The sequence below is a fragment of the Mesoplodon bidens genome (genome assembly GCF_964165515.1).
Source record: "Mesoplodon bidens genome assembly, chromosome: 18".
NCBI lineage: Eukaryota > Metazoa > Chordata > Mammalia > Artiodactyla > Ziphiidae > Mesoplodon > Mesoplodon bidens.
Window position 1 is genome coordinate 45,799,938 of NC_138175.1, and position 245,021 is coordinate 46,044,958.

General features: G+C 38.7%; 4 protein-coding genes across 13 annotated transcripts; 3 read left to right on the top strand and 1 right to left on the bottom strand.

Annotated features, from left to right (window-relative positions):
• Nucleotides 1–11,519: 11,519 nt before the first annotated feature.
• Nucleotides 11,520–78,825, top strand: LOC308606377 (uncharacterized protein). Of its 5 annotated transcripts, none has more exons than XM_081217183.1 (7): nucleotides 11,520–11,909; nucleotides 46,553–47,306; nucleotides 54,838–54,910; nucleotides 57,433–57,607; nucleotides 58,118–58,244; nucleotides 58,542–58,640; nucleotides 76,767–78,825. In XM_081217183.1, the coding sequence occupies exons 4-7, from the start codon at nucleotides 57,527–57,529 to the stop codon at nucleotides 77,789–77,791; spliced, it is 1,332 nt and encodes a 443-aa protein (XP_081073309.1). In that variant the 5' UTR covers nucleotides 11,520–11,909; nucleotides 46,553–47,306; nucleotides 54,838–54,910; nucleotides 57,433–57,526; the 3' UTR covers nucleotides 77,792–78,825. The 5 variants fall into 5 exon arrangements, with proteins under 5 accessions (XP_081073309.1, XP_081073311.1, XP_081073312.1 ...); XM_081217185.1 differs by having other exon boundaries at nucleotides 58,545–58,640; XM_081217184.1 differs by lacking the exon at nucleotides 11,520–11,909 and adding an exon at nucleotides 44,367–44,471.
• Nucleotides 78,826–95,197: 16,372 nt separating this feature from the next.
• LOC308606373 (uncharacterized protein) lies at nucleotides 95,198–127,077 on the top strand. Its single transcript, XM_081217167.1, has 5 exons — nucleotides 95,198–95,309; nucleotides 104,532–104,617; nucleotides 106,065–106,191; nucleotides 108,215–108,307; nucleotides 125,400–127,077. Exons 2-5 carry the CDS (start codon nucleotides 104,609–104,611, stop codon nucleotides 126,755–126,757), a joined length of 1,587 nt encoding a protein of 528 aa, XP_081073293.1. The 5' UTR covers nucleotides 95,198–95,309; nucleotides 104,532–104,608; the 3' UTR covers nucleotides 126,758–127,077.
• A 23,049-nt stretch (nucleotides 127,078–150,126) lies between these two features.
• Nucleotides 150,127–181,452, top strand: ZFP14 (ZFP14 zinc finger protein). Of its 5 annotated transcripts, none has more exons than XM_081217163.1 (6): nucleotides 150,127–150,150; nucleotides 154,684–154,770; nucleotides 156,803–156,881; nucleotides 158,530–158,656; nucleotides 159,786–159,884; nucleotides 176,143–181,452. In XM_081217163.1, the coding sequence occupies exons 3-6, from the start codon at nucleotides 156,852–156,854 to the stop codon at nucleotides 177,507–177,509; spliced, it is 1,623 nt and encodes a 540-aa protein (XP_081073289.1). In that variant the 5' UTR covers nucleotides 150,127–150,150; nucleotides 154,684–154,770; nucleotides 156,803–156,851; the 3' UTR covers nucleotides 177,510–181,452. The 5 variants fall into 5 exon arrangements, with proteins under 5 accessions (XP_081073289.1, XP_081073288.1, XP_081073291.1 ...); XM_081217162.1 differs by lacking the exon at nucleotides 150,127–150,150 and adding an exon at nucleotides 150,772–150,816; XM_081217165.1 differs by lacking the exon at nucleotides 150,127–150,150 and adding an exon at nucleotides 150,772–150,816 and having other exon boundaries at nucleotides 159,789–159,884.
• Nucleotides 181,453–197,476: 16,024 nt separating this feature from the next.
• LOC308606371 (uncharacterized protein) lies at nucleotides 197,477–224,783 on the bottom strand. Of its 2 annotated transcripts, none has more exons than XM_081217161.1 (5): nucleotides 224,251–224,783; nucleotides 223,115–223,167; nucleotides 208,667–208,790; nucleotides 208,275–208,370; nucleotides 197,477–202,784 (listed from the first exon to the last, which is right to left on the bottom strand). In XM_081217161.1, exons 2-5 carry the CDS (start codon nucleotides 223,121–223,123, stop codon nucleotides 201,349–201,351), a joined length of 1,665 nt encoding a protein of 554 aa, XP_081073287.1. In that variant the 5' UTR covers nucleotides 223,124–223,167; nucleotides 224,251–224,783; the 3' UTR covers nucleotides 197,477–201,348. The 2 variants fall into 2 exon arrangements, with proteins under 2 accessions (XP_081073287.1, XP_081073286.1); XM_081217160.1 differs by lacking the exon at nucleotides 224,251–224,783 and adding an exon at nucleotides 223,497–223,568.
• Between the last annotated feature and the right edge of the window lie 20,238 nt (nucleotides 224,784–245,021).

Genomic DNA, 245,021 nt, shown 5'->3' on the forward strand with positions numbered 1-245,021 from the left:
TGTTAAGTACCAATGTGGAAAATATTTAAAAGACCCAAACAAATCTAGAGGTAAAAACAACAGTGTCTGAGACAAAAATACAGTTGCTAGGATTAATAGATTAAACATTGCAAAGCAAGCATTAGTAAACTGGAAGACATAGCAATAAAAACTATATAAATTGAAACAGAGAAAAACAGACTGAGAAAATAAGAGTATCAGAGAGCTGTATGACAACTTCAACTAGCCTAATTATGTGTAATTGAGATCCCTAGAAGAGAGGAAAAAGAATGGGCAGGGGACGAAAAAATAATTGAAGAAATAATGCTGAGGGACTTCCCTGGTGGTGCAGTGGTTAAGAATCTGCCTGCCATTGCAGGGGAGACGGGTTCAAGCCCTGGTCCGGGAAGATCCCACATGCTGTGGAGCAACTAAGCCCATGCACCAGAACTACTGAGCCTGCGCTTTGGAACCTGTGAGCCACAACTACTGAGCCGGCATGCCATAACTACTGAAGCCCATGCACCCTAGAGCCCATGCTCTGAAATGAGAAGCCACTGCAATGAGAAGTCCATGCACCACGATGAAGAGCAGCCCCCAGTCACCACAACTAGAGAAAGCCTGCGCGCAGCAACGAAGACCCAATGCAGCCAAAAAAAAATCAATCAATAAATTAATTAATTAAAAAAAATAATGGCTGAAAACTTTCCAAATTTCATGAAAATTATAAACCCACAGGCCCATGAAGTTCAACCTATCCCAATCACAAAAACATGGGGGACAGGGGGTATTACTCCAAGGGACTCATAATGAAATTGATTAAAATCCATGCCAAAGGAAAATCTTAGAAGAAGGGAGGGGGAGAAATATCCTGTATGTGCAAAAGAGCAAAGATAAGAAACCATACTTCTGGACATGATGGAGTAAACACATTTTGCCCTATTACTCTCCACTTATTAGACTTAAAATCCATGGAGAAAATACATGAAATAAACTTAAGAAGAATCTGAAAGTTGGAGTAATGAAGGCCAACTCTATTGACCTTGGGATTCAAGTAACAACCCAGCCCAGTGGTGAGTTCCCTGGTAGAAGACTGGGTGTTTTGTTGTTTTTGTCTTCCCATATATTCCTATCTGAGCACCAGAGGCTTGAAATTAGAAATACCACCAGGGGCAAACAACTACCAAAACACCAAACAATAACAAAAAAATAAAACACCCAAGGTATGCTTGCTTTTCCTATCCAAAGGGCTGAGAAGGTTGCTGCCCTGTAGAACAATACCCTATTGACAATGCCAACTCTACATTAGCTAAACACTTTAAAAATGCCAATCTTTCACACTATTATGCACAACAACTAGCAGCACCATCCTCCCTTCTTGCCAGTAAGCATCTGCAGAGGCTTTGTGTGTGCACAGCCTAAGATCCCAGCCCAGCAGTAATGCCTACTCTCCCAAGCAATGGGCATATGCAGACGCTGTGTGTGTGAGCAGAGACCTGACTGCCATCCTGGCCCATCAATAATGGGCATCTATAAAGATCGTGTATGTGATTAGAGCACTGACTGCCAACCTAGCCCAAGAACCATGAAGCACACCTCATTTCCTGGCTGGCAGATGCATTGAGAGGGTGTAAGTACAACTGGGTCATTGACTACCATTGCGACTTGGCACTGACAGGCATTTACAGGGGAAATATGTGAATTATCACTCCAATGAAGCAGTAACAAAGGTCCTTTCCCTTTCCAGCCAGTGGGGGCTCCAAATACTATGTGTGTAAACAGAGCCATGACTAAATTCCAGCTTATCAACAAGAAACAAGATTTACATAGGAACCAGAGTGTCATAAGATTATAACCCAAATCATTGGGGTACAGTCAAAACTTACTCATCCTAGCAAGAACAAGGAATATTCAACTTGAATGAAAAAAGACCAAAACAAAACAAAAAAAACCAAGATGACAAAGATGTTGGAATTATAAGGATTTTAAAGTTACTACATAAAAATGCCCAAATAAACATGGAATGCACATAAAAACAGAGCTCCAAAATACATGAAGCAAACATTGAAAATTTCACAGTAGGTAGAGCCTTCAAAGTCAGTTTCAATATCAGCTAGAACAACTAGGTAGATGGTCAAAAACAGAAGACTTGAACAAACTATGAATCACTTAGATAATAGGCATTAATAGAAACTCCACCCAATAAGAGCAAAATACACATTGTTCTCAAGCATATACATATAAAACATTCTCCAGGATAAAACACACTGAGACATGAAACAAATCTTAATAAATTTAAAAGAATTAAAGTCATACAAAGTATATCCTTCAGTCACATGATATTAAATTAGAAATCCAAGAAATTTGAGAAATTCACATATTTGGAAATTAAACACATTACTAATTAACCCTAAGGGTCAAACAAAAAATAAGGAAAATTAGAAAAATATTTTCAGATGAAAATGAACCTAATGAGATGCATATAAAGCAGCACATAGAGGTAAATTTATAGCTGTAAATGCTTATATTTTAAAAAAGAAAAAAAAATCTCAAATCAGTAACCTAACATTGCAGCTTAAGAAGCTAGGGGGAAAAACCAAAAACAAGAAGGAGGAAGGAAATAATAAGGAATAGATGAGAAATAAATGGAAGAGATAATAGAAAAAATATATTAATGAAACCAAAATTTGTTTCTTTAAAAGATCAACAAGGGACTTCCCTGGTGATCCAGTGGTTTAGACTCTGTGCAGGGGGCATGGGTTTGATCCCTGGTTGGGGAACTAAGGTCCCACATGCCGCAAGGCGCAGTCAAAAAATTTTTAAAAATCAAGTAAAAGATCAACAAAATGACAAATATTTGGCTAAAACCACCATGAAAATAAAAAGGGAGAAGGTACTAAAATCCAGAATGAAAAAGAGGGCTTAACTACCAACCTCACAGAAATATAAAGTATAATAAGGAAATGCTATGAATACCTGTATCCCAGCAAATTAGATGACTTACAAAACAAATTCCAAAAAAGACAAAATCTACCAAAACACACAAAAAATGGATAATATGAATATGTCCATATTTGTTAGAGGAAATGAATAACAACCTTCAAAACAGAAAGCATCAGGCACAGATGATTTCACTGGTGAATTCTACCAAATGTCTAAGGTAGAAATACTAATTATCTGTGATCTATTCCAGAAAATAGAATGATGTCCTAACTCATTCTATGAGGCTGTCATTAACCTAATACCAAAATCAGATAAAGACATTGTAAGGAAGGAAAATTACATACCAATATCTCTCAATATCTGTTTGAATACAAAAGCAAACATCCTCAACAAATTATTAGAAAATCAAATCCAACAAATGTAGAAAAGTAATTACATACCACAGTCAAGTGGGATTTCTCCCATGCATGCAAGACTGGCTCAACATTTCAAAATCAAGTAATTAATCTATCATATCAACAGGCTAAAGAAGAAAAATCATATGATCATATCAATAGATGCAGAAAAAGCATATGAAAAGATTCCATACTCATTCATTATTAAAACCCTCTCAGGAAACTGGAAATAGAGGAAACTTCTTCAATTTGATAAGAACATCTACCAAAAACTAACAGGTGGGCTTCCCTGGTGGTGCAGTGGTTGAGAGTCCACCTGCCGATGCAGGGGACACGTGTTCATGCCCCGGTCCGGGAGGATCCCACACGCCATGGAGCGGCTGGGCCCGTGAGCCATGGCCGCTGAGCCTGCACGTCCAGAGCCTGTGCTCCACAACGGGAGAGGCCACGACAGTGAGAGGCCCGTGTACAGCAAAAAAAAAATCCCAAAAAACTAACAGGTAACGTCATATTTAATGGTGAGGAACTAAAGGCTTTCCCTCTAAGAGCAGGAACAAGGGAAGGATATCTGTTCTCACCACTCATATTCAGTATTGTACTGGAAGTCCTAGGTAATGCAACAAAAAAAGGAAACCGTATACAGATTGGGAAGTAAGAAATAAAGCTATTTGCAGATGACATGGTTGAATGTGTAAAAATCCTGAAGGATGATCAAAAAACTCATGGGACTAATAAGTGATTATAGCCAAGGTTGCAAAACATAAGGTTAATGTACAAAAGTCAAGTACTTTCCTATACACCAGCAATGAAAAATAGGAATTTGAAATTAAAAACATAATTATTTACATTAGAACCAAAAAAGTACTGAGGAATAAATCTAACAAATTATGTACAAGAGATATATGAGAAGAACTAGAAAACTCTGATGAAAGAAATCAAAGAACTAAATAAATTAATATCTTATGTTAATAAATATTAAAAAAATTCTATGTTCATAACCCAATATTGTTAATATGACAGGTATTCCAAACTTGACCTATAGAGTCAATGCTATATCAGTTAAAATTACAAGTTATTTTGTGGATATTGACAAACTGATTCTAAAGATCATATGAAAAGACAAAGGACCCAGAATAGTCAAACAATATTGAAGATGAAGAAGTTGGAGGACACACCTTCAAGATTTACTATAAAGACACAGTAATCAAGACAGTGTGTACTGCAAAAGAACAGACAAGTAGATAAATGGAATAGAATAGAGAGCTCAGAAATAGATCCAAGCTAATAGAGCCAACTGATTTTTGACAAGGCAGCAAAGACAAATCAACGGAGAAATGTAACAATCAACAAATACTGCTGGAACAACTTGATAGCCACATTAAGAAAATGAATCTGGACCAGGCTTTATGACTTAAAAAAATTCAAAATAAATCATGGGCCTAACTTTACAGTGTAAAACTAAAACAAACAAACAAACAAAAACAAAAACTTCTAGAAGAAAACATGGGAGAAAATCTAGGTGACTTTGGGTTTGGCAATGATTTTTTTAGAAACACCAAAAGTACGGTCCCTGAAAAATAAAACTTGATAAGTCAGATGTCATTAAAATTAAAAACTTCTGGGGCTTCCCTGCTGGCACAGTGGTTAAGAATCCGCCTGCCAATGCAGGGGACATGGGTTCGAACCCTGGTCCGGGAAGATCCCACATGCCACGGAGCAACTAAGCCCATGAGCCACAAATACTGAGCCTGCGCTCTAGAGCCCACATGCCACAACTTCTGAGCCCACGTGCTGCAACTACTGAAGCCCATGCGCCTAGAGCCCGTGCTCTGCAACAAGAGAAGCCACTGCAATGAGAAGCCCTCACATCACAACAAAGAGTTGCCCCCGCTCGCTGCAACTAGAGAAAGCCCACACGCAGCAACGAAGACCCAACAGCCAAAAATACATTAAAAAAAATTAATTAGGAAACATCCTTGTATGCAAGGAAAAAGAAGGTATAAGGAATTGAAATACATTTTGTTAAGGGAAAAGAAAGTAATTTTGTCTGAAAGAGGTCAGAAGAGAAATGGACAAAATATGGAGATAAAAAGGAAATTATAGAAGGTAATGGAAAAGAAACCCTGGGCAATGAGTTTAATGTGTGATCAGGACTAAGATTAGAATAAATTTAATTGAGTAAATGAATTTTAATATTAAAGGTAAGGTGGTGCAAAACTAGAATTTGTTTCCCTCTCTGTTAAGAGGACAAAGTTTTCCTGGAATAATGATCTGCTTTAATAACAGATTATAAAAGTTTCTTTACCTTTTAAGTAATCTGTTGTAACTATCTGTATTTGCCTTTGAAATCTTTTATTGTCACTTTAGTTAAGTGAAAAAGTATTGTCTCACAGCACCTATAATCCTATTTGATGTTTTTGACAAACTTTCCAAAAATCAACTTCTAAATGAAGTGTTATTGACCTGAAATAAACTTGACATTTTCCAGAGGTCCCCTAGAACATCTCAAGAGATTTGTTTTCTCTCCTTATCAGAGAAAGATATTAAACTAATTAGGCTTCTTTGGTATTTTAAAGAACATGGGAAGCATTATCAAATGAATGATGATAAACCCTCTTAGGATATACTGTATGGATAAATGTTATTAATATAGCTATTCTAGAAATTACATGGAATTCCTAAAAGTCTGGTATGTTCTAGTATAATGTTATCAGTCATAATTCTAGTTATTATCTTTAATTGTTCTATGTCACAGAAGTAACCAAGTTTCTTTGCCAATTGCATTGTAATCAGATCTTTAACCATGCCTTTTTAAGTCTTTTGTCATTTATAGGCAGTTATTGTACTCTGATGCTTTTATAAAAATGCTTCATCTTCAAGATTCATAGAAAGGACCTTTTGACAAGTACAGGTTTCTGATAATTTTTACATCGTACCACTGAACTGGGTAAGAAATTAAAGAATTCTAATGGAAACCCTGATGGCTTCGTAAAACTGTTAACAAAAGAGCAAGATCAACAAGAATTAGCTACATAGGGCTGAATGATAGTTTTTATGATTTTTGTCTGAAATATTACCGGCTTTTAATCTTTGTTTTCCAGATATAAGGAAACCCTCCCCCTTAAACTAATTATAACTGACAGCAATTTGGTAAACTGTACATTTGTAAGCAGAGTAGAAACTTTTATCTTTTCTACCTGATCCCTCCAGAAATTGGAAACTCCTAGGTTCCCAGAAGCCTTACCAGGTAAATAAGGAAGGCCACCTCCTGACGGGTACAGGAATTTTGAGTTATTTTGGGGACCCTGAGAAGGGAGGAATTCATCCAAATCTATACCCATCACAGGTGGCAAGTCCTTGGCATGGCTTTCCTGGCCTTAAGAGGTCTTTTAAAAGTTCAATCTGAGATTCCTTATAAAAAGTTCCAGCACAGCCAATTTAAAAGAGCCTGTAGGATGAATTACACTTACGTAAATAATCAGGCTAAGTTTATTGAAACCAAACTTATTTTGCAAACAATTAGTCTTAATTTGACTATCATTGGTAGAAATGAGGATAATTTTAGAGATAAAAATTATGGTTTAGTGATATTACTTTATGTATGTTAAGTTCTAGTGTTGTTAATTGCTTCTGAGGGTTTGTGTTTACTACCTAAGACTCACTTCCTGGATGACTCCTTGTTACTATGTTGTGTTATTACAAAAGTTTAATTGAATTATTAAAAGACATTCTAGGTTTGTTTCTGAAGCTTATCACAGCAGTCTCTCTTTAGATGAAGATCAGATGCCCTGTGACCTACAACCAGGATATTATATACATATGAAGAAGCATAATTTAAAGCAGCAGTTCCTAACCTTTTTGGCACCAGGGACTAGTTTTGTGGAAGACAGTTTTTCCACGGATGGAGTGGGAAGGGGGAGGGGGATGGTTCAGGCAGTAATGAGAGCAGTGGGGAGCAATGGGGAGCAGCAGATGAAGCTTCACTCGCCCGCCAGCCGCTCACCTCCTGCTGTTCAGCCCGATTCCTAACAGGCCACGGACCAGTACAGGTCCGCAGCCCAGGGGTTGGGGACGCCTGATTTAAAGGACTGTCTCCAACCTAGATGAAAGGACCCTTAAACTAGTTGATGTGCAGCAAAAGTGAAGAAATTCACTCTTAGAATCATATTTCCCACTTAAAATGGGCCCCTACACTGTACTGGTCTATGTAGAGGACTGCTGACCTCAAACTCACCTTAAAACAATGCTCAAACAGAGAGGAAATGACACACCAGGACAAGAGCACAACATCAGAAATAGAGAGCTATCCCAAGATGCTAGACCTGACTTGTATGATTATTTATAGCATTCTCTTGATCTCTTGGACGTCTGCATATGAATCAAATGTTTTCTATTACAGGCAAAATTCTATACAGAGTTTAAAACTTAATCCAATTGTTGGGCTTATGGTCAATTACCTATGTCCAGTATTTTTGGGTTACCTTGGTGGATTTCTCCTCTCCAAGGCAATGATTGAATAGTCCTTAGGAAATTTATTATAGAAGAAAGAAGTTATAGTTCTGTTCAGGCCACTGTTGATATTACTAGATGGGACCCCCTCAGTTGGCCAATCAATCATACTTGCTCTGACCCTGGACATAAATATGAATTTTCTTTTAAAGTTACTCAAGCTCAGAGAAATGAGCTAATTTCAGTGAAAGAATATAAACTCCTGATTATTAGGAGGGACCCTCCCTCAGTCATGGGATGGATTTATATGGCTAATACCAGGCTATGGTTGTTTAAGTTTGAGGGAACAATTTGTTTGTTGGGAACCATTAAATCATACTAAAGATAACCAGCCTAATAACACTAGGAAATTGGGCTGAGTGCCTTATGAACGATGCTTATATATCATTACCTTTAAAGATAGCAATTGGTAAGGAACAGACTGGGTCAGATGACTGGGGATATACTGGGCCACACCTAATGGAAGCTCTTGGTTTACATTCTTACTTATGATCTTATCAATGCTACTAGCTGTATTACTTATGCTCTGCCTATTTTATAAAATTATTGGTTTTTGCATTACCAAATGTGACTGAGCCTCCAATAAAGATAATGATGACTAAGCAACCTGAAACAATTAACTAAGTATAGTTTTACATATACATATAAGATCAAAATGATTGTAGTAGTGTAACCCTAGATATGGGAAGAAGCAGCAAGAGGGAATCATTTCCTAGACCGTAACAGACTAGTAAGACAGGTGGTACAGAAACTTTTATGACTACCATTAACAATGCCTAATCCAGTAATAGCACACCGAGTGGCCCATCAATGAAATCCTCGCCAGACCTAGGAATGAGCCTTCCTAGCACCATGGGACAAATTGGTCACAAAATGCCTCCCAAACCTTGGTTGAATTTATGACCAAAAGGGGGAAATCGTAAAACAAAAAATATTGTCCACCATCCAGTTCTACAAGAATCAAGCCATTAGCCATATAGTCACTGACTGACTGAAAGGAATTCAGGATGAGTCACTCTGTGCTCTGAAAAAAATGGGCCTTTAGATAGTTAGAATTATTTCAGGAGAATTTTTAAATGAACTTGGATTCTTGCATCTTCCCATACTTAGAAAAGCAGTAAAATCATTACTTGAGATATTTGTTCCTCGTGACTGGCAGTAACCTTCTACCGAGATGTATCCTTAACTGCGTGTACCCCTTCACCTCTTCAGAGTAATTTCTCAGAGCTATCTGAGAGGTTGTCTCCCAAGGTATAGTGCTCAGTAAGTCCCCAAATAAAACGGAAATTCACAGTTCTCATGTGTGTTTTTATTTCAGTCCACATTACAATGAAAAGAATTAAAATGCTACTACACATTTCATGCACCTATAGGTAAATTTTGTTTTGTTTACCAAAAACTTTCATACAATATATACCATTTAAAATCCTCTATTTTCATTTAATACAATACTGTAAATTCTATTATGCTTCCTTTCCTAGTAAATACATGGTTATAAGATGGCTGCTCCATATGCAGCACTATATCCACTTTGCAGGCAGGAAGGAGAAAGGAGGAAGGCCAAAAGAATACATACCCACTGAGCCTGCCCCATCCCCACCCCTTTAAAGCACTAAGGAATCCAATCTAACAGCTTTTGTTTACAACTATAAGGGAAACTAAAACATGTTTTTTGTTTGTTTGTTTTTGGCCGTGCTGTGCGGCTTACAGGATCTTAGTTCCCTGACCAGGGATCGAACCCATGCCCCCTGCAGTGGAAGCGTGGGAGTCCTAACCACTGGACCACGAGGGAATTCCCTTCCTATTTGTTTTTTGTTAAGCTGAGCACACTGCCCCTTCAATCAAAAATCCGCATTTTTATAGCAATAAAGGAGAGAATGGATATTGGGTTAGTCACACATGAAAAAACAACACTGTCTAATATTAAAAATATTCTCAAATAACTTTCAATTATGTGGGAAGTTACAACGTCACTTAAATGAAAGTATTTAAAATATATATAGGTATACAAATGTGTGTATATCTACGTGTGTACATATATGTATCTACATGGTTACATATATGTAAAATCAGAATACTCAGCATACATATTAATTTTAAAAATTACGAATGCAAGGAAGATATTTCCAAAGAGAAATAGTAGGTTCCAGTTTACTTCATGAGTCTTTGTTAGGAGTTAGCCAAGAAAGAAAAAAAATCACCTCCTGAAAAAATAAAGCATTTTACAAACAAAGAGAAAATACCAAGCCACCTTATGTACGACTTTTAGATGTCACAACCATTATTTTCTCCTCCTTGGAGATCTCTCTTGGAGAAGGATATGTTAGCTAAGCAGCAGTAGGGAAAGGATGGGGTTAAAGCACACCAAAGTGTGCTTTGTTTTGCAGAAACTGTTAAATTGCAAAGTTCCAAACGCCAGATGTTTCAAAAAGGTTACAGTGCAAACAACCAACCAAAACACCTGCTTGCTTGCAGTTTTTGGCAACCTAGAGTAACCTCTATCTCTTTACCATGCCTGCCCTTTCAGGACTATGCATGCCCCCCAGGTTTAAAACTTCCCCGTCCAGCTTTGGAGAGACAGTACTTTGAGAGCTAGCTCTCTGTCTCCTTACTTGTCACAAGTAATAAATGCTTCTGCTTTACTCAAAAGTACTTGGTGTGTTCACTGGCTATGCACCACAAGGGACAGACCCATTGAGCCCGGTAACAGAGATGGGGAAAGGAAACAACAGACCTTTCTTGAGGTCCAGAAGACAAGTCACCTTGCTCACTTGCCCCTCCCTGACCAGGGGAAGGCTATCAGAGGAGACCCGAGCTTCCATCTCAACCTCAACGTCATAGAGAAGAATCAGGATTTTTACAGGGGCAGACCATCCTGTGTCTCATACATGACTACATGTGACACAGTAACTGACACAGTCTCCCCAAATTCACACATCCAGTGCTGCATAGTCACACACCCACCAGTAGACACAAAGTTAACAGCCTCAGTCACAGACTCCCCCTTCCTTCCGCACACAGTGCTACACAGTCACAATCCCCACTAGGGCGCAGTCACAGAGGCACAATAACAAAGCTCCCTATGCCTGCACAGAAGAGGAATACACGATTCCACAGAAACAATCCACACACCCACCACGGGGACACACAGTCACAGGTAACCCACACCAGCACACAGTATTACACACGGTCACACATTAACAATCATACCACGGAGATTCATCCACAGAAAGCTACACACACACGGTATCACACACAGTCAGAATAACACACACATCACTGGGACACATAGTCACACACAATTTCGTAACCAACACTCCCCTCCCCAACCCCGTCCGTTCCGCCTGAACAGACTTAATGCTCAGTCTCCATCCCCGCCCCGAGCTCTGGACGTTTCACCTCCAATCTGCCGTGCGCGGCGTCAGCCGCCAACAGTTCAGAGATTAACACCCTGCTCGCGTACCGCTCTGCTCAGAGCCGCCGGCCGGAGAACGCGACGATCTCTGGGAAATGTAGTTCAGAGCCGCACTCGCGAGGGACAAGATGGCGCTGGGCTTGAGCCCTGCCGAAGAGATCCCCACAACCACTCCCTGCCTCACCCCTACTCCACCCCAACCTCGAATCGCGCCCTGGAGTCTTCTGGCGCTCCTGGCGTAGCCTTGCACCGTGGCTCCTAGTTGGAGTCACCCTGGCGTGCTTCAACTGAGCTTATTATAACCCAAGGCACACAACTGCCCTCTTCCAGAGGTAGAGTTAGCACAGGTAGAGTGTTACCTAAGTCCTGAGGCTCGGCCTACATACACTACTCCCCCAACCAGGAAGACAGTCCCACAAACTATGGTGGAGCTGAGAAAGCGCGAAAGCTGACTTGAAAAGCCGACTCGAACCACTGAAACTTCTGGGAAATGTAGTCCACAGTCAAAAAAAAAGGGACAGCCGGCCAACATCGACTGCTTCTGCCCGGTACTGAGCCCAATCTTGGTGGAACCCAGGAGACCTCTGGGAATGCTCGCCAGCCTGGAGTGCGCAGGCGCAAGCGCAGGCGCAGGCTTTCCGGCTCGCCTTCGTCGTCTTTGTCTGCTGGTGAGTTTGGTTTTGGCTCCGCGAAGCGCATATCTTGTTGCGGGACCTGGGTTTCTGGGTTTGGAATCCGGTCGGGGAGGCTGTAAGGGAGGTTTTGTGGAGCCTACTACCGGGCTGGGGAAACTGAAGGGGAGGAATCGCCTCCTGTGACGTGCAGTGTTCAAAGCTTCTGTGGATGGGGGCAGGGGTACAGAAGGAAACGGGCGGGTTCTCCGGTGGGTGACAAAGGTTTTGAGGGAGTGTGAGAGGGTTGTAGAGTTGCAACCTGTGTGGTTCCAGGTTGTGAGTTTGGGTGACATTGTGAACTTAGTGGGGTAGTACCATGTAAACCTCACTTTTCTAGTTTCTAAAATAATGATAAGGATGCATCTCTCTGGAGCATCCGTTTCTGTGAAAGATGAGAAAGGGAAAAGGCTAAAAGCAGACTCATTGTGGAGTAGAAAACAAAATCAGCATTCCTTTTTTTTTTTTTTTAAAGAGGAAAGATTTCCGGGAAACTTGTTATTGATTGTCTAGACTCCCTGTAGGTATTGAATTTTCTTAATTCTTTGAAGGAATTTTGGTAAGGCTGCTTTGAGAAGTCCTGGACTAAGGAATAGCTTTAAGAGGTAGTTCCCACTAGTACAGACAGCACGGACGGAATTGGGAAGCAAGTTGTCCTGTCTTTGGTGCAGAAATCAAGTAACGGATTTAAGACTCCCTGGTTTGTCAGTGAGCATGGCAGTCTGACTCCTAATTTGACCAGGTTTTCCCCAAACGAAATGGCCTTTATAAATGTAGCGAAACAAATTTTTCTTTTATCTACAAAGAGAATTTCTTCCAGTATTTTATCACGCTTAACATGTTTTTCAATAAAACGAAAAAGTACCACAGTACAAAAATTCATGTATAGAAATAATAGCTTTGATACATACAGAAAATAATCAGTAATAGTTATAAAGAAGACTACTTTATTTACAATAGCAACAAATCAGATAAAACACCTAGGGATAAACAGTAAATGTATAAAACCTTTATGAAGATTATTTTTAAATGTTAATGAAAGACCCAAAAGAAGACTTGAGCAAATAGAAATATATATGTTAGATAGATTTTAAAAGTCTGCAGTGTATTTTGTTACATGAAGAAAGTAAAGTGTATATTTGGTGTAATACACTACTTTTTTTAGTAAGTGGGGATAGGAATGTATATTTGTAGTTACACAGAAAATAAAAATAGCTGTGAGGGGATGCAGCAGCTAGGGCACGGATAAGAATCACATTTTTGCTTGCGTGTTTTGTACACTTCCATTTTTAATTGGGATGGAGGAATTAGATTTCTGTGTTCACTCCATTCCTTTTCAGGTGTTTATCACTGCCTCATTCTTGAACGTTTCCTTGAGTTCCATAATACTTCTCTCATTTTTATAATTCCGGTCAAAACCAAGGAACAACACCCCCCCCCAAAAAAAAAAGAAAAACCCTCCATTAGTGACTTATGTTTCTGTTTTTCCCTTAAATATTAGTGTTCTTAGGTTTCTGACTTTGATCATTTTTTTTCACCTCTAAGAACTCTATGCGCAACAAAATTCCACTGCTGTGGCTTCAGCTGACGCAGGACTAACAAATGATCATTCCTCTTTGAGGCTTGTTCTGAGCTCCTCATGCATATATCCAACTGCCTAATAGCACCATCTGGAGGTTGCATAGGAACTTCAAACTCTTTATGTCCAGAATGTCATACTTATGTCTTTCCTCCTGCAGTTTGCCTCCATCCTTTCCCCCTTCTGTATTACCTGTTTTCATCAATTCATAGCACTGTCCAGGCATATTCTAAGCATACTACATTGGATCAAGCTTGTGAGGAAGTATGATCCTTTTATCTGTTATACCCCATTACAAATTGGAGACCATGGTCTTTTCAATACACATAATAAGTGAGAAATATATATATGTTTGCTGAACCAATGAATTGAATGACCATATAATTATAGGACGCTTAAAATATTTAATCTCTCCTAGAGTAACATAACCTAGGTAAAATATTAGGCTTCTAAAAATTTTAAGAGCCCTGATTCATGAATTATTTCAGAGTCACTCCTTTATATTTTATCCATATCACTCAAGGCTGGCGACTTCACATTTATGAGAAAAGTGTCGTTATGATACTCAAAAGTGTGACTGTGACTGTTCAATCAGGAGCAAGGCTACAAGTGACACCTGCTCAAAGGTACCCGTACAGGTTGTGATTCTAGAGAACTCTAGCAACTCAGTCTTGTAGTTTCTCTGTATAACCTAACTTCTGAAAATACGATACCTTCTGTTTCCCATTTTTTGAAATGCATGGAGCCTTTAAATGGCATGATGAGTTTGGCTTGAGATGCAAATTACAAATACTCTTTTTTCCATGTGCTCACATGTATGTATGTGCTCCAGTTTCTAAGCCAAAGGGTCAGCGTTACTTTGTTCTTTTTCACAAGCCAGCTTTGTGCATCCCCAGGAGCTGCACTTTCCTTATCCTTCAACTCCTTTGAGGGTCTAAGGGCTCAGCCTGAATTCTGGAATGCTGCTTTGACCTTCAGCAGTAACATCCAAGTCCTATGTTAGTATTTCGAATTTTAAAGTCACCAATTCAAACAAGAAGAGCAATGGATGATTGAGGAAGAAATGTAAAGGAGGTGTTCTCCAGGTGAGTTAGGGAGAACCCAGCAGGTATGAATGGAATAAAAGCTCATTACAGTTATTCAGTAAGTTTACAACATCTGAAACTTTTTTTTTTCCTGCGGTACGCGGGCCTCTCACTGTTGTGGCCTCTCCCGTTGCGGAGCACAGGCTCCGGACGCGCAGGCTCAGCAGCCATGGCTCACGGGCCTAGCTCCTGCGCAGCATGTGGGATCTTCCCGGACCAGGGCACGAACCCGTGTCCCCTGCATCGGCAGGCGGACTCTCAACCACTGGGCCACCAAGGAAGCCCCTGAAACTTTTTTTGAGGAGATTTTCTTATCAGCCCGCATCCTTTGGAGTGAAAATTGCTAGGAATTCTTTAGATACCTAGGTAACATTTCCACCTGTTCTTCCTGGATTGGTGCTCTTTTCTCAGATTGTGGAGGACTGGGTGCCTCTCTAACCTCTATTCTGGACGCCAGCCTCTCTACCTCATTTGCAGTCTCAATTTTATGACTTCTATAGCCTAAATTTCGTGCTTCTCCCTCTCACTAACATTCTCCATTTTTTACTTCTCCCTATATGCCTAGACTCCTTTCCTTCATTCAGTCCTTCTTGCCAAGGATTATAGATCTGTAATCTTTCAAAAACTAGCATGTAGATTCTTTTCTTTAAAATTTAACTATCATTTCTCCCTCCTTCTATCGTTATATACCTCAGAGTTGAATTTTACCCCCTTATCCTTATTCCTTATTGTCTTCTTGCCTCCAGATATCATAGTATAACTCTTCTCCACCTCCTGCTTTTTAACAATAATGTAGGCCTGGAAATGAGTGCTGACTTCCTACTAGTTCAATTCCGTGTTACTTTTAAAGAGAAATAATACTATTATTTTTAAACTCTAATACATATACTTGATAGAAATTAAAAGAATAGATATGTCTCCTTATTCCTGGCTCTCAGTTCTCCATTTCTGCTCCCTGGAAGCAGCAATTATTAACATTGTATGCTTCTAAATGTTTTATGAGTATACAAGGAGACTTTCAGGCAGAGCAGTGACATGATTTGACTGTGACAAGATTACTGTGATTGCTATGTTGAGAAGAGTTGTAGCATATATCAAAATGCTCAAATGTTAAGCAAACTCAATGTATTCTGTTCAAATGGTGACCTGTTAAGAGCAGAGGTTAGCAACTATACCCTACTATGTGTTTTTGTAAAAAAGTTCATTCATTTTCTTATGGTCTGAGACTACCTTCAAGCTACAGTGCCTGAGTTGAGTTGGCATCTGCAGATATGTGATATGTAAAGCAATGAAACTGGACTAAAAAGTGTTATCAATCATGGTAAAACTAGGTGACTATAATAAACCCCAAAATGTGCTGGTTTAAGGAATGTAGGAATTCATTTCTTGGTCACATATCAGTTATGTGGTGAGTAGTCAAAATTTGCATGGTAGCTTTGGTCTTTGTGGTACTTTAAGATCCAGATTTCTTCCAGGTGTCTCTTTATCATTTAGTTGTGGTTGAAGCTGGATCAACAATGCATCCTGGTTCCAGCCTGGTAGAGGAGAGAGCAATCACCACTCTGGGGGGGGGGTCAATAAATTATTTTGTAAAGGGCCAGGTAGTAAGTTTTTTAGGCTTTGTAAGCCATAGGATCTCTGTTGCAACTACTCAACTCAGGCATTATAGCAGTTTGTTTGGCATTAGAGCATTTTGATTTATACTTTGAAAATACTTTTTAAACCACAAGATAAATGCTGGTTGAAAGGACCATTTTGCCTGGTATTCAGACAGTGTTGCCTAGTTCAGTTCAGGACTGTCATTTCACAGTATAAAAAATTCAGTTTTGGGAGGGTGGGAGGGAGGCTCATGAGGGACGGGATTGGGAGATATATGTATGCATATGGCTGATTCACTTTGTTGTGCAACAGAAACTAACACAGCATTGTGAAGCAATTTACTCCATTAAAGATGTATTTAAAAAATTCAGTTTTAAAAAAAAATTCAGTTTTGATAAGTATGTGTGAAGGATGTTGATACAATCCCTGTAAAAATACAAGGGGCTTTAATTACCAAGGAGACATAATTTCTGTGTTTTCTTTTGGCTTATTAGTAATACAGAACTTAGTCCTGATCTGTTGAGCATCATGCTTTTGCAAATTTAATGAATTTAAGAATTGGAAAATTTTAAATATATAGTATTACTGTACTTCGTTAAAAGTTTAGTAAAATTCACATCTTAAGCCATGTATACCTGGGACTTTGGGGTGATAAAATGTATGAATGATTATCTCTTTTTTTCCTATGTTTATTTTTCTGTTTAGATTTTCTGTCTTTTCTGGCCTCAGTTTTCAGAGGTTATATTTGCTACGTTTTCAAATTTATTTGCGTAGGGTTGAGCAAAATAATCTCTACAATCCTTATTTCCAAATAATCATTTTTTATTTTTGTAATTTTGCTTTTATTCCCTTTTAGTTTTTCCCTAAGAATCAACTCATGAATCTATTATTACTTCTATTTTTGTTTGTAATAATTAATTTCTTTTCTTATCTTTACTAATTTTTCTGTTTTTCTTTTATTTACTTTTCCTTATTGTAATTCCTTAGTTGGAATGTTTATTATGATTATTTCTTTTAAAAATAATGTAAACATTTATGCTAAAACTTCTCCAAGCATTATTTTCAAATGTGTTCTGTGGGTTCTGGGTTCTGATATACATTGTATTCTGAATAATATTCTGAACATTACACAATTTATTTTAATTTCTTCTTTGACCAAAGAGTTTGTTCAAGCCAGTAGATTTTGGAATTTACATGTGAAAGATTTTCATTTTTCTAATTTATGACTTTTTATTTTTTTTTTAGTCAGTATTTTATCTATCCTTTTCTACTTTGTGTAATATTTGAGATTTTATAGGCCTACTGTGTGGACGGATTTTGAGAATGTTCTCTGAGCATTTTAAAAGATGGTTCGCCATCTATTTTCAAGATGCAGAATAAACTAGTTAGCTCTATATTATAAATAAGTGCATATTTTTATTTCATGTTCCCATTTTTTATATGTTTGCATATTTCATGGATTTGATCTCCTAGGTTGAGAGAGGTAGTCTTCTCAGTTGCTAATGTGTTTTTGTATCTTGGATTATTTTATATATTCATGATTATCTTCTTTATTTTATCTTTAGTCTTTATTTTCACCATTTCTTATATATTGTTTTAGATTCATATCTTGTATATATATAGTTTAGGGGGGGTTTGCTATATCAGTTGTTAAACTTTAGCATGAATCAAAATCACCTGAAGGGCTTGTAAAATACAGATTGCTGGGCCCTACCCACAGGTTTTTTGATTCTGGAGGTCTGGTTTGAGGCCTGAGAATTTTCTGTATGATCCTATCATAGCTCTTTTAATAGTTATTTTTATTCTAGTTGCACTTACTGACAGAAACAATATGGTTGGTATTGATTCTCTGATTTTATCCTATATACTGTTTTAATTTTTTTTTGGGGGGGGCATGCGGCACAGCTTGTGGGATCTTAGTTCCCTGACCAGGGATTGAACCCATGCCTTGGCAGTGAAAGCATGGAGTCCTAACCACTGGACCTCCGGGGAATTCCCAACTGTTTTAAATTCTGCCTCATCTTTTATCTTTTGTATCTTTTGCTGTAGGATCTTTCTTTGTTTTGAATATATGTCTTTTTTTCCTGAAAATTTGGAAAGTTTATATTTTTTTCTTATGGTTGCCTTTATATTCATAATTTTCTTAGTCTGCATCCTTGATTTGAGACAATATCTGTTTACTATCTGTTACCAGGAGTGATGTATATTTTCTACATTTTACAATACATATTTTCAGTCTCCCTCTTCCCTTCACTGCACAGTTGGTGATTATGATTATTATTCTAGCTTTAAATAGTAACGGTTGCACTGTTCTCACCTCCCCCTTCATATGTATGAAATTCTTTGCATCTTTGCTGTTGATTGTGCAGTGACCCATCTATCAAAATCCTATCCACTGTTCAACCTTGAACTTCATTTTTATTAAACTGTCTCTCACTTCTAGCCCAATCTCTCTAATCTCTGTATCTCCATCTTCTGTTGTAGCCTCCAGAGCAACTTGGATCTTAAGTATATACTCTGTTAGATTTGTATTTTTCGCTTTGATGTCTAAGACATACATTGAAGCTCATTGGCAGAAAGGCCAGTTTTTTATCCTTGTCTGCATTCTTGAGCACAAATATGTTTTATTTTGTGAAATGTCTACTCTAGTCTTTCTCCCATTTTAAAAATTAAATTGTTTATCTTTTTATTATTGTGTTTCAAGAGTTCTATATATTCTGGATATAAGCCCTTTATTAGTTTCTCCCAGTCTATGGCTTTCCTTTTTGTTTTCTTAACTGTGTTTTTTTTTTCTTTTCTTTTCTTTAATTAATTAATTAATTAAAATTTTTTTGGCTGCGTTGGGTCTTCCTTGCTGTATGCAGACTTTCTCTAGTTGCGTCAAGCAGGGGCTACTCTTTGTCATGGTGCACGGGCTTCTCAATGCGGTAGCTTCTTGTTGCAGAGCACGGGCTCTAGGTGTGCAGACTTCAGTAGTTGTGGCACACAGGCTCAGTAGTTGTGGCTCATGGGCTCTGGTGCACAGGCTCAGTAGTTGTGGCACACGGGCTTAGTTGCTCCGCGGCATGTGGGAGCTTCCCGGACTAGGGCTCGAACCCGTGTCCCCTGCATTGGCAGGTGGATTCTTAACCACTGTGCCACCAGGGAAGTCCTTAACTGTGTTTTTTGAAGGGTGTTAATTAGTTTTTAATTTTGATGAAGTCTACCATTTTTTCTTTTATATTAATAGTTTTAATGCTTATGCTGAGGTCTATAATTGATTTTGAGTGAATTTTTGCTTATGGTATGCAGTGAGGGTTGAGGTATTTTTTTCTAGTTATGGAAGTTATAGAACTGATGAGTGGCAGCATATTACTAATCAGTTCTTGAAATGATTTATAAGAAAATGAGGATATAATTTTAAGACAGATAGATCAGGATAATGTCCAAGGTTTGCAGTGAGTGGATGGAAAACAGTTATAAAAGAAAGGATTTAGAGAGAGGCCAAGGAAAGTGCTCTTGACAAGAAAAGAGCTTGGGTGCCAGTATATCAGGCATAATGAAAGGAGAAAAATAAATGAAAATTGAATTTGATGGCAGTGACACTTTCTGTATCAAGAAATGATAGTATCAATAATCAAAATAGAGATCAAAATCAGATTTGGAAGCAAAAATGGCTATTTTGTGGCATATTTTCTTTCCCATTAAATATATGTGTACTTTGCTGTTTAGCCCATGTGAAACTCAGTTGTAAGTAGATAAAAAGAGCACTGTCTATAGTTATTATATGATTATAGACTGAGTCAAGTTAAAAGGCCCAAGTCTTCAAGATCTCTGTAAGTATAACAAATAGGGGCTTTTTTTTTTTTTTTTTTTTTTTTTTTTTTTTTTTTTTCGGTACGCGGGCCTCTCACTGTTGTGGCCTCTCCCGCTGCGGAGCACAGGCTCCGGGCACGCAGGCTCAGCGGCCATGGCTCACGGGCCCAGCCGCTCCGCGGCATGTGGGATCTTCCCAAACCGGAGCACGAACCCGTGTTCCCTGCATCGGCAGGCGGACTCTCAACCACTGCGCCACCAGGGAAGCCCCAAATAGGGGCTTTTAAAAGTCAAATAGGATTATAGCTATGCTTGCTCCATTCTTCCTCACCTGCAGTTTTTGTTCCACATAGATAGCCACTTTCAACTCTTTTGACTGTGTCTGTTGGTGTTTATTCCTGTATTTTATACAGCTATTTTACCTATTTTAAATGTAATCAATTTAATCATTATCAACATGCTAATATGAAAGATGGGGTTCAGAAAATTTCCTGCATTCATTTTTCTTCATATTTTCTCTGAAACTCCTTTCTCTGGTGCTTCATATTTTCTCTTGAACCTCCTGGATTCCTCCACTAAACTACTAATTTCCCAGTCATTACTCTATTTCTTTATTCCTTTCTCCCTTCCTTCCTTTTATTTTTTTATTCTGGGAGATATTCTGGAATTTTTTTCCCAACCTATTGAATTTTTTTTTTTAAAGTAAAGTTTATTTATTTATTTTTTTAATTAGTTTCTGCTTTGAATCAGTCATACATATACATCTGTTCCCACATCCCTTCCCTCATGCATCTCCCTCCCTCCCACCCTCCCCATCCCACCCCTCCAGGCGGTCAGAAAGCACCGAGCTGATCTCCCTGTGCTCTGCGGCTGCTTCCCACTATCTATCTACCTTACGTTTGGTAGTGTATATATGTCCATGCCTCTCTTTCGCTTTGTCACAGCTTACCCTTCCCCCTCCCCATATCCTCAAGTCCATTCTCAAGTAGGTCTGTGTCTTTATTCCCGTTTTGCCCCTAGGTTCTTCATGACATTTTTTTTTTTAATTCCGTATATATGTGTTAGCATACGGTATTTGTCTTTCTCTTTCTGACTAACTTCACTCTGTATGACAGACTCTAGGTCTATCCACCTCATTACAAATAGCTCAGTTTCGTTTCTTTTTATGGCTGAGTAATATTCCATTGTATATATGTGGCACATCTTCTTTATCCATTCATCCGATGATGGACACTTAGGTTGTTTCCAGCTCCGGGCTATTGTGAATAGAGCTGCAATGAACATTTTGGTACATGTCTCTTTTTGAATTATGGTTTTCTCAGGGTATATGCCCAGTAGTGGGATTGCTGGGTCATATGGTAGTTCTATTTGTAGTTTTTTAAGGAACCTCCATACCGTTCTCCATAGTGGCTGTACCAATTCACATTCCCACCAGCAGTGCAAGAGTGTTCCCTTTTCTCCACACCCTCTCCAGCATTTATTGTTTCTAGATTTCTTGATGATGGCCATTCTGACTGGTGTGAGATGATATCTCATTGTAGTTTTGATTTGCATTTCTCTAATGATTAATGATGTTGAGCATTCTTTCATGTGTTTGTTGGCAGTCTGTATGTCTTCTTTGGAGAAATGCCTATTTAAGTCTTCTGCCCATTTTTGGATTGGGTTGTCTGTTTTTTTGCTATTGAGCTGCATGAGCTGTTTATAAATTTTGGAGATTAATCCTTTGTCAGTTGCTTCATTTGCAAATATTTTCTCCCATTCTGAGGGTTGTCTTTTGGTCTTCTTTATGGTTTCCTTTGCTGTGCAAAAGCTTTGAAGTTTCATTAGGTCCCATTTGTTTATCTTTGTTTTTATTTCCATTTCTCTAGGAGGAGGGTCCAAAAGGATCTTGCTGTGATTTATGTCATAGAGTGTTCTACCTATGTTTTCCTCTAAGAGTTTGATAGTTTCTGGCCTTACATTTAAGTCTTTAATCCATTTTGAGCTTATTTTTGTGTATGGTGCTAGGGAATGATCTAATCTCAAACTTTTACATGTCCCTGTCCAGTTTTCCCAGCACCACTTATTGAAGAGGCTGTCCTTTCTCCACTGTACATTCCTGCCTCCTTTATCAAAGATAAGTTGGCCATATGTGCGTGGGTTTATCTCTGGGCTTTCTATCCTGATCCACTGATCTATCTTTCTGTTTTTATGCCAGTACCAGACTGTCTTAATTACTGTAGCTTTGTAGTATAGTCTGAAGTCAGGGAGCCTGATTCCTCCAGCTCCGTTTTTCGTTCTCAAGATTGCTTTAGCTATTCGGGGCCTTTTGTTTTTCCAAACAAATTTTGAAATTTTTTGTTCTAGTTCTGTGAAAAATGCCATTGGTAGTTTGATAGGGATTGCATTGAATCTGTAGATTGCTTTGGGTAGTAGAGTCATTTTCACAATATTGATTCTTCCAATCCAGGAGCATGGTATATCTCTCCATCTATTTGTATCATCTTTAATTTCTTTCATCAGTGTCTTATAGTTTTCTGCATACAGGTCTTTTGTCTCCTTAGGTAGGTTTATTCCTAGATATTTTATTCTTTTTGTTGCGATGGTAAATGGGAGTGTTTTCTTGATTTCATTTTCAGATTTTTCATCATTAGTGTACAGGAATGCCAGAGATTTCTGTACATTAATTTTATATCCTGCTACTTTACCAAATTCATTGATTAGCTCTAGTAGTTTTTCGGTAGCATCTTTAGGATTCTCTATGTATAGTATCATGTCATCTGCAAACAGTGACAGCTTTACTTCTTCTTTTCCAATTTGGATTCCTTTTATTTCCTTTTCTTCTCTGATTGCTGTGGCTAAAACTTCCAAAACTATGTTGAATAAGAGTGGTGAGAGTGGGCAGCCTTGTCTTGTTCCTGATCTTAGTGGAAATGGTTTCAGTTTTTCACCATTGAGGACAATGTTGGCTGTGGGTTTGTCATATATGGCCTTTATTATGTTGAGGAAAGATCCCTCTATACCTACTTTCTGCAGGGTTTTTATCATAAATGGGTGTTGAATTTTGTCGAAAGCTTTCTCTGCATCTATTGAGATGATCATATGGGTTTTCTCCTTCAACTTGTTAATATGGTGTATTACATTGATTGATTTGCGTATATTGAAGAATCCTTGCATTCCTGGGATAAACCCCACTTGATCATGGTGTATGATCCTTTTAATGTGCTGTTGGATTCTGTTTGCTAGTATTTTGTTGAGGATTTTTGCATCTATGTTCATCAGTGATATTGGCCTGTAGTTTTCTTTCTTTGTGACATCCTTACCTGGTTTTGGTATCAAGGTGATGTCGGCCTCGTAGAATGAGTTTGGGAGTGTTCCTCCCTCTGCTATATTTTGGAAGAGTTTGAGAAGGATAGGTGTTAGCTCTTCTCTAAATGTTTGATAGAATTCACCTGTGAAGCCATCTGGTCCTGGGCTTTTGTTTGATGGAAGATTTTTAATCACAGTTTCAATTTCAGTGCTTGTGATTGGTCTATTCATATTTTCTATTTCTTCCTGAGTCAGTCTTGGCAGGTTGTGCATTTCTAAGAATGTGTCCATTTCTTCCAGGTTGTCCATTTTATTGGAATAGAGTTGTTTATAGTAATCTCTCATAATCTTTTGTATTTCTGCAGTGTCAGTTGTTACTTCTCCTTTTTCATTTCTAATTCTATTGATTTGAGTCTTCTCCCTTTTTTTCTTGATGAGTCTGGCTAATGGTTTGTCAATTTTGTTTATCTTCTCAAAGAACCAGCTTTTAGTTTGGTTGATCTTTGCTATCGTTTCCTTCATTTCTTTTTCATTTATTTCTGATCTGATCTTTATGATTTCTTTCCTTCTGCTAGCTTTGGGGTATTTTTGTTCTTCTTTCTCTAATTGCTTTAGGTGCAGGGTCAGGTTGTTTACTCGAAATGCTTCCTGTTTCTTAAGGTGGGATTGTATTGCTATAAACTTCCCCCTTAGAACTGCTTTTGCTGCGTCCCATAGGTTTTGGGTCGTCGTGTCTCCACTGTCATTTGTTTCTAGGTATTTTTTAATTTCCTCTTTGATTTCTTCAGTGATCACTTCGTTATTGAGTAGTGTATTGTTTAGCCTCCATGTGTTTGTATTTTTTAAACATCTTTTCCTGTAATTGATGTCTAGTCTCATAGCATTGTGGTCGGAGAAGATACTTGATACAATTTCAATTTTCTTAAAATTACCGAGGCTTGATTTGTGATCCAAGATATGATCTATCCTGGAGAATGTTCCATGAGCACTTGAGAAAAATGTGTATTCTGTTGTTTTTGGATGGAATGTCCTATAAATATCAACTAAGTCCATCTCGTTTAATGTATCATTTAAAGCTTGTGTTTCCTTATTTATTTTCATTTTGGATGATCTGTCCATTGGTGAAAGTGGGGTGTTAAAGTCCCCTACTATGATTGTGTTACTGTCGATTTCCCCTTTTATGGCTGTTAGTATTTGCCTTATGTATTGAGGTGCTCCTATGTTGGGTGCATAAATATTTACAATTGTTATATCTTCTTCTTGGATCGATCCCTTTATCGTTATGTAGTGTCCTTCCTTGTCTCTTCTAATAGTCTTTATTTTAAAGTCTATTTTGTCTGATATAAGAATTGCTACTCCAGCTTTCTTTTGATTTCCATTTGCATGGAATATCTTTTTCCATCCCCTTACTTTCAATCTGTATGTGTCTCTAGGTCTGAAGTGTGTCTCTTGTAGACAGCATATATATGGGTCTTGTTTTTGTATCCATTCAGCCACTCTGTGTCTTTTGGTGGGAGCATTTAGTCCATTTACATTTAAGGTAATTATTGATATGTATGTTCCTATTCCCATTTCCTTAATTGCTTTGGGTTCGTTATTGTAGGTATATTCCTTCTGTTGTGTTTCTTGCCTAGAGAAGTTCCTTTAACATTTGTTGTAAAGCTGGTTTGGTGGTGCTGAACTCTCTCAGCTGTTGCTTGTCTGTAAAGGTTTTAATTTCTCCATCAAATCTGAATGAGATCCTTGCTGGGTAGAGTAATCTAGGTTGCAGGTTTCTCTCCTTCATCACTTTAATTATGTCCTGCCACTCCCTTCTGGCTTGTAGGGTTTCTGCTGAGAGATCAGCTGTTAACCTGATGGGGATTCCCTTGTGTGTTATTTGTTGTTTTTGCCTTGCTGCTTTTAATATGATTTCTTTGTGTTTAATTTTTGACAGTTTGATTAATATGTGTCTTGGTGTATTTCTCCTTGGATTTATTCTGTATGGGACTCTCTGTGCCTCCTGGACTTGATTAACTATTTCCTTTCCCATATTGGGGAAGTTTTCAACTATAATCTCTTCAAATATTTTCTCAGTCCCTTTCTTTTTCTCTTCTTCTTCTGGAACCCCTATAATTCGAATGTTGGTGCGTTTAATGTTGTCCCAGAGGTCTCTGAGACTGTCCTCTGTTCTTTTCATTCTTTTTTCTTTATTTTGCTCTGCATCAGTTATTTCCACTATTTTATCTTCCACCTCACTTATCCGTTCTTCTGCCTCAGTTATTCTGCTATTGATCCCATCTAGAGTATTTTTCATTTCATTTATTGTGTTTTTAATCGATGCTTGATTCATCTTTAGTTCTTCTAGGTCCTTGTTAACTGTTTCTTGCATGTTGTCTATTCTATTTCCAAGATTATGGATCTTGGAAATAGAATCTTGGATCAGCTTTACTATCATTATTCTGAATTCTTTTTCAGGTAGACTGCCTATTACCTCTTCATTTGTTAGGTCTGGTAGGTGTTTATCTTGCTTCTTCACCTGCTGTGTGTTTTTCTGCCTTCTCATTTTGCTTATGTTACTGTGTTTGGGGTCTCCTTTTTGCCGGCTGCAGATTCGTAGTTCCCGTTGTTTTTGGTGTCTGACCCCAGTGGCTAAGGTTGTTTCAGTAGGTTGTGTAGGCTTCCTGGTGGGGGGGACTAATTCCTGTGCTCTGGTGGTTGAGGCTCGATCTTGTCTTTCTGGTGGACAGGTCCACGTCTGGTGGTGTGTTTTGGGGTGCCTATGGCCTTATTATGTTTTTAGGTAGCCTCTCTGCTAATGGGTGGGGTTGTGTTCCTGCCTTGCTAGTTGCTTGGCATAGGGTGACCCGCACTGTAGCTTGCTGGTCGTTGACTGAAGCTGGGTGCTGGTGTTGGGATGGAGATCTCTGGGAGATTTTCGCTGCTTGATATTATGTGGAGCTGGGAGGTCTCTTGTGGACCCGTGTCCTGAAGTTGGCTCTCCCACTTCAGAGGCACAGCACTGGCTCCTGGCTGCAGCACCAAGAGCCTTTCATCCACCCGGCTCAGAATAACAGGGAGAAAAAGTAGAAAGAAAGAATTAGTAGAAGAAAGAAAGAGAGAGGGAAAGAAAGGAAGAAGGGAAGAAAGGAAGGAAGGAAGGAAGGAAGAAAGAAAGGAGGGAGGGAGGGAGGAAGGATGGAAAGAAAGAAGGAAAGAAAGGAGGGAGGGAGGGAGGAAGGAAAGGAAGAAAGACGGGAGGGAGGGAGGAAGGAAAGAAAAAGAAAGTGGAAAGAAGAAGGGTGGGAGGGAGGAAAGAAAAAGAAAGAAGGAAAGGAGGAGCGGAGGGAGGGAGGGAGGAAGGGAGAGTAGGAAAAAAAGAAAGAGCAGGTAAAGTAAAATAGAATAAAGTATGAAATATAGTAGCGTTATTAAAATTAGAAAGTAATTATTGAAAAAAAAAAACGGACCGATAGAACCCTGGGACATATGGTGGAAGCAAAGCTATACAGAGAGAATCTTACACAGAAGATTACACATACACATTCACAAAAAGAGAGCAGGGGGAAAAATCAAAAATCTTGCTCTCCAAGTCCACCTCCTCAATTTGGGATAATTCGTTGTAAGAAGAGGAAAAGGGCGAGAAGTCTGAAATCTTGCTCTCTAAGTCCACCTCCTTAATTTGGAATAATTCGTTGTAAAAAGAGGAAAAGGGGGGAAAGTCTTAAATCTTGTCCTCAAAGTCCACTTCCTCAATTTGGGATGATTCGCTGTCCATTCATGCACTCCACAGACGCAGGGCACATCAAATGGACCGTGGAGCTTTAATCCGCTGCCTCCGAGGCTGCACAGAGAGATTTCCCTGCCTCTGCTCTCACAGCTCCCGGGTCTCAGCCTTGGACCTGGCCCCGCCTCTGCGCGTAGGTTGCCGGAGGGCGTCCGTTCTTCGCTCAGACAGGACGGGTTTAAAGGAGCCGCTGATTCGGGGGCTCTGGCTCACTCAGGCAGAGGGGAGGGAGGGGCGCGCAGTGTGGGGCGGGCCTGCGGCGGCAGAGGCCGGCGTGACGTTGCAGCAGCCCGTGGCGCTCCGTGCGCTTTCCCGGGAAAGCCGTCCCCGGGTCTCGGGGACCCCGGCAGTGGCGGGGTGCACAGGCCCCCCGGAAGGCGGGGCGGACAGTGACCCGCGCTCGCACACAGGCCCCGCGGCGGCGGCGGGCCGCGGCGGGTGGCGGCGGCGGCGGCCCACGCCCGTCTCCGAGGTCCGTGCCTTACCCGCGGCTCGTGCCTGTCTCCGGCGCTTCCCCAAGCAGCCCTCTTAATGCCCTCTCCTCGCGCACCAGGAAACAAAAGGGAAAAAAGTCTCTTGCCTCTTCGGCAGCTCCCGACCCTTTCCCCGGACTCCCTCCGGGCTAGCCGTGGTGCACTAACCCCTTCAGGCTCTCTTCCTGCCGCCAGCCCCAGTCCTCTCCCTGCGCTCCGACTGAAAGCCGATACCCGAGCCTCAGCTCCCAGCCCCGCCCGCCACGGCGGCCGAGCAGACAAGCCTCTCGGGCTGGTGTGTGCCTGAGGGCACCGGTCCTCTGTGCCAGAATCTCTCCGCTTTGCCCTCCGCACCCCTGTTGCTGTGCTCTCCTCCGCTACTCCGAAGCTTTCCCCCTCCGCCACCTGCAGTCTCCGCCCGCGAAGGGGCTTGTAGTGTGTAGAAACCTTCCCCCCTTCACGGCTCCCTCCCACTGGTGCAGGTCCCGTCCCTATCCTATTGTCTCTGTTTATTCTTTTTTTCTTTTGCCCTACCCAGGTATGTGGGGAGCTTCTTGCCTTTTGGGGGATCTGAGGTCTTCTGTCAGCATTCAGTAGGTGTTCTGTAGGAGTTGTTCCACGTGTAGATGAATTTCTGATGTATCTGTGGGGAGGAAGGTGATCTCCGCGTCTTACTCTTCCGCCATCTTCCTCCGGGGCCAACCTATTGAATTTTTAAGGTTGGCATCATACTGTTTATTTCCAAAAGCACTTATTTATAGAATCCTGTTAATATTTCATTGCTATATAATCTCTTAGCTTTCTGTGATACTAATTATATGTATGTGCTCTTCTGTTCCTTGCCTTGTTTTTTCTTATTTGTTTGATCTTTCACATTATGGCTTTTGTCCAATTTTTGTGATCTTTAACTCTACGTTAATACATTGAGGTACCAGAAAGATTATTGTAATCTCTGTGTCCATGGGTGGGTCTTGTAAAATGGTGGGCTTCACTGTGCAGCATTCAGTCAGATATCTAAGTTTTTCTTTTATATGACTCCAAATGTCAGTATCTATAGGTGTTCTCATGATCTGCTCATTTTTTCAAACAAGAACCCTTCCATTATCTAACAACTACTAGCATTCTTAGAGTCTAGCAGAAGAAAGAAGTTGGGAGCCTATACTATATATAAACTTTTACTCATCCCCTTCTTTCAGTATGGTACTCTCATCTACTTTCCCTGTCATCACTAAATTTGGAGTTTCTCAGTTGTACTTTGTCTGGATAATAAATTCCTATTTCTTTCCAGTTAGGAGAATTGGGTGTATCAGCTGCTCCTTTCATTTTATAAGCCCCACCTTCCACTCTCATGCAGTGTCTCCAGTTATAGTGCCTCTCTGTTGACAGCTGTGTCACAGATTACCTTGCTTCTAAGTGGCATCCTCATCTGCTAGCATTTTATTTAAGTCACTCAGTTCTGCTGTTAATTTACAGTCCTTTATTTGCTTTCCTTTCAAAATTTCCTAATACTTTTATTCACTGTTGTCTCCTCAACCTTTTAGATTTTATGAGTAATGCCCTTCATCCCGTATTGTCATTTTAATGGAGTTTCAGGAAAATGTAGAAATAAATATCTTATTTAACCACATATCCCTTATTAATACCTATTCATTTTATTTTTTATCCCTTCATCCTAGGCTTTCCAAATGTTACATGTTTGTCTTTCATCCTGTTTGTCACCTGTTCTTTATGTTTTCCCTTACTTTACTGATTTATAAAGTATACATTGTTTCATTTAAAAGCAGTTTAAGCTACATACACCCATGGATGTTATTTGCATTTGAGCTTTCTTTTATACTGGTAGGTTAGGTTTGAAATAAAGAGTCTATTTTTAAATTGCATATTTTTGAAATTTTATTAAAAATAGTGGGAAATTTACAAGTGTGATATTGATGATGATGATAGCTACTTTATTGAATGTTTACTACATTCCAGGCATTAAATATTTTACAGTTATTAACTCTTTTCAATGATGATTTTTTTTGTACTCCTTTTTAGAAAAGGCCTGGGAAATTTATAAGTAAATAAAGACACAACAGGAAAGACTTCTGGGTTAAGTCTCATCCTTCTCCGTGAAAACACAGCTAAAGAAAAACTCAGAAAACTTAGGTAGCAGAAAAGTATTTCCTCTGAGCACAGACATTGATTCTTTAAGACTACTCCTCTGTGTATGGGACTCAGTTTAAATGAGTTTGGAACATTTAATTTACACTTAAATATGAGAGAAGCTGTCTAAGAAAGAACCATTAAGAATATAATGAGGATGCTATATTTCATCCCAATTTGTAATCAGCTAATCACAGGATAACCAATGTGAAAAGTCTTTCATCATATATTCAACTTTGTTAGATAGCTGAGAATTACTATTGGAGAGAATCCATATGAATTTACTGAATGTGGAAAAGCTTTCATCCATGTCACATGTCAAGAGATACTAAGGAATTCTTGTTGGAGAAGGTATCTGTGCATGATAAGAATGTTGGAAAGCCTTCAGCCTGAATCAGATCTCCTTCAGCATGATCAGATTCATGCTGGAGAGAAACCTTATGAATGTAATGAATGTGGAAAAACATTTAGCCTGAAGCAAAACCTCATAGAGCATAAGAAAATGCATACTGGAGAGAAATCACATGAATGTAATGAATGTGGTAAAGAATTCTCTCGAGTCTCATCCCTTACTCTACATTTGAGAAGTCATACAGGAAAGAAACCATATAAATGTAATAAATGTGGAAAAGCCTTCAGCCAGAAGGGAAACTTTCTTACTCATCAAAAACATCATACTGGAGAGAAAACTTATGAATGTGGGAAAGCTTCTATTCAGATGCCAAGCCTTATTAAACACCAGAGAAATCATATTGGAAACAAACCCTATGTATGTAAGGAATGTGGCAAAGCCTTCAGTGGCAAATCATATCTCTCTGAGCATGAGAAAATTCATACAGGAGAGAAACCATTTGAATGTAATCAATGTGGAAGAGCCTTCAGCCAGAAGCAATACCTCGTTAAACATCAGAATATCCATAGTGGAAAGAAACCCTTTAAATGTAATGAGTGTGGAAAAGCCTTTAGCCAGAAGGAAAACCTCATTATCCATCAAAGAATTCATACCGGAGAGAAACCTTATGAATGTAAAGGGTGTGGGAAAGCTTTCATTCAGAAGTCAAGCCTCATTAGACACCAGAGAAGTCATACAGGAGAGAAACCTTATATATGTAAGGAATGTGGAAAAGCCTTCAGTGGGAAATCAAACCTCACTGAGCATGAGAAAATTCATATTGGAGAGAAACCCTATAAATGTAATGAATGTGGAACAATCTTTAGGCAGAAGCAGTACCTCATTAAACATCACAATATTCATACAGGAGAGAAACCCTATGAATGTAATAAATGTGGAAAAGCCTTCTCTCGAATCACATCTCTCATTGTACATGTGAGAATTCATACAGGTGATAAGCCTTATGAATGTAAAATATGTGGGAAAGCCTTCTGTCAAAGCTCATCTCTTACTGTGCATATGAGAAGCCATACAGGTGAGAAGCCCTATGGTTGTAATGAATGTGGGAAAGCCTTCTCTCAGTTTTCAACTCTTGCTCTGCATATGAGAATCCATACTGGAGAAAAACCTTATCAGTGTAATGAATGTGGGAAAGCTTTTAGCCAGAAGTCACATCATATTAGACACCAGAGAATTCATACTCATTAAAACTCTATGAACGCCTTGAATTTGGGAACACCTTCAAGAGAATTCATATTAAACAGTATATCAGAAAATTCATTTTACAGTAAAGTCACATGAATGTGGAAAATCCTTCAGCAACAGCTCAAGATGTAATATACTGAGAATTTAATAACTATCACAGTATCATGAAAGCCTACACCCCCAAGACCCCCACAAAACACATTGTTCCTGCTGTACTTTTAGGAGCATTCTCATTAAAGTAAGGATCCAGTCATGGACACTAATCAACATGGTTCTGGAAGGCCTACCTGATGCATTCAGACAAAGATATGTGAGGTATTAAGATGTGAAATTAAGAGACAGAATTGTCATTTTTTTGTTACATGTTTTGCTACATGTATAATCAAAATTATTTGCTCTTGATGCAGTAATAGAAAACAAAGATTGTGACAGAATATTATATCCAGAAACATATGCATATCTTTATGGGGAATTGGCAGTTGATAGAGGTGGTAATCACAAGTTGGTAGGAAAATCTGGATGATTCAAAAAATGGTCTCAGGGTAATTGACTCTTCATATGGAAAAATATTAGATCTTTGCTGTTGTTATACATTAAAGTATTTATTTAAAAATCCAAAAGTGTTGTGAAGATTAGAATGCAAAGAGCAAAACTTAGTAATATAAGAATTTTATAGGAGCATTTTTTCAAACCTCAGGGTAGGAAAGAATTTCGAAAACAGATTCCAGAATACCCACTCTTAAGTATACATACATATAGCAAAGAAACTGATACATGTACCCAGGGAGTCCTGTACCTTTATGTTCATTGCAGCATGAGTTATATTAGCAAAATATTGGAAACAAATGTCTGTCACTTTTGAAATGGATGAATAAAATGTGATGCAGTCACACTGTATAATATTCTCTAGTAGTTAAGTATAACATTAAATCTATATGTATTAATAGAGAAAGATATGAAAATCATGTAGAGTGAAAACAAATGAAGTGAATATATTATAATTATACCTGTATGAATTTGAATTAAATCAACACTAACCAACACTAGTATTAAAGCATTGGTTATGGGTGAACATTTTTATGTAAAACTATGAAGAATGGATTGGAAGAATACACACTCAATTCCCAAAAGTGGTTGTCTCTAAAAGGAAAGGCAGTAGAAGGGAAATGGGGCCAAACATGGTAGTTAAAGGATACTTCAGTTTTGTATCTAAATATCTATCTCATTATAAAGAAATAAAGATTCCAAGTAAATAAAACAAAATATTAGTTAATTCTGAATTGTAATAGTATATGAGTTTATTCTGTTCTTTATGCTGTTTCTTTTAAACTTCTGAAAATTAAAAAAGATAGGGATAGGAGTAGGGAATCTATATGGAGTACATGTTATAGTGGATTCACATTCCCAGTTAGATGCAGATATTTTACAGAAGATATTTCTACAATCATATCTTTACTATAAAATATGAATTTTTAAAATTGGAATGGTAACAAATCTGGTTATTTAAATTTACTCTCAAATGTCATATCACTAATCTCTGTGTGTTCCTTACTGAGACCACAGTAGATTATAGCATGATTTTGCAACAGGTGATTGAATCACATACATTTAAGGATCATATCACTTAGTAATAAATGCACAGACTTGTTAGAGATAATTAGTTTTTCAGGAACATTTATCAGAAATTTTAATAGTCCACATAACCAGTATTGGCATTAGAAATTTAACATTTTTTAAATGAGAAAAACATGTCACTTACTTTTTTTTGTATGCCATTGAATAAAACATCAACTCTTGCATTTCAGCTTGAGTTTTAAACTCAGACTATTTTTTTCTCTAAGCTGCCACAGTCAGTCAGTTTCCCCCACCTCTAGTTTGTTTGTTTCCTTCAGGAAAATGGCACTGAAAAGGGAGATCTCAGACCTAAACAGAATTATTTTATTAAAAGCAAATCTTTCTGAGGATTTTTGATTCCTTTCCACAATAACTTGACATATAGAGAGCAGTTAGTTCTCTTTTTGAATAGTGACAAAAAATGAGTATGTAACACAAACCTTAGGCTGCTTTCAAATATATCAATTTCTTTTAAACTCAGAATAATACTATGCTACTACAACTATAGCACTGCACGGCTTATTATTAGCATATTTGAAGGTTGGTCTTGAGATAAGATTATAAATGCCATAGGTTGACTTTGTGAGGTAATGTATCCAAATAAGATACATGTATATCTATGTGAATCTAAATTATCCTCTCTTTTCTTCCATTTCTCATTAAGCATTCTCTCATATTCCTTAAGTGTTATCCCTTTGTGCTGGTGCAGTTTCAACTGCGTTGGGAATTTGTGCCCCTAACCCCTGCATTGTTCAAGGGTCAACTGTATATCCAAAGGAAATGAAAACAGGATTTCAAAGAGATATCCGCACTCCCATGTTCATTGCAGCATTATTCACAACAGCCAAGATATGAAAACAACTTAAGTGTCTGTCAATGGATGAATGGAATAAAAAGACGTGGTATATATACAATGGAATATTTTTCAGCCATAGGACTATTTCAAAGGAGCAACAGGATTCGTTTTCAGATTCAACTCTTTTGAATGTTCACTACTTTGGACTTTAACTTTTGAGTGGTTTTAGTTTTTAGACTTTAAACAGGAAATATGAGTGGAAGGAAAATTTTCTCAAATTTGGTACATCTTATGCTGGGTATTTCATTATTCCTTATTGCAGAATCTCTGTGATGGGTTTTATTAGACAGTAGAACTAAGCATAATTTGGGATGGAAAAAATTATAGACTGATGTAGTAAACCAGAGCTGAACAGTAGCTAAGATAGTAAAAATACATTTTATTCAGGACTATATCAATAGGGGAAAAGAGACCTCAGGCTCAATTCTGAATACAGCATGGACAAGTGGAAATTTATAGCCAGGGAACAGGATGAGGGTCAGTGGATGAAAAATTCTCAGAGGAAACATCAGGGGTAAGGGTGGTTCTGGCTAAATCAACCTAACAGGATTCTTGTTGAAGGCAGGCCAGCATGATCCATCATCACTTGGGGGATGGTGGATGATGAGGAACCTGATCAGATATCAAGAGTGATCAGTTGTCAAGGGTGGAGGATTCTAGTTCAACTGACTTAGCAGAGTTCTTGCTACACCTAGATTTCATAATAAGTGCACAGATAGACCTAGGAGATGGTTCAAGAATCTGACTAAAGTTTGGTCAGGCAAAGAACCTTTGTCACAGGATTGTTGGCATTTGGGCAAAGCAAGACCTTGGGGTTAATTAAACTAATGTGCTATGAATGACCCAATTTAGAGACTCCTGGAGGAAAATTATACATTTTCATTAGCAGTCCAAAAGGATGCCCCAAGTAACAAGGGTTGGTAGTGGGGCAGTGGTCTCATGAAGATGCAAGCAAGGCTATACTAAGAAATTATTGACTCCAGAGGGTTTTGGCTATACCCATTGAGTTAACAGAACAAAACCTGGGGAACGTTAGTGAACAATGCTTCTTTCCCACTCATCCATTTTTCAAGAGGAGAGATTTTCCCTAAATATTCTTGGCTTCTTGCCTTACCTCTTATTTCTGTCCTGGAAAGGTGGAGCAAAATAGCTGATTAGAGAATTTATTGCCGCTTAGCTCCAAATTAACCCTTTGTTGCCTGACCTGTGAGAAGAGATCTTTCTTTTTAAACATTTTTTTCTTTCACCAGCTAGCATGATGTTTAGTTTCGTCATTAGAGGGTGCTGGAGAAACAATGCAGCAGGAAGGAGTTCTTGGTTCGAGTGTGGCTCTCTCTCCAAGTTCCTGAAAATAGGCTCTCTTCTCTACTTGGTTCCATAGTTTTCTCCAGTACAAAGTGCTTTTCTGGCACAGCTTTCTCCAGCATTTGGCCACCGTGTTTTCTCTAGTTCTTTACTCAGTCACAGACATCATAGCCAAGCTCTTCAAACAAATGTGTCTGTGTCCCAGCCAGGGCTCTACTCCCTATACCCTTTCTAAAGCCCTACAGATGCACACTTGGGGGCCTCATGCAGCCAGCCATCTAGCAAGCCAGTACCGGGCCTTTATCAGCTGACAGCTACCAGGAGCCCAAGCCCTACATGGATATATGCTAGGTACCTACAAAGGGAGGCCTCTATAGCTCCACATTCCAGTAGTGTCCATAGTGATGCCCCAACTCCCTCTACATGTCTATCTATCAGCTTCTGCTCATCTCACTGCCTGGTGTAAATCATATCTGGGGTCTGAGCACCTGAGCAAACTTCTCTGCTATCAGTGGTCTTTCATGAAGTATGAACCCCTCCCCTTCCAAGTTGGTCCTTCCTTAGGTACACTGCCTCAGCTCCGGAGACCCTTGAGTCCCTTTCCGTCTCAACAGTATATAAAAATAGCTCTATATAGTTACTATTATTGCTTAATAATTCTTTATATTAAACCTCCCTGTTTCAGTTACTGTGTAGTTTCCTGTCTTCTCATTAAACCTATACTGCCCTGGCCCTGCTTCTTTTCTCTTCTGCTGTGGAATCTGCCTGTCTGCATAGAGCACAAAGCATGCATTCCCAAGCCACGCCTTGGGACTGGGTATTAAGAGTCTGTTTTTTCCACTGTCATGATTCACTAAGCCAGTCTATTTATTTCTGGAGTCCAGTCAGGAATCTCATTGGACTCCCACATGAACCATCCTCCAATTTGCCTTTATCTACAATAAAGGCAATATTTAGCTTCCATATGTCTTAACACTTTGTCCCAAATCTCAGTTGAATAACAATTCATGGGAGGAAATGGAGTGATATATACTTGGCCTCTTCAGAAGCCCCAGCACACAATGTCACATGATATAAAAATGTTACAGACTATCCTACGCTTTTATGATCTTGCTTATAGTGATTTCCATAAATAGCTTTTGGGAGGAGAAAAACCCAGACTTGCCACAACATGATCTATAAGAATGAATGAGAAAACCCTATGCTCACTTTCCAGACCAAGGGGACTTAATACTTGGACCCAAGATAGTTGAAACCATGGAAGAAAAGTTTCTATTAGGCAGCAGTGGGATGGACAGAACTGGAAGTGTTAAGAGAGAGGACTGAAAATGATTAGTGAGCATTTCCTACTATACTCAAGCCTCTAGTCCGGTTGTCACACCCACATTTTGCTCACTCAGCCCCCTCAAAAGGTAGACTCAGATTAAGAAGCCAGTGGAGGTTTGAGTTCAAGATGTTGACATAAGATGCTCCTTAATATACCACCTCCCACAGACACACCAAATCTACAGCCACCTATGGAATAATTCCCTCTGAAAGAAATCCAGAAAAGAGCTGAGTGACTCCTACATATCAGGAAAATGAGAAAAAATCCCCAGTGAAACAGGTAGGAAATTCTGAGACACAAACTCACCATAAACCCCACTGCTGGCACAGTGACACACAGTCAAGAGAGAACCCAACTCCCAGCTTCTCCCTGAGGGGTAAAAGGTTTGGACCACATATCTGGCACCCTAACTTTTAAGAATTCCACCTGAGAGACAGACCCCCAAAATATCTAGCTCTGTAAGCCAAAGAGGTGTGTCCACAAGACTCACAAGACGATAGTGAACTAAGAAAGAGTTCTTAACAGTCTTGTGAAGAATCACTGTGGCTATTATCCCAGGGCTTGGTGCAGAAGCAGCAGACTAATTTTGTCTTTTAACCTTCATACTAGATTTATAAGTGATTAACCTACCACCATTACAACATTAGATTATTCTGAACTTAACTAAATAGTTACCTTTACCAGTGAGATTTATACTTTCATGTTTTCCTGTTACTAATTAGCACCCTTTCTTTCATCTTAAAGAAGTTGGCCAGACAGCAGCTTTTAAAGTATGCAAATATAAACTTTCCTGGTGGTCCACTGGTTAAGACTCTGCGCTTCCATTGCAGGGGGCACAGGTTCAATCCCTGGTCAGGGAACTAAAGACCCCGCATGCCCCGTGGTATGGCCAAAAAATTAAAATTAAAAAAAAAGTAGCAGATATACCTCTTCTGGGGAAGACTAGGAGGTGGGTGTTTCTGTCTGCTCCCTCTGTATTAACCCCTGGAGGAATAGCCAGTTAAGAACTGCTTAGTTTTGTTTTGGTTTTTTGCTACCATCCCATTGAACCCATGAACACAAGCACCACTGGCCACCAGAGTCAGGCTATAAGGAATGTGTCCTCTGGACAGCGGCCACCATAACCAGGGTGCCAGACTTGTGCACAAGCTCCTTTCAAGAAGACTCCAGCATGCAGGTGCAGAGGGAGAGCATAAAGATGGGGCCAACTGGTGTCCTGGTCTCTGGGGAGAATTGCAGTTAACCCCTATATATGTGTTAAATTAGAAGCATACCCCTCAGGCTGCAGCTTTTAAGATGAGCAAATAGGCCTCTTTCACTGAAAGACTGGAGTTTCAAATAAACAACCTAACTTCACACCTCAAGAAACAAGAAGAACAAATTAAGCCCAAATTTAACAGAAAGAAGGAAATAATAAAGATCAGAGTAAATAAATAAAGACCAGAAAAACAATAGGAAATATCAACAAAACCAACAGCTGATTTTTTAAAAACATAACCAAAATTGACAAACCTTTAGCTATACAAAGAAAAAAAGAAGACTCAAATAAATAAAATAAATAATAATAGAGATGTTACAACTGATACTACAGAAATACATAGGATCATAAGAGACTGCTATGAATATGCCAACAAGTTAGATAATCTAGAAGAAGTGAACAAATTCCTAGAAACAACCTACCCAGACTGTACTGAGGGGCTTCCCTGGTGGCGCAGTGGTTAAGAATCTACCTGCCAATGCAGAGGACACAGGTTCTGGTCCAGGAAGATTCCACATGCCGCAGAGCAACTACGCCCGTGTACCACAACTACTGAGCCTGGGCTCTAGAGCCCATGAGCCACAACTACTGAAGCCTGCGTGCCACAACTACTGAAGCCTGCGCGCCTAGACCCTGTACTCTGCAACAAGAAAAGCCACCACAATGAGAAGCCCTCTCACAGCAACGAAGAGTAGCCCCCACTCGCCGCAACTAGAGAAAGCCTGTGCACAGCAACGAAGACAGAATGCAGCCAGCCAGCCAGCCAGCCAATAAATAAATAAATAAATAAATAAATAAATTTTAAAAATCTATAAAAAGACTATATTAGGAAACAATAGAAAATCTGAACAGGCCAATAATGGGTTAAAAAAAAGTGAATCAGTTATTAAAAACCTCCCAACACAGAGAACCCCAGGACCAGATGGTTTCACTGGCAAATTCTACCAAACATTTAAAGAATTAATGTCAATTGTTCTCAAACTCTTCCCAAAAACTGAAGAGGAGGAATATTTCCAAACTCATTTTACCACATCAGCATTAACCTGATACAAAAGCCAGAAAAGGACAAGAAAAGAAAACTGTAGATCAATATCCCTGATGAATGTAAATGCAAAACTTCTCAACAAAATATTAGTAAACTGAATTCAAGAACACATTAAAGGATTAAACATCATGACCAAGAGAAATTTATCCCTGGAATGGAAGGATGGTTCAACATTCACTAGTCAATAAATATGATACTCCACAATAATAGAATAAAAGGTTAAAATCACATGATCATCTCAATAGATGTAGAAAAATCATTTGACAAAATACAATGTCCTTTCATGATAAAAACCCTCAAGAGGGGGCTTCCCTGGTGGTGCAGTGGTTAAGAATCTGCCTGCCAATGCGGGAGACACGGGTTCGAGCCTTGGTCCAGGAAGATCCCACATGCCATGGAGCAACTAAGCCCGTGCGCCACAACTACTGAGCTTGTGTTCTACCACCCATGACCACAACTACTGAGCCCACATGCCACAACTACTGAAGCCTGTGCTCCTGGAGCCCATGCTCTGCAACAAGAGAAGCCACTGCAATAAGAAGCTTGTGCTCCACAATGAAGAGTAGCCCTCGCTCACCACAACTAGAGAAAGCCCATGGGAAGCAATGAAGACCCAATGCAGCCAAAAATAAAAATTTAAAAATATGTTAAAACCCTCAAGAGATTGGGTATAGAGGGACTATACCTCAACATAATAAAGGACATGTATGACAAAACCACAGCTAACATCATACTCCACAGTGAAAAATTCAAAGTTTTCCCCTATGATCAGGAACAAGACAAGGATGCCCACTCTCACTACTTCTATTCAATATAGTACTGGAAGTCCTAGCTAGAGCAATTAGGTAGGACAAAGAAATAAAAGGCATCCAAGTCAGAAAAAAAGTAGTAAAAGGGTTTATTTGTAGATTATATGATTTCTATATATAGAAAATCCCAGACAACCATAAAAACTGTTGGTACTAATCAACAAATTCAGTAAAGTTGCAGGGTATAAAATCAACAAACAGAAATCAGTTGCATTTCTATACAATATCCATGAAACATTTGAAAAAGAAATATCCCATTCACAATAGTATCAAAGCCAATAAATATCTAGAAGTAAATTTAACCAAGGAAGTGAAAGATCTCTACAATAAAAACTATAAGACTTTGTTGAAAGAAATTGAAGAAGACACAAACAAATGGAAAGATATCTTGTGTTCATAGATTGGAAAAATTAATATTGTTAAAATGTCCATACTACCCAAAGCCATATATAGATTCAATGCAATCCATATCAAAATTTCAGTGGCATCTTTCACAGAAATAGAAAAAACAATCCTAAATTTTGTAGGGAATCACAAAGGACCCCAAACTGTCAACACAATACAAGAAAGAAGAACAAAGCCAGAGGCATCATACCCCCTGATTTCAAACTATACCACAAAGCTATATAGTATAAAACAGTATGCTAGTGGCATAAAGAGAGATACATAGCCCAGTGGAATAGAACAGAGAGCACAGAATTAAACCCCAACATATATGGTCAACTAATATTCAACAAGGGAGCCAAGCACCCTTGGTTTGGAATGGGGAAAAGGATAGTGTCTTCAACAGATGGTATCGGGAAAACTAGATAACCACATGCAGGAAAATGAAATTGGATCTCTATCATACATGACTAACAAAAATTAACCAGAAATGAATGGAAGACTTAAACATAAGACTTGATACAATAAAATGTCTAGAAGAAAACATGTAGAAGAAGCTCCTCAACATTGGTCTTGGTAATCAGTTTTTTGGATAGGACACCAAAAGCAAAGGCAACAAGCAAAAATCAACAAGTGGGACCACATCAAATTTAAAAGCTTCTGCATAGCAAAAGAAACAAACAAAATGAACAGCAAACTAAAGAATGGGAGAAAATATTTGCAAATCATATATCTGATAAGGGGTTAATATCCAAAATATATAAGGAATTTCATACTACTCAATAGCAAATAAAACAAACCATCTGATTAAAGAAATGGGCAGAGGGACTACATAGATATTTTTCTAAAGAAGGAATCCAGATGGCTAACAGGTACCTGAAAAGATGCTCAACACCACTAATCATCAGGAAAATGCAAATGAAAACCACATTGACACATCACCTCACACTTGTTACAATGGCTATCATAAAGAAGACGAGAGTTAACAAGTGTTGACAAGGATGTGGAGAAAGGAACCTCTTACACACTGTTGGTAGGAATGTAAATTTGTTCAGCCACTAAGGAAAACAATATGGAAGTTCCTCAAAAAGTTATAAAATAGGGCTTCCCTGGTGGCGCAGTGGTTGAGAGTCTGCCTACTGATGCAGGGGACATGGGTTTGTGCCCCGTCTGGGAAGATCCCACATGCCACGGAGCGGCTGGGCCCGTGAGCCATGGCTGCTGAGCCTGCGTGTCCGGAGCCTGTGCTCTGCAACGGGAAAGGCCACAACAGTAAGAGGCCCGCGTACGGCAAAAAAAAAAAAAAAAAAAAAAAGAACTACTATATGATCCAACAATCCCACTTCTGGGTATATACCCAAAGATAATGAAAACAGGATACTGAAGAGATATATGCACTTCCATGTTTACTGCATCGTTATTCACAATAGCCAAGGTATGGAAACAACCTAATTTCTCTTCAACAGTGAATGGATAAAAAAGAAGTGAGATATATATATATATCTACACACACACACACACACACACACACACACACACAGTGGAATATTATTCAGCCATGAGAAAGAAGTAAATCCTGTCATTTTCACAACATGAATGGACCTTGAGGACTTTATGCTAAGCAAGAAAAATCAGAGAGAAAAAGACAAATACTGTATGTTATCACATATATGGAATCTTAAAAAAGCCAAATTCATAAGAACAAAGAGTAAAATGGTGGTTAGCAGGGGCTGGGGGCATAGGAGAGAGATTAAGGATACAAACTTGCAACTGGTAGATAAATACGTCCTGGTGATCACTGGATCACCATTAGCACAGTACATTAGCACAGTACAGTGATTATATGCAACAAATTTGTATTATAAACATCACACTAGCTAACAGACTAGCTGTTAATAATTCCCACCACAAAAACGAAATGATAATTATGTGACATGATAGAGGTGCTAGCTAATGCTACAATGGCAATCATATTGCAATATATGAATGTATCAAATCATCATGTTGTATACCTTAAACTTACACAATGTTATATATCAAATATAATTCAATGTAAAAAAAATTAAATTCATAGTTTAAAAATTCCAAAAAGAAAATTCCAACCCAGATGGTTTTGCTATTGAAGTCCACCAAATAGTTAAACAATACATAATGGGAATTCTGCATAATCTCTTCCAAAAAAACAGAAGGGAAAATGTCCTAACTCATTTTATGAGGCTAGCATTACTCTGATACCAAAACCAGACAAAGACAGTACCCCCCCAAAAAAAAGTGAAAGCACAGACCAATTCCCTTGTTAACATAGACACAAATCTGCTCAACAAAAGTTAGCAAATCAAAACCAGCAATACAGTATGTATCACAAGCAAGTTGGGTTTATCCCAGGAATGCAAATCTGGTTTAATATTCAGAAATCAATTAATGTAATCCACCATATTAAACTAAAAAAAAGAAAAACCATACGATCATATCAACTTATGCAGAAAAAGCATTTGACAAAATTTAAGGTCTATTCATAATAGAAACTCTCAGCAACCTAGGAGTAGAAATGACTTTTCTTAACCTAATAGAGGACCTAACACTAGTGGTTAAAGATTGAATGCCTTCTCTCCCAGATCAGGGATAAGACAATGATGTCCACTCTCATTGCTCCTATTCAACATCATACTGGATGTCCTAGCCAGTGAAATAATAATAATAATAATACCGCAATGTTCACTGCAGCACTATTTACAATAGCCAGGACATGGAAACAACCTAGATATCCATCAACAGAGGAATGGATAAAGAAGATGTGATACATATATACAATGGAATATTACTCAGCCATAAAAAGGAACGAAATTGGGTAATTTGTAGAGATGTGGGTGGACTGAGAATCTGTCATACAGAGTGAAGTAAGTCAGAAAGAGAAAAACAAATATTGTATATTAATACATATATGTGGAATCTAGAAACATGGTACAGATGAACCTACTTCCAGGGCAGGAATAGAGATGCAGAAGTAGAGAATGGACATGTGGACACAGGGGGGAAGGGGAGGGTGGGACAAATTGGGAGATTAGGATTGACATATATACATTACCATGTGTAGATAGGTAGCTAGTGGGAACCTGCTATAAAGCACAGGAAGCTCAATTCGGTGCTCTGTGATGACCTAGATGGGTGGGATGGGGGGGTGGGAGAGAGGTCCAAGAGGGCGGGGATATATGCATACATATAGCTGATTCACTTCATTGTACAACAGAAACTAACACAACATTGTCAAGCAATTATACTCCAATAATAATAATAATAACAACAATGATAACAATATGAAGAAGGAGAAGCAGCAGCAGAAACAGAAGCAGCATACTGTGGAACACAGTATGGTGGTTCATCAAAAAAATTAAACATTTAATTACCATATGATCCAGTAATTCCACTTCTAGGTATACCCACAAATTAATTGAAAGCAGGGTGTCAAAGAGATGTTTGTATACCATGTTCACAGCAGCATTACTCACAACAACCAGAAGATGGAAACAACCCACATGTCCTTCAAGAGATAAACGGATAAACAAAATATGGTATAAACATACAATGAAATATTATTCAGCCTTCAAAAGGAATGAAATTCTGATACAGGCTACAACATGGGTGAACCATGAAAGCATTATATACTAAGTTAAATAAGCCAGGCACAAAAGAACAAATATTGTATGGTTCTACTTACATGAGGTACCTAGAATAGTCAGATTCATAGAGACAGAAAGTAGTATAGGGGTTACCAGAAGGGAGGGGGGATCACTAATTATTGTTTAGTGTGTACAGAGTTTCAGGTTAGGATGATGAAAAAGTTCTGGAGATGGATAGTGGTGGTGGTTGGACAACAATGTGAATGTACTAATGCCACTAAACTATACATTTAAAAATGATTAAAATGGTAAATTTTATCTTATGCATAATTTATCACATACACAAAAAAGATAGGCCTAGCATGGAAACAAATCTGTTGGTCATGAGTCAGTAAATGTTGCTGAAGCAATCGTAGTGGGATATAGTTGCTCAAAAAGAAAAAAATTACAGATTAAGAGAAGATGGTCAATAACAGAATCCTAACTTTAAGAAGGCAAGTGGAAAAACAATTCACTATGTTTTTGTTGCTGTTATTATTTGTTTTAGTAATCAGAGGATTAGAATTAGAAAAATGAAAGAGAAGTTTGAAGGAAGTCAAGGAAATTGTCAAGAATGGGGTTGTGGGCTTCCCTGGTGGCGCAGTGGTTGAGAGTCTGCCTGCTGATGCAGGGGACACGGGTTCGTGCCCCGGTCCGGGAAGATCCCACATGCCTCAGAGCGGCTGGGCCCGTGAGCCATGGCCGCTGAGCCTGTGCTCCGCAATGGGAGAGGCCACAACAGCGAGAGGCCTGCATACCGCAAAAAAAAAAAAAAAAAAAAAAAAAAAAAAGAATGGGGTTGTGATACCTTTCTGAAAAGAAATGTGGTGAACACAAAGATCTTCATAACTAGATCTGTAGGATAAAATCCCAGAGGTGGGATTGCTCAGTCAAAGGATAAATGCAGTTGGAATTTTGAAAGATGCTGCCAAATTGCCTTCCAAATAGTTTGTACCAATCGGCAGTCCCTCTAACAATGTAAGTTTTCAAATTTTGGGAATATTTGCCATTCAAGTCTATAAGAAACAGTATCTCTACATAGTTTTAATGGCATTTATCTTCTTATGAATGAGGTTGAGTGTATTTTCATATACTTGAGAACAATATGTAGACTCTGTTCTGAGTATTTTTTGTTAATCTCGTTCTGTTTTTATTGGGTTATTAGTCTTTTTTGTTTAATCAATTTTTTGCGTGCTCCTTATATACTAGGGAGATTAGCTATTTGTTTGTAACAAAAAATGCAAATTTTTTCCAGCTTGTCACTTTAACTTTTTCTTTTTTTTTCATTTAGTAGCAATGATCAATCTTTTATGTCTTGGTTCTGGGATTTTGAAGTTAGGAAGGCCTTCCTCATTCCATGGTTATAAATTAATTCAAGTTTTCAGTCTTTGTAATTTATTTATTTTTTTGTTTAAGTTTTGACCCATTTGGAGTTAACTCTGGATTCAGTACATGGCATAATCTATTTTCTTTTTTCCAGAAAGGCTACCAAATTTTTCCTATTACCGTTATTGAAAAGTCCATTTTTTCCAACTGATTTGAGATGCCCCATTCACCAGACACTAAAACTCTTTATTTGGTTCCATTTTTGGATTCTCTGTTCTGTTCCACTGGTCTGTCCAGTCAGATAACAAGCCCGCATTATTTCAAATCTTGAAGTTTTAGGGTATGTTTTGTGATCTGGTAAGACTAGCCCCAACTGCCTCCCACTGCCTCTTTTTCCCCCAGATATACTGTCTATTCCTACCTTTGTCATTCCACTTGAACTTTAGAATAACCCCTATTTAGAAAAATATATTCTTTTCAATGGGATCATATTAAATTCATAAATTAATTTTAAATGACATGTTTATGATGTTAAAGATTTCTATTCAAGAATATGGTATAACTTTTCATTTGTTAATTCTTTGTGTCCTTCATAGTGTTTAAGTTTTTATGTAGGTTTTATTTATTTCTTGCTAAGATAATTATTAAGCATTTTATCCTATTCCAAGGTTTTGTTTGTACATATGAAGTTTATTTATACGAATTTTATACCCAACAACCTTATTTTCTCCTTTTATTTAAAACTACATTAAAAGTAACTGTAGTAATATTCTTGGAGAAAGTATCTTCGCAATTAGAAGCAATTTATTTCTACACCTAACAAAATCCACCTGGCCTGGGTGGGGGTAAACAGAAAAAAATTAGTAAATCCATTGATCTGACTAGGCTCCTTGAAGAACTTTAAACTTAAATTCCTTGATCTCTCTAGACCATGGTGTTTTCATCAGAAAATGGGAATAACACTCCCTAATTCATTTCTCTACTTGTTTCCAATGGCCGAAACTGCCCATCAAACTTTAAAGTCATTTCTTAGTCCAAGACTTCACAAATCAGCTCCCTTAGACCTCAACCCCTCCCCCAGGCCATTAAAAGAACACGTAAGATTGAATGGCTATGACTCCAGGGTCTGGGCTCTAAGCAAGAGCAAACACCCCATTAAAAAAAAAAGAAAATAGAAAAAAAGTTCCTTTCAAACCGACTTTCTTTTTAACGAAAGCGCTGTTTTTATTTCTATTCCATGATTGACGCTTCTGGTTTTACATAAAAGTCAAGGTTTCAATAATTTATTAGCTCAATTATGTAACCTTTCTCCCATCAAATCTAAAACAAAAAAAGAGAAAGAAAATGCTTCCAGATCTATTCTTCTTGTTATTGTTTTACAATGAGGCTCAGAGATTATTTTCCAATATACAATCCCAGTCATACATACGGTGATACTCATTTAAATAATCAAAGACACAGATACACACACACAATTCTGTTCCTGCCCCTCTCTACTACCCCCAACACCCTAAGTCACACACATCCGGGCTTTCGTTACTTGCCTCCTGCACAACCTGCCCCACACGCCCCCTCATGCTCCTCACTCCCCGACTACCACAGATAAATCAGTAAGTAGCACAGAATAGCATCAACCCCCTTCGCAGCATCGGAAGCGCATCCCGTTTGGCTTACCCCTCCCTGTTTCACGTTTAGCGATTCCTCCCCCTTCAACCTCCCCAATATCTTTGCAGGTTCCTGGTTTCCTCCCCTTTGTCCTCCCTGACTAGACTTGGGTCTCAGAAGCTCAGGTCCCACAAGCCCTCTGCACTGAGGAACCCCCAAACCAAACTCATGCCCGAAAAGCCAAAACGGCGACCCAGGATGCCTGCGCACTCCTTGGGCGCAGTGACACTCCCAGAAGTCTCCGGGATGTGACCAAGCGCAGGCTGTGAAGAATCAAGACGAATTTCAAACGACCCATCCACCGCTTTTCCTGCTCCCTAACTACATTTCCCAGAAGGCTCGGCTGTGCAAATTATCTCCCTTTGAGGACTAATTCTTTTCTTCCAGAGCCTGTTCAACTCCAGGGGATAATAGGGCGGGCCCGGAAAGTCCATTTTCAAACGTTTCAGAGTGAGCTTCTTTGGGAGTCACTGCCCGAGGCTGAGCCAGGCTCCGTGAGGCCTCCGATGCGCGGTTTGATGACGGAATGCAATCCTTTCGGCTGGGTCGCAGCTGAGCTCTGAGGCGAATCCGGGCGGCCGGCGGCCATCTTGCTCACCACAGGGACGTCTCTGACTACACTTCCCAGAGGACTTCTCGGCAAGAACGTTATTCTCGCTCGAATTCAGCCTCAAAGTCACGCGCTGGCGGGACCCTGAGGTCTGCACGGGTGACTGTTCCAGTCCTGTGGAAGGTTCTGCTGCTTTGGAAGCTTGGAAGACCTGAAGTGGGGAACCAGAGGAGAGGGCGGGACCGGAGCCTCGGCTTTGTACCGCTGAGGAGGTGAGTTTGAAATTGTGTGATTGTGTCTGTGTAGTGGTATGTGATGAATGAACGCGTGATTGTGTCTGGCTGTTCCTGTAGTGAGCGTGTGTGTGGTTCCAGCGATAATCGTGTGCAGCACAATCTGAGAGCCTGTGACTGCTGGTGTGATGGGATGCGACCCGGTGATGTGCGTGTAATCACGTGCGGCATTGTATGTGGGGGTGTGAGGAGCTTGTGACTCGGTGGATGTGATAGCGTTTGTCGCCGTAGAGGGGTGTGACTGTGCGACTGTGGGCTGCAGAGTACACGTGGGGGTACCTGTGGATACTGTGTGGTTTTAATCTGTGGTTAGTGTGATTGTGACTGTGCGACCATGTGCAGGTGTGCAGTGCCAGTGACAGTGCCGGTTGTGACTGACTGTCCTCTTGGTAAATGTGTGATTGTGCTTATGTGACCATTTGAGGCCCTGGGTATGCGTCCCTGTTGTTGGGTTGTGGGTTATCTCTAGCTTATGTCACCATGGTGATTTAAGTTTGTGTGTGATTATGTTTGTGTGACTGGCTAAATGTATGAAGTTTTTTCGCTTATGTTTACCTCTTTAAGCATTATACTGTAGTTTCCCCCGTTTTTAAACTTTATATGAATGCTGCCATACTGTCTTTTATCTCTTACTTTGCTTATTTGTACAACTATGTTTTTGAGAATTATGCATATTAGATCTAATAGTGGTTCATTTGTTTTCCTTGCTATATTGTATTCCATCCTTTAAAGTATACTACTATTATTCATCCCTTCTAGTAATGATGGACATTTGAGTTATTTCTAGTTTTTGACTTTATAGACTATGCTGCCAGGAGCATTCTTTTACATAGGGTACACATGCATGAGTTTACCTACCAATCGAGTTGCTAGGTAATATATCTTCCACTTAACCAAATAGTGCCAAAATATTTACAAAAGAGGGTGCCAGATTTATATTTGCACAGCAGTGTTTGAAACATCTCATTGCTCCATGTCCCTACCAAAACATGGTTCTGATAGTTTTTTAAAACATTTTTATGACATATAGCATATATACAGTAAAGTACACAAATCTTCAGTATACAGCGATAAAACAGTTTCCTGGATCAACATAAAGAACTTTGCCAGCACCCCAGAAGATTCCTTCATGCCCCTTCCCAGTTATTCCTCTCCCAGAATCAATGTTCAGAATTCTATAACCATTAATTAATTTTACCCATTCTTGAATTGCATATATAAATGGAATTATATGGCATGTGTTCTTTTATGCCTGGCTTCTTTTGTTCCACATTATGTCTGTGAGATTCACTTATGTTGTTGAGTGTAATTGTACTTAGTTCTCATTACATTTCGGGGTATACTGCAATTTATTAATTGATTACACTGTTCAGGGACATTTGATATTTTCTAATTTGGGGCTATTACGAATTGTGTTGCTGCTATGAACATTCTACTGTGGTTTTGGTGAACACGTAAATGCTCTTCTCTTGAGTAAATATTTAGGAGTGGAATGGCTAAATCATTGGGCAGGCATTTTTTTGTTTTGTTTTGTTTTTTGGGGGCAGGCATGTTTAATGGATACTACCAATATCTCATGCTGTACCAATTTACATTCCATCCAGTAATGTATGAGAGTTTCAGGTGTTCCACATCATCTCCATTATTTGAAATTATCAATCTTTTAACCATTCTGGTGGATGTGTAGTGGAATTTTATCAGTTTCAATGTGCATTTCTCTGGTGTGTAATGATGTTCAGCACCTTTTCATATCTTTATTGGCCATTTGAATATCCAATTTTTAAAAGTGTTCTCTTGTCCTTTTAATTTTTTTCATTAAAAAAAAACCTTATTTTCATATTGTAAACATAGTGCAAAGAATTCCAATATACTCTTCATTCAGGTGTCCACATTACAATTATGAAAACCAGGAAATTTACCCTGATACAAGACGTTTGCTAATTTACAAACCTTATTTAAATTTTGCTAATTGTCTTATCAGTGCCCTGTTCTGTTCCAGAATCCAATCTAAGTTCCCAGATTGATTTAGTTGTCTTGTTTTGTTAGTCTCTTCCCATCTGACATAGTTCTTTAGTCCTTTTTATCTTTTATGACCTTGACACTTTTGAGGAGCACTGGCCAGTTATTTTGTAGAATGTCTTTCATTTGGATTTGTCTGCTGTTTCCTCGTGACTAAATTTAGACTATGCATTTTTGGCAAAAAGATCACAGAAATGATGTTGTGTTCTTCTCAATGTGTCATATCAGGAGTTATATCAGTATATCTCATTAGTGGTAATGTTGACTTTGATCACTTGGTTAAAGGTGGTGTCTGCCTGGTTCCTCCTTTGTAAAATTACTGTATTCCTCTTTTTAATTAATAAGTATCTTGTGGGGAGGTGCTTTGGGACTATGCAAAAATACTGTTTCTCATTATACTTTCACTCATCAATTTTAATATCCATTGATAATTCTTATCTGTAACAATTATTACTGTGATGTTTGCCTAGTGGTGATTTTCCCTTTCCATCATTCCTTCTACATTTATTAATTTAAATTCTAGTGTAAAGAAGAGTTGTCCCTTATTCCTCATATGTTTGTTCAATTATTTATTTATGAACCCATATATATATATATATATATATATATATATATATTATTCTATGAGTTCATAATCTATTATTGTTACATATTTTGTTGCTCAAATTGTCCCAGATTTGGCCACTAGGAACTCCTTCAGTTTGACTTCTGTGTCCTTTCAACATGCCATTATTTTTTTGAGCACTGTCTTACTTTCTGGCACGAATATGTTCCAGGCTTGTATTTTTCCCTCCTCTAGCCCTGGAATCAGCAATTTCTCCAAGGAGCCCTGGTTTCTTTTATTGGAGAGTGGATTTATAAACCAAGCTCTGGGCACTTGGTGTGCTCATTTCTACCTGGGTGTAATTCCTCTAATTCCTGGCAACGGGCAGAGCTAGAAAATAAGCAAATGTATATACACACATCTCTATCTATCTATCTATCTATCTATCTATCTATCTATCTATCTTTATTTGTATATATTTAAAAACCACCAGTTCATACTCATACTTTCAATTCCAGTTCAATACCATGGGATTCTGTCAAGAACTGTGAAGTATCTGAGATTTTACCCTACTTATAAGTTAAAAGTTAGCTTGGGCAGCTTCACGGATGCTGGTAGAAGACATGAGATTTCGAGTCAGAGATGAAAGTTTGCTGCTCATTGTGGTAGCAGTAGCCAAAGTATCAGTATTTTCCTTGCACTTGTTCACTTGCATCCATAGGGTGATACAAAATACACAGGTATTTATGTGCTCCCTTGAATTCAGGGAACCTGAATCTTTTATAATGGGTAATAAGCATGCCTGGCTTTTGCTCTAGAGAGAGACTATCTCTGTCCTCCAAGGCTGTTCATTATGTAAACATCTTGCAGAAATTATCCAGAATAATAGCACTTAGTCTCTGATCTGGCAACATGTGCAGAAACATGCAAGACTCATGGAGAATTGTCTCCCTTGAGGTTTGGCCATTTCCTTATTTGTAACTCTTTTCTCCAACAGTGAGAAACCTGCTTCTTAGTATCAATAATTTTTTTACACGTATCCTAGAATGTATATAAAGTAGTTGCAGAATTGCTAACCCATACTTGTGTAAAAAATAAATGTACTAAGTACAATAAAGTATTTGTGTTCTTTAACTTAACCTTATAGAGTCAAAACTGTTTCCAAAGTTACTCAATTTAGTTTTCTTCACTACCCTCTTCAGTATAGTTTTGTTACTCATTTTTCCTACATTTAGCTTTGTGTGTTACACTTAGGGTTCCTTCACATCCTGGTTGATTGTAACATGTCATAACATTTTGAGTATGAAAACATTAACATGGTTCCTGCCCACTTCTTGTACATAATCAGTCTGGTTAGTTTCTGTTTTTATCCTCCTGGTATTTCCTTTGCACAAGTGAGCAGATACTGGTACTCTTTTGAATGACCTCTTTTTTTTGCATTAAAGATAACATATTCTAGGTACTCTTTTTTTTTTTTTTTTTTTTTTTGTGGTACGCGGGCCTCTCACTGTTGTGGCCTCTCCCGTTGCGGAGCACAGGCTCCAGACGTGCAAGTGACCATGGCTCACGGGCCCAGCCGCTCCGCGGCATGTGAGATCTTTCCGGACCGGGGCACGAACCCGTGTCCCCTGCTTCGGCAGGCGGACTCTCAACCACTGCGCCACCAGGGAAGCCCTCTAGGTACTCTTTTGAACATTGCTTCTTTCACTTAATGACATATCCTGGACATTATTCTACTGCAATTCAAAGAGATACTAATAATTCTTTTTTTACAGCTACATAATATTCCTGATTTTGTTCATGTTATCATTTTTCATTCCTGATTTTTCATTCCTGATTTTGTTCATGTTATCCCTTTCTTTTTTATCAGTGCTGTTGGTAATAGATCTTTCATTCCTCTGGGTACTATCAATAATTTTTTCCTTTCTCTTTGGTTTTCAGCAGTTTGACTCTGATATGCTTGGTTGTGGTTTTGCTTTTGTTTTGTGTGTTTGTTTTGTTTACCTTCTTATATATTATTCTTCAGGTTTGCTGAGCTTCTTGAAACTCTTGTTGAGACTTTTAATCAATTAATCTATTCAAATTAAAAAAAAATTTTTTAATTAAAAATTTTTTTGCAGATCGGTCTCTCCCATAGGCTTTTTGTTGTTGTTGTTGTTTAATTTTTTATTTTAATTTTATTTATTTATTTTATACAGCGGGTTCTTATTAGTCATCAGTTTTATACACATCAGTGTATACATCTATTCAAATATTAATTCCTCTTCAATCTCTTCTCCTTCTGAGACTCCACTTAACGTTTGTGGTAGATCTTTTAACTGTGTCTCGTGTGTCTTTTATACTCCTGTTATTTTTTTTCTCCCACACTTCATGTGGATATTTTTTGTTGGCTTGTCTTTGAGTTCAGTGATCCTGTCTTCTGCTTGTCTGATCTCAAAACCATGCAATGACTTCTTTGTTTCTTAATTTGCCGAAATTTTATGGATTTCAATTCTGTTTAGTTTCTTTGTCTTATCATCCATTTGCCTATCTTTTCCTTGGTTGCCTTTAACATTTTAATTATAGCCATTTAAAATTATTTGTTTGCCAACTCCAGTATCTAAATTGTCTTTGGTTCTGCTGCTGTTTTCTGTTTTTATCTCCTTGCATGTCTAGTAATCTATAATTGTATGATAGATATTGTGTCTAAAGCAACCATGGGGACCAAAGCCAGCCACTACCTACTTCTAGCCTTCTCATTATATAAGAAAAATTAAACTGCTTTTCAGGTCTCTATTACTAACAGATAACTACAGTTCCTAGCATACAGGAAATTTTCACGGTAATACTGGAAATATTTAATACATTACATTTTTTAAATTAAAAGAGGTGTGTTATTTAGAAGAGTGCAAAATTCTCAAAAATTTTAAATCACTTATTAGATTGTAAGACTCTCTTCTGTGTAGTGGTATCTTTTGGCAGTGCTCCATGCCCCAGGTATGGTCACGTTGCAAATATATGATGGTCTTGGCCACAGAGATTGTTGGCTTTAAAAGGGAGGAGCAGATCCTCCAGATGCAAGAATTCAGCCTGGGAGGATACCATCTGGGGCAAAGATGAAGAGGGTTGGGAATGTGACAAACATAGTATGGAGCTACTGAAGTGAGATGTTTCCTGCCCATTCTGCTTGGAAGGTACAGCACTTGAGGAAGTCCCTTTAAAATCAGGGAAAGGCCAGGAAGAGAGACCAGAAAGGGGGACTTAAAGGTAAGGCGTATAGCAGAAGGAACTCTTTTCAAGTCTTTCTGGATTACTATTGATTCTTTAGTATCAACAGTGCCCTCCACAGTCCCCCCTTCTTCTTTTAGCACAATACCTGGCATGTAAGAGGCTATGTGGTTTTTAAAAATAGTAAGAACTTTGGGGCTTCCCTGGTGGCGCAGTGGTTGAGAGTCCGCCTGCCGATTCAGGGGACGCGGGTTCGTGCCCCGGTCCGGGAGGATCCCACATGCCGCGGAGCGGCTGGGCCCGTGAGCCATGGCCGCTGAGCCTTCGCGTCCGGAGCCTGTGCTCCGCAGCGGGAGAGGCCGCAGCAGTGAGAGGCCCGCGTGCCGCAAAAACAAAATAAAACAAAACAAAAAAAACCAAATAAAAATACTAAGAACTTAGTAAGTAGTAATAATAGTTATTTAAAGGAATGCTTTCATGTTTTAAGGAAGAAGCATTTGTGGATTACTTTGGTTTTCATTTCCTGGAATGTGTTTACCTGTGGGGGAATGCAGTGAGTAACTAGGGGTAGAAGAAGTAGCCATTAAATAATTTATAACATGATACCATGGTGTTACTTCCTGAGTGGTCAGTTTTACATGAAATTATTGATAAATTGTTTGTTGATCAAGGAGCTTGGTATATATAGAGGATGCTCACTGCCCTTTACACTTTTATAATGCTCAGTTTATTACATTCCTATATCCAATAAACAAAAAACCACAATTTTTCTTAAACATTTAAACATCGATGACAAATTCAGTTACTCCCCTTAAAGAGTTTTAGACTTCTATTAGTATAGAAGCACACAGAATATACACAATTATTATGAATTTTATTACTGTACTTATAGTCAAAAGCTATTCTAAAGCATCAGTGATGTGGGTTTAGTCCATGTCTATGTTATTTCTGTAGTTGTTAATTCCTTTATATTGTTATGCTAATTTTAATATCTTCCGTAAATTCTGTAAAATTACTTTGTTTGCTTTTCTAGATTTCAGTTTTCTTAAGTCAAGGCTCATTAACCCCAAAAGTCTTCTCAACTAGGCAAGATTAGAGGATCTGGTTTATCAACCAGATGTTTCTTGGTCAGGACTTGGGACCTGATTGTACAATCCAAGATCATTGAAAATTGGTTTGACCATTGTATATCCAAATTAAAATGCATATGATCAACTTTTAGGAGTTAATCATTCAGAATTTATATACAGGTAAAATGATATATGTACAAGAATATATATCACGGCATTGTTTGTTATAGTGAAAGACTGGAAACAACCCAAATGATCATTGGCAGCAAATTGGTTGAATAAATTAAAGTGTATCCATTTAGTATAATCCAATGTAGCTAAGAGAATTATGTACCTCTGAATGTACTAGTTGGGATCTGGTCCAAGATATATTAAGTAAAAATAGTAACAGTGTGTATAATATGCTATAATTTGTACTTCTAAAAAGTACATTTTTGTGTGTATATGTGTATATATACAAGCTATGTTCTCTAAACCATGTCAAGTTGTCCAGATCTATCTGACTCTAGTCAAAGCTTGAGGTTTCTGGAGTAGGTGATAATGAGAGATTTGCCCATTCTTCTCACTGATACCCCTCAACTGTTTTTGTGGAGTGAACAGAGGGGAAATGATCATTCTGGGAGCTATGAGGCAAGTGGGATCTTATATAGCTTCTTTTCGTCTCCTCCAGCTCTGCCTTTTTCCAGAAGAGGAACCCAGAGGAAGACTGGTCCTTTTCTGCAAATATCAAAGCCATGGCTCAGGTGAGATGCTGTTTCTTTTGCTCAAATAGAGTCATTTTTACCCAATACGTGTAAATATTTGCTTTCCTCATCATGAGCTTTTAGGTGTTTTAAAAAAACAATTTTCAGACAGTTTAGTTATAAGCAATGCCAAAGTTCTCTTACTCTTGCTCTAAAGAAAAGGTCTCTAATAAGCCAATTCAAAAATTTCTCTCTTGGTGGAAATATTTATAGAAAAAATAAGTGGTTAGATAATCATTGTTGGAAAAAAGGAAGGAATGTCTGGTTAAAGATCTTTATACTCTTAAATTACAGATAACTGTTAGAGGGCTGAGGGGTTAGATAACAAGATTAAAATCCATTAGAAAATTGCTTATGGAGTTCATCAAGTATCTTTATTTGTTCCCACAAATTGTTAATTACATAATGTAAAAACAGTCTGACTGAGACCAGGTTTGGAAGAAAGTTTTTTTCACTGGTTAACATGGTCCCCCTTGAGGAACCTGACCCCTATTTCCTCCTAAACAACCCAGTGCCCTCCATAGTCCCCCCTTCTTCTTTTAAACAGTGTTTACAAATCCATTTAGTAAGTCCTTCAGCATCTTCTATCAGAGTTGTGTCAGAAATCTTGGTAGAACAGAAATGTGTTTTCCATTTGTTAATCTAATTTGCTTTGGACAGTGATTTGATAGGATGAAGATGGGTAATTAGGGGCACCTCATAGGGAAAAGCCCTGATCATCTCCACAGACCTAGGTTTTCCAGTAAGAAAGTATGTGGAATGGTTTTGTTTGATTTCATTCTTAACACACAGAAAGATCTCCTATGTATGAGACTTTCAGGTTTGAAGGTATGACTGGTGGTTGGTACAAAGCTCTGACACCCCACGAGATCATCCATGATAGACATCAGTAATGCCATTGTGTGAAACTGGATCACGTTCTGCCAAATTCCTGTAGTTCAGGAACAAAGGAAATTTACAGTTGAGCAATGGGCGGTTTTAGGTGAGATTGGGCCAACGTTGGGAAGGTCTTTAAAGATCACCTTCAGTCTCAACGTCTGAAAGCAAAGGAGAAGTTGTCATTTATGTCCATATTATAGAATATTATTCAGTGAAGAAAATATGCTTATGGAAAGAATTTAACAAGGAATAACTTATTATACAGTCGCGTGACATTAGAATGGATCAGTCTTGAATTATATGCAAATTTAAAATATTTTTTAAAGTCATATTATACATGTTCAGAAGTAATGTAGTGCTATTTCAATTTGGCTCCACTACCAGTTCCACTCCCAAAAGGTAGCTGCCCTCAGCTCTTGAATATTGATAATCAGTTTTACTCATCATCTCCTGACTTACTGCAGAGTGGAAAGGACATTATACTTACATATTGCACCCTTCATTTCCTCTGATTCTGTTATTATATCACAATTTTTGGTTAAATCAATAGTGTACACATTCTTAGGACTGCAAATATCACTCACTGCTGAGCCAGCTCATAGCTTTTTTCTGTTACAACCTTTCATCTTTCCTGGGGTTAACTGCTTTCTTTCCCCCATTTGCTTAGTTGTCCATGTATTTATATCCAAAATCTCCAGAATCACTGCCACATGCCAATCAGTACGTTTTCCATCTGGTCAAACACATCAATTCCTTTTGAACATGGAGACATGCACCCCTATTCCCTTTTTCACCCTGCTCCTATCTAGTTGCTCTCTAGGTCTGTTTCCCAAAGACTTCCTTCCCCCCACCCGCCCCGGGATTTTCCTTCACTGTTCTCCCATGTTAATTCACTTATTTCTTGAATCCCATGTCTTCCTCTTTTCTAGTTTACTCTCTGATTTTGGTGGAGCACAGCCTCTGGTAGTTTCCTAAGAAATTGTGCTGAGTCGTTCCATGTCTAGGAATTCCTTTTTTCAATTGTCACAACAGAATGAAAATTTGGTTATAGATTTCTAGATCAGAATTTCTTTTCTTCATCAGCATACTGAATTGTTCTTATCATTTCTTGTTTTTAGTGGTTTTCTTAAGAACCCCATTGCCTCTCTGGTTCTTTTTTAAAAATTTATTTTTAATTAATTTTTTTGGCTGTGTTGGGTCTTCATTGCTGCGCGCAGGCTTTCTCTAGTTGCAGCGAGCAGGGGCTACTCTTCATTGCAGTGCGGGGGCTTCTCATTGCCGTGGCTTCTCTGTTGCAGAGCACGGGATCTAGGTGCACAGGCATCAGTAGTTGTGGCACATGGGCTCAGTAGTTGTGGCTCACAAGCTTAGTTGCTCTGCAGCATGTGGGATCTTCCTGGCCCAGAGCTTGAACCCGTGTCCCCTGACTTGGCAGGAGGATTCTTAACCACTGCGCCACCAGGGAAGCCCTGCCTCTCTGATTCTTGATGACTTTTGTCCAACCTGCTTTTAATGTCTTCTTTTTATCCCTTATTCTGAAAGTTTACTTATAGCTATTTTGGAAAAGATAGTCACATGTATTCATAACATATTATATGACAAGCATTTGCTAGTTGTTTTTGTATACTATTTCTTTTAATTAGGAAACTCGTCTTGGCTGGATTTTGTACCTTCCCAGACTTACTTGGATAATGGAAGTGTCCCACTATACACAGGCAATTTCCTTGGAGGAAACAGATGACGTGGAAGCTCAGTGATTCAGTCCTGCTTATTTGTTTACAGTCCTCCAGATGCATCCCAGACATTCAGCCCCAGTCTGTATGCTTGCTGGTTTTCACTTCTTCTAGCTTTATTTTAATTAATTTATTTATTTTTATAAATTTATTTATTTATTTATTTATTTTTGGCTGTGTTGGGTCTTCATTGCTGCGCGCGGGCTTTCTCTAGTTGCGGTGAGCGGGGGCTACTCTTCCTTGCGGTGCCCGGGCTTCTCACTGTGGTGGTTTCTCTCGTTGCAGAGCACAGGCTCTAGGCACGTGGGCTTCAGTAGTTGTGGCACGTGGGCTCAGTAATTGTGGCTTGCAGGCTCTAGGGCCCAGGCTCAGTAGTTGTGGCGCACTGGCTTTGTTGCTCCGCAGCATGTGGGATCTTCCCGGACCAGGGCTCGAACCTGTGTCCCCTGCATTGGCAGGCAGATTCTTAACCACTGTGCCACTGGGGAATTCCCTCTTCCAGCTTTATTTTTTTCTTCTCTCTTTCCGTCACAAAAACACTTATGTTTATTAATCCAATCTAATTTTTAACAATTTAACATGGTTGTTGTTCCAGGAGTCAGTGATGTTCAGTGATGTGTCCATAGACTTCTCTCAGGAGGAGTGGGAGTACCTGAATGATGATCAGAGAGATTTATACAGAGAGGTGATGTTGGAGAATTACAGCAACCTGGTTTCAATGGGTAAGGATGTCCATAATAATTCAGATTCTGCCTTGAGAAGGTCTACTTCTGGTGTCATACTCACCTACCTTTCAAGTAACCATTTGGATTTCTACAGCTTGTTTCCAGAGGAATAATTTTAATACTGTAGAGTTAGAAAGAGGAAGCTGCATTGAGTTATGAGGGTAGTTTCAAGTCCTCTGTTATGTTTCATAAATCTGATGTATCTTTCTTTGACTCTTTCTTAATAATGAAGGGACTGGATTTGAATTCTGGGACATTCTCATCATAAACTTATCTCATTACTTCTTTTGTAAGCAGGACATTCTATTTCTAAGCCAGATGTGATCTCCTTCTTGGAGCAAGGGAAGGAACCCTGGTTGGTTGACAGAGAACTAACAAGAGACCAGTGGCCAGGTAAGTGAGGCATGGCAGGTAATGACCCAATTGGTCAGTGGAGAGACTGCACCTTTGAGATGAAATCTGGGAAGCTCCCCTTAAAAACTTTAGGCCTGTTGGGCAAAAGTAAGCCTTTTCAGCATGACCTTTCAAATGATCTTACCTTTTCCCCTTACTTAACACACTCCACCTGCTCTTCTCCTCGTGTACTTCTGTCCCAGTTTTAAACAGCTGGTGCCCTCCTCCACATTCTCTAATAATATTCCTTTCTTTCCAAATTTGGATCTACTTCCTTATCAGCTTCTCATCCTCTTTTGTATTTAGTCTTTAAAAAGCATCACTGTCTCCTGAAATATTTTTTTTCTACATTACCAAAGACTTATTTCCTTTAGGGTTTTTAAGATACAGTAGCTCATACACTCATTGAGTCATTCATTTACCGATTTTCTAATGTGTGTGAGGTACTCTGCTAGGTACTGAAGAGATTAAAAAAAAGATAAGCAGGAATTCCCTGGTGGTCCAGTGGTTAGGACTCCATGCTTCCACTGAAGGGGGCATGGGTTCGATCCCTGGTTGGGGAACTATGATCCCTTAAGCCGCATGGTGCAGCCAAAAACGAAAAAAAAAACCAACAAAAAAATGAATAAGCAATTTCAGAGTTTATAGCTTAATAAGGATATTATATATAACTCCTAAAATGTAGAAGCACCATAAGTGAGGTTAAAATAGGGAGCCCAGCAGAAAGTGAGGGCTAAAGAGGTAGAAGAGGAGTTGATCACATAGATGTCATAGAGGGAGATTTGAGCATGCATGTCATTGACTTTAATGGAAAAAAGGCAAAAAGGCTCTGTGCCTCCATTGAGAGCTTAGTGCTAGCAAAGATAAATTAAAAAAAAAAAAAAAGAAAAAACCAGGACAGCACATTCCTTAATTCAATATATATATTTTTTTAATTTTTATTTTATATTGAAGAACAGTTGATTAACAATGTTGTGTTAGTTTCAGGTGTACAACAAAGTGATTCATTTATACATATACATGTATCTATTATTTTTCAAATTCTTTTCCCATTTAGGTTATTACAGAATATTGAGCAGAGTTCCCTGTGCTATACAGTAGGTCCTTGTTGGTTACCTGTTTTAAATATAGCAGTGTGTACATGTCATTCCCAAACTCCCAATTTATCCCTCCCCGCCACCCTTCCCTCTGGTAACCATAAGTTCATTCTCTAAGTCTGTGAGTCTGTTTCTGTTTTGTAACTAAGTTCATTTGTATTATTATTTTTTTAATTCCACGTATAAGTGATAGCATATGTTATTTGTCTTTCTCTGTCTGACTTCACTTAGTATGATAATCTTCAGGTCCATCCATGTTGCTGCAAATGGCATTATTTCATTCTTTTTAATGGCTGAGTAATATTCCATTGTATATATGTACCACATCTTCTTTATCCATTCATCTGTCGATAGATCAGTATATGTTTATTGAATACCTGTTGCATGCCCAGCACTACTGTCAACCTGAGGTTACAGCAGTGAATAGAATATGCAGACTCTCTATTTCCAGAGTTTACCCTCTGGTGCAGGGAGAGATACACAAATAAATGAATATATAATATGTAAAAGTGAGTGCTGAAAAGACAAACAAGGTGGAGAAAGGGGATGGGGGGTTGCTATTTTATGTGACATGGTACAAGAAACTTTTTCCAATAAGATGACATTGGGACAGAGACCTGAAGAAGTATAGCTGTAAATCATTGTATGTGATTACTGGGAGGAAGAACATTCCAGAGAGAGGAAGCCAAACATTCAAGGGCCTGAGGCAGGTATGCATTGGCTCTGTGTGAGGAGCAGCCAGGAGGCCAGTGCTTTATCTATCCCAGTTGTTATTATTAAAGTATTTTCAAATCCAAGACTTCATGTCATTTCACCCTTGTATAACCTCAATATGTAATTCTAAAAAATATGGAAAATTTCTCCCTTATATAACTTTAATGCTTTATCATCCCTAATAACTTTTACACTGATTTCTTGGTACACTAGATTGTTTTAGTGTCATTCTACTGAGTACTAGTGAGAGTGAACATTTTCACCTTAATGGTACTACTGTTTTTAATTTGTTTGTGCTATATTTTACACTTTTTATCTATTACTGTCCTAATTTTTTTCAGTCAATTTTTATGGACTTTATGAAATAAAAACATTATATGCCTATTTCCACAGGGTGCTTTTTACTTTTTAAATTTTAATTTGGATTGGCATCTTTAAGTGTATGCTTTAATGTGTCTGTAGTCAGCTCTTTTGTGGTTATTACAGTTTCTAATTTTAGAAAATTAACTGACTTCTACAAACTTCATAGATATTTTGTTCTTTTTAAAACATTTTTCTGCTATTTTCAATAGCATTTAAATCCATTTTAAAGTTCTTTTACAATAAGCTGTAAAATGAGAGTCCAAATCAATCCCCCCTCCCGTGCCCCCATACCTTATTTTAGCACCATTTACTGAACAGCTGCTTATATCATCATTGTTTTATCTGCCTGTTCAGTTATAAGTTCTGATTTATGTTAGTTTGTATTTCAGGGCCTCTTTTTCTATTTCTTTTATCCATCTATCCACTTGTACCTGCAGAGATAGACAGGCCCAGGAGACAGTTTAATATATTTTAATTCTTTTTATTGGAAATTATCTCAAGTACAGAAAAGTAACAAACTATTGGCAGATATTCAAACAGTTATAGAATGAATTCTCATGGAACCATCACCCAGGTCAAGAACTACAACACTATCAGCACAGGTCTCTCTTTGTCCATAGTATCTTTGTGTCCCTTTATACTTTTACCACCTAAGAGAGCCACACAACTTTTTATAGTCAGAGTTGATTCATTTGATTATATGAATATACCACAGTTTATTTTTCAGTTCTACTTTTCATAGGCAGTTAGGTTGTTTCCAGTTTTTGACAGTTATAAATCACTACTATGAACATTTTCTATGTTATTTGAAAAGGATAGAAATGAATGGATCATAAGACATCATATCTTTAGCTATCCATTTTTCAACTTTTCTTTAATGCGTATACTAGTTTACAATCCCACCAGCAGTACATAGGAGCTCCCATTGTTGCACATGCTTCCTAATGTATGGTATTGTCAAACTTAGATTTTTACCAATTGTTCAGCATATAGTGATACTTCAGTGTGGTTTTAATTTGCATTTCCCTTTTTACTGATGAGCTTGAACACATTTTCATATCATTATTCGTCTTTTGAAATTCTTCTTCAGTCAATTGCCAGTTCGTCTTTTTTCTGTTGGATTGCCTGTATTTTTCTTAGTGATGTGTAAGAGTTCTTTATATATTTTGCTTATGAATATATTCCATGTTCTAAAAATTGCTAATATCTTCTTCTACTCTGAATTGTCTTTTAGCTCTCTTTATGGTTTCTTTTTGTGAACAGAAGTTCTTAATTTTGGTCAAATTTATCAATCTTTCCTTTTGTGCTTCACACTTATTAGGACTTATGTAAGAAATTCTTCCTTGGCCTATTTTTGAATCTTAAATAAACAGATCATGCTATCTGTACTTTTTGTCCTGTTGAAGAAATCTTTGCTTACCATAAGACCATAAAGATATTCTCCAATGTTTTCTTCTCGGTGTATGATTGTTGTTCCTTTATAAACTTTTCTTCTAAGGGGCTAAATTTTTACTGTAATATTCAGGTGTGGTTACCTTTATTCTGCCATATTTGCTTCTGGTTGTATTTTTAAATCTGAGGAGTTATATCTTTTTCTTGTGATAGGAACTCCTTGGCAGTCATCTCTTCAAACATTACCTTGCTACCATTTCCTCTTTTCTCTCTTAAGCTCCTATTAAACAGACATTAGAACATCTGGATCATCTCCAATGGCTTAAACTCTTCATCTCTTTTTCCATTTATACTGCCTTTACATAGAATTCCTTGCCTCGATTTGTATTGATTCACTAATATATTCTTCAGTTATGTGTGACCTTTTGGCTCTTCAGCTTATCCACTAAGTTTTTTTTTATTTAATTAGTATAGTTATTTATAAAATATAGTACATGCACAATAGGATATATATAACATATAACTAACATAAAATTATAAGATAATAACATGTAAATCTTTAGATTTGCATATACAAGAAATTTGCTAGGAAATACACCTAGGAATATAATTGCTGGGTCTTGGCATACATTTCCCACCCCCCACCTTTAAAGAGTGATTTTTATTAAACTTTTAAAAATTTGCTTTAAAAAATCAGTTAACCTGTTGGATCCGGATATCTCCAGATAGTCACTTCAAGTCTCTATTCCACTTAGCTTGTGTAGACATATAGCCAAAAAAGAGGGTAAAGGCTTCTGGGGCTTTGTCTGAGAATTTAGTGGACATTAAGACACACCAGACAGGCTGTGTAGCCCAGTTGACTTTAAATAAGGCACACTTTCTTATTCAGCTTTTCCAGGTAATACCAAAGTGTTTTCCAAGTGTCTGTATCACCATCTTTCCCTGTGACTGATGTTGTAAGATTTTTTTCATTTTTTAACAATCTGATTGGTGAGTATAAAATCTTATTTCGGGGCTTCCCTGGTGGCACAGTGGTTAAGAATCTGCCTGCTGCAGCCGCATAGCACAGGGAGATCAGCTCGGTGCTCTGTGACCACCTAGAGGGGTGGGATAGGGAGGGTGGGAGGGAGACCCAAGAGGGAGGGGATATGGGGATATGTGTATATGTAGAGCTGATTCACTTTGTTATACAGCAGAAACTAACACACCATTGTAAAGCAATTATACTCCAATAAAGATGTAAAACAAAAAACATCCGCCTGCTGGGACTTCCCTGGTAGCACAGTGGTTAAGAATCTGCCTGCCAATGCAGGGGACATGGGTTCGATCCCTGGTCCGGGAAGATCCCACATGCCACAGAGCAACTAAGCCCATGCGCCACAACTACTGAGCCTGTGTGCCACAACTGCTGAAGCCCGCATGCTTAGAGCCCATGCTCCACAGCAAGAGAAGCCACCGCAATGAGAAGCCTGTGCACAGCAATGAAGACACAATGCAACCATAAATAAATAAATAGAATAGAATCTGCCTGCCAATGCAGGGGACACGGGTTCGAGCCCTGGTCTGGGAACATCCCACCTGCCACAGAGCAACTAAGGCATGTGCCACAACTACTGAGCCTGTGCTCTAGAGCCCACATGCCACAACTACTAAGGCCCACGTGCCTAGAGCGCATGCTCCTCAACAAGAAAAGCCACCGCAATGAGAAGACCGTGCACTGCAACTGAGAGTAGCCCCCACTTGCCGTGCGCAGCAATGAAGACCCAACGCAGCCAAAAAAAAAAAAAAAACAACTTATTTCCTTGTTTTAAATTGAGTTTTCCTGGTTACTGTTGAAGATGATTATCTTTCCACATGTTTGGCCAATAGTGTCTCTTCTGTGTAATACCATTTTTTTTAACTGCTATCCCTCCCTTCTCTTAATTGCAGTAGCTGACCCTATGCTCCACTTCATCTGATTTGATAATCTGCACTTTTTTTTTTAAGATTTATTTATTATTTATTTTATTTATTTTTGGCTGTGTTGGGTCTTAGGTGCGGCACACCGGATCCTCGTTGAGGCATGCAACATCCTCCGCTGTGGTGCACAGGCTCCTCACTGTGGCACGCATGCTTTTCTCCAGTTGTGATGTGCAGGCCCTCTCCTCTCTAGTTGTGGCATGCAGGCTCCAGGGCGCATGGGCTCTGCAGTTGTGGCACGCGAGCTCAGCAGTTGTGGCGTGTGAGCTCAGCAGTTGTGGCGTGCGGGCCCAGCTGCCCCATGGCATGTGGGGTCCCAGTTCCCCAACCAGGGGTCAAACCCATGTCCCCCACATTGTAAGATGGATTCTCTACGACTGGACCACTACAGAAGTCCCTATAATGCCATTTTGATCATTTTTTTATTAGACTATTTGTCTTTTTCCTAAAATTTATAGGAATTCCTTATATATTTTCTAGGTACTAATTTTTGGTCAGTAGCATGTTTTATAGACATCTTTTCCTGTTGTAGCTTATTTATTCATTTTCTTTATGACATCTTTTGATGAACAGTAATTCTGTTACTATGGTTACATTATATATTTAATAGTTAAATTATATATAATTATATAATTTTATATAATTATACATAATTATTTAAGTTTATTAAAAAATTCTGCTTTTTTCCTTCACAGGCTTCACACCTTTGGGGTCATAAGAAACCTTTTCCTAGCCCCATTTTCTCCTATTTTTTCTTCCAAGAATGTTTATGTTTTTACTTTCTTATTAAAGCCCTGTTAAGGTACCTGGAGTTGATTTTCACAAATAGTATGAGATCAGTTATAATTTTTTCCCTGTAGAGAAAGCAAATTATTTTTGCCCCACTGAATGAAGAGTCTATTTGTTTTCCGCTGATCCACAGTCACATATTAAAATTCCATGTATACATAGGTCACTCCTATTCCATTGGCCTTTTTATCTATACCTGTCCTAATTACTCTTGCTTTTATCAAAAGTCCTGATCTCTGATGGGACAGGTCCCTCCACCTTTTTCTTCAGAAGTATTTGATTTTACTTGTCTTTTTGGTCTTCCATATAAATTTTAAAATTACATTAAGTAAAATTTCATTTATGGAAGCAGCCACATAGCACAGGGAGATAAGCTGGGTGCTTTGAAACCGCCTGGAGGGGTGGGATAGGGAGGGTGGAAGGGAGGGAGACGCAAGAGGCAAGGGTTATGGGAACAGATGTATATGTATAACTGATTCACTTTGTTATAAAGCAGAAACTAATAAAATTTCATTTACGTTTTTTTGTCAACATCCATTCATGATGAAAACTCTGAACAAAGGGGGAACATATCTCAACATACTAAAGGCCATTTGTGACAAGCCCACAGCTAGCATCATACTCAGTGGTAAAAAATTGAAAACTTTTCCTTTAAGATCAGGAATGAGATACGGATCCCCACTCTCACCACTTTTATTCAACATAGTACCGGAAGTCTAAGCCAGAGCAACTACAGAAGAAGCAGAAATATAAGTCATCCAAATCGGAAAGGAAGAAGTAAAACTGTCACTATTTGCAGATAACATGATATTATATATAGAAAATCCCAAAGACTCCACTTAAAAAAGTTAGAATTATTTATTTATTTTTATTGAAGTATAGTTGATTTACAATGTGGTGTTAATTTCTGCTGTACAGCAAAGTGGTTCAGTTATACATATATACATTTTTTAAAAGCACTATTTCTCCTTAATGTTTTCTTTTTTTAAATATTTTTTATTTATTTATTTTGTTTGGCTGCGTTGGGTCTTCATTGCCGTGCGTGGGCTTTCTCTAATTGCACCGAGTGGGGGTTACTCTTCGTTATGGTGTGCGGGCTTCTCATTGCAGTGGCTTCACGTTGCGGAGCACAGGCTCTAGGCACATGGGTTTCAGTAGTTGTGGCACGCGAGCTCAGCAGTTGTGGCTCACGGGCTCTAGAGTGCAGGCTCAGTAGTTGTGGCACATGGGCTTAGTTGCGCCGCGGCACATGGGATCTTCCTGGACCAGGGCTCGAACCCGTGTCCCCTGCATTAGCAGGTAGATTCTTAACCACTGTGCAACAGGGAAGTCCTATATATACATTTTTTTACTATTCTTTTCCATTATGGTTTATCATAGGATACTGAATATAGTTCTCTGTGCTATACAGCAGGACCTTGTTGTTTATCCATTCCATATATAATAGCTTACATCTGCTAACCCCAACCTCCCACTCCATCCCTTCCCAAATCCCTTCCCCCTTGGCAACCACAAGTCTGTTCTCTATGTCCGTGAGTGTGTTTCTGTTTCATAGATAGGTTCATTTGTGTCATATTTTAGATTCCACATATAAGTGATATCGTGGTATTTGTCTTTCCTTTTCTGATTTCACTTAGTATGATAATCTCTAGTTGCACCTATGTTGCTGCAAATGGCATTATTTTGTTCTTTTTTATGGCTGAGTAGTATTCCATTGTATATATTTACCACATCTTCTGTATCCATTCCTCTGTCAATGGAAATTTAGATTGTTTCCATGTCTTGGCTGTTGTGAATAGTGCTGCTATGAACATAGGGGTGCATGTATCATTTTGGATTAGAGTTTTGTCTAATCCAAATGCTCAGGAGTGGGATTGCTGGATCATATGGTAATTCTGTTTTTAGAAAAACTGTTAGAATTAATAAATGAATTCAGTAAAGTTGCAGGATACAAAATCCACATACAAAAATCAGTTGCATGTCTATACACTAGTAATGAACACTGAGAAAGAGAAATTAAGAAAAAAATCTCATTTACAAGTGCATCAAAAAAAAAAAAAGAAAGGGACTTCCCTGGCGGTCCAGTGGTTAAGACTCCACACTCCCAATGCAGGGGGCATGGGTTCGATCCTTGGTCGGGGAACTAAGGTCCTACATGCCCCACGGTGCAGCCCCAAAAAAGAAATACACACTAAAAAAAAAAAAAGAATAAAATACCTAGAAATAAATTTAACTAAGGAGGTGAAAAGACCTGTACATTGAAAACTATAAAACACTGATGAAAGAAATTGAAGAAGTCACAAATAAATGGAAAGCTACTCCATCTTCATGGATTGGAAGAATTAATATTGTTAAAATGTTCATACAACCCAAAGTAGTCTACAGATTCAGTGCACTTCCTATCAAAATTCCAAGGCATCTTTCAGAGAAATAGAACAAACAATTCTAAAATTTGTATAAAACCTACAAAAGACCCTAAATTGTCAAAGCAATCTTGAGAAAGAAGAACAAAGCTGGAGGCATCATGCTTCTTGATTTCAAACTAGATTACAAAGCTGTAGTAAAAATAGTATGGTATTGGCATAAAAACAAACACATAGATCAATGGAACAAAAGAGAGCCAAGAAATAAACCCACATATATATGGTCAGTTAAAATGAAAAAGCCAAGAATATACAATGGGAAAAGGACAGTCTCTTCAATAAGTGGTGTTGGAAATACTGGACCACTGTCTTACACCTTACACAAAAATCAACTCAGTATGGATTAAAGACTTGAGTACAAGACCTGAAACCATAAAACTCCTAGAAGAAAACACAGAGGGTAAGCTCCTTGACATTAGTCTTGTATTTTTTTGGATATGACACCAAAGCAAAGGCAGCAAAAGCAAAAATTAACAAATGGGATGAAATACAACTAAAAATCTGCACAGAAAAGGAAACCACAAGTGAAAAAAGCAGCCTACTGAATGAGAGAAAATATTTGCCAATCATATATCTAATGAGTTAATATCCGTTTTATATATATATATATATATACACACACACACACACACACACAGAACCCATACAACTCAATAGCAAAAAAAAATACAATTTAAAGAAAATATAAAAAGAAACAAATGGAAATTGTAGAACTGAAAAATACAATGGCCAAAAAATTTTAAACTCACTGGATAGGCTCAATAGGAGAATGGAGAGAACAGAGGGAAATTAGTGAACTAGAAGGTAGAGAAATTAGCCAATATGAATAACAGAAAAAAGATTGAAAACTTAAAAAGAGTGACTCAGGGACATGTGGGACAACAACAAAGTTTTCATATTTATATCACTGAAGTCCCAAAAGGACCATAGTAAATGAAAGAACCATAGAAAAATAATGTGTTACTTGTGGGGAAACAAAGACTTGAATGACTAGATTTATCTTCATAAACCATGGAGGTCAGCAAAAAGTGGAACAATATTTTATTTGCTAAAGGACTGTCAACCCAGAATTCCATAGCCTGCAAAAACTCTTCAGAAATGAAAGTAAAATTTAAAAAGGCAATATTGCAAATGTACATGGCAACTGAAACTCTGGCCTGAGCATCCATGTGGGGCTAGGAAATAGTGGGGACAGTGGGTAATGAGAGAGAGTCTGCACCCTGTCTCAAAGGAGTAAGCACTTGTTAAGTCTAGGAGACAGCTGTCATGAGAATACAGGCCTAGTGCTGCCGCATAGTCTGGTCCTTCAAGGAAAGGCAGAAATCCAGATTTCTGTATTAAATCTCCTGATATGTCAACACTGGTAACTAATTCAGAACTTTAGAGAACTATTGGGGCAACACCAAACACAAACGTGAATAGGATACAACCTGATTCATTAGGTTTCTAGTTTATATAACTATAGAGTTATCTTTTTCTTTGAACCTCAGAAATTCTACCAAGGTATATCTAGTTAAAACTCTTCCCTTGGGACTTGCCTGGTGGTGCAGTGGTTAAGTCTCTGTGCTCCCAATGTAGGGGGCCCGGGTTCGATCCCTGGTCCGGGAACTAGATCCCACATACATACTGCAACTAAGAGTTTGCGTGCTACAAATGAGGAGCTGGCGAGGTGCAATTAAGGAGCCCATTGCAACTAAGGAGCCCATGTGTCACAACTAAGAAGCCGGTGAGCCGCAACTAAGGAGTCTGCCTGATGCAACTAAGACCCAACACATCCAAATAAATAAGTAAATAAATTTAAAAGAACAAAAACAAAAGTCTTTCCTCATAAATTCTGCTCAGCACAGAGAGGAACCATCTTATTACTAAGAGTTTTCTTTGACTCTGGGAATTTGTCTTATTGTTGGTTTTGCATCATCACCATATTCTCCTTCTGGAACTCATATTTTACATTTATTTTATTTCCTATATAATTTTCCTTCCCCATGACCCTGTCTTTTTTTTGGGGGGGGCGGTCACCATTTCTATCCTTTCTCTCCTGAGAATTTTTTTTCAAGAGTTAATTCTGGGGCCTCCCTGGTGGCGCAGTGGTTGAGAGTCCGCCTGCCGATGCAGGGGATACGGGTTCGTGCCCTGGTCTGGGAGGATCCCATATGCCGCGGAGCGGCTGGGCCTGTGAGCCGTGGCCGCTGGGCCTGCGCGTCCGGAGCCTGTGCTCCGCAACGGGAGAGGCCACAACAGTGAGAGGCCCGCATACCACAAAAAGAAAAAAAAAAAAAAAAAAAAAAAAAGAGTTAATTCTGGGGCCTCCCTGGTGGCGCAGTTGTTGAGAGTCCGCCTGCCGATGCAGGGGACACGGGTTCGTGCCCTGGTCCGGGAGGATCCCACATGCCGCGGAGCGGCTGGGCCCGTGAGCCATGGCCACTGAGCCTGCATGTCCGGAGCCTGTGCTCCGCAACGGGAGAGGCCACAACAGTGAGAGACCCGCGTACTGCAAAAAAAAAAAAAAAAAAAAGTTAATTCTGGATATAGCGATGATTCACTTTTCACTGTGGAATTTGAAGATTTAGCTTTATATCCTCTTAACTCATCCTCCATATATACTGTATATAGTATATATAATCCTCCATATATACTATGTCACAATTTTCATTTAAATTGTTTTTCAGTTCACTCACTGTAAATGTTTTTTGTTGCTGAGCTCTGTAGTCACATTTCACTCCTTGTACAACTTTTCTTTTCCATGGAGTTAAACCTTGTCTTAATTGGGAGTTTGCTTAGTTTTCTGTTTATCTGTCACTAATCTCTTTTCAGACACATCAGGTAACTGGGGGGTATTGTTCTGTTGTTTTTGTTTTTGTATACTAGCCTGGTGTGTCCTTTATTTTTTTTTTAATTTTTATTGGAGTATAGCGGCTTTACAATGTTCTATTAGTTTCTATTGTACAGGAAAGTGAATCAGTTATACATATATCCACTCTTTTATTTTATTTATTTATTTATTTATTTATTTTTAAAGACTTTTTCATGTGGACCATTTTTAACGCCTTTATTGAATTTGTTACAGTGTTGCTTCTGTTTTGTTTTGGTTTTTTGGCCCTGAGGCATGTGGGATCTTAGCTTCCCTATAGAACCTGCACTCCCTCCATTGGAAGGCAGAGTCTTAACCACTGGACTGCCAGGGAAGTCCCCCTATCCACTCTTTTTTAGATTTCCTTCCCATTTAGGTCACCACAGAGCATTGAGTAGAGTTCCCTGTGCTATACAGTATGTTCTCACTAGTTATCTGTTTTATATATAGTAGTGAATATATGTCAGTCCCAATCTCCCAATTCATCCCACCCCCCTTCCCCCCTTGGTAACAGTAAGTTTGTTTTTTACATCTGTGACTCTGCTTTGCAAATAAGTTCATCTGTACCATTTTTCTAGATCCCACATATAAGTGATATTATATGATATTTGTCTTTCTCTTTCTGACTTATTTTATATGACAATCTCTAGGTCCATCCATGTCACTGCAAATGGCATTATTTCGTTTCTTTTTATGACTGAGTAATATTCCATTGTATATATGTACCACATCTCCTTTATCCATTCCTCTGTCGATGGATATTTAGGTTGCTGCCATGTCCTGGCTATTGTACATGGTGCTGCAATGAACATTGGGTGCATGCATCCTTTTGAATTATGGTTTTCTCCGGATATATGCCCAGGAGTGGGATTGCTGGGTCATATGGCAGCTCTATTTTTAGTTTTTTTAAGGGACCTCCATACTGTTCTCCATAGTGGCTGTACCAATTTACATCCCCACCAACAGTGCAAGAGTGTTCCTTTTTCTCCACACCCTCTCCAGCATTTACTGTTTGTAGATTTTTTCATGATGGCCATTCTGACCAGTGTGAGGTGATACCTCATTATAGTTTTGATTTGCATTTCTCTAATAATTAGTGGTATTAAGCGTCTTTTCATTTGTTTTTTGCCCATCTGTATGTCTTCTTTGGAGAAATGTCTATTTAGATCTTGTAGCCAGTTTTTGATTGGGTTGTTTGTTTTTTTGATATTGAGCTGTATGAGCTGTTTGTATATTTTGGAGATTAATCCCTTGTCAGTTGCTTCATTTGCAAATGTTTTCTCCTGTTCTGTGGTTTGTTTGTTTAACTGAGATATCCCTCCTCTAACCCTCTGTTCTTCCTCCCCAGGTGTGATTGTAACATAACTTTATTTTAGAATTTTCCTTTATTATCATCCAGTGGATTCCCTTAGGATCATCCCTTTGATTCCCTTAACTCCTCCCCTCTGAATTCGTTTTGATTCTCTTCTGTATTTGCATGCCTTGGATACTTTTGTATACTTAGACTGTTGGATCTCTTGCCTTGCTCTTTCTTGATTTGTTTCCTTATTATTCTGAAGCACATCTTTCAAAAGCAACCAAGGGAAGGATGCAAAAGAAGTAATAGAAAGTATATTTTGTGAATCCTTTCATGAATTAAAATGTTTTCATTTCACTCTCATAATTTGATTGATAATTTGACTGGAGATGTCATTTTAGGTTGAAAAACTTCAACTTTTTAAAGGCATTGCTCCGAGGATTTCTAAAATCTTCTATTATCTAGTGTTGTAGAGAAGTCCAAAACCCATTCAGGTTCTTAATTCTTTTAAGTGACCTGTTTAATCTCTTTGGAAGCTTTTAGCATTTGTTATTTATTTATGATGTTCTACTATTTTGTGTTGAGGTATCATGATGTTGATTTTATTCTTTCATGTACCAGGGCACTCACTTATTCCAGAAACAAAAAATCTCTGAAATTTTCTTCTGTAATTTTGTTGATCATTTGTTCCGCATTGTTTTCTCTTTTTCTCTGTTCTGTATGTTTCACTGTTGATTGATCATTTTTTATGTCCAGTGCTTGGCACCATGTCTGACACATAGTAAGAGCTCATTAAATTTTTGAATGATTGAACACTCATAATTCAGATCTTAAATTTTTTGTGCTACCTCTAGAATTTCTTTTTCTTTTTTTTAAATTGAATTACAATGTTGTGTTAGTTTCTGGTGTATAGTGAAGTGATTCAGTTATACATGTATATATACATATTATTTTTTATAAGTTCTCTGTGCTATACAGTAGGACCTTGTTGTTTATCTATTTTATATATAGTAGTTTGTATCTGCTCTTTTTTTTTCTAGTTTCCATCTCTCTTTTTATGTTGCACTTTCTGTAAGGTTTTATTAAGTTCTCATCTTTGTATTTTTATTTTAAAAAACATTTTCAGTATTTCTTTTTCTGACATCATTCTCTTATGGAATTGCTATATAATGTTTTTAGAAGCATTCTTGTCTTTTTTTTTTTAGAAGCATTCTTCTTTTGAATTTTGTTTTTTTTCCTCCATTGTCTCTCCTGTTTCTCTTTGTGTATTTTAAGCTCTTATTTTTTTTTTTTTTTTTTTTTTTGCTGTACGCGGGCCTCTCATTGCTGTGGCCTCTCCCGTTGCGGAGCACAGGCTCCGGACACACAGGCTCCGCGGCATGGCTCGCGGGCCCAGCCGCTGCGCGGCATGTGGGATCTTCCGGGATAGGGGCACGAACCCGTGTCCCCTGCATCGGCAGGCGGACTCTCAACCACTGCGCCACCAGGGAAGCCCTAAGCTCTTATTTTTTTTGTTTTTGTTTTTAATTAATTAATTTATTTATTTTTGGCTGTGTTGGGTCTTCATTGCTGCGCACTGACTTTTTCTAGTTGCGGCGAGTGGGGGCTAGTCTTCGTTGTGGCGCACAGACTTCTCATTGCGGTGGCTTCTCTTGTTGCCGAGCATGGGCTCTAGGCACACGGGCTCCAGTAATTGTGGCACGTGGGCTCAGTAGTGTGGCTCATGGGCTCTAGAGCACAGGCTCAGTAGTTGTGGCACATGGGCTTAGTTGCTGTGTGGCATGTGGGATCTTTCCGGACCAGGGCACGAACCCGTGTCCCCTGCATTGGCAGGCAGATTCTTAACCACTGCACCACCAGGGAAGTCCCTTAAGCTCTTATATTTAATGTTTTCCTGAAATAGCTAGTGACTCAAAGCTATTTGCTCATATAAAGCTGTGGCATTAAAAAGCTGATTTGAGCTTGTTTGTGACAGGATTTGTAGATTTATTGGTGGTAGTTACTGTAGAATGATCTGCCTAGAACAGTTCATTGGCTGACACCATCTATCAGGTCTCTTCTCTTGGGCTGATTTTCTCCAGAATGGGATCCTCTACTTTCTTTCTGGAATTAATAAAATAAGCATGGCTGCCCGATTCTTGAGAGTTTACTGGGTATAGTGGACTGTGGAATCAGCCTGCTATATGGAGTAGGTTTGAGAATCTGAAGTCTGTCTGTTTCTTACAGATTTTCAATTAATTACCCTTTTTGCAACCCTTATGCACCCTAGTTTCAAGGGTACCTGGTGATTGCATTCTTGAAAATATCTGGTATTCTACAGTAAGACTAATCCGCGACTTAGGTTTCAAGGCTCAAGGTTAATACATCATTTATTACTATTCCATCTGTTCTCTAATTTCCAAATTTTTGTTGATGCTCTTTTTTTTCCCCACTCTCATTGTCCTCATGGAGTTTCTTTTTTTGTTGAATCTCATTACTATCTTTAGTGGCACTTCATGAAAGAGCAGTAATAAATGCATATATCCAATGTGCCATATTTGCAAAAAGTGTGTCCTTTTAATTTTTAATTAATTAATTTTTTGTCCGTGTTGGGTCTTTGTTGCTGCGCGCAGTCTTTCTCTAGTTGCAGCGAGCAGGGGCTGCTCTTTGTTGCGGTGTGTGGGCTTCTCATTGCAGTGGCTTCTGTTGTTGCAGAGCACAGGCTCTAGACGCGTGGGCTTCAGTAGTTGTGGCACGCGAGCTCAGTAGTTGTGGCTCAATGGGCTCTAGAGCACAGGCTCAGTAGTTGTGGCACATGGGCTTAGTTGCTCCGCGGCACGTGGGATCTTCCCAGACCAGGGATCAAACCTGTGTCCCCTGCAATGGCAGATGGATTCTTAACCATTGTGCCACCAGGGAAGTCCCTGTTCTTTTTCCCTAGAGGAAATTTTTAGACATTTTTCATTAAGGAGTATATATTTAAATACTTTCTAATTGAGTCAGTCAGTAAATACTTGTTGATCTTCCAATATGTACCATGTACCATGCTCAGAGTTGGATACACATTGATGAAGACAATACACATTTTCCTTGCCTTCACAGAACTTAAGACCTATTGAAGGAAAAGATAGTAAATGAACCTAAATAAGTATGTAATTACAAATTATGAAAATCCTGTTAAGGAAGAGAACAGAGTGCTAAAAATATAATTACAAGGAGGGTGTAATTTGGTCATAGGATCAGAGAAGACCTCAAAAAGTATGACCTTTATGTAGAGATTTGGAAAATGAGTAATAGTTACCAAGACCAAGAGTAAAAGAAAATACCTTCTATACATAAGGAAAAGTACCTAGAAAGGTCTAAACAGGGACTAATAATTAGGAGCATTTGAAGAACTATAAAATAGGACCAATGTGGATGGAGCTTAGAAACCAAAATGGAGCATAGTGTGAGATTTGGTTGAAAGGCAGGCAGGAACCAGATCATTCAGAGTTTTGTAGACCACATTCAGGAGTTTGGCTTTTATTGTAAGAGCGATATTATATAGGAAACCACCAAAGGATTTTAAGCAGAGCATTGGCAGGCTAATGCCATTCTAGTGACACGGATTCAAGACTACAAACCTCAAGTGGAGAAACTAGGTTGGAGGCTATTCCAGTATTCCAAGGGAGAGATATTTCATATTAGGTATTATATTGAATATAAAGGGAAGAGTGTCAGGATATATTTAGGAACAGTATTAAACAGTATTTGCTAAATAATTATATGAGAGGAAGATGAATAAGATGGTACTAGAATGATCTTCACTTTTTTGGCTTGAGGTTTTTCCTATGGGTCCATAGTGTGGTCTTCAAAACACTTCACTTGCCTAACATCCCTATTTTTATATGGAAATCCTTCCATAATATTATCTCCCAAATACTAAATAATTATTTAATACCAAGTATTTTTTCATGTAGTATTCCCAGTCCTCACAATGATTATAAGAGTTAGTTATCATTCCTGTCATATAGACAGACAGTTAGGGGCTCAGAAAGATGAACTAATTTGCCCAAGAAAACAAAGCTTGTAATTAACTGAGTTTGAGTTCAAAACTCATACAACTGAATCTTGTACCTCTGATCTTTCCATAGCAATACACTGCCTCCCATTATATTCTTTTCACTTCTCTTTGAACCTACAAATGCCCTTCCTGTCAGTTGGTCATCACTACTACAGTGCTTGTGCACTTGTTAAGTCCTCTCCTCTTTTTTCCTAAGTTCAGAATCACAGAATTCCAAGGCATAGTATTTTCATCAAACCCCAAGCATATACCATATCGAGCCACAGAAAATCCTCCCTATATAACACTCATGCTAGGTTTATTCAGCACCTGACTTTTCTTAAGGTACTCTCCCATCTGGATTGCCACCTTCTATTTCCCTGTCAATGGTTGAAGAGAACCTAAGCCTCTAGTTACTTAATTTAGAATTTTCAGCAGTGATGGAAATGTCTGATGTTTGCGATTTCCAGTATGGTAGACACTAGCCATATTTGGATATTTCTAACACTAGAAATGTGGATATTGCCACTGAGGAACTGAATTTGAATTTTTATTTAATCTTAATTATGTTAAATTCAAATAGACATATATGCTAGTAGCTACTGTAATGGACAATACAGATCTAACCAGGGCCTGGAAAACTTCTCAACAGGCCAGATAGTAAATATTTTAGGCTTGCAGTCAATCTGGTCTCTGTTGCAACTGTAGCTCACAAACAGCCATAGACAATACATAAATGAATAAATGTGGCTGTGTTCCAATAAAACTTTACTTATAAAAATTATTGTAGGGCTACAGTACATAGTTTGCCAACCCCTGGACATTATCCCTTAGACATATTCTTTTAATCCAGACAACCACCCTATTAAGTGATATGATCATTCCCCTTATTTTACAGTTCATGCTGTGTGCTGCTCTTATATGTGTGTTTGCATATGCTGTGAGATTTTGTGTGTGTGTATGTATGATTAGAGCCATCCTGTAACAAGGGAGTCTAAGGCATCTGTATATTTAGCAAGCTCCCATAAGTAATTCTGATTTATAGCAACGTTTAGAAACCAGTGGCTTACTTACTGTCCTCAACTTACTATGTCATCTCTCTTCACTCTTCTTTTCTTGTCCATTTTTAAAAATTTCAGTTTAATTCTCCCATTTAAATTGAAGTATTATTTCTCCCAAGCAAGAAAAATGTGAGTGATTGCTTTCATATTTTCTTTCAGTCCTGGAGCCAAGATGTGAGACCAAGAAATTATTTCTGAAGAAGGAAATTTATGAAATAGAGTCAGCCCAGTGGGAGATAATGGAAAGACTTACAAGACATGACCTTCAGTGCTCTAGTTTCAGAGATGATTGGGAATGTAATGGCCAGTTTGAGAAACAACATGGCTCTCAGGAGGGACATTTCAGTCAACTGATATTCACCCGTGAAGGCATGCCCACTTTTAGTCAACATCCATCCTTTACATTACAGCAAATCATTAGTAATAAAGAAAAATACTGTGCAACTAAGGAATATAGGAAAACCTTTAGACATGACTCACAGCTTACCACCCATCAGATAATTCATACTGTTGAGAAACCCTATGAATGTAAGGAATGTGGAAAGGCCTTTAGACATCCCTCAAGACTCAGTCATCATCAGAAAATTCATACTGGCAAGAAACCCTTTGAATGTAAGGAATGTGGAAAAACCTTTATTTGTGGCTCAGACCTTACTCGACATCACCGAATTCACACTGGTGAGAAACCCTATGAATGTAAGGAATGTGGAAAGGCCTTTAGTAGTGGCTCCAACTTCACTCGACATCAGAGAATTCACACTGGTGAAAAGCCCTATGAATGTAAAGAATGTGGGAAGGCCTTTAGTAGTGGCTCAAACTTTACTCAACATCAGAGAATTCATACAGGGGAGAAACCCTATGAATGTAAGGAATGTGGCAATGCCTTTAGTCAGAGCTCACAACTTATTAAACATCAGAGAATCCACACAGGTGAGAAACCCTATGAATGTAAGGAATGTGAAAAGGCTTTTCGTTCTGGTTCAGACCTTACCCGACATCAGAGAATTCATACTGGTGAGAAGCCCTATGAATGTAAGATATGTGGGAAAGCCTATTCTCAGAGTTCACAACTTATTAGCCATCATAGAATTCATACTAGTGAGAAACCCTATGAATATAGAGAATGTGGGAAGACCTTTAATTATGACTCACAGCTGATTCAACATCAAAATTTGTACTGGTGATAAAACATAGAATATATGAAATGTGTGCAAATGCTTTTATTTACAGCTCAAAACTATTAACATCAACTATTTAACAAAAGAGAATTTATGTCTATATTAATCCCTCTAAATAGAATAAGGTAAAACATCTTATTTGCTGACTACAGCTTGTTCAGCCCAAGAAAATTCATGTAGGAGAAACACCCTATGAGTAGAATACGTTTTGGAAGCCATTTAATAAAAGCCCCTATTTCCCTTGCCATCAGGTAATTCAGTCTAGTAAATACTCAAAATGACAACAACACTTCTGGCACCTTTCTAACCTTATCTTAAACATCAGAGAATACATGCTGAAATGTAATCCTGTGATTTTCATTTTATTTTCCCCCAATTTGTCTATAGTTGTAATATTCTTAATCTTTTAATCCATTTAAATTTATATAACTGTAAAGTCCATCTTGTATATCATGGTTTGTAAAATATCTTTATTTTTAATATACCTTTAATACCCAAGAGCAGTGACCTCTTTATTTTTGAAGATAGCTTATTCCTTTTGCTCTTTACAAAATTTAGACTTTCTTGTAAAAACGTTCATGTAATGACTTACCACTCAGTAAATAGAGATCCTTTACTATCTTCATGGTGTTTTCCTTGTGTTGCTGTAATATCATTTCATCAAATCCCTATTGATAGACATTGTAGTTTCCTCCAGCATTTTTGCCATTATACACAGTGCCCTGACGGGCATTCTCCCTAGGTATATCTTTGTGTCATGTCTTTTATTTTAACTGCAGAAATAATGCCTCAATATATATTTTCCTTGTGATAGGTTTAAACATTACAAGTAAGGCCTTTGACCACTATCCTTGTACCCATATCCCTCCTTGTTTAGTATTTATCCTTCCTGAGCATTTTTCTATGTTTTTATACATACATGTTTTGGTAGAAATTATAAAATAGGGATAATTATAATACCTACCTCATAATTTTGTGTGAGGATCAAATAAAGAGACACAAAGTGCTTAGAATTGTGCCTGTCATATAATAAATAGATACCCACAGAATGTTGGTCATTGTTAATTGTATTCATTGTTGTCATTATTAGTATTATTTGTTGAAAAGCAACTGTTTCTACAGACCTTACTCAACATCAGACAGGACAGATAATTGAAGAAAGACCCATTGAGGGTAATGAATTAAGAAAATTTCCATTATCACTTACTTCCTATGGAACATGAAGTAATCCTGGGTGTTGGTGGGGAAAGTAATGTGTGTAATGAGTAGGAAAGGCTGTATTCAGACTGGTATCCTTTTCACTACATCATATAATACCTAATATAAAGACAGACGATAATATAGACAAAACATTGGTGGCACTGATGAAAAAGTATGAAAAGACAAACAGTATTATGTTTGAAAATGAATATGATTTTAAATGTTATACTGAATATAGTACTTCTAATACATTTGAAAACCTAAACAAAATTATTTTTTAGGAAAATAAAAATTACAGTATTGACTCAAAGAGAATTAAACTCTTGGGAGACTCGTAAACACAGGTAAAAGGGGAAATTTAGCGTGAGATATAGTAGCTATTACTAATGAAGCATCAAACCCAATTTCTTTTCAGGCAGAACTCTTTTTTTAAAAAATTGGGGTATAATTGATACCAACATTATACTAGTTTCAGGTGCACAACATAATAATCTGATGTTTGTATACATTGGGAAATGACCAGCATAATAAGTCTAGTTAACATCCACCACCATGCATACTTACAGAATGTTTTTTCTTGTGATGAGAACAGGAAAGACTTTATCAAGTATTCAAGGAACTATTTGTTATATAGAAGTAGACATCTCATAACATACTGTAACATAATCCTGATGTTAGATATGGATTAGGAGAACACAAACAGGAAGCTATTTTTCAGGGTCATCCATGAAGATATATACAAGCATACTAAAGAAAACAGCAAACTGTAGGTATCTATTAAGTGAACAGAAATGAACCTGCATTGGGACAGTAACTGAAGAGGATCTCCAGTGCCCAGTTCCAGCTAATGAGTGCTATGAGGAAATGCAGGCCTTGTTTTGCCAGCTCTTCTGACTTTTGGGGAAAATCCAGAAATCTACATTTTTTTCAGTGTGATAGCCCTTGATTTTTTAAATGGCGGCTAGGGTTTTGTTTGTTTTTTTTTAAAACATGGTATGGACCAAAGATATATTGACGCTGCAAGTTGCAAGTGATCCATAGCTTTTGTTCTGGACACTAGAGCAGTGAGTGTGCAAAAGGCTCACAGGAGGAGTTTTTAATAGTGCAAATCCCTTAGCCCCAAGGAAACTTAAGGGCGGCAGGGGAATTGTGAAATACAAGATAATTTACCTGGAATTTCTTAGATGTGAAAAGTATTTTCAGAGAGAAAGTAGCTAAGGTCCAAATACAGTTTTTTTTTAAGGACTTGATCCAGTCCCATATTTTCTACATGCAGTTTTTTATTCTCAGCATCATGTCATTTAAAAACTAGGGTATATTTTATATGTTGTAATCCCATTCTTGAGCTATATAACTGTATACACACACAACTGAAAAGAATAACGAGTTAACCTATTGAGAAAAATAAATAGCCAGACCATCACTCTAGCAACAAATATGTCACTGGAATTATGCATTCTGTTTTAGACCAAGGGTCAGCAAACTTTCTGTAAAGGACCGGAAAATAAATATTTTACCCTCTGTATGTCATACTATTTCTGTTGCAACTACTCACCTCTGCCATTATAGTGTGGAAGCCTACTAAAATTTCTTAAGAAATCCTGAAGTTTAAAAAAAAAGTGTCCCACAGCTTAGCTTTGTTTAGGTTTAGGTTAGTGTTTGAGATGGGCCTTTACTGTGCCTCAATTTTCATGCTCAGCAAGCAGCTTCCTACATTGAATGGTACCATTCTGTGGAAGGAAAATCCATATATCCAAAGTTACTATAGATCTGTCCTTCTATGCCCCACTCTCTTTTTTCTTAGATCCCGTATTAGAGGACTTTAAAAAACAAAACAAAACATTGAGCTACTTTATTTTTTACGAGGCATGAAAAAGTAAAATATTTAAAAATCAATTTGAGATAAGTAGAGTGAGCAACATATCTGCAGATGGAAGAATTAGTAAAGACGAGGCTGTTTTGTTCTAATATTTTGCATTACACTAAAATGAGAACTAAGTGGAATTTTATATTCTTTTTTCATTTTAAAGTCATTTATTGAGTTCCTCATCTAAAATTACAGAAGTAATGCATTTGCACTTGAACCAATGAAACAATGCCAGTAAAAAGAAAAAAAACTATCTCTGCTCCTCTTCATTCCTCACTCCCTTCCCCTCTGTCCATTTCCTTCTGAGTAATGTCTAAACCTCCTGTATCTCCCCCATATACTACTTCATGCTTAAACAGTAACACAAATAAATTATTTTAGTATTTTTTACCCCCCAAAATGGATGATAGTTTATACATTTCTCTGTAATTTGCTTTCTTACATTCAACAGTACATTTTGGATTTTCTTTCAAGTCAGTAAATGATGATTAAACTTAGTTGTTTTAATGGTTACAGTATATTCCACAGTATGCTTGTACCAATACCTACTCAACTACAGTATTTCCCCAGTTGTGATATTTCATATTATCTCCTCTTCTTTGCCATTTAAAATTAGTGCTGCAATAAACATTCATATATTATATTCTTGTCTATTTATTTTATTTCTATAAAATAGGTTTCCCAAAACATTTCCAGTGTTCTCCATGTTTCTTAGAAAAGTATTGCTTATAGAAAATTTCAGAGGATAAGAGGATAAAGGAAAAAAGTGCAGTTTTTCATGTGTTTATGTGGGTGTGTACACACACAGATTTAACACAATCCATCTGGATTGATTATTATATATGGTGTGATATAGTATGTTGGCTTGTTCTCAATCCAGAAATAAAGCCAATTATGCCAGAAACAATTATTAAACTATTGAACTATTAAACTATTCATCTTCTACTGAATTAAAATACTATCATATATTAAATGCTCATATCCTCAGACCTATTTGCCAGCAATCTTTGATTTATACTTTTCAGTAACTTATTACTTGTAAATAAAAATACATACAACTACATAGTTTTTATTTGAAAATAAAGACAAATGTTTCCTCATTAGAATTAAAAATTTTGTTACCCAGTTCCACTAAAAATCCTCATTGGGATTATATTTTGAATTATTAAGTTTAAATATAGAGTATCCCAAATGAATGCACGATTGACACTGACTGGATATTCATTAATATATATGTATGTCTTGAAATTTCTTTGAGAGCTCTTCCTCCTCCTTACTCTCTAATATCTTTATAATGTACATAAAATATATATACCTTAAGATATGCTAGTAATAGTTGAAAGTTTAACATTTTATTAGGGTATTGATTATAAAGTGATAGATTCTTTTGATCTTTTATAATGTGCAGATAAAAGATATACCCATCCCACAGTATTACACCTATTTTCTTGTCTTATTTCATGTTGTAGACCTGATGACAGTGGATTTTGAGCAGGACTTCTTTTTTACCAGATTTCCCCCATTTTTACAGACTGAAGAGTTGGATTTTGAGGATAATTTCTGCTTCCTGTTTTCATCCCTACTCTTGTTTGTGTGTCATAAGAGAAATGATTTATTACCTTGGTGAAATGTATTAAAACACATAAATTACGTCCCTTTATTTGACCCTGAATTTCTCATGTTTCCTGGGGCAGGCCATGATTCTCTATGCTGACTCTGCAGACCCATTCCTCTGCTGGTATATGTCCCAATATCTAGAGTTTGAATGAAGTATTAGGTTGTGCATTTTAACTCCAGGTTCAAGCTGCCTCTTTCAATAAAGCATTACCAAAAAAATGTTCTATTTCTCAATCAGTCCAGAAATCAGGATGAGAGAGTTATAGTTATCACCCACAAAAAAATTTTCTATAGCCATTTTTGTTTTATTTCTAATTTTAGTGAAAATACATTAGTTACAGTCAATATGTTCTACATTTTATTAATTTGAGTGGATAAAGAATTCATTCAAATGGTTTTGAGTTGCTCATGGAAAATCTTAATGTGCTGAAGAACAAAGATACAGAACCAGAAACAATGCTCCAAATGATGACACAGAGCTTATGTGGTGAGATCACCACTGCTGCTGCTGTACACAGAATCCCCAGTTTACACTACTGACACCATGGGTGCTGGGCTCTGGATGTTCCTGCTACTGCCACCTGTGTACCTGGGGTTACCCATCACCCAGATGGAATTTCCACAGTCCTTGTTCCTTTGTACCATCAGCTTGCCATTTGGAGAGGAGTGTGTTTGAGTGCTGAAGCCTAGGTTCCATCCCTGTGCATTAGCTGCTGGGGAGACACATACATTTTCAGATTAGTGAGGATCAGCCTCGGCTTTATTTATTTATTTATTTATTTATTTATTTTTGGCTGTGTTGGGTCTTTGTTGCTGTGCGCAGGCTTTCTCTAGTTGCGGCAAGCGGCGTCTACTCTTTGTTGCGGTGCACGGGCTTCTCACTGCAGTGGCTTCTCTTGTGGCAGACCACAGACTCTAGGCATGCGGGCTTCAGTAGTTGTGGCACATGGGCTCCAGTAGTTTTGGTTCACGGGCCCTAGAGCGCAGGCTCAGTAGTTGTGGTGCACGGGCTTAGTTGCTCCGCGGCATGTGGGATCTTCCCGGACCAGAGTTCGAACCCGTGTCCCCTGCATTGGCAGGTGGATTCTTAACCACTGCACCACCAGGGAAGCCCCCAGCCTCTGCTCCTTAAAGACGGATGTTTCCCATCATAGCAAGGATACACATGAACTGGGCAGCCAAATGAATGGCCAGCGTTTATAAGATGGCATCCCATTAATCATACATAATTCTTCCCACAGCTGAAAATGAAAACCTCACTTAAAATAATATAGCCATTCCCCCACACAACTGAAAATGTGCTGGGTAATGTCTATACCTCTTCTACATCTGTCATGATCCTTTGTAGACATTCTTTAAATTTTGTCTTAAGTGGTAACAACCTACATAGAAGAAAAAGAGTAAAAAGAAATGTAATCATAATATGTAGGTATATATAAATTAGATAGATGCTTCAGTCTTCTTCTCTGTAAATGACAGTTGTGACACACTCCCTTTTAATTTAGTAGATTGGGGAGTTTTTATAGGTAAAGTGACCTAAACCTTTATGAAAAAAGGATCTGAGTCCTTGTTGGTTATTATAGTTTTCTATTAATTTTTACTACTGGAAATGATTTAGAAGTAGGAGTTGACCCAGGGGAATCTTTGTGTTCTATCCATGTTCCATTTGGAAATTTCAAACCTATCTTTCCCTTCAGAGCCAGGATCAATCAGCCTGGCAAACACCAACCTACACCCTTCTTCTTCTTCCACCCCAGCCTTTGGTCTGTTGTCCAGGGTCACAAGGAGCTCTAAATAGCCAAGTCATAGGCTCACTTTACATTGTACTGGAATCACTGTTGCGTCCACTGGTGAAAGTATTTCTTCATATATTCTCTACATTATCCTTAGACAATGTTTTTGATATTTAGGTTTGACTTTCAGAATATGCTGAGATTTGATTATAATTTATGGTCTCGATATAAGGGGAGGGGAGCATGAGAAAAGTAACACTACTGCAAGATAACTACATCAGACAAGATCTTCAAACAGGTATCTCTATTAATGCATCTTGGCTTAAAGTTTAGGTTGTCTGCTAGTAGTATAGTTACATGAATTGTTTATTGTTTGATATAATTTAATTTCAATTAATTAAATTTCAATTTTTTTAATTTCAATTTTTTGTATCCTTAAGTTATAGATGTTTTCTAAACACAATATAGTTGCATTTTTAAATTCAATATGACATTCTTTGTCTTTTAAATAGAGTATTAGATCTAATTTATTCAATGTATTACTGATATATTTAGCTTTAAATCTACCATCTTTAATCTTTTGTTTATTTTGCCAATTCTATATTCTTTTTTTCTCTTTGTTTTCTTCATGATTTTAAAAATTGTCATTTTGTTTTTTACTTCTATTATTGGAAATTCTACATACTATTTCTATGCTTTAAGGGTTACTTCAGAAAATATCATGAATACTAAAACCTATCAAGGTGTAAAACAGTTCATATCTTTATTCACTCCCATGACAACAGAACATACTTAGAGCACTTTAGCTACGTTTATCCACCCATATACCAATGTAGATTATTGTTTTCTTGCATATTTATTATCATTTTTTAACCTCATAGACATAATTTTTTATAGTCAATGTTCATTTACATTTGCCCCCATAATTCCTATACTGCTTTACATTCATTCTTGTTTCTCAACACTTCCATTGGGGATCATTTTCCCTATGTCTCATTATTATTTTATTTCAGTGGATAGTATTTTATTTCAGCTATCATTCCACTCTCCTAACTTTCATTGCTGCTGTGAAAAGTCAGCTGTCAGTCTAATGGCTAATTTGAAGGTAATTTATCCTTTCTTGTTTGCTGTTTTAAGATTCTCTCATTGTCTTTGATTTTATGCAGTTTCTCCATAATGGGTCTAGGTTGAAGGATTTGAGTCAATGGTTTAGAGACTGTCATCATCTTTGGAAATTGTTCATTTATTGTTTCTTCTAATATTGGAGTTTAGTTGCAACTTCAACTCTATCTGGCATATCTTTAAACTCTCTTTTATATATAGCCTCATTTTTGTCTCTCTGTGATAGATTCTGTGTATTTTTATCTTTCTTCCAGTTAAGTAATTCTCTTTTCTGTTTTGTCCAATTTTGTGCCCAACCTGTACAATAAGTATCTAATTTTGGTTATTGTACTTTTCCCATATGAAAGTTTTACTTTGTTCTTTTTCAGATCTGTAATTTTTATAGTTCCCTATACATATTTTAAAGAAATAAAATCGAGCTTTAAACATAAGCAAAGTTCTTTGGTAACTTGTATCTATGATTCAAATGAAGGCCTATTGTCACTGTCTTGTGTTTCTGCTGGTTCTCTTTCATAATACCTTGTTTCACTGAGGGCTTAGTTTCTTTTACCACATGCTTCTCATTGACCTTGAAAATAATTATTTGTGAAGATTCCCTGAGATCAAGAAACAATTAATATTACTTCTGCCAGGAAGATAAGGGTACCTGTTGGAGATTACCTTAAACCATGTTCAGGGCTTGAATTCCTGTCCCATGCAGGCTTTGTCTACTCAGGCTCTAACTATGCTTGAGGGCTAGTAGGCATGATATCTTATCCTTTTAGAATTCCAGTGTTTGTTCATTCTCTGTGTAACTGGAACAGTTTTCCAGCAAATACAAATGTTTTCAGGCTTGAGTGGCTTTCAACAGCACTGACTTTTCCGCTCCATGTTTACATGCTGTGAAGGAGGAGAAAAGTTATAATTCCTGAGACTCTGTTGTTCGTCGTTGTTGTTGTTTTTTTTTTTTTTTTTGCGGTACGCGGGCCTCTCACTGTTGTGGCCTCTCCCGCTGAGGAACACAGGCTCCGGACGCGCAGGCTCAGTGGCCATGGCTCACAGGCCCAGCCGCTCCGCGGCATGTGGGATCTTCCCGGACTGGGGCACGAACCCGTGTCCCCTGCATCGGCAGGCGGACTCTCAACCACTGCGCCACCAGGGAAGCCCGTTGTTGTTTTTTAATCTTTTTTTATTGCAAAAATAAAACACACACAGAAAAACCACAAAAATACACCCAAATGAATTGTTATAAGACAAATACCCCTGTAACCATCACTCAGGTCAAAAAATAGAAATTTACCAGATAATTCAGAAATTCCTCCATACGTTCTGTCCCAATCATTACCTTGCCCTGTCTCCAAAAGTAACCACTACCACTCTCCTAACTTTTCTTCCTTGTGTTATTTCTACCTTGTGTTTCTTTATAACTTATCCATTTGTACATCTCTAAACACTATGTTTTACCTTAACCCTTTTTTAAAATTTGACACATCTTTTAAGTTTCTTTTAACATACAATATTTCTCCATACCCATATGTTAATAATTGTTTTTTAGTTTTGCTGGTTATAAAATATTTGGCTCATATTTTCTTTCACTGAGTATTTAAAATATGCTATTCCATTTTATACTTCTAAATATGCTGTATTTACTGTCAAAATGTCTGATGATAACCTGACATTTTTTTTCCTTTTAAAAGTCACTTATGGACTTCCCTGATGGTCCAGTGGTTAAGACTCCATGCTTCCAATGCAGGGGGCACGGGTTTGATCCCTGGTTGGGGAAGTTCCACATGCCAAGCAGTGCGGCCAAAAAAAAAAAAAAAAAAAAAAGTCACATATTTATTTCTCCCTAGGTGCCCAAATAATTTTTTTCTTTTCTTTAAAGTAATTTTACTAGTATGACTTGGAGTTTGTTGTTCTGAATTGATATTCTCAGGTACACCATCTACTTTTTCAATATGCAATTGCAAATCTTTTTTATATCAGTATTATTATTATTATTATTATTATTATTATAAGTTTTTAGTATTCTGTTCCTTTGCTTTTGTTTTCTTCTTCAGGAACTTAAGTTAATATGTTTGATCTTCTTTGCCTGTCTCTAATATTTTTCTCTCTCAAGTCTTTTTAAATTTCTTTCTTCATTTCTTTCCAACTTTAGAAATTTTCCTCATTTTTACCTTCTATTTCTCTTAGGCATTTCCTGGTTTAGTCATTGTTGTATTCCTTCTGGTTGAGTCTTTATTTCCTTTTTTAAAAAAATTTTTATTGGAGTATAGTTGATTTACAATGTTGTGTTAGTTTCAGGTGTAGAACAAAGTGAGTCAGTTATACATATACATAAATCCACTCTTTTTTTAGATTCTTTTTCCATGTAGGCCATTACAGAGTATTGAGTTCCCTGTGCTATACACTAGGTCCATATTAGTTATCTATTTTATATATAGTAGTGTGATATATCAATCCCAATTTCTCAGTTTATCCCTTGCCTCCCATCCCCTGGTAACCATAAGTTTTGTTTTATACATCTGTGACTCTATTTCTGTTTTGTAAATATGTTCATTTGTACCGTTTTTTTTTAGATTCTACATATGTGATATTATATGATATTTGTCTTTCTCTGTCTGACTTACTTCACTCAGTATGACAATCTCTAGATCCATCCATGTTGCTGCAAATGGCATTATTTTGTTCTTTTTATGGCTGAGTAATATTCCATTGTATATATGTACCACATCTTCTTTACCCATTCTTCTACTGATGGACATTGAGTTTGCTTCCATGTCCTGGCTATTGTAAGTAGTAAATAGTACTGCAATGAACATTGGGGTGCATGTATCTTTTCAAATTATGGTTTTCTCTGGGTATATGCCTAGGAGTGGGATTGCTGGGTCATATGGTAGTTCTATTTTTAGTTTTTTAAGGAGAGTCTTTATTTCTGAAATGACACTTTTATTTCTAATTCTTTTCTGAGTTAGCAACCCATTTCTGAATTTTTTTGGTTCTAATTTATATTGTTCTTTCATATTTTGTATCATTTTCTAAATGCAATATTAGCTCATTTTGAAATAGTAGGTTCCAATTTTGATCTTTCTGATATGCTTTCATTGTCTGTAAGGATGTTATTGTATTCCTTATTCTCTCTCTCTCTCTCTCTTTTAAAATAGTAACTTTTATGGAGTTGGTCTGATACTTTTCTGTTACTTATTTTTATATAGTAATTTCCCTGAACCACTTTAGAAGGAGGCTTGATTCAGGGTAATTTTTTATACATACAGAGCTCCTTCTGTAGGATTCACACAGTGTTGAAAAAGAAATACACACACACACACACACACACACACACATGTATATGGGCTTTCTGACACTTAATTGCTCTCTTCCTCCCTTCCACTTTTACCTGGACCTTGACTTCAATTCTGTTTTCCCTGTCCGGCTCAATTATGATTCCCCATTCTTTGCATTTTCTCCTCAGGGAGGAACTTTCTCCTGGAAAGAAATTTGGGCTGTCTACTTTGAAAGTTCTCACAGACAAAGCTTCACAAGCCCCTTCAGATCTTCCATCATGGACAACTTGCACTCCTCTCTCATTGGTGTGTGCAAAGCCACATCCCGTTTCAGCTGTTGTTCTCAACTTGGCGCACTCTGCTTTCCAGTGAGTATGTTTTGGTGTTCTCTTGTTTTCAGGTTACTTCAGATGTCCAATTATTTTGCTTGGCTTCCTTCTTCACAGATGCACAGATTCACCATGCAGGTATTGCATTATGATTTTTCCCTATCTGCTTTTATTTGGGGATTCATGGGGATGTTATCTGTATTAGTTTGCTGGGGCTGTCATAACAAATTACCACAGGCTGTGTGGCTTAAGCAACAGAAATTTATTTTCTCGCAGTTCTGGTTGCTATTAGTCCAAGATCAAGATGTCAGGAAGTCTTTTCCTGCCTCTCTCTTTGGTTTGCAGATGGCCACCTTCTCACTGTGTCCCCACATAGCCTTTCCACTGGGCCAGCACTTCCCTAGTGTTTTTCAGAGTATCCAAATTTCCTCTTCTTATAAGAAGAGACTGGATTAGGGCCCACACTAATCATCTTAATTTAATCATCTCATTAAAGCCCCTGTCTTCAAATATGGTCACATTCTGAGGTACTGGGGGTTAGGGTTTCAACATATGAATTTGAGGGGAGGTGAAATTGAGCCCATAAAACTGTTTCATCCAGTTTTACTTAAATGTTGCCAATAGGTTTTTGGTTTTACTGGCTGCTTGCTCTATATTTATGTGGGGATTTGGGAAGACTTAAAAACTTTGCTAATGTAACTCCTATTTTTCTAGAATCTTTTTTACTTTTTATTGGCGCTGTTTAAGCTTTATTGAGGTACAATTTACATGTAGTAAAATTCACCAATTTTAAGTGTACAATTTGATGACTTTTGAAAAATGTATACAATCATGTAATTGTTACTACAAGCTGATTTAGAATGTTTCCTTCACTTCAAAAAGTTCCTTCAGGGACTTCCCTGGTGGTCTAGTTGTTAAGACTCCATGCTTCCAATGCAGGGGGTGCAGGTTCGATCACTGGTTGGGGAACTAAGATCCCACATACCGTGTGTCACAGCCAAAAAAAAAAAAAAAGTTCCTTCATGCCTTTTTGTCATCAACCCCTTCCCCAATCCCTGGCCCTGGCCTCTGGTAGCCACTAATCTACTTTCTGTCCACAAAAATTTCAACTTTTCTAGAATTTAATATAAATGGAATCATACAGTACCTAATGTATTATGTAAGACTTCTTGTATTTAACATAATTCTTTAGAGATTCATTCATGTTGTTCTGTGTATAAGTAGATTACCTAATTCTTTTTTCTTTCTGAAAAGAAAGAAATACTCTGATTTGTTTATCTCTTCATCAATTGATGCACATTGGGTGGTTTCCATTTTTTGGCAGTGTGAATAAAGCTACTATGAACATTAAAGTGCAAATCTTTGTATAAGCAGGTATTCATTTCTCTTGGGTAAAAAAAGTCATATCTGGGTCATATGCTGAGTATATCTTTAACTTTATAAGAACATTGATATGTACCATCAATGTTTGAGAGTTCCATTTGTTCCATAAACTTGTCAACACTTAATATTTTTAGTTAAAAATTTTAACCATTTTAATGAGTGTGTAGTATCATCTCGTTTTAATTTACATTTTATTTACATTTTAATTTACATCTCATTGTTTTAATCTACTAGTGATGTTGAGCATCTCTTCATGTGGGTTTTTGGGTTTTTTTGTTTTGTAATGCCATTCACATATAATTTTTGGTGTAGTATCTGTTCAATCTTTTACCAGTCTTTATTGGGTTAGTTGCCTTCTTATTGTGTCATGAATTATTTGTATATTCAAGATACAAGTCCTTTATTAGACAATCTGTAGCTTGCTTTTTCATTTACTTAACAGTGGATTTTGAAGAGAAAACGTTTTTAGTTTTGATGAAATAAACTTATCATTTTTTTTCTTTCATGGTTCATGCTTTTTACATCCTATCTAAGAAATATTTCCTAAACCAGGGTAACTAAGATTTATCACTTTTATTTTTAAATGGATTGAAAGAATTCAGGGTTGGGCAGTGAATAAAAAAGAAGCTCAAGTCATAAGTTTAAGTAATATATCAATAATAAAAATATGGGAGTCAGGGAAGACTACTCTATAATAATAGTCTATGGTATGAGCATATCAAAATTCATTTGCCCACATTTTTTTGAGACTTCAAACACAATTCTTTAATTACTTGGGGTTGCTTCCCCCATAGCTTCCAACACTAGGCAACCACTAATCTATTTTCTATCTTTATAGATTTGCCTATTCAATATGTTTAATATAAATGCAATCATATAATATGCTGTCTTTTGTGTCTGCATTCTTTCACAGAATATGTTTTCAAGGTTCATCCATGTTGTAGCTGTGTCAATACTTCATTCCTTTCATGGCTGAATAGTATCCCGTTGTATGTATACTACATTTCATTCCTTCATTCATTAGTTGCTGGACATCTAGGTTGTTTTCACTTTTTGGTTATGATTAATAATGCTATGAACATTCATGAAATTTTTCTGTGGACATATAGTTTCATTTCTCTTGGGTATATATATCTAAGAGTGGGATTGCTGGGTTGTATGGTTATATGGCTTTAACAGTTCGAGGAACTTCCAGACTATTTTCCAAAGAGGCTGCACCATTTTATATTTCCACCAGGAGTGTATGAGTGTACTGATTTCTTCACAGCCTTGTCAACACTTGTTATTATCTGTCTTTTTTATTACAACTATCCTAATACATGAAGTGGTAGCTCATAGTTTTGACTTGCATTTCCCTGGTGACTAGTGACGTTGAACATATTTTCATGTGCTTATTGGCCTGTATATATCTTCTTTGCAGAAATGTCTATTCAGATATTTTGTCCATTTTTAAGTTGGGCTGTCTTTTTACTATTAAGTTGTAAGAGTTCTTTATATAATTCTAGATGTAAGTTCCTTATCAGATATATGACTTGCAAAATTACTTCCCATTCCGTGAGATGTCTTTTCACTTTCTATTTTTTATTTATTTATTTTTATTTTTTAAATTAAAAAAATTTTTTGGCTGCATTGGGTCTTTGTTGCTGTGCATGGGCTTTCTCTAGTTGTGGTGAGTGGGGGGCTACTCTTTGTTGTGGTGTGTGGGCTTCTCATTGTGGTGGCTTCTCTCATTGCAGAGCATGGGCTCTAGGGCACATGGGCTTCAGTAGTTGTGGTGCACGGGCTCCGTAGTTATGGCTTGCAGGCTCTAGAGCACAGGCTCAGTAGTTGCGGCACATGAGCTTAGTTACTCTGCGGCATGTGGGATCTTCCCAGACCAGGGATCGAACCCGTGTCCCCTGCATTGATAGGCCGATTCTTAACTACTGTGCCACCAGGGAAGCCCCCTTTCATCATAATAAATGGTCCCTCTTTATCTCTAGTAACATTTTTGTTTTGCTTTTTTTTTTTTGCCACGCCGTGGGGCCTGTGGGATCTTAGTTCCCTGACCAGGGATCAAACCCTGGGCCCACGGCAGTGAAAGCGCCAAGTCTTAACCACTGGACCGACAGGGAATTCCCATGTTTTACTCTATCTTTGACTGGTATTAGTATAGCCAATCCAGCTTTGTTATGGTTGGTTTATAACTAACTTTTCTGTATCTTTAAATCAAAAGAGTAGCTCATATAGACAGCATATAGTTGGATCTTTAAAAAATAAATACCGTCTGACAATCTCAGCTTTTTGATTGGATTGTTTAATTCATTCACATCTAATGTTATTAATATTGTTGCATTTACTGCTGCCTCGTTACTTTTGTTTTCTATATCTTATGCCCTTTTTGTTCTTCTATTATTCTTTACTTCTTCCTTCTGCATTAAGTGAATATTTTCTAACATAACATTTAAATTCTTTTTTTTGTGTGTGTGTGTGTGTGGTACGCAGGCCTCTCACTGTTGTGGCCTCTCCTGTTGCAGAGCACAGGCTCCGGACACGCAGGCTCAGCAGCCATGGCTCACAGGCCCAGCCGCTCCACAGCATGTGGGATCTTCCCGGACCGGGGCACGAACCTGTGTCCCCTGCATTGGCTGGCAGACTCTCAACCACTGCGCCACCAGGGAAGCCCTTAAATTCTTTTAATGATTTTTTTTGGTGGGGTATGCGGGTCTCTCACTGTTGTGGGCTCTCCCGTTGCAGAGCACAGGCTCCGGACGCACAGGCTCAGCAGCCATGGCTCACGGGCCCAGCCGCTCCGCGGCATGTGGGATCTTCCCAGACCGGGGCATGAACCCGTGTCCCCTGCGTCGGCAGGCGGACTCTCAACCACTGCGCCACCAGGGAAGCCCTCTTTTAATGATTTTTTTTCCCCCGTATTTTAAAAGTTATTTTCTTGGTGGTTGCTCTAGGGCTTACCATACATATCTTACATTATCAGAATCTATTTCATATTTAGAGATATATTTATGTTACTCCTATATAGCTCTATTCCCTCGCCCTCTTTTTTTTGTAAATTTATTTATTTTATTTTATTTATTTATTTTTGGCTGAGTTGGGTCTTCATTGCTGAGCACGGGCTTTTCTCTGGTTGTGGCGAATGGGGGCTACTCTTCGTTGCGGTGTGCGGGCTTCTCATTGCGGTGGCTTCTCTTTTTGTGGAGCATGGGCTCTAGGCGTGCGGGCTTCAGTGGTTGTGGCACACGGGCTCAGTAGTTGTGGCTTGCGGGGTCTAGAGCGCAGACTCAGTAGTTGCAGTGCATGGGCCTAGTTGCTCCATGGCATGTGGGATCTTCCCAGACTAGGGCTGGAACCTGTGTCTCCTGCATTGGCAGGTGGATTCTTAACCACTGTGCCACCAGGGAAGCCCTTGTTTTGGTTCTTATACCATAAACAAGTATCCTTTTCTCAGTGTGGTTAGTATTACTTTTTTCCTCTCATTTTTGTGCTTTTGAAAAAATATTTATTTATTTATTATTATTATTTTTGGCTGTGCTGGGTCTTAGTTGTGGTATGTGGGATCTTTAGTTGTGGCATGCATGCAGGATCTAGTTCCCCGACCAGGGACTGAACCCTGGCCCCCTGCATTGGGCACCGGAGTCTTACCCCCTGGACTACCAGGGAAGTCCCTCAACTTTGTGCTTTTTGTTGGTGATTTTGCTGTTTAAAATGGTCCCCAAGTTTATGCTGAAGTGCTAGTGTTTCTAAGGGCAAGAAGGATTACAGAGATGTGCCTTACAGAGACACTACATGTGTTAGATAAACTTCATTCAGGAATGAGTTATGCTGTTGTTGGCCTTGAGTTCAATGTCAATAAATCAATAACATATAAAAAGTGTCTTTAAATAGAAACACATAAAACAATGTTATGTATTGACTGGTTGAGGAAAATGTTGTAACCAGATATTTATAGGAAACTAACTTTGTATCTCTGCTAGGAGCAACAGTTCACTAATTCAGTGTTTGCAACAACTGTATAGAATATAACTACCATGAATAATGAGAATCCACAGGCCATTCAGTCTACACTAACTTCTCAGTTCTGCCCTTGTAGTTCAAATGTAGCCATAGACAGTACATAAAGGAGGATGACTACGCCCCAATAAAACTTTGTGTAGGACACTGAAATTGAAATATATAATTTTCACACCTCATGAAATATTCTTCTTCTTGATTATTATCATTGATTTTTTTAAACCATTAAAAAAACACAGACACCATAGACACTCACTAGCTATACAACAGGTGGCAGGCGAGATTTGGCCTGCAGGTTATAGCTTGCCAACCCCTGCTTTAAAAGAACTACAGTCTAAAATTATATTTACTGGCTTGATTGTTAGTAATAATATTGGTATTACAATTTTAAACTTTTATAGCAATTCTAGGCTAAGGGAAATAAATAAATATGTTAATATTACTAGGAACTAGAATTTCTGTTAGAGAAAAGAAGCAGAAATATAAAAGAATAAAACCCTGTAATGTTAAATTTGAATTAGTAATGTTAGTATGGACTCATGCTTTGAGTCTTTTCTTGCCCTCCTTTAACAAAGGGAAAAGAGTGTCTGATCCAGGACTCCAAAGACAGATACACAAGCGCTGTCCTTGGTCATAGACTCTCCGGTTGGCCCCGCGGAGAGTCCTATTTTCGCATTCACATCCCTCTTTAATGCGCCCGTCGTCCGTCCCCGCCCCGCTCCAGGCCCTGCAGCGACTTCCCCAGGACAAAGAGCCGAGAACCCCGCCCCGCTGTGGAGCGACTGGATCTCGGGCTCACTCAACACATCCCACTCAAAACAGCTCACTCACTGATGCTCCGCCCCCTGGGGCTCGGCCGCCCCTGCGCACTCAGTGCGTGCAACCTGCGCTCCCAACAAGCCCCGCGCGCGGCCCGTTAGGCCCCGGGGGCTGTGGACTTACCTGAGGTGTCGTGCTCTCTCTTCCACTGGCCATCACCGTGAGACGGGTTCGGCGCCCCAGGTGAGCAGTCCTGGCTCGGAGCATCTGTTCTGGCCATCGGTAGGAAAGGCGTTGCGGCCCGGGGATGAGGGAGAGGGAAGGGAAGCGCTGCAGCACCTCAAAGTGTCGGGAGCCCAGCATCTCAGCCCCGAGTGGGCGTGAGAACCGCGGAGGTGTAACGGTGTGGTGTGTCTGTGGGCGTGACTGCACCGGGGTATGGCATCGGGACTGTGCGCGGTTGTGAGGCCGGAACTAGTGGGTGATGGCGTTTGTGGACTGAATGGGGTGCAGAGCCTCTTGTGTGACCGTCGGTTGCCGTGGACTGGGTGACTCCGACCCCAGCGTCACGGCTGAGTCTTCTGCCAGCCGCAGAGAAATGGCCCCCAGTCAGGTAACTGAGAGCCAGAGAAAAGGCTCCCAGCAAAAAGACTCAGACCCGTCTTGGGATAAGAATGTTAGAACTGAACGTGCCCCCCAGGCTGGCTCCTGGGAGTATTCCCAGCGCACTACATCCTCCGGCGGGCGCGCGCGGACACACACGCACGGTTGCTCACACAGCTCCGCACTTTCCACCTGCAGGTTTCGGAGCCACGGAATTCCCTCTCCGCACAGCTGTGACCCTGGCTTTTCTCTAATACTGGGAAGAGTCAGTACCCTTCCTCTTCCTTTCTCTGGGCGTGCGTGGGTGGTGGTTGGTGGGGACAGATGCGGTCGTGGCGTGCCCTAATTTAGCCGGCGTGGGCAGGGCTCCAAGAAAGGCCTATATTGTCTTAAGATTCCCTTCTTCCTCAGTCTTGTCAAACTAAGAAAAGGGCTTTGATGAGGAGGAGGAATGAATTTCTATTGCCCACTTAAAAGTCAAGGTCAAGACGAGTGGGTATTTCCACTTGTTCTCTGAAATGCATTTTTATTTTTTAGGACCTGGAAACATTTGCTTCCTTCTTCTTAGTATGACCTGTCCATTAATTTGATATGTAGTTCCCCTCCCTAGTGCCTATATGCATATATCCATGTGGCAGATACTTCCCCTTACTTCTGAGAGCTTTCTTTTTTTTAACTATGTGTAAAGGTCTTATAACAGTGCCTGATACTTCATAAGTACTTAATAAACATTAGCTATTTGTTGTTAAGTGGTGATTTGGAGCAATTCCCCATCGGCCTCCAATAGATCAGGAAAAATGGAAATACCATGCTAATTGTGTTGAACATTTCCTAGTTTTAAAAAATGACGTGCTCCAGGGAACTCTACTCAATGCTCTGCAGTGACCTAGATGTGAAGGAAATCCAAAAAAGAGGGGACATATATATATAGGTATAGCTGATTCACTTTGCTGTACAGTAGAAACTAACACAACATTGTAAAGCAACTATACTCCAATAAAAATTTTTTTAAAAAATGAGGTTCTCGGGCTTCCCTGGTGGCGCAGTGGTTGAGAGTCCGCCTGCCGATGCAGGGGACACGGGTTCGTGCCCTGGTCTGGGAAGATCCCACATGCCGCGGAGCAGCTAGGCCCGTGAGCCATGGCCGCTGAGCCTGTGCGTCCGGAGCCTGTGCTCCGCAAGGGGAGAGGCCACAACAGTGAGAGGCCCACGTAACAAAAAAAAAAAAAAAAAAAAAAAAAAATGAGGTTCTCAAACGGTTTGAATAGGAATTCTTAACTGGTGGTAATTTAAATCCATTTGGGGCTTTCACTTTACCAGAAACCCCTTGAGATTGTATGTGAAATTATAATAGTTGATAATATGCCATTTTTCTGGGAAGGAAGTCCATAATTTAATGAGATTATCAAACATGACCCAAAAAGATTCAGATCCATTGGCCTAGAATCAAAGACTGTAATGTCTGAGAATGTTCTTTGAAATAGGAACTATATAAAATTAGTATCTATGGGAATTACCTGGGGGTCCAGTGGTTAAGACTCCACTGCCGTGGGCCACTGGGTTCAATCCCTGGTCGGGGAACTAAGATTCTGTAAGCTGCGTGGCGCAGCCAAAAATAAATAAAATAAGGTAAGATAAGATAAAATAAAATGTGTCTAATAATAGGAAATTATTCAATAAATCACATTCCATCCATGTGATGCGATTTTATGCCATTGGTATTGACTCATGAGAAGGAAAAGAAGTAAAATGATCAATTTTAAGCAATAGTTACAGTTTTGAACAAGATGACTCAAAACATTTTTAGTTATGTATGAATTCCTTTTAATAAACTAGGGATTTGTGTGACATTTTGCAACGATATATCTAATATGAAAATTTAGTTATTCAGAAAGGAGGAGATAAAGCATCTGTTGTATACCAAATACTGTTCTGTCTGCTTTGGTATACTCTTTCTAAATTTGGGAATGCTGTTTACCTTCATTGTGTTCAGTTACAGGAGAAGGATTGTGAAGATAGCTTATTGTTTTGATGAACAGTAAAAGAACAGTTATTTATTTCTGCCATACTAATTTGTGTGTGCATGTGTGTGTGTGTGTAGAACCCTCTCATGTCACAGGCCTATGACTCACATTTCTCTTAACAACTGGAAGGTACGCCCTCTCCCAACTCTATTTTATTTATATGGAAATAGTAATTTAATTTTTGTTTCTGATGATAGAATTCATGCAGGTTTATTGTAAAAAGAAAAAAATGCAGGAACCTAAGGAAGTTTTTTTAAGAAGAAAATTTTAAATGTCCTTAGTCCCATCATCCAGAGTTAATGAATATTACAATTCTGATGTTTGTTTTTCCAAATATTTTTTTGTGCACTTGTGTACATATGTTTGGTTTGCAAAATAGAATCATAAAAATTGGTTATTTAAAGAGATAAAGACTCTCCAACACTTTGAAAAAGCAATCCAGTGCAGTCATAAGATTTATTATATTGTTATGCCTATGCAGGGTAAAGGGGAGTGCAATGGTTCCCCTCTAATTTGAAAAACTTTTCAAAAATTTACACTTTTTAGTTATGGAGGCAATGATTTTTGTTAACTACTTTCTTAAGCCTAGTTCTAAAATTTATTGATGCTGTTAAGAAAGACCAGTTGTGGGGCTTCCCTGGTGGTGCAGTGATTGGGAGTCCGCCTGCTGATGCAGGGGACGCGGGTTCGTGCTCCGGTCTGGGAGGATCCCACATGCTGCGGAGCGGCTGGGCCTGTGAGCCATGGCCACTGAGCCTGCGTGTCTGGAGCCTGTGCTCTGCAACAGGAGAGGCCACAGCAGTCAGAGGCCTGCGTACCGCAAAAAAAAAAAAAAAAAAGAAAGACCAGTTGTGAAAATCTCAAAAAAATTACTGTTAAGAAAAAGGAGAAGGGGCATTCTAGTATTAAAATTATTAGAGGACTTCCCTGGTGGCTCAGTGGTTGAGAATCCGCCTGCCAGTGCAGGGGACATGAGTTCGAGCCCTGGTCTGGGAGGATCCCACATGCCGCGGAGCAACTAGGCCTGTGCACCACAGCTGCTGAGCCTGCTCTCTAGAGCCCACGAGCCACAGCTACCAAGCCCATGAGCCACAACTACTGAGCCTGCGTGCCACAACTACTGAAGCCCGTGTGCCTGGAGCCCATGCTCCGCAACATGAGAAACCACCATAATGAGAAGCCCGGGCACCACAACGAAGAGTAGTCCCCACTCACCGCAACTAGAGAAAGCCTGCACGTAGCAACGAAGACACAATGCGGCCAAAAAATAAATAAATAAATGTTCCTTAAAAAAAAACATTATTAGAGATGATTTATCAAAATTTTTAAATTTTTAATTAAAAATTGTTAATTTTCTTCAATAAATAGAATGAAGAACATATCATGTTTTTCATTTTATTCAGTGCTTATAATAAGCTGCTTTAAGTTCTTTATATGTATTATATTAACGGTTCACAACAACCCTATAAGATAGATACTGTTATTTTTTTGATGTGGTCCATTTTTAAAGTCTTTATTGAACTTGTTACAGTATTGCTTCTGTTTTTATGTTTTCATTTTTTGGCTTCCAGGCATGTGGGATCTTAGCTCCCCAACCAGGGGTCGAACCTGCACCCCGTGAATTGGGAGGCAAAGTCTTAACCACTGGACCACCAGGGAAGTCCCCTAGATACTGTTATTATCCTCCAGTTTTTCTATGAGGGAACAGAGGCACTGAAAATTAGTAACGTGTCCAAAGCCTCCTAGCTGATAACTGTCAGAGCTTAGATTCACATCCTGGATCCTGACAACAAAGCCTGTGTTTTTCATATGTGAGAGTCAATCACCTCTCAACATTGTGCATATTCTTTTTAGTCTGCCTAGTGTACTTGGTAGTTTATCATGGATATCTTTCTTCATTAATTAATATGAACCAGTATCATCATTATTAATAATTATATAATATGCTATCATACAGTGTAACATAATTTATTTAGCTTGTTGACTATTGTTAGGTATTCTTTTGGTTATAAATTATTCTTTGAAGAACTTCCTTGCATATACTTCTTTGTGTATACTTTTACAAATATTCCCTAAGGATAAATTCCTAGAATTGGAATTTCTAGGTTAAATTATCAGACATTTAAAAAGAACTCATATCATGCCAGATCCTGTGCTAGTGCTTGGGGAAAATACAGTAACTAAAATCCTTAAGTTGCTTTTTATCTATCAAGGTAGATAAACCTCTACAGGAATAAGACTAAAATAAAGTAAATGAAGAAGTCTGATGGCATGGCTTGGGAGTTCCTGGAAAGGAAACATCATCTGATTATAGCAAGCAGTATCAGGTTGTGACCAAATAGTACCAAACCCATCAGATTTCTGTGGAGGTCAATGGATTTTATGTAATAAGCTTTGTCTCACAGTTTATTTTTTCCTCATGATGTTGATGCAGGGCGAGACCAACAGAAAAGACAATTCATTAGCTCTTTGGAGGGCATCGTGACTAAAATGACTAATTCAGAACCAAGATAAATTCATCAGTCAAAAAGTTATGAGAGGCAGCAGAAACTTAGAAATCATAGAGTTGGTTCAGATATTGGGAGCTGAAATAAATTAAAAAATAGAAGCTTTTTTCTTCCAAGTTCAAGGGATGATTGCTTTAAAAAATCTCTTTCACCTACTTGAAGAAAAACTTCCTGTTTATAAAATTTTAAAATATATATATATATTTCAAGGGTGTATATGGCCATATAAAATTATGAAGTAAATGTAAGCAAAACGAAGAAAATTAAGATCACAATGTAGAAATAAGCAATCTTTGCAGATTTTTTTCTGTCTGTTGATGCCTGTTAGTACCTCTTTATGCCAATATCTATGTATACTTTACAAATATAATTACATCCATTTCATTTTATTTTTCTAAAGACTGCATATCTTGAATATTTTTTATGTCTGTGTATTTTCTAAAGCTTAAACTTATATAATATTTTACATCAACTATGCCTCAATTGAAAAAAAATTTTTAATAATAAAGGTTAGCATTTAGTGATTACTTTGCACATACATGAATATATAGATACATATAGGTGTTTTTACCTGCCATGACAGGATCACAGTACTCACAACTGTTGTTACCTGCATTCTTCACACAGCAACATGTAGTAAACATATTTCCATCTTTCCTATTTAAGATATACATCATAATTTTAATTTTTTATTTTTATTAAAAATTTTTTTAAAAATTTATTTATTTTATATTGCCTGCATTGGGTCTTCGTTGCTGCGTGTGGGCTTTTCTCTGGTTGTGGCGAGTGGGGGCTACTCTTCATTGTGGTGCGCAGGCTTCTCATTGCGGGGGCTTTTCTTGTGTGGCTCGCGGGCTCTAGGCATGCAGGCTTAGTAGTTGTGGCACACGGGCTTAGTTGCTCCGGGGCATGTGGGATCTTCCCGGATCAGGGCTTGAACCCGTGTCCCCTGCATTGGCAGGCGGATTCTTAACCACTGCGCCACCAGGGAAGCCCTACATCATAATTTTTAAATGGAAAGTTTTTTCACTCTATGGATGCTTTATAATTTATTAAATCTATTTCTACTGAAGGATGCTTCAGTTCTGGAAAGCTTTTTTCCCCTAGGAATAATGTCTGTCAGCACACTTTTACATTTTTGTCCATATATACAATTATTTAATATTTTCTTTAATCCCATAAGTTAGAATTTCTGCATCAAAGGGTTTTCATGGTTTAAATGCTGCTTGTACCTACTTTAAATTTTGTGCAGTCTACAGGTTAGAATGTTCATATCCTTACAAACTTGCTAATATGGGCATCAGTACTCTTAAAATGAGGTTTAATATCTTTAGGTAATTTGATGTGTTATTTCTATTTTTTAGTGAGTCATACCTCATGTTTCTCTCACTGGGACAAGAGATTCTGGGTTTCATGGGCAAGAGCTAGAGGTGAAAGAGAGCTGACTTTGTGGTTAGAAAAGTAAGGATTCCAAATGCAGCTTTGCTACTTATTAACTGAATTTTTGCAAGTGATTTCACTTCTTTTAGTGTGAATTTTCTGATCCATTGCATAGATAGGATAATTACGATACTACATAGCAATCCTGCAGATACAATTAACATATAAAATACCTATCATATAGAAGTCCTTTTTTTCTCTTCTTTTTTTTAATTGATGTATAATTGACATAGACACTGTTTTAGTTTCAAGTGTACAACATAATGATTTGATATTTGCATATATTGCAAAATGATCACAGTAAGTCTAGTTAACATCTGTGGACATACATAGTTACAATTTTTTTTTCTTGTGATAAGAACTACTCTCTTAACAACTTTCAAATATGGAATACTATATTATATATATATTAACTATATCACCATGCTATACATTACAACCCATGACATTAATTTTAAAACTAGAAGTTTGTCCCTTTGCCCCCCCTTCAACCATATCACCCTCTCCACCCCTCCCATCCCCCCACCTCGGGAAGCTACTAATCTGTTCTTTGTATCTGTGAGCTTGGTTAGAGTTTGTTTGTTTGTGTTTTTTAGATTTTACATATAAGCAAGATTATACAGTATTTGTCTTTCTCTGTCTGACTTATTCCGCTTAGCATGATGCACTCAAGGTCCGTCTGTGTTGCTGAAAATGGCAAAATTTTATTCTTTTTATGGCTGAATAATATTCCTGTGTGTGTGTGTTTCACATTTTCTTTATCCATTAATCCATTGATGGACATTTAGGTTGTTTCCATAATTTGGCTGTTGTAAATAATGTTGCAGTGAACATGGGGGTGCATAAATCTTTTCAAATTAGTGTTTTCATTTTCTTCAGAAAATACCTAGTAGTGTAATTGCTGGATCATATGGTAGGTCTATTTTTAATATTTTGAGAAACCTCCATACTGTTTTCCATAATGGCTGTACCAATTTACATTCCTGCCAACAGTGCACAAAGGTTCCCTTTTCTTCACATTCTTGCCAACATTTGTTATTTCTTGTCTTTTAGATAATAACCATTCTAACAGGTGTATGACGATATCTCATTGTGGTTTCAGTTTGCATTTCCCTGACAATTAGTGATGTTGAGCATCTTTTCATGTACCTGTTGGCCATCTGTTATAACTTCTTTGGAAAAATGTCTATTTAGATCTGCCCATTTTTTAATCAAGATATATTTTTTTGCTATTGTATGGGTTCTTTATATATTTTGGAATTGATCCCTTATCAGATATATGATTTGCAAATATTTTCTCCTATTCAGTAGGTTGCCTTTTCATTTTGTTGATGATTCCTTTGCTGTGCAGCAGCTTTTTAGTTTGATGTAGTCCCACTTGTTTATTTTTGCTTTTGTTGCCTTTATTTTTGGTGTCAAAAATTCATCACCAAGACCTATGTCTAGGCACTTAACTTCCTGTGTTGTCTTCTAGGAGCTTTACGGTTTCAGGTCTTAAATATTCAAGTCTTTAATCCATTTTGAGTTCATTTTTGTGTATGGTATGAAATAGTGGGCCAGTTTCATTCTTTTGCATGTGGCTGTCTGGTTTTCCCAACACCATTTATTGAAGAGACTGTCCTTTTCCCACTGTATATTCTTGGCTCCTTTTTGTAAATTAATTGATCATGTACACATGGGTTTTATTTCTGGGCTCTCTATTCTGTTCCATTGACCTATATAGCTGTTTTTTTGGGGGGGGCAATATCATATTGTTTTGATTACTGTAGCTTTGTAATATAGTTTGAAATCAGGAAGCATGATGCCTCCAGCTTTTTTCTTCTTTCTCACAATTGCTTTGGCTATTTGGGGCCCTTTGTGGTTCCATACAAATTTTAGGATTGTTTGTTCTAGTTCTGTGGCATATTCCAATGGAATTTTGATAGAGATTGCATTTAATCTGTAGATTGCTCTGGGCAGTATGGACATTTTAACAATATTAATTCTTCTAATTTATGAACATTGAATATCTTTCTATTTATTTGTGTCATCTTCAGTTTCTTTCATCAGTGTCTTATAGTTTTCAGTGTACAAGTCTATTTAACCTCCTTGGTTAAATATATTCCTAGTTATTTTATTCTTTTGATGCAATTATAAATGGGATTGTTTTCTTAATTTCTCTTTCTTATAGTTCATTATTAGTAGATATAAATGCACCTGATTTTTGTAAATTGATTTTGTATCCTGCAACTTTACTGAATTCTTTTATTCTAACAGTTTTCCTGTGGGGTCCTTAGGATTTTCTATATATAATATCATGTCTGCAAATAGAGATAGTTTTACTTCTTCCTTTCCAGTTTGGATGCCTTTTATTTCATTTTCTTGTGAAAAGTCTTGATAAATAGATATGTGTTATTGTCTAACTGCTGACAACATGAATCCACACCTCTTCAGCCTAGGTTGTAAGAAACAGAATGACAAATGAAGTCATCCAGAAAAGCAATGTGGATGATTCTGATTGAAAATAGTGATGAGCCCAGAGGCTTCTGGAAGTTACTGTTATGACTGCAGGCAGGCAGAGCTGCCAGTGCAGTAATTTCTCAGTGGTAACGGCTGCTAGCATTGGTCCTATGAATTTCTCTCTTTGTATCTGTTTAATTTAAGCAGGCTTGTGAGGTTTTGAAAGAGATTCTGGTTTAGATGATGTGGTCCCTTATCAGCCCTGAAATTTATAAGTAGGGATTAGATTTGTCTATACTTCCCCAAATTTCTGTGTGTTTGTGTGTGTGTGTGTGTGTGTGGGTGGGTGGGTGGGTGTGGTGGGGAGGTCCAGGGAGGGGAAAGAATATATTAAACTGAGTCGTTTAGAGAGTTCTGAGGCCTATCTCATGGCCCCCTTTTTCTCCCCCTAGCTCTGGCCTCTGTGAAGTGTGCTTCTCCAGACAAGTAAACCCCAAGGAGGACTAACCAGTTCTTGAATTTCTAAACCATGGCCCATGTAAGTTGCTGTTTCTTTCACCTTCTGGAAGTTAAGGTCCTATAAATTTTTCTTTATCCTGAAACTTCTTACTTATCAGAGCCCCATCTAAGGACCCATTTCCTCCAAATCCAGTGAGAGATGAGGCCAAATAAATAGTACAATGCCCTTCTTGTGAGTCCTCTTTTTTCCCGTCATTGTTCATGTATTCATTGAACAAATCATTCAGCATCTCTTATATGTGCTCAGTCTTCTGCTAAAAGCTGCAGTGGAGCAGAAATGAAATCCCTTTAGGGAGTCGTTTCACCATCTCTTTTGAGTAGTTGAGAGAGTATGGGCCCATTTGACTGCTCATGGGAAAACGCTAAATTTTTCCAAAGTTGAGTTTTCCAAGTAGGTAAGATTTGCTGTTGGTTGACCTCAGCCTCAGTACATGATGAGATCTCATGCTTTATGAGGCTTTTAGGACTAGGTAGGATTATGGTTGGGTCTTGCATGCAGAGAGATCAAGTATCTTCTCTGGAAATCCCTAAGAGTTGTATACCATTTATATTGGAACAGGATGAGCTAGTCTAGAATGACATCTTTGTGATTCTGGATCACCAGTATCCAGAATCTACATCAGTATCCTCTAACTCAGGAATAAGGAATGCATACAGTGAGGGATGGAAAATGATAGATAAGAAGATCATGCAGATATCTATTTCATAGACTATTATACAACCAATTTTTAAAATTTCATTAAAGAATTTGTCATAAATGGGGAAATGTTTATGATCTGATTCAATGATGAACTTGGAAGAAAGTTTTAATTGTATTCAGATCCTTTTACAACATAGAGATATCATAGGAAAACTTTTTTTTTAAAATCTTGTTCTTTAAGGGGAAAGGGTGGAAGAACACATTTTTTGAGAATTTGTGAGGGAGACATACAACAGGCAGAAGGCTTATACACAGTATTTCATTTAATTAGAAAACTGAGGGACTTCCCTGGTGGTCCAATGGGTAAGACTCCACACTCCCAGTGCAAGGGGCCTGGGTTTGCGCCCTGGTCAGGGAACTAGGTCCCGCATGCATGCCGCAACTAAGAGTCGCATGCTGCAACTGAGAAGTCTTCATACTGCAACTAAAGATCCTGCATGCCACAACTAAGACCTGGCACAGCATAAATACATACATACATACATACATACATACATACATACTGATTATTTTTTTTCCTAGATGTGTTTGGATAGTTAAGTATGCTAGAGTATACAAGAGGCTGTATCTATAGCAACAGGATCCTTCAGGAACATATAGGCATCCTGCTTCAAGCACACTCATTTCCTAACTACTGTGTTATGGGCTTCCAGCCCAAGCCTGTTTGCTTGCTCTATGATCCATTTCCTGCAATATCTCTTCCATTTTTTTCTCCCATCTTAAAACAAATATTCTTTAATTTCAGTTGTATGGTTTGTCATTTCAGGGATCAGTGATGTTCAGTGATGTGTCCATAGACTTCTCTCAGGAGGAGTGGGACTACCTGGACTTGGAACAGAGGGATTTGTATAGAGATGTAATGTTGGAGAACTACAGCAACTTGGTCTCATTGGGTAAGGTTATCTGCCTCTAGAAATTTAGACTCTGTTCTCTGCAAAATTAGCTTTCTTCTCTGGAAATTTCAGGAATATCTTTCAAGAAACTATCTAAATTTCTGCTCCCTGTTCTCAAGGGAATGGTTTGAGCTTTTTTTGTTTGGAAGTGAGCACCTTTACTAAGCATCTTCATCTTTCCCAACCTTATGTGGCCTTCAGGCCTTCCTTAATGATGAAAGGACTGGGTTTGACATCTGGGTGATTTACAAGCTTACCAGTGTCAAAGAAAGCAGGCTTCACTTTGTATCTGAACTCAGAATTGCTGTAGGTGTTTTGTTATTTGTTGGTATACCTATAAGGAAAATAGCTAGACCTTATTTCTTGGTTTTTCTCTAACTTTCAGATGAACACATAATTTTTTTAGTGGTAAGTGGTATCAACCGGATTTATTTACAGTTCAGGAGAACTCATGTCTTATATTAATAAACAAACATATTCACTCCAACCTACTTTTATGATTAAAAGCTAAAAATCCAAGAACTTTGCATGTAACATTGTATGAATATCCTAAGAAAAAACAGTAAATGCCTCAGGAAACTTCTTATTTTCCTCTCATTAAAATAGCAATTATATGATACAGCCACTATGGAGAACAGTATGGAGGTTCCTTAAAAAACTAAAAATAGAACTACCATATAACCCAGCAATCCCACTACTGGGCATATACCCTGAGAAAACCATAATTCAAAAAGAGTCATGCACCACAATGTTCATTGCAGCACTATTTGCAATAGCCAGGACATGGAAGCAACCTAAGTGTCCATCGACAGATGAATGGATAAAGAAGATGCGGCACATATATACTATGGAATATTACTCAGCCATAAAAAGAAATGAAATTGAGTTATTTATAGTGAAGTGGATGGACTTAGAGTCTGTCATACAGAGTAAGTCAGAAAGAGAAAAACAAATACCGTATGCTAACACATATATATGGAATATAAAAAAAAAAAGGTTCTGATAAACCCAGGGGCAGGACAGGAATAAAGATGCAGACATAGAGAATGGACTTGAGGACACAGGGAGGGGGAAGGGTAAGCTGGGACGAAGTGGAAGAGGAGCATTGACATATGACACTACCAAATGTAAAATAGATAGCTAGTGGGAAGCAGCTGCATAGCATAGGGAGATCAGCTCGGTGCTTTTTGACCACCTAGAGGGGTGGGATAGGGAGGGTGGGAGGGAGACACAAGAGGGAGGGGATATGGGGATATAAGTATATGTATAGCTGATTCACTTTGTTATACAGCAGAAACTAACACAACAATGTAAAACAATTACACTCCAATAAAGATGTTAAAAAAACCAATTATAGTAAATAATAGCTAATAAAATATATGTAGCACTCAGTGTATATTCTAGGCAATGTTTAGATATGGATATATATTAATATAACCTGCACAACAATCATGTACGATAGGTACTATAATTATCCCTATTTTTTTTTTTTTTTTTTTTTTTTTTGCGGTACACGGGCCTCTCACTGTTGTGGCCTCTCCCGTTGCGGAGCACAGACTCCAGACGCTCAGGCTCAGCGGCACTGGCTCACCGGCCCAGCCGCTCCGCGGCATGTGGGATTCTCCTGGACCGGGGCATGAACCGGTGTCCCCTGCATCAGCAGGCAGGCTCCCAACCACTGCGCCACCAGGGAAGCCCAATTATCCCTATTTTATAGGTGAGGAAAGTAAAGCAAAGGCAAAATTTGAACCCAGACGTCTGTCAATGACTATTGCTCTCAAGAAAAGGAGTACTTGTGTGAATATAAATGAAAATAAGACCTTTTTCCTCCCTCTGCAATCTCCATTTCTTATGTAATATTAACATGATGTTTTGTAATCATCTCACTTTTCTTTGTTCTAAAGTCTTTATCAATTACCATTTGACCTATAGTTTATTAAAAATTTAACCAAGACTGAATCAAAGTAATTTTGAATTTATTTTTTATTTCCATGTTACCTTACATTTCTTTTCTTCTGTCCAGGATGCTTTGTTTCTAAACCAGATGTGATTTCCTTATTGGAGCAAGGAAAAGAGCCCTGGAAAGTAGTGAGGAAAGGAAGAAGACGATATCCAGGTAAGTGAGGGCCAATAGGGTAGGGGAAACCATCACCAGAGAAAACTGCCCTGCTAGTTAGGGAAGAGGCACACCCTTCTGATGTTTCGAAAACCCACTTTGAAAGACCATGGCCTAAGGAGAAAAGGTCTGAGACCCTGGGAGCAAATTAAGGACTTAGCTGGGGTTACTAATAGTACTACTGTATCCTGTTTACCACTCTCCTTTTTTTATTGTTGTTGTTCTCTCCAGTTTTCCTCCCCTTTAAAGGGGGCATGAGGTATGGAAAGGTGCTCTCTATTCCCAATATTATTCTATCTATATTTTAATTTCTTCTTTTGCATGTATAGATAGATAGGCAGACAGACAGATAGATTGATCGACCAACTGGGCTCTGAGCCGGGCACTATGCTGGACACCATCAATACAGTGGTAAATAAAACCACTAGAATCCCTGTCCCTACGAGGATTTACCCTGATTTACAGAAACATAGTAACTGTAAGTAAATAGAAAATATAATGTTAGGTAATAAGGGAGTACTATGAATAAAGGTAAGCACAGTAAGGGAATAGAGAATGGGATGGGATGGGAAAACTGTTTTAGTTATGGTCAGGAAAGCCTTTCTTCCCTAACTTTTCTCATAAAATTTAAAATGGAAATAGAAGACTATGGAGATGAGTGTTCTTTTTTTTTTGTCCATGCAATGCTGATTTAATATAAAAATCAGTGTCATGAGGAATAACATTTAACATATTTTGATTTCATGAGGCTTCTTTATAGCACTAACAGCACTGCATTCTTTTTTTTTATTAGTTTCTGCTTTATAACAAAGTGAATCAGTCATACATATACATCTGTTCCCCCATCCCTTCCCTCTTGCGTCTCCCTCCCTCCCACCCTCCCTATCCCACCCCTCCAGACGGTCACAAAGCACCGAGCTGATCTCCCTGTGCTATGCGGCTGTTTCCCACTATCTATCTACCTTACGTTTGGTACTGTATATATGTTCATGCCTCTCTTTCGCTTTGTCACAGCTTACCCTTCCCCCTCCCCATATCCTCAAGTCCATTCTCAAGTAGGTCTGTGTCTTTATTCCTGTTTTACCCCTAAGTTCTTCTTGATATTTTTTTTCCTTAAATTCCATATATGTGTGTTAGCATATGGTATTTGTCTTTCTCTTTCTGAGTTACTTCACTCTGTATGACAGACTCTAGGTCTATCCACCTCATTACAAATAGCTCAGTTTCATTTCTTTTTATGGCTGAATAATATTCCATTGTATATATGTGCCACATCTTCTTTATCCATTCATCCGATGATGGACACTTAGGTTGTTTCCATCTCCGGGCTATTGTGAATAGAGCTGCAATGAACATTTTGGTACATGTCTCTTTTTGAATTATGGTTTTCTCAGGGTATATGCCTAGTAGTGGGATTGCTGGGTCATATGGTAGTTCTATTTTTAGTTTTTTAAGGAACCTCCATACTGTTCTCCATAGTGGCTGTACCAATTCACATTCCCACCAGCAGTGCAAGAGTGTTCCCTTTTCTCCACACCCTCTCCAGCATTTATTGTTTCTAGATTTCTTGATGATGGCCATTCTGACTGGTGTGAGATGATATCTCATTGTAGTTTTGATTTGCATTTCTCTAATGATTAATGATGTTGAGCATCCTTTCATGTGTTTGTTGGCAGCCTATATATCTTCTTTGGAGAAATGCCTATTTAAGTCTTCTGCCCATTTTTGGATTGGGTTGTTTGTTTTTTTGCTATTGAGCTGCATGAGCTGCTTATAAATTTTGGAGATTAATCCTTTGTCAGTTGCTTCATTTGCAAATATTTTCTCCCATTCTGAGGGTTGTCTTTTGGTCTTGTTTATGGTTTCCTTTGCTGTGCAAAAGCTTTGAAGTTTCATTAGGTCCCATTTGTTTATCTTTGTTTTTATTTCCATTTCTCTAGGAGGAGGGTCCAAAAGGATCTTGCTGTGATTTATGTCATAGAATGTTCTGCCTATGTTTTCCTCTAAGAGTTTGATAGTTTCTGGCCTTACATTTAGGTCTTTAATCCATTTTGAGCTTATTTTTGTGTATGGTGTTAGGGAATGATCTAATCTCATACTTTTACCTGTCCCTGTCCAGTTTTCCCAGCACCACTTATTGAAGAGGCTGTCCTTTCTCCACTGTACATTCCTGCCTCCTTTATCAAAGATAAGTTGACCATGTGTGCGTGGGTTTATCTCTGGGCTTTCTATCCTGTTCCATTGATCTATCTTTCTGTTTTTGTGCCAGTACCACACTGTCTTGATTACTGTAGCTTTGTAGTATAGTCTGAAGTCAGGGAGCCTGATTCCTCCAGCTCCGTTTTTCGTTCTCAAGATTGTTTTGGCTATTCGGGGTCTTCTGTTTTTCCAAACAAATTTTGAAATTTTTTGTTCTAGTTCTGTGAAAAATGCCAGTGGTAGTTTGATAGGGATTGCATTGAATCTGTAGATTGCTTTGGGTAATAGAGTCATTTTCACAATATTGATTCTTTCAATCCAGGATCATGGTATATCTCTCCATCTATTTGTATCATCTTTAATTTCTTTCATCAGTGTCTTATAATTTTCTGCATACAGGTCTTTTGTCTCCTTAGGTAGTTTTATTCCTAGATATTTTATTCTTTTTGTTGCAGTGGTAAATGGGAGTGTTTTCTTGATTTCACTTTCAGATTTTTCATCATTAGTGTACAGGAATGCCAGAGATTTCTGTGCATTAATTTTGTATCCTGCTACTTTACCAAATTCATTGATTAGCTCTAGTAGTTTTCTGGTAGCATCTTTAGGATTCTCTATGTATAGTATCATGTCATCTGCAAACAGTGACAGCTTTACTTCTTCTTTTCCAATTTGGATTCCTTTTATTTCCTTTTCTTCTTTGATTGCTGTGGCTAAAACTTCCAAAACTAAGTTGAATAAGAGTGGTGAGAGTGGGCAGCCTTGTCTTGTTCCTGATCTTAGTGGAAATGGTTTCAGTTTTTCACCATTGAGGACGATGTTGGCTGTGGGTTTGTCATATATGGCCTTTATTATGTTGAGGAAAGTTCCCTCTATGCCTACTTTCTGCAGGGTTTTTATCATAAATGGGTGTTGAATTTTGTCGAAAGCTTTCTCTGCATCTATTGAGATGATCATATGGTTTTTCTCCTTCAGTTTGTTAATATGGTGTATCACATTGATTGATTTGTGTATATTGAAGAATCCTTGCATTCCTGGAATAAACCCCACTTGATCATGGTGCATGATCCTTTTAATGTGCTGTTGGATTCTGTTTGCTAGTATTTTGTTGAGGATTTTTGCATCTATGTTCATCAGTGATATTGGCCTGTAGTTTTCTTTCTTTGTGTCATCCTTACCTGGTTTTGGTATCAAGGTGATGGTGGCCTCGTAGAATGAGTTTGGGAGTGTTCCTCCCTCTGCTATATTTTGGAAGAGTTTGAGAAGGATAGGTGTTAGCTCTTCTCTAAATGTTTGATAGAATTCGCCTGTGAAGCCATCTGGTCCTGGGCTTTTGTTTGTTGGAAGATTTTTAATCACAGTTTCAATTTCAGTGCTTGTGATTGGTCTGTTCATATTTTCTATTTCTTCCTGATTCAGTCTTGGCAGGTTGTGCATTTCTAAGAATTTGTCCATTTCTTCCAGGTTGTCCATTTTATTGGCATAGAGTTGCTTGTAGTAATCTCTCATGATCTTTTGTATTTCTGCAGTGTCAGTTGTTACTTCTCCTTTTTCATTTCTAATTCTATTGATTTGAGTCTTCTCCCTGTTTTTCTTGATGAGTCTGGCTAATGGTTTATCAATTTTGTTTATCTTCTCAAAGAACCAGCTTTTAGTTTTATTGATCTTTGCTATTGTTTCCTTCATTTCTTTTTCATTTATTTTTGATCTGATCTTTATGATTTCTTTCCTTCTGCTAACTTTGGGAGTTTTTTGTTCTTCTTTCTCTAATTGCTTTAGGTGCAGGGTCAGGTTGTTTACTCGAGATGTTTCCTGTTTCTTAAGGTGGGATTGTATTGCTATAAACTTTCCCCTTAGAACTGCTTTTGCTGCGTCCCATAGGTTTTGGGTGGTCGTGTCTCCATTGTCATTTGTTTCTAGGTATTTTTTTATTTCCTCTTTGATTTCTTCAGTGATCACTTCGTTATTGAGTAGTGTATTGTTTAGCCTCCATGTGTTTGTATTTTTTACAGATCTTTTCCTGTAATTGATGTCTAGTCTCATAGCATTGTGGTCAGAAAAGTTACTTGATACAATTTCAATTTTCTTAAATTTACCAAGGCTTGATTTGTGACCCAAGATGATCTATCCTGGAGAATGTTCCATGAGCACTTGAGAAAAATGTGTATTCTGTTGTTTTGGGATGGAATGTCCTATAAATATCAATTGAGTCCATCTTGTTTAATGTATCATTTAAAGCTTGTGTTTCCTTATTTATTTTCATTTTGGATGATCTGTCCATTGGTGAAAGTGGGGTGTTAAAGTCCCCTATTATGAGTGTGTTACTGTCGATTTCCCCTTTTATGGCTGTTAGTATTTGCCTTATGTATTGAGGTGCTCCTATGTTGGGTGCATAAATATTTACAATTGTTATATCTTCTTCTTGGATCGATCCCTTTATCATTATGTAGTGTCCTTCTTTGTCTCTTCTAATAGTCTTTATTTTAAAGTGTATTTTGTCTGATATAAGAATTGCTACTCAGCTTTCTTTTGATTTCCATTTGCATGGAATATCTTTTTCCATCCCCTTACTTTCAATCTGTATGTGTCTCTAGGTCTGAAGTGGGTCTCTTGTAGACAGCATATATATGGGTCTTGTTTTTGTATCCATTCAGCCAATCTGTGTCTTTTGGTGGGAGCATTTAGTCCATTTACATTTAAGGTAATTATTGATATGTATGTTCCTATTCCCATTTCCTTAATTGTTTCGGTTTCCTTATTGTAGGTATTTTCCTTCTGTTGTGTTTCTTGCCTAGAGAAGTTCCTTTAGCATTTGTTGTAAAGCTGGTTTGGTGGTGCTGAACTCTCTCAGCTTTTGCTTGTCTGTAAAGGTTTTAATTTCTCCATCAAATCTGAATGAGATCCTTGCTGGGTACAGTAGTCTTGGTTGCAGGTTTTTCTCCTTCATCGCTTTAATTATGTCCTGCCACTCCCTTCTGGCTTGTAGAGTTTCTGCTGAGAGATCAGCTGTCAACCTGATGGGGATTCCCTTGTGCATTATTTGTTGTTTTTCCCTTGCTGCTTTTAATATGATTTCTTTGTGTTTAATTTTTGACAGTTTGATTAATATGTGTCTTGGCATATTCCTCCTTGGATTTATTCTGTATGGGACTCTCTGTGTCTCCTGGACTTGATTAACTATTTCCTTTCCCATATTAGGGAAGTTTACAACTATAATCTCTTCAAATATTTTCTTGGTCCCTTTCTTTTTCTCTTCTTCTTCTGGAACCCCTATAATTCGAATGTTGGTGCATTTAATGTTGTCCCAGAAGTCTCTGAGACTGTCCTCTGTCCTTTTCATTCTTTTTTCTTTATTTTGCTCTGCATCAGTTATTTCCACTATTTTATCTTCCACCTCACTTATCCGTTCTTCTGCCTCAGTTATTCTGCTATTGATCCCATCTAGAGTATTTTTCATTTCATTTATTGTGTTTTTAATTGATGCTTGATTCATCTTTAGTTCTTCTAGGTCCTTGTTAACTGTTTCTTGCATTTTGTCTATTCTATTTCCAAGATTTTGGATCTTGGAAATAGAATCTTGGATCATCTTTACTATCATTATTCTGAATTCTTTTTCAGGTAGACTGCCTATTTCCTCTTCATTTGTTAGGTCTGGTGGGTTTTTATCTTGCTCCTTCTGCTGTGTGTTTTTTTGTCTTCTCATTTTGCTTATGTTACTGTGTTTGGGGTCTCCTTTTTGCAGGCTGCAGGTTCGTAGTTCCCGTTGTTTTTGGTGTCTGTCCCCAGTGGCTAAGGTTGGTCCAGTGGGTTGTGTAGGCTTCCTGGTGGAGGGGACTAGTGCCTGTGTTCTGGTGGATAAGGCTGGATCTTGTCTTTCTGGTGGACAGGTCCACGTCTGGTGGTGTATTTTGGGGTGTCTGTGGACTTTTTATGATTTTAGGCAGCCTCTCTGCTAGTGGGTGGCATTGTGTTCCTGTCTTGCTAGTTGTTTGGCATAGGGTGTCCAGCACTGTAGCTTGCTGGTCGTTGAGTGAAGCTGGGTGCTGGTGTTGAGATGGAGATCTCTGGAAGATTTTCGCCGTTTGATATTATGTGGAGCTGGGAGGCCTCTTGTGGACCAGTGTCCTGAAGTTGGCTCTCCCACCTCAGAGGCACAGCACTGACTCCTGGCTCCTCAATTTGGGATGATTCGTTGTCTATTCATGTATTCCACAGATGCAGGGTACATCAAGTTGATTGTGGAGCTTTAATCCACTGCTTCTGAGGCTGCTGGGAGAGATTTCCCTTTCTCTTCTTTGTTCTCACAGCTCCCGGGTCTCAGCTTTGGATTTGGCCCCGCCTCTCCGTGTAGGTCGCCAGAGGGCGTCTGTTCTTCGCTTAGACAGGACAGGGTTAAAGGAGCAGCCGCTTCGCGGACTCTGGCTCACTCAGGCCGGGGGGCAGGGAGGGGCACGGAATGCAGGTGGAGCCTGCAGCGGCAGAGGCCGGCATGATGTTGCACCAGCCTGGGGCATGCCGTGCGTTCTCCCAGGGAAGCCGTCCCTGGATCCCGGGACCCCAGCAGTGACGGGCTGCACAGGCTCCCTGGAAGGGGGGCGTGGAAAGTGACCTGCGCTCGCACACAGGCCTCACGGAGGCGGCAGCAGCCCCAGCGTCCCACGCCCGTCTCTGGGGTCCGCGCTTTCAGCCGCGGCTTGCGCCAGTCTCTGGAGCTCCTCCAAGCAGTGCTCTTAATCCCCTCTCCTTGCACACCAGGAAACAAAGAGGGAAGAAAAAGTCTCTTGCCTCTTCGGCAGGTCCAAACTTTTTCCCGGACTCCCTCCCGGCCAGCCGTGGCGCACTAGCCCCTTCAGGCTGTGTTCACGCCGCCAACCCCAGTCCTCTCCCTGCGCTCCGACTGAAGCCCGAGCCTCAGCTCCCAGCGCCGCCCGCCCCGGCGGGCGAGCAGACAAGCCTCTCGGGCCGGCGAGTGCCGGTCGGCACCGATCCTCTGTGCGGGAATCTCTCCGCCTTGCCCTACCCAGGTACGTGGGGAGTTTCTTGCCTTTTGGGAGGTCTGAGGTCTTCTGGCAGCATACAGTAGGTGTTCTGTAGGAGTTGTTCCACGTGTAGCTGTATTTCTGGTGTATCTGTGGGGAGGAAGGTGATCTCCGCATTTTACTCTTCCGCCATCTTCCCCGGAAGTTCCCTCGAGATGAGTGTTCTTGATGTGGTAATAATATCTTACGTTTTATCAGCAACTGAAGTTTCATGTGAATTACTCTAGAAGATAGATCCTTAGTTTACAGAATATCATTTTTATTTACCTTTTTCCGTGTATGTATATATCTACCTTCACGTCAGGAAGAAACATGAATGTAATAGACTATATGGAAAATGATCCCTTGGTTTAGCTTCTACCTCTGTGCTATTTTCATCTCTCTTTGGACCTTTTGTTAAAGAAAGATCCTTAAAACTCTTGATATAGAGATATATGTTGTCATTTTATATTTTGCTCTGTGTTATATTCAGGTCTGACAGAGGAGACTCATTTTAGGCTAAAAGTTCTTTTGTAACACCAGAGCCATTTCAGTGCCCATACTGTTTATAAGGTTATATCTTCTGATTCACTTTCTACCAAAGGAAAGAAAAATATGCTGTTTTCCCAATCCTAACTTATTTTCTATCATTTGATTAAATGATATTTACAACTGTTAATACTACAAAAATAATGAAATACAGTGGTTCCAAGTGAATAAGATAGTATCAGTTTAGTCAGGAAATATTTAGCCAAAATAACAACTGTTGATTCAAAGTTAGACATCTTAAACAAGGTCATTATTTTTTTCCTTTCCTTTTCTTTCTTTGTTTCTTTCTTCCTTTTAGTTAAGTTTTTTTTTTTTTTTTGAGGTATGTGGGCCTCTCACTGTTGTGGCCTCTCCCGTTGCGGAGCACAGGCTCCATATGCGCAGGCTCAGTGGCCATGGCTCACGGGCCCAGCTGCTCCGCGGCATGTGGGATCTTCCCGGACCGGAGCATGAACACGTGCCCCCTGCATCAGCAGGCGGACTCCCAACCACTGCGCCACCAGGGAAGCCCTAGTTAAGTTTTATTGAAGTATAAATGCATATAGAAAAGTGGACAAATGAAAGAAGGTTTTTTTGAGAAGACGATATTTGAGGAGAGATGTGAAGTAAGGGCTCAAGCCATTTGACTCTAGAGGAAGAGCATTCTGAGCAGATAGAAAAGGCCTAAGGAAGAAGTTAGCTTTGCATGTTTGAAAGCCATTATGGCTAGAACATGGGGGAGAGGAAGGGAAAGTAATAAGAGATGAGATCAGAGTTAGTCAAGGGCCACATAATATAATCGTTAAGAGAAATTGGAAGCTATAGTCTGCTTTCTGTTTCAAAATGATCCCTCTGGTCGAGTGCAAAAGTAGGAAGGACCAGTGTGGAAGCAGTTTCAGTTCAGACTGGAAGTAATGGTGGTTTAGATAAAGCTGGCAGCCGTAGGAGGTAGTAAGAAGCTGTTAGACTCAGGTTATGTATGAAGGGCGTGCCAAAAGAACATGCTGATGGACTTATAAATGCAGTAAGTAAGAAAGACATATCAGGGCTTCCCTGGTGGCGCAGTGGTTGGGAGTCTGCCTGCCAATGCAGGGGACACGGGTTGGTGCCCCGGTCCAGGAGGATCCCACATGCCGCGGGGCGGCTGGGCCCGTGGGCCATGACTGCTGGGCCTGCGCATCCAGAGCCTGTGCTCCGCAACAGGAGAGGCCGCAACGGTGAGAGGCCCTCGTACCGCAAAAGAAAAAAAAAAGACATATCAAAGGAGGAGATAAGGGTGTTAGCTTGAACAGCTAGGTGAATGGAAGCACAGTTTACTGAGGTAGGGAAGATAGGAAGAACAGGTTGGCAGGTAGACGGTGAGAGTTTCTGTTTTGGATATTTTAAGTTTAAATTGTCTTTTATTTTTCCAGTTTTAGATGTTGAGTAGGCAGCTGAATATGTATATACACATGGAGCTCAGCTGGAGAGGTTACAGCCTGATGTCCATCTGGGTGTCTTCACTTTATGGTTAAAATTGAAATCCTGGGTCTGAATGTGTTCATCTAAGGAAAACATGCAGGTAGAAGAAAGCAGATAAAGAGAAGAGGCCTAAAGACTGATTCATGGGTACTCCCCTATTCAGATGTTAGAAAGAGGGGGCTGCAAAGGACATGCAGAAGGAGCAGCCACTGATAAAAACAAAAGAAAATGTTTCAAAATGGAAGGGGTAGAGACTGAGGATGAGAATTGACCCCAGATTCTGGCAAGATGGAGAATGCTGGTGACCTTGTCAAGAGAGATTTTAGTAGAGTCAGGGTGAAAACCTGATTGGAGTGACTTAATAAGAGTACCTAGGGCTCGCCTGGTGGTGCAGTGGTTGAGAGTCTGCCTGCCGATGCAGGGGACACGGGTTCGTGCCCCGGTCTGGGAAGATCCCACATGCCACGGAGCGGCTAGGCCCATGATCCATGGCTGCTGAGCCTGCATGTCCGGAGCCTGTGCTCTGCAATGGGAGAGACCACAACAGTGAGAGGCCCGTGAACCGCAAAAAAAAAAAAAAAAAAAAAAGAGAGTAGGTAAGGCAGTGATGAGATGGGTGTAAGACAACTCTGGAAGAAGTATGTATGAAAGGAAGCTGGGCAATAGAGTTGGTAGTTACACTGGGGATTTGGGTTATAAGCAGTGTAGTTTATGGTGTGCAATTATAGACCATGTTTGTGTGCCCATGGGAATGATTCTGTAGGTGGGGGAAATTGATGCAGTAGAGAGAGCGTAAATTTGGAAGCAGTGTCCTTGAGGTGGGGGTGGAAGAAGGGGATAGGATCCAGGGAACAAGAGAGAATTAAAGGGAAAACAATATAGTTATGAATGCAAGTAAGTTGGTCTGGGTAGTGGAGACAGGACAGCATATTCTTCTATTGTTATTTCCCCAGTGAAATCAGAAAGATGATCATGAATAGAATGAGGATTATTCAATGGTAGCATTCACTATGGCCTTATTCAGGATGTGACTAAAATTGATACTTCAGAAGTACAGTTCCTTGGATGTTAGGTTTTATTATTTTCAGATCTTTGTACTCTGTCCACAGTGTTGAAATGCAAATAGGATTACCTTGGAACCAAATCTTCTATATCCTAGTCTTTCTTGTATCAACAAAGCAAGGTGGTTAATAATAAAATGCCTAAACAGACTAAGTACTAAGTTCAGGTAATTTATGTGACATTTTCCATTTAATTAAAGCTGGTTCTCTGAAACAGGGGAATCACATTTGTGATTTTTTATATTTATATATTTTTAACTGATCAAAGAAAGGGCTTATATTTTTCTATATTCTCATCAACATTGTGTAATAGAATAGAAATCCTTTGGTCCAACAGAATTGGGACTGGTATTTGGTTTGTTTATTCATAAAAAAGGGTTAGGTATTTTATGTACATACCATAAAAGTAATATTTTTACTCTCAACATTAAAATGTAGCTCTTTGTCAGTACTTTTGACATGTGTCTAAGGCTTTCTTTTCATTGTGTCTCTTATTTAATTTTTCATCTAAACCACACATACAATTTATAGTCTATTACTATTTCTAGTTAAAAATTTTTTAAGTAGAACAAGAACCAAATTTGCAACAAGTACAGAACGCTTCTTGATTATTATGTTTTCCCCATCTTTTACTGTTGTCCCTCCCACACTTAGTTTTTGTTAGCCATGTTTTGATTTTTTTGGTTTTTTTTTCTGGCTGTGCTATGTGGCATGAAGGATCTTAGTTCCTCGACCAGGGATTAAATCTGTACGCCCTGCATTGTGAGCACAGAGTCTTAACCATCGGACCACCATGGATGTCCCTGTTAGCCATATTTTTTTTTTTTGCAGTACGCGGGCCTCTCACTGATGTGGCCTCTCCCGTTGCAGGGCACAGGTTCCGGACGTGCAGGCTCAGCGGCCATGGCTCACAGGCCTAGCCGCTCTGCGGCATGTGGGATCTTCCCGGACCGGGGCACGAACCCGTGTCCCCTGCATTGGCCAGCGGACTCTCAACCACTGCGCCACCAGGGAAGCCCAGCCATGATTTTTAACAATGTATTTGTGACCAGTTTTTCCAAACTGTTCAATTTCATTTTCATAGAACCAATCTCTTCTCATAGTTACTTAAAAGTTTACATATTGTTTAATTAAATTGGGTACTTTCAGGAAAATGTGAAACTGGCCTAAACTTGTTTGGAGCAAACGCAGTTAACTCTTGTGAGATAAGAGTGCTTTGTCAACTGGGCCTGTGGAGGGGGCCATATCCCCTGTACGTGACCAGCCACTGGCCTGTCTCTCATGCCCTAGCCCGCATATCTGTTGCCTACTCTACAGGCAGACAACAGAAGTTGCTATCTGGCCCAGGGGTGATAATCTGCAGGATTCGATATACCTGGCTACATTGAATACAGAATTTGCCCTGTTGTTTGCCATTGTCTCCATACCTGCTCAGCTTCTCAGCTTCTCAGCTTCTCAGCATGAACACCCTTGATAGACCGCTGTCCCCTTGTGCAGAGTAATCTCCCTCTTGTGATTTCATATGTGATATCTTTAGAAAATCTAATGCCAGATGCTTCATGAGTGTTTCAGTGTTTTCTTCATAAAGGTTATATATATATTTTAAGTTTACTCTTAAAACTGTTGTGACTGGAATCTTTTTTTATCTCCATCATATTTTATTATTAAATGTATGTATAAAGGCTATTAGTTTTTGTTTTTTATATCCTCCTACCTTATTAACTTCTGTTATCATTTATATTATTTAAACCTCTTAAGTTTTCCAATTATGAATTATCATCTGAAAATAGTTTTATCTCTTCGTTTAAATTCTTAAGACTACTGCTCATTTTTTTCTGATATTTAAGTGTCTTGACTAATAACTCCAAAGCTGTCTTTTTGTTAAGGTAATATATATTTTATCATTTTAGGGAGGTAATTATTCCTCCTTTATTGAGCTTTTTTGAAAAATCAGGAATGTTTCCCTTTTTTAGTTGCCTTTTCAGCGTCTGTGGAGTTGATCATGTGAATTAAAAAAAAAATACTGGGACTTCCCTGGTGGTGCAGTGGTTAAGACTCCAAGCTCCCAATGCAGGGGGCCCAGGTTTGATTCCTGGTTAGGGAACTAGATCCTGCATGCATGCCACAACTAAGAGTTCACATGCCTCAAGTAAGGAGCCAGTGAGCCACAACTAAGACCCAGCACAGCCAAATAAATAAATATTTTTTAAAATATATCTATTTGGCTGTGCCAGGTCCTAGTTGCGGCATGCAGGATCTTCGTTGACATGTGCAGGATCTTTAGTTGCGGCATGTGGGATCTAGTTCCTTGACCAGGGGTAGAACCCAGGCCCCCTGCATAAGAAGCACGGAGTCTTAGCCACTGGACCACCAGAGAAGTCCCCGATCGTGTGATTTTTATTTTTCCCTTTCCTCAGCTGTATTAAATGTGTTGAATTATCTTAATAGATTTCCCCATACTGGACCTCTTTAACATTCTTTGAATAAACAACACTGGGTCTTTTGACACACTGGTTTATTAGATGTTTAGAATTTTTACATCAGTTTTCAGAAAACTGGTGTGTAGTTTTCTTTTTTTTTTTTAGTTTTCTTTTTATGAACAGGATTTAGTATGATATTATTACATCATGAAAATAGTTTGGAAGTCCTCCTTTTTCTTAGTTCTCAGTCTAAACAGAATTTGTATGGCCTGTTCTTTAAAGCTTTAGTAACCTTTTTAAGCTTTTTCCTTGAAGAAGGAGATGGTAAGTCTGACTACAATCTCTGTTTGCTTTGTGGAAATTAATCTGTTGAAACATTGTATCTCTTTTGTGGTCAGTTTTGGTAAATTATATTTTCTTAGAAAATTATTCATTTTAGCTGTGTTTTACAACTTATTGGCAAAGTAATCTTTCTTCCAACTATGTTCTGTATTTAACCATGATTATTTTCACTTTGCCATTTTTTAATTTCTATGTCTGTGCGTTCTTGCTATTTTTATTATATTAACTAATGGTTATCTGTTTTGCTGATTCATTTATAAAAAAAGAATCTGGTTTTACTTTGTGTGTTAGTTCTTTTTTTCTGTTTTCTAACTATTCTAATTCTGCTTTTACATAGTTAATTTCTTTTTTCTGCTTTGTTTCAGTTTGCTTTTGTAATATTTTTGAGTGGGATTTTTAGTTAATTTTTTCTTTCATTTTTTGCTGTATGTATTAAGTTTTTTTTTAATTAATTAATTTATTTATTTATTTTTGGCTGCGTTGGGTCTTCATTGCTGTGCTCAGGCTTTCTCTAGTTGCGGTGAGCGGGAGCTACTCTTTGTTGTGGTGCACAGGCTTCTCATTGCAGTGGCTTCTCTTGTTGCAGAGCACGGGCTCTAGGTGCGCAGGCTTCAGTAGTTGTGGCTCTCAGGCTCCAGAGTGCAGGCTCAGTAGTTGTGGCACATGGGCTTAGTTGCTCCGTGGCATGTGGGATCTTTCCAGACCAGGGATCGATCCCGTGTCCCCTGCATTGGCAGGTGGATTCTTAACCACTGAGCCACCAGGGAAGTCCCATGTATTTAAGTTTTTGAATTTTCTTCTAAGTACTGTGGTTACAGTTTTACAGGTAATTTAATGTAGTTTTTTTATTGTTACTATTGTTTTCTTTAAACAAATACCATTTGGGATCTTATTTCTCTATTGATCTAAGAGTTATTTAAGATAGACTTCTAAAATTCCAAGTGGATTTACTTTTTTGTTGTTATTATTAATTCCCAGTTTTAGTAGAAACTATATGATTCCAGCTTTCTTATACAGACTATATTATAATACTTGAAAACATCATAATTTTTCTCTCTCATACACAGCTCATTCAGCACTTAAATTTCCCTCTGGCTATTTCTTCTCCTGGCTTACTATCCTCTGGTTTACGTATATCATGACCTTTGTTAGCTAGTTCTTCACACTCAAGTTACTGCAAAACCCTTTGGCCCTATTAGTGAGTTACTTACAAATTACATCTTTTTTTTTTTTTGCTAAGGATTTCATAAACTTCAGTAAGGTATAAACATGTTTTCTTGTCTGAAAGTCACATTTCTAGGAAATAAGGAATGGTCTTGCCTCTGAGGGGACGGAAGGGAGGAGACCAGAATAAGGGGATGAAGGAACAAAACCCACTGAGCATTTGCAAAATGGATGAGTAATAGAATAAGCTTAAAGGGAGCTGAAGTACGTAGAGTTTCTCAGTGGCTTTGTTGTGATGTGGAGACAAAGAAAGAGCAACCCATAGCTATGTGAAGGAGGGAATGGCAATGTAGAGAATACTGCATAAATAAGGGTATAAGCAATGGAAGGATGTACAGGAAAATACAACCACCATTTTTCATTTATATAGTCAGCTGGGCTAGCTTGAATGAATAAAGAAAATATTTAATCATTATAGTAAGATGTGAGAGGTTAGAGGCCGAGAAATATATTCAGAATAAATATATAAATATAGGAATTAAATGAGTGAAATCTATTTTGTGCTCTGGATTTATTATTGAATGGAGAGTAAAGCAGTGATTGTTTCTGCCCTTAATGAGGTTTAGGGGTAAGAAAATAAGCAGAATAACAATTGGAAAAATTAATAAGTAGATAATTTCAACCTAGAGCTATGTTGTATATAATATATGTATAATAACTATGCAGATATACAGTTAACCCTTGAACAACACAGGGTTTAGGGTGTTGCCCCCCCAGCGTATGCAAAAATCCACATATAACTTTAAAAGAAATATTTGTTTATTTTATTTATTTACTTTCTTTCTATTTTTTTGGCTCCATTGGGTCTTCTTTGTGGCATGTGGGCTCCTCTCTAGCTGTGGCATGGGGGTTTTCTCTCTCTATTTGTGGTGCGCAGGCTCCAGAGCACGTGGGCTCTGTAGTTTGTGGCATTCAGGCTCTGTTTTTAAGGTGCATGAGCTCAGTAGTTGTGGCACATGGGCTTAGTTGCCACGTGGCATGTGGGATCTTAGTTCCCTGACCAGGGATCGAACCTGTGTCCCCTGCGTTGGAAGGCAGATTCTTTACCACTGGACCACCAGGGAAGTCCCCACATATAACATAACATATGACTCCCCCAACACTTAGCTACTTATTAGCCTATTGTTGACCCGGAAGCCTTACCAATAACATAAATAGTCGATTAACACATATATTATATATATTATATACTGTAGTGTTATAATAAAGTTAGCTAGAGAAAAGAAAATGTTATTAAGAAAATCACAGGGAAGAGAAAATACATTTACAGTACTGTACTGTATTTATTGATACCATAAGTTTATGTTGTATGTTTATAAGATAAATTTTCTGTCAGTACCTACATCAATATTGTCTTATATGATAAACACATTACATATTATATGTATTACTAACACTGGACATCAGAAATGAAAAGATAATGTGGAAAAAATTTATATTTATTTACAGATATAATGACTCATGCATTGGTAATGAAGAAGCAGCAATATGATTGCTTTAAGGTAACCTAGTGTAATCGATATGAATGCTTCACGGTAGCCTAGCCTATACAGTAATGAATGAATCAGCATAAAACTTTTATGGCATACAATATTACAGTCACATTTATAAAACAGTATTGGAAACATTGTTACATTTTTAAAAAAACCACTTACCTGTGATGATAGGCTGATATGCAGTTTATCCAATCACAAGAGAGAGAAGCACACTGTATAGTAATGTGATTCTTTGAAAGCAAAGTTGTAAAACAGTAAGAAAGCTAGCACATTATTAATTTTATATTAAATATCACTCACCTTATGCCTATGTAAGGATAGGTTATCCACTTCAATACGAGTCTTGCGCACGATGTTCTACACATATATGTTTGTATATTTATTGAAAAAGGTCCATGTATAGTGGATCTGCACAGTTCAAACCCATGTTGTTCAAGGGTCAACTGTATAATAAGCACATAGCTTTAAGTACTGTCAGTAGATTCAGCCATAGAGTAAGTAACTTAATCTAAGACCTCAGAGTGAGAAGGAGCCAGCCATGCAAAGAGCCCAAACAGAAGATTTGTGGGGAAATAGAGCAGACTAAAAAGTCCAATGGAAGTAAGTGGGAACATGTTCTAAGATCTGAAAAGAGGCCTCTCCAGGTAGCAGCAAAGAGAATAGTGGTTTGAGATGATGTGTTATAGGTAAGCAGAGGCCTTTTAACAAGTTTGATTTTATTCTAAGAATGAAGAGAAATTGCTGAAAGAATTTAAGTATGAATTCCCAACCTTTCATTTCCATCAAAATCATCGTATGGAAAATATTAAATATAGGACTGCCCAGGGCTGTAGAATCTGATCCAAGTGGTTTAGGTGGTGTCTAAATCATAGTATTTGTAACAAGCTCCCTTGTGATTCTGATTCACGTTTCAGTTTGAGAACCACTGACTTAAAATATTTACTTAGTCACTAATCTCATTTTCCTGCATGAACTCTCATTTTCCTGGTGTTGCCTCTTGCTTTTTTTTTTTTTTTTTGGTACACGGGCCTCTCACTGTTGTGGCCTCTCTCGTTGTGGATCACAGGCTCCGACGCGCAGGCCCAGCGGCCATGGCTCACGGGCCCAGCCGCTCGGCGGCACGTGGGATCTCCTCGGACCGGGGCACGAACCCGCGTCCCCTGCATCGGCAGGCAGACTCTCAACCACTGCGCCACCAGGGAAGCCCGCCTTTTGCTTTTTTTAATTATGTAACTATTTTTAGAATTTCATTGGGTAGTACTTTGGTTGTCTTTTACTTCTACTGTAGAAATTTTACTTCTTTTAGAAAAAGAGAGCTACATGTTTGCTCTCTTGTTTTCTTTCAGATTTGGAGACCAACTATGAGACCAAGAAGTTATCTTCAGAAAATGACATTCATGAAATAAACTTATCCCAGTGGAAAGTAATGGAGAGAATTAAAACCCATGGCCTTAAGAGAATCATTTTAAAAAATGATTGGGAGTCCAAAAGAAAATTTGAAGGACAAGAGGAATATTTCAATCAAGTGAAAATTACATCTCAAAAAGTGTCCTCTTACCAAAAACACTCATCTTTTTCTTCACATCAGAGAATTCATTTTATCGAGAAACCCTATGAATGTAAGGAATGTGGGAAGGCCTTTAGAGTACGCCAACAACTTACCTTTCATCACAGAATTCATACTGGTGAGAAACCTTATGAATGTAAGGAGTGTGGGATGGCCTTTAGACAGACTGCACATCTTACTCGACATCAGAGACTTCATTCTGGTGAAAAACTCTATGAATGTAAGGAATGTGGAGAATCTTTCATATGTGGCCCAGACCTTAGAGTACATCAAAAAATTCATATTGGTGAGAAACCCTATGAATGTAAAGAATGTGGGAAAGCCTTCAGAGTTCGTGGACAACTTACTCTCCATCAGAGGATTCATACTGGTGAGAAACCCTATGTATGTACAGAATGTGGGAAGGCCTTTAGACAGTATGCACACCTTACTCGACATCAGAAGCTTAATATTGCTGACAAACTCTATGAATGTAAAGAATGTGGGAAGGCCTTTTTGTGTGGCTCTGGCCTTAGGGTACATCACAAACTTCATACTGGTGAGAAACCCTATGAATGTAAAGAATGTGGGAAGGCCTTTCGAGTACGACAGCAACTGACACTCCACCAGAGAATTCATACTGGTGAGAAACCCTATGAATGTAAGGAATGTGGAAAGACTTTTAGTCGTGGTTATCATCTTATTCTACATCATAGAATTCATACTGGTGAGAAACCTTATGAATGTAAGGAATGCTGGAAGGCCTTTAGTCGTTACTCACAACTTATTTCACACCAGAGTATTCATATTGGTGTTAAACCCTATGACTGTAAGGAATGCGGTAAGGCCTTTAGACTACTCTCACAACTTACACAGCATCAGAGTATTCATATTGGTGAGAAACCGTATAAATGTAAGGAATGCGGGAAGGCCTTTAGATTGCGCCAAAAACTTACTCTACATCAGAGCATTCATACTGGTGAAAAACCCTTTGAATGTAAGGAATGTAGGAAGGCCTTTAGGCTTAATTCATCTCTTATTCAGCATCTGAGAATTCATTCTGGTGAGAAACCCTATGAATGTAAGGAATGTAAGAAGGCCTTTAGACAACATTCACACCTTACCCATCATCTGAAAATTCATAATGTAAAAATATAAGAAAGCCTTTTTAGTCTATGAATGTAGTAATTAGTTCCTTTTGCTTCCTCCATGCACCTGACTTGGCATAACGGGGTTTATATCATTAAAAGAATGTGTTAATTTAATATATTCCACCATCACTCAGACCTGAGAATCTTCACATTCATTCTAGAAACTAATCGTATTAATATAACAAATGTGGGAAAGATGCTTATCATCATTTCTAGCCCATCACTTTCCTACCTGTGTTATATTGAACAGGATGTTTAACTGCTTGATGCTATAATTTCTTCATTTATAAAATTATAATACTGTGGCAGAATAAAGATTACTGCAGATTCTTTGGTACTCCACCCATCAAGATGTGGAATCCACATCCTTTCCCTTTGAATCTGGGCAGACTGTGACTACTTTGACCAGTAGAATAGCAGAAGTACTGCTGTGCTAGTTTCTGGACCAGGACTTTACTGGTAGGTTTTGCCTCATCTCTTGGAATACTCACTCAAGTTCAGACCTGAACTTTTATGTTAAAAAGTCTGGCTACTCTGCTGAAGAGACCACATGGAAAGGCCCTGAGACTACATAGAGAAGGAGAGGCACTCTGCTGTGCCCAGTCTTCCAGATTGCCCATGAAAACACCAGATATTTGAGTGAAATAGTTTTGGATCCTCCAAACCAGCCATCAACTCAATGCCAGTGAATAACCTCAGTTGATGCCATGTAGAACAGAAAAATCCACCAACTGAGCCCCTGCCCAAATTCCTGACCCACAAAATCATGAGATACAATTAAATGGTTGTTGTTTTAAGCTACTAACTATTGTTTTACTATTATCATCATTAATATTACTCTCTTGAAAATCCATATGAAAGACTATGGGCACAGTGAATATAGAAATGCCTTCCACCAACACTCATCCATTATTGAATGTCAGATAACTTACTCTTGTTAAAATAGTGAAAGTGAGAAATCCTTTTTCAATTTTTTCATAAAAAAGAAGATATTCTACAATCTATACTCTCTGGCCTCTGTATAAATTTGATTTAAAATTAACAGAGGATGGATGGACCTAGAGATTGTCATACTAAGTGAAGTAAGTCAGACAGAGTAAGACAAATATTGTATCACTTGTATGTGGAAACTAAAAATAGTACAAATGAACTTATATGCAAAAGAGAAACAGACAGGCATAGAAAACAAACATGATTATCAAAGGGGAAGTGGGGGGGATAAATTAAATTAGGAGTATGGTATTAACAGATAACATACTACCATATATAACATAGATAAACAATAAGGATTTACTGTATAGCATTGGGCACTATATTCAATATCTTGTAATAACCTATAATGGAAAATAATTTTTTAAAAGAATATATGTATATATATTCACTGTATATATGAATATATATATATATATACACCATATGTATGTATATACATATACATGTGTATATGTAACCAAATCACTGTGCTGTACACCTAAAACTAACACAATATTGTAAATCAACTATACTTCAATTAAATAAATAAAATTAACAAAGAATAAGATAAAAAGAAACTATTTGGAAATTAAAAATCACCTATAAGTCCAGAATCAATTTTTAAAAATCCATTGTAGCCTTTTAAAAAAATGCTCAAATTGTCCTATATTCGGCCAGTGGGAATCCCCTCAGTTTGGATCCTATGTCCTTTTGTCATGATTACTGTAGCCTGTGATAGCTTCTTTTCTTTCTAACAAGATGCATTGGTCAGCTACAGAGCACATTAGGGCATTTATTAATAAATAAAGGGGGGAAATGGAGCATTTATCCTGCCTTTCCTTTATGAACTATATTTCAAGACAACCAAAAGTTGGTGAAGGAAAGTTCTTTATTATTAGAGAATTCTAGCTAATAAAGGTCAAAGGAATGATAGAATCCAAAAAGTCACACTTTTTATTTATGAAATAATGGATCTTGATGGTATCAGTGGATGTGAAAACCATTAGGTGAGAGATTATTTCGAAGATTTTAAAGGACAGAGCAGAATGACAACCCGCTAACCTATAGTAACATCTCTAAATTAAATCAGCAAGGCTGTGTGCTTCTTGATATAATGCAATGGATGTATACTACCTGTGGAGTATTCTTGTCCAAAATATTGATTCAGAAGTGTAATTTAGGGCTTCCCTGGTGACGCAGTGGTTGAGAGTCCGCCTGCCAATGCAGGGGACACGGGTTCGTGCCCCAATTCAGGAGGATCCCACATGCCGAGGAGTGGCTAGGCCTGTGAGCCATGGCCGCTGAGCCTGCATATCCGGAGCCTGTGCTCCACAACGGGAGAGGCCACAACAGTGAGAGGCCCGCGTACTGCAAAAAAAAAAAAAAGTATAATTTAGTCTCTAAACCTACCAGTTTACAGGAAACTTGGGAAGTGAATGAACAAATTCATGACACAAAGAAGCAAACAGCCAAATCCAGAATGTGGGAAATTCCACAAAATAAAAGGCCTAGTTTCTTAACCAATATGTGTTAAGAGAATAAAAACAGAATTTTACAAATTAATAGAGACTTGAGACATATTAATTAAATACAGTGTATGGAATGTATTGAGATTCTTGTGTTAAAATGTACCTAGGATTTGCTTTAATCAGGTATGGTAAGTCACGAAGACATGGAAATGATTATCATGAAGGAAGACGCTTATACTTGGAGATTTCTGCAAACAGGAGGAACCGAGTATACATAGGAGAACATGGAAGGAGCACCTAGTCCTGTTAGGAGGCAGAAGGCGGAAGAGGGCAGAGCATGACTCAGAACCTTTACTGGAGTTTTCCCAGGAAGGAATGGGTGACGTGATGCCAGGTAGGTACACTGAGCAAGTTTAAGACTGGGTAGATTGAATAATTTTGTGGGCTCTGAGCTCCAGTGGTGGTCCTCAGTTGTCCAGTACCTGGCCCTGGGGTGATTTAGGGCAGGAGGAATATTGGCTTGGTGTATGAGAGTTTGATAAAGGAGATGTTTGTTAAAGGGGTGTGGACTTCGGATTGGTTGGTTTGTATATCAATGGCATGCTTGCCAGGAGGGTCGCCAGGAGGGTCGTATGTCAAGGAATTTGCTAGCCCTAGAAGTGGTAGTCTCTCCAAGATGAAGTCCCCAAATGCCAGAGCATCAAGAATACAGAAAATAAGAAAATACAGGCAATACAATCCTGATTTGGACAAATAAAGACAACTTTTTACATTATTGTGAAAAAGTAAACCTAGAGTGGGTATTAAATTATATTAAATAATTATTATTCATTTGTTAGGCATGATGATGGCATGGGAGTGGGTGTGTTTATGTGTGTATAAATCCTTATGCATTAGAGAGCCATACTGAAGTATTCAAGGATGAAATTATATGTATGATTTGCTTTATAATACTAAAGAAAAAATGGGAAGGATAGATGAAACAAGATCAGAAAAATGCTGTAAATCGTTGAAGCCGGGTAATGGGTACATAGGGTTCACTGTGCTATTCTTACTACTTTGCATATATTTGAAAACTTCCATAATAAAGTTTTTGTTTAAGTAGAAAATCTGAAATTTTAGACTACTTAGTGATAAATGATAATTTGATCCCTACAGATAAAAATTTGTGGGAAGGGCTTCCCTGGTGGCGCAGTGGTTAAGAATCCACCTGCCAATGCAGGGGACTCGGGTTCGAGCCCTGGTCCAGGAAGATCCCACATGCAGCGGAGCAACTAAGCCCATGCACCACAACTACTGGGCCTGCGCTCCAGAGCCCATGAGCCACAACTCCTGAAGCCCGGGCGCCTAGACCCCGTGCTCTGTAACAAGAGAAGCCACTGCAATGAGAAACCCCCGCTCACCGCAACCAGAGAAAGCCTGCGCACAGCAACAAAGACCCAACGCAGCCAAAAATAAATAAATAAAATAAATAAATTAAAAAAAAATGTGTGGGAAGCCACCATAGCTCTACTTTGTAGGAAGTTAACAACCTTAATGCATTTAGAAAACCTGGATTGAGCAGGTAGTTCACGACTCTGTTACCACACATACCGTGCCTGTCACGTAGCGGGCAGTTAACAAAAGTGCTGGGGAAAAAAAGCATTAACTTAAGACAGAAAACGTGTTTTTTACACGGGCTCTCAGTGAAAGCATGGAGTCCTAACCACTGGACTGCCAGGGAATTCCCAGAAAACATTTATTTATTTATTTAATTTATTTTTGGCTGCATTGGGTCTTGTTGCTGCGCGCGGGCTTTTTCTAGTTGCGGCGAGCGGGACCCACTCTGTTGTGGTGTGCGGGTCTCTCATTGCGGTGGCTTCTCTTGTTGTGGAGCATGGGCTCTAGGCGCATGGGCTTCAGTAGTTGTGGCTCGATGACTCTAGAGTGCAGGCTCAGTAGTTGTGGCGCACGGGCTTCGTTGCTCCCTGGCATGTGGGATCTTCCCGGACCAGGGCTCAAACCCCTGTTCCCTGCATTGGTAGGTGGATTCTTAACCTCTGTGCCACCAGGGAAGCCCCCTTTTTTTAAAATTAAGGTAAATAGCAAGAAGTAATTCATACAATAAAAGTAACAATTTACAAAGTACAATTTACAAAAAGTAGAAGAGGGGCTTCCCTGGTGGTGCAGTGGTTAAGAATCCACCTGCCAGTGCAGGGGACATGGCTTTGAGCCCTGGTCTGGGAAGATCCCACATGCTGCGGAGCAACTAAGCCCAACTACTTAGCCACAACTACTGAGCCTGCACTCTGGAGCCCGTGTGCTGCAACTACTGAAGCCTGTGTACCTAGAGCCTGTGCTCCGCAACAAGAGAAGCCACTGCAATGAGAAGCCCGCGCACTGCAAGGAAGGGTGGCCCCTGCTCACTGCAACTATAGAAAGCCCAAATGCAGCAACGAAGACCCAATGCAGCCAAAAATAAATAAATAAATAAATAAATAAATAGTTTTAAAGTAAAAGAATAGTTAATAAAGTAGTAGATTTTATCCAAGAATATTCTCTTTGAAAAGACCATTAATATAGAATCAGCAGTTATTATTATTATTTTTTTTTTTTGGTACGCGGGCCTCTCACTGTTGTGGCTTCTCCCGTAGCAGAGCACAGGTTCCGGACGTGCAGGCTCAGCAGCCATGGCTCATGGGCCTGGCCGCTCCATGGCATGTGGGATCTTCCCAGACCGGGGCACGAACACCTGTCCCCTGCATCGGCAGGCGGACTCTCAACCACTGCGCCACCAGGGAAGCCCAGCAGTTATTATTGAAGGACAAAAGATGATTCAATTACAGCTTTATGTATGGGAATGGTGAAATAGGTACATATATCAAAGAGATTTAAAAGTTTTAAAATTTATATGTGTTACTATATACATATATTTCAGTATGTATAAAAATATAGAGAATGAGCTATCTAGAGAAACCAAAATGATCAAAGTTGACTCAAGAGACTATAGAAAGGCTGAACAATCTATAGATTTTATATTTTATTTTATATTTGAAACAATTTATAATTTATAGATTTTATAATTTATAGTTTTATAATGTATGAGATCTGTAAACAAAGGAAATTCAAATGGAGTTATGTTCTTGTTTTTTTAAAAACTAGAATCGATAGTTTTTCAGGCAATAAAGTTTTAAAGAATAGATAACCTCTAACAAAATTTTGCAGGATCATTCTATAAGGCAGATATCCCAATAATAAAATTTTAGACGAGGGTAATCCCTAAAAAGCAAAATCTAGACCAGTATCATTTAAGATACATGCAGACATTCCAAGTAAAGTTCAGTAAATTGAACTCAGTAGTCTAATAAAACAGTTATAAAACATAAAATGATTTACCAGGAATACCCAGGGCCTGACCTTTTGTGATTTAGTTAGGCATTGTTAGATTGTTAGATTGATTTAGTTAGGCATTGTTAGATTGTTTCTCTTCTTTTTCTCGTTTATTTTAGCTTCAATTTTATAAAAGGAATGAAAAATTATTTGAAAAATAGGCATTCAATACTTAAAAGTTATTACCTTCTACAAAAGAAAAACAAGTATTGCCACAGCACTTTATTTTCAACCAAATGAATGTCACTGTCATACACTGACTTGTACCTCTAAGTCCATTTTGCTCAGAGTGGGCAGATAGGGCAGATGTCATTGAATAATCAGTCACCATCTAGAATAATAAATCTCCACTCATGATTTCAAATTGCTTTTAATTTGTGGACATTACACAGTGTTTACACAAAAATGTAACATACACAATGAGCATTTTAAGTGCTATTATGTGTTTCTTCTCCCTGGTAACATTTTCTTGTTAACTGAAGTCTTTTGGGGACAGTACATTAACTCAGAATTTCTTAAAGTATGTTCCACAAAGCACCAGTACTTAATGGTTCTTGAAGAAAATGATTTTGTGGCCAAACAAGCATGCAAGCTCTATATTCTATATTTCTTGGGAGAAAAAAATCACATTAAGTGCCTATCAAAAGACTATCAAAAATGTTTCATTTTATCTAACTCAATGTATCTCATACTTCACTATAGAGCTCCCATTCCCAATACATATTGTAGATGTAATTCCACTTTGGCAGATGTTGCCCTAACCAAAAGGAGAGGCTTCAAGGATAGAAATGTCAGCATAGTGGCAGGAGTATGGTTATCTAGCAAGGCAAGCAACTCAGCATGCTGTCCAATCAGCTGCTTGCTTTTTTTTTGGATTTAACATGGTTCTTTTCAGTAGAATAGAAAACCCCTAGTCCTTTTCTTTATATAAATACACCATATGTATTGAGGCCTTTTATTGGTCAATATTTAGGTTATATATAATTTCTCACTGAAAAATATCATTGAATATCTGAGTTTCTTGCTATACATAACAAGGGTTTCTCTGAGGTATTTATCAAAAGGTGAGATTGGTAAGTCAGAGGTTATGTTCATGTTCAACCTCGCTAGATATTGCAAGAGGAGAACATCCTTATGGTACCAATTTACAACCCCTTCAACCAGTGAAATATTATTTCCTTATATCCCCACTTCTGGTATGTGCTTTAATATTTTCCTGGTAAATAATGAGTTGAGCATCTTTTCACATATGTTTATTGCTAAATACTATAGCTTGCCAATTCATATGTATTGCCCATGTTCCTTTTTTTAAAAACATTCATATAAAAATAGTGGGATTCTTAAAAATAACATTCCAGATAGTAATCCTTTACCTAGTATTATGATGGACTCACCTTCTCCCAGACTGTGGCTTATTTGTTTTTATTGTGATATTGTCATATTAAAATTTTAAATATGGATACAATCATTGCTTTCATTATTACCCAATAACCTTTAAAATTCATTTTTTACTAGACTCTTGATTTTTTAGGCAATCAGTTATGTTAACTACAAATAGATATGATTTTTTCCTGAATATTTATAGCGATTATTTTATTATTCTTATTCTAACAGAAATAATTTCCAGAACAAGATTTAGGATTAGTGGTGATAGCGGACATCTAGTTGTTTTTCCCAACTTAATGGAAATCACTTAGTGTAATGTTTGCTCTACGTTTGAGGTAAACAGACCTTGTGTGGTTCACTTGTTTCCTTCAGTCCCTATTTAACTTTTTTTTTAATTAAAAATGCCTGCTGAATATTGTCAGATGCCTTTTTGGCACACTGATATATTTTCCTTCTTAAATTTGTTAATGTGATAAGGTGTACTTTGGTCATTAAAGCAACATGATACTGATGCAAAACGAACAAGTAGACCAACAGAACAAAATAAAGAGCCCTGAAACAGACCTACATACATGTGGTCATCTGATTTATGACAAAGGTTCCTCTGCAGTGTGGTTGCAGAGGAAGTGATGTTCTTTTCAATAAGTAGCACTGGATCAATTTCATATCCATATCAATAAAAAATTAACCTTGGCTCTTATCTTACACTTCACACAAACCAATTCCAGATGCGTTAATTATGTAATTGTAGAAGATACGACAAAGACTTTAGAAGAAAACATAGAATATCTTTCTAGCCTTGGGATAGCAAAGATTTCTTAGACAACACAAAAAGCACTAACCATATAGAGAAAAAAAAGTAAATTTTACTATATTAAATTTAAAAATCTATTTTCATCAAAAGACACCATTAAAGTGAAAAGGCAAGCCACAGACTGGGAGACTATATTCACAATACATAAATTTGACCAAGAATATATAAAGAACCACTACAAATTAATAAGTGACAGACAACCAAATAAGAAATGGGGGTACTTCCCTGGCGGTCCAGTGGTTAAGACTCTGTGCTTCCATTGCAGGCCGTGCAGCATGGCCAAAAAAAAAAAAAAAAAAAAGCACTTCCAAAAAATGGATATCCAAATGGCCAATAAAGATATTAGACCGTGCTCATGTTCATTAATTATCAAGAAAATGGAAAAATTAAAACCACAATGGGATATGGCTGTACACCCACCAGAAGAGCTAATTTAAAAAATGTGTGCAAATGCTTGTGCATAATGCATACCTGGAGGGTGCCATGGTGTGCTCTGGCTATTTCAATATACTAGTGGATATTAAAGACAAGATCCCCAATCTCCAGGAAAATCTGGAAAGCAGACAACCAGTGAGTACCTAACTAAGAAAACTTCACATATTGATAAGGGTCATGAAGAGAAAGATACTGGGAAGGAGAATTACTGGAGGACAATTCAGTTAATCTTTTCATCTGAAGTGTATACAGTATCTATAGTGGTAGCAATACAGGTTTTATGTAAGTATAGCCAGGCTAACACTGAAAAGGAAAAGCTGCAAAGTGGTACTAGTCCAACCAGATAATTAAAAATACTAAAAAGTCCCTATAATCGAAACGATGTGGTACTCATGCATGAACAGACCGGTGGAATAGAACAGAATTCCATAAATAGACCCAAATACATAAGGGATTTTAGTACATAAAGGGACAGGGACGTGACACATTCTATTTTTTATTTTTTGTGTTTTTTTACTTTAGGGACCATCTTAATGTTTTACAAATTTTAAAAGTCAGTAACAGGGACTTCCCTGGTGGTCCAGTGGTTAAGAATCCATCTCGCAATGCAGAGGACACTGGTTCGATCCCTGGTTGGGGAACTAAGATCCCACATGCTGTGGGGCAGCTGAACCCAGATGCTACAACTAGAGAGAAGCCCGCGCACTGCAACAAACAGCCCATGCGCTGAAGCAAAAGATCCAGTGTGCTGCAACTGAGACCTGATGCAGCCAATAAATAAATAAATAAATAAATTTTGAAGTCAATAACAACCAAAGGGGAAAGTGGGGAGGGATAAATTAAGAGTATGGATTAACATACAGCTATATATAAAACACATAAACAACAAGGATTTACTGTATAGCACAGGGAACTATACTCAATATCTTTTTTATAAATCAATTTATTTATTTTTGACTGCATTGGGTCTTCATTGCTGTGCGCAGGCTTTCTCTAGTTGCAGTGAACAGGGTCTACTCTTTGTTGCGGTGTGCAGACTTCTCATTGCAGTGGCTTCTCTTGTTGCGAAGTACAGGCTCTAGGCACGTGGGCTTCAGTAGTTGTGGCACGCAGGCTCAGTAGTTGTGGCTCGCAGGCTTAGTTACTCCACGGCATGTGGGATCTTCCCAGACCAGGGATCGAACCAGTGTCCCCTGCATTGGCAGGCGGATTCTTAACCACTGCACCACCAGGGAAGTCCCTATGCTCAATATCTTATAATAACCTCTAACGAAAAATAATCTGGAAAAGAATATATATGTATAACTGAATCCCTTTGCTATACACTTGAAACTAACACAATATTTTAAATCAACTATAGTTCAATTTTTTAAAAAAGTGAATAACAGAGGAGAGAACCTAAATTGAAATATAAGCAAAAAAAAAAAAGTTTCCTTCACATTAAAGGGGGAAAAAAGACTTAGGCAAGCAACTTTTGAAGACAATTTGACCATATCCCCTCAGGATAAAAACAGAAGAAGGAAAAAAAACCCGTAAACAAGTCATTAACTCTTGTTAGTAGGATTGATTTACACAGTGATATAGATTAGTAATTCTGGAACTATTTCATGTATTCTAGAATCAAGCAAAAAAGTAACTGTACTTGGGAGTAAATAAATATAATGGGAGCCAAGTTTGTTGTTGCTGGAGAAGGGCGTTGCAATAGGGAAAGCAGGAGGCTAGGATGAACCCTGTGGTGTTGGATTGCAATTGGAGGTATCACTACAAAGTCATGCTTTAAATAAAAATAAATTTAGAAATTCATATAAAGGTGTGTGTATGTATGTCCCCCTAGCAGAGAGGACATAGAAGCAATTACACCACCATAGCAATGAGAATATCCAGCACCCAGATCCCAGGAACAAGGACTCCTTGGAGAAATAGCATAAGACACTGAGCAGAGGAAACACAAGATGAGATTGGAACATTCTGAGGGGGTAGAAAGTAGGGAAGTGCTCAAAAAATGGTTGAAATATGTCAAAAAGTCACAGTATCTCAGGGAGTTCTCACTGGCCAAATCTGGACAATCTGAGCATCAAAACAGGTCATAATACTAGCAGATTGAATAAAACCATTGAGTAACACAGTGACTAAAAGAAGAATCCATGAAACATGCTTTATAGTAGAATGCCAACTTACTAATGTAGAAGGAATGGCGAAATTAGAAAATCACCATCAATCAACCATCACAGTAATCATTGATTCTGGTAAGAATCATCAATGTATGCCAAAACTAATGGGTGAAAATTTGATGAGAAACAGAATTTGATACCATTGTAAAGTCTCTCTCCACAAATATTAATTACAAAGGGAAAAGTAGTAACATTACAGTGAAGAAACCTGGCAGACAGCATCTTGACCAGTTATCAAAGTTAACAAAACCAGTGTGGCACAAAATGACATCCTGTTCCTCCAGAACAGAGCGACTCCTGTGATATTCCTGCCAAAAGGCATAACCAGAATTTAATCATAAGGAAATCACAGAAAAATGCAAATTGAGCAATGCTCTAGAAAATAACTGGCCTTTGCTCTTCAAAAATGTCAGGGTCAAGAAGGACAAAGCTTGAGGAATTGTTTCAGGTTAAAGGAGACTAAAGAGACATGACAAGTGTGATATATGACCCTGGAACAGAAATTTTTTTTTTCTGTAAAGGCTTTATTGGAACAATTGTGAATTTGAATAGGTAAATATTAAAATAAAAGTATATCCATTGTAAATTTCATAATTTTGATCATTGTAATTATGGAGATTACGGGAGAGAATGTCTTTGCTTTTAGGATGTATACACTGAAGCATTTAGGGGTAAAGGAGCCTTACGTGGGCATCTGACTTTTCTGAATGAAATTCCAAGTGTTCAGAAAAAAATAGGATCGTAAAATAAATGCAGTAAATGTTAGCATTTACAGAATCTGTGTGAAGGGTATACAGGAATTCTTTGTACTATTCTTGCAACTTTTCTGTACATTTGATATTATGTCAAAATAAAAAGTTTCATTAACAAAGAAAGCAGGTTTGCATTCTGCCTCCTCCATTAATTGCTCTGTGATGTTGAACAGGTCACTTCACCTCTCTGTATTTCTGTGTCTGTTACACGAGGATCGAAATAGTACCCACATGATGGGATTGTTATGAAAAATAATTAATGCATGTAACATTCTTAAAATTAGGCCTGGTAAAAGAAAGAGCACTTTAGGGCTTCCCTGGTGGCACAGTGGTTGAGAGTCCGCCTGCCGATGCAGGGGACACGGGTTCGTGCCCCGGGCCGGGAAGATCCCACATGCCGCGGAGCGGCTAGGCCCGTGAGCCATGGCCGCTGAGCCTGCACGTTCAGAGCCTGTGCTCCGCAACGGGTGAGGCCACAATAGTGAGAGGCCCGCATACCGCCAAAAAAAAAGAGAGCACTTTAAATTTTAGCTTTTATAATTTTTACTTGAAAATTTGTCTTTTTTCACCTCCAAAAATTTTTCTGTCTTCCTTTTTTCTTAAAATTCCCCTTTCTTCCTTATTATTGGTTTCTCCTTGTAGAATTCCTATTAGACAGACATTAGAATTTCTGGCACTGCCTTTCACATATCATATTCTCTCATGTTTTCCACTTTTATCCTTTTGTACAGAATTTTGGGAGAAACTCTAAGCATGATTTTTCTATTCTTATAGTTACTCTTCCACATATCTCTAATTCTACTATTCAGCCAAGCTGTTGAGTTATTTACTTCATGTGTTTAATCTCCAAGAAAGTAGATTGATTTTAGAAAAGCCTAATCTGGGTTTATGCATACTCTTTCTTTTCTGGTGTTTCATAAGGTAAGAAGTGAGGTGGGGGGTGGTGGTGGGGGGCAAGGCAGAGACCTAATTGAGTTTTTAAAGTTCTGTTCCAAATTCTTGAGGTCCAGCCACTCTTTTGCCATTGGGATCCTTAAAACACTCTAGTATAGTTATATAAATCTCACTTTTCACTGTTACTCCTTAATTTAAAACATCTAATGCAAGTTTCCTGCACCCATTGTCTTGTTCTATAGTCTCATACTTTATTTTACTTTTTAAAATATTTATTTATTTATTTATTTATTTATTTATGGGCTGCGTCAGGTCTTAGTTGTGGCACTCAGGAATCTTTCATTGCTGTGCGCAGGCTCCAGAGCGCGTGGGCTCAGTACCTGTGGTGCGCGGGCTCTCTTGTTGTGGCTCACATGCTCAGTAGTTGCGGCGTGCGAGCTTAGTTGCCCTGCAGCATGTGGGATCTTAATTCCCCAAGCAGGGATCGAACCGGCATCCCCTGCATTGCAAGACAGATTCTTAACCAGTGGACCACCAGGGAAGTCCCTACTTTATTTTAAATAAGCTTTTTCTTTTAGAATGGTTTTAGATTTACAGAAAAGTTGCAAAAATAGTTCAGAGTTCCCGAATAATGAGCACCCAGTTTTCCCTTTTGTTAACGTCTTATACTACTATGGTATATTTGTATATTCTTATTAACTGAAGCCCATACTCCAGTCAAATTTCCTCCTTAGTTTTTACCTAATGTCCTTCTGTTCCAGAATCCTATTCAGGATACCACATTACATTTATTCCTCTGTGTCCTTATGCTCCTCAAGACTGTTACAGTTTCTCAGAGTTTCCTTGCTTTTGATGTCCTTGACAGTTTTGAGGAGTACTGGTCAGTTGTTTTATAAAATGTCCCTGAAGTTGTGATTGTCTAATTTTTTTTCCTAGTTAGACTGGGGGTTTGAATTTGGGGGAGGTAGGCCACACTAACTGCCATTCTTACAACATCATATTAGAGGTATATGCTATCAACATAACTTATCACTGATGACATTAGCCTTGAATTCCTAGCCAAGGTAGTGTTTGCCAGATTTCTCCACTGTACAGTTATTTTATCCCTCTTCCCAGACTATGCTCTTTGGAAGGAAGTCACTATGCACAGCCCACACTTAAGGGGTGGGGAGTAATGCTTCAACTACTCGAGGAGGGGTAATCCACACAAATTATTTAGAATTCTTCTATATGGGAGATTTGGTCAATCTCCTCCATTTATTTATTCAACTATTTATTTATGTCAGGATGGACTCATTGATATTTATTTTATACTTTGGGTTATAATTCAATACTATGTATTTTTGTTTTTGTTTTTCTCAAATTGTTCCAGCTTTGGCTATTGTGAGCTCTTTCAGTTGGCTCCTGTGTCCCTTTGACATACCCCATCATTTTGTTTTTTGAAACACTTCCTTTATTTTCTGGTGCTACAAGACATTGCAGGCTCATCTTGTATATTTCCTGCCCAGCCTTAGAATCAGCCATTTCTCCAAGGAGTTCTGGTTCCTGTCAACCTAAATAAACTTGGGAGGCAATAATCAAGCAAAAAAACATTTATTTGGGATCAAAGAATTACAATTTGAGGCACATAGATTCTGGTAACAACCCAGTGTCCCACTAGGGAGTAAAAGTCTGGGACTTTCAAAGGCGAAGAAAGGAAGTTTGCATTACAGACTCTTAACTGGAGTTGGAGGCAGAAGCTAGTTTTGGCTAAACATGATTGAGTGCTAAGGCTACCACTGCAGGGAGGTAAAAGTCCGTTACTCTGACAAATTGCAGGTGTTCTTGCAGAGTCCTTGGAATATCTGTGGTTTGGCCTTACCTGGCTTCACCTGGTGAGGACGTGCATAAGGTCCACCTTCTAATGGCCTTCTGGCTCCATTTTAAAACCCCTTGACATTAGTGACTCCATTTTATTTCATATTTCACACTTCTTTCATTGTTGAATGATATTAGAAACCAAATGCTGGGCATAAGGATTGCATATTTTTTCTGGGATTGCTTCTAGGCCCTCTCAGCAGACAGAGCTAGAGAACATATATTTGTGTATACTAACTCAGATATATATACAAATCTATATTATTTATATATGTGTATGTATTAAGCTAAATATGAATTCATATTGATTCCTCTGACTCTAATCCAGTAACAAATAGTTCATTCTGCCTTCTGTGATATTGTGTTATAATAAGAAATATATATTTGGTCTTATACCCCATTCCTGGCACAGAGCTCCTAAAACCCTTGAAATTTCCTACGTGATGAGAGTGATAAAGGTGTCTTTTGTTAAGGAAGTGACTTTTGGAAAGCACCTAAGGATGAGATCTGGTAGCCAGTGGAGCCAACCGTGTGATTAGAGGTTGAAACTTTCAGTCCCCCTTTTCCTCTCCTTCACTACCGTCCCACCTCTGGGGAGGAGAGAGGAGCTGGAGATTGAGTTCAATCATGCCTATATAATGAAGCCTCCATAAAAACCCAAAAAGAGGGAGTTCAGAGAGCTTCTAAGTTAGGGAACCAGAATGCTTCCATGTGCCACTGTGCCCGGCCCCAAACTCCATGAGAATAGATGCTCCTTTGGGATGTTCCCCTCCATATCTCTTCATTTGGCTGTTCATTCATATCCTTTAATATCCTTCATAATAAATCGGTAATCTAGTAAGTAAACGGGTTTCCTTAGGTCTATGAGCCATTCTAGCAAATTAATCAAACCTGAAGAAGGGGTTATGAGAACATAACCAATTGGTGAGAAACAGGTAACAACCTAGCTTCCAATTGGTCAGAAGCACAGGTAACAATCTGGGCTTGCAATTGGCATCGAAGTGGTGAGGAGTGGGCAGTCTTATAAGACTGAGCCCTCAGCCTGTGGAATCTGATGCTATCTCTGGGAAAATGGTGTCAGAATTGGGTTGAATTGTAGGACATCCAGCTGGTGTCCAAAAATTGCTTGGTGGCACACATTGTAATTGGTGACTAGAGCCCTCTTACCTCCCTGCCTTGGGTGGTCTGGAACTTCCCACTCCAAGACTGAGGAACCTGGATTTCATTGTCTTTCATCCATTTATTTATTTGTTTACATGTAGTGGTTTCAGAATTGTTTACCCATACACCGTTTATGTACACTTGTCTTTAGACTTACAGTTTCTAGTCATTCCCAAAGTTACTTAAGTCATCTTTTCCCCCCCTCATATTCTTCAGTGAGGTTTATCATACTTTTTTTTTTTTTGCAGTACGCGGGCCTCTCACTGTTGTGACCTCTCCCGTTGTGGAGCACAGGCTCCGGACGCGCAGGCTCAGCGGCCATGGCTCACGGGCCCAGCCGCTCCGCGGCATGGGGGATCCTCCCGGCCCGGGGCACGAACCCGTGTCCCCTGCTTCGGCAGGCGGACTCTCAACCACTGAGCCACCAGGGAAGCCCCTAGCATACATTTTTAATACAACTGGATTCAGTTGGATTGAATTGGATTTTTTGTCATTGTCTGAATTTCATCCTGGGATCCCTAATTGATTTTTTTTATGAGTAAACATTAAGGTTCACTATTTGTGCTGTGATGTTCTATGGATTTGGACAACTGCACAGTGTTATATATCCACTACCACAGTAACATACAGAATAGTTTCACCACTCTAAAAAATTCCCTGTGCTTCACATGTTCAACTCTTCCAAATCCCTAAACCTCTGGCAATCAATGAACTGTTTAATGTCTTAATAGTTTGCCTTTTTCAGAATGTCATATAAAATGTATGTATGTATGTATGTAGCCTTTTCAGACTAGTACCCTTATAAGAAGACAGGAGGGCTTGCTTAAGCTCTTTCTTCTTTCTGTCTGCCATGTGAAGATGAAACAAGAAGATAACCATCTGCAAACCAGGAAGCAAGCCCTCACTAGACACTAAATCTGCCTATGCCTTGATCTTGATCTGCTGGCTAGCCTCCAGAACTTTGAGAAATAAGTGTTTGTTGTTTTAGCCACCCAGTCCATCCTAATTTGGTTTTGGGTTTTGTTTATTATTTTATACGGAGCAGCTGTTTTATTTATTTATTTTAAGATTTTTTATTTATTTATTTATTTATTTATTTTTGGCTGCATTGGGTCTTCATTGCTCTGCGTGGGCTTTCTCCAGTTGTGGCGAGCAGGGGCTACTTTTCGTTGTGGTGCGTGGGCTTCTCATTGCGGTGGCTTCTCTTGTTGTAGAGCACGGGCTTTAGGTGCATGAGCTTCAGTAGTTGTGGCACATGGGCTCAGTAGTTGTGGCTCGCGGGCTCTAGAGCGCAGGCTCAGTAGTTGTGGTGCACGGGCTTAGTTGCTCCACGTCATGTGGGATCTTCCTGGACCAGGGCTCGAATCCATGTCCTCTGCATTGGCAGGCGGATTCTTAACCACTGTGCCACCAGGGAAGCCCCTTATTTTAAAAATTATTTATTTATTTATTTATTTGGCTGCGCCAGGTCTTAGTTTTGGCACGCGATATCTTCGTTGCCGCGTGCAGGATCTTCATTGTGGCACGTGGGATATTTAGTTGTGGCATGCGAACTCTTAGTTGTGGCATGTGGGATCTAGTTCCCTGACCAGGGATTGAACCCGGGCCCCCTGCACTGGGAGCGTGGAGTCTTAGCCACTGGACCACCAGGGAAGTCCCTGTCCTAATTTGTTATAGCAGCCCAAACTAAGATAGTAGTGATATCTCGTTGTTTTAATTTGCAATTCCCTAATGACAAATGATGTTGAGAATATTTTCATATGCTTATTTGCCACCTGTATATCTTCTCTGGTGAGGTATATGCTCAAAGCTTTTGCCCATTTTTCAAATGGGTTATTTTCTTATTGTTGAGTTTTAAGATTTTAAAAATATATTCTGGATACAAATCTTTTATTAGATATGTATTTGCAAATATTTTCTTCCAGTCTATGGCTTTTCATTCTCTTAGTGTCTTTCACACAACAAATGTTTTTGATTTTTAATAAGGTCTAACTTATTGATCTTTTCTTTCATGGCTCATGCTTTTGTTGCTGTACCTAAAAATTTATCAACCATCCCAAGGTCACACAGATTTTCTCTTATTTTTTTTCTAAAAGTTTTATAGTTTTGTGTTATATATTTAGGGCTATGATCCATTTTGATTATCAAGGTTTTGTGCTATTTTGCTTTTTGTTCTTTTTGCATATGGGCATCCAGTTGTTTTGCACCATTTGTTGAAAAGATTATCCTTTCTCCATTGAATTTCCTTTGTTCCTTTGTCAAAGATTAGTTGACTATATTTGTGTGGATCTATTGCTGGGCTCTCTCCTTGGTATCACTGATATTTTATCTATGCTTTTACTGATACCATGCTGTTTTAATTGCTGTTACATTATAGAAAGTCTTGAAATCAGTAATATGAGTTCTCCAAACATTATCTTTTTATATAACTCCATACTTTTGGTTGGAACATATATATTTCTTGAAAAAATCATACTTGTGCTTTAAGATTCTGTTCAAACATAAGGTCTAGAAACCATTTACCCATCACTTGAATTCTCATTGCATCCTGTACTTGATTATTGCACTTATATGAATATAATCTCCTTCTATAATTTTTATGCCCAGAATCTACTAGTGTTATCAAAATCGATAGTCAAGAAATATCTACTGTTCTCAGTGGAACAAACTGATATCTGAATTGTGTATGTAAACATTCTCACCCAATAATTGACTATACTATATACTCAAATCATAGAAGGAGATTTTTATACCCTAGTGTCTCCATGTGTTCATTTTTCATATGTTTAAGCAGTTGATATTTGCCAGGAACTAGGTGAGATGCTGCTGATAAAATGGTAAGAGTCCTGATCAAGCCAGTCTTGTCAGATTAATTTTGTACTTAACATATTGTGTTAAAATGGTCATTTTTCAGGGACTTCCCTGGTGGTCCAGTGGTTAAGAATCTGCCTTCCAGTGCAGGGTTTGTGGGTTCGATCCCTGATCAGGGAACTAAGATCCCACATGCTGCAGGGCAACTAAGCCCATGCACCGCAACTACAGAGCCCATGCACTCTGGAGCCTGTGTGCCACAACTAGAGAGCCCACACACCACAACTACTGAGCCTGTGCACCACAACTAGAAAGAAGCCCACACACCACAACGAAGAGCCCTCATGCCACAATGGAAGATCCCACATTCCACAACTAAAACCTGATGCAGGCAAAAAAATAAAAAAAATAAAATGGTCATTTTTCAGTTCTTGGCTGTGAGCTCATTGAGGGTAGAAACTGGGCTTTTGTGTGTGATTTTACTTATTAATTAATTAATGTATCTGATGCATAATAATGCCTGGTTGGGATCTCCCTGGCAGTCCAGTGGTTAAGACTCTGTGCTTCCAATGCAAGGGGCACGGGTTCGATCCCTGGTCTAGGAACTAAGATCCCACATGCTGCACCACACAGCATGCCCCCCCCCAAAAAAAAAAGCCTGGTCTATGTGTATGATAAGTATTTGGTGAATAAATTATGAAGGACTTTCTTTCAGTAAAATGTGAGTAAGAGAAAGTATTAACATTTTAAAAGTAACACCTAAAGACAGGGTGGTATCAAAAGCCTAACTGTCTCATTAAAGTAAAAGAAAAATGCAGCTATCTTAGATTTAAAAAAATAAAATACAATCACTACCGGACACGGTTTCATTTTTCCACTGAGATGCCCAAAACTGCAGATTCTTTTTCTTGAATCCAATCAAGTACATCATGAGCACTGTAATAAAATCAATGTATTCCTAAGTGCTAGATAGGTCAAATGTACTAAAAGATTAATTAATTAACTTACTTAAGGTTGTGAACTAGCAAAGGATGTTGGTTCAGTCTCCAACCAACAATCCTAGTGAACTAGAAATACAAGAGAGGTACGGATTCCAGGAATTTAAAAAATTTTAAAGCCTCCTGACCATGATGGAGTAACTGATATCAAACTAGGTTTCTTGCCAAAAACAATCATAAAACTAGGCAAAATATATGAGGCAATGGTTTTCAAACTTTGGACAATAGGCAGTGCAGGACTGTGATCACTGATAGAAGAGAAAAACATGAAGTAAGCCCATGATTGTCTCTGCTTTCTGCCTGGGGCTACTTTCTGGAGCATGGTATGGAGAGGTATAGCTCAAGTAAACTCAGGGTCTCACTGAGCGGGGTAGGCTAAGAATTTGGCCTAAGACTAAGAGCTTGGGGATGCTAAGTGGCTGGAATTAGTGGGGTAGAGTCAAGAGAATAGTTTTCTGCAAAGAAGGAGTCTCAGAACTGTGCATAGGGATCTTCTTACATTTTTAATTAATACTAATCTGTGCATGTACAGGGAGAGACTCCACAAAGCCTAGCAGAGAACAGCTGCTGGGGAGTTATGAGCTGCACAGAGATTCTAGAAGTGCTGGGAAAAAGGAAATTCCAAACATTCAGAGTGGACAGACACTTCTGAACACCCTAGTAGTCAGCTCACACCCTAAAAAGGCCACACCTTTAGAGTACGGTTATGCTAGCCCTAAGCAAAGGCTACTCCAGATGAGGGAAAAAAGGTGTTTTTATTTGTTTGCGGTATGGGGGCCTCTCATTGTTGTGGCCTCTCCCGTTGCACAGGCTCAGAGGCCATGGCTCATGGGCCCAGCCGCTCCGCGGCATGTGGGATCTTCCCAGACCAGGGCACGAACCTGTGTCCCCTGCATCGGCAGGCGGACTCTCAACCACTGTGCCACCAGGGAAGCCCTGGAAGAAAGTTTTAAAATAGGCCTTGAAGGGATCAGACTGTTCTGCCAGTAAATTAACTGGCTGCTATAAAAAAATCAATAATCTTTAAAGAAAGATAACAAAATCTGAACTCTCAATAACATAGCATCCACAATGTACAACATACAATCAAAAATGACTACTCATTCAAAAAAGCAGGAAAATGTGATCCATAAGCAGGAAAAAAGCAACCAATGGAAACAGAACTTGAGATTACCCAGATACTGGAATTAATTAGGAGGTAGTATAAATATGTTTATTGACTTAATGGAAAATATAGTCCTAATGAATAAATGGACAGGAACTTCAACAGAAAAATGGAAATGATAAAATAGAATTGGGAATGAGAGTTTTATAGCTGAAAAAACAAACAAAAATTTCACTGAATGAGCATAAGGACAGATGGGGGGCATCAGAAGAAATGGTCAGTAATCTCCATGATAGATCAGTGATAATTATTCAATCTTAAGTACAAAAAGGAAAAAGATTGAAAAAAGAAAGATATTTATGGAACAATATTAAGTGACCTACTGTACTTGTAAATAGAGTCCTAGAATGAGAGGATTGATAGAATGTGGTAGAACAAAAACTATGACCAAAATCCCCCAAATCTAATAAATAGAAAATCCTGTAATCAGATAGAAAAAAACAATACATAACATATTGGGAAACAAAAATATGAATAATGCTGACTTAATCAGAAACAATAAAAGCCAAAAGACAATGGAATAACATCTTTAAAGTATTAAAGAAAAAATGTGAATTCAGAATTCTACCCCCAGAGAAAAATATCCTTTTAAAATGAAGATGAAATGAAGATATTTTCAGATAAATGAAGATTTAGATCATAACCAGTAGAACTGTAGTATAGAAAACACTAGAGGGAGTTCTTCAGGTTGAAGGGAATTGACATTGGATGAAACAGGAAGGAAAGACCAACAGGTAGGAAAGAAGAGTATCAGAAATGGAAAATATGTGGGTAACTATAAAGTTTGTTTTCTTTCCTAAATGTTATTAAAATATATGACTGTTTAAAGCAAAATAATGTAACATGGTATGGTGGATTTTATAAGGTATGTAGTTGAAATGACAACAGTAGGACAAAGAATAAAAAGTTCAGGGACTTCCCTGGTGGTCCAGTGGTTGAGACTCCATGCTTCCCCTAGGGAGTGTGGGTTCGATCCCTGGTTGGGGAACTAAGATCGTCATGCCCCATAGTGTGGCTGAAAAAAAAAAAAAGAATGAGGAGTGCAAATGAAATGATATTGTTACAGGTTCTTATATTTTACATGAAGTGGTATGATATTAATTCTAGTGTAAACTATAATAAGATGCATATTTAAGCCCTGGAGCAACCTCTAACAAGATGCATAGAGGTATAGCTGAAGAGCCAACAGAATTCAAATATACCAGAAAAAATTAATCAACCCCCCCAAAAAAAAGCAGGAAAGGAGAAATAGTTAATTTTTTTAATGTGGCAAATAGAAATCAACAAAATAGTAAACATAAATCCAAACAAATTAATAATTACACCAATATAAATTGATTACATATTTCAGTGAAAAGCCCCAAGACTGCCACACTGGATAAAAAATGTGAAACCCAAACTACATGCTATCTACCAGAAATGTATATTAAATGTAATCACAGGTTCAAGGGAAAAAGGTAGAACAGGATATACTTGTGCACACAGTAAGCACAAGCAAACTAGAGTGACTCTACTAATATTAGATAAAACAGATGTCAAGACAAGAGACACAGAGAAATGTTTCATAATAGAAGGGTCAATTCATTGGGAAGAAACAATCATAAATGTGCGTATACTATAATAACAGCTTCAAAATACATGATGCAAAAACTGAATGAACTAAAGGTAGAAATAGACAAATCCACAATCGCAGTTTTCATGTATCTCCTACTTCATACATATTCTACTGTTCGAAAAATGAGATTTAAGATTAGCCTAGATATTTTCAGATAATTTCTAAAGTTTTTTGAGAGGGGAAAAATCCTTCCATCTATGAACTAATACATTAAAAAATTAAGATGGGAAGGATGCTGCAGTGTGGTCGCTGGCAGGCTTATCCGGTTTCTCTCCTGAATGAACTCAAGACAGGACAAATCCTAGAGTCTGTCATACAGAGTGAAGTAAGTCAGAAAGAGAAAGACAAATACCGTATGCTAACACATATATATGGAATTTAAGGGGAAAAAATGTCAGGAAGAACCTAGGGGTAAGACAGGAATAAAGACACAGACCTACTAGAGAATGGACTTGAGGATATGGGGAGGGGGAAGGGTAAGCTGTGACAAAGGGAGAGAGTGGCATGGACATATATACACTACCAAACGTAAAATAGCTAGCTAGTGGGAAGCAGCCGCATAGCACAGGGAGATCAGCTTGGTGCTTTGTGACGACCTAGAGGGGTGGGATAGGGAGGGTGGGAGGGAGGGGAACACAAGAGGGAGGAGATATGGGAACATATGTATATGTATAACTGATTCACTTTGCTATAAAGCAGAAACTAACACACCATTGTAAAGCAATTATACTCCAATAAAGATGTAAAAAAAAAAAAGACAGGACAAATCCAATTATCATTCATCTGGGAGACTTCTGAAGACACCCTCCCTAATGTTTACTTTTAAATCCTCCTCATCGGAAAACAATCATTAAATGTATGTACTTAACAGAGCTTGAAAATACTTGAAGCAAAACTTAGTAGTACTAAAAGGAAAATAGAAATAGCCACACCTATCTCAGTAATTACTAGAACTAGATTTTTAAAAATCAGTAAGGATAAAAAACATCTAGGTGACAATATCAACCACCTTAAACTAATAGACTTTTATAGAACCATACGTTCACAAGCGCAGGGGGGAGAGAGGGAAAAAACCCAAAGAGAGGAGGGAGGGAGGGAGCGAGAGCGCGAGCAACCTCTGTGGGTCCAGGTTCTGCTAGGGTTTGGGGGATATTGAGACGATGTATACCTACGTCCTGCTTGGGTATATATATACTGAGCACCTGCCGTGTGCCTAGTACATGTATTAGGCGCCTGCTGGTGCCAAGACCTTTCTAAGCCCTAGTAGGGGGTCCTCAGGGACAAAGCAAATCCAAGCTGCCAGCGTGTGCCTCGTTCAGCTCGGGGCAGCTTCAAAACCCCTCCCCCGCTAGCCCACCTCCAAGTCCGGAGGTCCACCGCCCGCTCCCGCCCCAATCGCTCGCGCCCGCTCTTGCGCATTCCTCTCAGCCCGTTGGGGCGAGGGCCAGGCCCTCCCTACCGGGACTACATTTCCCACAAGCCTCTGCACCTAGTTTCCTTCCGGCTTCCTTGCTGGTGTAGGCTCGGAGAGGTGAGTTGGTCTCGTGCATTGAGGAAATGGGCGCGGGGGCGGCGCGGGGGTGGCGCGGGCCTATGTGTGCGCTGGGCTGAAGTGACTGTGTAGTTTGTGACGCTGACTGGACACTGGGCGCCCTGGTGCGTCCTCTGTCCTCCTGCTTCAGGGCCGCACAGATGCAGCGGCCCAGAATGGCTCCGAGTTAGATTTAGGAACCTCACAGTGAAGGCCCCTAACAAAAAGACGCAGAACAACAGCTCTCAGAACCACAGCTTAACCAGAGCTCCCTCCCAAGGCAGCTTTTGAGAGCTCAGAGACGTATTCCAGCCCTGGTCTTTGTACTCTGGCCATTCTCACCCGGAAGGGTCGGCTTCTCCCCAGGCTCCCTCTTACTTCCATCGGGTTATGTGTGTGGTGGATGGCGGGAGCAAATGTGGTAGCGGGGGTGTGTCCTTAATCTGGACAGGCTGAGCTCCGAAAAAGGCGCAATGTGTCCAGATTCCCGTCTCCTTCCCCCAACCTGCTGATCTTTAGGAATGGAGTCAGAAAGGGGAAAATAATTATATATATACAATTATATATATATATGTTTATGTTTCCTCTTTGTTCCATGAAATGTAATTTTTATTTTTTTCTAGACGTGGGGACGTTTGCTTCTCCTGTGAAAGAGTGAAAAATCAGGTCGGACTGAAAAAAGATAAAGCGGCCCTGCCATTAATCTGGATGGGAGAGGATAGACAGATAAAGCAAGCTGCAGAGTTAATAGAAAACATTATTTCTGCCCAGGTCATGCAGCAGTTGTAAAATGCCATAAAGACTCCCTTTTTGAGAGCCTATAGCTTTCTTACCAGTGTTGCTCCAGACCTGCCTTGCTGATTTTATTTTATCACTGGGGATACCCAGTTGCTAAATTACCCTCACTTCACTTTCTAGCACTTAATCTCCAATTAATCCCTGCCTCTCCTATTCTCACCTCAGAAACAGCAGTCACTGAAGTATGGTTCCCCATTTCCTCAGAATCCTTCAGCTGGAATTCAGCTCTTTACAAAAGAGCTTTTCTTATCCCTCTCCTCCATCACATTCCAGCCATTCCTGTGGAATTTCCTCCCTCTCTTGAGTCAATAAATCTTATTTTGTTGGACTGTACAGGATTGTTACAGGTAGTCTTTAACTGGTTAGGCTTTAACACCGGAATATCCTATCCATTGGCGTGATACTTTGTTCTTCCTTCCCAGTGAATGGTGGAGAGGATGAGGGTAGAGTCCCCCCCACCTCCACCAAGGGTATCCTCTCCTCTCCAGTGGCTATTCAGATGAACATTTGGCAGTCATTTAATTCTGCCTGTGAGCTGCTGCTTTCTAATAATTTGAATGGTCTGCAGGTAAACCTCATGCAGGGAGGCTAACTGTAGAGCTTTATTTTAGGCTGTGATTTATTGTGATTTATTTATTACAGTTTAGTTGGAATCATACACTAGGTGTTTTGATCTTTTCCACTGCCCTGAGGTCAAAAGCAGGGAAAGATAGGAGATGGTTTGATTGGTGACAGGGTCTTATGCTTTTGAGGCTTTTAGGAGTGGTAAGGTGATAGATTTTTAACAGAGAACTCTGTGTTAACAAGACAAGGGATTACTAGTGGGAGGGAAGGGAAACATCAGTAGAAATTTGAAAAGTGGTTTGAGGTTTTTGACGGCATGAGTTTGTTTCAGGCCACATATTTATGTGGTCTTATGACAGGCAGTTTAGTATAGTTGCAATATGGCTTATGGAGCTGAATTATCAGGGTGCTAATCCTAATCCTTCACCCTTAGAGCTGGGTGAAGTTGGGGCAATTTATTTCATCTCTTTGTGCCACAGTTCCTTCATCTGTAAAAGGAGGATAATAATGGAACCTACTGTGTAGGGTTGCTAAGAATAGGTGAATTAATATATGTAAAGTCCTCAGATAATGCTTGATACATAAGTGCTCAGTAGATTTAGTTGATATTATTAAAAGTGTGATCCATGTTTTTCCTCATCACCCAGATCCAAAAATTATGAGGATTTTGCCATGTGTGCTTCATCCATCCACATACCCTCCCTTTGTAAATTGTTGTTAATCAAGAGGAACTGCCTATCAGTCTGAAGCTCTGAAATTTATTAGCATTCTAAGGAAGAGCGGGGCTGAGAAGCTCAGATTTTTTGTGGAAGAAAAAAGAAAGCTCAGAGAGAATTTTCTTTAATAACTGTGGGAAGAAGTATGTAGTATTCTTCATCTTCAGTGATATAGCTGACGTTTATTAAATGTTTATTTGCTACTTTAGTGTGTTATTATATGTAGTGTCTTATTTAATACTCATAACAATGCTTTGGGATAGAATCTATAGTTGTCACCATTTTATATGGGAGGAATCTAAGGCTGAATGAAAAGTTAAGTAACATGTCCAAGGTAACACACTTAATAACTGTCAGAGCTGAGATTTATATCTTGGAAATTTGACAGCAAAGCCTATGTTAGTAATTACAACAGTATACCAAATCTCGTCATCACGTCTACTTGAACAAATCCTTCCCACCTTACTCAGTAATCCATCATGAGGGGGGTGATATTAAGCTGACAACAGGAAGCACTGTCAAGTTATATCCAGATTATAGCTGTGAGGTCTCTGTAAAAGGAGGATTTCATACAGTAAGATTTATGCCTTACAGTTTTTATTTTAATGATGTTACATGCAAGATTAGAAAAATAGGACAAGAAGATCTAATAGCAGTTGGAGGGTTTCATAGGCATCTTAGCCCAAAGGATTGGTTCAGAAGCAAAAGAAACCCATTTGTCAGGACGCTGTGAAAGGAAGCAGCCATGAGACTGCCATCAGTGCCTAAAAGATATCAGAGACTTTGTCATCCTTTTCTAGGTAGTACTCTAACATATGGGTAGATTAAATCATAGAGTTGGTTCATGATTAAATCATGAATTAGCCGCTGAAACAAAGAAGAAAAGCCACTCAGGAAAAACAACAGCTGTTATAGAGTATCCTGAACTTTTTTCTTCAGTTCAACAGAAGACTGGAAGAAAACTTGAATTGGGAAAGTCTTTCCCTTCTTTGGAGGATTTGCATACTTTAGGGTCACACTGTGTTTAATATGGTGTTGAGTGTTGTGAGCTACCACTGTAAACATTTTAACTGGTTCTTCTAGGCATACATGTGGTTTTTTTTCTGTCAAAATAGTTTAAGGCCACACATGCTGGGGGGGTTTTGTATTTAACATACTGACTTTACCCATTTCATCAAAGTTAGGGCAACATCATCACTTTTTACTCTTTGCATGGTTTTCAGTGGTATAGATGCACTACAGTTTATTTAATCATTCCGCAGTTTAATTATTTTCAGCTTTTATTCATTATAAACCAAATCTGTTCGCATATCTCTGCAAACATCTCTATGTACATGTGCAAATAGTTCCTTTAGTCCCAGAAGTGGAGTTTCTGGTTTACAGCGTTACGGGGTTTAAATGCCCTTTCACACAGTTCTAAATTTGGACCAACCTAGTGTGCTGTGACCTTGCTAATACAGCGTATCATCAGTCTTTTAGATCTCCCAATCTAGTCGCTGTAAAGAGGTATTTTTTGGTTGCTTTAACACATTTCGTTAATTAGTAGTGAGGTCTAGTATCTTTTGAAAGGTTATTTCTATTTTTTAGTGAATTGCCCTTGCTTAGGTTTCTCTCAGTGAAGTAGAAATTCTACCCTTCAGAGGCAAAAACCAAAGTTGAAAGATGGCTTTTTAGTTAGAGAAATGTGGACTCAAAACAAAGCTCTGCCACTTAATAACTGAATCTGGGCAAATGATCTGACCCCTGAGCATCAGTTTTCTGAACTATGGAAAGGAGAGAGGAACTACTTTGCAGAACAATGCTGAGTGATGTACCTAAAGCAGCCATCACATGAAAATTCTCAATGAATGTTTGTTGTTGACTAACTGCAACGATCATGAATCCTCTACTGAAAGAGAGGGGGTGGAAAAGGACGTCATGATATGAAGAGGTTCTGATTGGGAAACAGAGTAGTGAGTTGTCCGGGCTGGGGAAAGACCAGTGCAGCTTTACAGTGGCAGGAGCTGCCAGGCCCGATCTGTGTGGTTTTCAGTCTTTGTGTTTAGGAGGTTCAGGCAGGATCCTGGGGCTCATAGGAGGCTCTGTGTGGATGGTGTGGCCCTTTCTCAGCCCTGAAAAATTGTACTGGAAAGGGGAGATGCTGCTCAGGACAAGTCTGAGGAATCCAGTGTCAGGACCAGATCCACACTGCCAGATGGGGAACTGGATAGAAATCCTCCCGCTGAAGTATCTGGGCTCTGCACAAAGATCATCACTGTTTAGCTGAGTTTTGTCAGGGCTTGGATTTCTTCACACTCCCTGTACTCTCCTCCAGTTGGGTATGAGAGCAATGTGGGTATAGCGGTGAAGAGTAGTTTGGAAGCAGGAATGGAAGAGAAAAAAGCTCATACTAACATAAGTCATTTTGGGAGCTCTGAGGCACATCTGGTTTCATGGCTGCTTTTTCTTCTTCCAGATCTGGCTTATCTGGACTCTGTAGTTCTCCAACAGAGAAATCTTGAGAAGGACTGACCGGTTCTTGCAGTTGGAAACAATGGCCCATGTAAGTTGGTGTTTCTTCTTCGTTTTTGAAATACTGCCAATTTCTAGGCCATGTTTCAGGATAAGGAATGATTATTCCTTATCCTGAAACTTCCTATTTAACAGAACTCCATCCAAGAACCCACTCTAGTTCCTCTCATTCCTGTGAGAGTTGGGGACAAATAGTCCAGTGTCCCCTATGTGCCCCCTTCCCTTTTTTCCACTAATGTGGACCATCTCCTATCTACAGAATCTTCTGTCAAGAGCCATCAAGGAGCAAAAGTGAAATGCCTTGAGAAGAATGTGGGTATTCTCTGCAGAATGTCCCCCCGTTAATATTTTTGATTTTAATACCTAAACTTCAGAGAAAGCATATTTCTCTGAATTACAGTGATTTGGGGTCTAGTTTTATATGGGAAAAATTTACATCCCCAATACACAATTCGACATCTTTTTTTTTTTTTTTTTTTTTTGCGGTATGCGGGCCTCTCACTGCTGTGGCCTCTCCCGTTGCGGAGCACAGGCTCCGGACGCGCAGGCCCAGAGGCCATGGCTCACGGGCCCAGCCGCTCCGCGGCATATGGGATCCTCCCAGACCGGGGCACGAACCCGTATCCCCTGCATCGGCAGGCGGACTCTCAACCACTGCGCCACCAGGGAGGCCCAATTCGACATCTTTTAAAAGTTTTTTTAACTTTGTATTGCTGTATGATGTACATAGAGAATAGTGCACAAATCAAAAGTGTGCAGCTGAATGAATTTTCATAAATTGAGTATATCTATGCTATCAGCACTCAGGTCAAGAAAAAGAATATTACTAGCATTCACATGCCCCCCTTTCAGTCACTTTCTACCTACCCAGTCCAAATGTAACCAAATGTAATCCTGACTTTGAACACCATACAATAATGTTGCCTATTTTTAGAACTTTATGTAAGTGAAATTGTATAGTTCAATGTAACTTTTTTTTAAACAAAAAACAATGTGTAGGAAGTCTTGTTATATTCCAAATACAATTGCTGGATCATCAGAACCATCTGCAGACATTTTGAAATGCATGCAGATATCATTAAAGGGGATGTGTATAAGTGGTACTGCTGGTGATAAGGGAGGCCTCAGAGCATCATACAGAGTGTGAGCCAGGCCTGCCATTATGTTCTCCTTGGAAGCGCATTTGCAAAGTGCACTTCACATGTAGCCCCTGTTTTTGTCATTTTGTAAAATGAGTTCCTAAGAAGTTGGAAAAGTATTGAAGAAACTTGTAGAGAAAGAAGCAAAGCAAGTGAGAAAAAAAAATTTGGTAAAAGAGACAGTGAAAGTACTAAAGCCAGAGATATCATGTGTGCACTGACCCACGTGTACTCTCATTCTGTCCTGGGGGAAATGTGAAGCTAGTTGGAGGGTTGGAATTGATACATAATGCAGTATAATTCTTTGCTTTAAAATGATGGGAAGATAGGCACCCACCCAAAATGGTGGGAAAATAATGTAGTGTTAGAATGTCTTGATTTTCAGGAATGGATTATTAATATTAAATGGGAGATCCCTGTTTTGAACACTCCTTGATGATCTTGTGGTTTGATGAAAGAGAGATTTTGGTCTTATTTGACTGCTTATAAGGAAAACTCCAAACTTCTCCACAGACCTGAATTTTTTAAGTACATAAGATGAGATTTAGTATTGGCTGGTCTTAGTCCCTGTATGTGTTGAGATCTTATTGTATGTAAGGCTTTTAGGTTTGGGTGGATTAGGTAGGGATATGATTGCGGCCTTGTATTGTGAGGCCTAAAAGTTCACATGCTGCCTTGATATCTTATCAGACCTAACCAAGAGTTCCCCTGCTCTCCCCAGATGTGGCCCCCATGCAATGGAAAAGACTCTTTACCTGGCTAGTTTCCCTATCAGCTAGACCAGCTAAACCCCTCTTAGTCCTCAACCTAATAGGTTTCACCTCCTTGCCAGCCCACAGAATTATTCAAACAAGCCCATCACATGCTCCTGCATTGGCCAGGGACCCCTCATCCTCTTTTTACTATAAAGCCTGCCTCCCACAGATCCTGCTTGTTCACCCTATTCCTGAGTGCAACCCCCGTGTGGCCCTGCATGACGTGTGGTGTCTTCCTCTCCCAGGCTGTGAGTATATGTGACTAATAACCTGCTGTCAGTCTCATCTGTCAGGTGTCGGATATTCAGTCATCTCATACCATTTAGGGTGAGGGATCCCTCCTTCAGCAATGGGGTGAGTAGGAGGTGATCGGAACAGAACTGCAAACACAGAGGAAGAATCACCTCCAGGAACCCCTGAGAGAAGGATACTAGGAGCAGAGTCCATCGTGTAGTTTTACAGGATGTGCTGTTTTAGAGCAGGGTTTCTCAACCTTGGAACTACACTTGACCTTTGAACAACGCAGGGATTAGGGACGCTGATCCTTTGTGCAGTTGAAAATCTGGCCCTCTGTATATGCCGTTCCTCCATATCTGGAATTCCTCATTATACGCAGTTCTGCATCCACAGATTCAACCAACCGAGAATTGCATAATACTGTAATATTTACTATTGAAAAAAATATATGTATAACTGGTACCACGCAGTTCAAATCTGTGTTGTTCAAGTTTCAACTGTATTAATATTTTGAGCCAGAGAATATATTATTGTGGGGGATTGTCCTCTGCATTGTAGGATGTTTAACAGTATCCCTGGCCTCTACCAATTAGACGCTTCTAACACTCACACCCCTTCTCCCTAGTTGTGCCTATCAAAATTGTCTCCAGACATGGCCAGATGTCTTCTGGGAAGTAAAATCACTCCTCATTGAAAACCACTGGTCCAGGGTGATACCTTTACCATTCGGTATCCTCTAACTCAGGAATGAGGAAAGGTGTTCAGTGAGGGATGATGGATGATAAATAGTAAGAAAGTCATCCAGATGCATAAGTAATAGATAAAGTAGAATGTGAGAGCTGAGGAAGATTTTTGAGACTGTATTGAATCCACACATCTAAAGAGAGAGGAAAAAAAAGGTTGGATTTAATACATTTGAAATGTGGACTTCCATGTAGCAAATTTTAAAAAATTTACTGAAGGGCTTCCCTGGTGGCGCAGTGGTTGAGAGTCCGCCTGCCGATGCAGGGGACGCGGGTTCGTGCCCCGGTCTGGGAAGATCCCACGTGCCGCGGAGCGGCTGGGCCCGTGAGCCATGGCTGCTGAGCCTGCGCATCCGGAGCCTGTGCTCTGCAAGGGGAGAGGCCACAACAGTGAGAGGCCCGCCTACTGCAAAAAAAAAAAAAAAAAAAAAAAAAAATTTACTGAAGAATTGGTCATAACAGGGAAGATGCTTATAATAAAATGTGACTTTATGGTGAGCTTGAGTCTATTTTCTTAGAGATTTCGTAGTACATTTCATTTTTATCAATGTTTTTTCATGATCAGTAAAGGGGAAAGAAGATAGAAGACCTCATATTTCTTAAGAATTTGTGGTGGAGATACAGCTTGCAGAGGGTTTGTGTACACTGTTTCATTTAATTGGAACTTCTTTTGGTTATTTTATTCCTTTCCAGATATTTTTGGGTAAAAATTTAATCTTATCTGCACTCACAGGACTATTCAAGACATGTAGCACTATGCTTCAGTGATACTAATTTTCTTACTGTCCTTACACATGTCATAAATTTGCTTGCTGTGTGCTCCCTCCCTCTCTGCAATGCAATCATTGATCTCTCTTTCCATTTAAAAAATATTTCATTTATTTTCACAAGTTATCCATGAGTTTTATTTTTTCAGGGTTCAGTGACATTCAGAGATGTGGCCATAGACTTCTCACAGGAAGAATGGGAATTCCTGGACTCAGCTCAGAGGGACTTATATAGGGATGTCATGTGGGAGAATTATAGCAACTTCATCTCACTAGGTAAGGCTATTTATCCCCAATTATACTGGCTTTCTCTTCTGTCAATATCAGGACTATGTTTTGAGAAACTAGATAAAATTTTTCTCTCTGTTCCAAAGGAATGATTCAAGCTTTGTTAGGTTGGAAGTAGGCCCCTCCTTTTAACACTTCATCACTCTCAGGTTCAGCAGGCTAGGTCCTTCAGACTTTCTTCAGGCTTTGTTGTTTCCATGTTTCCTTAGTATCCAAGGGGCTGGGTTTGAATTCTGGTTTTTTTACGACAGAAGCATTCTCCAAGAAACCAGACTTCACTTTGTATTTGAGCTCGGAATTGATGTAGATGCTTAACCCTCCTTTATAATCCACCTGCAAAGAGAATACCTAGACTCAGGGATTCTGAGTCTCTTTAAAAATCAGAGGAGCCTGTAGAACTTACATAGTATGAGGTGGATCCACAAAGTTCATCTAAAACTCAAGTAAGTGCATTCTGTTTCCTATAACAGACATATTCAGTTCTACTTGCTTTTTGGTAGAAAGTTAAAGTCTAAGAACTTTGCATTCAACATTAAATGAATATCTTAGTAAGGATCTGAGGATGTCTGAGGAAGCTTTTTATTCTCCTCTCAGCAAATTGTAACAATAAAAATTAATAGCTAGTATACACACATATTATGTGTATATATACATATAACTGCGTATACTTAGGTACTATTCTGAGCATTGTACATTATTAATTAATCCTCATAACAACTCTATGAGAAATATGCTATTATTATCCTTATTTCAGATGAGAAAATTTAGGCACAAAATGTTAATAATTTGCAGAGGTAACATAGCAACAAAGGCAGGATATGAACCCATGCAGTCTGGATCCATATTCTGTGTTCTCAACTATTACAAAAGACTGCCTCTCAACAGAGCTTGTATGAGGTATGAGTTTAAATTGTTTTAAGGCCTGTTCTTACCTGTCTGGTGTCTATTCCTTGTGGTCCTGAGGTTACCCTAGTATGAGTGTTCTTCAACTCCCTAGCATTTCTTTGCTCTTAGGCTTTATAAAGTACCATTTTGGTCTATCGTTTATTATAAATTTAACCAAATCTGAACCTAAGGACTTTGGGGCTTATAATTTCATGTCACATTATCTTTTAAGCAGGACCTTCCATTTCTAAACCAGATGTGATTACCTTATTGGATGAAGGGAAGGAGCCCTGGATGGTTGTAAGGGAAGGGACAAGAAGACATCACTCTGGTGAGTGAGGGCTTAGCAGGCATGGGGAAGTCATTACTGTAGATAATAGCCAAGTATGTTAGGGTAGAGACATACCCTCAAGATGTTACACATCTCTCTTCAAAAGCCCATAGCCTGTGGAGAAAAGGCCTGAGACCTAGGAAGCAAATTAAAATCTTTTAAGCCTGGGCTAGCAAAGGAACTTCCTACTGGCCTTGATTACAACTCTCTGTTTCTTGTCTCATGTTTCTCTCCCACTTCAAAGAGAGAAGCTGTTCTCAGTAGAAGGAAAAAAATGATAATAAATATGAGTTAAAATCAACAAAATAGAAAAAGAAAAAAAGTGAAAATTAATAAAGCTTAGAGTTGATTTCTTGAAAAGATCAACAAAATTGATAAACGCCAGCTTGACTAATCAAGAAAGAAAGAGAGACAACATAAATTACTAATACCAGGAATGAGAGAGAGGTTTTCACTTCACATTTTTACAGCCATTAAAAAAATAAGAGAATACCATGAATAACTTTATGTCAATAAATTTGACAACTTAAATGAAATGGAAAAATTCCTTGAAAAATATAGCTTACCAGACTTGACACAAGAGAAAAAAGAAAATATGAATAACTTCATATCTGCTAAAATAATTGAATCCATTATCAGAAGTCTTTCCAGAAAGAAAATGCTAGACCCAGATGGTTTCACTGGTGAATTCTATTAAATATTTAAGGAAGTAATATTACAGTATTACACAAATTCCTTCAGAAAAAGAAAGAACTCCTTCCAACTCATTTTATGAGACTACTATAACTCTTTTACTAAGTTCATGAAGGATATAAGTCTATAATTTTTTTCCCTTTGCTAATTTCTATCCTTTGTGAATGTAGATGTAAAATGCTTAAAAAATATCAGGAAATTAAATCCAGCAATATATAAAAATGATGACCAAGTAGGGTTTATCCTAGGAAAACCCTAGCTTGGTTTAACATTAAAAAATTAATCAGTGTAATTTAACATATTAACAGAAATGTGAGAACCATGTGATCATCTCCATAGATGTAAAAATAGCATATGACAAAATTCAACATCCATTCATAATAAAAATTCTCAGGAAACTAGAAACTGAGGGGAGCTTCCTCAATCTGATAAGGGACATCTGCTGAAAAAATACTACATCATAAACTTCATCATACTTGATTGAAGAGTTTCCCCCAAGATTGTGAACAAGGCAAGGATGCCCAGTCTCCCCAATTCTGCTTAACATTGTATTGAAGGTTCTAGCATTGCAATAAGGCAAGAAAAAGAGATAAGAGATATTGTAAAGATCAGAAAGGAAGAAGTAAAACTATTTGGAGGTGGCATAATTGTATACTTAGAAAATTGTAAGGAATCAAAATAACAGCTACTCAAAGCAATAAGTGAAGATCACAGTAAGATCACAGGATACAAGGTTGAGCTACAAAAATCAATTGTGTTATTATAAACTAAGAGTGAAAAAAATTAGAAAATTAAAGTCAATTAAGAAAAATTAAAGTCAACTAAGTCAATTTACAGTAGTGTCAAAAAAACAAAATACTAAGGAATAAATTTGACAAAATGTGTAAAACCTCTATAATAAAAATGATGGAACATTGCTAAGAGAAATAAAAGACCTAATGAATAGAAAGATACCATTTTGGGGATGGGGACTCAGTATTATAAAAATGTCAATTGTATAGATTCAACACAATTCCAGTCATAATCCTAGGAACCTTTTTTTTTTTTTTTGTAGACATTAACAAGCTGATTCTAAAATGCATATGGAAAAGCAGTGGACTTAGCATGTCTAAAACAGTCTTGAAAAAGGAAGAGCATATTATAGAACTTAGACTACATGACTTCAAGATACTTCAAGATATATTATAAAACTCTAATAATCAAGACATTATGGTATTGGCTAAGGATCAACAAACAGAACAGAGACCCTAGATGTAGACCTCACATGCACTTAAAGGGTCATTTATTTATTGACAAAGGCATCAAAGCATTCTAGTGGAGAAAGGAAAGTCTTTTCAACAACTGATGCTGGAATAGCTGGAAAAAAATCTTGAACTCTGTCTCATTCCAAAATTAATTTGAGATGTATTTTAAACATAAATATAAAAACTAAACATTAAAAAATCTTAAAAGCCAAATATAAAAGCTAAGTATAAAAAATAAAATGAAAATTTAAGAACTAAGTATACATTTTATATATAAGAAATATAAAGCTTTTAGAGGAAAACGTAGGGGAATGACTTGGTAGTAGGCAAAGGTTTCTTAGGAGAAAGCAATAACCATAAAAATTAAAAATTGATAAGTCACAATTTATCCAAATTAAAAACTTTGTCTCATCAAAATATGCTAATTAAAAAATGAATAGGTGAGTCACAGACTGAGAGAAAATAGTAGTAAAACAAAGGACCAGTATCCAGCCTCTACATTACAACTCAACACTATAATGATGAACAACCCAATTAAAAAATGGGTAAAAGGTACATCCATACCATGGAATAATACTCACCAACAAAAAGGAATACATTATTAATACACACAACGACTTGGATGAACCTCAAGGAAATTATGCTGAGTGAGAAAAACCAATCACAAAAGGTTATATACTGTATGACTCTAATTGTCTAATATTTATGAAATAATAAAATTATAGAGATGGGAAATGGATTAGTGGTTGCCAGGGGTTAGGGAGGGAGGGGAGGGGAGGAGATGGTTGGGCTATAAAGGAATAACACAGGGGAGTCTTGTGGTTATGATATAGTTGAGTATGTTCATTGTGGTAGTGGTTATGCAAGGCTATACATGTGATAAAATTGCATAGAACTATATACATACACATACGTGATGGCATGTATAACTGGTGAAATCTAAGTAAGCCCTATGGATTATACCAAGGGTAATTTCTTGGTTTGAATATTGTACTATAGTTTGTAAGATGTTAACATTGAAAGGGGCTGGGTGAAGCCTGCATGAGACTTTCCTGTACATTTCTTTGCAAACTCCTGTGAATCTACGTTATTTCAAAATAAAAAGTAAGTAAAAATGTCCTGTTGGGGGTGATAGGTAAAAGATTTGACAAAGAGAGGAGCTACTCTTTTTTCTTGATCAAAGACTACAATTCATCTATATCTAAATCTGTATTAGGCAGCTCAGGCTGCCATAACAAAATACCATGGACTGAGTGACTTAGACAACAGAAATGTATTTTCTCATAATTCTGGTGGCTAGAAGTCTGAGATTAGCATCTTGGGGCCTGATGAGGGCTCTCTTCCTGGCTTGCAGATGACCCTATTCTCACACTGTCCTCACATGGTGAAGAGAGAGAGCACAATCTCTTTCTTCCTCTTGTAAGACCACCAGTCCTATCCTATCCTATTCTACCCACCAGTCCTGTGAATTAGGACTCCATCCTTATTACTTCATTTAACCTTAATTGCCTCCTAAAAGCACTTTCTCCAAATATAGTCACATTGGGTGTCAGGGCTTAAATGTATAATTTTGGAGGGACACAGTTTGGTCCATAGCAATATCTATATGGGATCCAGTTTCTTTCCAGTCTAACTAATATATATATATTTGCTTGCCTAAAAATATGTTCGTTTATTTATTTGGCAAATACTTGTGTGCCCAGTCTGAACCAAGCACCGTCCTAGACACCAGTAGGACAATTGTGAGCAAGAGTGGTAGTTCCCAGCAGTCTTGCTGTTTACATTTTAATAGGATAAAGGACATTAAGTAAACAAGTAAATGAATAAACAATATTATATAGTGACAAGTGTTATTAAGAAAAGTGAGAAGAACGAGGGATAGAAATTGGCAGGTGTAAACAGGTTTGTTTTAGGGTGGTTGGGGCTTTTTGAGGAGGTGATATTCGAGTGGAAACATGAAAAAAGAGCTCAAACCATATGAATATCTAAAGCAAGAAGCAAGAGCAGTCCTAATGGAACAGTAAATGCAGAGGTCTTGGGTCGGAGGAACAAAGGCCTTGATGTTTGAGGAACAACAAGAAGACCAGGATGATTATTCAAAAGGTAAGTGAAAAGTAGAGTAACAAGATGAAGTCAAAAAGTTAGGCAAGGGCTAATCGTGTAAAAGTTTGTATGTCATAGGGGAAGGCATGTGACTTAATTTTTATTTTTTGCCCTGCTGCACCACTTGCCAGATCTCAGTTCCCCAACCAGGGATTGAACCTGGGCCACAGCAGTGAAATCCTGAAATCCTAACCCCTAGGCCACCAGGGAACTCCTGGCATGTGACTTTTAAGTGTGATAGAAAGGCATTGGAGATTTCTGAGCAGGGGAATGACATGAGCTGATTTATAATTATCACTCTATGGAGAATAGATTGAAGGGGGCAAGATGGATAGTAGGAAGACCAATTAGGAGGCTATTTCATTTGCCCCAGTGGAATATGGTAGTGGTTTTTAATTAATTAATTAATTAATTTATATTTATTCTGCGTTGGGTCTTTGTTGTTGCATGTGGGCTGTTGGTATCATCTGTTGGTATCATCTTTAATTTCTTTCATCAGTGTCTTATAGTTTTCTGCATGCAGGTCTTTTGTCTCCCTCGGTAGGTTTATTCCGAGGTGTTTTATTCTTTTTGTTGCAGTGGTAAATGGGACTGTTTCCTTAATTTCTCTTTCATATTTTTCATCATTAGTGTATAGGAATGCAAGAGATTTCTGTGCATTAATTTTGTATCCTGCAACTGTACCAGATTCATTGATTAGCTCTAGTAGTTTTCTGTTAGCATCTTTAGGATTCTCTATGTATAGTACCATGTCATCTGCAAACAGTGACAGTTTTACTTCATTTCCAATTTGTATTCCTTTTATTTCTTTTTCTTCTCTGATTGCTGTGGCTAGGACTTCCAAAACTATGTTGAATAATAGTGGTGAGAGTGGAATCTTTGTCTTGTTCCTGATCTTAGAGGAAATGCTTCCAGTTTTTCCCCATGGAAAATGATGTTTGCTGTGGGCTCGTCATATATGGCCTTTATTATGTCGAGGTAGGTTCCCTCTATACCCACTTTCTGGAGAGCTTTTATCATAAATGGGTGTTGAATTTTGTCAAAAGCATTTTCTGCATCTGTTGAGATGATCATACGGTTTTCATTCTTCAGTTTGTTAATATGGTGTATCACATTGATTGATTTGCATATATTGAAGAATTCCTGCATCCCTGGATAAATCCCACTTGATCATGGTGTATTATCCTTTTAATGTGTTTTTGGATTCTGTTTGCTAGTATTTTGTTGAGGATTTTTACATCTATATCCATCTATGATATTGGTCTGTAACTTTCTTTTTTTGTAGTATCTTTGTCTGGTTTTGGTATCAGGGTGATGGTGGCCTCATAGAATGAGTTTGGGAGTGTTCCTTCCTCTGCAAGTTTTTGGAAGAGTTTGAGAAGGATGGGTGTTAGCTCTTCTCTAAATGTTTGCTAGAATTCACCTGTGAAGCCATCTGGTCCTGGACTTTTGTTTGTTAGAAGATTTTTAATCACAGTTTCAATTTCATTATTTGTGATTGGTCTGTTCATATTTTTTCTATTTCTTCCTGGTTCAGTCTTGCGAGGTTATACCTTTCTAAGAATTTGTCCATTTCTTCCAGGTTGTCCATTTTATTGGCATAGAGTTGCTTGTGGTAGTCTCTCAGGATGCTTTGTATTTCTGTGGTGTCTGTTGTAACTTCTCCTTTTTCAATTCTAATTTTACTGATTTGAGTCCTCTCCCTCTTTTTCTTGATGAGTCTGGCTAATGGTTTGTCAATTTTGTTTATCTTCTCAAAGAACCGGCTTTTGGTTTTATTGATCCTTGCTACTGTTTTCTTTGCTTCTATTTCATTTATTTCTGCTCTGATCTTTATGATTTCTTTCCTTCAACTAACTTTGGGTTGTTTTGTTCTTCTTTATCTAGTTCCTTTAGGTATAAGTTTAGATTGTTTATTTGAGATTTTTCTTGTTTCTTGAGGTAGGCTTGTATAGCTATAAACTTCCCTCTTAGAACTGCTTTTGCCGCATCCCATAGGTTTTGGATCATCGTGTTTTCATTGTCATTTGTCTGTAGGTATTTTTTTATTTCCTCTTTGATTTCTTCAGTGATCTCCTGGTTATTTAGTAATGTATTGTTTAGCCTCCATGTGTTTGTGTTTTTTACATTTTTTTCCCTGTAATTGATTTCTAATCGCATAGCGTTGTGGTTAGAAAAGATGCTTGATATGATTTCAATTTTCTTAAATTTACTGAGGCTTGATTTGTGACCCATGACGTGATCTATCCTGGAGAGTGTTCTGTGCACACTTTAGAAGAAAGTGTAATCTGCTGTTTTTGGATGGAATGTCTTATAAATATCAAGTAAATCTATCTGGTCTATTGTGTCATTTAAAGCTTCTGTTTCCTTATTTATTTTCATTTTGGATGATCTGTCCATTGGTGTAAGTGAGGTGTTAAAGTTCCCAACTATTATTATGTTACTGTCGATTTCCTCTTCTATAGCTGTTAACAGTTGCCTTATGTATTGACGTGCTTCTATGTTGGATGCATATATATTAATAATTGTTATATCTTCTTCTTGGATTGAGCCCTTGATCATTATGTAGTGTCCTTCCTTGTCTCCTGTAACATTCTTTATTTTAAAGTCTATTTTATCTGTTATGAGTATTGCTACCCTAGCTTTCTTTTGATTTCCATTTGCATGGAATATCTTTTTCCATCCCCTCACTTTCAGTCTGTATGTGTTCCTAGGTCTGAAGTGGGTCTCTTGTACACAGCATATATATGAGTCTTGTTTTTGTATCCATTCAGCGAGCCTGTGTCTTTTGGTTGGAGCATTTAATCCATTCACGTTTAAGGTAATTATCAATATGTATGTTCCTATGACCATTTTCTTAATTGTTTTGGGTTTGTTTTTGTAGGTCCTTTTCTTCTCTTGTGTTTCCCACTTACAGAAGTTCCTTTAGCATTTGTTGTAGAGCTGGTTTGGTGGTTATGAATTCTCTTAGCTTTTGCTTGTCTGTAAAACTTTTGATTTCTCCATCGAATCTGAATGAGATCCTTGCTGGGTAGAGTAATCTTGGTTGTATGTTCTTCCCTTTCATCAATTTAAGTATATCATGCCGCTCCCTTCTGGCTTGTAGAGTTTCTGCTGAGAAATCAGCTGTTAACCTTATGGGAGTTCCCTTGTATGTTATTTGTCGTTTTTCCCTTGCTGCTTTCAATAAGTTTTCTTTGTCTTTAATTTTTGCCAATTTGATTAGTATGTGTCTTGGCGTGTTTCTCCTTGGGTTTATCCTGTATGGGACTCTCTGTGCTTCCTGGACTTGGGTGGCTATTTCCTTTCCCATGTTAGGGAAGTTTTTGACTATAATCTCTTCAAATATTTTCTTGGGTCCTTTCTCTCTCTCTTCTCCTTCTGGGACCCCTATAATGCGAATGTTGTTGCGTTTAATGTTGTCCCAGAGATCTCTTAGGCTGTCTTCATTTCTTTTCATTCTTTTTTCTTTATTCTGTTCCGCAGCAGTGAATTCTACCATTCTGTCTTCCAGGTCACTTATCCGTTCTTCTGCTTCAGTTATTCTGCTATTGATTCCTTCTAGTGTATTTTTCATTTCAGTTATTGTATTGTTCGTCTCTGTTTGTTCTTTAATTCTTCTAAATCTTTGTTAAACATTTCTTATATCTTCTCGATCTTTTCCTCCATTCTTTTTCCAAGGTCCTGCATCATCTTCACTATCATTATTCTGAATTCTTTTTCTGGAAGGTTGCCTATCTCCACTTCATTTAGTTGTTTTTCTGGGGTTTTATCTTGTTCCTTCATCTGGTACATAGCCCTCTGCCTTTTCATTTTGTCTGTCTTTCTGTGAATGTGGTTTTTGTTCCACAGGCTGCAGGATTGTAGTTCTTCTTGCTTCTCAACAATATGTTTAACCTGAAAATTTGTTAATATTTTAATGCAGTTTTTTGTCATCAATGTCAATACTATTTTATTTTTTTTATTTTTTATTTTTTTAAAGTTTATTTATTTATTTTTTTAATTAGTTTCTGCTTTATAACAAAGTGAATCAGTCATACATATACATCTGTTCCCACATCCCTTCCCTCATGCATCTCCCTCCCTCCCACCCTCCCCATCCCACCCCTCCAGGCGGTCACAAAGCACCGAGCTGATCTCCCTGTGCTCTGCGGCTGCTTCCCACTATCTATCTACCTTACGTTTGGTAGTGTATACACGTCCATGCCTCTCTTTCGCCTTGTCACAGCCCACCCTTCCCCCTCCCCATATCCTTAAGTCCATTCTCAAGTAGGTCTGCGTCTTCATTCCCGTTTTGCCCCTAGGTTCTTCATGACATTTTTTTTTTAAATTCCGTATATATGTGTTAGCATACGGTATTTGTCTTTCTCTTTCTGACTAACTTCACTCTGTATGACAGACTCTAGGTCTATCCACCTCATTACAAATAGCTCAGTTTCGTTTCTTTTTATGGCTGAGTAATATTCCATTGTATATATGTGCCACATCTTCTTTATCCATTCATCCGATGATGGACACTTAGGTTGTTTCCAGCTCCGGGCTATTGTGAATAGAGCTGCAATGAACATTTTGGTACATGTCTCTTTTTGAATTATGGTTTTCTCAGGGTATATGCCCAGTAGTGGGATTGCTGGGTCATATGGTAGTTCTATTTGTAGTTTTTTAAGGAACCTCCATACCGTTCTCCATAGTGGCTGTACCAATTCACATTCCCACCAGCAGTGCAAGAGTGTTCCCTTTAAAAAAATATGTATTGTATTTTATTTAATTTGGTTGCTTCGAGTGTTAGTTGCAGGCACACAGGATCTTCGTTAAGGCATTCAGGATCTTTTTGTTGCGTCACGCAGGCTCTTTGTTGCAGCATTTGGGCTTTGCTCTAGTTATGGTGCGCAGGCTCCAGCGCATGTGGGCTCTGTAGTTAGTGACACACGGGCTCTCTAGTTGAAGCGCGCGAGCTCAGTAGTTGTCGTGCACAGGCTTAGTTGCCCCGTGGCATGTGGGATCTTAGTTCCCTTACCAGGGATCAAACCTGCATCCCCTGCATTGGAAGGTGGATTGTTTACCACTGGACCACCAGGGAAGTCCCTCTATGATTACTGGAGCTTTTTAGTGTGCCTCTACTAACCTTTGGAGTATTCCCTTCTTATTAGTCTTCTTTTCCAGTTTTAAAAAAATTATTGGTTATTTCTTCATATGGATTTTTGAATTAACATGTCTAATTCTATGAAAAAATTAATTCATTGGTATTTTTAATTTGGATTGTGTTAATTTTATTCTACTTCTGTTTGCATAAAATGCATCTGTTGGATCTTACAGCAAGATTGCTTTTCTAAGGAGCATTATAAGAAAGAAATCAATCATTTGACTGTCATATTATTCTGTTAAAAGACTAACTTTCTAGCTCTAGAAGAAAATAAATTATTTTCTTCTTCCGCTTGTTGAGTAGAATTTTCCACTGGGATTCAGAATCACAGAGTATCAGTTAAAACTGCAAGCCACCTTATGGCCACCCCTCTTATGCTTTTGGGATCTCTCAGGAAGGAACCACATGGTGCTGATTTCTCTGAAAGCTGCTTTGTCCAAAGCAGGAGCAGCAGTTCGTCCCGGAGGTTTCAGAATTTTGCAGCTCAGGTGGAGTCATATCCTGATCTCTTTGGTTGCCCTGCTGAGACATCCTCCAGACTTTCCATGTTTTGGGGTCTGCTTGTGTTACCCTAATAAATAGGGACTGCGTAGTCTAATCTCGTGGAGGTTGACCTGGATTTAGGGTGTCAGCTACCCCAGTTTATCAGTGGTAGCTATATATTTGTGTAGAAAACCCCAAACAAAAATATTTCACTAATCCTTTAAAAACATATACTTAAGGGCTTCCCTGATGGCTCAGTGGTTTAGAATTTGTCTGCCAATGCAGGGGACATGGGTTCGAGCCCTGGTCTGGGAAGATCCCACATGCCGCGGAGCAACTAAGATCGTGTGCCACAACTACTGAGTCCACATGCCACAACTGCTGAAGCCAACATACCTAGAGCCCGTGGTCCGCAACAAGAGAAGCCACCACAATGAGGAGCCTGTGCAGCACAACAAAGAGTACCCCCCACTTGCCGCAACTAGAGAAAGCCCGCTCACAGCAATGAGGACCCAACGCAGGCAAAAATAAATAAATTAATTAAAAATTAAAAAAAATAAAATATATACTTAAAAACCATTTACACAAATGGATTTAAAGTGTAGTGTTGATCCTTAATTCGAATCAGTGTAGCATTATTGCATTGCATTAGGCCACTTATATCTCTGACCTACAGGCTTTTTCCATTCTAGGTGATAATCTGGTGACTAAAGAAAGCCATTACAAATTAATTTTTGGAGCAGTTTGGGCAAGAAGAAAAATGACTTTTAGAGTTCATAATTAAATATTTCAGAACAAGAAAAAAGAAATAGAATATAGGTGAGTTAGAGGGACAAGACACTTTACATCCATTTTTTTTTTAAATAGACTTCATTCATAGACAGTCTCCATTCACAGAAAAATTGAATGGAAGGTACAGAAATTTTCCACATACCCCCTGAGGATTGCATTATTTTTATAAGTTAGTGGGAATCTACATCTTTTTTGTGTTTACGTTTTTATACTTTAAAAAGTTCAGTTTATTGATGAATATATAATTAAAATTCACTTTTTAGTATCCGGTTTTAGGCATTTTAATAAATGTATATAGTTATATAACTACCACCACAATCAATTTTTAGAACAGTTCTTAAGTCTCCTCATGCTCCCAGTATTTCTTCACTAAGTTAAATCTAGCTTTTGGGCTAAGAAGTACATTTTTAATCATGTTAAGGAAGTAACTGTATATTCGTATTATTTTCAGTGCTTTTTTATAAATATTGAGTGCTGAGTTAATGTCAGATGGCTTTCCAGTGTCTTTAGAAATAAGTGTATAATTTTAATCCTTAGAATAATTAATATTATAGGGATTTCTTTGGCAGTCCAGTGGTTAAGACTCCGTGCTTCCAATGCAGGGGGCATGGGTTCAATCCCTGGTCAGGTAACTTAAGATTCCACATGCCGTGTGGCCAAAAAAATAAAATAAAATAAAAATAAATTTAAAAAAATAATTAATATTATAAATCTTTTAGTAGATTTACTAATGTTGAACTGTCCTTTCATTCTCAGGGTAAGCCACGGTTAGTTATGATATATTTTCTTTTAGTGTGCTATTAGTTTTGGCATGAATTTTTATAAGTGATATTGGCATATAGCTTTCCTTTACTAGGTTTAGATTTCATTTAAAAACTCACTTAAAGATAATTTGGGGGGCTTCCCTGGTGGCGCAGTGGTTAAGAATCCACCTGCCAATGCAGGGGACATGGGTTCGATCCCTGGTCCAGGAAGATCCCACGTGCCACGGAGCAACTAAGCCCATGCGCCACAACTACTAAGCCTGCGCGCCACAACTACTAAGCCTGCGTGCCACAACTACTGAAGCCTGAGTGCCTAGAGCCCATGCTCCACAACAAGAGCAATGAGAAGCCTGCACACCGCAACCAAGAGTAGCCCCTGCTCGCTGCAACTAGAGAAAGCCCACGTGCAACAACGAAGACCCAACGCAGCCAAAAATAAAATAAATAAACTTTTTAAATAACTTGGAATTATTTTCTTATTTTTAACGTGCTGGGCTACTTTAAATATTGGGCTGCATGCTTTCTAAAGTTTTGATAATCTTCAAGATAGTTTTTTGAGAAGGTCTGACTACTTTCTCTATATTTTCTTAGAAAATTACCCTTTATTGCTTTAGTAGTTCCTTACGATTTTCAAAATATTCCATTTTATTAATAATTTGTTAGTGTCAAGAAGTGTAAAGGGTCTGAAATTTTACCCTACTTGCAAGCTAACAAGTAGCCTACAGCAGTGTAGGATGGATGCTGGCAGAAGACACAAGACTCCTAAGCCAAAGGCAAAGGATTTTATTGCTCAAAGCACAACAAGCAGCATGAACATCAACATATTTGCCTTGTTCCTCTTTTCCCACAAGTTCCATGAGGGTGATATGGATGGTCCAGGTAGATACCTGAACATTCAGTGAGCTGCCTTATGGGAGAGGACCCAGAGTTTAGAGAACCCAAATCTTTCATGATGGGCAATACACATGCATGACCTTTGCTACGAGGGAGATACTACCTTTACTATATTGAACAGTAAGCAAACCTGTATGTTGATTTAGAGAGAGAGAATCTCTACCTTCCAAGGGTATTTGTTACACAGTCTCAAAACGATAGTCCAGAACAAAGGTAGTCAGTGTTTCTGCTTGCAAGATGTGCTCTGATACCTAGTTGCTACTTTTTATTTTGTTTGAATGCTTTCCTTTTTTTTCTTAAAAAAATTTTTTTTTAATTTATTATTTTTGGCTGTGTTGAGTCTTTGTAGCTGTGCGCGGGCTTTCTCTAGTTGTGGCGAATGGGCGCTGCTCTTCATTGCAGTGCATGGGCTTCTCATTGCAATGGCTTCTCTTGTTGCAGAGCACAGGCTCTAGGCGTGCAGGCTCAGTAGTTGTGGCTCACGGGCTCCGGAGCGCAGGCTCAGTAGTTGCGGTGCACGGGCTTAGTCGCTCCATGACATGTGGGATCTTCCTGGACCAGGGATTGAACCTGTGTCCCCTGCATTGGCAGGCAGATTCTTAACCGCTGTGCCACCAGGGAAGTCCCTCCTGTTTTTTCTTATTATCTTAGCAGATGGTTAATATATTTCATTTAATTTTTTTCAAACAACCTGGGTTTTTCACTTGCATATTAATTTCATTATTTTTCTGTTATCTAATTAATGAAATTCTGCATTTATTTTAATTTATTTTCTCCTGGGTTCCTCAGTATACTTTGTTGTTCTTTTCTTAATTTGAGTGGGATACTCATATATTTTTTTCTTTCATTTCTATTGCTCTAAGTATTTAAATGTATTGATGAATTTTCTTCTAAGATCTGTAGCTGTATTTCATAGATTCTTGATAATGTGGTGTTTTCAGTATTCTAGAAATTCTTAAAATTTTTAAATTTAGTAAATAGTTTTAAAATTTTGAAGTGAAGATGTCTCTTGGTTTTATGATTTTATTTCTCATTTTGTTTCACAGCGATCAGGCTGATTTGAGTCATTTCAACAGTTTTATACATTTATATGGTAGTCGCAGAAAAATACTTTCCTATCTCTCCTATCCCATCTTCTCCCATCTCTTTTCTTACTTCATTCGCATTTAGATATTCTTCACTCAAGTCCCCCATCTGGGTCACTGTCTTCAAGCCCACATCTAACATAGCCTTTATTTGTACTCTCTTGTACTCAGGTGATACCAAATCCCATTCCATAGTTGAGAGCCATTCTGCTGTACTCAATATCTACACATGCCTTTTTGCTCAGAATTTCATAAGCCTGTCAATATTAGCATGATTGAAAAATATTTGAGATCATTCTCTGGGAAGTACGAAAGTTGCTGCGGCTATGTAGGATTGGAGAGGAGCACCTAGGGAAGATATGGAGGAGCAAGTGTTTGAGTAAATGTAGCACTGATATAGTAATCGTATGAACTCTGGTGGAGATAAGCAAGTCATTGTAGTACAGTATAAAAGATTAGAGGCTGGCCTCCCTGGTGGTGCAGTGGTCAAGAATCCACCTGCCAGTGCAGGGGACACCGGTTTGAGCCCTGGTCTGGGAAGATCCCACATGCTGCAGAGCAGCTAGACCCGTGTGCCACAACTACTGAGCCTGCACTCTAGAGCCCACGAGCCACAACTACTGAGCCCACGTGCCACAACTGCTGATGCCTGTGTGCCACAACTCCTGAAGCCCGCGTGACACAACTACTGAAGCCCGCGCACCTAGAACCCGTGCTCCGCAACAAGAGAAGCCACCTCAGTGAGAAGCCCGTGCACTGCAACAAAGAGTAGCCCCTGCTCACTGCAACTAGAGAAAGCCTGCGCACAGCAACGAAGACCCAACACAGCCAGAAATAAAATAAATTAAAAAAAAGATTAGAGATGGATGTATATATTTATTAGTGATTACATAATTGTGGGAATTAAATGAGTAACATCTATTGCGAATTTGGGGTTGCTTATTCAATAGTAAGTGAACTTAGAATCGTTTCTGCCACTGGGAAAACTTAGGGGTAAGAGACTAACCGAATAACAAGTGAGAAAATTAATAAGTATGTTATTGCAAAATTGAGAAAAATGTTATAGAGACAAGCACCATGTTGCTGGGATAGAGCATAAAGTGCCTAGACTTAAATAGGATCAGCAGGAATATCTTTTCTGAAGAAGTGATTTTTGATTTGAGATCTGAGGATGAAGAGAAGTCAACCATGCAAAATCAGAGGATTTCCCAAAGAAGGAGCAACCTATCAAGAGCCCTATTTAATGGCAACAGTTGCATTAAACATTAAACAGTGCATTTTGTGAGCTGAAAAGAGGCCTTTATGGCATGAACAGAGAGAGTAAATGGGAGAGGAGTTGATAAGCAGAAGCCTTATTATTCATGCTCAGGTATTTCTATTTTATTCTAATTGTAAAGAGAAACCATTGAAAACGTTTAAGTAGAGAGACTCAAACATTGATCAGCAACAGGGTTATTGTCAGATATAAAAAAGAACAAAACAAAAACATGTGCAGGAACTAGTTCTATAGATCTTGTTTCAGTCAAACGTATCTCTGTATAGTTTTAACAGACCTTTAGGTGATTCTTACACACGCTTAAATCAGGCCTCCACTGATTTACCTTGTTTCCCTAATCACCAACCTCACCTCCATTCCTGAACTTTCTTTATTTTCTGTTTCCTTTGCCTTATTTTGAAATGTATGAGAATATAGTCTGTTCCATAATACAGTTAATAATCCATAATACAATTTAGCTTAGTAATGATATGAAGTAGGGAATGATATCAGTATAATGTGGAACTTAGTTGTTTCACAGGTAATTTTCCTAGTTGAATAGTGCCAGAATGGTAGAAATAGATTTCTAACATTCAGCTGGAAAGGCAAAAGCCTTTAATTTGATACTTTATTGTTAAGAGCCCTTACACCTCTATATTAAGAAAATTAATAATAAATGCCTACATTCAGGGCTCCCTCCCCAGACATGGATACCATCAACCTTGCATGTCTCCTAGCTGATGACAGGTTTCACTTCATCCTATTTCCATCTTAATGGTAGCCTCACTGGCTCAGGGCTTTATTTTCATGTACAATGTCTCAACACCTGAAATCCAGTGTTTTCAATTTTTTGTGTGCTTTTTAGTATCCATGATGCAGCCTTCAGCTGTGTTGGGCTGCCTTTCAAGTTATCTCTTGAGATATCAATTATTATATTTGTTACTGCTCTGCCAATAACGTTGCATAGATTTGACTGTTCTTCTCCAGCCCTGTTTTCCCCATAAACTCTAATTTTTGGTGTGTAATTTTACAGAAGATAAGTTTTTTTAGGTACACATGTGTTATTGTAGCAGGAATGCCTATCTTCTAGAGATGTCTAATCCATTCACTGGTACTGATGCTGAAAATTCAGCCTTTGTGCGCCAGTGCCAAATCGAATCTCGGAGACAGAGGTTTGGGTGAAGTAGGAAAGAATAGCTTTATTGCTTTGCCAGGCGAAGGGGGACACAGCAGGCTAGTGCCTCAAAAACTGTGTGTCCCAACCCAGGAGCATTTGGTGAGTTTTATAGCAGTGGTTCAAGGGTGGGATTGCTGATGAGAATCAGGGTGTGTGCAGGGCCTGTATTCCTTTAATCTGGCCTCAGGTGGTCTCCTGATGAGCTTCTCAAGGTTATCAAACTGTGACTTTCTCTCTGGAACATCTTCCATTTGGTGGGGGTTTTAGTTCTGCAGAAGACCTCAAAGATACTGTTATGTGTATCCCTTGAGGTGGAACCAGGACACCCCAAGGCTGTACTGTTGTTTCTTGACTGCTCCTTCCTTGTTTCTGCATCCCCTCCCTTCCCTGATTAGCAACTGTTCGAATATGCCCTTTGGAACTCAGGGAAGGTCATGGAGGCTGGAGTCTGTTCCGTGCAAACAAAGAAATGGGGGACACAGAAAGGCTTCCGTGCCCAGGAGACCCACAGGGTCCTGTTCAGTTTCAGTAATAGGCATTATTTTAGGTGCTTTTTATTTCTGTATAGTTTTCTTTCTTCTGGAACCGGAAAACAGCTTGTGTTTGCTTTCTTGTTTTCTTTCAGATTTGGAGTCCAGATACAGGACCAATACTTTATCTCCAGAAAAGGACATTTATGAAATATATTCATTCCAGTGGGAGATAATGGAAAGAATTAAAAGCTATGGCCTTCAGGACTCCATTTTTAGAAATGATTGGGAATGCAAAAGCAAGATTGAGGGGCAAAAGGAACCACAAGAAGGATATTTTGGGCAAGTGAAAATTGCTCCTGAAAAAATGACCACTTACAAAAGGCATAATCTTCTTGCTGAGTATCAGAGAATTCATAATGGTGAAAAGTTATATGAATGTAAGGAATGTAGGAAGACCTTTATTCGTCGCTCAACACTTAGTCAACACCTGAGAATTCATACTGGTGAAAAACCTTACAAATGTAAAGAATGTGGGCAGGCCTTTAGACAGCGTGCACACCTTATTAGACATCACAAACTTCATACTGGTGAGAAACCCTATGAATGTAAGGAATGTGGGAAGGCCTTTACAGTCCTCCAAGAACTTACTCAACATCAGAGACTTCATACTGGTGAAAAGCCCTATGAATGTAAGGAATGTGGAAAGGCCTTTAGAGTACATCAGCAGCTTGCTCGACATCAGAGGATTCACACTGGTGAGAAGCCCTATGAATGTAAGGCATGTGGGAAGACTTTTAGGCAGTGTACACACCTTACTCGACATCAGAGACTTCATACTTCTGAGAAGCTCTATGAATGTAAGGAATGTGGGAAGGCCTTCGTATGTGGTCCAGACCTTAGAATACATCAGAAAATTCATTTTGGGGAGAAACCCTATGAATGTAAGGAATGTGGAAAGGCTTTTAGAATATGCCAACAGCTTACTGTCCATCAGAGTATTCATACTGGTGAGAAACCCTATGAATGTAAAGAGTGTGGGAAGACTTTTAGATTAAGGCAACAGCTTGTTCGCCATCAGAGAATTCATACTCGTGAGAAACCCTATGAATGTATGGAATGTTGGAAGACCTTTAGTAGTTACTCACAACTTATTTCCCATCAGAGCATTCATATTGGTGAGAGACCTTATGAATGTGAAGAATGTGGGAAGGCCTTTAGACTACTCTCACAACTTACTCAACATCAGAGTATTCATACTGGTGAGAAACCTTATGAATGTAAGGAATGTAGAAAGCCTTTTAGATTGCTCTCACAACTTACTCAACATCAGAGTATTCATACTGGAGAGAAACCTTATGAATGTAAGGAATGTGGTAAAGCTTTTAGACTTTATTCTTTTCTTACTCAACACCAGAGAATTCATACTGGTGAGAAACCCTACAAATGTAAGGAATGTAAGAAGGCCTTTAGACAACACTCACACCTTACTCAGCATCAGAAAATTCATAATGGAATTTAATACAAGAAGGCTTTCAAATGTACATGTTACAGAACATCAGAAAATTCATTTTTGAGAAAATTTGTTTCATGCTCATAACTAAGCATTAAAAAGTTTATATTTCAGAAAAAATTATTGCTTTAAAACCTTCTACCACCATTCAGACATTGTTTATCTTCAGCAAATTTATATGAGGAAATAATATAATGAAAGCAGGAAAATCTTTAGCCTTATTTATCATTATTGCCATTTCACCCCTTTATTACCAGTGTGTTATTAGATAAGGTACTTAAATTTCTGTGCCTCATTTCGCTCCCTTGTAAAATGGTGATAGTAGTACCTATGTATATTATTTATTGCTGTGTAATAAATTACCACAAACTTAGTAGCTTAAAATAATACACATTATCTCAGTTTCTGTGGGTCAGGAATCTAGGCATAACTTAGTTGGGTTCTCTGCTTCAGGGCCCCTCACAAGGCTAAAATCAAGATTTCAAAAGTGGCTGAGTCTCATCGGAAGGCTCAACTGGGGAAGGGATGCACTTCCAACCTCATGTGGTTGTTGACCAAATTAATTCACTGAGGGCTGTTGCGCTGAGGTCCTGAGTTTCTAGCTGGCTGTTGGCTAAAGGCTGACTTCAGTTCCTTGCTACATGGGCCTCTTCAAGGTGGCTGCTTACTTCATCAGAGTGTGCAAGCCAAGGAAGCAAGAGGCTGCTAGCATCAAAGAAGCTATCGTCTTGTGTAATCTAATCATCGAAATGACATTATTTCATCACCTTTGCTATCTTCTTTTGGTTAGAAGCAAGGTACTAGGCCACCCTACACTCAAGGGAACAGGCTTACACAAGAGCATGAATACCAGGAGGAAGGGACCACTGGGGCCAATTCAGAGTCAGCCTGCTACATCATGTAATAGAATTGTTGTGAGGAGTGAGTAGTTAATACTTGGAAAAATAGCAGCCACATAGCATGTTTTCTGTAAATATTACCTATAGTTGTTATTAACATCATTAGTATTAGTGAATTCATATGAAAAGAATATCCTATAGAAGTAATAAATGTAGAAATGCCTCCTGTCACTGCTCAGCACTTACTAAACTTAAGATAATTTATTCTGGATAAAATCTAGGAGGTTATATTGAATCTGAGAAGTTCTTCATCACTTGAGCTGCATCCGAAATTTCATGCTGAAAAGAAACCTTATGAATTTCATGAATATGAGGTTGTTAAGAGTACAACTATTGGAAGAATCAAAGAGAAATATGAAATTATTTTCCCATAATAAATTTCAAAGAGTAAACGTTTTATAATCCCTCATCTCTGACCACCATTCAATTAATTAGAAATTATCAAAAAGGTGGCATAAAGGAACTAACCACTTGGAAATTTAATTGTGTGTGTGTGTGCATATGATACTCTTGTATAAAAGAAAGAAAACATTCCATTATAGTCAATATACTTTTTGATGCTCAAATTGCCCCATCTTCAGCCAGTGGGAGTTGGGTCTTTTCACATGACCCCAGTAGCAGTTTGATAATTTACTCAGTTATGGCTGGTATGGGAAATGCTTCGGTACCAATTCATCATTCTGAAAACCAATAAATAAAGGGAAAATAAGTATTTATTTTGCTTTTCCCATGTGAATCAAGTTTCAGAGTCACCCAAAGCTCATCAAATTAATTTTTTTAATTTAAGAAATCTCACCAGTAAATACAGAAAAATTGATAGGATTAGAAAAATTTTCTAGTTCCTAATGGAATAATGGGTCCAGAAAATGATCTTCAGTGGATATTAAAACTATTTGGGAAAAAGTTTATAGTGAGAACGTTATATTGGATTTATCAAGCTGACCACCTCTGAGCCCTTTATTCAATTTTAACCTCTATAAAGGTGGGACGATCAGACAATAGGCACCTCCTGATACAATGCAGTTAGGAAGTACATACCACTACCTATGAAGTCTTATTGCCAAAATAACGAACTGAAGGAATCAAACCTTTAAATCAAAAAAAAATTTAAAGCCAAGAATTTGGGGAAAAGGTGAAAAAGTAAGTGGCACAACAAGGAAGCAGCCAAGCAGATCCAGAATGTGTAAAATTCTACAAAACAAATGACCTGATTTCTTCAACTAATGAGTGGCATGGAAAAGAAAAGAAGGGCACTGTTAACAGATTTAAAAAGATGAGGCATATCAACTAAATTCAATATGTGGGTATTATTTGGACCCAGATTGAACAAAATGTAAAACAACATTTTGGAGACTGGGGGAAATGTGGACATGCACTGAGTATTAAATGATTTTTAGAAATATTAGTTTTGTTAGGGATGATAATGTCAATGTGGTTATTAAAAGATAGAACATCCTATGTGTTAGAGATACATATGTATGGAATAAGATACCCAGATTTGCATTAAAATAACTCCAGCAAAAGAAAAAGAAAGTAGCAAATTGGCAAAGAGCTAGAAAGTAGATTAGCAAAATGTTGATAATTACTGAAGTAGAGTGGCTGTTGATGGAGGGTTCATTGTTCTAACATTTTTACTTTTTTATGTATTTGAAATATTTAAAATCAAAGCTAAAATTATACACTACTTAAGAAATGATTGTTAATGAGATGCCTTCATATCTAAATTTGTCAGATGTAACCAAAGTTCTATTCAGTGAGAAATGTGTGCCCCTGAATGCATTAAGGAAACTTTGTTTGTGGGCCCAGTCTTCATCTTCTTCACTTACCTGCAGCAATCAGTGCTGGGCCTGTCATGTAGATAAATGTATTAAAGGAATGAACAAGCATTTGTGTCAAGAAACAAGAAACAGAACAAAAAACCAACACAAGAGAAGCAAAGTACAATTGAAAGTAGAAATTAAGAGATTAGACACTAGTAGACTTCCAATGTTAATGACTGTATCTTGGCAGGTCTAATCAAGGAAAAGAAAATATAAACATTCAGCATTAATGATGATAAAAGTGATTACAGATTATCAATACATTTTCCTTTTATTATAAGGTAACACTATGTACTATATGTATTGCAATATATGTAAAAATATAGAGGGATTACATTTTCTTCTCTATAAGTATGTTATCACAATTGACTGTGCTCTAGAACCCACAGACCAACAAATAAATTGTGTGTACGAAGTCCCTGTTTAAGGAAAAAATCTGATAGTTGTGTAGGTAAAAACCTTAAGAATAGATAATCCTTAACAAAATTTTACCAATTAATTTTACACAGGTGAAATAATCTGATACAAAACTAGATGACGATAAAGAGCAAAATCTAGACCAGCTTCACTTATGAAAATTCTATTCTTCATAATTCTAAATAGTTATATTTAGAATTTCTTACAAAATCAATCTTCACTAGTAGGCCAGTGTTTTGCCTTTCCCAAGTACAAAGTAGCTCCAGAAGGCCAGTGTTTAACCAACATTCTCCACAAGTTTGCTTCAGGGAATACTAGTCCTTGATAATATTTGAAAAAAGATATCTTGGGGAAAAATGTAAATGAAACAAAGGATAAAGTATCTACTTCTGGGGGAAATCCAAGTACACAGCTTGTCGAAACATGTATTAAAGAAATTTTCATTTAACATAGTGTATCTCAAATTTACTTCATTGCGCACTTCTCACTCCAAATACCTTTTAACACCTTTAGAATGTGAACCACTTTGGTAGATGGTACCATAACCACAATGAATGTCTTCAAGGATGTCATTTCAGACATGGTGAGTGATTGTGTTGGGAAGGGGTGAGGAAGGGCACTTTTCTTTTGCAGCTCACATTATACTCTGAAAGCAGCTTCCTGCTTGAACGGAAGGCTAGTGATTTTCTATAGAATGGAAAAGATTCCAGCCTGGTGCTTGATAATGTATGTATTAAATATGCTTAAATATTCTATTAAACAGTGATTAGGACAAAATGATTTTTCATTGTAATAAAAATGCTATATTGAATACCATTTTGTGCGGGTTTTTTTTTCTTACCTTTTGGAATCAAGCCATTTTATTGAGGGGCTTTGGTGGAGGGTCAAAAGCCTGGAAGGACAATGAGATCCGACGTCCTTCTCCCAGCCTGGACCTCCCCAGCTTCACAGTCGCTGAAAGCCGTTTTCTTATTTCTTTGAAGAGTTGAGACTCAAAGGTGCTTATCTAGAAGTGCTGTGTATACCATATTTCACATATTGCTAGATTGTTGCTCCATCATTGCACCAATATTGAATCCCTTCAGTTATTGAATATGAGTGTCTGTACTTCCCTGATTGCAAGTGAATTGAGCACATTTTTTCATATGTGTTTATTGGCCAATGATGTTTCCCTTAGTGCTTTTTTTTTTTTTTTTTTTTTTTTTTTTTGCGGTACGCGGGCCTCTCACTGTTGTGGCCTCTCCCGTTGGGAGCACAGGCTCTGGACGCGCAGGCTCAGCGGCCATGGCTCACGGGCCCAGCCGCTCCGCGGCATGTGGGATCTTCCCGGCCTGGGGCACGAACCTGCATCCCCTGCATCGGCAGGTGGACTCTCAACCACTGCGCCACCAGGGAAGCCCCCTTAGTGCTTTTTTTATTCATGCATTTTCTCTCTTTCTTTTTGGGTTATCTCACTGATTTTTTTAGGATTCTTAAAATAATCCAGGTATTGATAATTCCAGGTATTACACATTTATAAATGTTGGACTTATTTTCTCTCAAGGTGGCTTGTGTTTTAACTGTGTTATGGTGTTTATTGTTTTGCTAACATTACGTTTAGATACAGTTTTCATTTTAAGCCATACCAAATAATTGTATTCTTTTTTCTTTTTTATATTTTATGTTTTCTGCCATGCATCTGCAAATAGAAATAAGTTCCCTCAATATTTTTTATTATTTATTTTATTTCTATTTCTTATTACAGTAGCCGGAGTTTTCAGAATAAAGTTGAATACTAGTGGGAATAACTGCCCTCATTTTTCCAATTTAATGGAAATCACGTATCTATTTAAACATTTAGTGTAATGCTTATTGACTTAGAGTAAATAGTCTGTTATATGTAAGTAGTTTCATTCAGTCCGTGTTCTGCTTAATGCCTGTTAGATTTTGTTGGGAGCTATTTTATCATCTGTTGGTGTGAACCTGTTTTTTCTCCTTTAATTTTCTGATGTGATGAATTATACAGATTTCTTGACAAATTCAGGGGTTCCTACAACCATTCTTAGGTTGAGTAGTTCACTACAACAACTGACCGAACTCAGGAATGTAGTGCAGTTATGATTAGTTTTATTACAATGAAAAGATACAAATTAGAATCAGCTAAAGGGAGAGATGGATGCATAGGACAAAGTGTGGGAGGGATCCAAATGTGGAGCTTCTGGTCATCTTCTCCTTGAACACAAGGATGATATTACCTCCTCTTGGTCATGAGTTGTGACAATATGCACAAGAAAGCTTGCCCAAGCCTGTGGTCTCCAGATTTTTTGTTGGTGCTCACATTCTGTCCATGAGGTTAGGCTGATCTTTAACCTTCAACTCCTTCAGAAGTTTCAAGCTCACGCCTTTCAAGTATGAGCATTGAAGTTTCAAGTCTCCAGTTCTTCCAGTGGTCAGAACTGATATGGTGTGTCCCAAAACCTCTATCATAAATCACATTGTTAGACTGGTGGCCAGAGCTCCCAAGAAAACAAAGACACCCCTATCAGGCAGGGCATTCTATGGGCCTAGAGATTACTTACAAGTCTAAGGACATGCTGCCTGTAAGTAAAATTCTATACCTATATCCCACAAATTCTCAAATGCTTTGTATTTAACTTGATGTCATCACGTTAGGCTGACGACGAGAATCTTTGTAATGTGGGCTTAATAAGAGCAGAGCTGCATGTCAAAGTGAATTTCATGTTTACCTATATTCTATTTTACCAATATACAAGAATAACACGATGTCTTAAAGGGTGCAGGTAGTTCAGAAGAAGTATTATTGGAAAAGGAAAGAAGAGTAAAAATACCCTACTATACCAAGGGATGGAGAGAAACATGTTATTGTTTATTTTATATAGGTAACATCTGTTTAATTGGTCCTATTATATTTCCATTCTCTTTTTTAAAAAGGCTTACCTGTATGTATCTTAAGAATACACAACAGGGACTTCCCTGGCGGTCCAGTGGTTAGGACTTCACCTTCCAATGCAGGAAGTGCAGGTTCGATCTCTGGTCGGGGAGCTAAGATCCTACATGACTCATGACCAAAAAACCAAAACATAAAACAGAATCAATATTGTAACAAATTCAATAAAGACTTTAAAAATGGTCCACATGAAAAAAATCTTTTTTTAAAAAAAGACTACACAACAATATGGCCTACATAATTTAAGTATTAACTAGAGTTAAATTGCCAAATCAGAGAACAGAAAGTTTATAAAAATATTTTCTTATACATTTATTTTAATTAGTCCTAATAATTGCTACTGTTAACTAGTCCTGTTGTTTAAATGATAGCCTGTATGTAACAGAAAAGTAAATTGTGTGGCTGAACCACACTAACTCCATTTTGTCAGCTCCATCTTAGGCCTGCAGCCCTACCCACTCCCCTTTCTGAGCATAACTGAGCTTTAGCCTACTTACAAGGAATGCGCCCCAGCTAAATGAGTTCCCTATCAACTTTTAAATTTTTTGAATAAATTTATTTATCTATTTATTCATTTTTGGCTTCGTTGGGTCTTCGTTGCTGCATGCGGGCTTTCTCTAGTTGCAGCGAGCGGGGGCTACTCTTCATTGCAGTGCACAGGCTTCTCATTGTGGCGGATTCTCTTGTTGCCAAGCACGGGCTCTAGGTGTGCGGGCTCAGTAGTTAATGGCTTGTGGGCTCTAGAGCGCAGGCTCGGTAGTTGTGGAACATGGGCTTAGTTGCTCTAGGGCATGTGGGATCTTCCTAGATCAGGGCTCAAACCTGTGTCCCCTGCATTGGCAGGCGGATTCTTAACCACTGTGCCACCAGGGAAGCCCCAACACTGGATAAATGTAAGGTGTACAGCATAATGATCTGACTTACATCTGTAATGAGATGATTACCGTGGTAAGTTTAGTGGACATCCATCATCTCATATAGATACAAAATAAAAGAAACAAAAAAATTTTTTCCTTGTGATGAGAAAGAACTCTTACAATTTTACTGTTACTCCTTTAACAGGTTTCATATATAACATACAGCATTGTTAAGGATATTTATCATGTTGTACATTATATCCCTACTAGTTATTTATCTCATGACTGGAAGTTTCTACCTTTTTACTACCTTCATCCAATTGCCCCTCTCCCAACCACCACCCCACCTCTGATAAGCACAAATCAGGTCTCTTTTTCCATGAATATGTTTGTTCCTTTGTTTTTGAAGTATAATTGGCCTACAAGACTATGTTAGTTCCTGTTACACAACATAATGATTTGATATTTCTGTATATTTCAAAATTATTACCACAATAAGTCTAGTTATGATATGTCACCATACAAAGATATTACATAGTTATTGACTATATTTCCCACAAGGTACATTTCATATCCATGACTCATTTACTGTGCAACTGGAAGTTTGTGCCTCTTAATCTCCGTCACCTATTTCTCTACTTCCCCCAACCCCTCCCCTCTGGCTTGTTTCATCTCTGTATCTATAAATCTGTTTCTGTTTTGTTATGCTTGTTCATCTCTTTTGTTTTTTAGGCTCCACATATAAGTGAAGTCATAGAGTATTTGTCTTTCTCTGTCATACTTATTTCATGTAACATAATACCATCTAGGTCCATCCATGTTGCCACAAATGGCATTATTTCATTTTTTAATGGCTGAGTAATATTCCATTATAATAAATACCACATCTTCTTTATCCATTCATCTGTTGATGGGTATTTAGGTTGCTTCTATGTCTTAGCTATTGTAAATAATGCTGCAATGAACATTGGGGTGCATGTATCTTTTCAAATTAGTGTTTTCATTTTCTTCAGATACATAACAAGGAGTGGAATTGATGGATCTTATGGTAGTTCTATTTTTAACTTTTTCAGGAATCTCCATATGGTTTTCCAGAATGGTTGCACCAATTTACATTCCCACCCACAGGGTTCCCTTTTCTCGACATTCTTGCCAACACTTATTATTTGTCGGCTTTTTGATAATAGCCATTCCGACAGGTGTCAGAATGATCAGGTCATTCAAGATGGCTGTTCTCTTGCTCTTTGTGAATCCCCTACTCGACCAGTTCCTCCTTCACCTGTAACCTACTCACGTGAACGTCTTTGCCTCCTGCCCCAGCTAGTGATGGTTCTAATCCTCAGGCCAGAATGGCTCCACCTGCTACTTTATTAAAGGGAAACATCTGCTCTCATTAGGCATGTTAATCTGAGGGGCTGTGACGGACGTGCCCCAGCTGCTGGTTTCCCTAGTAACTGATGAGCCAAGCTGACGTCATTTCCCCTATAAATTGTAGCCTCCTTCTCCCTTGAGTAGTGAGGAGTGCTGCCATGTTCTACTCGTTGTCTGATGCACACTGTGGGGGTGTCACTCCAGGACCTTGCTTCAGGTATGTAAGATCCTCTCATCCAATAAACCATTGATATCTCTGTGCCCTTTCTTCGGTCTTGAGGCTGGGCAACTACAAGGCTTGCAGTTCTGTGGGGTACAGCGCAATAATTGGCCAGCCAGGAGGGCGAGGAAGCTCCCACAAGTGCCATGAGGACAGGATATAAAGATGGGGAACAGAAAGTTATGGGGGTGATCCCGAGGTGGCTGTCCACTAGCATGTGGGGCCCTGTGGCAGCTGACTACCATGAGGCATGTCTTTCTCTTCCATTATATCAATGATATCCTGTTAACCTCAGAGTCTCTTTCCAGTTTAAAAGTAGCAGCCCAATGCTTATGGCTTATCTGACTGCACATGGATGGCTGACGAATAAAACACACAAGGACCTGGATTATCTACAAAAGACAAGCATCACCCCCCAACCCCTCACCCCTAAACAATTACAGACACAAGCTTTAGGGATATTACCTCAGGGATAGGCTTGTGAATTGGACGTGGCCAGTTACCCGGAAGGGTTTGCTTGGGGCCTGTGGCAATGGCAAAATAATAGTAACCTTGGACTTTTCGTCCCAGCTATGGAAGAGGGCAGAGCAACGATCTAGTGTGATGGAACAACAGCTATATGCATCTACAGTGCATTGCAAAGGTGGAAGACATTACCAAAGACCTACCCAAGTCATCTAACAAGGCAAGAAAACCCTACTATGTGGGGTCTGGAACACTTGTGTGCAACATATAGGACCCCCATGGACATCAACAGTGAACAAGGAATCTACTTAACCAGCCATGATGTTCAGGAATGGGCTGATTAAAAATGACATACGCTGTCATTTCCACCTGCCCTCCGACCTCATTGCTCCCGGGCTAATGGAAATAATAAATGGACTCCTTAACAACTGATGTTGGAAACACATGCTCTCAATATGCAGACCAGAGGCTAACTCAAGCCCTAAGGACTATAACTGAAAATCTCAGGAGCAATTTTCCCAATGACCAAGCCATATTAACCCAGAGATAACTAGTCAACGCAATCTGAGTTCAACCGTTGCCCACCGAAGGACTGTTGCCAACTATTGGTCAGGACAGTAACTCACTCTGGCCCTTGCCCCAGGGTCTACCTCCAGGGGAACACGTTATAACATGGCCCTGGGACTGGCAGGTAAGTTCTGGGTGTTTGGAGTTTGCCACCCCCTGGGGGACAGGATTAGAAAGAGACTGACAGACTTCACCTGTCTCCTACTCGGCCCACCTGAGACTACTAAGGTAATTACTCCGGGCCCCTTACTAGAGAAAGGCACCATCATATTAACCCTGTGGTGGGTTGTTACACCACCTCTCCAGTATTCGGCACAAGCTGTGAGGCTAAGGGTGGACTGGCGGAATGGTACTGCAGGCCAGGACCACAGGCAGAGGCGGTATTATCTCAGAATGTGATTACTGCTTGTATTTTGCTTAATGGTCACGACCTTCCCTGTGTTGTGCCTGTTAAACATCTTACATTTTGTCCCTAGTCTGAGGGGAGGGAATTTATTCGTGGACTGGGCCACAATGGAGGCCTCACTGTGAAATGAGTCTGATTGCTGGGTCTACAGTGAGAGGCTGCTGGTGTCCTCCTCTGGATTTCCATGAAAACTTGACCTGATAAGCATCTGGCTACAAAGTTTTCCCACCTCTTGGACTCTTGATATCCTTTAGATGCTGTTGTCTGTATTGCATTTGTGGTATTTGATTGCAGTGCACCTCTACATACCTGACCCCAGGGATATCTTGGAAGAGGGGTGGACCAAAATTGTTAGGGTCGTGCAGGGTATGTAGGGGTGGAGTGTTTGGTCAGGTCACCCAAGGTGGATGTTCTCTTGCTCTGTGCATCCCCTGCTCGATCAGTCCTTTCTTTCTTTTTTTTTTTTTTTAAATAAATTTATTTATTTTTGGCTTCATTGGGTCTTCGTTGCTACATGCAGGCTTTCTCTAGTTGTGGTGAGCGGGGCCTACTCTTTGTTGTAGTGCGCAGGCTTCTCATTGCGGTGGATTCTCTCACTGCGGTGCATGGGCTCTAGGCACGCAGGCTCAGTAGTTGTGGTGCACGGGCTTAGTTGCTCTGTGGCATGTGGGATCTGCCCGGACCAGGGCTCAAACCTGTGTCCCCTACATTGGCACGCAGATTCTCAACCACTGTGCCACCAGGGAAGCCCTCGATCAGTCCTTTCTTTACCTGCACCCTACTCACGTGAACGTCTTTGCCCCTTGCCCTAGCTATGAATGGTTCTAATCCTCAGGCTGGAATGGCTCCACCTCCTAATTTACTAAAGGGAAACATCTGCCCTAGTGATGCTGGTTAATCTGAGGGGCTGTGAGGGATGTGCCCCAGCTGCTGGTTTCCCTGGTAACTGATGAGCCAAGCTGACATCAATCCCCCTATAAATGGTAGCCTCCTTCTCCCCTGAGTAGTGAAGACTGCTGCAATGTCCTGCCCACTGTCTGTAAGATCCCCTGTCCAAAAAACTATTGACGTCTCTTGCTGTCTCCAGGCTTTCTTTGGTCTCTAGGCTGGGCCACTACAAGGCTTGCAGCCCAACAGTGGCTCCAGCCATCCCACTCCTGGGCATATATCTGAAAAAGATGAAAACTAACTCGAAAATTTACATGCACCCCAAATTCATAGCAGCACTATTTACAATAGCCAAGACATGGAAGCAACATTTATATCCATTCAACAGAGGAATGGATATAAAGATGTGGTGTATATACACGATAGATTACTGCTTAGCCATAAAAAAAGAATTATTGTTCTCTCTTGCTTCCATTATCTGGAAGAGATTGTGGAAATTGGTTTCATTTCTTCCTTAAATGTTTAGTAGCACTCACTGTTGAAACCATCTGTGCCTGGTCTTTCTTCTTGGGGGGTTATTAATTATTGATTCAATTTCTTCAATATAATGGGCTACTTGGTTATCTATTTCACCTTGTGTGAGTTTTGGTAGTTCGTGTCTTCAAGAAATTGGTCCATTTCATCTAAATTGTCAAAGTTGTAGATGTAGAATTGTTTATAATATTCCCATATTATTCTTTTAATGTATATGGGAACGGTACTGATGACCCCTCTTTCATTTCTGATATTGGTGATTGGCATTTTCTTTTTGCTTTTTTTTTTTTTTTGCGGTACGCGGGCCTCTCACTGTTGTGGACTCTCCTGTTGCGGAGCACAGGCTCTGGACGCGCAGGCTCAGCAGCCATGGCTCACAGGCCCAGCCGCTCCGTGGCATGTGGGATCTTCCCGGACCTGGGCACGAACCCATGTCCCCTGCATCGGCAGGCGGACTCTCAACCACTGTGCCACCAGGGAAGCCCTTCTTTTTCTTTTACCTTGGCTAGAGATTTATCAATTTTATTAGTCTTCTCTAAAACTTTGCTTTCATTGATTTCCCCTATTCTGTTTTCAATTTCAATGATTTATGCTCTAAATTTTTTTTTTCTCTTACTTGCTTTAGGCTGAAGTTACTCTTCTCTACTTTCCTATGGTGGAAGCTTAGGTTCTTGAGTTTATATCTTTCTTCTTCTCTAACATATGCATGTGATGTTATAAATTTCCCTCTAAGCACCGTTTTCACTTATTACCATGCACTCAATGGCTTAAAACAACAGTAACTTATTCTCTCTCAGTTCTGGAGGCTAGAAGTCTGAAATCAGAATAACTGGGCTGAAATCAAGGATTCATGTGTCATGCTTCCCCCCGGGGTTCTAGGAGAAGATCCATTCCTTGCCTTTTCCAGCTTCTGGTAATTGCTGTAATTCTTTTGGGTGACTTCACTTTAGCCCTCGGAACTGACATCTTCAAATATACCTTGGCTGTGTCTTCACATTACCTTTTCTTCTGTGTGTGTCAAATCTCCCTCTTCCTCCTTTTTAGGGCCCAAAATTATCCTGGTTTTAGGTAAACTAGGATAATCTCTCCATTTCAAGATCTGTAACTTAATTATATCTACAAAGACACTTTTCCCAAATAATGTAACAATCACAGGTTTAGGGATTAGGATGTGGATATTATTGAGGGGAGTACATTTTTCAGCCTATTACAGTTGTTTTTTTTTTTAGTTTAAAATATTTAAAATGTCTCGAGACTTCTTTCATCCATCTGTTATAAAGAACTGTGTTAAATTTCCATGTATTTGGAGATTTTTCCAGCTATCTTTCCAATTCCTTGTTTAATTCCACTGAGGTCTGAGAATATATTTGTATGATTTCTACTTTAAATTTGTTAAGGTGTGTCTTATGGCCAGTAATGTATTCTAATTTTGTGAATGTTCCATGGGAGCACAGGAATGTATATTCTATTGTTGGATGGAGTATACTATAAAGGTACAAACTTCCAATTATAAGATAAATACATTGGGCATGCAATGTACGACATGATTATAGTTAACATTGCTGTCTTGTACATTTGGAAATTGCTAAGAGTAAATCTTAAAAGTGTTCACAAGGAAAATTTTTTTTGATACCTATACGAGGTGATGGATTTAACTGACCTTATTGGGGTAATCATTGCACAGCATAGTATGTCAAGTCACTACGTTGTACACCTTAAACTTGTGCTGTATGTCAGCTCAATAAAACAAAAAACTCAAAACTAAAAAAATGAATTCAATCATGCTGAATTGACAGTAATGCTGTTAAGGTCAACCATATCGTTACTGATTTTCTACCTGTTTGATCTATCAATTACTGACAGGAGAGTGAAGTCTACAACTGTAACTAGTGGATTTGTCTATTTCTCCTTTCAGTTCTATCAGTTTTTGCCTCATGTACTTTGATGTTCTGTTGTCAAGTACATACATTTAGGATTATCTTCTTGGAAACTGCCTCTTTATCATTATGTTGTGCCCCTCTTTAATCCAGATAATGTTTGTTCTGAAGTCTGCTCTGATGCAGGTATAAACAGATCTTGACCGTGTCTGAGTTTGCCCGTCTCTCTAGATTTCAGAATAGTGGATTGCCCTGCAACCTGTTTTCTGATGTGCCCAAGAGAAGTTTTGTTTTTCAGTTTGTCCAGCTTTTTCTTGTTTTGAGATGGGAGTGATGACTTCCAAGCACTTTAAATCTCAGCACCAAAACCAGAAGTTCCTGATCTTTTTTTTCTGTTAAACAGATTAGTTTTGTTAATCAACTTCCCTTAATCTTTCCTCTATCACCTTCATTCTGATATTGAGCCCATATGGTGAACTATGAGTTATATTTTTCAGTTCTAAAATTTTCATTTGGATATTTTTTACCCAGAGACCCCCTCCCTCCTCCCTGTCCTCTGGCAGGTGAGACAACTTGCTTTTCTGTTCTACCATGCATTTCTTGTGAACCTCTAGGGCCACGCAGTAAACAGATATAAAGAAAGCAACAGGATTCCCCACATGTTTTTGGAAACACAGTTCCTCTGGTCAGAGAGAAAGGTTTTCCTCCCTTCAAATTTTTGATATTGTCCCAACTGCCTCTGCTGTCACCACTATTGCTGCCATGGGACTGCTGGAGGCCTGTCTGGTATTTTGTGGTACAAAATCTCACTTCGAATTTTTCTTCAAGACTTCTTCATTAAGCTCCCAAGCTTGTGGTATCAGTTGATATTCTCCCATATGCTTTCTTTTTTTTTTGAAATAAATTTATTTATTTATTTTTGGCTGCATTGGGTCTTCGTTGCTGTGCGCGGGCTTTCTCTAGTTTCAGCGAGTTGGAGTACTCTTCGTTGTGGTGCGCAGGCTTCTCACTGTGGTGGCTTCTCTTGTTGCGGAGCACAGGCTCTAGGCACGCAGGCTTCAGTAGTTGTAGCACGCAGGCTCAGTAGTTGTGGCTCGCAGGCTCTAGAGCACAGGCTCAGTAGTTGTGGCACACGGGCTTAGTTGCTCCGTGGCATGTGGGATCTTCCCAGACCAGGGCTCGAACCTGTGTCCCCTGCATTGGCAGGCGGATTCTTAACCACTGTGCCACCAGGGAATTCCTCATATGCTTTCCATCTTCTAAAAATCTGTCATTTTTTCTGTTAATTCCCCTTTCATCCATCGTCTTTTTTTTTTTTTTTTTTTTTTTGGCTGTGCCGCCTGGCTTGTGGGATCTTAGTTCCCTGACCAAGGATTGAACCCAGGCTAACACAGTGAAAGTGCTGAGTCCTAACCACTGGACCGCCAGGGAATTCCCTGTTCTTTTGATTTTACACTTGACTGTCATTTTAAGGGAGAAAGCAGAAATAAGCACTGTATGTAATCACAAGTCTGTCTCTTCTCTGGTCATTCTGTTCCTTGTTTAGTTATCCTATGTGGACCCTCCTAGTTTTATGCCACACTCTCACTGTAATTGTCACAATGTTTTCTGCAGTGTGCTAAGTTATCTTTAAAAGCAATCAAGGTTATGGATAACTGTTATTGTTGGTTTCTACCCATACTCAAAGGAGCTTCCCTCTCAAATGTTAACCAACAGAACACATTTCCACTTTGGATTTCTCTCCTAGGAGAGTAGGTCTGAAACCAAGACTCAATTCCACAATAAAACACTGTTGAAATTATATGAATTTACTATAAAATAATATAAAATTTACAACTGTTGAAGTTAGTAATAAATTGCAGCTAATATTTATATAACAGTATGTGTATTATCTTCATCAACAGTTAACAGGTCAATTAGGATCTGTTCTAAACACCTTGCACATTAATTTGTTGAACTGATGATTCTTGGTACAACCTTTTAGAAGCAGCCTGAGAAGCTCATGAATAGTGATTCGATGGATGGGCATTTTTTTCAAGCAAGCACAGAACTTTTATACAAATTGAGAATATTCTGAGCCATAAAACAAATTTCAACAAATCTCAAAAGGCTTAGAATCATAGGATATGACCATCATAGTAATGATTCAATGAAGAATCATCAATGGATATTAAACCTTTAATGGAGAACAATTATTTTAATAATCTAAAAGCATCTCCCCACATATTACATATTAACTACAAAGAGAAAGATATTCTTTCCAGTGGAGAAACCTGGAAAACATCACCTTAATCAGGTGATTAAGTTACCATCACCAATAATAAGATAGTCACATCATGTATTCCTTCACATAATGTCTGAAGAGAGATTAGTGTTTGTCAAAAATTCATAAAAGCAAAGATGCATATTCTGAACTTAATCATGAGGGAACCCTTAATAGACTCAAATTGAGTAATCCATCACATTAACAGCTAAGAAAAAATATTTAGAAAAAGATAAACTTGAGAATACTAAAGTAGACACAAATCAGAAAAGGAATGCAGGACTTCCCTGGCTGTCCAGTGGTTAAGACTCCGCGCAGGGGGCACTGGTTCGATCCCTGGTAGGGGAACTAAGATCCCGCATACCACATGGCACGGCCAAGAAATAAAATAAGGTGTATTTTTTTTAAAAAAAAGGAATGCAAAAAGAGTATTGAATAGGTCATCAGTTTTATATGCTGAGGGCCTGCAAAGAACTTAAATCATCCCAGCAGAAAACCAGCAAGTGCAGGGAGCAGTGTGGCAGGATCACCATTATCATGCAAATAAGAACTTGACTCTCTCCAATACTTAAGCTCCATAAAGGAAACAATCAGAAACTAAGACAGCTGGGAGATGAGGAAAAAAAACGACATGGATGGCTTCTGCCTTTCCAGTCTCTTTCTCAGCTGCCATCTTACCTACCCTCCAACATGCCTGAGGTAAGGGAAGGGAGAAGCCCACCTGTAAACGATGCTTAAGTAAGTCAGACAGAGAAAGGGTGGGGAGGACGGATAGATTGGGAGTTTGGGATTAACCATGTACACACTGCTATGTTTAAAATAGATAACCAACAAGGACCTACTGTTAAAAATAAAATAATAATAATAATACTAAAAACAAAGGTTTTGCTTTCTATACATGGTCTGCCCATGATTTCATCTGGGGTCAGAGTAAGTACTTGTTCTACCAAATTAAAAGGGACAGTGTTAAATAAGAATGAATCTGCCTTGTCATCCCCCAAGTTGTGATTACTCATTACAATTTACATGCTTCACCTGGACCCCACTGTAGCTGGGAGCTGGCATGCAACTCCCCGGCTTCTACCAGGCACTACCTGAACACTGGAGGTGGAAGACATGAGTATAATGAGGTGGTGGCAGCATATCCAGGGGTAGGACCCACAGTGGCAGGAGTGACTGGTTCTCCTGAGGCAGCTATGGAAATTTCTAGCATCCATTCCCTAGAACAATAGGTGATATGCAGTAAGTAGCAGCAGCAGTTTTCCTTAAACACAGTACCATCCAAGTACTGTTCAAGGAACAGTGTATCTGAGCCTTTATCAGCGCATCTGTGCTATATTTGGGCCTCATTCTTACTTTTTCCTGGATGGTGCACTCCAAAGGCCCGATTCCTTGGCTTCCTGAAAATTCTTCAAATTACAAAACACCTCTTATTAAATCCATTGCTGCTTAGAATAGAATGGATTTTTATCTGCAATTGTTTTTCTATATTTTATCGGTAAAGAGACCGATAAATGCATAAAAATACAACAGCAAGTAAAAGAATTAGATCAGTATTTTTCAATAGTTTTAGATCCTACTAAAATACTGTCACTAAAGAAAATTACAGATGTATCACTGCTTGTTACTTAGGTGGTACCTCATACCATGCGTTTCTATGTGTACACCAAGTGTTGGTTTTCTATTGCTTCTACAGACCAGGGAGAAAAGCAGGACTGAAGGGAAAATACTTGACCTATTTCTGAGATGATTTATAAAATTTTAATCAAAAACAATGAGGGGGACTTCCCTAGTGGCACAGTGGTTAAGAATCTGCTTGCCAATGCAGGGGACAGGGGTTCGAGCCCTGGTCTGGGAAGATCCCACATGCCGCAGAGCAACTAAGCCCATGTGCCACAACTACTGAGCCTGCGCTCTAGAGCCCGCGAGCCACAACAACTGAGCCCACGTGCCGCAACTACCAAAGCCTGTGCGCCTAGAGCCTGTGCTCTGCAACAAGAGAAGCCACTGCAACGAGAAGCCCGTGCACCGCAACAAAGAGTAGCCCCCACTTGCCTCAACTAGAGAAAGCCTGTGCACAGCAATGAAGACCCAATACAGCCAAAAATAAATAAAAATATTTTAAAAACAAAACAATAAGAGGCCTAATTATTAGGCAGTAGTTGCTATTGTTTTGTATTTTATTTAGTCAAGAAGATTTAAGAGCATAAAATAAAATGGAAGAAAATTTGGAAAAAATGAGATGAAGGACAATTCAGGAACAAAACCAGAAAACGAGATCTCATATAGCAAAAAGATAATTTAAAACAGGCATCAACAAACGACAACCTGTAGGCCAAATGTGGCCTGTTGTTTTTCTGAATACAGTTTTATTGGAACACAGCCATGCCCACTTGCTTACAGGTCAGGATTTCTCAACTTCAGCACCACTGACTTTCTGGACCAGATAATTCTGTTGGGGTGGGGGGCAGAGAGGGTGGGTAGAATGTTTAGCGCATCCGAGATGCCAGCAGCACTCCCCTTCATAGCAATAACCAAAAAGTGTCTCTTTAATTGCCAAATGTCTCTGGGGGTTGGGGGTAGGGAAGGCAAAACTACCTCTGATTGAGAACCACTGGTTTATTATGTGTTTTCATATTACAAAGGCAGTAGAGACTGTACGACCACAAAGCCTAAAATATTTACTGGCTGGCCCTTCACAAAAGTTTGACTTTTTGTCACAAAAAGGAAGATACATGCTAGACTAAGAAAATATATGACAAAACAATCTCCTTAACAAAATTTCTACAAATTGCTTTAAAAGCTAGTGTAATTAAAAAGAATAGATTAAAAAAGCAATTCACAGAAATAAAATTCAAATGACTCAGGCATGGTAGATGCTCAACCTCATTGGCAGTTAAGAAAATGCAAATTGAAGGCACATTCTTTTCTTCATCCAATTTAACAGAAAAGGTTCAGTCCTGGTTGAAATTAGGTTGGAAATAGATATAAATTCCTGTAGAGTTTAATGGCAAGTTTCACCAAAAATTTAAATAATTAAAAAAAAAAAGGCATTAACTACATTTTAAATATCTATGTTGCCAGGCAGGCAAGGAATCCAACTGATAGGAATCTACCCACTTCCAGAAATTAAAAAAGCAACATCAAACATGTGCAGTAAAATTGTACAATCATTTGTAAAAATAACAAACCTGGACTTTCATTGGTAGAATAGGGGTTGTCTTTATTATGTAATCATTTAAAATTTTTTTATTTTATATTGGAGTACAGTTGATTAACAATGTGTCAGTTTCACGTGTACAGCAAAGTGTTTCAGTTACACATATACATAACTATTTTTTCATTTTCCCATACAGGTTATTACAGAATATTGAGTATAGTTCTTTGTGCTATACAGTAGGTCCTCGTTTATTTTATATAATGTGTATATGTTAATCCCAAACTCCTGATTTATCCCCCACCCCGCATTTCCCCTTTGGTAACTATAAGTTTGTTTTTGAAGTCTGAGTCCGTTTCTGTTTTGTAAATAAGTTTATTTGTATCTTTTTTTTAGATTCCACATATGTGATATATTTGTCTCTGACTTCACTTAGTATGATCTCATCCATGTTGTTGCAAATGGCATAATTTCATTCCTTTTTATGGCTGAGTATTATCCCATTGTATAAATATACCACATCCTTTTCCTCCATTCCTCTGTTGATGGACATTTAGGTTGTTTCCATGTCCTGGCTATTGTAAGTAGTGCTGCAGTGAACACTGGGGTGCATGTAATTTTCCAAATTATGGTTTTCTCCAGATACATGCCCAGGAGTGGGCTTGATGGATCATATGGTAGTTCTATTTTTAGTTTTTTAAGGAACCTCCATACTGTTCTCCATCATGGTTATACCAATTTACATTCCCACCAACAGCGTAGGAGGGTTCCCTTTTCTCCACACCCTCTCCAGCACTGTTTGTAGACTTTCTGATGATGGCCATTCTGAATGGTGTGAGATGGTACTTGTGGTTTTGATTTGCATTTCTCTAATAATTAGCGATGTTGGGCATCTTTTCATGTGCTTTTTCTTTGTAAGCATTTAAAGCTAACTAGTTACATCTGTAGGTTTTGATTGGAAGGAAGTCCCCTGGTATGTTATCAAGTGAGAAAAGGAGGCTATACTTCAATGTGTCAGCACAATCCCATTCAAACTACACCGCTCCCAGCCATAGCCCCCATCATGAAAATAAAGCTCCAATGTGGGTATGAGAGAGTATGGAGAAAAGGATGAAAGGCTTTTGATGTTGGCACTTCAGAAAATAGGTACAGATAGCTCTATTTTTTTGTTTTGTTTAAACCTTTGCAGTATATCTCATTTTTGGCAAAACATGTAACATAAATTTGGAATAGAACTCTCAAATCTTGAAAATAGAAGTATGTATACACGGGCAAAAAATCAGAATCATTTCTTTTTAAAATTTTTTATTGAAGTATAGTTCAATTACAATGTTGTGTTAATTAATGCTGTAAAGTGACTCAGTTATACATATATTTTTTCATATTCTTTTCTATTATGGTTTATCGCAGGATATTGAATATAGTTCCCTGTGCTATACAGTAGGACCTTGTTGTTATCCATTCTATATATACCAGTTTGCATCTGCTAATCCCAAACTCCCAATCCAACCCTCTCCCATCCCCCTCCCCCTTGGCAACCCCCAGTCTACAGAGAATCATTTCTTGACATTCATTATAACTATAACATTTATTTTAACTCAAAAAATGTTAGAAATTGTAGAGAAAGTATAGATAAAATTTAGTAATCATTTCCCTCTTTTAAAAAAAATGCTCAAATTTTTGTTATAAATTGTCCTCCAATGGGTTGATTGATATTTAGCTATGACTGATTTAATCTGTCACATAATACATGTTTACATTAAACTTAGTATGTAATATTTTTCTAAAGTGTGGGGCAAAGGTGGAATATACTGGATGGTGATTATTCCAAATGCTGTGACTGACTACACCCCATGAGGTGTGATTAAGAGGACAATGCAGTGACCTCGCAGCAGTTGAATATGCATATGCTGTTAATAGTTTACTACTTTCAGGGGATAAATTGTTTTAGTGTCTAGTTTTCAACGTGCAAACACTACATTTATACATCACATTTTTTACAATCTGACAGATCAGGTCATGAACCATTTCATTCTAGACAAAACAACCCCTCTGTTTTCTTTTAATAGGCTGCTAGATTTGACTTGCTATTTTAATTGGAATACTCATATACCACTGAGTACAATGGATTATTTTTATAGCTGATTTGAGCTGGATGCTGTCCTTTTCCAAGTTTGGTATAGGGATTGTGTTAGCCTCATAGCTGATACTCTTTATATCTTAAAGACTTAGATTTTATCTACTCTAGTACTAGAGGAATTATATGGTGTAGCTCTTTAATTAGTTTTTTCTTGGTTCTTACTATATTCAGGAAACTACTACTTTTCCTGGATTTCAGACATACTAAAAAAATTGCATATAAACATATACTGTGAGATGCTGAATGCAAACAGACATTTCCTACATCTTAACAAATCAAAGTTGTATATATATATACACACACATATACGTTTAAGAAAATAATGCTTTTTCTATAATTTCACATACACTATAAAAAGCTGAATATAAACATTTTCTCATCTTACTAAAGTGGAATAAACGTGTATGTATAGGAAAATATTTTTTTCCAGGATTCGGATATATAAAGTTGAATATAAACTTATAACAGATAGGCACGGAATTTCTTAGTTCACACCCGTCCGGGCACAGGGTAGTTCTGAATTGTTTCATCATCTCAATAATGTCAAAGACACAAGTTATTCCTGTGCCAATCTCAGTTTCTCACCTCCCCTGGTTGCAAAATGGCCATAATTCCAGGTATCACACAGAGACATGCATCCTGTATATAGGAAGACCATTTCCTCCTATTTTGTTAGTAAACAATATTTAACTGAAGCTCACCTGCAGACTTTTTGCTTAGATCTTCTATGGCCCGGACTGTTACACACATGCCCAGCTGCAAAGCAATTAGGAGGGCATCTGGCATTTAGACTTAGGTGGGCAGCAGGGAATCCTGGCAAAGGGAGAATGGTTAATACCAATGGACAGGAAACCAACAGTGTCAGCCAAACAATATTGGCTTATTTCATCTCCTTCATTTCTGTAGTTACATATCCTTTCTCACTTATGATGCTTGAGTTTTTTCTTTCTAGGGTGCAATCTTTTTCATTTCAAAAAGTTTAAGGTGTTTTTGGGCTCTGCACTTATTTTGTTAGAGCACCTCAACATACTAGAGTTGGATGCTTATTCATTCACTCTCTCGTTCCTCTGATCAACAGATGTTTACTGGGAACCTACCAGGAATAGGCAGCACACTAAGTATAAGGAAGTGAGAATGAATCCTCGCTTTGAATTTTCCCTGTTTTCTACATATATTGAAAGAAGTTAAATTCCCTCAGAGTAAAGCTTTGGTTGCATCCTACAAATTTTAACATGAAGTTGTCTCTTTGTCATTCATTTGAATGACAATCTGCCTAATGATAATTTGCCTTGATTTCTTTTTCTAAAAAAAATTAATTCATTTTTTAATTTTTGGCTGCGATGGGTCTTTGTTGCTGCGCGTGGGCTAAGTGGCGAGTGGGGGCTACTCTTCGATGCGGTGCCTGGGCTTCTCATTGGGTGGCTTCTCTTGTTGCAGAGCACGGGCTCTAGGCGCACTCGGGCTCAGTAGTTGTGGCTCACGGGCTCTAGAGTACAGGCTCAGTAGTTGTGGCGCACGGGCTTAGCTGCTCGGCGGTATGTGGCATCTTCCCGGAGCAGGGCACGAACCCATGTCCCCTTTATCGGCAGGCGGATTCTTAACCACTGAGCCATGAGGGAAGCCCTGCCTTGATTTCCTTTTTAACGTAAAAATTATTTATACAAGTCTCTTAAATTTCCTTGTGGAGAAATGGATTTTGGCGAGGCTTTCTTTTCTTTTTTCTTTTTTTTCTTTTTTTTGCAGTACGCGGGCCTCTCACTGTTGTGGCCTCTACCGTTGCGGAGCACAGGCTCCGGATGCGCAGGCTCAGCGGCCATAGCTCACTGGGCCCAGCCGCTCGGCGGCATGTGGGATCTCCCGGACCGGGGCACGAACCCGTGTCCCCTGCATCAGCAGGCAGACTCTCAACCACTGCGCCACCAGGGAAGCCCTGAGGCTTTATTTTCTAATTCACTAAAAGAGAGGCCAGAGATCATGGCATATGTCTCTTGTTTTTTTGGAAGGTCTTAAAAAAAAATTATCTAAGTCTTCCCTCTGACCTCACAGCACCCCACTTTTATTCTACTGGGGTTCTTTACATTATGAATCCCCTAATGGGGAAAAGGGCAACCTATGAAAAGCTTCTGTTTTAAAATTTTTCTCCAGAAGGAATTATCTAACATTCCATGAAGAAAGATGATGTAAGATGTTCAGATGGTCACTGCACACATAAGGCCTTCCTCTCATATGATCTCTAATACACAATTAGGAAAACAAAATTAAGAATAAAGCCCCTCTTATTTAACACACTTTCAATATGAGCCAGACACTATTCTAAGGGATACAATGTACACAATGCTACTAAGAAATATGGTGCTAATATTACTAATTGATAAATGAGAGAATTTGGTTAAGTCATTAGCCCTATAAGAAATAAGTAATAATGGTGAAGCCAAGTAAACGCTAAATATTGGTTAAATCCTTTCCCACTCTGATTCAGTTCAGATTAATTGTAGAGAATGAGCTTGCAAACATTTAACAAGAGTTGAATGGAATGGAAGAATTTTTTAACAATGTAGTCTTCCTCTAATATGAATTATCAGTTGAATAATTAGTTAGCTAAAGCAAATTCGTGCTCCTTATATTTATATTATGACTCCTGATTTCCCATAAGGGCTAATGACCCTTGATGTTGAGAAAAGTTAGAATGATTAATGTCTCTAACACTGCTTTCCTAATAAGCCTTCCCACTTTCTTTATATTCATGGAGTTTTTCACTTTTTCACCAATTGATTGAACTCTGATGTCTAATAAATTCTGAAACACAAATACACCCCTCCCAATTCATAACATTTATAAAGTTTTTTATCAGTAACAAATATCAAATTCTGGACTGCTTCACATCCACAGTATGAACTCTGATATTAAGTTGTTATCCTTAAATGCTTTCCCATATTCCTTACAATTACAGGGGTTTTTGTTTGTGTTTTACTAGTATGAATTTCCAGGTGTCAATTAAATTCCGAGCTTCCCACATGTCTTCATTCACTCCTCTGTCCTGTATGAATTCTTTGATGTTGACTAAGGTGTGAGCCACGAATAAAGGCTTTCCCACATTCCTTACATTCATAGGGTTTCTCACCAGTATGAATCTTCTGGTGTCGACTAAGTTCTGAGCCACGACCAAAGGCCTTCCCACATTCCTTACACTCATAGGGTTTTTCACCACTATGACTCCTCTTGTGATGAGTAAGTTCTGACCTTCGAATAAAAGCCTTCCCACATTCCTTACATTTATGGGGTCTCTCACCAGTGTGAACTTTTTGATGTCGGATAAGTTCTGTGCTACAAGTAAAGGCCATTTCACATTCCCGACATTTATAAGGTTTCTCACCTGTGTGAGCTCTCTGATGTCTGGTAAGTTCTGAGCCACGACGAAAAGACTTCCCACATTGCTTACATTTATATGGTTTCTCACCAGTATGAACACTCTGATGTCGGACAAGATGTGAATCAGAGATAAAAGCTTTCCCACATTCCTTACATTTATGAGGTTTCTCACCAGTATGAATCCTTTGATGTAGATTCAGTTGTGAGGCACAACTATAGACCTTCCCACATTCCTTACATTCATAGCGTCTTTCACCAGTATGAATTATCTGATGAAGACTAAGTTGTGTGTCATAACGAAAAGCTTCCCCACATTCCTTACACTTATAGGGTTTCTCACCAGTATGGATTCTCTGATGTCGAAGAAGGTGTGAGGGACGGGTAAAGGCTTTCCCACACTCCTTACATTCATAGTATTTCTCATCAGTATGAATTCTCTGATGTAAATTAAGTTGTGAGGTAGATGGAAATGGCTTTCCACACTCTGTACACTTATAGGGTTTCTCATCTATATGAATCCTTTGATGTTTACTAAGTTGCGAGTTAGAATGAAAGGCTTTCCCACATTCCTTACATTTATGAGGTTTCTCGGCAATATTAATGCTCTGAGATTTAGTAACCTGAGCATCACGAATAAAGGCACATTTCTTATTTTCATCACTTTTTTTGCTTTCATGAATTCTCTGATGCTTAATCAAGTCTGACCTACTATTAACGGCTTTCCTACATTCTCCACATTTAGAGTCTTTTTCCTTATTATGACTTCTTTCATGTTGACTATGGTGTGATTGGTACCTGAAAGTCTTACATTCCTTGGATTCACAGGATTTTGCTCCAGTATGAGTTGTCTGAGGTGTTCTATGATCTGTGCGTTGAATGGAAGTGGATCTTTCTTCAGAGGTTATTGTGGCTTGTCTGAAACGTCCTTCCTGTAGCCTCTCCAAGTGGCATCTGATTTCTCTGTTACTTCTGACCCTAGTGTACTCAAGGGTAGAGCCTGTAAGTCTTTTTGTTATCTCTGGTTGCAGTGATTGAACTTCATAACTGTCCTCCTTTAGCATCTTGGTTTCTCTTCTAGACTCCCAGTCTGTAAGATAACAAAGAAAATAGTGGGTATTTTCACGTTGCAGGAGAAAGGAAAGTTCTAAGGTAGAAATGACAAACTAAAAATAGTGAATAATGTAAACTCTTAACACTGCATTGCAACTTGAAAAAAAGGGTTGGGGGCAATAAGAACAGAGAAAATGAGGGAAGCTTGTGAAGGAGGTGATTCTTTGCCTCTGGTAAGAATCAGAATCAGCTGGGGAACCTGTTAAAAACATAATGTCCAGGACCCAACCAACTAAATGAGAATCTAAAGGAGTAGGACATTATCTAACAGCAAGTCCTCTCATCTCTAGCCTCAAATATATCCAGGTTTTGACTACTTTTACTATTATCTCTAGTGGCGATCACCTTGTCCAAAGCCATCCCTCACCAAGATTAACAAAACACTATCCTGGAGTATCTCCCTATGTCCTCCTTATATTCCACACCGAACACAGTGGCTGTACTGTTCTTATTAAAATAAGCTAGATCATGCCACTCTTCTGCTCAAAATTCTCCACTGTATTTCCCTCTTATGCAGAGTAAAAGTCAAAATCCTCCTGTGATCTACAGGGCCTTCCCTGAACTTGTCCTTCACTACCTCATTCTAACCTCACTGGCTATCTCCTCCCATTAGCTGACTCTGTTCCAGCTCCCTGACCAACTGGATGTTCAAACTTGCCAAGCACACCTCTCCTTCAGAATCTCTGCCTGCAAATATCTTCCCTAAGGTATCAATATGGCTCCTTCAATTACTTCATTCTGACCTCTATGCAAACACCAACTTAAGAGACCACTATTTTTTTTTTTTTTTTTGGCCATGCCCCATGGCATCTCAATTCCCCAACCAGGGATTTAATCCGGGCCCTGGCAATGAAAGCACCAAGTCCTAACCACTGGGCCACCTGGGGATTCCCCCAAGAGACCACGCTTTACAAAACAGGACCCTCATCACTCTACTTACTGCACTTTTCTGCAGTACACATGTCATTTAATCCATTTCTCCAACATTATTAAGAAAACTTTCAAACATAAAGAAAAATGAAAAGAATCAGACAGGGAACCGCCATATTCCCACTAGCTAGATTCTACAATAAACATTTGGCTCTACTTGCGTTTTCACACATCTATCTACCCCTCCATCCATCAATCCATCTTGCAGACATTAGTATATTTCACCTCTAAACTCAACAGATTATATTTTAACTTGTTTATTTCTGTATTGTCTGCTCACCCTTCACTGTACCTATACAGAGTAAATACTCAATGACTGTTTGGTGAATGAATGGCCATTCATATATATATTTTTAATCTCCCTCCCTGATTGAGGCAACTCAAAGTGTGGCACTCACTGTTTAAATACAGTGCCTTTCCCACTGCACTTCAAAAAAAATACAAAATTCCCTACCAGACCTGCAAAACTCTATAGTATCTGGCCCCTGCTTCCCTATTCACCTTCATTTTGAGGTGCTCTCACCTTGACTCACCATGAGCTCACTATGCTGGCATCCATTTGACTCCCATATCATGCCAATTACTTTCTCATCTTAGACCCTTTCAGGAAATGTTTCATCTTCCATGAATGTTTTGTGTTCCAGGATCTCTCCATGGCCAGTTTCTCTCATTCTAAATATCTTAATTTTCTGTCATGTATCCTGTTCTTTGCCCTCGATCTTTTTCTCAGTTCTGGAATTACATATTTGTTCATCAGTTTATCTACTGGTATAATTTCTCCCTAAGTGGCCTAGAACTAACATAATATTTATTGTATGCTCTGTGATATAACCAACCCCAGCATACAGTTCAATTAATGTTAAATAAACTAATCAGTAGATTACGCGTATTCAGATGGAAATAAGCTAAAGATAATGAGATTAGGAGAGTGACTTGAGATTCAGTTATCACTCCATGCTTCTAATTATTTAACAGGTGATAGAGGTGTCTTCCTGCCTCTGATTCCTTCCCAGCTTCAAAATGCTCTCCCTACATCATTTCCAATGCATATGGCAGTTAACGCAGAAGCAAGCCTGTGCCATTAGAGCAAATCTGTTCATGTGCCTACACCAGTGTCCTAGAATATTGACAGTTTTACACAACAATAAAAATCTATGTAATCCTACTCAATAACAGCCCAATCAAAAAATAGGCAGAAGACCTAAATAGACATACAGATGGCCAACAAATATATGAAAAGATGTTCAACATTGTTAATTATTAGAGAAATGCAAATCAAAACTACAGTGAGGTACCACCTCATCCTGGTCAGAAAGGCCATCATCAAAAAGGCCATCATCTCCTGGGCATATATCTGGAGAAAACAATACTTTGAAAAGATACATGCACCCCAATGTTCACTGCAGCACTATTTACAATAGCCAAGACATGGAAGCAACCTAAATGTCCATTGGCAGAGGAATGGGTAAAGATGTGGTACATATACAATGGACTACTACTCAGCCATAAAAAAAGAATGAAATAATGTCCATCCGTGTTGTTGCAGTAACATGGATGGGCCTAAACATTATCATACTAAATGAAGTATGTCAGAAAGAGAAAGACATATATCATATGTATCACTTATATGTGGAATCTAAAATATGACACAGATGAACTTATATATGAAACAGACTCACAGACATAGAGAACAGACTTGTGGCTGCCAAAGGGGGTGGGTGTGGGGACGGATGGATTGGGAGTTTGGGATTAGCAGATGCAAACTTATTATACAGAGAATGGATAAACAACAAGGTCCTATTGTACAGCACAGGGAACTATATTCAATATACTGTGATAAACCATAATGGAAAGAATATGAAAAAGAATATGTATATATATGTATAGCTGAATCACTTTGCTGTACAGTAGAAATTAACACAACATTGTAAATCAACTATACTTCAATTAAAAAAGTGAGCTTCAATAACTACTATTATCAGACAAAACAGACTTTAAGACAAAAATTATAACTAGGGACAAAGGAAATTTTATAATTGACAATTTTATAATTGACAATTTTATAATTTTATAATTACTATATAATGATAAGAAGGTCAATGCATCAGGAAATTATGTAACAGTTGTAAGTATATATGCACCTAATAATAGAGCCCGAAAATACATGGAAGCAAAAACCTACAGAATTAAAGGGAAAAAGTGGCAATTCAACAAATTGAAGACTTTAATGCTCTACTTTCAATAACAGATAGGTCGACCTGCCAGATCAACAAGGAAACAGAAAACAACACACTCTTAAAAAAACCAATGAATCAAAGAATTACAAGAGAAATTAGAAAATACTTTTCAGTTTGAATGAAATGAAAACTCAACATACCAAAACTCATGGGATATGGTTAAAACAGGTCTTAAAGGGAAATGTACAGCTAAAATTGCCTATATTAAAACCACGAAAGATCTCAAATCCATAATCTAACTTATACACCTAAGGAACTAGAAAAAGAAGAGCAAACTAAACCCAAAGATACCAGAAGGAAGGAAATAAAGAGGGAAGATAAACAAAAGAGAAAAAAAATAGAGAAAATCAACATAACTATAAGTTGGTTCTTTGAAAAGATCAACAAACTGACAAACTTTAGCTAGAATGACCAAGGAAAAAAGAAGATTCATAATAATACCAGGAATGAAAGTGGGGATATGACTACCAACATTACAGAAATTAAAAGGATTTCTAGGGAATACTATGAACAACTATATGCAACAAATTAGATCACTTAGATGAAATGGACAAATTCCTAGAAAGACAACTACCAAAACTAACTCAAGAGGAAAGAGAACATATGAATAGACCTACAAAGAGATTGAACAGTAATTTTAAAATCTTCCCAGCCCGCGTGCCTAGAGCCCATGCTCCGCCATGGGAGAGGCCACCGCAGGGAGAAGCCAGCGCACCCCAGAGAGAGGTGGCCCCCGCTGGCCACAACTAGAGGGGGCCTGTGCAAAGCAACGAAGACCCAACACAGCCAAAATAAATAATAATAATAATAATAATAAAATAAAAACCTCCCCACAAAGAAAAACCCAGGACCAGATGGCTTTACGGCTGAATTCTACTAAACACTTAAAGAAAACTTAATACAAATCGTTCACAAACACTTCAAATACAAATCCCTCACAAACACTTCAAAAAAATAGAAGAGGAGGGAATACTTTCCAATGAATTCTCAGGCCACTACTACCCTGATATCAAAACCAGAAAAAGGCATCACAAGAAAACTATAGATCAATATCCCTTATTTAATATAGATACAAAAATCCTCAACAAATAAAACCAAACTAAATCCACCAACAAATAGAAAGGGTAATACATCATGACCAAGTGTGATTTACCTGGGCAATGCAAAGTTGGTTTAACACCCAAAACTGTATCAATGCAATATACCATATTAATAGAACAAAGGATACAGACCACATATCTCAATATATGTAGAAAAAGCAGTTAATAAAAGTATTCTAAAACCCTTTCATAATAAACACATTCAACAAACTAGGAAAAGTGAAGCATTATTCATAGTAGCCTAAAAGTGGAAAACCATCCAAATGTTCATCATTTGATGAATGGATAAACAAAATGTGCTACAGTCACAACATGTAATACTATTTGGCAATATAAAGAAATGAAGTAGTAGTATATGCTACAGCATGTATGAACTTTGAAAACAAACATTCTGCTAATTGTAAGAAGCCAGTCACAAAGACTACGTACTGTGCAATTTCATTAATATGAAATGTCTAAAACGGCCAGCTCTATAGACAGAAGGCAGATTAGTCGTTGCATAGGGCTGGGTGTGGGGAGTGACCACTAATGGGTATGGGATTTCATTTTGGGATAAAGGAAAATGTTTTAAAGTTAGATTGTTGTCATGCTTGCAAAACTCTGAATATACTAAAAGCCACTGAACTGTATCTTTAAATGAATGAATTTTATGATATGCCAATTATATCTCAACAGAGCTATTTTTTTTTTTTTTTTTTTTTCTTTTTGCGGTATGCGGGCCTCTCACTGTTGTGGCCTCTCCCGTTGCGGAGCACAGGCTCCGGACGCGCAGGCCCAGAGGCCATGGCTCACGGGCCCAGCCGCTCCGCGGCATATGGGATCCTCCCAGACCGGGGCACGAACCCGTATCCCCTGCATCGGCAGGCGGACTCTCAACCACTGCGCCACCAGGGAGGCCCAGAGCTATTTTTAAGTCAGGACAAAACTGGACCCAAAGTGCAGGGAAAATGGTTGTCTCGTGGGAAAGAGGAAGGCACTTCCTTCCTGAAATCAGAAGGAATAAGAGCAAGGGTAGCATGAAAGTGGTAAGTGGAATGAAAATTTGGGGGCTCATGCTGACACATCCTTACTTTCTTCTCCAGATCTCAGGCTTTTCAGGGAGCTTTCCTACCAACATCTCAGAAGTGCTGCCTGCCTTCTCACAGGCCAGGTGGGTGACCACCTGCCATGGCCTTCCCCATATGAGTAACCACTACTCACCTGGGCACCATTCTTTTGTCTCCTTGCTGTTAACCATCCAAGGTTCCTTCCCCTGCTCCAATAAGGAGATCACATCTGGCTTAGAATCAGAAAATCCTGTTCAAGAAAGAAAAAAAGGACCAAGTTATGTTGTGGGTGTCCCAGAATTAAAATCAGTCCATGATTATCAGGAAAGAGGAGTAAGTAAATTAAGGGTCAAAGGAAAGGATGAAGAAGATAAAGTCTGATGGAGCAGCCAATTTCTAACTTCACAAGGCACAAAAAGCATTCTTTGGTAAGCAAGAAACATTAATTCAGTCAAGCACTTGGGAGGCACTCACAAGAAATTTATAACAATAAACATAAGAATTCCAGAAGGCCAATTCTGAATTTTGGAGGGCAGGTAAACTTACCCAGTGAGATCAGGGTATTATAATTCTCCAGCATCACATCTCGGTACAAATCCTTCTGAGCAGAGTGCAAGCACTCCCACTCCTTTTGAGTGAAGTAAATGGCCACATCTTTGAACTTCAAGTCCTGAAACCACAGGTAAAAACAAACAGAAATTAACGGGCAAAATCTTTACAATAAAATAAAAGAAATTTTGAGAAAGCAATTCAATAGGGGAACACTGTTGGGAAAACAGGATGTGCTGGACCTTTCAACATGAGTAAGTCAACAGCTCAATATCAAAAACAAACAACCCAATCAAAAAACGGACAGAAGACCTAAATAGACATTTCTCCAAAGAAGACATACAGATGGCCAAAAGGTACATGAAAAGATGCTCAACATCGCTAATTATTAGAAAAATGCAAATCAAAACTACAATGAGGTATCACCTCACACCGGTCACAATGGCCATCATCAAAAAGTCTATAAAGAGGGCTTCCCTGGTAGCGCAGTGGTTGAGAGTCCGCCTGCCGATGCAGGGGACACGGGTTCGTGCCCCGGTCCGGGAAGATCCCACATGCCACGGAGCGGCTAGGCCCGTGAGCCATGGCCGCTAAGCCTGCGCGTCCGGAGCCTGTGTTCCACAACGGGAGAGGCCACAACAGTGAGAGGCCTGCGTACCACAAAAAAAAAAAAAAAAACATCTACAAAGAATAAATGCTGGATAGGGTGTGGAGAAAAGGGAACCCTCCTACACTGTTGGTGGGAATGTAAATTGATACAGCCACTATGGAAAACAGCATGGAGGTTCCTTAAAAAGCTAAAAACAGAGCTACCATATGATCCTGCAAGCCGCTCCTGGGCATATATCCAGAGACAACCATAATTCAAAAAGATACATGCACCCCAGTGTTCACTGCAGCACTACTGACAATAGCCAAGACATGGAAGTAACCTAAATGTCCATCTACAGATAAATGGATAAAGACAATGTGGTACATTTATACAATGGAATATTACTCAGCCACAAAAAAGGAATGAAATAATGCCATTTGTAGCAACATGGATGGACCTAGAGATTATCATACTAAGTGAAGTAAGCCAGACAGAGAAAGACAAATATATGATATTGCTTATATGTGGAATCTAAAAAAAAAAGATACGGGCTTCCCTGGTGGCGCAGTGGTAAAGAATCCGCCTGCCAATGCAGGGGACATGGGTTCGAACCCTGGGCTGGGAAGATCCCACATGCCGTGGAGCAACTAAGCCCGTGCGCTACAACTACTGAGCCTGCACTCTAGAGCCTGCGAGCCACAACTACTGAGCCCACATGCTGCAACTACTGAAGCCTGCACGCCTAGAACCCGTGCTCTGCAGCAAGAGAAGCCACCACAATGAGAAGCCCACGCACTGCAACGAAGAGTAGCCCCCGCTCGCCACAAGTAGAAAAAGTCCGCACGCAGCAAGAAAGACCCAACACAGCCAAAAATAAATAAAAATAAAATAAATAAATTTATAAAAATAAATAAATAGATTTAAAAAAAGATACAAATGAACTTATATACAAAACAGAAATAGACCCACAGACATAGAATACAAACTTATGGTTACCAAAGGGGAAAGGTGGGTGGGGGAGAGATAAATTAGGAGTTTGGGATTAACATATATACACTACGCTTTATAAAACAGATAATCAATAAGTACCTACTGTATAGAACAGAGAACTACACTCAATATTTTATAATAACCTATAAGGGAAAAGAATCTGAAAAAAATATATGTATAACTGAATCACTTTGCTGTACACCTGAAACTAACACAACATTGTATCAATAAATTGATTATACTTCTATTAGGAAAAAAAAAGAAAGAAAACATGGATAGGTCAGTGTGGAAACAGGGATGATCACAGCACACGTCCTTGGTGTGCACATCATTCTTTTTTTTTTAAATTGAGGTACAGTTGATGTACAAATTATATGTTTCACGCATATAACAGTGACTCACAATTTTTAAGTTATATTCCATTTATAGTTATTATAAAATATTGGTTACATTCCTTGTGTTGTACAAATCATTCTTAAACATGCTTGCTACTACAGATATAACCTCTTGGCATTATCCTCTTCCATTGTTTATTCCCAGGCCTGGGTGGATAAAGTCCAGATAATTGGTGTCTTCCAATTAAATGAAGCTGTACATACATGTACATAGCACATGCTATGTTCAGCACATAACACTGTGACCATCTCCTTCCATTCTCTCATTTTAAAATTTTGTTTAGAAGTCTGAAGAATTCAGGAATTCCCTGGCGGTCCAATGGTTAGGACTCAGCGTTCTCACTGCCAAGGGCCTGGGTTCAATCTCTAATAGGGGAACTAAGATCCCACAAGCCGTGCGGAACAGCAAAAAAAAAAAAAAAAAGTCTGAAGAATTCAAAGATATCTTTAAAAATCTCTCTCTGAACATAGGATTTGGATATAACTTATGTGATTTAATTTCTTAAAAACTCAGGCTCATATTCAATCCTAGCTGTTTTCCATGTCGCTATAAATAGACATCAATTTCATTGGCTGTATGATGCCCCATCTTATGTATTCAATGTTCTTATTTTGCAGCACTAGCTTAGACAAGTTCTCTTGCTGTTACAAAAGTCGTTACTTCTCAATAATTTATGCATCTGGTTAAATTGTTCCTGTTACAATAAGTTGTCCCTAACTATACTCTCCTTGTTCCAGAACTACTAGGACTGATGGAGTAAGATCCAGACTCACACTGATGTGACCCAAGATGAGTATACACCACACAAGTTCAAAATGGACCCACAGACTCCTTGGAATATCACATAACTTCATATACTGAATCTACCATATTCCCAGTCAAAAAAAATCTCAAAGCTAAAGATATGGGTAAATACTGAGAATGCAACAAATCAGTGTCAATTACCTTCTTGTTTATCTGGAAAACCCAAGTTTGCAACATGGAATCTCACTTAATGACTCACCTCCACTTCATCAAAGCACAGCTCGAACAAGGGAGGTATAAAATTTTCAGCAAGGGTTGATTTTCCCATTCCATCAGTACTCCTGGTGGAAGGATAAGCACTTATGGAATGCTAAGGGGTTTTCTGAATAAATAGCTAAACATTTGTTGGAGAACAGAGAGACACTTATGGGACAGCAGCCTTTGGTAGCATCACTCATTGGAATAGGAAGAAGTGGGGAACAAGTCCCTTGGAAAGGCTCAGGGAGGCAGGCAGTTTCAGGAAAAAGAAATCCACTGTTCAAATGACTTCCAGAATAAAAAATGCTTTCAATGAAGGAGAGAAGAAACATCAATTCATATAAACAATGGCTTTTAGGGTTGCAAAACCAGATCATTTATATCCTGGGCTCATCTAAGAGAAAAGCAAGCTTAAAAAGGCAAAGGAAGAAGAAGCAAGAGCAGCCCTGAGTCACCAGACTGACCTCAGAATTCCCAATGGACTGAAAATGAATTTTCCTCTCTCCTCTTCTGTTCCTATCTTCCTGCTTTTGGCAACCGCGTGCGTACACACACACGCACAGAGTCTCTTTCTCTTTCTTGATTTGAAGGAGAATAACAAACCTTTGTTTTCCCTGAATCCCAGGGAATCCAACTGTCCATAATGTATTCAGAAGAAATACCTTTCCCACTGTCAGGAGCTCATCTGAGCCCAGAAGGGCCTGCTCTAACCTGCCCTGGGTAGACCCTTGTTCTACCTGAAAGACACTGAGATCCGCAGCCATGGAGGCATCTCAACGACATGACGGCACCCTCAGGCCCAGGAGCACAGGATATTTAGGCAGGCCCAGCCCTGGACGGTTTCTGCGACAGAGGTCTCCAGCCCCCTCCAGGCCTAAGACTCAGGTACCTCCTTGGCTTTGTTCCCATAACCCAGAACTAGGGCCCTTAGAGCCCAAACTGGAACCTCTTTCCACAAAGACCCTATCCAGAATCACCAGTACTGAGCCAGTACATGAAACCGTAATTCTCAGAATCCTCGTGGCCAGTACATTCTGGTTCCCAACCAAGATCACCCATGGCTTTCCTGCCTGACATTATTCCTTCTCACCCCACCCTCAGCCTTCCTGCTGATAGGCAGTGTTCACTGCATCTCAAGCACAATTATTGCACATTAAGCACTTTAAGTTCCTGGTGCCTTGTATGTATTAATCCTCAGGAGAGGCCTATGAATCTTAACACAAAGGAAACTTTAGGTTAGAGAAGTGAAGTCATTTACTCAAATCTGCAGTAAGCAATGGCATTGCTGGGCTTTAAATCTAGATTTCTCCCTCTATATCTGAATGCCTTCCACTTCTGATTCTTGCAGATGCAGCCAGGGATTTCCTGATCCTTTGCAAGAACCCTGAGCTGGACTCTGCACTTAGGGAAGCAGAAAATGCTTGGTCTGCTCTGTTTGTCACTGCTGAGCACAGCACTCTATGAGGGAAAATTAAAGGTAGAAGGGAAAGGGAGGAAAGAAGCAGTTCTGCAAACAAAATTCCTTTAGCCAAAAATTTCAACCAAAATCCCCCATGACTCTGGCTCTGTGTGGGCACTGGGGACATGATGAGTCTGACCCAGCATTTGTCCTTAAAAAGCTCAGAATCAGGGAGAAAAACAGAAAAATAGAGACAATCACCAGACATCAAGCTCTGTGGGGTACTGGTTACCACGACCAAATCACCAGCTGAAAAACAATGTACTGAGTATTAAAAAGATTTTAACGGAATGTAATGATGAACTGGCAAAGACGGAAAATAATCTCGAGAGGCTAAAACTAAGTCAAAATGGGAACGAAGAGGAGTGTGCTGAGCCACTGACGCTTATTTTACCAAAGAACCTCTGCTGGGCCCAGATGACCATAAGCTTTTATATTCATGACCTTAAAGGGCAGGGAGAGAGGAGATCAAGCCTACAGCTGGCCAGATGGGAGTCCAATTGGTTCTGCACTGCAAAGACCTGGGACCTCTAGGACCAGGCCCTCAGAGTAAGGGAAAAGTAGAAGCAGCACTCCCATTCTCAGGGGCTACAAGGAAAATTGCCTGACTTGAACTCTGGCTGCTGGTGGAAGGAAAATATTCTCCCCTGAGGAACTGTAACCACAAATTAGCCCTCACACAGGTCTCAGCTCACATTCCTATTACTAAAGTGAATCTAAAAAACCTACCATCTATGAATCTACTTTAACGTGGTTCTGGTTTGGCAGTGCTCCTGGAGGAAGCAAGCCCAGATGTGTCCTAGAGGAACAACCTTCATCCAGACCTCAAGAATCCATGGGTAGAATTCCAAGGAAAATGACCAAAGAGTCAAAAATAATAAAACAACACAACATTGTGAATGAACTAATGCCACTGAACTGTACACTTTAAAATGATTAATTGTATGTTATGTGAATTTCACCTAAATAAAAAAATTAAATAAAAAATGAAACATGCAAAGAGGCATAATTCCATGATCCAGTAGTCAGGAAAATGAACTGTTTCAACTTTCATTATATTTGAAAATTTCCATAATAAAATGTTGGAGGGAAAAGATCACACCTGCAAAAATTTACATATTATGCAGATAACGCAGGTATATGTTTTTAAAAAAGAGGGTAAGGTATTAAGAAACAAAACTCCACGAAAATAACAGGCAGATTTAAAAGAAAACAATTTAAAACTTCTAGAATAAAAACCACAATACCTAAAATTAAATCATACAATGGCTGGAATAAATATCTCTGAAGAGAAAAATTACTGGACTGAAATATTTAAAAAGAAATTACACAGAATGCTATCAAAGACAATGTGGTAAAGTATAAGAGGTTAAGAAGATAAAGTAAGAAGGTTTAACAGATATCTAACTAGAGCTCTAGAAGAAAAAAGGAGAAAGGACTGAAAAAGGTAATAATTGAAGACATAATGGCTAAGAAATTTTCATAACTGGCAAAAGAAAGCATTATTCAGAAGCCAAATGAGTCTCAAACAATAAATAAAAAGAAATCCAGGGCAATTATATCAAAACTGCAGAGCATTAAAAACAGAGACTATGTTAAAAGTAATTTGATATTAAAGACAGATTGTCTACAAAAGAATAACAGTCTGACTGACAGATGTCTATTCAACAGCAACAATGTAAATCAGAGATGACAGAATAAAAATTCTCTCTCACAAGGGAGGACAAATAAAAACATTTTCAAAAAGCCAAAAGAACAGAAATTCATTAATGTATGTACTTCCAACTAAAGGAAAGTGTTCCCAGACAGAGGGTTTGAGATGTAAGAATGGTGAATGGTGCCGTTCTTTAAAATGGCAAAAATGTGGATAAACTAAGCTAACATTCAATATATAAAATAATAAAAATGTTTTATGGACTAAAAAAAAACAATGAAAGAAAAATACCTGACTACAATATAAGCTGCTTGATAGCTGGAATATCTAGTTCCTTATACTATTCAGCAAGAGCATAAAGATGTTCTTTACTTTCAGACACTGGTAAGAAAGTATGTTAAGATGTCTAAGGTAACCAATAAATAAACAAACATAGTTTATAACTTTCGAACTCACAGAAGGGAAAAGGGAATGAGATAATAAAATACAGAAAAGGTAGAATAAAAAGCACAAACTAAGTCAACAAAGATACTTTCAATTATGTCAGTAATTACAACCACTGTATAGACTAAATGCTTTCATTAAAAGATACAGTTGGTCAAAAACCAAAACCCAGTTATATGCTGTTTATAAGAGACACATCCAAAACATAAACATCCAGAAAGACTGTAAGTAAAAGGCTAATAGATAACATGTACACACCTAACAAATAATAAATATATATAGTACATACACATACACACAAAACAAAAAGGAACAAAATTATGACAGATAAACCCTCATCATTATGGGAGATTTAACATACCTCTCAAAATAACTGATAGATAACACAGATAAAAAGTCAGTAAAAATAGAGAACGTTTAAATAATAAAACTAGTGAGCTTGATTTACTGGCCACATACAGAAAAATGTACCCAACTCAAATAATAATCACCTCAATCATATCTGGAAGATTCAGAAAAACTGACCACACCGGACTTTAAGACAAGACACAAACATTTTTCATGAATACATACTAATAAAAAGATGCACCTTAATAGGATTGGAATGGAATGGAAGAGAAGTAAATAAATAATCAGAACAAGAGAACAACCTTGCCCAGACCAATAACAATGTGCCATGAAGTGAAGATTTTGATTAACAATGCACTCAAAGCCTCCCCCCATCCTACCAAGGGGGAAAAAAAAAAAGGAGAGAAGGGAACACTATGACATATTTTATGAGGCTAGACCAGAAGTCAGCAAACTTTTTCTATAAAGGGACAGAAAGTAAATATTTTATGCTTAAAATTTTACTTATTTATTTATTTTTGCTGCATTGGGTCTTTGTTGCTGCGCACAGGCGTCTCATTGCGTGGCTTCTCTTGTTGCAGAGCACGGGCTCTAGGTACGAGGGCTTCAGTAGTTGTGGCTCGTGGGCTCTAGAGCACAGGCTCAGTAGTTGTGGTGCACAGGCTTAGTTGCTCCGCAGCATGTGGGATCTTCCCGGACCAGGGCTCAAATCCATGTCGGCTGCATTGGCAGTCAGATTCTTAACCAGTACGCCACCAGGGAAGCCCAAGTAAATATTTTAAAGTCTGTGGGTCATTACTGTCTCTTGCAACTACTCTACTCTCACAGGGGCATGGAAGTAGCCGTAGACATTACATGAATGAATGAGTGTGGCTATGTTCCAATAAAGCCTTATTTATGGACACTGAAATCTAAATTATACCATTTTCATATGTTATAAAATACTATTCTTCTTTTAATTTTTTTTCTAACCATTTAAAAATGTAGAAAACATTCTTGGCTTTTACAGGCCAGGGCCACAGTTTGCTGACTCCTGGACTAGAGTAACCTTGACAACATAACTTGCATGAAGATTTTATGAAAAATGGAAATTATAGGCCAAGCTTATACATGTTGCAGATGTAAAAATTCTTTTTTCTTTTTTTCTTTTTGTGGTACGCGGGCCTCTCACTGTTGTGGCCTCTCCCGTTGCGGAGCACAGGCTCCGGATGCGCAGGCTCAGTGGCCATGGCTCACGGGCCTAGCTGCTGCGCAGCATGTGGGATCTTCCCGGACCGGGGCATGAACCCGTGTCCCCTGCATCGGCAGGCAGACTCTCAACCACTGCGCCACCAGGGAAGCCCAGATGTAAAAATTCTAAATAAATTATTAGCAGACTGAATTCAGCAATATGAAAAAGAATCATAATACATCATGGCCAAGTTAGGTTTCTCCTGGTATAACAAGGTATAAATGATTTTAGAAATCAATTAAAGTCACTAAGCACATTAGCAAATTAAAAGAGAAAATCCATAAGATCACCTCAAGAGATGTAGAAAGGTGTTTCAAAGAATTCAATATTCATTCGTGATTAAAAATTCAGAGCAAATTAGGAATAAAAAGTAATGTCTCTAACCTGATAAAGGACATCTTGAAAAAAACCAAAAATCCAAGAGAAAGCATCATAAATAGAAGTGAAACATCAAAGGAATCCTCTCTAAAACTGGGACTAAGAAAAGGTGCCCACATTCTCACCAGTCAATACTGTTCTGGGAGATGGAGCCAGTGTGATAAGACAAGAATTAGCACCAAATAAAGACTGAAAAAAGGAAAACATCAATATTTACAGATAACACAATTATTTACACACAAAAAGTGTCCTTATTCATCAATGATATGATTATCTAAGTTAGATGACCCGAAATCCAAAAGAACCTACAAGATATTACAATAAATGAGAGTTCAGCAAGTTGGATGGATATAAAATCATTATCTAAAAATCAATTTCATGTCTGTATACAAGAAACAATGAGAAAATTAGTCTAAAAATTAATACCATTTACAAAAACCACAAAATATTAAAATACCTAGGAATAAAATTAACAAAAGACATGTAAGACTCCAGTTAAAAAACTTTATTGGAAACCATTATACAAGACTGAAATCAGCAGAGTTATACCACAGAGTGAGAGGAAAACTCAATACTGTAAAAATGTCAACATTCCACAAAACGATCAAAGATTCAATGCTGTACGAATTGATATCCCAACTGGATTTCTACGTAACCTGACCAGCCAATTCTAAAATTTATATGGAGAATCCAAAGGCCAGAAACAGCTAAGTCACTCTTCGAGGATAAGACTATGATGGTAGAGGAACATGACTTACCAAATATCAAATATTATTACCAAGCTGTCTTAATTAAGACAATGTGGTTTTGGTGGAAGGATAGACAAATAGGCCAGCGGGGAAAAACAAACAGACCAGTGGATTAGAAAGGACAGAATAGACCAAAGAGCATATATTGAGATAGATAGATAGATAGATATATGAACTTAATTTATGACAGAATTGCCACTGAAGTACAGAGAGGAAAGGATGATTGTGGAGTAAGAAATTTGGCCTCCAAAGAGAGATTCTTGCCTTTGTCTAGCTAATAGGACAACCTCCAAACACTTGGAATTGCCCAAGTGACAGGAGTGTCTTTATTATTTATGGTGGGCCCCCAAGACCACATATGTTAGTTTATGCTAACGAAACGATGCAGGGTAGGGGCTGGCCATGCCAGAAAGACCAACCATGTAATCAGAACCTCGGGGCTTTGGGTTATGTGATATCAGCTTGACTTCCAGGCAAGTAGGGAAGGGAGATGCTGGAGACTGCATTTAACCACGTGAAAATGATTCAATCTTGCCTATGCAATGAAGCCTCAATAAAAACTCTAGACACTGAGCTCAGGTGAGCTTCCCTGCATGTTGTCACATATCAATATTGGGAAGGTAAACTTCAAGTCTGGAACCCTCCCAGATTCTATCCTACGCATCTTTTCCCTTGGCTAATTTTGTTGCTGTTGTTGTTCTATCTGTCCAGTAAGACTGCAAGTTTTTTTTCATCGAAGTATAGTTGATGTACAATATTATATGCTACAGGTGTACAATATAGTGATCCCTTGGCTAATTTTAATGTATCCTTTCCCTGTAATAAATGTGACCATGAATATAATAGCTTTCAGTGAGTTCTGTGGGTCTTTCTAATAAACTGTTGAACCTGAGGGTGGTTGTGAGAATTTCTAAATTTATAGCCAGCTGGTCTGAAGTGAGGGTGGCCCTGGGGCCTTCAAACTTGCAGCTGGTGTCTGAAGTGAGAGCAGGCAGTCTTACAGGGTTTATTCCCTTAGGCTGTGCAGTTTGCCTAAAACTTTGCAATGGCCTTTTCCATAAATGATGCTGGGATGTTAGTTAGCCGAATGGAAAAAGTAAAATCGGACCCTTGCCATACACCATGGTAAAAATCAACCTCAAGTGAATTAAAAGCTTAAACACAAAAGGCAAAACAAAACCATTTATAGAAAACATTATGGGAGAATATCTTTACTCTTAGGACAAAAGAGATTTCTTAAACAAGACATACATAAATTAGTAAAGGAAAACAGTGTTAAATTTGATGGCATTAAAGTTGAGAATTTCTACTATCTAAAGGTTAGAAGTCAAGACAAAAAATGAGAGAAAGCATGTACAGCACATATGACTGACAAGCCACAATATTTAAGGAATGCTTACAAAGCATTAAAGGGAACGAAAAACTGGAAATATAAAACTCAGTAGAAAAATTAGAAAATGAGATGAAATGGTACTTCAGAGAAGAGAAAGCATGAAAGGGGAGCTCAACCTCATTTAAAACCAAGATACGCACATTTAAATTCAGAATAACATAGCAATTCACGCCCACCAAATGGGTAAAAATTGAAGTCTGACAGTACCAAGTATTTGGTGAGGATATGAAGTAACAGGATTTATTACTGGGTATAAACACTAGAACAACTGGGCAATGTCTAGTGAGATTAAAGATGCACATATCCTATGACCCAACAATTCCATTTCCAGTTATATACCTAGAGAAATTCTTGTGCATGATACCAAGAGACAAATTCAAGGATGTTCACAGGAATGACTGTAATATGAAAGAAAAAATCTATATATTTATACAGTGGATGGCTATACAGTAGGATAAATTCACAATGTGAATGAATCTCATGAATATACGTTGAGAGACAAGTAATGAAGTTGCAGAAGATTCCAAACAGTTTGATTTTATTTATATCAAATTTTAAAATGACAAAAAACACATATGATTAAAACTGTAAAGAAAAGCAAGGGAAAGAAAAACATAAAATTCAGAATAACAGTTACCCCTGAAGGGCAGAAAAGGGAGTTGGATCGGGATGATTCACAGCCCACATGGGGTTTTTTAACAATGCTTAATGCCCTACTTCTTAAATATGGGTGTTCAGTCATTCACCACACCATAAACATTTTTTACTATTCAACATTTAATAAAAGCAGTGTTTAAACGAGAGTTACAACACAGTGTGATAAGAACAGATGCAACACAGGGGAATGCAGTCACTCAGAGGCAGCACGCGTAATCAGGAAAGTGAAGTAGGCTTCACAGAACCCTGAGAAAGTGGTGGTGAGGGGTAAGTGCCCCTCTTGTGCTTCTTGTGCCATGGAGGCCAGAGATAGCACTGGGCGTTCTGAGAAAGGCTAAAGTCAAGTCAGAGAGGGAGGAGAGCAATGAGACTGAAAACAAGTATCAGCTCACGAGACCTTCAGAGCTTCTCACAGGTCAGGGATTTTTTTTTTTTTTTTTTTTTTTTTTTGCTGTGCCATGTGGCTTGCGGGATCTTAGTTCCCCGAGCAGGGATTGAACCCGCGCCCTGGGCAGTGAACGTGTGCAGTCCTAACCACTGGACCACCAGGGAATTCCCTCACAAGTCAGGGATTTTAAGCAGGATACATGAGCTCCGATTACAAGTAGAAGAAACTTCCTATGGGAAATGAGGTACAGTGACTTACTTAGGTTGAGGGGTATGTGAAGAATTTCCTGTAACATGTAGAAGATTAACTGGGGCCCTGAAAAGGAACAGAACTCCAGCAAACAAAAACAGACCAAGCAGCATTCCAAGCAGAGTGAACGTGGTAAGTTGGAGGTAGAGAGGGAGACTAATTGAATCCTGTGTGTCTGAGGAGCAGACAGTTCACTGGGGTAACTGGTGAGGGATTCTGGGCAAGGAGTAGATAGAAGCGATGCTGAAGAAGTCCAAAGGGATCAGAACAGAAAGGTCTTGGGTGACGGTCACCTCTGCCAGGACTAAACATACCATCTTTACTCACCACTTTACTCCAATACTAGGATTGGTGCTCTAGTAAATAAAGAATGTGCTTTTTAGTAAATAAACCATGAATGTGAAAGAGCTAGAGCTTTATCCTGAAAGTAACAGGGATTCACTGAATAAAGGAAGTGACTGTTTTATTTTGGAGGAATAACCTAGAGCCAGCGAGTACAATTAAATCAACGTATCACCCACTTCCACAAAAGTCTCATCTGGCACACAGACAGTGGAGTGAGGTCACAGGGCATGAGACCAAGGAGCAGGAAAGGGACAGATGCAAAGGGATCTGCCACCGCACTGAATGTTGGGGACATCAGGAAGTAGGAGTTGGGGACCTCCTGGTTGCTGGTGTAAGTGCACATTCAGGTGAATTTCCATTACCAGCATATTCCCCAAACCCATTATACAGAAGAAGTTATGAGGAAGCCATGGTCTGAGAGCTAATAAATGGTGGAAATGGGGTAAGACTCTACCCTTTTATGCAGTGCAGAGCCTCTTATTAATACAGCGAAAGGATGATGATCACTCTGAGGAGAGGAGGAAACAGAGGGAGAAATGGACAGTCGAAGGTTGAAGGGCAAAGGGGAACTAGACTTTCTTCCTCACCAAAATGTGCTGAGAATTGATGGGGAGAATGTGGTCCTCTCCTGAGAATCTTAGGAAGGGTCCGGCCAGAATGGAAATTGGAAGACAAACTCAGTAAGTTCTCACAGGATTCAGAAAAGTCAAAGAGAAAGGAAGAAACTGATTCATCCAGAAAAGAAAGAATATTTCTTTAGTCTTTAGGGTGAAAAGAATCCTTGAAAAGCAAGTGGACAGAATTAATAAAGGAAGACTTACACTCAGACACATCCAGGAAAAAAACCCCGAATCTCACATACTACAAATACCATGCCATTCTTTAAAATCAACTAGGAATTTTACAGCCAACATTCTCTAGTTATATCTCAAACCAGATACCTTAAGGATTAAATTGTTTAGACAAAACTACTTTAGAAAAATGAGTGACTTTCTATTTTTGTAGAGAAGACCTTCTGGCATGACATAAAGAGAACATTTTTTGAAAACTGTGAATCTTAAAAACACACAAAAGATACATTAACCGTGAAAAAATATTTCTAAAACAACCTATAAATGACAGAGAAAATATGCTTAACATATAAACTGACAAACGGGCAAAAGAAATCAGTAGGCAATTTAGAAATCCCAACTGTACCATTTATTAACTGTAATTTTGGACCAAGTGACTTAACAGAATCTATTTTCTCATCTGTCAACTTAGAATAATAATATATTTCATAAAATCTGAGATGCCACTGACTGTAAAGCCACCATTACTTTATATACCACGAAAGAAAAAAAATGCAATCAATGAAACTATAACTTACAGGGAACTGAAAAACCCATCCTGATTTCAGAGAAGTTAAAATGTGGGGGAAAAAAGCATCACTGAATTAATGAAAAACAGTCATAACTGACTCATTGGGTTGTTATGTGGCTTCAACAAGATAACACATATCAAGAACTTCAAATACAAGTGGCTCAAAGTAAACACCCAATAAGTTAGTTGCTTCTATTAGTAATATGATCCCATTCTGTAAACAAAATTACATACCCACACATACGTGCAGACAAAATAATTTTAAAACATTAATAGTGATTAACCTCTAGGTGGTGGGACCATGGGCCATAAACTTTAATAACTTACTCAAATTTTGAAATTTTTGCAAAAATCCTATATAACTTTAATCGTTAGAAAGAGAGCAATTAGGTTATTTCTATTTGGGGGGGGATATCTAAATCTGAAGGGGGCAGGCAGGCATTCCAGGCTGTTAGAAATTTGGAAGCAAATAGGCTACTGCATGTGACTCTGGAGGGGACAACAAAGAAATTAGTGACACTTAACTTATTCTGTTCTTCAACTTCCCTGCCAAATCACGTAGGCACATCCTGTCAAGACTGTTATAGCACTGAACAAAATCCAGGGAAATGGAAAATCCAGATCAGATAAGACAATGTATGCAAGGCAGACAGCCCAGGTTTAGGTTCCTGGCTAGTTGAAGAGGAAACCGTCTCCTCCCCTTTCTCCAAATCACTACTGTAAATCTCTTGGCTAGAATCCTGAAATAGGATAGTGTCTTGAAAACAGAGAAGCCCTTTCCAAGAAGAAAACTGCAAATACAACTTACCTCCGCCATGACTTTTGATGCCCAGCAGCTCTTTTCTCCTCCTCTTCTGGATTCTTAGAGAAGGAAAAAGGTAGAAAATGGTTAAGAACTAAGAGACAGCAGGTCCTTCCTGGAGCTCAGAGGAGGCCGAGTCAGAACAAACCCCTACCCCACCCCAGGCACTGAGAGGGAGCCCCAAACCAAAGAAGCCTGCAACCCCACCACCCTCTCCCATCATCAAAAAGAGCAGGCGACCTTAGGGGCCCAGATGGGAGTCCTGGGAAAGACTCCCAGACTGTGGCCTCTTTCCTCCATAAGAGCCTGACTTTGGGTATTTTCAGACCCCAGTATCTTACACTGAGCCCAGATCTGTGGCTCCAAGAAACATCCTAATTGGATTCACCTGTTAAAGATTCCCACATTCCTGTCCTTTAGGCTGGGGGCACCTGCCTGGGCCTTGGTGGCCACACGGTGAAAGAACAGAGAAGTGGAAGTAGGAGGGCGTCCCAACCCAAAGCTCTAGAAACCCCCCCCGACACCACCATAAACAGCCCCAGGAGCGCCATTCACTGCGCTGGAGAGCGAGCGGCTGCAGCTGTGCCAGTTCTTGGGCTGGAGAGTGCAATGAGAGCGCAGTCCCGGCCTGAGGTAGACGCCCGGAACCCACCCACCCGCGCAACCCACTCAGCGCCGACCAAAAATGTACAAAGAGGGCGCCATTCCCAGCTCCGAAGGGCAGAGGCTGCGGCGTGGCCACATTGGGCGCGCGCACACAGAGCCACAGAGAGTCCCGCTTTGATAGGGTACCCACCACAGCCCCGCGAGGCACTGGTTGCTGAGCACCGGACGTCTGGCGCACAAACCAACACCAGGGCGTATCTCACGGACTTTCTCCCCAGGCAGGAGGCCACACAGCTACGACACCCCTGACCTCCAGGCATCCCCAGCCCGCCCCCGCGCCAGCCTGAAGCCACACCCTCCCGTGATGGCGCGCGGCCCATACCTCCCACCCCCGAGTGTGGACAAGCGGCCTGGAGAGCACCACCCTTCCCGTCGTCCTTTATTTTCCAAGCGCGGCCACGCAGCTTGGACATGCCCGACAGCCACCCATATTTAAAACTCCCGACAGACCCCAGCCCTGCCCCGAGCCTCCTCACCGTCCACTTCTCCGGGGTCCTCTCACTCCAGTCTGATTGAATCCGCCCCAAACCAGTGAGCGAGGCAACCTGGAATGCCCCCGATCCTTTGCGTCCGAACTCCCGGCAACTCACAACGGCCAGCGAACTTCGGCAGGAATCCGCATACACCGCGGAGCCCTCGGGGAAATGTAGTCCAGAGGGGGAAAAATCCAACTAGAGCCTGAACCGGCACAACGGTCTTCTCCGCCCCAAGTCGCGTCGTGTTCCAAGCTTCAGTGAAGCCCAGTCCTGACCGCCCAGCCGCACGCGAGCATCCTCCGAGAACCTGGGCGAACCCACAGGTCGAGGTAGCAATAGGTGGCTGCGGAGGGGTAAGAAAGGGCTGTGGCCCGTGGAGGCTTCTGGGAAATGTAGCCCACAGGCGGGGAAAGGGGGTGCTCAAGTTTCCGCTGAGAATTCATTCCCAGGTCCCGGGCGCCGCCGGGAAGTGCAGTCCTCACTCCGGAACGCCGGAACGCTGCAGCCTGCAGTCCCGGCTTTTCAGCAAGATTTGGGCGGGGCCCCAGGGACGCCCGGTAGGGGCAGGGCCCACCCTGGAGGCGTCTGGGAAATGTAGTACCAGCCTAGCGTGTTGGGGACGTGGCGGGGGAGAGTCTGAAGGGGAGCAGTAGAGTTCAGGGTAGGGGAGTCTGAGAAGGGCCCGGGGAGGTTCAGGAAGGACAACCCTGAGTCCGGAATGGAATACCAATACTCAACGCTGTATACTATGTAATACTGTTTTCAAACATTTTATAAGTACATAAATATAGATTAAAAGACACAGGTAATAAGATCGCTGGAAAGTCACACTAACATTTGTTAACGGTAGTTAGTTTCTAGGATGTGTGAGTTTTTTCTTTTTACTTTAAGAGTATCACCTTATATTTTGGCCATTTTCATGTCCTTCTTATAAAACATTACTTATTAAATTTTGTTAAATATAAAATGAATAACTATTGTGGATGCAAATAATCAATAAACATCTACAATAAGGAATAGAAGAGAGTTTTATTCCAGCTGCGGTGAGGACTATAGTGGGGGATATAGCCTCTCAGTAGTTCTGAGAAACTGCTCCAGAGAAGCATGGCTTTCAGCATAGTTTTATATCTTGTCAGAACAAAGTCATCAAACATGACATGGGTACATTCCTTCAAGCTTTCAAAAGAGACAGATTAGCACGTACACAGTGAATCAGTATAGGCTTGGCGTCTGGGAAAGGAACCTTATCTTTAAAGGAGAACTGGCATGGGCTTATAGGAAGGGAGGCATTTATCCTTATCTTCAAAGTGGACATTCTTTACTTCTGGATCATGCATTTTTTTCTTTAATGGTTAAAGCAGATGTGTAATGTATGATAAACAGGACACAGGGCTGTTCCAGGAACATAAAGTTCAGGCCAAATTATGTATAAACCAGAATGATTTTCCCATTCCTCAATATATGAAAATTTCTTCTATCAGCATAGATTCTGAAAATGATGAACTAGAAAACAAAAAAGTGGGCTGGACTTTTAAAATTCACAATTTGGTTCTAAAAGATAAATGAAACACAATATGGATAAACAATAATAAAACAAAAAATTAAATCAAAACAAAAACATTAGGAGTGTGGAAGGTTAAACCATAGACATAATGTTTAAAATAATTTTGAGGCTATGTGCAACTTTATAACCACAGTAGAGGTAACTGTAGATTTTCTAGTAAAATTTAAATTACTAATTTCTACTAAGAAGTAGAAAACCTGAACAGAACACTAGCTATAATGAAATTTAAATATATCTTAAAATATGTACTATTAAAAAGGTACCAGATGGTTATAATTGAGTTTTAGCTAATTTTTTAACTAATAACAATTGTTCAGTTTATTCAGATCCTAGGAAAAGAAGGAATGCTCTCTAATTAACTTTGTTTAACTAGCATAAAACCTGATAACTACAGGCCAAAAGAAAAGTTATTAATCAGTTTCATTTGTGTTAAAAGATTAACTGAGACACAGAATTTTTTAAGTTTACTTGCACATACATCAATTTGAATCAGGCAGCATCAAGTCAAAAGTGGTTAGGAGCACTCAACAAATAGGAGCTAGTGGAGAGGTTTTTATAGAGAAGACCCCAAAGCAAAACAAGGAAGTTATTTGATTGGCTATACCTTAAGCAGTCGTCTTATTTGGGAAAGCTGAGTTGGCTGTTTGTGATTGGTTGTCCCTAAGGTTTATTTTCTCTGATTCGAGTGCACTGACTCTGGGTTAGGTTTTGGTTTGCTTACATAATCTACCAAGGCATTAGAGTCACCTCAGTCTAATAGCCTCCTTCTTTAATTACTTTAACATTTGTGATTATAGATGCAAAAATTCCAAATAAAAGGCTGATTTCAATAATGTAGTATAAAATTTGTACAATTAATTATGTCAAAAGATTTCCTAATGTTGAAAGAACAACAAAATGACAAAACGTATTGCATGAACAAATTAAGGGAGAAAAATTATATATATACATATATATACATATATATGTATATATATATCAAATGATGCCAATAAGATAATGTGGTAGGCAGAATAATGCCCCTTCTCCCATAAGATGTCTAAGTCCTAAGCTTCAGAACCTGTGAATGACTATGTTATATTACATAGCAAAAGACACTTGGCAGATATGCTTAAATTAAGGATCTTTTGAAATAAGAAGATTATCCTGGATCATCTGAGTAGCCCCAAAGTAATCATATGGTTCTTTATAAGAGGAAGGCAGGAGGGTCAGAGTCAGAAAGGAGAAGTGAGGAAAGAAGGGGAGGTTAGAATGATGTGCTCTGAAGAGGGAGTAAGGGGCCATGAACCAAGGAGTACAGGTGATTCTAGAAGCTGGAAAAGGCAAGAGAAAATATGCTCCGCTTGGGACTTTTCTTGCAGTCCAGTGGTTAAGACTCTGTGCTTCCACTGTAGGGGGCCGCGGGTTCGATCTCTGGTTGGGGGACTAAGATCCCGCAAGCTGTGCAGCCAAAAAATAAAATAAAATAAAATAAATTTTAAAAGCTCCCCTAGAGCCTTTAGAAGGAATGTTCCTCTGCCAACACCTTGATTTTAGCCCATAAGATCAATTTCAGTCTTCTAACCTCTGTCTGGGTGAGTAAATCTTCCTTCAGAGCAGGAGGAAGAATGGAATGACCTATCAATTCATCAGAAAGCCAAGTCCTTCTGCCTTACTTCCTGAGATACTTCACCTCCCCCCCACCCCTTGGCCCAACCAGGATATTCTGCATTCCTTCTCCAGAAACTTCTTTTATGGAAACAAATTGGGGAACTGGCTCCCTAGTTCTCCTGTTCCGGTGGGGTCTTTGGGTACATCCTTAAGCATCTCAGTGCTCTCCCACATTTATTTCTCTCATACGGTAGAGCAGAATTACTCAACAGGCACATTTTCTTCAATTTTTTATTTTGAAAAATTTTCAAATCTCCAGAAGCATTCAAAGAATAGTACAAAGTACTCTTATACATGCCTATCCCCTGGATTCATCAGTTGTTAACAACTTGCCACTTTTGATAAACTTTCTTTCCCATTTAAAAATAAATTCAAGTATCATGATGCTTCACTACTAAATATATCAGCATGTATCTCTCAAAAACAAGGACATTTTCTTACGACACACCACTAAACACAGTGTCTCACACATATATCACCACATACCGCAAAAAACACTCAATTGTTTTGATACCACAAAAAACATACCACAAAAAACACTCACACTCACATCAGTAAACACAGTAGCACATCCCATGTATCTCTAACCACAACACCATGATCAGAGCCAAGGAAGTTAATAATTCCACAATTCACTTGCAGTTTCCCCCAAATGTCCCCAAAATGTCTTGTACAGGTTTTTCTTTAATCAGGACACAAAGTTTATGCATTACATTTGAGGTTATGTCTCTTTAGTCTCTTTTAATCTAGAACAGTCCCTCCACCATTTTGTTTTCTTTAAACATTGATTTTTTTTAAAAGAGGGACTTCCCTGGAAGTCCAGTGGTTAAGACTCTGCACTTCCAATGCAAGGGGTGCGGGTTCGATCCCTGGTTGGGGAACTAAGATCCCACATACTGCACAGCGTCACCAAAAAAACTAAAAAAAAAAAAAAGATTCTAGCTTAGTTATTCTACAGAATGTCTTACATTCTAGGTTTATCTGGTTATTTCCTCATGGTAAAATCCAGGTTAAACATATTTGGTAAGGATACTAAATAGACAATGTTGTGTCCTCTTGTATCACACCAGGAGAAACATGAAGTCAGGTCATGTCACTATTGGTGATGCTAAATTTGATCATTTGGTTAAGGTGGTAATGGCTAGATATCTTAATTGTAAAGTTATATTTTTTCCTCTCTAACTAGTGAGTAACCTGAGTGCTGATAACTTAGGACCACATGAATATCCTATTTCTCAACAATCATATGCATATTTAATATAAGGTACATGTTACATAAATTAATATATGTGTTAATCTTTCATGTAAGTATGAACCATGAAATTGTATTTTGTATATGGACTTTATGTATGTGTATTAATGATGTATTATTAACACATATATATACATTATTCCTCAGTGTTAGGTAATCAATCCATGTTATATATCTTGTGAACCATTTAAGATATTTTATAGTATAATTTAGACTACAACCAATTTTTATTCTGTTCCTGACTTTTGAATTTAACCCCCATAAAAATATAACATCACTGTAAACAAATATTCACTTTCAGGTTGTTGAGCTTCTCCATCATGCTCAGTGTTCTGTTAAGAACACTGATTGGCAGAAACACATATCTTGGAGAGGAAGTTGAGGGTCTTTATTGTGGAGATCATGATCTGTCAAGGAGGCAGATGGCAAAAACTATCCTGCCTTACAGGACTTTTAATAGTTGTGTATCATAGAGAACTTAAGTGTGAAGGTCTTGATGAATAATGGTGGGTTTTTGCCAAAAATGAATGAGAAAAGTTTTTGTACCAGTAGCCAATTCCTATAGTCAGTTTGTATCAGTTTGGGTTCATTAACAAAACAAAAATTGTACCAGAATTTAAACAGAAGTTTAATATAAATAATTATTAAGCAATTATAGGAGAGTAACTATAAAGACATCAGAGAATTTGAAAGGGTCCTTTATGGCTAAGGAAGGACAAACTTGGAAGGAGGGTCCCTCCCAGAAGCTGGGTTTCAGACCTCATTTGATAAAATGTGGTTGCAGCCCACTGGATGGCAAAGAAATTTGCTGGGATGCCAAGTACTCAAAGAGAGTTAGAATAGCACTACAGGTATGAGGCCTGAGATACATGGTACCCACATCAGGAGGGTTCCAGGAAACAGCCCTCCAAAGCACAGGCAAGCCAAAGGTGATGGGCAGGCATGCAGAGAGAGTTGGTATGCCACTATGGGCATGAGGTCTGGAGCACACAGTGTCCATCAGGAGGGCCTCAGCAAGGTGGTCATTGGGTCCAGGCCAAGTCTGTGAGACCTCCAAGAGACTGCATGCTCTGGAGCACAGCTGGTGCTGAGCATCACTGAAGGTTCACACACACACACACACACACACACACACACACACACACACACCCCTCATGGACCATGAAGCAAGAGCAAGAAAAAGAAAAATGCAGCGACCAGAACCAGGAAGAGATGCCCCTTTCCTCCTCCAGTGCCCTCTACTGACAAAGCTTCACATCATATTCACTGTAAAGATATGCTTAAAGAATCCAGTCCAGGGACTTCCCAGGTGGTCCAGTTGTTAAGAATCTGCTTCCTGAGGGCAGACAGCAGAAGCAAAAAGAACTACAATCCTGCAGCCTGTGGAACAAAAATCACATTCAGAGAAAGACAGACAAGATGAAAAGGCAGAGGGCTATGTACCAGATGAAGGAACAAGATAAAACCCCAGAAAAACAACTAAATGAAGTGGAGATAGGCAACCTTCCAGAAAAAGAATTCAAAATAATGATAGTGAAGATGATCCAGGACCCTGGAAAAAGAATGGAGGCAAAGATCGAGAAGATGCAAGAAATGTTTAACGAAGACCTAGAAGAATTAAAGAACAAACAAACAGAGATGAACAATACAATAACTGAAAGGAAAAATACACTAGAAGGAATCAATAGCAGAATAACTAAGGCAGAAGAACAGATAAGTGACCTGGAAGACAGAATGGTGGAATTCACAGCTGTGGAACAGAATAAAGAAAAAAGAATGAAAAGAAATGAAGACAGCCTAAGAGACCTCTAGAACAACATTAAACACAACAATATTCGCATTATAGGGGTCCCAGAAGGAGAAGAGCGAGAGAGAAAGGACCCGAGAAAATATTTGAAGAGATTACAGTCAAAAACTTCCCTAACATGGGAAAGGAAATAGCCATCCAAGTCCAGGAAGCGCAGAGAGTCCCATACAGGATAAACCCAAGGAGAAACACGCCAAGACACATAGTAATCAAATTGGCAAAAATTAAAGACAAAGAAAAATTATTGAAAGCAGCAAGGGAAAAATGACAAATAACATACAAGGGAACTCCCATAAGGTTAAGAGCTGATTTCTCAGCAGAAACTCTACAAGCCAGAAGGGAGCGGCATGACATACTTAAAGTGATGAAAGGGAAGAACATACAACCAAGATTACTCTACCCAGCAAGGATCTCATTCAGATTCAATGGAGAAATCAAAAGCTTTACAGACAAGCAAAAGATAAGAGAATTCAGCACCACCAAACCAGCTCTACAAAAAATGCTAAAGGAACTTCTCTAAGTGGGAAACACAAGAGAAGAAAAGGACCTACAAAAACAAACCCAAAACAATTAAGAAAATGGTCATAGGAACATACATATTGATAATTACCTTAAACGTGAATGGATTAAATGCTCCAACCAAAAGACACAGGCTTGCTGAATGGATACAAAAGCAAGACCCATATATATGCTGTCTACAAGACACCCACTTCAGACCTAGGGACACATAGAGACTGAAAGTGAGGGGATGGAAAAAGATATTCCATGCAAATGGAAATCAAAAGAAAGCTGGAGTGTCAGTACTCATATCAGAAAATATAGACTTTAAAATAAAGAACGTGGGCTTCCCAGGTGGCGCAGTGGTTGAGAGTCCGCCTGCAGATGCAGGGGACATGGGTTTGTGCCCTGTTCCGGGAAGATCCCACATGCCATGGAGCGGCTGGGCCCGTGAGCCATGGCTGCTGAGCCTGCGCATCTGGAGCCTGTGCTCCACAATGGGAGAGGCCACAACAGTGAGAGGCCCGCATAATGCAAAAAAAAAAAAAAAAAAGAATGTTACAAGAGACAAGGAAGGACACTACATAATGATCAAGGGATCAATCCAAGAAGAAAATATAACAATTATAAATATATATGCACCAAATATAGGAGCACCTCAATAAATAAGGCAACTGCTAACAGCTATAAAAGAGGAAATCAACAGTAACACAATAATAGTGGGGGACTTTAACACCTCACTTACACCAATGGACAGATCATCCAAAATGAAAATAAATAAGGAAACAGAAGCTTTAAGTGACACAATAGACCAGATAGATTTAATTGATATTTATAGGACATTCCATCCAAAAACAGCAGATTACACTTTCTTCTAAAGTGTGCACGGAACATTCTCCAGGATAGATCACATCTTGTGTCACAAATCAAGCCTCAGTAAATTTAAGAAAATTGAAATCATATCAAGCATCTTTTCTGACCACAGCGCTATGAGATTAGAAATCAATTACAGGGAAGAAAACGTAAAACACACAAACACATGGAGGCTAAACAATACATTACTAAATAACCAAGAGATCACTGAAGAAATCACAGAGGAAATAAAAAAATACCTATAGACAAATGACAATGAAAACACGATGATCCAAAACCTATGGGATGCAGCAAAAGCATTTCTAAGAGGGAAGTTTATAGCTATACAAGCCTACCTCAAGAAACAAAATCTCAAATAAACAATCTAATCTTACACCTAAAGGAACTAGAGAAAGAAGAACAAACAAAACCCAACGTCAGTTGAAGGAAAGAAATCATAAAGATCAGAGCAGAAATAAATGAAATAGAAACAAAGAAAACAATAGCAAATATCAATAAAACTAAAAGCTGGTTCTTTGAGAAGATAAACAAAATTGATAAACCATTAGCCAGACTCATCAAGAAAATGAGGGAGGGGATTCAAATGCATAAAATTAGAAATGAAAGAGGAGAAGTTACAACAGACACTGCAGAAATACAAAGCATCCTAAGAGACTACTACAAGCAACTCTATGCCAATAAAATGGACAACCTGGAAGAAATGGACAAATTCTTAGAAAGGTATAACCTTCCAACACTGAACCAGGAAGAAATAGAAAAAATATGAACAGACCAATCACAAGTAATGAAATTGAAACTGTGATTAAAAATCTTCTAACAAACAAAAGTCCAGGACCAGATGGCTTCACAGGTGAATTCTAGCAAACATTTAGAGAAGAGCTAACACCCATCCTTCTCAAACTCTTCCAAAAACTTGCAGAGGAAGGAACACTCCCAAACTTATTCTATGAGGCCACCATCACCCTGATACCAAAACCAGACAAAGACACTACAAAAAAAAGAAAGTTACAGACCAATATCACTGATGAATATAGATGCAAAAATCCTCAACAAAATACTAGCAAACAGAATCCAACAACACATTAAAGGATCATACACCATGATCAAGTGGGATTTATCCCAGGGATGCAAGGATTCTTCAATATACGCAAATCAATCAATGTGATACACCATATTAACAAATTGAAGAATAAAAACCATATGATCATCTCAATAGATGCAGAAAAAGCTTTTGACAAAATTCAACACCCATTTATGATAAAAACTCTCCAGAAAATGGGCATAGAGGGAACCTACCTCAACATAATAAAGGCCATATATGACAAACCCACAGCAAACATCATTCTCAATGGTGAAAAACTAAAAGCATTTCCTCTAAGATCAGGAAGAAGACAAGGATGTCCACTCTCGCCACTATTATTCAATATAGCCACAGCAATCAGAGAAGAAAAAGAAATAAAAGGAATACAAATTGGAAAAGAAGAAGTAAAACTGTCACTGTTTGCTGATGACATGATACTATACGTAGAGAATCCTAAAGATGCCACCAGAAAACTACTAGAGCTAATCAATGAATTTGGTAAAATTGCAGGATACAAAATTAATGCACAGAAATCTCTTGCATTCCTATACACTAATGATGAAAAATCTGAAAGAGAAATTAAGGAAACACTCCCATTTACCACTGCAACAAAAAGAATAAAATACCTAGGAATAAACCTACCGAGGGAGACAAAAGCCTTGTATGCAGAAAACTATAAGACACTGATGAAAGAAATTAAAGATGATACCAACAGATGGAGAGATATACCATGTTCTTGGATTGGAAGAATCAATATTGTGAAAATGACTATACTACCCAAAGCAATCTACAGAGTCAATGCAATCCCTATCAAATTACCAATGGCATTTTTTATGGAACTAGAACAAAAAATCTTAAAATTTGTATGGAGACACAAAAGACCCCGAATAGCCAAAGCAGTCTTGAGGGAAAGAAACGGAGCTGGAGGAATAAGACTCCCTGACTTCAGACTATATTATAAAGCTACAGTAATCAAGACAATATGGTACTGGCACAAAACCAGAAACATAGATCAATGGAACAAGATAGAAAGCCCAGAGATAAACCCACGCACCTATGATCAACTAATCTATGACAAAGGAGGCAAGGATATACAATGGAGAAAAGACAGTCTTGCCAATAAGTGGTGCTGGGAAAACTGGACAGCTACATGTAAAAGAATGAAATTAGAACACTCCCTAACACCATACACAAAAATAAACTCAAAATGGATTAGAGACCTAAATGTAAGACCGGACACTATAAAACTCTTAGAGGAAAACATAGGGAGAACACTCTTTGACATAAATCACAGCAAGATCTTTTTTGATCCACCTCCTAGAGTAATGGAAATAAAAATAAGCAAATGGGACCTAATGAAACTTAAAAGCTTTTGCACAGCAAAGGAAACCATAAACAAGATGAAAAGACAACCCTCAGAATGGGAGAAAATATTTGCAAACGAATCAACGGAGAAAGAATTAATCTCCAAAATATATAAACAGCTCATGGAGCTCAATATTAAAAAAACAAATAACCCAATCCAAAAATGGGCAGAAGACCTAAATAGACATTTCTCCAAAGAAGATATACAGATGGCCAAGAAGCAGATGAAAAGCTGCTCAACATCACTAATTATTAGAGAAATGCAAATCAAAACTACAATGAGGTATCACCTCACACCAGTTAGAATGGGCATCATCAGAAAATCTACAAACAACAAATGCTGGAGAGGGTGTGGAGAAAAGGGAACCCTCTTGCACTGTTGGTGGGAATGTAAATTGATACAGCCACTATGGAGAACAGTATGGAGGTTCCTTAAAAAACTAAAAATAGAATTACCATATGATCCAGCAATCCCACTACTGGGCATATACCCAGAGAAAACCATAATTCAAAAGACACATGCACCCCAATGTTCACTGCAGCACTATTTACAATAGCCAGGTCATGGAAGCAACCTAAATTCCCATCGACAGACGAATGGATAAAGAAGATGTGGTACATATATACAGTGGAATATTACTCAGCCATAAAAAGGAACGAAATTGGGTCATTTGTTGAGACGTGGATGGATCTAGAGACTGTCATACAGAGTGAAGTAAGTCAGAAAGAGAAAAACAAATATCATATATTAACGCATATATGTGGAACCTAGAAAAATGGTACAGATGAACCGGTTTGCAGGGCAGAAATTGAGACACAGATGTAGAGAACAAACGTATGGCCACCAAGGGGGGGAAGTGGCGGGGTGGTGAGTGTGGTGGTGTGATGAATTGGGCGATTGGGATTGACATGTATACACTCATGTGTATAAAACTGATGACTAATAAGAACCTGATGTATAAAAAATAAATAAAATAAAATTCAAAAAAAAAAAAAAGAATCTGCTTTCCAATGCAGGGGATGCTGGTTCGATCCCTGGTAGGAACTAAGATCCCACATGCCCTGGGGCAACTAACCCCTGCACTGCAACTACTGAGCCTGTGCACCACAACTAGAGAGCCCATGCACTCTGGAGCCCGCATGCCACAACTAGAGAGAAGCCCGTGTGCCACAACAAAAGATCCCTCATGCCACAACTAAGACCCAATGCAGCCTAAAATAAATAAATAAATATTTTAAAAAATCCAGTCCATAGTCACAGAGCAGGTATTGAAGGGTGAACTTGGAGCTGAGAGGCAATAATAACTGGGTACAGTCAACCCCTTTGGCTACTCAGTTTCTAAACAACTTTCTACACACATCTGAGCTCCCATATGATAACAAAACAACTCTACATATCTGCCTAGCTAGGTTCAACTATCCAAACAAGAAAATGTACAATCCCAAGAGCTAGCTATGTTGATTACTAATTAATTAACTTTTGGCTATATTAATTATTCCTCAAGCCAAAGTGAGATTCAGTAATAGCCCCACTGAATATTCTGTTGCCTAGAGAATAAATTGTAAAGTTAACCTCCAACAACTTCTTGTATACAAAATAAAAATGAGCAGAAAGAAGAAAAAGTAGTTAGTACATACAAATAAACTCATACAACAAGCAAAGAGAAAATATGTAAAGCTACTACAGTCCTCATGTCTAACTAGATATGAGGTCATAGTTGATGTCTGTGGCTTCCTTCTTCAACAACCCATTCCATATTTCCATTGCCTTCGACAAGAACCTCAGATGTTCTAGATTCTTTACCTGGTAGATTTACCCAAACCTTCATTCCTGAAGATTCAGTGTCCTCTATCATTCTGTATTTTTTTCTTTTTATTACCTACATTTTCCATTAAATTTTACTTTGAGGCATGGAAGTACTAAGAGGAATGCCAGAGATGTCCAGATATGTCCCTCTTAACCTCCACTGTATAACAGTAACCTGATTTCTCCTTGGTAATTAGGGTCAATCATTTCAGTCAGCAGATTAACTTTTTTCCCCCATTGGTACAGTGGTATAAGGAGCCCAAAATGTTCAAGAGGTAAGTCTCATCTTCCAATTCCATAGACCAAGTGCCATTGGTGTGTCTCCAGGTGGAAGAATTGCCCCCTTGGGAACTATTCTCTCCACAGCAGCAAAGCTCAAATTCCATGAGTGGGTTATCAGGTGTCATAGTGGGAGAAGCTACTCCCACTTCACTCCTTCATTTCTGGAGCATGTGTTTTGCCTGTGGGGGAGGCCATAATGGTCTCCAATTCAAAATATATACTGCATCCTGTAAAACAGAACTCCAACCATTCAGGGTGATGTCTCCAACTGGTTCTGTAACTGAATCTTCAGTAAGCCATTCCATCTTTCAGCGGGGCCAGCTGATTCCAGGTGATACAGCATGTGATAATACCAGTTAATTCCCTGGGCATTAATGCACTGCTGCACTTCCTTTGCTGTGAAATGAGTTTCTTGTTCAGACAAAAATTTGTGCAGGATGCCATAATGGTAGATAAAGCATTCTATGAGTCTGTGGTTAGTGATGCTGGCAGAAGCATTAAAGGGAAGGAAAGGAAATCTAAGATAAGGTGTGTCTATACTTGTGAGGATGAATCTTTGTCTCATCCATGATGGAAATGTCTAATGTAATCGACCTTCTACCAGGCTGGTCCTCACAGGGAATGGTGCCTTATCAGGGACTCAAGGTTGGTCTCTGCTGTTGACAAAAATTAAGGGGAAAGACTTTGCTAGATAACTGTACCCCTCCTATTAAGAAAGAAAATGCTGACACCCTGACCCCCAAATATATCTGCTTATATATCACTGGCCAGATTTATGGCACATGGTTGCCCTTAGTCACAAGGTAGGTTGGAAAATAAAATACTGAATTCCTCCAAAATCTGTAATGGAAATCAGCAAAGTAAAGGTGGGCTGAGACTATCTATTATGTCTGTCAAACATCAAGCACCCACCAGAAGAGAACTGGTTTCTTGCAGGAAAGATACAAACTTGGACCCAGAGCGAAGATTCTGGGTAAAAAGACAATGTTTCTGAGCTTAAGACATGGGCAAAAATCACACCGTTAGAACTAGAGATACCTGCAAATCAGATTCTTTGGAGGGAAATAAGAGGACATGGCCTTAGAAACAGAAATCATCACTCCTGAGAGTAACCCCTGGTAAAACCTGTGAGGAAGGGCCAAGGTGAGACTCTTTGGAAGTGGCAGACGCTGGTGATGCTTTGGATGGAGCATTTATTACCAGGGTAGAAGAAAGAGTGTACATTCTGAGGCCTGTGGATAGAGGTAATAGTGACATGCAGATGGCAGTTGGGTAGCACAGAAGAGGTAAGTTCCTACTCAACAACTTAAATAGCTCATTTGTCACAGAAACTGAAAAATGTGTTATGCACAGTGTTCATTCAAAGTGTGTATATAGACACAGTATGGAGAATTGCTATTTCCTTCATATTTTCTTTGGTTAGGATTATGGAACTACAAAAGCTATGAGTATAACAGTAATTTTGTATCACCCCTATGCACACTTTAATGAACAATGTGAAGTGTTTAATATTATTTTCTTTTTCCGTTATGTTTGTTCTGATTATATTTATGAAAATCTAATTTTATGTTTGTTGAATCTAAAAATGAAAAAAATTGGGGCTGTGTTATGTCTTTTTTATTTTTCATTAAATTTATGTTTATTATATTTTCCAAAAGTCTTGGTCCACAACAGTTTGCAAATTTTAAATAAGAAAAGAAAAAAGGTTTTGTCTTTCACCACAATTTGAGAAGCACTACTTTAAAAGAGAAAGGATGGGATGGGATATTTACTTAGCCTTTTTCGAAGAGATAGCTAATAGTTTTCTGTATTCTAGTCAATATGACCAAAGAAATAAAATCTCATTTATATCCTTAATGAAAATTTCAAGGCCAGCTGTAATCTCCCTCCTGTAACATTTTTGTGTCCCCCAATAACTAAAGACCAAACTAGTGTCCTAATTAAGAGAGTGCAAAAGATAAATTCTTTTATTCAGAGGAACCCCTCTTCTACCTCTAACACTGGGGGCATCAGTCAGCCCATGGGACATACCTTATTTGTCTTCTGCTGCAAGCTCAACCACCTCTTATGTCTACCTTCACTTCACTGTTTTTATTTAAAGATCAGATCAGTTTGAGTGCCTCATATTTTAAATAACACTTATGACTTACTCTGTGCCTTCAGTATTTGTCCCTTGAAGGAACTCCCAGACATAGCAGAAATCATGCCTGCACGCTAGACACCAGGAGATCTTAGAAAGGTATTGTCCAACATGCAATAAGAAGGTAAAATTTCACAAAGGTTGAGGCCAATATAAATTCATGTGGCTTGAAACAACTTTGGGATGGGGCAGAAGTCATAGTATAGCTCTCTGCCAAGTTCATTTAACAGAGACTCTATAGCTCTCTGCCAAGTTCATTTAACAGAGACTCTGTTGGGAGACTCTATTGCATAAAATGGCTGCTCATGTTGCTCTTGGTTGTCAAATTTAGTTAGAGAAGAACTAGCAGCTGGTTATCTGGGAACACTAAAACAGTCATTAATTATGCCCCAGAAACAGCTGCTGAAGCTTTGCCTTGGCTTTTCCACTGGCGCTCTGCCCAAAGCCTGGTGCAGCTGATGTTCACCTGTATCTGTTGGTCCAAAATTATCAGTCAAAATTGCCACTCTGGCTAATATTTCCATGGGTTGCCAAGCTAAGAAAGTGAAACTACTGAGACTGAATTAACAGTATCAAAAATTAAGAATCTTCATACATATACCTCTATAGAACCCAGTCAATCCACTCCTAGGTATTTATCCAAGAGAAACGGAAACATAGATCTATACAAAGACTTGTACACAAATGTTCATGGTAGCTTTATCTGTAATAGTCCCAAACTGGAAACAACCCAACTATTCACCAACAGATGATTTGATAAACAAACTGTGGTACCCTTACTCAGCAATGAAAAGAAAGAAACTGCTACACACAACAACATAGATGAATCTCACATCTGAGCAAATGAAGCAGATACCAAAGACACTGTATGATTCCACTTATATGGAGCTCTAAAGCAAGCAAAACTAATCTATGGAAATGGAGGTCAGAAAAGTGATTACCTCAGAAGAGGATGGTAGCTGTTGTCTGGGAAGGAGCCAAGGGAACTTTCTGAGGGAATGGAAAGTATTCTATTTCTTGATCTCGGTGAGGGATACACAGTTATATGCACAGGATGCATACTTAATATTTTTATATTTTATTATATGGAAATTATACCTCAATTTTTTAAAAGGGAAAGAGTGGGGAAAAAAGACATTAAAAGACCTTTAGTCATTAAGGAAGTAGGCGGGGAAGTTTTAGAGACATGAGTCAGGGATAGAGTAAAGGATGAAGTAATGAAGGGCAAACCACCTGATCCCTGTGGACTATTCTAGGGCCTACAAATATTTCAGACCTATGTGTAGGCTTTAAAACATGAGACCTATGATATAAAAATTATCATGTATAGTCAAATGTCTCTAAAATTCAATTTGACAGGTTTAATATTCAACACAATTCTATGGAGCTACATAAAAATAATTTTAATGTAGGCTATATGTGTTTTTTTTACTGCATTTATTTGATTTTAAGTGTACTGAAGCCTTCATAAGTCCTTTAAGTTTATTGCAATCTTAAAGTAGCAGTGGCTCTTCCTTCATTTCCTCTCTCCCCTCTGTGTTTTATCTCCCTTATTCCCACACTTCTGAGTTGGAAATAATCTTCTACCCCAAGGATCTTGGCCTCTGCCTTCTACATTTCAACTTGGTTCAACACACCCAGTTCCCATTCAACTCCTGGTGAAAGGACTTTTCACTAGGCCCAGTGCAGGTCAATAGGACATGGAATTCTCTCTTATTAGAGATCTTCTTGAACCCATTTCCTCTACAGGCCCCCAAACCATCCAATTTTCCCACAAACAAAACTAACCAAAATCTAGGGTACCTTTGGGCAAACTTTGAGGCCCATTGCACTAAATCCAAAGAGAAAGGCCAATGTAACATGATTAAATAAAGCAAATACCCCTCCTTCTTACTTTAGCAAAACCCTTACACACCCTTCCTAGTAATTCTTGAGACACAGTCCAATGGAAATAGAGACTTCCAACAAATCCTTTGAAAATCATAGGGCAACTAACTTCCATCAGAATTTCATCTGAAAACTTCGACTTTACAGACATTATACCTTAATCACAGGCTTGGGAAGTAGGTGGTTATTTTTTTCAGAGATGCTTCTTTTTGAAGTCTTTCTGTCAATTTTGAAGACATTATTTGGAGTTCAGAATTGTAAGGAATGTAATTCTACTGAGAAGAAATGTAGATACCAGATCCATGTCTCCTAACTTTGTCTTTGGTTTTGCTGGGTTTTGTCTGATATATATATATATATATATATATATATATATATATATATATATATTTCTATTTATTTATTTATTTATGGCTGCACTGGATCTTCGTTGCTGCGTGCAGGCTTTCTCTAGTTGCAGTGAGCAGGGGCGACTCTTCGTTGAGGTGCGTGGGCTTCTCCTTGCGGTGGCTTCTCTTGTAGCAGAGAATGGGCTCTAGGTATGCGGGCTTCAGTAGTTGTGGCTTGCAGGCTCAGTAGATGTGGCCCGCAGGCTCTAGAGCGCAGGCTCAGTAGTTGTGGTGCACGGGCTTAGTTGCTCCGCGGCATGTGGGATCTTCCCAGACCAAGGCTCAAGCCCATGTCCCCTGCATTGGCAGGCGGATTCTTAACCACTGTACCACCAGGGAAGTCCCTGATATTTTTACCTCAGGTGCACATAGTTATATTAATAACAGCCTTTGTCCATTCAGGGCCCACATTAGGTTTTTTTTTTTTTTTTTTTTTTTTTTTTTTTTTTTTGCGGTATGCGGGCCTCTCACCGCCGCGGCCTCTCCCGTTGCGGAGCACAGGCTCCGGATGCGCAGGCTCAGCGGCCATGGCTCACGGGCCCAGCCGCTCCGCGGCATATGGGATCCTCCTGGACCGGGGCACGAACCCGTATCCCCTGCATCGGCAGGCGGACTCTCAACCACTGCGCCACCAGGGAGGCCCCCACATTAGGTTTTTTAGTTGGCTAACGTGGTAGACTTTGATATTATACCATACTTTTTACCACTTTTCTCTGGGTCCCTCCTTAGAAGAGGATTATACTTCCTGCCCATTGATATCAGGCTTGGTAATGTGTGAAAGTGACATGTGCCAGTTCAGAGCAGGAGCTTTAAGAGTAGTTGCTTGGGGCTTCCGTGGTGGCACAGTGGTTGAGAGTCTGCCTGCCGATGCAGGGGACGCAGGTTCGTGCCCTGGTCCGGGAGGATCCCACATGCCGCGGAGCGGCTGGGCCCGTGAGCCATGGCCGCTGAGCCTGTGCGTCCGGGGCCTGCGCTCCACAGCGGAAGAGGTCACAGCAGTCAGAGGCACGCATACCGCAAAAAATAATAATAATAAAATAAAAATAAAATCATCTTTGGCCAGTGAGAGTCCCTTCAAGTTGGCTCCTGTGTCCTTTAAAATGACCCCAGTAATCTGATAACTGTCTTGCTTTCTGATATACTGATAGGTTCCAGGCTTTTTGTAACTGATATCTGGTTTAACTGCAATGTGATGAGATTGCCGCTTAAGATATTAATCTACTGATATTTGCTTGATACTTTCTTTATGGTCAACTTCTATAAATGTCCCATGTTTGCTTGGAAAGAATGTATATTCTGAAGTTGTCAGATGCATGCTCTAGGTATGTCCAGCAGGTCAAATTTGTTAATTGTGCTGCTTAGATTATCTATAAGCCTAAAAACATTTTGTCTGTTTGATCAGTCAATTAGAGAGATTGTAAAATCTCCCATCACTATAAGTCATTTTAACTACGTATTTTATCTACTTTCAGAGTTTTACTTACCACCACTTTACTGAAACTAATCTTGTCAAGGTCACCAATAACTTAACTGTTGCTAAAGAATTCAATGGTCAGTATCTCAGCCTTTTTCTTCTTCTTTTTTTTTTTTTGCGGTACGCGGGCCGCTCACTGTTGTGGCCTCTCCTGTTGCGGAGCACAGGCTCCGGATGTGCAGGCTCAGTGGCCATGGCTCACGGGCCCAGCCGCTCCACGGCATGTGGGATCTTCCCAGACCGGGGCATGAACCTGTGTCCCCTGCATCGGCAGGTGGACTCTCAACCACTGCGCCACCAGGGAAGCCCTTCTTCTTTTAAAAAAATATTTATTTATTTATTTGGTTGCACAAGGTCTTAGTTGAGGCAGGCAGGCTCCTTTAGTTGGGGCTTGAGGGCTCCTTAGTTGTGGCATGAGAACTCTTAGTTGCAGCATGAGTGTGGGATCTAGTTCCCTGACCAGGGATCGAACCCGGGCCCCCCGCATTGGGAGCGCAGAGTCTTAACCACTGCACCACCAGGGAAGTCCCTCAGTCTTCTTTTTACTTGGCCAATTAGCAAAATTTGGTAAAGTTCATCATTCCCTCCTTTTAAAAACGCTTTCCTCACTTTGCTCCCAATACATTTTCCTCCCTGGGTTTTTGTTCTAACTCCCTGGCCCCGCTTTCTTATCCCCTATGCTGCTTGCTCTTCATTTCTCTGCCCTCTAAATGATGGAGTTCCCCCCAAAGATCAGTCCTTAGATCTCTTGTCATCCAGTCTCATGGCTTTAAACATAATTAATATTCTAACAACTCATGAAAGTATATCTCTAGTCAGACATCCCTCCTGGATTCCAGATCCACATATCTAGTTGTCTAGTAGACTTCTGTGCTTGGAAATCTAGGCCTCTCCCTAGCAATCTGTCCATCCAGACCCTCAAACAAGCTTGTCCTGTAGCTTTTCCATGTCAACAGATAGAAATTGCATCTTTTAAGTTGATCAGGCCAAAAATCTGGGCATCATCTTGATTTTTCTCTTTCTCTAATGAGCCACACCAAATCTATCAGCCAACCTTTATAGCTCTACCTTGAAAATATCTCAAAAAACTGACTACTTCTCAATACATCAACCATTATCACCCAGATCCAAGTCCTTATTACCTCGAGCCTCTCAATTTGTATCTCTGGTTCCACATTAGCTCCTCTGCCCTCTATTATTAATAGGTCCTTATAGGACAATCCCTTTAAAACATAAGTCATATTGTGTTAGTCCTCTACTTATGGCCTTCCAGTGGTTTCCCACTCCTTACAAAGCAAAGGCCAATCCCTTCCTAGACTCATCTTCAAGATGAGTCATCAATCTGGCCTTCAATCTCTTTCTAAACACCATCACTTACTAGTCCCTTCTTACCTCTCTTTTCTCTGACCATAATGTCCTGCTCCTTACCATTCCTTGAACATGTCACTTATGCTCTCGGCAGGGTCTTTGAAATTACTGTTCTCTAAAGCTAAATGTTCTTTATTCAAAATTTTCCATGACTCATTCCCTCACCTCCTTCAGTTCTTTGCTCAAATGTCATTGTCTAGTTCCACTTTCAGTAGTGGCAGACTTGCTTATTTCAGACTAATCCACACAAAGACAATAACTATAAACTCTGGACTATGTTTTTACACACACACACACACACACACACACACACAATGTGAAGGCATTGGGGAACAAATAAAAGTAGGCAAAAATTGAAGGGGAGTTGAAACTTGAAAACCAAAAAGTGCACTGTGACACATTAACATTTATATAGATTATCACCTAAGAGCACTTCACAGCCTCTGTGGCACAAGGTAGCCAAACACAAGTAGAAAGCCACAATCATACTGGCTTGAGAAGTTGGAGGATGACGTTTGAAGTTTCATGAAATGGTTTAATAATGAAGACTTAACTTCCAGTAAGGAGGGAGCTACAGAGAAAGAGACTCAAGATCTACATATAAATTCTGCCCAAAACTTTGACTGATGCCTGAAACTTACAAGTAAAAGGAAACTCCAAAGAGCCTAGGGAAATCAACAATTAGAAGACTGGAAAAATGGAGCAGATATTTCAGTTACTGCTTATTCAGGGGAGACAGATTGTATTTTAAATCCAGCCAAGGGATTCCCTGGTGGCGCAGTGGTTAAGACTCCATGCTCCCAATGCAAGGGGCCTGGGTTCGGTCCCTGGTCAGGGAACTAGATCCCACATGCATGCCAAAACTGAGAGTTTGCATGCCACAACTAAGGAGCCCATGAGCCACAACTAAGGAGCCTGACTGCTGCAACTAAGGAGCTGGTGAGCTGCAACTAAGAAGCCAGTGAGACACAACTAAGAAGCCCACCTGCTGCAACTAAGACCCATTGCAACCAAATAAATAAATTAAATAAATATGAAAAAAATTTCCATCTATCAAGATTCTTATTAAAAAATAATCCAGCCAAGGTAACTATTTTTCAGGACAAAAGTCAACACTGTTTTCAAGTTACATCTATATTGTAGTGTGTACGAGAATTTCATTCTTTTGCATGGCTGAATAATATTCTATTGTATATATATATACCACATTTTGGTTACCCATTCATCCACTGATGACCATTTTGGGGCTATTGTCAATATGCTGTTATGAACATTGGTTTACAAATATCAATTTGAATTCCTGCTTTCAATTCTTTTGGATATATACTTAGGTG

Excerpts from the sequence above, each read along its gene's own strand:
- LOC308606377 (XM_081217183.1), top strand. The coding sequence starts at position 57,527 with ATGACGTGGAAGCTCAGTGATTCAGTCCTGCTTATTTGTTTACAGTCC. Across the intron at positions 57,608-58,117 it reads CAGACATTCAGCCCCAGTCT|GAGTCAGTGATGTTCAGTGA; the intron begins GTATGCTTGCTG and ends TTGTTGTTCCAG. Across the intron at positions 58,245-58,541 it reads CAGCAACCTGGTTTCAATGG|CAGGACATTCTATTTCTAAG; the intron begins GTAAGGATGTCC and ends TTCTTTTGTAAG.
- LOC308606373 (XM_081217167.1), top strand. Across the intron at positions 106,192-108,214 it reads CAGCAACTTGGTCTCATTGG|GATGCTTTGTTTCTAAACCA; the intron begins GTAAGGTTATCT and ends TCTTCTGTCCAG. Across the intron at positions 108,308-125,399 it reads AGGAAGAAGACGATATCCAG|ATTTGGAGACCAACTATGAG; the intron begins GTAAGTGAGGGC and ends GTTTTCTTTCAG.
- ZFP14 (XM_081217163.1), top strand. The coding sequence starts at position 156,852 with ATGACGTGTGGTGTCTTCCTCTCCCAGGCT. Across the intron at positions 156,882-158,529 it reads GTGTCTTCCTCTCCCAGGCT|GGTTCAGTGACATTCAGAGA; the intron begins GTGAGTATATGT and ends TTATTTTTTCAG. Across the intron at positions 158,657-159,785 it reads TAGCAACTTCATCTCACTAG|CAGGACCTTCCATTTCTAAA; the intron begins GTAAGGCTATTT and ends TTATCTTTTAAG.
- LOC308606371 (XM_081217160.1), bottom strand. Across the intron at positions 208,371-208,666 it reads TAATACCCTGATCTCACTGG|GATTTTCTGATTCTAAGCCA; the intron begins GTAAGTTTACCT and ends TTTCTTGAACAG. Across the intron at positions 202,785-208,274 it reads GACAAAAGAATGGTGCCCAG|ACTGGGAGTCTAGAAGAGAA; the intron begins GTGAGTAGTGGT and ends GTTATCTTACAG.